The following is a 288,358-nucleotide window of genomic DNA, read 5'->3' on the forward strand; positions in this document are numbered from 1 at the left end:
CCCTGCGGGTTCCTGAAGTACATTTTGAAGAGTAAACACACACACACAAATCCACAAAGAAGGAAAAATTAGGAAGCAAGGAGGAAACAAAGGAGTAAAGGTTTATTTTAAAACATAGGATAAGAGTGATCAAGCTATTCCTGGGGTCAAATTTCAGTTTAGTACCTTGCATTATTACCACAATGCACCAGGAATTCTGGCCCACTGAGGAAAGCCTTTCCATCACTCTCTAGAGGAAATTTAAAACTTCATTCAGTGCGATGTGGTCAATACAAGATTACTTTATGGTTTTGCTTTGTTTTATTTGTTTGTCAATATTAAAATCGAGAACAGTAATTGAAGTACTTGCTTCTAATTCTGTATTGGTGTAGAAATACTGTGTAGAAGAAAAAGAATTTCCAAAAATGGCAAAAAGAGACCCTGTAAAGACAGGGATGCTCCAAGGAGTCAGACAAAATAGAAGGTTTTTAGAGGAAGAAGTTTGGAGCAAGAAGTTATTAGCAAAAAAAAGAAAAGACATCTCTTGTCTGGGAAGGAAAGGCAGAGCTTTTATCATGAAGATGACCTCACTAATGCTGATCAGAAAATTCAGATTGACTTGTAAAAGGTTACATTCCTGGAATAGGATGAAATTGTAATTGAGCCTTGGTTTGTCTTTGGGGACAAATGATTCCAATTTGGGCTGGTTTTTCTCTTTTAACATTGTCTACACTATGGCCTTATTTCCTTACCATCTGAAATATCCCGAATTTGTGTCTTTCACTAGGTCCTGTTTCTTCAAAGGAAAGACAAGTTGAATGTAAATACTTAATATTAGGGGGGAAAAACACCAAATTTTTAATGAATAGCATATTCATCTCTGGTCTCTCTTTGCTGAAATCACCTGCATGTATTTTTTTCAAACTACCAACGTTGCTTTAGGTTTTATTTTCCCAGCTACTGTTTTTTTGTCCCCCCTTGAAGAAATCATTTGGAGAGAGAATGGGTAGTTTCATGTTTAAGGCTTATCAGAGCCTTTGATAGCACATGATGATGACAGAACCTGGCCTCGAGTTATCTTCTGATTCCCACAGCCTTCCCAAATTTGCACAAACACAACCTTCAGTGACCTTTGGAATTGTGAAACTGCATGAATCATCATTGGAAGGAAATTGGATAATGGCAGCAGTGTGGTTGGTTTTCAGAGGCTCCACTCCATCTTGGCTCACATATAAGCAACAAAGGTATGTATAGATCCAGATAATTTATCAAGTCAAGCAAGAGTTTCCCGTGATTTAGCAGTTAGAGTAAGCATATGATTTAAGACTCTGTGCAGCTCACAAAAATCAAGAGGATGACTTACTTGAAATCACTTGTGTAAAAAAGTTAGTTTCCAAAATCTATTGTACCTTTGCCACTCCAAATGAAGATTCATATGATATATTGCACTCCTACACAAGCGAATACTTCAAGATTGCATTTCCATAATTACATACTTACTCCATTATTAATTACTGACATCCTTTCCTAGATGCTCTGATAGGGAAAGATAGGATAAAATAGGCAAAGAGGGAAAGATTAGGAACTGGGGTCCCTGTGATGAAGTTTTGGGATGAGGGTGGGGTGGTCCGGAGCTGACGGCCAAGAAAGAATTCTTGAAGACATCTTTGGTGCAAATGGTGATTGTATGAAAGGATGGGGACAGGACCCATGGGCAGGAAGAACTGCACTGGGGTTGTGATGGGTAAGTCATTCTATACCCTCAGGTTGGGAGGGGGTCAGGGATAGACTAAGTCTCTAAGGTATTTTGGAAGCAAGGTTTCCAGGACCTTGAGGGGCTAGCTGTTGCCAGGGAAATACCACTTATTACTGTTTAATAAAACCCAGTTATGAGACCCTTCAGATGTATATGGGGGTGGGGCATAAGCTTGGAGTACGATTGCCAGCATGTATCTTGGGGCAGTTGAGATAAAGGAAGTAGATTTATAGTATCCTCTGGGACAATGTTAAGCCAAGGTTCTCTTTTGCCCCTAGCAAAGTGTCACCATCAAGGCGGCTGACTCTTTACACAATGGAATCGGGCCAATCAGGAATGGACAACCCAGCACCTAGAGTTATCAAGCCAATAAGTGAAGGACCTGAGAAGGAACAAGGGGGAAAGGGGAAGCGGGATGCCTGACCAGAACCTTATAAACCAAAGGCCAATGTGTATAGTTCCAGGCATTCACTTTCAAATGTAAAGAGCCCTCTGAAAAGAGAACTTTCATACTATTCTTACTTTCTGATCTTAAACTCTAATACACTTTTAACTGCTGCTCATTTTATTCTGTGTCCACCTTTTCATTCTGGAAGCCGCGAGGCAACCAATCCTGGGGATTGAGGTAAAAAAAATAAAATAAATCCTATAACACTGCCATTTGTCCATTACATTAGTCTGCAAAGACAGAGATTGCCTGACATTTCATGGGAAATAATTTATTTAATTTGAGTTATATTGAAGTTGGTGAAATACTTGGGTGTTAGGTAGATGAAGATGATTTTTCCTAAAAAAAAAAAAACAAAAACAATGAAAATGCCTCTATTACCTAAGTACATTTTATTCGATACAAAATAACAATATAATATTTGCTCATAAATAATAGAGGAGCAACTTAGAAGTTCTCCCAAATTACTGACATATTAGCTGATATAAGAAATAAGATGAGGGGCACCTGGGTGTCTCAGTCAGTTGAGCGTCTGACTCTTGATTTTGGTTCAGGTCATGATCTCATGGTTCATGGGACTGAGCCTTACCAGGCTCTGTGTTCATGGATTCATGCTAACAGCACAGGGACTGCTAGGGATTCTCTCTCTCCTTCTCTCTCTGCCCCTCCCCTGCTCATGCTCTCTCTCTCTCAAAATAAATAAACCTTAAAAAAAAAAAAAAAGATGAATACCTTAAAGGGTCAGTACAGAAATTTTATAGTTTTCTCCGCATATAAATTGCATCCCTCCAGACCCTACTCCAATATCACCTCTGTGAAGGCTCGGTAAATGTCAGAGCATCCCTCAGCTCATTGAAGGGGCTTCTCTCCCCCGAGTCTCATTGGAGGCATGTTAAAAAGAAACAACAAGCCCCAAATGGAGTCACTGATGCTATGTTCCACCAAGACTTAATACCTAATGTCATTGCAGTTTCAGCTCTCCTAGAAGCAGAATTTTAAACCAATCAGTCTTCCTGATCAGCACTAGTGAGGTAGTCTGCATGGTAAGACCTCCGCCCTTACTCTCAGGGAAGGTGACCTTGCCTGAAACCATTCTTTCTTTTCTTTTCCTAATAACTCCCTTGTTCCTTTCCTTCTGCTTATAAAAATCTTCCATTTGTACCACTCCCCACAAGCTCCCTTCTATTTGCTAGATGGGACGTTGCCCAATCCCTGAAGAGCTGAATAAAGCCAATTAGATCTCTAAATTTACCAAGTTGATTTCTGCTTTTTTTTTTTTTTAACACCTCTAAGCCAATCTTGTTGCATTTAACTTGTAGAATGGCAAATTTAGGATCCACATCAGTAGCAAGCCCTGGAACCCTAAATTCTGGGGGATGACAGCTGTGCCAGACCTATCACTCACTCTATGGTACTAGAACAGGACCTCAGGACAGTAGGTGTAGAGGCCACTTTTAGGCAACAGAGTTGAGCAGTGGAAACCTGAGAAAGGGGCCCTCAGGCTGATCCCAAACAGGCTAATTAGGCGATCCATCTCAAAAACCCATAAGCCTTAGCTGACCAATGGGTTTCTTACAAGCAGGCACAGTTATCAAAAAAGGAAAATTCCATACCTTCCCATACCTCCTCACTTCCCCTCCTTAACAACAACCCCCTCCCACTTCCTCCTGGCAGACAGTCTCTGTTTTGCTGTTCTGCCCCCTGGTCCCTCACAGTGTATTCAATAAATTTCTATCTCCTTTGTTCTGATTTGGGCGAATCCTTTCACTGCCCACACTTCCAGTCTCCACCTGATCAGGTCGCCCCATAGTAAATGCTGAATATTTTCTTATAATAAACCAAAGTATACTAAATTTGTGACTTGCTGTTAAATACAAAGGCTTGCTTTTTATGTAACACCCATTAATGATGAAGTTGAAGTTAAAAAATCTTAAATTTAGAAAATTATTCTAATGGGTCATTTACTGAATAAAAGGAAGAATTTTATGAGTGTTTTTTGTTTTTTGGTTTTTGTTTTTTTTTTTTTTTTTTTTGGTCAGTGTTCAAATAGGGGAATGGTCGTATGCCTGAGAAAAATGCCAATGAGAAGCTTCTTAAAGGCTTTGGGTTCCTGAGTTGCCTCTCGGACTTTCCAGAATCTTCAGGGCAAGGAGATGTACTCTCCACTGGCATCATGACAGGTAATAGAGCATTGTGCCGGGATTGATCTGACAAGTAGATTCTAAACTGCCCTAAGTTTCAGTTATGTGAACGGGGGCGGGGGGGTGGGGGTGCGGAGAAGACTTCATAGAACACTGGGGACCATGGAGTAAAATTCAAAAGATTAGTTCACTCAGTGAACTGTAATTATATTATTGTCCCTTTCCCTGAACTCATCCTTGCTTAAGACATGTTATGTATTCATGATGTTAGTATTCATGAGACTGTCAGCTGGTAACTTTTGCTTGAGTTGTTTGCATCAAGTACAATGACAAATGCAATTTCATTGTCTTTTTGTTAAAAAGCTGATGCACAGGCAATAAATCAAGCAAAACACTGCATTATTTTCATCCGTCCCAATTGTTCATATGTGGATGGAATAAATTCCTTCATTATTCCAAATATTTTACCAATATTTAATTTTGGATAGTAAAAAAATGGAGTATTTTCAACTTATTCTTTTATTCTTAATTTTTTCATTCTGACCAACTTTAGGAAAGCAGAAAAGCAATTTTCTTACCATACTTCAAATAACCCACAGGATTCATTTCTCTAACAAGTTACCAAAACACTATGAAAAGTATATCCAACAGAAACAGACAAAATTAGGGGCGCCTGGGTGGCGCAGTCGGTTAAGCGTCCGACTTCAGCCAGGTCACGATCTCACGGTCCGTGAGTTCGAGCCCCGCGTCAGGCTCTGGGCTGATGGCTCAGAGCCTGGAGCCTGTTTCCGATTCTGTGTCTCCCTCTCTCTCCTGTTCATGCTCTCCTGTTCATCCCCTCCCCTGTTCATGCTCTGTCTCTCTCTGTCCCAAAAATAAATAAACGTTGAAAAAAAAATTAAAAAAAAAAAAAAAAGAAACAGACAAAATTAGAGAAACAATAGCCAAACCTTTGATGTAACACAATTTTCTTTATTCTTAGATACCCATTTATTAAGTGAATTGTTCTATTTGTGATGTATTAGTCAAGACTCTAAATCTACTTAGAAAGAAGTTTGGGATTTTACCTCCATGAATGGGCTAATTAGACATTAGATGATGCAATAGGAATTGTTATAACCATGGTCTCTGGAGACAGTAAATATACTTGTGAGAGGAGGAAGCTACACTCCCCTCCCTGTCCTCTTTCTACCAGCCAGAAAATGCATACAGGAAAAAATATTGGCGAATAAAAGGAAAGAAGAGGTGAATAAAAGGATTCCTTCACCCTAACGGATTTGCACAGTCTGCATATGAGGTTCAAATGATTAAATATGTTGTTTGTTAAGAAACTAATATTTAGAAGGGCCCCTGGGTGGCTCGGTCGGTTAAGCGTCCAATTTAGGCTCGGGTCAAGATCTCACAGTTCATAGGTTCAAGACCCAGAATGGGCTCTGTGCTGGCCTTCAAAGCCTGGAGCCTGCTTCGGATTCTTTGTCTCTTTCTCTCTCTGCCCCTTCCCTGATCATGCTGTCTCTCTTGCTCAAAAGTAAATGAACGTTAAGAAAAACTAATATTTAGAGTGGATAAACTTTTTTACTTTCCTGTATACTATTTTAAGACATCTCAGAAAAGAGGACTATAAATCCTAATTCTGCTGAGTTAATCAACATCGTGTTTATAAATCACACCTGTGGGAACCATGAGTGGTTACATGTCCAAAGTTCTTTGTTTCTTCTATTGCCAAATGGAAGGATTGAATACATGCAAGATGCTCTAGGCCAAAAAAGAAAAAAAAAAAAAGTTCTTTCTAGGAAACAAAGCTGAAGAGGGGAAAAATGGAATTTTGGAATTTCCAAAGGGACATCTGATTAAATGAAAGGAGTCAGAGCAGACAGAACCACACAGGATAACATAATGGCTTTTTGATCCAGTGAGCGTTGAGCACAGGGAGAAAAGGGATTTATTTATATTGTTAAACTTACTCCTATCTGACAAAGTCTGAAGGTTTCTAGGTCACCATGTACCAGTTTTATCAAAGTCACTTTCAGATGTCACATAACTATATAATTTAGCTTTTGGCCGAAGTTAATCAAATAAACGAGGAGGTCTTTGAAGACCAGGTTGACAGGGAACTGGATGTATTCATTCTCCATAGTTTGTTCAATGAGGAAAGTATTCAGTCCTGGGCCGTCTTAAAAATAACAGAAGGAACATTTTTGCCAGAACCTATACATTAGTTGGGGGTGGGAGGGAATTTTCAGATGGCTTTTCTTTCCAACACTTGATTATACTCATTATGTTTTGATGTTAGACTTTCAAGCTGGCCAACATTTATAGTGACAAAAAAAGAAAGGCTGCAATGACTGGTCACAAACCCCACTCATTGAGAGGGAAGAATAATTTATAAAAATACGGTGAAATTCACACATCTATATTAGAGCACTGGGGATATCCAACTCTGACCTGGAGCATTATAAGATAAATTATGAGTGTCAAGATGTAGGGGGAAGCCCCCCCCCATCAGACTACAGCAAATGATGATATCTGGAAAAATCATTCCCTGAGTATTTTGACAAAAAAAAAAAAAAAAAAAGATGGATGACTCAAAATAATTTTTCCTCTCTTGGTGTCATCTGTACATTATTAATGATTCACTCAAACTACTGAGTTTAAGATGAATAGCATTTAGGTTAAAGTATGTGAACCATAATGTATTTGATTGCAATTATCCACTCACTTTTCTTGGTGTGTGGTTAATCTCCTAAATCTTCACTTAGGCATGATCAGAAATGTTTAATCATTTATGAATAAATTGTGTTTTTAATTTTTTAACTTTTCCCAAAGCTATATACGCACATATTGAGTCCAACAGTTCTAGAAAGTTATTCAAGTACATATTTTAAGCAGATAGTTCTACATGGCTTACCAGAAAAAAAAAAAAAGTCTCCCTTATACCCTTCCCTTCCATCTCACCTTCCAGGCAAAAATTTTAATTCATCTGTTTTTTTCACCTCTGTGCAATCTATTTAGACTGGCAGTCCCTAAATTTTCAGTTTTAGGCACAATCTATAAATTTGGCAGTATGAAAGCTGAGGACTGATTTCTTTTTCTTTACCATTACCTACCCTGCAGGCATACTTATTCTCAATTATCCCAATATTGTACATCAACACTGTGGTCGGTGGATATTTTGTACCAAGCCATGCAGTATACTATGGTGACTTGTAATTTTTTCTCCATGGAATTTTCTATTACTTGGTTACTTAGTTTAGTATGTACTTATAATTAGTTCAACTCCCCTATGTCCCCTATTTGTGTAACTCTTTTGTCATTAGGTTGAAACACATTAGATAGATTCTATTAATTTCATCTTTTGGAAGAAACTTTCCTGAAGTTTCCTGACCTCGTCCCATATGAACTGCTTCCCCTCTGGGTCCGCTGACCATGTCATCATCCTAAAATCTTTTGGACCATAATCCTGAGGACTCCCTAAATGTCTCTTGTGTATTTCCTGTCTCTTTTTCTTGGATGTCCTCTCATTTTAGTGGATGTCCTCTCATTTTAGTGGAATCCAGATAAAGGATGCATGGACCTTGATTCATTGTTGCCTTGCCTCAAGTGTTTCTAATGAGAAATCAATTCCATTTTGTCTTTTGATCATTTTAAACTGTTTTCTTTTTTCTTGGTGATAATTAGAATTTCTTGTCCTAAGTGTTCTGAAATGCCACAATGATATATATTCCTGTGGTTTTGTTTCATTTATTTTACAGGGCATCTCTGTGGGCATTTTCAATATGGACACTTAGGTCATTCAGGTCTGGAAAATTTTCTTGAACTAGTTTTGACAATTTCTCCCTTTTGTTTTCTTTATTGTCTCTTTCTAATTTCCTATTATATGGAAATTTGTCCTACAGACCTAATCCTCTAGTTTTATATTTTTGCTCGTGTATAATATGTTGGCCTTTTTTGTCTGTTTTGTGGGATATTATTTTATCTTTCAAAATATTTTATAATTTTCCATTTCTGCTATTATGTGCTTAATTCTCATGAGCTCTTTCTTAATCTCTGACTGCTCCTTGTATAGTACTCCATTCTTGCTCCATGGATACATTATCTTTTTGTTTTTCTACTCTCTTCCATCATTTGTTTTTTTTTTTCAAATTGTTTTCATTTATGTTTTGTTTTTGTTGCTAATGTTGGTTTGATTTCTTATTGTTTAGTTTTTTTCTTTTTTAAATTTTTTATTTAATATTTATTTTTGAGAGAGAGAGAGAGAGAGAGAGAGAGAGAGAGCGCAAGCAGGAGAGGAGCAGAGAGAGAAGGAGCCACAGAATCTGAGACAGGTTCTAGGCTCTGAGCTGTCAGTGCAGAGCCTGATGTGGGGCTCGAACCCAAGAACCACATCATGACCTGAGCCTAAGCCAGATGCTTAACTGACTGAGCTACCCAGGCGTCCCTAGTTTTGTCTTTCATATGGGGTCTTTCTTAAGCTGTCTGGTGATCTGGGTTTCAGGTCATATATAAACGTAGAACAAAAGGAGCAGAGTGGGCATTTTGCACAGGAATGGAGCTTTCACTATGGACTTCACTCAGTCTGGGCTCTGGTGGAAGGAAGTCTTAAGGGAATTAGAAGTCTGTGCAAGACATCTACCTCACAGGAGACCTGTACAGTTTCTACAGGCAAGGGCACACTACCTTTATAAAACAGGTGAGAAAGGGATGCTTAAACTGGCAAAAGTGGCTTGACAGAATTTAGGGTTTGATTTTCTCAGCTTAGTCAGAACCTTCTCGAGTTTTATCATCCCAATTTTTCGGGAACCCAATCTTTCATAACCAGTGACCTAATTGTTGACCTAAGAGACTCCATGAGAGTGGGGATTCATCTTGAATTATTATTTAGACTTCGGGTTTGGTTTTCAGAAATCCTGATCCTACAGGTCTAGTAAATAGAGATTTCTTTTATGGCAATCATGGAAGCTCTGGCCTTTTACTTAGACTTGATCCTGAACTCAAATTTTCTTTCTCTAAGTTGGTTCCCTTTAGAAACAACCAACAGGGGCACCTGGGTGGCTCAGACAGTTGAGTGTTCGACTCTTGGTTTCGGCTCAGGCCATGATCTCACAGTTCGTGGGTTTGGCCCTACGTTGGGCTCTGTGCTGACAGCATGGAGCCTGCTTGGGATTCTCTCTTTCTCTCTCTCTCTCTCTCTCTCTCTCGCTCTCTACCTCTCTCTCTCTGGCCCTCCCCCACTTGTACTCTCTCTCTCTCTCTCTCTCTCTCAAAATAAATGAATAAATTTAAAAAACAAAAACAATTAGAAAAAATCAACAAACACTATAGTTCTCATGTTCACTAAAAAGCTCTAAGGTGACAACTAAGGTGTCAACCAAGACTTACTTTCTCTAAGAATTTGATCCTAGATGACTCCAGATGATGATGGAAGCAAATCTTTTTTTTTCTTAATGTTTATTTATTTGAGAGAGGCAGGGGAAGGGGCAGAGAGAGAGGGAGATGGAGAGTCTGAAGCAGGCTCTGTGCTGAGAGCCGAGAGCCAAGAAGGGGCTCGAACTCACAGACTGAACCTTGAGATCAGGACCCAAGCCGAAGTTGGAGACTTAACTGGCTGAGCCCCTAAAGTAAATCTTTTACCACCAAATGCCATGACCTTGAAAGAGACAAATAAACAGGTTTGGGGGAAGGTGAACTCAGATTCCTTTTCAAGTGGTATACTTTCGGGGATAGTGGAGAAAGTGAATGAATAGGTAATATAAGTGAGAGAGAGAGAGAGAGACAGAAACAGAGACAGAGCTTTAGTGGGGGAGGGGAAGGGAGTGAGGGAGACCTAGAATCCCAAGCAGGCTCCAGGCTCTGAGCTGTCAGCAGAGAGCCCAACGTGGGGCTCGAACCCACAAACCCCATGAGATCATGAGCTGGGCCTAAGTCAGATGCTCAACCGACTGAGCCACCCAGGTGCCCTTGCTTTAAAAAATTTTTAAGGACATTCATATTTATATGAATTTACACCTGGATCTTGTAGTTTTTATAAAACTAATAAAGACAATGCTTGAGTTTATATAACATGTTCATTTAATGTTTATTTATCTTGAGAGAGAGAGTGATAGTGAGTGGGGGAGGGGCAGAGAGAGAGGGAGAGAGAAAGAATTCCAAGCAGGCTCTGCACCATCCGCACAAAGCCCAACGTGGGGCTCACCAACCATGAGATCATGACCTGAGCCGAAATCAAGTTAGATGCTTAACTGATTGACCTACCCAGGCACCTCTGTAAGACGTGCATTTAAATTATGGGGCGCCTGGGTGGCGCAGTCGGTTAAGCGTCCGACTTCAGCCAGGTCACGATCTCACGGTCCGTGAGTTCGAGCCCCGCGTCAGGCTCTGGGCTGATGGCTCGGAGCCTGGAGCCTGTTTCCAATTCTGTGTCTCCCTCTCTCTCTGCCCCTCCCCCGTTCATGCTCTGTCTCTCTCTGTCCCAAAAATAAATAAAAAACGTTGAAAAAAAAATAAATTATGAACAAATTTTGCCAAATTTTGATGAACTCTTGTATAGTTTACTCTTTATTTCCAACCATCATTTTAATTTCTTCTTACTGATGGTCCAATTACTTCTTATTCTTCTGAAAATCTTTCTGCTTGATTTAAACTCTGATTCTTTTCCATTTGCTTCATTATTTCACATATTTCACCTGCCATAATTCTTGGATAGGCAAATTGGCCTTTACTACCCACCCTCTGTTAGTGTCTCCCAAAAACGGTTTTGAGGCAATTGTGTCTATAATAAAGTCATTGAGATCTTTTGATGAGTTTGAATCAAATGCTGAAATGTTCTATTCTGGCCAAATTAATGTTGGGTGAGATGGAAGGTAAGATCTGCATTTATAATCCTTAAATATTTTAAAATGAAAACTTTTAATTTTTGTTATAATTAATTAATTCATTCTAATTAATGTTAATTTCTCCTTTGGAGAAGTAAAATAAAGAATTATCACACTGGAACCAGAATAAAATTCATTCAGCATCTGTTACTGTGCTCCTCAAATTTCTACTTGAAAGCTCATTTAAAAGCCATGATAGATTGCCTTTTTTTGTTGATAAATTGTTTTTTAATGCATCTGTGAGAAAACTGAACTTCAATTAGTTTTTATGTTGTAAGTGGCCATTAAACTATGAGTTCAGCTCTAGAGAGATTTATTTGGATTTATTATTATGTATGGCTTCTTTTGTGGTTGTTATCCTTGGATAACACTTGTATGTTGTTGAATGCTAAGTACCTATAGCCATGCCTGCCTCAGTTTCACCAGTCCATAAACACATGTGAGAGGAAGGAAGGCAGGAAGGTATTTCCCTATTATGCAGGTTTTTCTCAGAATATGGTGAGCTTTTGCATTGTATTAGTGAACATTCATAAAGGGCTTTCATGTTTATCAATGTATTTCCATGCACGTTTGTAAATATACATTTTATGATGAGTTTTTTAACAACATAGAACACCGATTTATTAATTTATTCCTAAAATATAACTGTTACATGGGCTGGAATACTTAGATTCCTTGAGTGCATTTTCTTCTCTACAATACAGTTTGCTTGGGAAGGGAGACTTTAATCAGAAGGTGATTAAATAAACCTGAGGATAGAGTGAGGGGAGCGAATGGATGGTTTTCATTCCTACTGGCAGCCAGCGGGGAGAGTGGTGCACCCACTTCTTCAGGACAGATGGAGCTACTGAGCCAACATCCACGTTGGTCCACAGCTACCTTTCTTCCTGGACTGAGTCTCTCTCGTACCCTTTCCCGATATTCATAATTCAAAACTGACCGCCGCTCTTGTGTTAACAGAATCTTTAGCCTTGCTACTACCATCGGTTAGGCTTCAGTCTTGTACTCTCTTCAAACTTTTACCCTAGAAGACACTCTTTCTCTTGTGACATCTGCCTATATCTGAGTTCATCCATTGTGTGTTGCCTTTGTCAGTGCAACTCAGTAGGAAAGGGGCCTCTCTGCTATTTCGGAGAGTGTTTGTATTGCAGTATCTATGGTGGTTTATACCCAAGAATATCTGCATTTTAAACGTATTAACACACATTTCAACAAGGACTCATATACTGGCACTGCACTGAGCCCTTCACATGCATTTTTTCACGCCAACCTATGTGGCAGGGAGTTATTTATTCTCATTATTATAGATGAAGAACCCAAAGCACAGTGAGTTAAGAAAATTCCCCAAGGTCACACAGCAGGTATTTTAGGTGCTAACTCCTGCCTTTCTGACTCTGTGTACCACGGTGCATTTCTCCTTCATTCTTCATGAAGAATAAATTCTTCATATGTATACACACCTCAGTACAACATATTATAGCTTTTGATTCAGGAATCTTTCTCTAAAAATTTATCTAAAGGAAATCATACAGGATAAATAGAAAGATTTACTTAGAAGGATGTTCACCACATTGTTGTTTTGCTTCAAAAAATGAAAATTAACTACATGTACAATAAGAAAATTAAATATATTGTGGTACATTCATACAATGAAGTACCATTAAAAGTAATAATGAATTCTATATTTATTGAATTAGGAAGATGTTCAAAATTTTGTATTAAGTGAAAAATTCAACTTTAAATCAATATATGGAAGGGTGACTGGCTGGGTCAGTCAGTAGAAGCAACTCTTGATCTCAGAGTCCTGAGTTCCAGCCCCCCGTTGAGTGTAGAGATTACTCACACACACACAAAAATAATAATTAATTAACTAATTAATTAATTAAAAAATAAATCAGTATATGGAGTTGGATCTTTTTTTTTCTTTAGTCTCTTTTCCAACCAACTTTATTGAGATCTAATTGCATCATTACATTGTATGAGTTTAAGGCGTACAAAGTTATGATATGATACACCTATATATTATGAAAGGATTACCACAATAGGCTTAGTTTTAACACCTCCATTGTCTCACATAATTACTTTTTGTGTGTGTGGTGAGAAAATTTAAGGTCTACTCTCTGTAACTTTCAAGTATGTAATACAGTCTCACTGTGCTGCACAGTAGATTCCCAGTTCTTACTCATCTTATACCTAGAAATTTGTATGTTTTAACATCTCTCCCACCTCCCTTCCCCCAGCCCCTAGCAACCACCATTCTACCGTGCACTTCTATTATTTAACTTTTTAAGATTCCACATGTAAGTGAACAACACACAGAATTTGCCTTTTTCTGACCCATTTCCCTTAACGTAATGCCTTCAAGGTGAATCCGTGCTATTGCAAATTGTAGGATTTTTTTTCTTCTTTATGGCTGAGTAATATTCCATTGCATCTATATAGCACATTTTCTTTATCCATTTATCTATCGATGGATGTTTAGGTTATTTCCATGTCTCAGCTATTGTGAATAATGCTGCAGTGAACAATGAGTGTGGGACTGCAGAAAGCTCTTTGAGATAGTGATTTCATCTCCTTCAGATGTATACCCAGAAGTGAGATTGCTGGACTATATGATAGTTCTAATTTCAATTTTTTGAATAATCTCCAAAATGTTTACCACAATGGCTGAACCAATTTATTTTCCCATCAACAGTGCACAAGGGTTCCCTTTTCTCCATATCCTTGCCAACACTTGTTACTTCTCATCTTTTTGATAACCATCCTAACCCAAATGACCCCCTCTTCATTTCTGTTCCTGAAGGGGCCCCATTTGACTTCTGAGTCCAGATCATTATTTTTACAAAGTACTCTTCCTAGTTACAGGGTGGTGCTACATTATATTGGAACTGCCAAAACCATTTAAAATGTACAAGGGGTCATCGACATGGTTTTGACATGGAAGAAATTCCACCAAAGTACCCAGATACTGCATTTATGCCCCTCTGCTTCTGTTGCACCAGAAGGACTGCCATTACACAAATTTCCCCTAATAAAGAAGGATCCCTACTCCCTTTATAATAAATCCCTGGCTTAATTTTTCTCTCTATGAAAATACATAGGCAAACCTCTACAGGGAATTATGAAATCTCAGAGTTCTTGGCTACTTGATCTCTGGACACCTAGTATCTAAACTGCAGGTCCTAAAACTAGCATTCTCCCAGCTACAGCCCCCTTCTACAGCCTATCCACCTTCCACCTCCTCTGACCCCAGTTCAGTCCTCGATACTCCTCTGCCCCCTTCCGTAACCCCTGGGACTGGTAGCCACCTAAACACCTACCCTAGGGAATTGGTGGCTCTTCAGGGCTTATCCCATCTCCTGGCAACAATCTCCCCTATACCACTCTGGTGGTCCATTGGAACAATAAAAATACAGTCCTTTTGGCCCTATTAGATTTGGGGGTCCAAGTCACTGCTATTCCAGGAAGTCCCTCTGAATTAATCCCTAAAGAGGGAGTCCTACATACAGGGCATTGACACTAAAGTAACCACAGGTGTATGAATCCATTTTGATGCAATTGTTGATACCACTTGCCTCAAATAGCTTCCTCCGCTGGGGCCCCCTTGGCTCTTTCTTCCCTATTACAGGCATGGAGTCACGGACACGACACTTTATGGAACAAGCCCCAGTCCTTGGCCTTCCTGGTAGAACCCACCAAATGAGCACTGATGCCTCTTTCTCCTCCAGTCAGGATGGTAAACACCCTCTAATACCAACTTAAACAGAGCACTGAAGACCTACGCCCTGTTATTAAACAAATGCTTGAGACAAAATCATTAAGCCCACAATCTCCTCTTTCAACAGCCCCATTTGGCCAGGCACTAATGAGTGGTACCTCACCATTGATTACGGGAACCTCAGTGCTCATGTTCCACCTATTAAATCTCCAATTCCTCACGTTATAGAATTGATTGAAGAGCTACAGTAGGCCCAAGGAGTGTCCTGTGTGGTCACTAATCTAGCTAATGTGTTTGATTCTGTTCCCATCACAGAGAAATCCCAATTTGATTTCACTTTTGAGGGTGCTCAGTACACATTTAGGCAGCTCATAACGAGACATTTAAACAACCCTGCCATAGCGCGTAGCCTCTGTTGCCAGGATTTCAATAGCTTACAGTCGGGAAATGGCCATTTGGAGCCATTTAATGATGACATATAGATGATATATAGACGACATTATGCTGAGGGGACCCTCTGAGGAAGTGGTACGGACAGATTTGCACACCCTTACTCAGCACTTACATCAGTGTGGCTAGGAAACTTCCCCCTATAAGATCCAAGGGACAGCCTCACCTGTCAAGTTTCTGAGCATCAGCTTCTCTAAGCACTGAAAGATTCCCTGAGCCATCAAACATCAATTGCTCACTACTGAACCACCCACTATTCTCAGACAGGCACAACACATACTTTTCACGTTTTCTCCTAATTCTTTGCCTATATATGCAACCGTATGCAAGTCTGCCAGCTTCCATGGGGGTGAGGCCCAACAGTGCACTTTAGAAGCTGCTCAATGGATATTCCAACAAGCCTCACCTTTACTCCCAGTTGGCTTTACATCCTGAGTTGAGTCCTTGGCCACACCTGACTATACCTCCTGGAGTCTCTGGACCAAACATGAGTCTACCTGACTTCCTATGTGTTTTAGGCAAAGCACCCACCTCAGGGGCAGCGCAGTATATTTATTTTGAGTGCCACCTTTTTGCATCCTATTGGGCTTTTTTAGGAAACAAGGTCTTAATGGGCCCCCATTTAGTACTAGTGCCCTGGGCTGGACATGCCTGCCAGCAGAAGCTCAGCAAAGCCTCTGATGCCCTTATTTTGCCTTTGGGAGAGGACTCAACCTGACATCAAATGTCTTTCTAAATTACGGGAGGGTGTGACTTCTGCCATGCTCAGCCCCTTGCCTGAGAGTCATGTGGAATTGGGAATGGTACCCCCACTTCTTCCTCCTCTGGCTACATGGTGAGCCCCTTGGGACCAACTGTCTGAGATGGACAAGGATTCAGTGTTCTTCACTGATGGCAGTGCCAGCATCATAAACAATGCAAGTCACTGGAGGGGTGCAGCACTCTGCTGGTCTCAGGCACCTCTCTGACAGAAGGGTGCTCCCAGCTCAGCCCAACTGGTGGACCTGTAGCTGTTCAACCAGCCCGTACGAGTCTTTCGAAGATCCACATTTGCAGATTCCTGGACTTCTGCAAATGGCCTTGCAGTTTGGTCTAGCCTTCCATCTGTTTTCAGAAATGCCTAATGAACACACAGTCCAAACACAGATTTAGATGACATGTAGGCCATCCATGATGCTACTCTTCTAGGACAGTTTTCAAAATGCTCTCCCGAATCTTACATCCTACTGGAGTTCCGTCTATCTGAATTATATAAGAACATTAGTAAATAACTGAAAAAGAACCCCGAAGACTTATTTGCATCACAGCTAAAATATGTAATTAGAACTCAGTGATATAATACTCCAATGCAGCTACATGGGAAATGACAAAATCCAGATGTGTGCGTCCAAATGCTATCTTGGGGGTAAATAAGACTGCCTTCAAGATCACGGAGGAAATCATGAAGAATAAGTACAACCCTGCTAATGACTATTTACTCTCTTCAGCAGCTGCTCTTTAGAACTGGATGTTTCGTGTTGCCAAAAGACAACAGATATCGGAGTGGAGATAAACAATTCTATGTATACTTATTTTTCCCAGCACATAGAATTAGGGCAAACAACCCAGAAAATCATGGAATTAGTAATTTTCATTGTTCGAATGTTAACAAAATTATTGCTATAATTATTTTGCATATTATTGTAGAAAATTTAGAAAGTAAGAGTATTAGAAAAAGATTGTCTATCATCCTATCATTGACTAATCACCATGTGTTGTATATTTCCTACTACTTTCCTTTTGTGCATAATTCAAATCATTTTTTAAAACTGTTTACTTCATTTGCATAAGAGACTGAAATACGGAGAACAAACAGAGGGTTGCTGGAGGGGGTGTTGGGTGGGTAGATGGGCTAGATGGGGGATGGGCTTTAAGAAGGGCACTTGTTGGAATGAGCACTGGGTGTCATATGTAAGAGATGAATCACTAAATTCTATTCCTGAAATCATTATTACACTCTATGTTAACTAACTTGGATTTAAATTAAAAACAAAAATGTTTACTGTATTTGCATACGTATCTGGTTCCAAGAAAAAAAGTGTGTATCTTTACATGCTTCTTGCCATTCTTTGTTACTGTGACCAAAGCAGCATGGCCTTTGGGGAACAGAAGGCTGGAGAAATTCAGAACTTATCTGAGACAGTGGTAGATGCATAGGTACCTTATCAGTGAGATGATTTATCTACATAATTCCTCATTTTCCTTCCTCTTGTTTTTAGAGGAAAGAGGGGGTTAGTAATGCACATTCTAAATGAATTTTAATGACAAACACAACTTCTTCTTTTCCTTTTTTTATTTTGTGTCATTTTTAGTAGTTCTCAAGTATCACACCAAGTACAGTAGGTAGTTTAAAAGGGAAAAGCAAGTGAATTGTTGCTATTGGTGGTTAAATTATGAATGTATGTAAGTGACTCCCATTTTAATAAGTCAGAATGGATAAACTATGCTTGCCATCAATTTGAGTCCTCTTGTGCTCTCTAAACAGTAGAGATGGAAGGACTGAGTGGAAATGCGTGTGGTGGATTTGAACAGACCCCTGAGCATACCTGTGAATGGTGCCATGTGTACAAATGTCCCACAACATGAGTATCACCTCAGAGGAGAGAAGGAAACACCTGGTGTCTGACATCCTCCCTTTCTGTCCTTGCAAGGGCAAGTAGAAATTTAAAATAAAAGGTTTAATTATACCAGTGGAAAATAAGGAAGAGACTCCCCCCCTCCCTTTTCTTTCAGCATTTACTTTAGAAATCTTACTGTAAATTCGTTTTTTGTTCCTTTGAGATGTACACAAATCTTTTTAAAAGGCTAAGTAAGCCTCTGTCCAGTTTTACAGCCCAGGGATGTTTTTCTTATGGACCTGGAAGTCATCTTTTCAAAACACAACCATCAAGGAAGACAGAGCTCCTGTGTCTCAGTTGCTTTGGGAGGGTAGGAGCCTAACTTCCAACGGGTGCCTTACTCCAAGTTGCAAAAGTACCTCCTGTTGTAAAGATAAGAAAAATGTATTTTTTCTTTAGAAAAAGGAATTAGCAAGCACAGATGGCCAACTCACTAAGGGGATTTAGGATGGACTCTGTGCCAAATGGTATGGTCCTCCCTCTCTGCTGAGGGCTGGCTGTTGCTTCTCTTAAGAATATGTATTGAATGTGTTGTATCTGCTTGACCATATAAAAGGGAAGTGTAGTCCTGTCTTTGCCATCTCTGTAGTGGATTACATGTGATGTGCATCAAATTCTGGTTTAATATGTATTCAATAATAAAGCTGCTCTCTTCTTCTATCTCTTCTACTTTCATCAAGGTAGACAGGTATTATCAGCTGAATTATGTCCTCCAAGACTTCTATTTTTAAGTCCCAACCCTCAGTACTTCGCAAAGTGACTATATTCTGATATGGGTTTTTTAAGTAGTAATTAATTTAAAATGAGGTCATTTAGGGGGGTCTAATCCAATTTTCCTGATATCCTTATAAGAAGAGGAAATTTGAACACACACACAGAGGTTAGACCATGTGAAGGCACAGGGAATAAGATGGCCATCTACAAGCCAAGGAGAAAAGCCTCAACCTGCTAGTACCTTGATGTCAGATTTCCATCCTCTAAGAACTGAGACTCAATAAATTTCTGTTGTTTTTAACTCTATTTCCCCAACACCTTCCATTCTTACTTCCTGCCCTTGTTAATTGTTGCCTTCCACAAATATTTACTGAACATGGAGTATTAGTACACATCATGTTTTGGGCTAAGTTCTAGGGATGCAGTGTCCAATAAAACATGGCCTTTCCCACAGAGCTAAAGACAATACGAAGCTGCAAGTTTCATTCACAGCATTTTCCACCACATCTTCAGTGCTTTGCTCCGGGAATGATCCAGAATCATCACTAAATAACACTTGTTGAATGAACGAAGGGATGCCCAGAGGAGGAGCATCCAAATTGGACTTGTGGGTCAGAGAGGACTTCCAAGAGAAGGCGACATTTGAACTGAATTTTAAAAGATGACTAGGAGTAAACTATTTGTAGGCAGGAAGAAAACTTCAGGCTGAGGAAATAGCATGCTTTATGACAATAAGGTAGGAATCATCAGAATACAATGAAGGAATTTTGTGCTGCAAAGAATACCAGTGTGAGAATGAAAAAGGAATGAGTGACAATGGGTCTCTTCTTGATTAGCTGTTGACCTTGAGCTCTGTCCTTTAGCAAGGATTCTGCATAGTCAATTTAGTGTAAACCTCCACCCTCAGGCCTGACCACCCTCTACACCTGATCAAATTCCTCATCTCCCACCTCAGTTCCATCTTCATCCTGGCCTGCCTTCACCAAGAATCCAGTTGAGCCAGTCTAGCAAGAATCCTTGAAGACTTGATGTTTCCTCTTAGTAATTTTCTATTCACTGACCCCCACCCCACTCCTTGGCTATAAATCCCTGCTTGTCCTTGTGTTTGGTAGGTGAGCCATATCTCTCTTCCCCACTCCCAAACACTCTGCAGTGGTCCCTCTTAAACAGAGTCTTCTATACCATCTCTAACGAGTGTCATGGATGTCACGAATACTTTTTCTTTAACTAAGTGACAAGGAAATAAGATTTCAGAATGAGTTGGCCCTTTACAATTTGAAGCCAATCTTATTGCTTGACTTTTGTCCTGCAAACTAAGAATTTTTATACAGCAGGTGCCATTATGGGGTTAATTTAGAGGTGGAAAATCAGTTATCACAGATGAGTGAGATGAGAAGGATGAAGGCACGGAATAAGACAAAGACAGAAAGAAAGGAGGTAAGCCTAAGATACAGGTGAGAACAATCTCAAAAGGGAATCCTATAGGATAGGAAAGTACAAGTTAGTAAGATAAGAAACAGTGAGCTGTATCCAATTGTTCCCAGGCACCTCAACAGACCACGCATAGAGATTGCTAATATAGTTTTATGAGTTCCTGGAACTAAAACCCGGTTGTTCTATTTCATTCGCTTAAAAAGGGCCCTTTCCAAATTGTTTTTATGAGTTTTTAAGCAGTCCTCACGAGATGCAATCCTCTGGCCATCTAGAAGACGAATGAAATAATCAACACATGCTTGGCTACTTGAAAATTATATTCATATTAACTTCAAAGGCAGCAGAGAAGAAATCACAGTGAGAACAACTGAGTGTGGTTGCTTGAGAACAGAACGTATCCAGTGTTGTAAGTCAGAGTTTTACAAAATATGTAAAACTGACAGGCAGTTCCTGCCTCAACGAAATCTCAAATGATGTGGAGACCATGGTTGTTCCCGCTGGCACTAGTGTTGACTTGAAAGGAAGCAAATTTACACTGCCCACTCACAACAATCCCTTGTAAATGTTTGTTCCTCTTAGAGTTGAGTTATCCCAACACTGAGCTTTTCTGCTTGCAGTGTGAATAGCAGATGGGGCTGAGGGAAGGAGGAGAAAGAATTAGTGGTTTCCTGAAAGTGGTGCTGCCTTTTTCCCTGGAGTGATAGGCTCCTTTTCCTTTTACTCAATGAGAGGTCAGATGGCAAATGACAAGGAAGGAAGGAGAAAGGAGAGAGAAAAGGATTTTCGCACCTCAGTAATTATATTAGGTATTTTGTTAGGTTCTCTAATTTAAATTGCAATCACGATGATTCAGGCATCTTCCTCAACGAAACTTCCTTGCTTAGGGGCTCTATTATCTAAATTAAAAAACAAATAGGTTCTCATTTTTTTCCTAAGATGTATCTAGTTCATTGTTTTAACAAGGAATATTTTTTCACTTTGAGAAATGAATGTAAATATCTCAGAGGTGTGCTGAGTTATTTTAATCCATTTCCATACTTTGGGTTTCATCCTCTAAAAAGCGTAAACAAATCTAAAAGAAAAATTCTATCTCCCTTCCCCTACATATTCTTAAGGTCTTAAATTATTTTGGTTATGATTTACCCATCTTGAGGATAAAGTCATGTCCCCACTCTGAGACACAGAGAAGGACTGAGAATGTGCCTCTCACACGACCCTGCCCACACAGCCCCACGTCCCTCCACTCCTGGAGCCCACAACCTTATCCCTAACTGCTCTTCTCTACTCCTTTTGACCAAATCCAAATTGTGCAAACAATGGCTTTGGATTTGTAAGAAAAATCCTTTATACTTCAAGAGAACTATCTTTGACAGTGGCCCCTGCCCTTAACTGGGTTTTGTTTTTCATGGTTTTGGCAGTCAACCTCGGTCTGGATGCAGATGATACTCCTCCTAATACAGTGTCAGACGACCAGTAGTAGCCTAATGTTATGTGACAATGCCTACCTCATTCACCTCCCTTCATTGCACCACACAGGTACTTTGTCATCTCACACTGTCACAAGAAGGGTTTATTTTATTATTAATTATTGCTATTATTCTCTTACTATGCCTAATTTATAAACTAAACTTTATCATAGGTATGTATGTATAGGAAACAATATAATCCATTTAGGGCTTGGTACTATCTGGCTTCAGAGGGTTGTGAAACGTATCCTCCCACTTATGATAAGGGGGGACCACTATATTCCGCAAACCAGCTGAACTTTGGCTGACCCTTTCAGGTACAATCTGATTAAAATTTCCATCATGTTTGGGCGCCTGGGTGGCTCAGTCAGTTGAGTGTCTGACTTCGGCTCAGGTCGGGATCTTGCAGTTTGTGAGTTTGAGCCCGGCGTTGGGCTCTGTGCTGACAGCTCAGAGCCTGGAGCCTGTTTCAGATTCTGTGTCTCCCTCTCTCTGCCCCTTCCTCACTCATGTTCTGTCTCTCTCTGTCTCTCAAAAATGAATAAACGTTAAAAAAAAAATTAAAAAAAAAATTTCGCCATGGTTGCCCATATTAGAATGCTCCTTTGGAGCCTTCTCACATCCAGCATTTTGTAATAAAGGCTTATGCTAATGATGAACTGGTTTTCAAACCTCGTTTCTGTTCTGTTGTACAAGAGGATGATATGTGCTGTATGGCAGTTTTTAAACCTTGTGTTGTTGAATGGTTGATGATAGAAATTAGAACCAGTAAATGAAGAAAGATGTTTTCAAAATGACTTCAGTCAGGGGCCCAGGAAGAAATAGCCAGCACACTTAAAAGACTGAATGGAAAAGAATTTTAATGAAATGACTATTTACAGAAATGTGGGCAGAGGATGGTATTAAACCAGCAATAAAAGGAAGCCCTTACTAACCCAAGGCCCAGAGACATGGATAAGAGGCTGACAGAATCTTGACCACGGAGTAACTCAGCTGCTATCAAAACCATGAGGCAGGGAGGAGGATGGGGGTTAAATATCCAGGTCCCACTGTCCTCCTACCCTCTGATCCCCTGCCTTTATCTACTGATGGCTGAAGATGATGGGATACCAGAAGGCAAGGTAGCCCAATGAAGCAGAATTAAGAGGTGAGCCTCCCAGGACAGAGATTGGCAGAGAAGATCTGAGAGGGCAAATGGAAGTATTGTCTCCAGTTGGGCTCCTGGGAAACAGATTCCCGCAAACAGATAGGAGTGCGGGCAAAATAGGAAGGTACTCTTGAAGGAACTGTGATTGGACAGAGCAAAACTGGAGCTGTAATGCAGCGGCAACAAATGCCCCAGCTGATTCCTGCAAGTGTCTGCTGCTGAGACAGGTCTTTGGAGATGTCCTGAATTGGGACAAGTGGCCTGGGCTTTTGTTCTCAGCTTTACCAATCTTTGGATGCTGTCTGCCCCTGAGGAGAGGGCATCTCAGGTGAGGCAGCTCCCTTCAGCCAGGGGCAGTTCTCAGGTAGAGAGTTCTCAGGCTAGGAGCCCTCTGGCAGTCAACACGGGTGGCCTCTGAGGAGCGAGGACCCGATCCTGAAGGGGGGACCCACGTGGTCATAACAGAGTCTACTATAAGCATCTCCTGGAAAAAAGCAATTCAGAAAAGTAGCTATTTGGGGCACTAGGGAGTTCAATATCCTGATTATTAAAAAAATGTTGTTAATAATTACTTGCCAAAATAATTTTAATTGTTTTTTAATCATTTTAACTCTACGAAACACTTTGAGAAAACATTATCTTAGTTTCAGTTAAACTGCATCAACGCTGACTCGTTTTTCTGTGAAGCTGGACTTCTGAGGATTTACCGATAACTTCAAAACAAAACCTGTCAACCGATGAAAGACAAAATTGCAAAATAAAATGGGTGCATTTATTTGGGGTCTTAGGGATTGCAATCCCTAAGGTTAGATTGAAATTGAGTGTGCTCCTGAGAGGAAAAGAGGTTAGAGTTTTTAAAAGGAAAGAGGGGATTTACATAAATTGCTTTTTCCCCCTTTTTAATGGTTAATTTATTGATTTTGAGAGAAAGAGAGAGGGAGCAGGGGAGGGGCAGAGAGAGAGGGAGAGAGAGAATCCCAAGCAGACTCTGCACTGATAGCAGAACACGGGGCTCGATCTCAGGAACCGTAACATCATGACCTGAGCAGAAATCGTGAGTTGAACGGTTAACCGACTGAACCACCCAGGCGCCCCTAAATTGTTGTGAACAAGATCGGATTGGTGCTGGTATAGCTATATTTACACTAACCTATATGTGATTGATTGCTAGGGCTAGTGACAGGCGAAAAGTCCATTTATGTCCAGTTTAACACATAACAGAAGCCTGAGTGCAGCAAAAATTTTGAGAATTTAACACAGAAGATGTACATAAGCCTCACTTCCTCAATGTCCTCCTGGTTCTTTTAAATAATCCTCTTAGCAATGCTTACTCCATTTTATTCTATTACCAAACCTAATCAGGAACAGACATCCAACCTCATGAGGATTCTTTTTCCAGGAGGCAGAGCTATGCCCTCTCACTACCCGCCCCCCCCCCCATTTCTATCTTTATTTCTTTTTTATTTTTATTTTTTCAAAAATTGTTTTAGACACTACAACTCCTAGTCCATGACCTGGGCAGAACACAATGTGACTGCAGTAACACCGTGCTCCTTGGAATGTATATGTAGACAAGTTACAAAGGTGAAAGGAGAGGTAACCACATAGGGAAATAAAACAACCAAATGCTTTACCCTTAAAAAAATAAAACAGGACTGGAGCTGTTTCTCTAGAGCAGTACAGTGACCCAAAAGGAAAGGCATATATCAGATTAGTCACACTAGATGAAAATCTACTAAAAAGTCGAAAGTCTAGGGCACTGGGTGGCTCAGTCGGTTAAGCATCCAACTTTGGCTCACGTCACGATTGCAGTTTGTGAGTTCCTGAGTTTGGGCTCCAAGTCGGGCTCTGTGCTGACGGCTCAAAGCCTGGAGCCTTCAGATTGTCTCCCTCTCCTTCTGCCCCTCCCCCACTCATGCTCCCACGCTCGCTCACGCGTGCTCTCTCTCTCTCTCTCTCAAAAAATTAACATTAAAAAAATTTTTTTAAAAACAAAGTCTTCTTCAATTTGCATAATCAACCTGCAATTCTGGTACAGATCTGAGTAAGAAGCTGGACCCCTCAGGTGGTGGCGAGAAAACCAAGGACGTTTCTCACACATTATTTAAAAGCTGAGCAAAAGCACGAGGCAGATCTGAGTGCTGTAGACACAAAGGTCTTGCCTCATGACGTTTCCTAAAAACACAGCGAAAAGTATCTCTAAAAACAGTTTTCAGAAAGAACCAGGGGAATGTTTTCAAAAAGATTTCCTTGGTAAGCTCAAGAATGATGCATTGAGACAGAAGCAGAAAATCAAAAATAGTGTGAGATCAAGTAAAAAATGACTGACGTCAGAAGAGAATTAAAGAAAATCCAAACTGTAAGAGAAGAAGTAAAGCTGTAATGTTTGCCACTGACCCTGCAAAACCAGTGACCAGGAAAACAAACAAATTTGCTCTTTAAGAACATAAAGAAAAGGGGGCAAAAACTGATGAAAGAGACAGTGACAGATGGAATGGAAATACTAAGGATGGAAATATTGGCTAAGGAAACCCAAGAATACTAAAAACATCAATAATCACCTAAATAATAAAGGCAAATTTATCTAAATTTAAAAAAAAAAGAGCCTGCAAATAAAACATATGGGGTATGCAGAAGCTTGTCACAGAGGTGGCCTTATATTTATTTCCGTCACTCTTGCTACAAGTCACAGAAAAGAAAGATAGAGAAAATGTAAGGAATGTTGAGCATCTAGACCTCTCAATGAACAGGAAGATTTATTTACATACACATAATAGTTTTTAAGATTTAAGTAGTTTTTTAAGATTTTAAGTAGATTTTAAGATTCTTCCTGAATTGGAAACCAGTTCAGTGAATTTTTAGCACTGTAACATTTAGAAAGTTTATCTCTGGAGACTTGTGGTTTCCATTCTGACATGTAAAGAGCTTGGAGGTCATCACTCTCCTCCAACAAGGAAACTGGGGATGAAAACAAATGCTTAAAACAAAACAAAACAAAACAAAACAAAACAAAACAAAACAAAACACCCTCCTCTTAGATTCATGAGAGAATTGAGGTCACAGGGATGGCCACTGCCGTGACAATTTGAGGGAGATGAACAAAGAGAATCACCTAGAGTATCACCTGCTGCACGAGCTAATAGCAGGAGCTCTAAACCGCAGTGGAGGGATTGCTGGAGGGTCAGAGTCGATGACCTTGAGAGCTAAAAGCTCTGGTGGCTTGTCTTAAGAGGGTCTCCACCCTTTCATGAGTTTTGCCTCCTGGGGCTCCACCAGATTTTCCTTGTGAAAATTGGAAGAAAACCCCCTGTACTTCCAGCAGGGGGAAGAAGAAAAGTAACCATCTTGGAATATGCCCAGAGCATTCTGTTTTCCTTAACAAAGGCGTGTCCTCCCGGGAAACTATTTGACCAGAGCCTAACCAACATGGGGGAGGGGAAGTGCCCAAGCCTGGTACTTCCAGCCTTCCTGTCTCACTTGAGGGGTAGGAAGAAGGAAAACAACTCTTGATTTCGGCTCAGGTCATGATCCCAGGGTCACAGGATCAAGCCCCATGTCGGGCTCTGTGCTGAGCATGGAGCCTGCTTAAGGTTCTCTTTCTCTCTCCTCAGTCCCTCTCCCCAACTCACTCTCTCTATATATATAAAACTAAAAAAACAAAAGTAAATAAAAAAAAAGATTTAAAAAATATGGTGTGGGTTTCTCCAGGTATATAAGGGTTCTTTAAGGATGCTCAGAAGAGTTTTATAGATTTTTTCAAATACATTTTATAATTAAACAGAGAATTCTCTAGTAAGACTTCATTCTATAAATCATATATAGTTATATAAATGTAGATAAATTACTATAGATTATAGATACATAGATATATCTACTTATATATTATATTTAGATATATATGAAAAGAATCATTTATTTGCATCTGTTTACAACTTACTTATGTTGATTAGGTTTTTTTCTCTTACTTAAACTTTTGAAAATTTGACTCATATCTCTAAAAATTCTATTTTGTTATTTCTGCATCCATGATATCTTGGGTTTTTTGTTTGTGTTTGTTTTATTTTGTGTCTTCCTTTTCCTTTTTTAGTCAACATCTGTTATTTTCTGCCTTGCACCTCTCCCTTCTAAAAACACATTACTCCTTCATGTATCTTATAGAAAATTCTTCTTCTTTCACTGTAATTTCTTCATTCAAAGAGGAGATGTTACATTGCAACAGAACCCATACCACAGACGGTAGCTGATCAACCCAGAGTTATTGAAGAGGTGTCTGCAAAAATTTTCATTCTTGGCTTACTTTCTCTGACACTAGTGTCAATGAATTATGCAACATTTTTCCAGAATTATGTGCATATCAAATAGAAGTTATTTTTCCTGAAGAACATCAGAAAATGTACAGGGCATTTCTATGACTATAGGCAGCCCACAGTCCATAGTAAATGGGCTCAATTTGGAATTTTACAGATAAAAGATATTAACTAACCTTAAAAACTGCTCTAAAACTTTTGTATATAAAACCTTGGACATGTATTTCAGTGAATTTGTTTTAGATGGTTTCTAGTCCAGACATCTTTCTTCCCAACTGGATTATACCTGCCTTGAATGAGGAATTAGAACACCACTGCACAAGGCTCTCAGTGGCTTTAAAAAAAATGACATACTTTCTTTGTTAAATTATAATTATATTTTGAATTTGAATGCTTTAATATATTAAAAGGAATAATTTGCATTTTCTAAATGAAAGAATATTATGATATTATCTGATGCATCACAATTCTCAATAGTTTAAAAAGATAAATAATTCATCATAACATTAAAAAAATAAGGTTAGAACTCAGAAAAAGAATTTTTAAAGTATAGCAGTAGTGCATTTACTACTAAGTCAAGAACTTAAAGATAAGCTATTAAGAATATACAATCTGCAGCCAATCAAACTGTGCTCTTTCCCCATGGGGGCCCAGTGTGCAATGGCTGCAAACAGCAGCCTCCTTGGTAGTGTATGCAGTCTATTGATTGTCTGGTTGCCCTAAGGGACCTTGGAAACAGCCCTTTCCAGTGGACATTGATGTGTGACCTCATGATATCTCCAATCTAGGCTCCAGACAGGTACATGGGGTGCCTTTGGAAAGCGCCAGGGCACAATGGCCAGGGTCCACATTGGCCAAGGATCATGTCCATCTGTACCAAGTTGCAGAACAAGGAGCATGTGATTGACACCCTACACAGGGCCAAATTCAAGTTCCGTGGCCACCAGATGATCCACATTTCCAAGAAGTAGGGCTTTACTAAGCCCATGTAATGCAAATGAATTTGAAGACATGGTGGCTGAAAAGCAGCTCATCCCAGATGGCTGTGGGGTCAAATACATCCCTAATCGTAGCCCCTTGGATGAATAGAGCAGTCTCTGAACTGATGAGAACCTCAGCATGAGGTTCATGCTTGTTAAATTATTAACATGCTATTCATGCTTACCAATAAATCCTACTTCCTGGCAATATATATATATATATATATATATATATATATATATATGAATCAAGACCATTGAAAAGAAATGATCTAGACTTCCTTACATATGAATGTGTACTTGATAAATGCTTATTACCATAATAAAACCATTCAACACTGAGTAAATGTTTACTCCAAAAATTTTATGGAAAATTATTCCTTGAAGTTTTGTAAAATTTATATCAACTATTTTGATTAGTTGCTAAATAATACATACAACCAAATACTGTTTGAACATAAATAGAAAAACACACCTGCAAATTATTTTAAAGCAGCAAAGGGAAGTTCAGTTATTACTGCAGACAGGAGCAAGTTACAAATCACTTAAGTTATCTAATGACTTCTGGTAAGGGGGGACAGTAAAGAATCTTGAGGGGAGGTTAAATCAGAAGACAAGCAACCACTTTGTTGTGTATTTCCATTGTCACAAATAGATCTGGTGGGTCTCTAAATTCTTCAAACACTTAATTTAATTGATTGAGTTTAAGTGACTCATAAAATGCATCAAGCTGTATTTCATCCAACCTGTGAATCATGAGATCTATATTAGTTCTTAAAAAGCTCTGCAGAATATATCTGCCTCTATCCCATTTCAAATTCTTAACCTTAGACAATAACTAAAGTATTTTCCATAACTTTCATAAACTTCTGTTTACTGCTACTTCTTAAGCAATGAAATGTTTTGTTTTTTACAAAGAACCAAACCCTGAGCAAGGGGGAAAAAAAATTCATTTCTTCATAAATGAGCCAAAGATGGCCTCGGCATATTGACTCCTAGATTGTTTATATCTTCACTGCAGACTGAGACCTGTTATTTCAAATTCACAAAGCACAAAATGTAAACTTTCCACATTCAATTATTTTAAAAATGGCACCAAAAAAGCAGATTTGAGTCATTTAGAACCCTTCTACGTTATATCATTGCAAAACTTCACCAGGCACCTGCTGGCCATTAAGATATAGCCACATGATGATAAGACCCCACATGCTGTAGCCCTTCTGACCCAGGGACTCCAAACGGTGCTGCTGAGTGATAGCACCTGAAAGCAAGAAGTCCTTTCTCTGATTCCCCCCTCGGCCCCACCTCCAGGAGTTCCCTTCCCTCCTCTCTCCTAGATATTGGCCCCCTCTGTGAGCCTCTGGACAGCCTCCCACTGTGAGGCACTTTCCCCTCTCAGGAAACCTTGTCCAAGCTCTGCCCAACTTTGTTGTGTAGGCATATCTTTTTCCTTGGATTAGTCCCCAAGTCTTTTAAACCCTGACACGCACTATCAGTTTAGCGCTGTTAAAAATCTTACTTGCAAGAAATCTAATTTCTGCTTTTAATGACTTGCCTTTTAGATTGGTGGAGAGTTTGAGCGGCCAGCCTCTGAGGAAGAAATTGCTGACACTGTTGGAAAAATGACTCTGGAGCATTGACAGGAAGACAATGGTATGTGTCACATCTGAAGGTGAAGGTCTCTTGTGTGTGACAAAAGTGACTAGCAGTAGTCTGTCCAATTGGGATATGGAATATGCTCTTTACTTGTCTATAACTTGTAAGTTAAACTCTACATCAAATCAGATAACCAAAAAAACTCTCAGCCTGACTATACGTCTTTATTTCCTGCAGCAACATCTTCATGGAGATACAACACAATATATGATTGTACTATCAACTATTGTCAAGTATTGATTTTAGAAAAACACACTATTTAAAAATTTTTGTATATTTATTGGTATAACTACATAAGTAGTACCAGTTTTGTTTTGCATTGCACTCATAGAAAGACAAGCATGATAAATTTAGTGCCATAAAAATAAGATAATTCTCCCAAGAAAATCTTATGATTCCCCTTATTAGGGGAGAGCTCATTTATACCAGTGTTCTATTAGCCCAGGTTTTTGGGTTTTTTTAAATTAATTAATTAATTTTTAAATGTTTGTTTATTTTTGAGAGCGAGAGAGCACAAGCAGGGGAGGGGCAGAGAGTGACAGAAGATCCAAAGCAGGCTCTGATCTGTCAGCACAAAGCTCCATGTGGGGCTTGAACCCACGAATCGTGACATCATGACCTGAGCTGAAGTCTAACGTTCAACCAACTGAGCCACCTAGGCACACCAAGGCCAGGTTTTTCAAATATCTGCCACCACCCAATGCAGGACTCTTGTTGTTTTATCAGAATTGTAATGATTTTCTGGTCTTACTGCATTTGTCTTATTGCATCAGAGCACTTTGCTCAAATTACCTCTGCAGTACTGATCGCATGAGTTATAGTTAATTGCTAGCCTCCAGAAGGCAGTGGGCTCCTTGGGTGCAGAGAAGACCACATCCATTCTGGGATCCCTATCACATCCTGCTGAGCCAGGCACACAGAAGCTACCAATATATTTTTACTGATTTGCTTCAGTGAATTGTTATAAAGCTTCCTCAAGTCCTTTTTGGTAGTAAGTTATATAAAACATAAGTAGTAGAATAAATATTTTACTATCCTTCTTCTAGTAGAACATAGGAGCCTATACTATTTTTTATAACTAAGAATTTCATAAAGAATACTAAATGTCAATACACACTCATTCCCTCAGCAAAATGTGCCGAAAATCTACTATTTATAAATGACTATTGTAAGCACTAGGGGGAAACGATAAATATGACAAAAGCTTAAGGAATAGTGAGAAAGAAATAACTGATCATATCAGGAGTCTATTGATTGGCTTTGACTTTCCTGTGCCTCCTCAGAGTGTGATAAATCAGAAGAATGGTAGTGAATATGGTCACATTCTTTGTCCTTTAACTGAATCTCTTCAAGCACCCAAAGGAGGCCTGGAAATAAATGCCATTTAGGTAAATAGAGGTGAAGGTTGGAGTAAAGCACAAATCTATTTCCCATAATAAAAACAACAACAACAACCTCATTTTGATAGTAAGAGGCTTATGAAACTAAAGCCAAAGTTATTAGGGATCATGTAGAAAGTCTTTATTCAGGCACTAGGTTTGACTGGCTCCAGAAAATCTAGAAGATATCCGGGAATTCATGATTCCAAGGTTCCAGTCCTTGTACCCCCCATGACCTCAGAAGAGTCACTCTTTCTTGGTATTTTATGTGAAGCTGTAGACAATGTGCAAAAGAGATTGTAAGCACTAATATTTGGTAACCCCCTTCTTCTTCCCCTACCTTACTAAATATTAAATGATTATTTCATATCCATACTTTCCTACAAAAGAAGTACAGATTCAATACCTGATGTTAGAAAACAGATTTACACTGAAAATAAAATACGGTAGTTTTACTCAACGTAATGGTTAGTATTACTCACAAGGGAAAATTCAACGCCCAAATCATATTCTCTCTTATCTTAAAGCAATGGGAAATAGATGGAAAACACTGTCTGGGAATGGTATTTAGAAAGGATATCTAACCAGGCTCACAAGATAGCCAGATTCCTGTAGTCTTTTCAGACACAACATTTCTTTAATAGGTGAAGATATTGTTTTTAGGATACTGAATTTAGTTGGGGACAACTAAATGCTTCTACATCTAAGTTTAGAATAACTTCTTTTCTATAGAAGAAAAACAACTTTTTTTTAAAAACCAGCCTTTGGGTTGCTATTCTCAAGTCACAGTGGTAAAGCCAACTGAAAAGCCTGCCTATCCCTCTTCTTTGCCCCGCAGCTGCCCTGTAGCCCTCCTCTGGGCCTGGAATTGCAGACAGGCTGCAGAGTCAGCCTCAACCACCTCACCCTTCTTTCCTCGCCTCCCCTCCTCCTCCTCACCTGTTCTCAGCACACGCAAGCCTTCTGCCTCCCAAGAGAGTCTCCTGTGTTTAAGTCCACCTCAGGGCCTTTGCATTTGCCATTCACCCTGCCTACACGCTTTTCTTCTAGATTTTGCACGTCTGTTTCCCTGTCATCAAGTCCCAGTGCCCATGTTGCCACCTCAGAAGAGTCATCCCTAACTTGCCAGTCTGTAGTACAAACTCCCAAAGTGGCCACTTTCTTTCCATTGCTTTGTTTTGTTCTCTTCACGATACTTCCTAAGATCTGAAATTCTTAGCATATTACTTTATTTACCATATTTCCCCTGCTATAATGTAAGATCTAAGAGACCAAGGATCTTGTCTATCTTGTACATTAGTTGCTTTTCAATAAATACTTGTTGAATGGATGAATGAATGAACATGATTCCATCCTACTTTAAAATATCTCCAAAAAAAGATAACATTTTAACTGTCTAGTTGCACTAATTGTAAGGAAGTTTTTTTTTAAACAATTTTTTTAAGTTTATTTATTTATTTATTTATTCTGAAAGAGAGAGAGAGGGTGCACGTGCACAAGCAGGGGGAAGAGCAGAGAGAGAGGGAGAGGGAATCCCAAGCAGGCTCTGCACTATCAGCACAGAGCCTGATGCGGGCTCCAACTCATAACCTGGGATATCATGATCCCAGCCAGAACCAAGAGTCAGGCACTCAACCAGTTGGGCCACCCAGGTGCCCCAGGAAGGTTTTTTTGTTTTTGTTTTTTCCCAATACTTATTTCAAAATCTTTTTAGTTATTGCTTTTTTTTTTCTTATTCTGTTCTTAGAGAAAATATCACATATCTGAAAATTTTTTTCCCAGATTAAGTAATTTTAGTTTCTTTAGTCTCCTCTCTTGGGATTTATGCATTAATATTCTAACAATGCAGATGTCTGTTCTCCCCCGAATCCTATTCAAGTTTTATATCTTGCTTTAAAATTTAGAAGCCTGTAAAACTAGCCATTATATGAATAATGTTCTGACCAGTGTTGAATGCATACGAATTGTCATTTAATACACAAAAGGAGTAGACTGCTATCTAATAGCAATTTGTTTCCTTCATCTTTTTCTAGTAAAAATTAGAATTTATTACTACAGTATACTTTCATGTCAAAATATTAAATTAAAGTTGTATTCCTTATAGCCATAATTTCCTATTGTCCTCATTTTTGAAAAGAAATAAGGAATGCTTAATATTTCCAGACTTTTAGAATATAACTAAGTAACCTTTAAAAATGTGAGTAACCATAAACAAATGTTTTCTTCAGATCCTAATTGACAATTAATCCCCTTTTGTCCTTCCTTCTTTGTCATGAGCTTCAACAATATTATGTTCAATTTGTTGAATGGTGTCTGTCATCTGGGCTGCACAAATCCAATCAACGGCATTTGACATTCTAGAGATGCTTGTGGCAAGCTAGACTCCACATCACCTTTGGAGCACAGTCTCTTAAAGAATCCAAAAGAGATTAAAGTCTGTTCATGAATATGGTTAGAAAGTTATTTGCTCTGCATGTGGAAAGAATATCATCATGTAGTAACAAGACCTCTGATAGTAGCCACATTCTTTCTGATACTAAATAGATTGCATAGAAAAGAGTGAAAGGTTATCTGAGAATGGTATTTCATTTGCCCCATTTTTTTGTTGAAAATGAGTATCTGTCCTGCCTTTTATATTTTTATCAGTCTTTACTGTGTAACGCTTTTTAAGCTACCAGAATCTGAAGACTTATGGGTAAAAAGTATATAAGGCAGAGAGAGAAATCTTCCCATTATGCAAAAAAAAAAAAAGACTATCACTGATGCATCTTAATACATGATTATTATTTAATGACATCTTTGCTCTTTTTCTTTGTTTACATGGAGGCTGTGTGTGTGTGTGTGTGTGTGTGTACACAGGATTTCTGAGCAGATTCAAATGAGAAAAGAGAATGGCTCCCAAATGCAATCTTCCTGCTTGTATTTATTTGAACTACCATTGCATGATCCACCTTGTTTGAACACAGCCATCAACATTAATCCGTCTCATGCCCTCTGTGTCTAGCTAAACCATTTATTTACTTGGTTTCCAGAGTCTTTCATACTTGGGCCTTAAAGTATCCAAATCTAATTTTCCAATAAACTCACAATACATATTCTCCAGTAGTGTGCTGCACCCTGAGGTGGTCATTCCTATGAACATACTTCTTACTCCTTCTTTCTCCCCTGCTCTCTTATATACGCTTCCCCCTCTTGCCCAGAAAATGTCTCCTTCCCATCACAGTTCCCATCCCTCAAATTCCAGACCATGTTTCATTTCTTCCCTGATTTGCATCCTTCTCACTCCTAGTAACCCAACATCCTCTATCCAGATCAAGTCCCTGTTAGTTTTCCTCTTCCTAGAATCTCAGAATAGTTTAAAATTCAGCATTTAGGTACATGTGTACTATTTGTTATTTCATACATACTATTCATATTATTCATATCCCTCAAATTTATTTATAAATTCCTAAAAATCAAAATACCATGTCTTAAACTTTTTCTCTTCCAAGGGGCGCGTGGGTGGCGCAGTCGGTTAAGCGTCCGACTTCAGCCAGGTCACGATCTCGCGGTCCGGGAGTTCGAGCCCCGCGTCAGGCTGATGGCTCAGAGCCTGGAGCCTGTTTCAGATTCTGTGTCTCCCTCTCTCTCTGCCCCTCCCCCGTTCATGCTCTGTCTCTCTCTGTTCCAAAAATAAATAAACGTTGAAAAAAAAAATTATAAAAAAAAAAAAAAAAAAACTTTTTCTCTTCCAAAACACACAACACAGGATGGCTTTTGGCCTGGAATGTATAGAAGGGGGATTCCAAGCATCTCTCAAGCCTATTAGCACTATATAGAGAGTTGGTGGTAAAGAATGCATCTGTTGATCGATTTGTTATAAGTACATTTTAAATTATTACATTTTTAATGTTTACTTATTTTGAGAGAGTGCATGTGTGAGTGGGGGAGGGGCAGAGAGAGAGAGAGAAAATCCTCAACAGGCCCTACACTCAGCACAGAGCCTGATATGGGGCTCGATCCCATGAAATGTGAGATCATGACATGAGTGGAAATCAAGAGTCAGACGCTTAACCCACTGAGCCACCCAGGCACCCCTTAAATTATTGTTTTAGGGGCACCTGGGTGGCTCAGTCGGTTGAGCGTCCGACTTCGGCTCAGGTCATGATCTCGCAGTCTGTGAGTTTGAGCCCCACGTCGGGCTCTGTGCTGACAGCTCGGAGCCTGAAGCCTGCTTCGGATTCTGTGTCTCCCTCTCTCTCTGCCCCTCCTGTGCTCATGCTTTGTCTCTGTCTCTGTCAAAAATAAATAAACATTTAAAAAAATTATTATGTTTTAAGTGATGAAAAGAAATGACAACAATGGTGTGGAGAGAGGGGACACAGTACTTTGGACAAGGACATGGCAAAAATACAGAAGCCCAAAGTAGCAATTTTGGGGGCTTAATAATTTTTGGAAGTATTTGCAAGTATATAATGCGCTATATTATCTGTTTAGAAACATTTAGTGATTGGTATAAATCACCTCCACAAGCCATTTATAAGCCTGCAAGCCAATGGTACGTGGTTTGTCCGGCCATGAGATGAAATGTTGGATATTAGTCCTCACCACAAGGACTAGCATCTCCTGAACACAGCCCAGCCAGAGCCTGTCACACAGTTATTGTCTAATAAGTACTTAGTGAATTAATCAACTAATGAATTTCTAAATATTTAAACTAGGAGCATTGATACTGAATTGGTACTAGCTATTTCGGCTTAATTTTATTTATTTTTTTGTTTTATTTATTTATTTTTTAATGTTCATTTTGTTTTTGAGACAGAGAGACAGAGCAAGAGTGGGGGAGGGGCAGAGAGAGAGCAAACAAACAAACAAAGTTTCCGTTAGAAGAAATAGTAACTCATTATCATTTAACACTGGACAATAACTTGAGCCTATGGTACCGTTACTCCAGAATGGACATGTCAATCCATAAGCCTGGGAGGCAGAACCAAAATTAAGAGATGTGTTCAAGGACAGAACGTTAAAAATGTAAGTGATATGAGCCAAGTGGTACGAGTAAAGGTAATAGCAGCTGATAAGGATAAGCTTGCAGTATATAATTGCTCCTCCAGCTACCACCATCATCAATATCATTACCACGTGGTTATCAACCATAGTGTCTATTTAAGTGGTGGACAACTGACCACTGACAGAAAACCAAGGCACTGGGAAGGTTGGGGGTCCAATTCTTCAAGTACAAACCAGGAAATCCCTTCACAGGACTCACGGCACCAAGGACAGAGCAAGAGCCCCAGCAAGATAGAGTTACTGACCCAGGGGTCCTCAATGCCCAGCACGAGGGTCCCTCCTGTAACACATGGCATGATTAATTCTGTGGGAAGAAGGGAATGCAGACATGGGTTTGGAGGTTAAATAGGCTCAGTGGCCAAAAGTTTTAGAACTGTGAAGAATGGCAAGTTGGGCAGGCCATTGCAATAAACAAAGTTATATGGCTGAGTTTAACATTTTTAAATTATAAACCTCTTGATTCAGAATGTACAGTCTACAAATTCCATGAGGGCAGATACCACATCCATTTTGTTCACTGTGCATCCCACGCCCAGAACAATGCTAGGTACAGAGAAGACATTAAATAAATATTTGTTAAAGGAATAAATAACCAACTGTTAATAATCACTGATTAATTCAACTCTAGTTTTCTTTGTACTCATATTGCATTGGGTATCAAAAAGCTTTAAGTTTAGTATATGGTGACTGGTTACACACAGCATATAGTTGTTTTTCTGAAGCCAATGCTAACATTTCAAGTAGATCCAATTTCCGATCATCCTAGAGACGTACGTTCCTGGCATCTTTTCCTCTTAGAAGAGAAAAAAAATTTTTTTTTTTTTTTTTTGCCTATTCTTTTGGCTTCTTTTTATTCTCATTTTTACAATAAAAAAATCTAATCTACTCTACATAAAGCAGTCAGTACAAATCTACCAAAAGAGCAAATCTAACCTCACCATTTTCCTGTTTAAACCCTTCTGTAAAAGGTTACCATTGGCATTTGAATGCATCCCATTTGCAGCAACCAGAAACCCCCACCCCCCACCCCGGAAATGGAGAATGAGTGCCCAGCCTTACCTACCACTCTTAGTTCCTCTTACCATTGTGCTCTTTCTTTCCTCTGACCTTTGAACATATTCTGTCTAGACAACATTTCCTCTTTCTTTTCCATCTACCAAACTCCTATACGCTCTTCAATCTCAGATGAAGGGAAGGCCTTTCTAGACTCTCCCCTACACTAGGTTATGTCTCTATCTTAGTCTGTTTTCACTGTTATAACAAAAATACCATAGACTGGGTGGCTTGTGAACAACAGAAGTTTATTTCGTACAGTTCTGGAGGTTGAAAGTCCCAAGATCGAGGAGCTGGCAGATTTGGAGTCTGGTGAGAGCCCACTCCCTGGTTTACAGACGCCTCTTCTCACATGGCAGAAGGGCCTAGGGAGCTCCCTGGGGCCTCTTTTATAAGGGCACTAATTTCATTCACAAGGACTCTGCCCTCCTGACCAAACAAACCACCTCACAAACACTCCATCTCCAAATATCATCACACTGGGGTTTAGATTCCAATATATGAATTTTAGAAGACACAAAAATTCAGTCCATAGCAGCTTCCTTGATATTTCTACTCATGGTCAGGTATGGTGGGGATAATGATCTATAAAATACATCACACTTTATTCTTGTTTAATTCTCTGTTTCCCCCACCGACTTGGTACTGTAGGTGCCATAAGAGGAAGGCCTCTATCTGCCTTCTTCATAATTGACTCCCCTGTGCCTAATAGAATTGGGCAACTTGTATAAAATAAACTCCTGAATAAATGAATGATTGATGTGTGACATCACTGGGGCTGCATTCTCCCAACCTCTATTCTGCCTACTTTTCCCCAGCCCTCTGTATTTTGAAGCCAAATATTTTGTAAAGGTCAATTTGTATCAAGTTAATAATCTTCCCTGTAACCATCTAACCGGACACTCTAGTGCTTATTATTATATTTAAAGCTTTTTATGGTCTTTATCTTTTAAACTAATTTTAATATTAGAAGAACATTTCAAAACAGAAATATGTGGTCACTTCTAACAACTAGAAACATATGCTTTAAAAATAAATGTATACTCAAAATTCAGGAAGAAAAAAAATAACACAATTTGGTAGATTATTAGATTACTAGACTCCATCTGTTTAAATAATGCTTGTGGATAATATTTGGTCTATCTACTTATTTATTACTTTCCAATTCTGACTTTTGTGATTAATGATGTGATCTTAATGAACACTTAAAAATAATAAATGAAAGTATTTAATAATGTATTTTTGTTATTACATTATAATCATAAGAGAAAATCAGGCTAATTAAGAGTATTCTAGGATGTTAACATAATTTTATTTTTCTTTCAACTTTAATGATAACTAAGGTCTGAATTATTCAAAGATGTATTATCTCATAATAATATGCACAGATCTCATTCATGCTTGCATTATTCAATCTGCCTGAATTAATCTGTCACTTTTAATAATATGCTCAATGTTTCAGCATCTTCAATTATTTCCACCTAGTAGTCTTTTGCCCTGTAAGTTATTAAATCAATAGTGTCTTGCAGCAAAAGATTATACTAAACACATTTTGAATGAATTTTAAGAAAAACTGGGAAAGCACTTAAAAATATGAGATAGACTTAGTATAAAACGAAAACTCCAGAAAAAATGAAAAATAGACACTATTTCTCCTAAATTGACACATAGTTCTTATGTGTACATATGTGAAAAAGAGTTATCAGTATGGAAACCAATTACATGATGCTAAATCACATTTTAAAATACAATTTTATCTGACATGGCTATTTCTCTTAAAATTTTGTTAAAAAGCTATCATAAAAAATTTCTGAAGTACATTATGAAGTATTTGAAAAAGCAATAAAAAATAACTCTGTCTGCACCCTGCATTTTGATGAAAAGTAGATTATCCTAAATATAATTGTCATCTGGGAATAGATACATTATCATTTTCTTCCTATGACTCACTTCTGCGTCATATGTGGCCTGAGTTCTTTTATTTTCTTTTTTCAACTGAGATGGCACTCACGGCCCCAGGAGTGGAAAGCAAAGAAACCAATAGTCTTTATTAAAGGTCAGTCTTAGTCATAGACAAAGGAGATGGACATCCGTGGGGTATGATTTCAGAGGCATCAAGCAAGGTTCCTGTTCCTAAAATGTCTTCTCATCAATTCCCAAAATGTATTCCACAAGATCTATTATTTCAGTTAGGGTTAAGACCAAAAGTATGAGTTCTCCAAAGACAAGACACTTTGACTTAAATTGATGTTTACTGTCAAAGTGAACCCTTCTGGATAGATGTAGATAGTTTGTATTAGGAAAGGCAGAGAAGAGAGGGAGCAGGATATAAAGATTGTGGGTACCCGACATGGATAGAGCTGGTCGGAGGGTATCAAACCTAACAGTACTGTCTGGGAATCAGACACACCCAGGTTTAAGTGACCTAGCCTCTGTGAGTCCCAAGAAAAACATTTTTAAAATGAGAGTCAAGGGGTGTCTGGGTGGCTCGGTCGGTTAAGCATCTGACTTCGGCTCAGGTCATGATCTCACGGTCCGTGAGTTCGAGCCCCGCGTCGGGCTCTGTGCTGACTGCTCAGAGCCTGGAGCCTGTTTCGGATTCTGTGTCTCCCTCTCTCTCTGCCCCTCCCCTGTTCATGCTCTGTCTCTCTCTGTCTCAAAAATAAACGTTAAAATTAAAAATAAATAAATAAATAAATAAATAAATAAATAAATAAATAAAATGAGAGTCAAGGGGCGCCTGGGTGGCTATTTGGTTGAGCGTCCAACTTCAGCTCAGGTCATGATCTCCCAGTTTGTGAGTTCAGCTCCACATCAGGCTTGCTGTTGTCAGCCTGACAGCACAGAGCCAACTTCCCATCTTCTGTCCCCCTCTTTCTGCCCCTCCCCTGCCTGTGCTCTCCCAAAAATAAATAAATATTTTTTTTTAAAAATGAGTGTCAAAAAAGTACCAGTTTTTGAGGGGCTTTTGGAGGGGAAAAGGGGGTTAAATGGTTCAAATGAGTCTATACCATGTAAAATGCTTAGTTTACTGCCTAACACACAGAAGGCACTCAATTATGTCAGTTGCCATAATTATTCTCATTTTTTAAAGTAAAATAGAAAAATTCTCATGGCAGATACATCAGGTATAAATGGCTATATACCTAGAAGAATCATGAAGGAAGGTTAATCAGACTCGAGAGCATTAAAGATTGCATCCTGTAAGAAACTCTGGTTCTATGATGATTGTTCAACTAGCTCTTCACCTGCTGATACCTCTGTTCACATATCTACTCCACATCTATTCTGTGGAGAAAGTGATTTTTATGTAACCTGCAGAAAGTTTTATCCTTACAGCAATTCAATTCAATGAAAGTCATGTTTGACACCAGGTATAGATTATCAGGCAGATTATGCTAGATCCCAATAAGTAGTGCTTTCATTGATAAGTCCATAGGAATAAAGCTTTTAATTAAATAAATCATACCTTAGGCTAGGATTGGGGGAATAAATCCTGAAATAACATATGTAAAGAGAACACTGAAAGACAGAAAAAATAATTCACTCTTAGAGACGCCAGTACAGGTGTAACTAATGTGACAGAAGCCCTCTCAGAGAGCCATAGGAAGGGAACTATACCATGAGGTAAACTGTGATACATAATGCCAATTAGTTCAGGAAATAGGCTGCATGAAATACAGGAAAATATCCAAACAATAAGAATTAGACCATTAGGTATTTTCCACGTCCATGGAAAAAGCACCCAACTTCCCAACAGTGTAAAAGCATGAATCATGCCCTCACAGCTTAATACCAAACTTAAAATAATCACAAGCACCACCACCACACCTCTTTTTTTAACCAAGTTCTATGCCCAGTGTGGGGCTTGAAGTCACAACCTTGAGATCAAGAATCACATGCTTTACCAACTGAGCAAGCCAGGTCCCCCCACAAGCACTCTTTTGAAAATAATTTGGTTTCTCTAGAAGGTTTTCCTACCTTGGAGGAATGTAATAACTAAGGAAAAAAGTATTTAATTCAGTTAACAGTTTCTTTTTTAAGTGAAGTGAAAATATTCACACCCAACTCACCTCAAGAAAACACATTATAAATGAAAGGAAAACAAACCACAATTTGTCTTTAGTTGAGTCTTGATTCCCCAAACCTAGACATCTATGAAGTTAACTAGACTATAAGGAAAGTACATGATTGCTACATCAGGAAACCTACATACTTAAAACCAAAATAGAGAAGACTGATCCGTCTCCCACTCCCTTCTCCAGCCCAAATTCCAAACCCAAGTCTTGAAATTACTACTTTCCTACAGTAATAAACAGGAGGAAAAGAATACGAGAAAGTAATTGCTGAGAAATAATTGTAGTCTATATAGAATTTTTTGGTTAATTCTAAGGTAAATAAGACTGTGGTGTTCACATGATAATCAATTTTTTTTTGTTCTATTCCTCTCAGGTACAATTTAATTGAATCAGATGGTACAGTGGATTATGGTAATATCTGAGATAATGTTTTCATTGTTTTTTTCTTCTTGGATATCAGGCTCCCCAGGCAGGCATTTCACACTGTTATCATTGTCCTTAGACCTTCTTGAGTTGCTACAGGGTTGGCTCCCTCTACCTTGCGCCCTCCTGTACTTAACTCTAATAAAGAGAGACACCTTTAAGGACAACATCGTGGGGACTTACTTAGAGGAGGAGTCTTTCTACAGAATCGTCATTAGAACTGTGTATTTTAACTATATTGGAACATATATTAGAACTAATATTAGTAACATATATGTATATATGCACAAGCATTTCATACTTATTGGTAGGATTTTCCACCTTCTCTTGAGGTGACATATATTTTTAAAACTATTCTACAAGCCTTATTTAAACATCCAGAGACACTCAACTATTGAAGTTTTCTTTTTTACCCCAAGTAATATAGCAAACAAAGAACTGGTCCATTTGTGAGGATTAAAAATAGGCACTTTTAAATAAATCTCAGTATCTCGATTCTATCCCTGCACATACAGAATTATCCAGTGTTTGTATATAACTAAATAACGAAATAATGCAACTTTAATATTTGGGTGCAAACACATTTTATCCTTTGAGATTTTAAAAGGTTTCAAGGCATCATGAGTACTTGAACATTCATGATTTGATTCTAGTATTATTTACTGGTTCCAGAAGAGGTTCCTGAGAGGTTGAAAAACTGACTAGAGATTTTGGCAAACTTAAAGAGATAGGGTCAGTAGTTGGTGCTCAAGTTCTGCGAAAGAAGCTTGGGACTTGTAGAGTCAGGGGACCTATATCCTATGTGTAAAGATAAACCAGAAATAGACTGGAATTAAGAAAAATTAACACTCAGCTTCTAATCCCATCAGTCACTAGGTGATAAAAATAAAAACAATCGGCAATAAAAGGAGACTCACAAGAAACATTGATGAGTTATAAAATTGGATTACATACTAGTCCTCAAAGCAAATCTCAAAAAAATCAGTCTCATCTCACATATGTACCTTTTCACTATATTTTCTATTGTAAAATAAAGTTAAACATGAGCAAAAAGTTAGACTCAAAATTCTATTCATTTAGAAATGTAATGTATTTATTTGTAAATAATTTGTGGGTCTAAAAATAAATAGTAATGTGAATAATAAAACATTTAGAATGAAACAAGAGTGACAATAATATATATGAAAACTTTTGGCCTATAGCTGATGTGATAGTGAGAAGAAAATATATTGCCCTCATTGCATATGTTAAAAAAAAAAAAAGCAAAAAAACAAGATTGAAATTTATTTATTTATTTAACTCAAGAATATAGAACCAGAATAGTGGCAGAGATGCAAAGACATAAAAGAATGGAAATTGTAAGGACAGGAGCAGAAATTAAGATAGAAATAAAAGGAAAAGCTCCCAAAGTTAAAAGCTGATTATTTGCAAAGGGTGATTAAATGATTAAAAATTTGTTTTCAACAGGATTCTTAAAGACAAAAGGGAGTTCTCAAATAAATTATGTCAGGACTGGAAAAGAAAAAGAACTGTAGATAAAGCTTAAAAAATTAAAAGAGCACATCATGACTCCCTTTATGACAATGAATTTTATTTTAAAGTTTATTTTTTATTCTGAGAGAAAGAGAATGCAAGCAGGGTAGGGACAGAGAGAGAGCAAGAGAGAATCTCAAGCAGGCTCCACATTCTCAGCGTAGAACCTGACGCAAGGCTCGAACTCACGAATTGTGAGATCATGACCTGAGCCGAAATCAAGAGTCAGACACTTAACCTACTGAGCCACCCAGGCACCCCATATGACAATGGATTTTAAAACAAATAAAATACATACTATAAAATTGGTTCAAAACAATAAACTTAGAACAAATAAATATCTAAGTCCTACTGAAACCAAATCTGAGCTCATATATCTATCCAGCAGGGCTTTGATGGCAGATAATGGCACATTAGTAATTTAGATATTCTTGCCCACTGAAAACAAGTAAAAAAGGTGCAGAAGATATTTTTGTAACTAGTTTAAAGAAATAAGACAGAATTGTCCCATTAGACTTCAGTTACAACAAGTAAATTCAAAGGCAAAATTACTAAGGATTTCAAGGGGTTGAGAACAGAGCATTAAGACATTCTAGATCTCCTGAGTGCTGAGCCCTACATGAATGCACAGATCAACAACACCCATGAACCATGTAGCCACAACTACAGAGTCCCTCTCAAGGCAATCAGTAAATTGAAACCTCCTTGAGGATGAGATCACCTTTTTTCGAAGATTTTTGTTCCTTGGGAGAATATAGCACATAATCTGATTTGCTTTTTGTAAATTTCACTTTTTACACTTGGTGGAAATTTGATGCAAGTGGTAACAGAGAGTCTAGTTAAGAAGCTCTCTTTAAAAAAATTTTTTTTAAATGTTTATTTATTTTTGAGAGAGAGGGAGAGAGAGAGAGAGAGAGAGAGAGAGAGAGAGAGAGACAGAGTGAGAGAGGCGGAGAGGCAGAGAGAGAGGGAGACACAGGATCTGAAACAGGCTCCAGGCTCTGAGCTGTCAGCACAGAGCCACATGTGAGGCTCAAACCCACAATCTGTGAAACCATGACCTGAGCCGAAGTTGGACGCTTAACCTACTGAGCCACGCAGGCGCCCCAAGAAGTTCTTAAAATGGTCTTACCGTTAGTGAAAATGTTCATTCTGCTCTGCTATTGATTTGAATATCATGAAAAATTTGTTACTAGAAAGCCCTTGAAAATGCTTTGCTTACCAATCCTGAGAGATCAAATTCCCACGGAATATTTTTCACTGACAAAAATAACATCTAAGTGTGCCTTTTCTTATGTTTGGTGTTCCCTTTTCTTACAGATATTGAATAATAAGATGAGCTCCTTGAATATGAATTCCATGCTTCACTGAAACCACTTTCAACTAAAATAAAACAGGAATATATTAAACATATATATAACAGAAATATTGCTTCCTAAATATTTTCCATGGCTATTGAGGAAATGCTCCAATTTGACTACATTTCCAAATGGCTTCAATAAGCACCAAACACTGCCAAAGATCCCTTTTAGTTTCTACGGACTCGGCATCTATAATAGTATACACGAGGGAGAGAGGAAGAGCAAATGGGCACAGCTGTCTTCATAAACAAGCACAAAACTATTTTCTGCAGAATAAAGCCCCCGCTTTATGGAAGTAAATATAAAATAGAAGGTCAAAGCCAGTATTTTTCAGGTGAACACACTGCAGCAGCTGCTGCTCTGTGTCCTTCCCTTTTCTTTTAGTAGAAGCGAATGAGTCCTCAAGCAAACAATGAGCTAACCAATGCTGGTGTTTTATTCAATTAGATTTTGAAGTAAGGACAGAACGCTAGAGATATAAAATCTATGCTTCTGTGCAAATTCATAGAGACTTAAAGGGAAAGAAATGCTATCATTTGGGTTTTGAACTCGAGATAATTTCAGAGATATCTAATCAAAGCATTCTATATAACAAACGAGTTTCATTTCACATCAGAGAGGAGCTAGTGACTTATGGAAGGATAGTGATCAAGTTCATTTTTTAAAAAAGAAGGTGCTCAATTTTGCAGATGAAAAATATATGTATGGATAATTTAATGAAAGAAGTTGTTAATCATGCTTTATTACTATTACTATTCCTAGTTCATTAACAATTTTCAATAGTACTGGACTATACAGATGGTTAAATACTAAACAGGAAAAAAAATCTACAAAAATATTTCAGAGCTGTTACTGTGTTACAACTTTTTAAAGTATTTATAAAGACAAATATCTATTTTTACCATGACAAATTATTGTGCCTACAAACTTATGAAAAGATACAAGATGATACTACAAACTTTCTAAAAACTGTCCACATTTAGTGGTGCTACATATAAAATATACTGTGTATATTAAATACCACTAAAGTGATATTTATAGATGTATACATGTATAATATATATAATATGTGTATTTGTGTATTATCTAGCATACTAGGCAAAGATGTTTTTATAATATATTTACATATAGCTGAAATCTATATATAATCACTGCAGATTTCCTTGCCTTTTCAGAAAGGCAGAAAAGTTGTATAACCTAACATGAGATATCTGTTACAAAGAATGACAGTTCCATGAATTTAAGCTTGGCTATCCATCTCTACCTTGGATTTAAGAACACATTTTGATGATTCATACGTAGAGTGTAAGCATAATATGGATGATAACGTGACTTCAGGCTATAGAAGCCCATAAATAAAAGGAAATGAAAACTTTCATAGAAGTAATCCACATAAGAAATCATTTAGTAAAATTGCAGAAACTTACCCTAAATTGGTATGATGGGTACAATTCCCATAAAAGGAAAAATAAATGTTTGTAGTTTCCATTTTTTAACACATTTACACAGAGTTCTCCCTCCTCACCTCAAAAAATATTTTGAAGTTTTATAGTGCCTGGCATAAGTTTTCTTCCAGTTCCTTGCATTTTGAAACATACTCAATAAGATGTGATTAATTAATTAGTTAATGGGAATCAATCATTTGTTTTCCACAATTAACCATATTGGCTAGAGCACACTTCTCAAAACTTAATGTGTATATAAATCACCTGGGAATCTAATTAAAATATTGATTCTGATTCAGTAGGTCTGAACAAAGACTCTACATTTCTTTTTTTTTTTTTTCAAATTACAAGATAACTTTTAATAGCGCTAAAGATAGGAACTGTAAGGAGACAAGGAGAAACATAAAGGCTTACATAAAATCTAATATAGGACTAGGGATAGCTGAAATATATTCTTCTAAACACTTCAGGAAAAGAAGACTTATTCCTATCTCTACAATATTCTTGTTTCACTTCCCCACCCTCCCATTTTTTAGTTTAGGTACTTCCCGACTTACAGAGGACTATGTTATAGGAGTTTCTGAGCTGGCTATTCAAAACTATACAAAAATATACTTTCCAAGAGACAAAGCATCTAAATGGCACTCATGTTCCATGGCTAACCATAAACACTTGTGTGGTTTGTTTTTTAAGTGCAGCTTAAAAATAGGGCTTCATGTGCCAGCTTGAGGTCTGAGTTCTGGAGTCCATTCAATGTAGAATGAAAATGTTGAAGGACAAAGGAAATCACTTCCCATATTTCTTAATGTCAAGCTTGTCCTTGACAAACATCTCAAGAAGGAAGTGTTTGTTTGCCTTTCTGATAGGCAAAGCAAGGTTCTGCCTCTCCTTTCCCTGGGACTCAGTTTGGTGGGGTTAGTGAAGGATGTGGCTCAGACATTCACAGGCACATATAAAGACTACATTTCTACAAGTTTCTGGGTGCTGCTGGCCAGCAGACCACACGTGGTATACCAAGGGACTAGAATACTGAGTCATAGTTATTTGTTTCTGTTCCCTCCCACACACAGGCACTCAACAAACACAAAGTGAGCATGAACTGTGAACCAGCCACTGTGCCCTCCAAAAGGTAAATTTAAGTATAAATTCAGCATTTACAAATTTCTTGCAGCATTATTTACGATAGCCAAGGCACAGAAGCAACCAAAGTGTTTATCAATGAGTATATTTCTTCATAAAGAAATATAAAGAATATATATAAAAAATAAAGAAATTATAGGTACAATGAAATGTATGTATAAAATACAATATTATTCAGCCATGAAAGGAAGGAAATCTTCCCATTAGCCTCAACATGGATTAAACCTGAGGGCATTATGTTATGTGAAATAAGCCAGGGGGAGAAAGATACATATTATATAATCTCACTTCTATGTGGAATCTTAAAAAACAACAACAACAAAACCAAAAAAACCCAAAACAAAACAAAGAAAAAACACACAAAAACCAAAACCAAAACCAGAAACAAGCTTTAGATACAGAGAAGAGATTGGTGGTTGCCAGAGGTAGACAGGAAGGGTGTGGAAAAAATGGGTGAAGGGGATTAAAAGGCACAAATTTCTTGGGGCACCTAGATGGCTCAGTCAGTTGAGTGTCCGACTTCAGCTCAGGTCAGATCTCACAGTTTGGGGGTTCGAGCCCTGACAGCTCAAAGCCTGGAGCCTGATTTGGATTCTGTGTCTCCCTCTCTCTCTGCCCCTCCTCTGCTCATGTTCTCTCTCTCTCTCAAAAAAGAAATAAACATTAAAAAAATTTTTTTAAATGCCCAAACCTCCAGTTATAAAATAAATAAGTCATGGGGATGTACTGTACAGCATGGTGACCATAATTAATAATACTGTATTGTATATTTAAAAGTTGTTAAGAGGGTAAATCTTAAAAGTTCTCCTCACAAGAAAAAAAACTGCAACTGTGGTGATGGAAGTTAACTAGACCTACTGTGGGTGATCACTGTGCAATATATACAGACATCGAATCATGTTGTACACATGAAACTAACATAATGACATGTCAATTATATCTCAATAAAAGAAATAACGATTTTTATAGTAAAATTTAAGTGTAATCAGGCTTTTGAAGTTCTTTTTCCTTTGTATTTTGTTTATTCTATATCAGTTATGGAAAATAGGTTGAAAATGCCTTAGGGAAAACATGAGTTAGGAATATTTGCTAGACGTGCTTGGGAATAAGTAATGGTCAGTAAATTGACTTTTTGCTAAGCACCATTTAAATTCTGGAGGAAACAATCCTCATAAAGTGTTACTAAAAGGAATGTCTTCCATTTTCCCTGCTAAAACGGTATAAAAGCACAGCCTGGCAGTTCAGTTATGACATTCCACCAAAGTTCATTTTCCTCAAGACTTGAATCCTCTCATCTTTTCTTAAAGAAAACCCCATGGAAAGAGGATAGGCTTTGGATAGAATTGGGGTTTATATACATATCCCACTTACTTGTGTGATGGTAGAGGATGTACATCAACTCCTGAGCCTGGTTTCTTACCTATGATCATGGGGTAACAAAAATATCTTGCACTCATTTAAAACCTATGTATTGAACACCTCCAATGTGCAGGCACTGTTGTAGCCCTGGGGGTGGATCACTGAACAAATGGACATAGACTTCTCCATCATCTGTCTGTTGGGTGGAAATAATGCATATAAGTAGAGCCTGGCACACACGACCTGACACTCTAAAATGGGAATAATTAGCTTTATTTAGTTACTGTCTAGAGCTCTCCAGGAGCTCTAGATCAGGAGAGCTTCCATTTGCATACATTTTCCTAATATCTGTCACTTCCATAACACTTAACCAAAGCCAGGCAGGGTGCTGAGTGCTTTATGCAGGTGTCTATACTCAGGTAATCCTCACCACAAGCCTGTGAGGCAGGCTGCTCTCACTTTACAAGGATGAGAACCCTGACATTTAGAGAGGAAATGAAGGCATTTCCCAGGCCCCAGAGCTGGTAAGTAGCAGGACTGGGATCTGAACTCAGAGAGTTTGGTTGCAGAGACCCTACTCTTCACCACAATGCCTTAGAGTAATGAAATTAGAGCCATTTAAAACTAATTCAAAAGTTTCACTTCATGCATTAAACACGCCCATGTCTGGCTGTGTATTAGATAGGTTTATTATGCCCTCTGGCGGAAGACCAAAGAAAGGAAAGAAAAGGAGCATTAAGTGCTGCAGGAGGAGAAAGTAGCAAGTTTACTGACATTCTTGGCTCTTGAAAAGTTTACAGGCTTATGAAAATGGCAAGAAAATCTTGTAGGAACAAGACAAGAATGCTGAGTAAGACTCTGAGTAGTGAACACGATGCAGATCCCTCCCATCCTGGCTACACACAAATAAGTCTCCAGAGTGACAAGTGTCCAAAAAAATTGGGAGATAAAATTTCAAGAGATAAACAGCAGAATTATCAATTTTACTAGAAATAATTTCAGTTAAAAAAAGTATTTGTAGACAGGTCAAAAAACATGAACCTGAGGCTATTGCACACTATCTTGTCAGGAATGAACTGCTAATGGGAAATGTGGCATTTCCTTTACTGGACCACTAGAATTTTCAGTATTTGTGAATTCCTGGGTCATGGTCTCCTCAGGTGCCTCAAGGCTGCCTTTGCATCCCATACCCTTCATTCCCCAAGCAAATGCAGGTGCAGAATAAATGTTATTTCTTTGCTTATCAGACTATACACTCAAGTAGTCAAAGCCAATAGGCCTTAAACATAAGCTGACTGGTGCAAATTGCCAACCACATGGCATTTTATATGCAGTCAGAGATGTTGACACCTTTGCTGTGCTCAGGCAGCAGAAGAGGGTGGGGAGTGTCGCCCTCTTATTCTCTCTTCCTTCAGTCCCAGCAGCGATAAGCACCTTGTTGCTGGAGGCCAGGAGATGCTCAGAAAGACTCTTAATTCCTGGTATTCTCTGGAGTGGTGAGAAACCACCGCCCTCAACCATGCTCTCTGCTCCTTACAGTTTCTCTCAGGAAGAAGGTGATGGTATTAAATGAGTAATTGTGCATCCACATTCTGAGAATCTGGGACTTTGCGTGGATATTAATTTATCTAGAGAGAGAGAATATGATCTAATATGCTCTAAGACTAAAAAATTGGTCCTTTAGTAGGCTGACCCACTGACATTACCGTTATCTACCCTTTTTATTTTCCTATGATCCATTTACCTCTCACTTAGAGAGCTTTTCACTCCTCCTCTGGGAAGAAAAAAAAATCGTCCTTAAATATCCTGAAGTATTTTTACTCAAAATTAAAAAAAAAAAAAGTTTACTTAAAAAAATAATAACTTAGTACTATTCCTTAAAAATAATGTGTCGTGAACTCAGGACAACAAAGCACGTGCTTCTTCGAGTTGTCAAAATCTCTAATATCACTTCGTACTCTCCTCTTCTGCCGCCCTATTCTGACGTCTTTAAAAAACAGCTTCTAGAGCACCTGGGTGGCTCAGTCGGTTGAGCCAACATCTGACTTTGGCTCAGCTCAGGTCAGGATCTCACGGTTCTGGAGTTCCAGTCCCTCTTCGGGTGAGCATGACTCCTGTTTCACGTGAGCTTGAGCCCCGCATCCGGTGAACAGGAGCCCGGCTTGAGCCCCGCTTCTCTCTCTCTCTCTCTCTCTCTCTATCTCTCTCTCTCTTTCTCTCTCTCTCTCTGTCTCTCTGTCTCTGTCTCTCTCTGCCACTGGCTCAACTTGGGCCCTCTACCTCCCTCTCAAAAACAAAACAAAGAAAAAAAACAAAAACAAAATAACAGCTTCCACCGGATTTTTCCCAGCTCTATCACTTTTTCCTATTGTGTGAAGAAAACGGGGGATAAAGGTGACTTTATAGTAAAGGGACTTCTAAGGCTGTCCCGCATTCCCGCTTGGAATCCATACAGTGATTTGTTATTGTACCTCTCCTACAGAGCTTACCTCTGCTCCTGAAACCACATAAGCCCCGTGACCAGTTCTTTTCTGAATTCATCACAGGGCATGGCAAATATTTTCACCTTTTCACCTTTGGAAAAAGAAAACGGGGGAAGGGGAGGAACAAGAAAAAAAGGTAATTCTTATTATCATCCAAGATTTTTTCAATATTTCCTTTGTTCTGATGCTTTTGTTAGAAGTAATTTTCCTTCCATTCTCTTGCTATATTTTGCTTACTTTGTATTTTTTTGTTTCAACTATAGTTAATTTAGTATTTCTTTTTCTTCTTACCCCTTTGACTTTCTCAACTGGACTTTGTGTTGGAGTCACAGAACATGAATTATTTGAGTGATTATTTTCTTAATTTCTACAAGGAAGATTCATACATAACTGGTGCCATTCTAAATGCCTAGGAGGAATATTAATTTATTATATACAATAGATGCCTTGGGTTATTAAAACTCAATTCTCCCCTGGAACCCTAGTTGAGAAAGACTGAATTTGACCTCACCCAGCATACTGCCTTGCACATAGAAGGTACTCAATAAATGTTTTTTAATAAACAAGTAAATGAATAACTGTAAACTTCTGTGAGCTTTGAAGTCATATGAAATCTTATTCAATCCATGCTTTAACAAAATTATTTTCTACCAATAAGGTGACTTTGTCTGCTTATCTACTGAAGACAAAAGAAACCTAAATTCTCAAGAGTAAAAACTATAGGTGATGGAAAATTTAACATGAGATTATTCTCACCTTATCAAAATTATAGAATGATTTAGGAAGGACCTTCTTTATTTAGACTATCATAAACATCCAGTATTAATATTTTGGCCCAAATAAAAAAACTACATTTGGCCCAAATTACAACTACATGTATTTATTATGTACCAGATATCGTATTAGAACTTTACCTACATTCTCTAATGTAATCATTATGTTAACAATATCAGGTAGGCATTATTACCTCTCTATAAATATGAAAACTAAAGCTCATAGATGCTAAAAACTTGCCCAATGTTAAAAGTAAGTGGAGAGTCAGGATTCTAAACCAAAAATGTCTGTTATTATGTTTCCACATTTTGGGACACAGCTATCCCATGGGTGCTTTGGACAAATAAAAGTTCAGGTTTATCTACTATATGACAATGTGGCCTCTTCTGCTTATAGGTGGAGCTTTCTTCTGCATATTGGCAGCATAGAAAGAACTATAGTAACAAAATACAGTGGGTGTTCAACCATCAGCACTTACAAGAAAGGGGATGGTTCCTTCCTTTCCACTTTTACCTGAATGACAGTAACTTCTTTTCACTGTCTATTCTATAATCCTTTTGAAATCCAATGACAAGGTACAGCTGGACTCTTGTGCTCTTTTTTTCATTCTCATCTGTGTCCAATAGGTAAAGGGATTTGGGGCCAAAAAATAAACCCCAATAACCAAAACAAAAAAAGGCATTAGCAGAATAGTATTTTACAAACCTCAGAGGATAGGTCCTGTCAAAGTTCAGGGAGAAAGGAAAAGCTTTGTCCTGAGGAAAGTGAGCAGGGACGCTTCTGAAAAGGGTCACCGCAGGTGCTACTGTTGATGTGGAGGCAAAGTACAAGTTCCACGGCATTCCCTTGACTAAGTCAGCCTGAATCCATCCAGTGGTTCCTGCAATCCATCCATTCCACAAATATGAATTAAGCGTTTTCTGGGTGATGGGAATACAAAGATCTGACCTGTGTTGGCACCTGACAGGTAACCAGGTACTTGGGAGTAAGAATGGGGACAGAGGTTGAGATGAGGAGCAACTTACCACAAACCCATGAGTGGAAGGCATTCTAAAAAAAATGATCCATGTCGATTTAGACCTCTAGTCTTTCTTTTTCTAGTAAATGCCCTCTCATCTCCATATCTAGAAGTTAACTTATTAGAATGTATGGTGGATCTGGGTATTGGGGTACTATACCGTGACCTGTTTAGGTCATGGGCCAGAAAAGACTCCTCTGATACTTATTTGTTATGTGATCTTAGAGCAACACTGTTCAATAGAAATGTATTGAGAGCCACACATGTCATTTAAAATGTTCTAGATGCCACACTAAACATTTCTTTCCACAGAATTTTATTTAACCCAGTGTGTCCAAATATATCATTATTTCAATAAGTAGTCAAAGTAAAAATTATTAAGGAGATTTTGCTTTTCCTCATACCAAGTCGTCAATATCTGGTGAATATTCTACCTTTACAGTAAATCTCAATTTGGATTTGGATGGGCCACATTTCAGTGTTCAATAGCCACACATTGCTACTACACTGAACAGTACTGATCTAGGCTTTCGATATCAACAGTGGATAAAGATGCTGAAAATAAGCAAGACCTGTTCTTGTGACTCGAGACTAAAAAGTAAAGAGTTTATATCTACCTATCCTTGCTTAACACTATGTTGTGGACTTTATTTTTTTAATTTAACAATACAAATTGCATAGAAGGACAGTCATATTATTTCATGCATTTTTATACTAAACTTCACGTGAATGAACAAACTCAAAAGTGTGGTGTTAAAAGAGCACCATCTTGTGGCGGTGTGTTGTTTACGTTGTTGAAACAGAATCTGGGGAAAAGGGAACAGTACCAAACAATCTGGGTAAGATTATGAGTTTCAGAAACTACTCGGTGATAGTCAAGGAACTATCATTATTTCCTCTCATATGCAGTCTTTTTGGCAGGTCTTCAAGATATGTGAACTGTTCATAACAGACTTCCCAGTCAGAGGACTTAGAAGTGCTAAACGCTGGGTGCCACATCAGTGCAACATGAACCTTGGCTAAAGGCAAGCTAGGATTCAGTGCTGATGTGCTATATATATCACAATATCACACTGTGTATATCACAATATATCACTATATATATATATATATATATATATATATATATATATATATATCACAATAACCATGAAAATACTACATATTAAAGTGTGTTCATTCTCCCTTTTGTAGCAGACTTACAATAGTCCATTTTTGTGATCATACCAGTCCCAAACCTATTTTGGCCTGAGAGCATGGCTTCCTTCCTTAGGGAATATTCTACATAGCTACAAGGTGGCCTATCATCCTATGTTTGAACCAGTATTGATTTTAGACCACGTAATTACATGTCTAAAAAAGGGTGTGAGAAAAGACTTTTTTTCATCTTTCTCTTGCCCAGTGCTCCTAAAAGGGTTTGCCCACTCCCTATAGTTATCCATGACTACATAACAAATCATCCCCAATTTTACAGGCATAAAACAACAAACATTTCTTACCCCACAGTTTGGGGGGGAGTCAAGAACTTGGGAGAAGTTTAGTACATGATTCAGGTTGCACTCAGCATGTTGGCAGGGACTAAAGTTGTCTGAAGGCTTGATTGGAACTGGAGGACTTGCTTTCAAGAAGACTCAACCTTAACAATTGGCAGGAAGCCTCAGTTCTTCACTTGGGACTTTCCAAAGACCTAAGTGTCTCAGAGTGTGGGCCTTTATGGAAGCTGCTCGCACTTGACCTTCCCCTAGTGAGTGACCTGAGAGAGAGAGAGAGAGAGAGAGAGAGAGAGAGAGGTAAAAAAATCACAATGTCTTTTACAACCCAGTCTCAGAAGTGACATGCCATCTCTTCTGCTGTTTTCTATTAGTCACAGTGACAAAACCTGATCCAGTATAGTAAAGCGAAGGTGCAAATATCAAGAAGCTGGAATCACTGGGGAACATTTTAGGGCTGACTAAAACAGTCCCATCCATTTTACATGAAAATTAACACTTAGTCCTCTCCACAAACTCTCAAAAATCTATTATAGCTTCAGCTGAAAATCTAGAATCTTATTACCTAACTCTGGTCTTGGTGTAGATGAGGCCCCTTAGGCATATTCCTGAAATACAGTACAGTTTTTCTTTTTCAATCTAAGCATCTGTGAACTAAAGGGATAACTTATCTGTCTCCTAACCCCCCAGTACAGAATGGTGACACAGGGAGAGGAATGTCTTCAGTTCATGAAGAAGTCAAAGAGGTCCATTTTTGTTATTTCTATTCAACACTGCACTGGAGATTCTAGCCACGGCAATTAGACAAGAAAAATGAATAGAAATCACCCAGACTATAGAAAAAAAAGAATTAGATCCTTCATCTATTGCTGGTGGGAATTTACAATCATGCAGCCAGCTGTTACGAAAAATAGTTTGGCAGTTCTTTAAAAAAATTAGACACAGGGGGTACCTGAGTGGCTCAGTCGGTTTAGGTGCCTGACTCTTGATTCCAGCTCATGTCAAGATCTCACAGTTTCTGAGATGGAGCCCCCACATCGGGTTCCACACTGACAGCATGGAACCCACTTGGGATTCTCACTCTCCCCCTCTCTCTCTGCTTCTCCCTACTTGTGCTCTCTGTTTCTCAAAAATAAATAAATAAACTTAAAAAAAAGTCTTAAAAAATTAGATACAGAGTTACCATGTGATTCAGCAATTCCAACCCTAAGTAAACCCAAGGTAATCAAAAACATGTGTTCGGATAAAAACTTATATATAAATGTTCATAGAAGCACTATTCATAATAGCCAAAAAGTGAAAACAACCCAAATGTCTATCAATTGGTGAATGGATAAACAAAATGTGGTATATCCTTATAGTGGAATATTAAACAAAATATAATTATAGCTAATTAAGTAACAAGTTGGGATAAAATAAAATCATAAACATACTCAACCCAAAAGAAAGCAGAAAAATATAAACAAAGAACAGATGAGAAAAATAGAAAACAAATATCAAACTGGTAAAATCTAACCATATCATAATCACATTAAATGAAAATGGTCTAATTATTCCAATTAAAAGGCAGAGATTATTGATTTCTTAAAAAACTAATACTTGATTATATGATGCCCAGAAGAAACATACTTCAAATACAAAGACAAAAATAAGTTAAAGTAAATGGATAGAAAAGATATACTAGACCAACATTAGTTAAAACAACAACAGCAACAAAAATCTGGAGTGCCTATTTAATACTAGACGATGTAGACTCCACAGTAAAGATATTACCAAGGATTTAAAAAGTCATTTTAAAATGAAAAGGGGAGTATACATTTTTTATTTATTTATTTATTTATTTATTTATTTATTTATTTATTTATTTATTTACTTATTTTTGAGAGAGAGAGTGCACAAGCAGGGGAGGGGCAGAGAGAGAGAGAGAGGGAAGCACAGAATCTGAAGCAGGCTCCAGGCTCTGAGTTAGCACAGAGCCTGACGTGGGGCTCAAACCCATGAACCAGGAGATCATGACCTGAGCCGAAGTCGAATGCTCAACCGACTGAGCCACACAGGTGCCCCAGGGAATATTTTTAAAATTTAATTTATAGATATATATTTTTAATTTAATATATACTTATATTTTCAATATATTCCCAGGTGCCCCAGGGAATATATTTTTTTATGTTTATTTATTTTGAGAGAGAGAAAGAGAGAGTGAATGCTAGCAGGGGAGGGTCAGAGACAGAGGGAGACAATTCCAAGCAATCTCTGCACTATCAGTGCAGAGCCTGGAATGGGGCTTGAACCCATAAGCCTTGAGATCATGACCTGAGCTGAAACCAGGTGCCTTAACCTTAATCAACTGAGCCACTCAGGTGCTCCAGCAAAGGGAGTATTTTACCAAGAAGGCATACCAATTCTAAGTGCCTATGTAGCTAATCAGAAAGCTGCAAAATACATAAAGAAAAAAAAAAGATAGATTTGCAAAAAGAAATAGACAAATCCACAATTACAATTGGAGATTTCAATACCCATCTCTCAATAATAGTACAAGTAAATAGAAATCAGAAAGGATATATAAAATAGAAAAACACTGATTGACATTTATAAGACATTACACCAGAGGCGCTTGGGTAGCTCTTGGTTTTGGCTCAGGTCATGATCTCATGGTTTGTGGGTGCAAGCCCTGTGTCAGGCTCCCTGCTGACAGTGCAGAGCCCTCTTGGGATCCTCAATCTCTGCTCCAGAGCCTACTTAGGATCCTCTCTCTCTGCTCCCCTGCTCATGTGCGCACATGCTCTCTCTCAAAATAAATACACTTAAAAAAGAAATTAAGGCATTATACCAAAGAACAGCAAATTTTATCATCTTTTCAAATAGACATGAAACATTTACCTAGACAGCATATTCTAGGCCATGTTTGCCAATAAATTAAGGATTCAAGTCAAATAAAGTAACTTTGACCACAATGAAATCAGAAATCAATAAAAGAAAGATATCTAGAAAATTCTAAAATATTAAGTAAACAGCATACTTTTAAATAACCTGTGGATCAAAAAAATAAATAAAAAAGAAAATTATAATGCATTTATAAATGAACAAAAATAACATGTCCAAATTTGTGATATGTTGTTCAAACAAAACTTAGAGGGAAATTCATAGCACTAAACACCTGTATAAGAAAAGATCGTATCAATGGCCTTAGCTGCCATCTTAAGAATCTAGCAAATTAAGAGTAAATTAATTACTACTTACAGAACAAAGTAAAGAAAAACAAATGAACAAGAAACAATGATATGGAAAGGAGAGAGAGAAATCTATGAAATAAAAAACTGATTATCTGAGGGGCACTTGTGTGGCTCAGTCAGGTAAGCATCTGACTGGCTTAGTCATGATCTCACAATTTGTGAGTGAGAGCCCTGCTTCAAGTGAGTTCGAGTTCCACTTCAGGTGAGCTAGAGCCCTGCCTCAGGCTCCACACACTCTATCTCTGTACCTCATGGTATTCCCTCTCTCTCTCTGCCCCTCACTCACTCCTGTTCTCTTTTTTTCTCAAAGTAAATTAAAAAAAAATTTTTTTAAACCTGATTATTTGAAAAGATCAATCTAAGTGATAAACCTCTCATTAAACTGATGAGTAAAAGGAATAAGACACAACCAATATCAGCAATGAAAGAAATGGACATCACTACATATTTTACAAATAGTAAAGGATAATACGGTAATATTGTGACCAATTTATTCCAATAAATTCAGTAAATTAGATTAATAGGAAAATTCCTTAAAAGACATAATTTCTAAAGCTCATCCAGGAAGAAATGGATAAACTGAATAGTCCTATATCTACTGAAAAAATTATATTTTAAACACCTTCCCATAAAAAAAACAAAAAACACCTACAGACTCAGATTGCTTCCTTGGAGAATTCTAGCAAACAGTAAAAGAAGAAATAGCATGAAACTTACACAAACATCCAGAAAATTGAAAAGCAGAGAATATATCCCAAAGACATTGTAAGAAAACTACAGCTCAATATCCCTCATGAATATAATGCAAAAAGTATTAATATGTAGCAAACTGATTCCAACAATATTTAAAAAGGATAACACATCATGAACAAGTGAAGTTAATTGCAGGAATGCATGGTTGCTTTAACAATTGAAAATCAATCAGTAAAATTCATGTTAAGAAACTCAAAAAGAATAACGATATGAGCATATCAATAGGTGGAGGAAAAACATTTGGCAAAATCCAACATCCAATCTTCCTAAAAACTTTCAACAAATTAGGAATAGAAAGGAACTTCCTCAACTTACTAAGGAAGATCTATAAAAACCCTACAACTAACATCAGTCTGAATGAATGCTTTTCCCCTAACATCTGGAACAAGGTTAAGGATGTCTCCTTTTTTATTTCTATTGAATATTTTACTGGAGGTTTTAGCCAATATAATATAATATGGCAAGAAAAAGAAATAAAAAACCTATAGATTATAATGGAAGTCTATAGTACAGACTATATTCAGAAGCCAAAATCATCTACATTGCAAATCTAATGGACTCTCAGTTATAACTGAGTTTATCAAGGTTGTAGGCTACAAAATTAACCAACTGCATCTCAATATATTAACAATGAACAACTGAAAACTGAAATTAAAAATACCACTTACAGGGCTCCTGGGTGGCTCAGTCGGTTAAGTGTCTGATTTTTTATTTTGGCTCAGGTCATGATCTCAGTTCATGAAGACTGAGACCTGCTGTCAGTACAGAGCCTGCTTGGGATTCTCTCTCTCTGCTCCTCCCCTGCTCTCTCAAAATAAGTAAATAAACTTAAAAAACAAATACTCATAATAGTATTAGAATATAAAATACTCAGGAATAAATATGACACAAGATGTGAAAGACATATATAATTAAAAGATAAAACACTGCTAAGAGAGGTTTTTAAAGATACAAATAGTACTATGTTCAAGGGCTGAAAAACTCATGTTAAGATGTCAATTCTCTCCTTATCTAACCCAATAGAATAATATTCATTACAATCCCAGTAAAAATTCCATTAGGTATTTTTGTAGAAACTGGCAAGCTAATTATAAAATATATGTAGGAATGCAAAGGACCCTAGAATAGACAACTTAAAAATTAATTTTTTTTGAAAAAGAAAAAAAATGTCACTACCTGATTTCAAACTTATTTTAAAGCTAGTTATCAAGGCAGTGTGGATTGGAACTCAAAAGACAAAGCTCAATTAAACAGAAGAGAGTCCTGAAATAGTTCATATTTATGTAAAATGGATTGTTACCAAGATGTAAGGCATTTCAGTAGAGAAAGGATAGTCTTGTCAACAAATGGATACTTACTTTGGTCCATACCTCTTAATACCATATTCAAAATTTAACTTCAAGTGGATCATAGACCTAAATGTGAAATTAAAAACTATAAACTTTTAGAAGAAGAAAGTATAGGAGATCTGTATGCTCTTAGGTTAGGCAGGTTTTAGATATAACACCGAAAATATGATCCATTAAAGACAAATAATTGGTAACTTGGACTTCATCAAAATAAAAACTCTAAGACACAGCTAAGAAAATGAAAGATAAGCTATACTCTGATATAGCACTCCTATCCAGAATATATACCCTCAAATACCAATATTAAAACAAACTCAAGTCATTTGTTTACCAAAGAAAATTTATGGTTAGCAAATAACATGAAAAGATGTTAAACATAGTTATGAGGGAAATGTAAATTAAAACCATGATATACTACTACACCTGTATTACAATGGCTGAATGGCTAAAGCTACAAAGACTGATTATACCAAGTATTACTGAGAACATGAAGTAAATGGAACTCCCATACACTGCTGGTGAAGGTAAAATGCTATAGCTACTTTGGAAAGCATTCTGATATTTTCTTAAAAAGTTGAACGTACACTTACTTATATAATCCAAGCATTTCACTATTTAATAAAAGCATACTACCTATCTTACAAAGACTTGTATACTGTTTACAAGATCTTTAATGTTTATTTTTGAGAGAGAGACAGAGAGTATGAGCAGGGGAGGGGCAGAGAGAGGGAGACACAGAAACCAAAGCAGGCTCCAGGCTCTGAGCTGTTGTCACAGCGGGACGCGGGGCTGGAATTCATGAACTGCGAGATCATGACCTGAGCAGAAGTCGGATGCTTAACCGACTGAGCCACCCAGGGGCCCCAAGATCTTCATTTCTAATAGCAAAAAAACAAGGGGGTGGGGGGTGGTTGGAAGCTAATGTCCATTAAAAGGTGAATATATGAACAACCTGGTATATCCAACAGGATACTGCTTAGTAAGAAAAATGAATTAACTACTGGTACACACGAAATGGATGAACCCCTAATGTCTGGTGAAATTAGAGTACACACTTTGACTCCATTTATAAAATGCTAGGAAAGGCAAACTAATCAACATTGACAGATCAGCGATTACCTGGGGACTGACAGGAAGGATTACAAATGTGCAGAAAGAGGGGGTGCCTAGTGGCTCAGTTGGTTAAGCATCTGACCTCAGCTCAGGTCATGATCTCAGGGCTCATTTCCGACGAGATCGGGCACGTTCAGGATGGTATGACCGTAGACTCTCAGGGTTCATTTTGACCCTTGCCTTGGGCTCTGTGCTGACAGATCAGAGCCTAGAGCCTGCTTCAGATTCTGTCTCCTGTCTCTGCCCCTCCCCTGCTTGTGCTCTCTCAAAACATGAACATTAAAAAAAAATAGGCAATAAGAAATTTGGTTATACTTACATTAATTGTAGTGATGGCTTCATGTGTGTATAGACATATGTCAAATATATGTATATACATACACACACACATCTATATACATATCAAAATGTCAAATTATACTTTGAATGTTGTCTATTTTGTCAATTTTCCTCAATAAAGCTGCTTAAGTCACTGCTAATTTCATTGGAGGCTTTATTTTATTAGAGAAGACACACCCATAAACCCATTTAAGATAAATCCTCTACCTTAGGCTTCTGCAGAGATGGAAGGCAAAGGCCTTGAGGGTCTTTGAAGCTCTATTGAGAATCTGAGGCCCACCCTTAAATCTTTAGGACTTTTTGTCTGAGTTCAAACTCCTAGATTTCATCATATCCATAACTGAAACCAAATATATTCAACTTTAGAATTAAGGAATAAAAAAATATGTATCTTTATCCTGGGCTCTTATTAGAACAAGTGTTCTGAATGCAAAGATAACATTTTTACTTTACAATGCAGTCTCCTATAGCTTCCTAATTTAGCTGTTTCTAAGATTAAAATGTTTATCAAAATAAAAGGTTCACATTATTTATTAAGCTTATAACAATTTTATTCATAACAGGTACAAAATTTACATTTAGATGTATATGTATACAAAAGAGATCTTTATTTTTTTACTTTGACATAAAAAATACAGAAATATTTACATTATGTACAAAAATATTAAAACATACAGACTTCACAAATAGGAAAAAGCAAGATTTCACAAAGAGTACTTTTTTGGGAAATGTACACACTGAAAAAGAGGTTAAAGAAAGATGACAAAACACTTAAATTAACAGACTCCAGAAGTTACTGCAATAGGAATTAATTTGGTAGGGCAAATAAAATGTCTCAAATGCTAATAGATGGTAAACAAGATATCTATTTAAGATTATCTAGGTAAAATTACATGGTCTTCCTTTACCATAAAATTGAATCAATTTTATTTTATCCCTGAATTACAAACATCAGATAGCCACTTTTCCTTTTTTCTTAAAATATTTAAATTTTCTGATTTATACTGATAATTTTAAACTTTTTCAAATTAAATTGTAAAATATTTTAAGTTGTATATTGTCTTTACTCAAGGGGAGAAAATCCCATGTACTACATTGATTTCAACACAAAATTGGAAATTACAATACATTTTACTTTTCTTAAATTAAAACCTAACATTTTCTAACTAACCTTCATAATCAGGTACAACTGATTGTTAACAAGAGATCACAATCGTCGTAAATTCTTCTTGCTTGTTTTGGTACCGGGCAGAGGACCTGTTTTATAATTGGCTTTTAGGGGTTTGCCATTTGAACATTCGTTGGTGGTATGATAGTTACACAGACACCTTGTACAATAATCAAACCCACAGCCTTCTCGTTTGCAGATTGCCCGTTGTAAATAGCAATCATATTTCGCAGGTGAATTACAGCGAATACAGGCTTTGAGGCTTTCATTCTCTTTCAAAGTTTTGGCAACCTAGAAAGAAGAAAATCCATAAACAAATTTTAGTTAAGAATTGAATGTAATTTAGTTGGTAAAAACAAGAAGGGCATTTCTGAGGCTTCCCCAAAACATGAATAAAGGACCAATGGGTCCAATTGACCAATAGGTCAATTCCTGCCTTTAAGGAGCTCACTGTTCAATGAGTGAGATAATATCACTTGTCAACTGGTCCAGTGGCTATTTCCTAATCCTACCTTTAAACATGTTCTTTTATTTCATGAATGCTACTTACATGTTAATGCCTGACTTAAATGTCACCTTTACTGTGAAGTCTTTCTAGTGTTGCTAGGAGGTGGTTGCTCTTTCACTTCTAGCTTTTTTAAGGCACCTATCACGTTATATGGCATTTATTTTTATGTAGCCATGTTCCATTCCAGATTACAAGGCTATGAAGGGTACCATGTTTTCTTATCCATGGATTACCTGATAGCAGATGCTCAATAACTGCTGTTTGAATCGTTACAGGTTGTATTAGTCATTATGTAACGAACACTTAGAAAATTAAACTTAACTATAATTTATACTTATTGACCAGCATGAAGGCAGTCAACATTTCAAAGATGCACTTAGGTGACGTTATGGTTTTTTAAATTAAGCTTGCCAAATTTTCCATGTGTTCAGTAGAACTTACAATACACATTACCCAATGATTTGAAGGTACAATAGGAGGGCTTCAATTTCTGAAAGCTGGCCTTTTCCAGTTTAGTTCTGGTCCGTAGATATAAAAGGCAGCAATTGCAAAATGTAGTATTGAACAAGTTTGGTAAGAAATTTAAAAATCAAGGTTTCCTTAGCATTTCCAAATTAGATCTCAACATCACTGAGTGGTCATAAACAATGTCAAATGGTAGCTATTATTTTTTGCATAGAAAGACATCTCTGTGTACTTTCCTAACTTGATTACTTGAGTTATAAATTGTTTCAGTTTCTAACATTTTTGAGACCAGAATGAAGGGGGACAGAAGATAACATCTCCATTAATAATTCCCTAGTAGTTCTACTTATGCTATAATTAAATTTAAAGTTCTCCATTTCTTACTCTAAATCCTTTTAACAATAAAGGCCCCATAAGTTTCTAGTTTATTGACAAACAAAAAATTACCTCAGAGAATTCATTGTGTCGACTGTAAGTAGAACCTTTCTGATCACCTGGATGGGATAACTTGGTTTGAGCATCTTTTTTGGGGTGAGCCTGGGCTGCTGATTTTTGAACAGAAGCTAAAGCGGTTCTGAACATAACATATTCTCTGGTTGAAGCATGTGGTGAAAACTTAATGTTCTTTTCCTAATTAAAAAAAATATTTTAATAGGACTTAAAAATATCCTCCTATATTCTTAACAATCAGGCATTTTTATTGTTTGTACATGTAAAAAAAAGGGCAAATGAGAATGTAAAAGATTTATCCCTATACCCAATTTACCTGCATATGCTTAAATATAGCCACATACAACTATTCACACAGATAATACTGACAGAAACTGCAAACCAGAAATTGTGAGAAAGCACTAAATACTTAGAGTCTATATAGCATTTAATACATGATGTATTTACTTTTTTTTAATGCTTATTTTTGAGCGAGAGGGCATGCGAGCTAGTGAGCAGGGGAGGGGAAGAGAGAAGGGGAGATACAGAATCTGGAGCAGGCTCTAGGCTCTGAGTTGTCAGCACACAGCCTGATGACTTGGGGCTGGAACTCATGAACCGCGAGATCATGGCCTGAGCCAAGGTCAGACACTTGAACGACTGCGCCACCCAGGTACCCCAGATACATGATTTATAAAGTACTGATGCCAAAACAAAAAGTCATTGCTTTTATCTTATCATCAATAAATGACAATAGTCATGTTTAAGTATCACTTCAATGTCATGCATGGATTCAAAACAACCTTTTAGATTAGAAAACTTCTCATTAATACTAACCTTGTCAATAAAGAAACTGAACTTGGAGAATTTAAGCAATACTTGTCTAAAGTTATACAGCTAGTAAGTAGCAGCACCAAAATTTAGACCCAAGTCTGCCAACTGCTAGGCCTGAAATTTCAATCATGTACAGATATATTCTCAGAAACATCTTGAAATTTACCAAGTATTTTGGAAGGCAGATAAATTCTCTTCTGCATTAAGAATGTTTAATATGTTGATAACTGAAAAAATACAAATGGCAATGAAAATTAGCTATATGGTCAACTCTCATTAGAGAACTGACCAATTTTCCCTTTTGTACTTTTGGACATTCCATTTCTAGAAAGAATCCAAGAAATAATGGCTTACGTGGAATTCCTTTCCCCTTGTCTTTGAATTTCGCTTAATGAGTTCTAGTGAAAAGCTGAAATGCCTTGTGAATGTAAAGGATTTCCAGATTACCTGTTATCTGTCCTATTTCCCCCATTTGTAAAGGTAAAGAGCACGAGCTTTTATATTTTAATGTAATGTTCAAGATATTTTTAAAATGAAAACATCAACTGCAAAGACTTACATTAACTCTCTCTATTGCTTTATTGTACAACTGCAATGCTCTCTTATCATCATCTAGGATCTTCTTCCAAGTTGTGCTCACTTTAGACACACTGGAAAATAAAAGGTTATAAAGGAAACAAGGCATCACAAAGAGGTAAGAGGAATGAACATACTACAGAAATACTAACAGTGCAAAAAAGAAATTTCTATTAGCAGTGCTTCTCAAACTTGGTTATACATTAGAATTGCCTACAGCACTTAAGATTTAAGGATGTCCCATGCCTAGGCATTTGGGTTTAACTGGCTTAAAATGGGGGCCAGAGTCCTGTTTTTAAAAGCTCCCTATCAAGTCATTCTAAGTACATCTGGGCTTAAGAACCATTGCAATCATTCCTTGATACTTCATTTTTTCACAATATCTGCAAACATCAAATAAGTAGCCCCTAGTATATATATATGACACTATGTTAGCTATTCGATATCAATAAAAGTTGTAGACAAATTTCAAAGTATTCTAGGACATACTGCTATTAGTAGACATCAATTTCAAAAATCCATTTTTGTTAACAAAGAAGCTGTGATGCCAATTATCCCTCAAGAAGGTAGCCAACTATAAAAATTAATACTTCTATTTTGCTTTAGCTATTTTTCATAAAGACCAGTGATAAGTACCTCTAACAACTTTTCCAAAAATGCCAAAAACACACCTGTTTGAGTGGGATCTAATCCAATAGTCTATATTATAATTATCTTAATTCTGTCACCTCATCCTAACTCATATTTGGTAGAATGAGGAAGAAAGGGAAATACGAGGTTTCTAAGGAAACAGTCACAATCAGATCCACTTGTGGGTTTCCCTATTTTTATCACTGTCAAACCTAGGGGAGCCCTACATTAAAAATGGCCTAAAAACATCAGGAACTATTTCATACTTTCAAGTGTGACAGAACTCATAAAGCCTACTGGACCTATACACCAGAACTAGGCTGTTGTTTTATAGTTAAGTAGGTATGATGTAGCTTAAGTATTAGTAATTTTCAGAAACAAAAATCCCAATTTAACAAAAATAGTTTGCTAATAGTATAAATATGAAATTTGAAATAACTGGATTAAATGCTTACTTTAAAAATCTTCTTTCATCTTAGTGGCATACAAGTGGTCAAATACCAGCTATCAGGCAGTCATTACCTCAAACAACGTAAAAGACTTCCCTGTCTTTGTATGAGCTGGTAGTGCTGAGCCATCTTAACAAAAATGTTCAGTGGATTATACTAACACTCAAAGCAACCATACTTACTTGATTAAGTCCATATCATTGAGCTGTGTTAAAATGTTTGCTAGGAGATGTCTGAGTCCCCTTCGAAAGAGTTCACTGAGAATATCTACATATTCTAGGCCCATTTTCCTTCCAATTATATTCTGCAGTCCAAAATTTCCACTGAATATAAATTCTTTCAGTTTCTCCCAATCTATTTTAGGATTTCGTTTGGCATTCTTTTTTAACGTTGAACAAACCATTTTGGCAAAGTGAAGAGCCGGCAGCAAGTTTTTGCTGGGATATTGCTCTGGGCTTTGCATCTGACGCAGGCAGGACTGTGGACTGTCACTGAAATTTTCCAAGGGAAGGCTACTCTCTTCATGTTCATTGAAGCCACTTTGCTGGGAAAATGAAGTATAGCCACTGTCTTCATAAGGTCCACTGGTCTCTAGTTCTTCGATCTCATTTGAACTATCAAGGATTTGTTGCACATGCTGATTTTCCTTGTTATGAAAGAGCTTGTTTTCGTTTTCAGATTCAAGTTCTACAATCCTGGGGCTCACGATTGGTGACCCAATATCTGATAACCTCACGTAGTCTTTAATGCAATCTTTATAAGAACCTTCCAAATATGCAGGAGTACAGGAACCTTGTCTTCCACTATCATCAGGCTTCACTAACTTAAGTCCAGAATGAATATGGTTATAGCTAAAATCACATTTCATTTTGACAGAAAGAGTGGAACTTTCTTCTTTACAACCTACAAGAAACAAAACAAAGCACTTACTAAATGACAAAAATTTCATACATTTCTACTTCTTATATTGGGATATACAGAGGTTTAATTACTTTGCATTCTCTCAGCACTATATACCTGTGAAAGAATCCAAGTTTAATTACTGAGATGTGACAATGAATACTACTTAAATCTTTTAGTAAGTACATGTATTTTATTCTTAAAAGGGTACCTCGGAAGACTGCTAAAAGCAGTATAATTGTACAATTGTATAATTGTAATATTTGGCTTTTCGAGTCTGTTATCTGAGTAAAAAATACTGGAAAAGGGGACTATTTAATAAGTATCTGTGCTTATGGAACAAATAAGGAAATGTGATGCATCGAGTGGGGTCTGAAGTCAGAGAAATCCTTATAGTAATCACAAACACTTCTACAATCCCTGAACTTGAAATGGCATTAAAATCAGCTCTGACTTAAGCATAACCCAAACCAATGACAGTAAATATGTTTAAGACCAATGGAGAGGGGAAGTGTGTAAGAATCAAAATAATTTTATATAAGAGTGAAACACTAGCAATTATTATAAGCCTTACAATAATTACTCAAGAAAGAACTAAAGTCAATAAATTTAAATACCCTTAAGTTAAAATCTCCTTGAAGTCCCAGAGCGCTCATCTCTTAAGTTTTATTTGGATCAGTGGTAAGGATGACGGTCTGATATATTTAAGATGTTTGTCTGCCCTACTGGATAGTGAACTCACGCACAGGGACATCTTCCTTTATCTTGCCTAGTATGTGCTAGAGACTGCAATCTTCAATTATTGAATGAAGATTTCTCATAACTAATTAATCAAAGAGTCAGAAGAATTAATAGTTCAGCTACCAATCAGAAGATCTGGTAAGTAAGAGTGACACTATAATTGGTGTAAGACAAGATATAAGAATGTGAGGGTGGTAGGGAACCAGGTGTGCATTACTGTTCAGCTGTCTTAAATAACTGGAGAAGATAATGTGCTTGTTATTTATAAGTAGCATAAGAGGGAAAAACAACAAATTATGATACTATTAACAAACTATGCAATTAGTTCAACTAATTGTTCAACTAAGAAATCAGCTAAGCTACAGATGAACAGGCAGCACTTAATATCTTTACATCAGCATTTCTCAATCTCTGCATTACTAACATTTTGGATTGGATAGTTCTGTTGTTGGGGGCTGCCCTCTACATTTTAGGATGTTTAGCAGGCTTTACCCATTTGATGTCATTAGCAGCCTCTACTCCCTGTGGCACAATAAAAAATGTCTCCAGTCACCAGCTGCTGACAAATATTGGGTGGGGAGAGGCAGTGGTGTCAAAATGTCTGATTTCTCAGTTGAGAACTATTGCTTTAAAGGATAGCTAGGATTCTGTCAGGCAGTAGAGGCTGGGGAAAGCATTCACTGAAGGTAACCTGAACAAAAGCACAATTCTGGGAAGGAATACAGTAGATTGATTCAGGAACATTACTTAACATTATTGAAGGCTGAGTATATGAATAGTATATGCTTCAAATGTATTCTACACCTACTATTACCCCTGCAAGCCAATCATAGGTAGGTAACAATCTATCTTTTAAGTGTATGTACCAGTCAGATTGTTTAGTCTGTACTAAGTATTGGTAATCTGTCCATGTTAAATTTTACAGTTTTTATTTACAGCAAAACCTTTAAGTACTAAAAGAACACCTGTAGGGAGGTAGTCTCTTGAAATTCCCAATGTTTAACACAGTGAAGGACACACAGTATATACTTCAGAACACCACTAAAACTTGGACTAGCCCTAAAAACTCATTTCAAACTAAGTTCAAGTATACAAAAAGCAAATAAAGAACAAACAACATTTGCTAACACCAACATTAATCATAATGCTAGAATAAATTATTGAGGGGTTCTCTTTCACCTGGAAGATTAAAATATTCCAAGACAGATTGTTTTAATTTTTGCCTCAAGAATGAAGTATGATTTACATATGACCACATTTTATCTGAGGGCAAAGACACCTACAAAGACAAACCTTTTATTTTGTTTAGCTGCCTAAAAGGAAGAGGCATGAAAAACGTACTTCAGAAACTCTTAATTCTTTTCAAAAGCATTCTTCCTCTGTTCATTTTAGTTAGCAGAGTTGTTACTGAACTATCCCATAGAACCCTTCATTCAACACCACTGTTTGAACATGAAGTTCTTTAAAATTTAGAGCTAATGATGATTCACTCATCTTCTAATTGTTTTACATTTTTTTTAAGTTTAATTACTTGAGAGAGAAGAGAGAATCCCAAGCAGGCTGCAAGCTATCAGCGTAGAGCCCGATGTGGGGCTACATGGGGCTAAAACGCACAAACTGTGAGATCATGACCTGAGCCAAAACAAAGAGCCAGATGCTCAAGCTACTGAGCCACCCAGGCACTCCAATTGTTTTTAAATGCTTATTTACTTTTGAGAGAGCCCAAGTGGGGGAAGGGAAGAGAGAGACAGAGACAGAGAATCCAAAGCAGGCTCTGCGCTGTCAGCCCAAAGCTGGACACGGGACTTGAACTCAGGAACCATGAGATCATGATCTAAGCCAAAGTCTCAGGCTCAACTGACTGAGCCACCCAGGTACCAAGCATCTTATAGTTGTTTAGAAGTTTACAATTCCAATTTGTTTTCAAACATTCGATCCTCACAACCTTCTGATGTAGGGTGAAGAGGTTATTATCTTAGTTTTACAAATAAGGACAACTGAAGCTCAGCTAAGTAGCTTGCCCACAATTTCACAGGTAGTTAAGAGAGACAGATTACCATTCCTGACTATAAATTTAGTGTTCATTCCATTACCTTATCCTGGAAAGTGAGATAAAAGTGTGTGTGTGTATATAAATAAAGTATACATATAGGCTCATAGTCTTTGGGTTATAATCCAATACTACATTAGGTTATTGCTCAAATTGTTTCAGCTTTCACCACTGTGTAAGTTCATACCCACTTGAAATACTTCCATTATTTTGTTTTTGGAGCATTTCTTACTTTCTGGCACAAGATGCTCCAGGCTCATCTTCTATTTTCCCTGTTCCAGCCATAGAATCACTTGTTTCTCCATGGAACTCTAGTTCCTTTTATTGGTTCCAAAATCTGGATGCTGGTTGTAGGTTTAGTTTTAAAATGTGAAATTATATAATATACTGTAAGGTTGGGAGAGTAGAATGGCCTGTACAATTTTAGGGCAGACCGGATCTTATTCATTGTGTAATAAAGAGCACTGAGGGGCTCTGAGTTCAGATATCTGGTTTACATTGTCAAAAGATTGGCAGCTGTAGAGAATGGACTGTAGGAAGGTACAAGCGGAAAGAGGAAAGCTAGTTAGAAGTGTCGATCACAGGAATCCAGGCAGTTTGGGTAACTGACACTGGGATGACTGCAGTGGAAATGAAGATAATTGGGTGGATGTGAGATGTATTTAGGAGAATACAGTCAACAGAAATTGTGGATGCTTTGGATGTGAATGAAGGGAAGTGGAGTAAAAAAGTACCCTGGGGTTTAAGTCTTGAGCATCTAAGCTATAAAGTATCATTTGCTGAATTGGTGAAAAGGGAGGCAGTTAACTTCTAAAGCCTCTGTATTCTCATCTATAAAATGGGGTTAAGAATGTAAAACTGGACTACATGTATGGCAGAGTCCCATCACATATGGTATTCTTATCACATTTTTAAGCCAAATCCCTTTGTAATCCTTTTATTGAAAATCATGAATGTTTTAAAAGTAGCAAAATACGTTCCACACTATGTATTACAGATTACATACTTTTCCTAGGAATCAGATCCATCTTCAAGTAAAAATACTTGCTCAGCCTTGACTAGATTTGTGACATTTCATTTTTTTCTAAAATGGAGGTACTAATATCTGCCTCACGTCGTTTAAGACTCGATATACTGCATTTTTTAAACATCATTTACTCACTGTCCAATCGTGCAAAGGTGGTATTGTAGTTAACTGCACAAAGTTTGACCTTCCGTTTTAACTTTCTAAGGCAGAAGTGACACTTCATACGAAAATACCATAAATAGGCTACAATGCTTAAAAAGTTTTACAACTATCCCAACGTTAAATGATTAAGTTCTACAATCCCAATACCTAGAAAATAATCACACGTGCGCGATGTTAAGCATGGCTATTCCTTAAGAATCTGAGACCCCCAAGGCTTGCAGCCACAAACGGGGAATCAGCCGTAATCTCTAAAAGAAAATTTTAGAAAAGCCTGCCTTCAAAAATACTTGGCTGCATTAAATTTTTAATCTCATTTTCTCAAATCTGTAAACAGGAGATCAAACTCTTTGAGACGGCAAATATTCTGAGGAGCCAAGTGATAATACCAGGCAAACTGAAGTAACAAAAAAACACTTCTTAAAGCCATCAAGCTTCAGAAGTTCACAGGGAGACGGAGGAGGGAGGATCTTCTAGAAATAGACCTAACCCTGTTAAAAGCCAGGTATTATTTTTTCTTCCCGTCTTCTAAGTTCCTTTTCTAATGAAAGCGGCATCTTGCAGGGATTGCCCAATCCCACAAAGTCGAACCAATTAAAAAAAAAAAAAATCGGGGGTAATTTCTGAGGCAAAAATAAATGCCTTTGGATCTCTTTTCAGATAGCCACAAAGAGGGTAAAAATAACCGTTCGAGGGCCTTCCACTCTATCCGAATTTTGGAATCAAGGGCCGTCCAGGGCTTCAGGAGCGCAGGAAAAAAAAAGAAAAAATAACCAATTCTTCATTTCTCAGGTAATCAGGTACCGGAGGGCAAATTCACGGTTTTGCAGTAAAAAGTGCTTCCCGCCCGGACCCCAGCCAGGCCTGGGGAACGGGTTACCGGGCAGAGGGGAAAACCGAGACAAAAAGAAAAAGGTTTTGTTCGGACGTCCCGGTACAGCCCGGCCCGGCGAGGGGGTCCCTCCATTTGGCGGGAGCGGGCAGGGGGGAAGCCCAGGCGAAGCCTTGGGGGGTCGGGGAGGTGGCCCCTCAGGGCGCGGGCCGTGCGGAGGCGGGAGATAAGCCAGCAGGATCTCCCGCGCCCGCCAGCAAGGGTGAGGCGGCGAAAATCCGGGGCACTGGACTGCGGCCCCGAGGCTGCGGGCTGAATACGGAAAAGGGGCGCAGGAAGTGGGGCTGAGGCGCCCGGCCAGACCCCGGGGGCCGCCGGCTCGCGAGCCCTGTCAGAGCCCCCGGGCCCCGGGGTGGGGGAGGGGAGGGGCATTTGGCGCCTCTTCATGCCGGGTGGGGACGAGGATAGGTAGATCCTGCAAGAGGAGAAGGGCGCCCTCAAAGGCCGAGACCTTCACCTCCCTGGGCGCTGGCGTCCAGGAAGGCGGGACCCGGGCCCGCCACCCGCCTCGGCACATCTGGCCTCCCCTCCCCGAGCCCCAGGCTTCTTTCCCCGGGGCCGCAGGAACCGCCGCCGCCGCCCGCCCCGGCCGGGCCCGGCCCGGCGTGAGGCGCACGCTCGGACTCGAGAGGGTGTCGGGTTCGGAAGCAGCCGCCCCCTAACCCCGCATACCCTTCCTGGAAGGCGGGCTCCCGCACCCTCTCCTCACACTCACTGTCTGAGGGCCGAGGGCGCCCGGCGGCTGTCAGGTCGCTGTAGCTGCAGCGGCAGGAGCTGGAGGGGGGCCGTGGAGAGCAGCGGCAGGGGCGCTGGCTCATGCCAGTGGAAGTCGGGGGCCTGCCTCAGGTGAGGGAACAGCTGCTGCAGGAGAGGACCAGGCCGTCCGCTTCACAGAGCTGTATCTCCTAAAAGGCGCCAGCTGGTACTTTTAAAATCTTTGAATTTGGTGCCCAAATCCGTACGGCCCAATGGGGTGCGTTGCTCGCACGCGCGCTCCAATAGGAAGGCGGTGGGAGGGGGCGCCTTCACCCACGCCCAATTAGAGGCGGCAGAGGCGGGGCCGAGCTCCGAGGCCCAACCTTCCTCCTTCCAGCCGGCTCCGCGCGTCCGGAAAGATGCTCCCGCAAGGGACGGGCTTGGGGGCGGGGCCTCTGAGCGCGGGGAGGCCCCGGCCCGGCCGCACGTGGAGGTAGCCTACCACGCATGCGTGCACCCGCCACGCTTCCTTCCGTCTTGCGAGCGGGTCTTCTCCGAGTCCTAATTTCATCCTGAAGGCAGCTCCGGCTTCTGTCCGAAGATTTCCCATGGTTATATAGCGTGGCCGACTTTCTTCGAGCAGCACACAAGTGGGTGTTTGGTGAGCGGCGACTCCGGTCGTCCGGGAATCCAGACTTTCCGGAAGACAAGCCCTGCCCCCAGCCCTCCGTAGCCGCTTAGCCCGCCTCTCTAGGATTTAGGCGCGCTCCTCTCTCCCTCTCACTTTCGCCCCTCCCTCTGCCCTTAGCGTTTGCGCAGGCGCCTTTGGCGGGCGGTAGCTGCAGAGTTGGCGGGTTGGCGCCTGCGCGATTCTCTCAGGCGCAGGGGCGGGCCGCGGTGGCGCGCGCACCGTGGGTCTCGCACCTGCCCTGGCTGAAGACCTGGGGCTGCGTGTCCTCGTGGCCTTCCCGCGGTGGGACAGTCGCTTCTTTCTTGTAAGCGTATTTATTTGTCTTTTCAACCAGAGTTCTCCAGCCACAGCTACTTTGTACGGACGTTAAGTTTATTAGACTTGTATCTACGCTTTCCTGGGTTTTTGTTTATTTACCTCAGGGGCCAAGCGCGAGAGACAGCAGTCCTCCTCCAAAAATAGATGTTTATAAAACGTCTTGCCGTGAGAGCTTCAGTCCCCACACTCTAGGGCTGGAAGCCTCGGGCCAAGGGAATGATTTTCTAGTGATGTCAGGAATGGGTCGAAGTATTTATTAAGCTTTCGTTGACAACTGACCAGCAGTATTAGCCCTGATGAACTTTTCAGCCCGAGTGTGCATTTAACTGGTGACAGTGCGTGCCTTGCCGTCAGCCTTTTGGCCACAGCGCCGTGAAGCTACAGGGTGTAAGCTCCAAAAAGTCCAATTCCTTGTCTTCTGGTTCTTCTGGGTTCTCCCTCTTGCTTTTCTGCAGCTTTAGAGAGAGTTAATACTCGATTTACGGTAATCGCTCAGTTATATCGGTGGCAAGTCCTAGTGAGGCAGGGCGGGGACTGGGGTGAATTTTGCACATGCTGGTTGGATCCCGTCGTTATGCATGATTATGATAGTTCGTCACGGTGTTTTACATTACTTTTCATCTTTAAGAATGTTGCTTTAAATTCATATTTTTCTGGATTACTGGCATTTAGGCATCCTCTTAAATTTTGCATCTGAGTGATGTGTCCCACTAGCCTGCCTTAGCCCCGTCTTGGAGCTAGGTCCTGGAGATACGTGGTTGGAAAAACAAAAGCCCTGATTTTCAAGGAGTTTTCATGCTAATGGGAAAGAAACTGACAGTTAACAATTGTAGTTCAGGAAAGAGCAATATAAAACTAGATTATGGGGCAGGGAGTGGGCAGTAGGGGCATAGATTAATGACTCTGGGTGGTCAGGAGGGTTTGGGAGGCTTTGGACCAAGATCTGTCGGGTAGGCAGTGCAAAGATCGGCTTAATAAGCAGAGGGTAGAGATGGAAAGTGCGTGGCTTGTTCCAAGGAGATAAGGATGTCTAGAGCACGTTGAGCAAGTGCTAGAGGAGATTAGGTCAGAGAGGTGGCAGCCAGATCCTGTAGGATTTTGTAGGTTTACATGTGGACGTTAGAGTTTCTTCTGATTGCAGTGGTAGTTGTTGGAGGGATTTCAGCAGGGGAGTGAGTTATTTGTTGAACGGATGTTAAAACTATAGTAGCTTTTTGTCTTCTAGGCATTTTGTAAATGTTAGTCTTTAATTCTCACAATAACCTTGGCACTGTTTAATTTTTCGGAAGTGGAAGTTAATTCTCAGAGAACTACACAGCTCATAAGCAAAAATTCCAATCCTGTTCTTTTTCTGTCTTCTTTCAATGTTTATTTTTCAGAAGGCACAAGCGGAGCAGGGGTAGAGAGAAGGGGATAGAGAATCAGAAGTGGACTCTTGGCTGACAACAGCTAGCCCGATGAGTTTGAACTCATGAACCGTGAGGTCATGACCTGAGCCGAAGTCAGACCCTCAACCAGCTGAACCACTGAGGTGCCCCTGCAATCCTGTTCTGCTGGATAAGTCCTTGTACTTTACTCCTTTGCTCGGTAGGCCTGATTTTATAGTACATTTTCACATTACTTCCCCATTTGACCTTTGAGATCTTTACTCCTCTTTTATTTTCAGATGTGGACAAATGTATGAAATTTGAGGGGAGAAAGGGTTTTCATTAAATTAATTGAGCACCTGTACTATATTGGACCTTAACTACTGTTTAAAAGGTATTCTCCAGCAGTTATTGATCTTTTCGGGAAAAGGCTAAGATCTGTTATTAGGAAAATTAAAATTACTGTAGCAATAAAAAGCAATATACATAGCTAAGCATATTTTATTGTCTACTGGAATAGTTTATCACATTCTTTCTCAGCCTATTATTTAATGTTGATTTTAACGATTAGACTACTACTGAAATATTGATTATTTTGAAATATTTTTAACTGACAAATAATTTGTTCAGTAGGTTCATGAGCATCTGTTAATTTCATTTTTAGTGAGAAACTTAGGAAGGGCCATTTTGAATTTTACTAGATATCAACAGATGTATGTACCTCTTTCTTCCTGCACTTCAATTTCAGAATTATTGAGGTTTTAGGTACAAAATGAAGCATAGAGTTGCCCTCGTTCAGCAAATTTTTTTTTTTAAGTTTATTTGAGAGAGAGCATGTGCATGCACATGGGAGAGGGACAGAGAGAGAGAGAGAATATGAATCCCAAGCAGGCTCCACACTGTCAGCACAGAGCCCAGTGTGGGGCTTGAACTCAAGAACCATTAGATCATGACCTGAGCTGAAGCTTAACCAACTGAGCCACTGAGGTCCCCCTCAGCAAATTCTTATTTGCAGACCTACAACATGCAAGATATTATGGAGTATCTGGAAATAACTGGGACATGGTACCTGCCCTTGTTCTTATTATCTGGGCCTGCCACCTAATAGACATAACAGATGCTCAGTAAATGATTAAAAGCCTCATGAGCATGGAGGGAAGGAGATAAGGTGTATAAGATATAGCTATAATGCAACACTGGATAAGTCAGATACATCTGGTTACACTGAGAATTTTTAGAGGACAGAGAATTTACTTTTATATACTAGGATAGGGAGTAATCTGTTAGACAGGTTTCTCAACCTCAGCACTGTTTACTTTTTGGCCCAGGTACTTATTTCTTGGGGGCTGTCCTGTGCACTGTAGCATCTTTAGCCTCCAAATATTGCCAAATGTCCCCTATGGGCAAGCTTGCCTCTAGATGAAAACCACTGCTGCTGGGGATGTCTTTTGAAGGACTGGGGAGGAGGGTGGCCTGGCATAAAGAACATGATGGGGGAAAACTTAAATGCAAGTGCAGTTATCAGAAAAAATGAATTTGATGTGACCTAATGGGGGTAGTGAGTAAAACAGGCCAATATGAAATAACGCTGGATGTGGATAGGGATGTATTGTACTCACACTTAAGACATGGAGTTTTATTTGGAAGGCAGTAGGAACTTACTAAGTTCCTACTTAATAAGCAAAAGCAGTGCATTTGAGCCAAAGAGTGACAAAATCAGAGCCTTGTTTTTTAGGAAGATGAATCTGGCTGTTGTGTTACCTGAACTAGAGAGCAGCTAGGATGGAGGGAGAAGTCAGGGGACCATAAAAGTAGTCCAGGAGAAAAGTAATTGTGGGCAAGAGCAGTGGTAGTAGAATCCGTGAGGATTAGAGTGTTGAGGAGAGTAGGATTTAGCAATGAAGTGTATGTGAGGAAGAGGAATCAAAGATGACTACATTTTAAATTTGAGAGAGAGGGCGAATGGTAGTGCCATTAAAAAAACTGAGAAATGGGTTATGGAGGAAAATGACGTTGAATTTTAAACGTAGTGATTGGTTATGCATCTTCAAAATTGCTATTACAGCTGAGTAAGTTTTGATTAACTGCTGTTCTAGGCCACTCTGAAATTGTTTTTTTCTGAATAACACATCAGATTTCTGGACAAATATTTTCGCTGTAACTGCCTTTTACACACCTGTTTCGTGCCTGTTTTAGCATAATGTTTGGTCCTGAGGAGACAAGAATCAAGAAAACATATTTTTGTCCATTCATGAGACAATGTGAGAGGTCTAGCGACACACGCTTATTCTAGTCCCTGACCCACTCTTTCCCGTGTCCTTATTAAACACACAGTCCTGAGACTGGTATTACCTTGCCATAAATGTTGTCATCCTGGTATGGTAAAGTACTGTGGAATTGCCAATGAAGGGCAGTTAATTCTGCCTAGAGGCTAAGGTGCCCTTTAGGTTGGACTTCGAAATCTTTCTGCTGAGGTAAGCCAAGAGTCTGTTCCAGGTGGAGAGCACAGCACATGCAAAGGGAGTGGGAGCAACAAAATGCATGGTTTATAGTGAAGATAGCTGTATAGATGCATTGTTTATACGAACAGCTACAGATTTGGAAGCCCTTAAATATTAGACTTAGGGTTCCAGTTGGCCTCATGCCACGACTGTTGCTCTACCCTGATCCTTCCCTGGGTTCCAAAAATTACATTTGTTATTCTGGTAGTAGCTATATTAGTGAGTGAAGTGGAAGCCAGTGTCCATTCATGCCAGAATTTGTCAATTAATCTGCATGTGTTTATAATACACCTACTGATGCATGTGTTAAGCTTAACATTGTTAGAATTACCTAGGTATTATGATTTCTTCTCTAACCAACCAACCATGATGTTCTAATGGACAGGAAGTTTAAAAATTGATCAAAAGTTCTTTTCCACCTTCATTAATACAGCTATCAGACCTTTTCCCATGGGGCAGGGAGTGAGGAAGTGGAGTGGGATGGGGGGTGCGGATAACTAAACTTTTAAGAGCTCTTGTTTACAGAATGAAATTCAATAGTCAAGACTCTTCACAATCTCAGTCCAACTTTTCTAATTATCGCCTATTAGAAGAGGTAAAGAGAAATTAAGTAATAATATGTTGTAATATTCAATTAACATAGATATATCCCTTTCATTCAAAAAGGAAACCTGAAAGACCTAAAAGACACAAACTGGGAAACACATCTTACATGGACCTTATGCAGGAATTGCCTGTGGTCTAATTAACAAGTCTTGGTGTATTCTTGAGTTGCATAGGTCATGGAAAGCTATTTTCATCAAATGTGCTTGTGAAGGTAGAGTGTCCTTCATGAACAGAATGTTACAAGGGAAATTCAAATTCTCTGATGTATTTGATAACCTTTGGCCAGTTTTAAAATTAATACCTGTCTTTACTGAGTTTTCTCAGTAAATAGTAAACCTGCTATATTTCTTAAAGAATAAGGTGAAACAAATTACTCTGAAGGTTAGTACAAGCTAGGGCTCTAGAGGAAATTTGGCTAATACAGGTTGACTTAAGAAAGAGGAAACACATTACCTCACAATGATATACTTTTAAATTTGTGTAGAACATATGCTTATAAGAATTTAGATTACTGTAGGTTCAACAAATAGAGAAAAGCATGCAGTTTGGGAATTAATGGAATGTCTTCTAATTCTTTAACCCTTTCATCATATAACCTTAATAATTAAGTCATTTTATTTCTCTGGAAATTCTACTTTGTTGTAACTACTATAAAATTAACATCTACTAGATAGAGCTATTCTCATAATTGTAGTCCTTAGTTAATTTCATGTTTTCAAAAACTAGAATCAGCATTTCCAGCCTTTCTCTCTTTATGGGTAACTGACCTTTCCTGTAGTTCTTTCCCCTCCCCTACTCTCCCTTCCACTCCTTGTAGTTAAACACATTGAATTTACTACTCTTCCTTGCAGTAAGCAGCACATACACCATGGAAGAACCATGGGGATGTCTCCTGTTGTTTTTTTTTAATGTTTATTTTTCAGGGAGAGAGTGAGCATGTGCACACAAGAGAGAGGGAGGGAGACAAAGAATCTGAAGCAGGCTCCAGGCTCCACACTGTCAGCACAGAGCCCGACACACAGAGCTTGAACCCACGAACTGTGGGATCATGACCTGAGCTGAAGTCAGATGCTTAACCGACTGAGTCACTCAGGCACCCCTCCTGTTTGTTTGTTTGTTTCTTTTTTTTAACATTTATTTGAGACAGAGAAAGAGCATGAGCTGGGGAGGGGTAGAGAGAGGGGGAGATACAGAATCTGAACTGTCAGCACAGAGTCTGATGTGGGGCTCGAACCTGCGAACTGTGAGATAATGACCTGAGCCAAAGTGAGACGCTTAACCGACCGAGCCACCCAGGCACCCCTCATATTTCTTTATCAAGCACAGTAAGCAGTTTTTAATCTCTGTTGCCCTCAACACCAAGAGGTCTTTCACAGCTGTGTAGCCTCAAGCAGACATTCCCAGGCTTTCTTCCCTTTTAGACCCCAAATCTCTGGAGTCTGTCTTCTCAGAAAAGAGCTGATCATAACCAGGACTCCTATGGAAAATAAGAGCTACTAAACTTCTTTTAAATCTTATGATGAAAAAAAACTGATAAAGATTCTACTGATTTAGGGGCACCTGGGTGGCCCAGTCAGTTGAGCATTGGACTGTTTGGCTCACATCATGATCTTGTGGTTCTTGAAATCGAGCCTCGAGAGTCAGGCTGACAGCACGGAGCCTGCTTGGGATTCTCTCTCTCCTTCTTTCTCTGCCCCTCCCCTGCTTGCACATGTGCTCACTCACAGTAAATAAACTTTAATTATAAAAAAAAATATTATACTGATTTAGCTTTAAGCTTACTTTCAACAATAAATTCTTCTCCTTTCACAAGGGTGAAGTCATTTTTCTCACCTGTCCATGTATTTTAGAGAATCAAATACATCTCAGCACATCAGAGCATTCAAACTTGGCTTATTTGGTATATATTTTAATGACAAAAATGCTAAATCAGAGGAAAGGGAGAGAGTATGCAAAACTAGCTGAGTGTTAAGCTCCAACTTCCAGTTTGTAGGAAATACTGTGACTTGAGGAATTAAATGATACTGTAGTAGCCTGATCTTCTCAAATGCAAATTAATTGCAATGTCATGAAAAAAAGAGGGGGCAGCAGTTGGCAGGGCTATTCTAAACTTAAACAATGTAACCAGCAGATTCCATGTGGGATCCTTAGTTGGATCCTGGTCTGAAGAAGCCAGTTAAGGCATTTGGGGGAGAATTGGGAGGATCTGAATTGGGTATTTGAAGATTTTAGGGAACTACTGAGAATTTTGTTACATGTGATAATAAATGATTAAGTAGAATATATTATAGAATACATATTAATAATAGAATATAATATCCTTATTTTTAACAATGCAAGTGGAAATATTTACAATGTAACAATACTTGTAACTTCTAACACCAAGAATATATGAAAATGTATCAATTATTGGAACTAGGTAATGCATATGGGTATTTAGATCAGTTACCAAATTGTTGCCTCTCAGCAACAAATTTACCCTTCATCACCCCACTTCCGAATACTGCAGCTAGACCTGTTTGGTACCAGGTTTTGTCAGTAGTGGGTGGTGGAGGGACAGGCTTCTCTTGTTTCTCATCTAGGGCACAGCTGCGGGGGGGGGGGGGGGGGTGCTCTTGGCGCATGTGTCAACAGGGTGCCAGGATACTTAGTCCACATTACCCTGGGTTTCTGTAAGGTGTTTTTACATGAAATTAAATCAATGAACTTTGAGCAAAGCAGACTGTCCTCCATAAGGTGGATGGCTTCATCCAATCAGTTGAAGGCCTGAAAAGAAAAAAAAGACTGGCCTCCCTTGGGCAAGAGAGACTTCTCCAGCAGACTACTTTTGGACTGGAACACAGCATCACTTCCTGTGGCTGTCTCCAGCCTGCTAGGTCACATTGCAGGTTTTGGACTTGCCACCTGCCGTAATCACATGAGCCAGTTCCTCCTAATAAATCTCCCACATCCTACTGGTTCGGTTTCTCTGGAGAACCCTGACTAATGCAGACACAAACTGATACTTAACCGTCCAACAAGTTTCTCTGACACCTTGGTGGGAGACTGCTTGTTTATCATTCCAGAGGGTTTGAGGTCCTGTTTGCAAGGCCTGATCCACCACCACCTGCAGACCAGCTCTGGCTCAGGGCAGCCCAGGGAACCTTTCTGTCATCAAGTAGGCCAAAGCCATGCTCTCTCCAGTAGTCCTGACTCTACCCTGGGGGAAGGGAAGCTCCTTCGAAGGGTGTTCTTTCCTTGGGGATTCTCTCTCATTCACAGTGCATGAGTTCTCGCTTATCCCCTTGTAGCTTATCCTATTACCAGTTAAAAATTCTTTGTACCCAAATTATCCCTGTTCAAATTCATGGTCTGGTTTCTGTCTCTTGACTGGACTTTGACTAATACAATATTTATTGTATTTCTTTTATGTTTGATCATTTGCTAAACATTTTACAGTAAAGAAAACAAAATACTGTTTTTGCTTTGTTTGTATACTTCACATAAGAGTCCAAAATATATAAGCAGAGTCATGATTGTATAGTACATTTTTTTACTAATATATTGAGAGATTTATATAAATTATGTCTTTAAAATACACACATTACTTCCAAATGTATTAACTCATGTTTTTTTTTGTTTTTTTTTTTCAACGTTTATTTATTTTTTTTGGGGGGACAGAGAGAGATAGAGCATGAACAGGGGAGGGGCAGAGAGAGAGGGAGACACAGAATCGGAAACAGGCTCCAGGCTCTGAGCCATCAGCCAGAGCCTGACGCGGGGCTCGAACTCCCGGACCGCGAGATCGTGACCTGGCTGAAGTCGGACGCTTAACCGACTGCGCCACCCAGGCGCCCCTTAACTCATGTTTTTTAAGAGAATACTAGTATTTACACATAATGTAATCTGCTGTGGTAGAATTTTTATAAGCTATAAGTCTTTAATAATAAATTAATTTACGTTTTGGAAATAATTTCTACTAAAGATTCATAATCAGCGTAGTCCTTCAATGACCGTACAAGTTCATCCAGTAGATATTCCCCTTGCATGAAAGTTTCAAGATCATGAAGTGACTTATTTATTCTGTGATCTGTGACCCGGTTCTGTGGAAAATTATATGTTCTTATTTTCTCTGACCTTCCTTTGGTTCCAACCTATACAGATATATATGAAGACATAAGATACAGTTAGATTCAAAGCAACTGAACCTACAAATTTAAGTTACCTGGAGATTAAGCTCTTTGTTTATAATCTGAAACACAATATAAGAGCCAAGTTTCAAACATTTTGAATCCTCAAATAACATGGGACGTAATAGAAAAAGAAAAGAGTACTGGCTTTAAAGTGAGACAGATTTATAGCATTTGATCTTCTCTCTGCCCTTTCAATGCTCTACAACTTCAGACATTTATTTAAACTTTAAACTTTAGTGTCCCCATCCATAAAATACAAATAATACCTACAACACAGTGATGATATAAACATACAGCCTAGCACAGAGTTAGCATTCAAATGGTAGCCATATATATCTGTGAATTAATCTGGTCATTTTCAATGAGGACAGTGATGAATTCCCAGAAAAAGGAATTAATAAAGGGCAAGGTGGTTGTAAAATTAAATGCCAAACAGGAAGAAAATAAATTCAGTTTGCTTTCTGACTCCCATAATTTTCAAAGGATTCAAAATGGGGATTCCATATATCCTCTTTTAGTAACTTTGGTTAAAAATCTGAGAAAAACAGGGGCGCCTCGGTAGGTGGCTCAGTCAATTAAGTGTCTGACTTCGGCTCAGGTCATGATCTTGCAGTTCGTGAGTTCGAGCCCAGGTCACGCTCTGTGCTGACAGCTCAGGGCCTAGAGCCTGCTTCAGATTCTGTGTTTTCCTCGCTCTTCGCCCCTCCCCCACTCTCACTCTGTCTCTCTCAAAAATAAATAATAAAACCTTAAAAAAAAAATCTGAGGAAACAAAGCCCTTGAATATAGAAACCAGGGCAGAGGTTTAAGATTACTATGAAACACATATAACCCTCTGTTGAGCTACTTGAATTCTCTCCTTATTTTAACAAATACACTGAAACAGTTTCAGCATATATAAAAACTGGGTTATCTTATTTTTATATTTTTATCCTTCAGAGCATTTTTTAAATTATTTTAGAGAGGGAGAGCATATGAGAGTGTGCAAGCGGGGAAGGGGCAAGAGGCAGAGGGAGAGAGAATCCGAAGCAGGCTCCAAGCTCAGTGCAGAGCTCGACATAGGGCTCAATCCCAAAACCCTGGGTTCATGACCTGAGCCTAAATCAAGAGACACTCAATAGACTGAGCTACCTAGGCACCCCCTTCAGAGCATGTTTTAAATTTTTACCTGAATCTTTCTAGCACTGTATCTTTTATTTGTTTCTTCTTCTAGATGCATGCTGTACAGTTTTGCACGTAGCTTTTTCATAGCCATCTCTCTATTTTTCAGTTGAGATCTCTCTTGTTGGCATTCAGAAACAACACCTGAATAGTGTCATGAGAATTGAACAGTTTTAATAGGAAAATCTTCTTCATTTATTATCAAGAAATACTTTTTCCTTCTTTTTCTTCTTCCTTTATGAGGAAAAAAAACAACTCTAATAAAGGAAGACTATAAACTAAACAAATAACTTTTATAGAGTTCTCCGAAAACTAAAAATTGAAGCTTGAGCTATAGTGCAAATACATTCATATTGAAGGCATACATACTAAACAAAAATCATTACTCATTTAATAAGGATTGTTTTTCCATACCCTTAACTAGCAACCATATATTTTTTTAAGTAGCTATTTGTCATCACCAAAACAAAAAAAAGTTAGTCCTAATAGAGATAGGCACAATTAATATTTTTGTGAGGAGTTTCATCTATCTAGTTTTCCTATTCCTGTTTATATAGTATATATTATATAAAACATCATCTTAAAGTTTAACTTGAGGCCTTCCTCAAATTTTAAAAAGGAAAAACCTACCAGTCACTCCTGTTCAACACTACTAATCCATGGGAATTATGCCTATTTGAGATCAGTCACAGTGTATTCTTTCTAGGTATCTGAAGTTTGCTATCCATCTGCTCTTTATCACATGCAAATCACTGCAGTGATAATTGTAAATCACATTTAGTTCCACTTAAGAGTATATTGAAGACTTAAGAAATATTTAGACACAGTTCCCCTGTGTATCTCCAGTAGAACTGCTGGAGGTTTGTGGATGGACTTCATGGAGCAGCAGCCCTGGAAGTTATGGGCAGAACTCTGCATGTGAGCATGTTTCTGAGAAAGCAAGTCCAAGCTTTCATTTTCACAAGGAAGTCCATGTCCTCCTCTCTTCAAAGAAAGCTAGGAACTAGTGATTTTGAGCATTTTCTGATAAAGAAGAACCCATGATAGTGACTTCATTCTGAGGATTTTATTTTACTTATTTATTTAAATTAAAAAAATTTTACATATAGGCTCCACACCCAATATGGGGCTTGAACACATGACCCTGCTATCAAGAGTCGCATGCTCTACAGATTGAGCCAGCCAAGCACCCTGGATTTTCTTTTAATAGTGACATTTACCAAGTATGAAGTTGAGGAAGCTACCTGCAAGACTGTCCACACCTTTTCCTCATCGTCACCTGTATGGAAATTCTCTGGGCTTAGGTCCCTCCGTCTTCCTGGCTTTTGCAATTATCCTGCAGAGTTTCATCTAAGGATTCTAATCTAAATAAAGTATTTAATAATAATCTTGAGTAGTATATATTCTGGTAACCGAGGATCTATTACAATGGAAAATCAGTCAAGTTAATCAGAATTTGTTTTCTTTCTTCAAAGTTTTATGTTGAAGAAATAAGGACATACCTGTTGGAAGATGAACTATCCGGACAGCACTGTCCGTGGTATTTACATGCTGTCCTCCAGCTCCACTGGCTCGTTTAGTATCAATTCTCAAATCTTTGGGATTAATTACCAGATTGATCTATACATAAGAGGCAAAGTTGGGATTTAAAAATATCACATGTATGTGAACTGTTCAAGGGCAAGAACTATCCATTTATGTGTATAATTACATGTCATAGAATTATAAGATTGAGAAGTTTTAATTTTAAGGATAGAAAAGTTGGAAGGATACCATTTTTTAAAACATCTCTTTTTTGGAAAAGTAGATCAAAATATAATACAAAACAAAAAGAAACCCTCCCTAATCCTCAAAGACTGGACTTCTCTGTTAATTACCCTCTTCCTTAATACATGAACAGAAGAACTTAGCTAAAACTAGAAATGTGAATATAGGAATTAAAGTGAGCTTTTGTGGGTTATTTCTGAGTTAAAAAAGACTTTAACACAGGAAAAAAAAAAAAACCACTGCTAGCTTAAGAATTATGGGAAAGCTTATTTTAATTTTAAATAAAGGGGGACTTAGGACAGGCAGATGGAAACAGCAAAAGGCAAAAAAGCCAAGAAGTCATACATAGCTGGGATCTGACATCAGCATAATGCTCTGTCCTGGAAGTCGCAATCAGAAGCAACAGATTTTAAAAAGCTCTATTTCATGAACTACTACGGACCATTCTGCAACAGGTCCGCACCCTGACAACAGGACTCCTACCATTCACAGGCCCTCTGTGTCTCCCTATGTGCTCCTTGTATGGTTGCTAGAAGCATTAAATATGGACTTCAGTCCATCTTTTCCTGAACTACTTCTGTCTTCAAAATACTTAAACCAAAGCAACTAATATCAGGCTCTTCCTTAACTGTTCTGTGCCTCATCTAGGCTTCATGTATAGATTAAAAAAAGGAACTTAGAGTCAACTAGCACCTTCCCCCAAGTTAAAAGAAACCTCAATTAAACTTTCTTTTCCTCAATCATTCATACTTCATCCTGAAAAACAAGTCATATATTTCCTATCACTTTCAGCAAAAGGGATGTAATTTATTTATTTTACAAATACCATATAGACTGAGAATTTGCTTGTGAGAATAAAGTATACTCATTATGAGCAATGTACTCATAGCAATATTGAAGTAACAATATACTTCCATCTTTTTGGAGTTTATTTATTTATTTTGAGAGAGAGCAGGGAGGAGGGGCAGAGAAAAAGGGGAGAGAATCCTGAGCAGCTCTGTGCTGTTAGTGCAGAGCCCGACACTGGGCTCAAACCCATGAACCATGAGATCATGAGCTGAGCTGAAATCCAGAGCTGGATGCTTAATGCTTGACCGACTGAGCCACCGAGGCGCCCAATGTATTTGCATTTTAATGCAACTGGGTTATGAAGTAGCAGTTCTGTTAACCCTTGTTAAAATAGAATTCTTCTATTTACACTCTGGGAAAGTCAGACAAAACAAAAATCATTATGAAGGATAATCAGTATTAAATCCTATTTAAAGTAGGGTAATACTGTTTCTCCTACTGAGATGGTCTTAACTAAACTTAGTGGCGGACAAAAATTAATAAATAGTGCAACATTAGATCATTTATATATCTTTAACTGTTACTATCTATTGTAAGATATTTTTTTTGGACTGAGATAAGAGATTATTAAACCCTCAAAATACATGATAAAGGCCAAAGATGAGCATAGGAGTTATTCAGTTTAGTGAAGTGAGTTGTTACTCTGGGGGCAAGGCACTGTGCTGAGCACAGGATTCCAAGGAGAGGAGACTGATGCCTTACCTCGGTCGGTTGGGGTAAGATTGCCACAGTCATGGTGCTGGTATGGATGCGACCTTGCTTCTCTGTTTTTGGCACTCTTTGTACTCTGTGTACACCACCTTCAAATTTCAGGTGCTTATAGGCCTCTACACCTCCAATGCTGGCAGACGCATGTCTAAGGCCACCTTGAAAATATTGAGTGAACAATTATTATTGCCATTTATAAACAACTGATCATCACTTCCGCCATCTTGAAATATACTTAAAAGAGCTACAAACCAATATAAGCATACAGAATATAAAAGCATTGAAATACTTTAGCAAGTCTAGATATCCAGTGTTTTAACACTTAATACCTTTATTGCTAATAATCACTAAACATAAAGTATTTATGGTATTAATGAATTGGTTCAATAACGTGTAAAAGAGCACTTTTAAAAGATCATTAATCATTCAATGGTGAGTAGTGAATGACTAGTATTTTATAGGCCCACTCAAAACAGTATATTTGCATTCAAAATTATTAAGTGAATGGTAAACATAAAATCAGGTAAGCTTCCTTACCAATAAATTCTAAAGCTTAGTTATGGTCTCTCCAAACATCATCATATGACACATGTAGATAGATTAAATATGTTCTTTCCCCAAAATGAATTAAACAGTGTACTTACCTATTTCATTTGGAAAATATTCCAGGGTTTCAAAATGCCATCTTTTAAATGCAGCATATTGCTGATACATATCGAACATCTCTGATGTAAACAACATTGCCTCCTGACCCCCAACTCCTGCAGTTACCTCCAGGATCAAATCATTTTCATCTGTTTCTTCTGAGGGAACCAAAAGTAAGATAATCTGTAAATACAAAAATATCACCACTCCTATAATTAGGAATTATTTAAAACTTAAAAAAAAAAAACACTAAATGATTAGATGCAGGATTAAAAAAAATTTTTTTTAATGTTTATTTTTGAGAGAGAGAGAGCACGAGCAGGGGAGGGGCAGAGAGAGAGGGAGACGCAGAATCCAAAGCAGGCTCCAGGCTCTGAGCTTTCAGCAGAGCCCGACGCAGGGCTCAAACTCCCGAGCCGTGAAGTCATGACCTGAGCCAAAGTCAGATGCTCAGCCGACTGAGGCACCCAGGCGCCCCAAGATGCAACAGGATTTAAATAGTGAATTACTTAAAGTTTCTCTAAACAAATACTGCTGATTACTCTTCAACCATCTTGCCAATTAGAACCATATAGTAATGCATAACTTCTAAAAAATATAATGTTACAACTATATTATAAATGCTATAAGTTCCAGATAAAACTTATGGGTCGAATTTGTTTATTTTTGGTGTTTATGTAAAACTTTATGTCAGTTCTGTTTGGTTAATAATTCAGAGCTTGTTGTGAGTAGGACACTATACTGTGTGCAGGATGCAAAAGAAGATCCTAACTCTTATCCTTTTGAAATCTAGTATGGCAGAAAAGAAAAAAAAAAGACTAAAATTGTATGTTTCTATTTTTTAAGTTTCTTTACTTTGGAAGAGAAATTTGTAATTTTGGAACTGAAAAGGCCCTTAGAGATGATGTGTGATCTGGTCCTTTTGCATGTAAAGGAAAATGAGGCTGTAGACACTAACTGACTTGCTAAAGAGAAAAAGGTTAGCTTCTGGCAGAGCAGGCAGAAGAACTCAAATCAAGGGGCCTAGATCAGTCCTCCTTCCCTGACAATATACCTTTCACACTTCCGTATGTACTAATTAAGAGGACACAGAATAAAAGCTTCTTTCGTTAGGTGAGTTAAATAAGAAAAGCTACCAACATTTACTGGTCTCTTAGTATGTGACAAGCACTCTGTTAAGCACTTTATATACTTTAATTCTGAAATCAGTCTTGGGAAGATAGTATCTTGCTCTAGTTAAGATGTAAAAACTAAGTTTAAGCTTAATTTAGTTGAATAATCTCATTGCCCAAGAACATACAACTAGAAAGTGGAAGAACTAGAATTTGAACCCAGATCTGCCTGAATTGTAAAGTATCATACTTTATGTTGGTTGGGAGCTATAGTTGTTACTACTTTTCCATCTCTCTAGCCTATGCCAGTACATCATGGTCATTCAAATCTTGAGTAACTAGTTGAATTTATGTGTTTGTTAACTACTAGTCAATGAACAGAAACCTTTAATACGTATGTCCTTGTATTTCACAAAAATATTAGAAAATGGGAAGAAGGCAAATTATATGAGACTTCACTTCATGGTGGAACTTTCCCTCTGGAATGGGTGGTAAGGACATTAACTTTTGATGAGTTCCACTTTTGACTAGAGAAGAAATGTAATCTTTAAATGAAGCACCCCCTTTTCCTGGGCTCCTTCCTCACCATAGCATGTTCTTTTACTTACATCCTCAGAGATAACTACTATAAATCTTTAAGCTCTGCTTTACAGAATCTGCATAAAAGACTAGGTCTAATTTAAAATAATGATTACATTGGGGCGCCTGGGTGGCTCAGTTGGTTAAGCGTCGACTTCGCTCAGGTCATGATCTCACTGTTCCCCAGTTTGAGACGGGCTCTGTGCTGACAGCTCGGAGCCTGGAGCCTGCTTCAGATTCTGTGTCTCCCTCTCTCTCTGTCCCTCACCTGCTCACACTCTCTCAAAATAAATAAACATTAAAATAATGATTACTCTTCATCTAATGCCTATATATTCTCCCATATGTAAAACCAAAGCAGTATAATTCAGTTCTAAAAGCTGAGGGTCGATCCTAGGTCTGGCACTTTCATAGCGCCAAAGATAGGAAAAATATTTCTGCTGCCAAGGAGCTCACAATCTACCACCGCTCTGTAACTGTTTCTACTCACCATCTACCCCTCACCTCTTTTAAAAAACCAAAAGAGGGGAAGTAGAATACTGATATTTATCCCACTGCTTTTTGGAAAACTCGTATCAATATGGCAGTCACCTTTCTTTCCACAGCTGTCCGATCCTTTTATTATGATAAAAATAGCACCACCCGGAGTATACTTTTTCTGCTTTAGAAAAGTTTATAATTCTAAGTACTAACAAGCTAGTTACTTCTTGAGTTGTTTTTATCAACTTACAATAAAATTCATTAGAAGTAATAGCACAAAATCTTTATTCTTTGCAGATACCATACCTGATGCTTCAGCTGAGTTATTTGTTTTTGGCATAAAGTTATTTCGTTCTCTGCAAGTTTCCTTAAGTCTTCATTTTCATCTATGGAAATAAGGCAGTAGGTTAAGTTTTTCTTAATTAAGGAATTAAACAGAATTCAAGGTCTTCATTTTATTATTGTAGCCAAAGGGAAAAATGTCTTTCTTGTCCTTTTCATAACTGCCATTAATTAAAAATAGCACTGTATGCATTAGTTTTCATTAGCATGTAGCTTAAAAGAAAAAACAACAAACTTATTTGCTGATGACAGAAGCATAAGATTAAAAAGAATCTACAGATGGGGTGCCTGGGTGGCTCAGTCGGTTAAGCATCTGACTTCGGCTCAGGTCATGATCTCGCGGTCTGTGAGTTCAAGCCCCGCATCAGGCTCTGTGCTGACAGCTCAGAGCCTGGAGCCTGTTTCAAATTCTGTGTCTCCCTCTCTCTCTGACTCTCCCCCGTTCATGCTCTGTCTAACGTTAAATAAACGTTAAAAAAAAAAAAAAGAATCTACAGAAAAATATAAAGAACCTATTGAACTATCCTATAATTCTACCCCCGTGAAATATTCATGTTAACAAATATGGTTTTAGTTTTCCAACTTAGACTACACAACAACAAATTCACTGAGTCGTCAGACCAGAAGGGGAATTAAAGTTTCCATCAGTTAAACCAAACTGAATTAAAAAATAGAGTGCCTGGGTGGCTCAGTCACTTAAGCGTCCGACTTTGGCTCAGGTCATGAGCTCATGGTTCATGAGTTTGAGCCCCATGTCGGGCTCTGTGCTGACAGCTCAGAGCCTGGATGGAGCCTGCTTTGGATTCTGTGTCTCCTTCTCTCTCCCCTTCCCCTGCTTATGCTCTATCTCTCTCTTGAAAATAAACATTAAAAAATTGTATAAAAAATAGAAATTTATTATCTCTTTACCTAATATTTCATTAATATAAAATATCCACCAAACATTTAGATCTTCCCTAATGTTTACAGAAGGTTTATATGAAGTACTCCCCCACCCAACTTGCTTTTACTTTCTTATTTTGTCTGAGTTTTCATTTTTACCTTACAAAATATATTTTCTCATTTCTCTATCCTATGGACAATATGCGACCTATAGAAAGGAGAGAAGGGAAATTTCTTTAGTTATTACAAATAGCTTTCTTTGTTGAAAGATCAGGCTCTTCCAAAGTATCAGTTTGTATGTTTGTTCACTGATTAAGTACCAGCTATACTAGGAACTGGAGATAATAATATGTAAGACCTGCCCTCAAGGCAGGATTTTAGACAATTTTAGTTTCTTTATATTTTTCTAGGGGAGAAAACTCACACAGAATTACAATCTAAAACACTTTGTGATTAAATATTAAAATGTTTGCACACTAAAGGACTGTTTTTGCATTTATTTTTGGGATGGGCAGAAAAAGGAAAGAAGCATTAACTCAAGGAGAGAAAATGGCAACAGCAATAATGAGATAAGCAACTATTCGGAGTGTTGGTGGAAAGGCAGGAAATTATTTGGGCAGGAATTCTGCACAGAAAAATGTGGAATGGCAAATGTGTTGAATTACACAAAGGAAAAATGAATTCTAGTCCTAGTTCAACTGCTAGGATTCTCTCAGGGCAACATATCCAACTTCTCTGAATCTCCATTATCTCAGCAACAGTGAAGGAGCTAGGCTGGATGACCTCTAAGGTGACTTTCAGTTCTGCATCTTCTGTAAGGCTAAGGGGATTAGAAATAAGGTCTTGAAGTAATTTAATTTTAATACTACATTTTATTTAACCCAGTATGTGTAAAACATTATCATTTCAACATGTACCTTAAAATATCAAAAATTATTTTTTATATTAGGTGTTTGAAATCTGTTATCCTTAACAGCATATCTCAATTCAGACTAGCTACATTACTGGTGCTTAGTAGCCTTGTGTGGCCACTGGCTACTATTACCAGACAGCATAGCTCTGGAGGGTTTAGACTGGGGTTATTCGTAGGCAGTGGAAATATACTAGTTCTTTCTCATTCACTGTTATTAATCAACATGTTCACTCGGCACCTATCACATGCCTGCCTTCTCCTCTGTCTACCAATATGTTTATGTTTTCCCTGCTGTAAAGGTTCTTGTTCTCTTCAACCCTTCAAGTGAACACTTGTCACCCCCCCGCTTTTCCGTCCCAAACTCCTGGAGATTCAATGCCAGGTTTACGATTTCTCGTGTTAATTCTCATTTAGTTCTCTAGTTGTCACACTGGATTTCATAATCATATTAACATCTTGTTTTTAAGTTTTATTTATTTATTTTGAGAGAGACAAAGACAGCATGAGTTAGGGAGGGGGAGAGAGAGAGAGAGAAACACAGAATCCGAAGCAGGTTCCAGGCTGTCAGTACAGAGCCTGATGCAGGGCTTGAACTCACAAACCATGAGATCATGACTTGAGCCCAAACCAAGAGTCGGACACTTAACTGACTGAGCCACCCAGGTGCCCCGACATCGTTTTTATTAAAATCACCCATGATAAAATTGCCAAACTTAAAGGCTTATTTCAGTGTGAGCTGAAAAGGTGAGCCCTTTCTAAGTCCAGTATCAACAATCCCTTGACATTTTAATTGGTGTTTACAGCTTCATTTATCTTGTTCAGGGTCCCAAAGCTCTGCCTTTTCTTTCTCGATCTTTTATAGCTTTGTCCTGCCTGCTCCTCCAATACTGTGTATTTCTACCTTTGTTAGTGTCTTGTTCTTTCTCAACCACTTCTTCCTGAGTATTCTCATCTGCTTCTAAGCTTTACTTTGTCAAATATATGCTGAGTTCTCATACGATTATTCAGGCTCAGTTTTTCTCCTCTGCCAGTAGTGTTTTCTCTAGACCATTATCTTTATCTGAATTTCTTCATCTGAATGTCCTTACAGGTACTCCTGGCTTAATATGGCTGCCTGTTTGGCACAAAACATCTTTTTTTCCTAAAATTTATCCAGCTTTTATATTTTCATCTTAGTTAACAGTACCATTCATGTTCTGAACCCAGAAGCCTAAGACTTTTCTTAGAATTCTCTCCTTCACTCTTCTCGGGACGTAAGCCACCAAATCCTGACTATTGTTAGAATGTGTTGTGAGTGTGGCCCATGCCCATCACCACCTCTTTCTTGCACGGTTTCAACTACCTTCTCACTGGCCTTTCAGCCACCAGGGTCCCTGGAGAATACTCCAGTTCATTCTCAAACACTGACACCAACATTAATCTTTCAAAAGATGTCATTTCTCGCAGTGCCTGGGTGGCTCTGTCGGTTTAGCATCCCACTTCAGCTTAGGTCATGCTCTTATAGTTCGTGAGTTCGAGCCCTACATCGGGCTCTGTGCTGAAAGCTTGGAGCCTGCTCAGATCCTGTGTCCCCCTTTCTCTCTGCCCCTCCCAACTCGTGCTGTCTCTCTCTCTCAAAAATGATTAAAAAAAAAAAAAGTCACTTCTCTGCTTAAAAACGTGCTAACTTCTCACAGTCTGTAGGAACAAATCCAGTTTCTTTGTCATGCAGCGTTCTGAACTGTGTTTCTGGTTTCAAGTTTCTGTTACATTATCAACTCCCATACCTACTCTATGCTCCTGCTATATCATGTCTTCCAGTTTGGTACTTTCTTCTTCTTGCTGGCCACCTCTGCCTTCAATCCCCTTCTCGTCCTGTTTGGCAACCTCCTGCATTCTCTTTGAAATCCACTTAAACGGAGGCGCCTGGGTGGCGGAGTCGGTTGAGCGTCCGACTTCAGCCAGGTCACGATCTCGCGGTCCGTGAGTTCGAGCCCCGCGTCAGGCTCTGGGCTGATGGCTCGGAGCCTGGAGCCTGTTTCCGATTCTGTGTCTCCCTCTCTCTCTGCCCCTCCCCCGTTCATGCTCTGTCTCTCTCTGTCCCAAAAATAAATAAAAACATTGAAAAAAAAATAAAAAAAAAAAAAGAAATCCACTTAAATGCCTCCTTTTGCTTTTTATAACTGCTCTTTATTGCAGAAATTAAAACGAGCACTTGTTCACATATATTTTTACTTCTTCACTAGACTGCAAGCTCCTAAAAACTAGTTCTGTATTTTCTGGGTAATTAGTAGTGTCTGACATAAAGTAAGAATTCAGGAGTTGCTAAATGATATTTTCTATCATTAAGCTGAGTTGTGTTCTGCCAGTAACAATTTTCTAACATTCTGTTTACTTCTTTACAGCTAGGTTTTTAAAATATTTAACCCATATATCCATTTGGTTTTTAAGCTTGGCTTAAGCTATGAAATCAACTTTATTTTTCTTGCAAAGTATTTTTCCTAGTATGGTTAAGTAATCCTTTTTTTAACCCCACTCTGGGAAGCCACATTTTCTCTTAAATCACCTGATTTAGACTCTCCTTAAGTCTCAACTAGACTTCAGTCTTCTGTTTTCCAAGCATCTGCAATCTCGTTCCAGGCTGACTTCCAGATTACCAGACAGAAAACTTTCTAAGCAAGTAAGCCATTTCTGGCATTCACTCCCCAATCTAAAAGCTTCAGCTGGCTCCCTTCTGCCAACAGGATAAAAATCAACCTTTTTAGGTTAGTATTTCATACCTTTACAAAATGTTTCAGCCTGCCACTCCCCGTAACTTCTCTTCTTTCTTGGTTAACAAAGAGTACAGGGATTAAAAACATGAGATTTGGAGTCAGTCCAATCCAAACTCCATTCCTTAAAAGCTAGCTGTTTAGCCTGAGCAGTTATTTTACCTCCATGCCTCATGTTCCTCTTATGTCACATGAGGCTAACAGTACCTACTTCACAGTTTGATATGTGAACTGGGTGATTTAATACATAAAAATAGTTAAAGCCTGAAGTACGGTAAAATAATAAAGGTTAAATCATTATTAATATCCTCTAAGGGTGGAACTTTATCACTGCACAAGACCTTCCCAACAAGTTCTCCTTGCTTTCCCTAGGTGTTTATTCAGTTATCTGTTCTCACTTTTCAGCTGTAGTATTAATTTTCTCTCCTTGAATACATCTTCTCTAGAGTCAAGCTAGCCAAAGTGTGGTTCATGGGGGGGCTTGTAGAAATGCAGAAACTTAGGACTCATCCAGATTCGAATGCACACTAATCACTTGGGAAACTTGTTAAAAACGCATATTTCTAGGTCTCAGATTCTGAGTCCAAAGTCTAGTTTTAGCATGCACCTCTCTTGACACTACCCCAGTTGGTCCCTTTGAGAAACCCTGCTGTCAAGCACGTAACAGGGATGGTCCCTTATTTGTCCCTGGTAAGCTAAAGATCTTCGGCCAGTAGACAATCGATAAATTTAAATTTTGTAAAAGGGGGCGGAGCATCCTGTCCAGGGAGCACAGGGGCTCAAAAGGGAGAGGATGGAGTCAGAGCGCACACAGTGATGCCTTGACCTCCGACCTAAGCCAAAAAGGGTTGCAACGGAGTAAAGAACTTCTAACTTGGGGAGGTATGGACACCTGACCAGCGGCTTAGTTGACGAGGCAAACTAAGAGTCAAGAATCGGCTTTGAATCCCGTTCCCCTAGGCCCGGCCCTCACCGTGTAGCAAATGCTCGGTCTCCTGCAGCTCCTGCTCCTTCTCGCTCAGCAGTTTGGCCACCGCCAGCAGCTCAGACCCCCCGAACTGCAACTGGGCTTCACACCTTGCCCGGCGCTCCAGGAAGGTCCGCAAAGGTCCGCCGGGGGCGAACAGCTCCTCCAGCGGCAGGCTGCCGCACTTTAGGTGCCGACGGGCTGGGCTAATAGCCCGGAGCGCCCGAAGACACCGGGCAGCACTAAACAGAAGCCGAGACCGCATAGCCAAGTTGCAATCACCGAGGCGGACCAGAACCGGAAGTTTCGGATAGCGAATCTCGCGACACTGCGCGGAGTTTGGAAACCCGGCGAGAACTGATCGTACCTACCCCAGCGCACGCGCCAGTTTTAAAGGGCCTCCCGAAAGCCTCGGTGGGAACTTCCAGGCAAGCGTTTAAATGTCCCCAGGCGCGCGCCGGCCGGAAGGGGGCAGAACGGGGTGCGATCGGAGTGAGTCTGGGAGACCCCTCCAAGAAGCGCGGTCGGAAATGTCTCGGATGTACCAGGGCGGTGTGTTGGACAGGAAGGGGGATGTTGCAGGTTGCCACCCGGTTTTCTGACGTCGAGGATTTATTTTCCAAGCACTGAATGAGGATTTCGAGTACCGCAGCGGAGGGCAGTGTAGTCCGCTACCGGGGCTGAGAACACAGGCCTTTCGTCTCCAAGAGTGAATTGTAGGATGGGCATCGGTGTGTGTATGTGTGCTTACTCCTCTTCCTTCGTTTCTGCTTAAGTTTCTCTTTCCGGCGGTGAGTAAAGGCTCGTATTAATGAGGACAGGACTACTGTACTGAAAGGCAACCTGTGAAAGTGATTTCTCAAAATCTGCTTTCCTGTCCTCTATCTGCCATGTAACTTGCTTTCAAACAACTTCCTTCCTCACCCGAGTCTCCTGCCAGTCCGGTCTCACTCCTAGTTATCGCTAGCTACTTTTAAGAGATTGAGCGATTCTATGTTCCTATAAACCACAGCGCAGCAAAGCCGTAATAGCCCCACCTTCGGTAGCCCAGCCTCCATCTCTCTCCAAAAACCTTAAGATAGCGGATTGGTGCCAGGGATACTGAGGTTTATTGGCGTAATGCTCTGCATTTCTCTAAAGATCTTTCTACAACCCACCAGTGGGATGGATATGAGGGAATAAGTATAATCAAGACAATCCTAGGGATACAAGGGCTGACTCACTGGGAACTCCCACTAACTGGCTTGCTCAGGGTCTACTGTGTTCACTGTTGAGAGAGCTGAAATACTGAAAATTGCAATTGATTTATAAAAAAAAAAAAAAAAAAAAAAAAAAAAAGGTAAATACAGGAGCCCTTGACAAGGTTAAGTCATTCTTAAGTCGTCTACTCAACACTACTGAGATGAAGTATAAAATTTTTGTAGAATGCGTTTGCATTGCCTCTATTCATTCCGGAGCTCCACATACAAATATAAAGTGAAGTGGAGGGATGAGATGTCTCTCCAAATAATACAGACCAGAAATAGGTTTTGCTACTTAAAAACTCCAACTAATCATCTCAGTTATTCGTTTCACTTGGTGTATTCAAGCCACATTACTTTATAAAAGTGTTCTTTAAGATAGTGGGTTGAAACCCATTTTATTTTAATTCTGATCCGAGTATAGAACAGGACCGATCAGGTCATTTTTAAATCTTTATTAGAAATAATTATTTCCCAAATCTAAACTCAACTTTGAATTTAAAAAAAAAAAAAACACAAATGGTGGAAGTCATTTGAACTCAATGTGATAAATCTCTCAGCTGAATTTTCGAAACAAGTCATTTCAAGAATATACTTTATTATTTATAAAAGGTGAAAAAATGTAATAAGCAATAACCTTATGGAACACTGTAAAGAATCCAGCCCGAAGTTATTATATTCCCTCATAAGCATAAGCAATTTAGGTAATATAAATAAGTGTACCTTTTACTCCTATAGTGTTACACCAATGAGGAAACAGTAACTTGTCTAAGGATACATTGGTGAATTCTTTATTAATTCAAAACATTTTTAAAAAGTGTGATGCATGTGTATTTTACAATAATATCCATAGGTTTCCACAATAATAATCAAATGAAAACAGCTGTAGTTTGATTTACTTAGAAAACTCAAAAAGAAAAGGTTGAAACTTTTGAATTTTCTTACATTATTGTCATGCTCAAATTCTATTATTACATGTTGAAGATTCTCGCATTTTCAGGAAGTCTATTATTTGTACATAGGTAAAATGATAAAATAAATTCAAAGACGGGGGGAATAAAAACCCAAAACAACTTAAATTGGAGGAAAATAATCTGGATTATCTGTTCAATTTATAAGTACCTACATTATTCTGACATTGCAAAATAACCAAGTATGGTGTCTCAAGCTGCATTCATGCATTCAAAACTTCTTCATGGTCCACTAATATTAGTGAAGTACAAAATGTGGATATAAATTATTAAGTACAATGAACATGGTAGTAAAAAATTGCACACATTCGATATGATAAATTTTACAGAACCAAGCACACTGAAAATTTTTTTTTATATTTAGCAAACATCCTAAAACCATATACAAGAAACTGTATGACAAATCGGGTAAAGCAAAGGGGGAAAATCAAGTCTTTTACAATGTTTCAATAATCAGTGTTCATTATTAAACTGAGGGCAATATAGAAAAACACTCAGCAAAATGATTATTAATTTAAATTACCTCTTCTGAAGATTAAACTAAAATCTTTACTACCCAAAGATGTAGAGGATAAGGTGAAGGTAGTTCAAGGGAAAAAAATCACTTTCACCTCCATTAAGTGAATGTTCAAGCTAACAGTTTCAGAGTTTCATTTTCCCATTTCACTTTCCAGTTTATTATAATTTCTTCATAGTATTTAATGGAACCTAATAGCAGTGCTGAAAAATCTGCTCAGAGTTTTTTTTAAGCTCTGCGTTAACGTCCAGTGAAATTACCTCTAACATAACTTATTAAATAATGTATTGCTCTGTGGCAGTGAAACCTAACAAACACTACCTCAACTGAATGATCAAGGTCAATATGAACAGTGATGAGTCTTGATGATAGTAATATGGCATTTTACTTCTGTGGTCTTGCAAAAACTGGTAACACCTGTCTAATCATGGGAAAAACATCAACAAATTCCAGTTAAGGGACATTTTACAAAGTACTAGACCAGTACTCTTCACTACTGTCAAGGCCAACAACAAAAAATGTTTGAGCTTAGAGGAATTTAAGGAGACATGATAAGTAAATGGGTATATTGAATGAGATCTTGGAACAGAAAGAAGATATTAGGTAAAAGCTAAGGAAATCTGAATAAGCGTGACTTAATGCATCAATATTTCATGAGGTGTGACAAATGTCTCAATAGATGTGCAGTATATAGGACTTCTCTGTGCTATCTTTGCAACTTTTCAGTGACTCTAAAACTATTCTAAAATAAAAGGTTTAATGAAAAATTTTATGAACACACAACCATTTTTTAAATTTTCATATTTTCATGGTAAAATTAGTTACAAAATCATACTAGAATGCTTTCTATTCCAGTGACAGTATCCATGTTTTCTAATGGCCCATCTCTCATAACTTAGTTTTTAGCTTTACTTCCACATATTTATTTGGCGAATTATTTGATGTTTATATTCTTCCTGTCCTTGGGAATACCGTTTTTTCCCTTTGGAAATAAAATTTTCAAATGATTTATCTTATTTAAGCATTTATTTTAAGCATACAATTTATACACATACACACATCTATATACATATATCTGTGTATGTGTATCATTGAAAGAAACCTACTTCTTGATTGTAGATTCAGTGTGATGTTCATGAACTGAAAACTGAGCGTGAATCATACTATTGAACAAAGCAGGAACAAATTCATATAATCTTCCATCTTAAAATCAGCTTGGTTGCATTTTTTTCTTTGTGATTTTTTTTTTTTTAATGTCTACTTATTTTTGAGAGAGAGAGAGAGATAGTGCGAGCAAGGGAGGGGCAGAGAGAGGAGACACAGAATCTGAAGCAGGCTCCAGGCTCTGAGCTGTCAGCACACAGCTCGAAGCGGGGCTTAAATTCATGAACCACAAGATCATGACTTGAGCCAAAGTCGGACGCTTAACTGACTGAGCCACCCAGGCGCCCAGGTTGGTTTTTTGTGTTTTTTTTTGGATGAATAATTAAATCAGATTTTAAAGTATGGTTTCAAAAGAATATGGGAAAAGTGCATTACAGTGGCATCTAATTCATAACATTCTTGAAATAGGAATAATTATTGAGCTGGAGAACACTGATAAAATAATAATGTTATATGTAACACTTCATTCTTTCCATGTTTACATTATTTAATTCTCATGCCTACCCTGTAAATAAAGTATTCTGTTTCTCATTTGAAGATGAGGGAACAGGCTCAGAGAGGTTCAATAGAATATTTGCCCAAAGTCATATGACACAGACATGTCACTTGAAATCAAATTTAAAATTAAAGTCTGGCATTTGGGAACAAAAAGATCAATCTGTGCACAATCGTGTGTTGCAAGGATACTATTAAGAATGTTACAGGGAGATGAGAAGTCAAGTTTTTGGTTATCAGTTTTATTGATAAATATTTGCAGTTGTAGCAAGTGAGGAATAACTAAAATTTCTACAGATTAAATACTGTTTTCTCAGAAGAATAAGCATTTTATATTGGTCAGAAACTTAAAAAGAATTGAAAAGAGCATGCAAATATAAATGCTTAATATTATTTTGAAAATTACGGTCATAAGCTGTCAATATAAATACACAGACAAGAAAATATCTTTACTACCTTTCAAAATAATTTGCCAATGTATCCAGTGCAAAGTTTTTAAAATTAATGTTTGATAGGGTTCTATATAGGCATTTTAAGATCTAAGAAACTGTAGGTGGCTTTTGAAAGAGTTCTTATTTTCCTATTTCTGATTGTATTTAAAATTTCTTTCGTGTATATCTATTCCTCAAAGCATCTGATATGTTGTATTTTTTGCAAATATAATTTGTCACAGTTATGATATGACATTTTTTCAATATGTTAAAAGTGTATAGAAACAAATGGGTAAGTTCAAAATTAAGAATTGGGTTTTATTTTAAATCAGCTTAATGGGGTGAAAATGTATTTTTGCCCCTAATATATAAATATTATTTACCTATTTCTATAGTCCTTTTGCAAAACTGAACTATCAGGTGAATATATGATATACATTTCATTCTGTAAGTAAGAACCTAGGCAGCATTAAAGGATACTAATAAACACCCATGCACCATGACCAAATATCAGAACTGGTCATCCTATGTACATATTTTAAGATTAAAAAAAAAGACCATATTATGGTCTTGATTTTTGCGCTCCATAACGTTGATATCAAAATTGTGTTTTGCTATTGTTCATATGCCAGCGCACCCATTGTGCTTAGAGCTGCCCTCTAACTCTGTCGGGGCATCTTTATTACCTTTGGGTAACATAATAACAATTATCCAGAGTAAAGAAGAAGCGTCATCTGGCCATTATTAGTGTGATCTATGTTACAAGATCCATCTCTGAAGAAGTCTGGCTCTCCAATTTAGTTACATGTATTTATGTATGATCTATATCCTCTACTTTTCTTTCCATTATAGACACATCTGAATTTAGGCACTATAGAAAGAGCATTAAGCTCTTTCTGTGTGCATTAGCAGATTTTAACAGTACACAAAGATGTCCTGACGATCTGAAACACAAAGTGTACCTTCTAAAGTGCTAATTTTTCCCCTGGGAGGAATATATTCACTAGGAAAAATCAAATTCTACCATAACAAATATTGTGCTCTTGGAATGGTAGCATAGACACCAGTTGGGGGATTTTTGTTTATTATAGCTCTGTATTTAAAACAGAAGGAGTTATACCATATTTTAAAAATTGGTAGAGTTGCAAATATACATACTCTTAGATAGAAACTTTGAACGATTTGAAATTAAATGAGAAACCCTCCCCCCTCCATAGGAATTTAGCGCAGAAATGCTCACATAACATGGTTACCAGTATCCAATGTGTAAATCTCGTCTAGAATCATTCTCAATGCAACTTCCTAATCAGGTTTCAAAAGGATACACTAACTTCAAAGTCTGTATTCTACAAATGCCCAGGTTAGAGATTAGGACTCTTTAGAAGGGTCCTTATCTTTTACATTTGGTAAAATATTAAAGGTATTGTCAAACAGACAATTCATCTAATAGTCCAAAGTATCTTATAAAGATAACTTATGACTAGCAGGTCACCATCATATATAGTAACAACAAGAATATAAAGTCTACATTTAAAAAGATTGACGCATGCTGTGTATCATAGTATATTACATATTTTCTAGTCATGTGCACCAATTTATTGTGCCTCAAACATAGCAACAAGTGTGATATTACAACATATAGGTGTATACATCATAGAAGCATAATAAACTCAATTCTAATCAAGAAAAAATTAAATAATTTAGGAACAATAGAACTTCACAATAGAAGTGATGATTCTTTTAGGTTTTTCTTCACTCTTTTGGAAAAAATAGGACTTTTTGTAAACATCTTCATAGCTATCTTTCTTTAACATATTACTGAAAACTATTCAAATAGTAAATATCTACTGACATTGATAAAGTATGTCTTAACACACTAACACTTTCAGACAAAAACAGGCATTTGTTAAAAGAAATGATTATTATAAATATTTCCTATCTTGTATTTTAACTACATTTTCATAAATAATGTATTTAAAAGTGCTGAATATGATAGGATAGTCAGCAACGCCAGTGTAAACAGAACATTTTGTTTTCTACTCTGCAAACTTTTTTTTTAATCCCATTTTGTCAAACACTGCAACAGTTAAAATATTTGCATAGGGAATAGATAATAGCCCTTTTAACCATATCTCCTGAATTCTATATAAATTAGAAAATCAAATTCACTTAAAAAAACAATTCTTGAAATGTTTTAAGTTTATGGAAAAAGAAACTTACGATGCCAGCTTTTCAAGTAAAATAAAATTTAAAAAGAAAACCCCAAACTTGTTTATTTTAAAAATGTTTAATAAATTAAAAAATGAGAGGTAGTTAAAAAATGGCAAAGAAAACCTATAATTTTAATATCATCCTTAATATAAGGCCCAGTATTCTCAGTGGATATAAATATTTTTAAAACTTTCATGTTAGGTTACTCAATATTATATTTATTAAGTTTAAGATTAAAAAAATAGCCTCCAGGGGATATTAATATTCAAATGTAACACCTTGATATAAATATGACACTGACTTTTTGTGTGTGTGCATGATAGGATACTGTTTTCTTGAATGTCAAAAGTATATGCCAATGTCAGGCAAGTATTTTGTCTTAAAGATTTAGTGGTACTTATAAAAAATAATATGGCAGCTAGAAGATTTGAGCACTGTCCTGCCTTTCAATTATGGATGAGTATTAATAGTTTGGTTTTAACATTTTTAAAATAAGTCATTCTGAAGATACTATGAAAACAGTTAAGGTCTGAAGTAGAGAATTATCTTCTGCGTAACCCTTACAAAACTTTTCTCAGTTAAAAACCTAGCTTTTCATTAGACTTTGCTTTCAAGGAAAATATGCCACAGGACAGATGCTACTCATCAAAATATTTTATGATGCTACATGTAGGCATTCCTTTATTAAATCTTTTTTTTTATATTCCAAAACTAAGTTATCGAGCTTAGTATTTTTTTTCTTGCTGAAGTACATACTTTACACAACCATTTTAGAACTGGAGAGCCAGTCTTTAATAAATTAATTACAGTATCGGACATCTGATATATACATAGATTAATTGTGTTCTATTACAATTAAAAACAATTATCACTCTGATTTGTCATTGAGATAGAATATCTTCAAATTGTTTTGTGCTTTTTTTCTCTTCTTATTATTTGTTGTTTGTTGGGTTTTTTTAAATTTTTGTTTTGTTTTGTTTTGTTTACATAGCAAACTATTCTGTAAAGAAAATGCCACAGTTTTGGCAGTGAACAACCAGAGGAATCCCCCATCAGGATTTCCCAACAAACATAGATAAATAGCTCTTTTTCCAAGTACAGAAATATCGGCTTCAAAATGAGTGTACTGAACACAGTATAGAGCATGTTTAATACCATTGTTACAACTAAAAAATTGGCTTTTTCTGTCTTAGATTATATTTAAAAATGCAAACCACAGCCAATTTTTTGGCAATTATTTCTATAAGACCATATTGCACAAAAGTCCTTAAACACGGATATAAGTTATGCCATTGGATTAAATATTACAACAGCTACGTGGCAAATGAAGCAGCTCTACTTTGTACATGCAGCCTCGGGGGATACACTAGGAGACTGTTCACAGGACTACAAATACAGTTTGCTTGCAAGTAGAATGAGTGTTGAAGAAAACAAACAATTTGGCAATTCATTGTCTTATGTGGTATTTTCTCCAAACTTAACCATGGATAACCTTGATAAAAATGGAGACAAAGACCATATGGTTGTATTTTCACAGTAGCCTGAGGAATGCTAAACTGTAGTTCTCCAGGAACTCAGCTTCTGGTGTTAGTGAACTACTTCTATTTCCCATCCCAGCCCTCCAAAATGATTTTTTTTTTTTTAATGAAAATTAAGATTCAGAAGTAGAACTGGCAGTACTTTCAACAAATGACTTATAAATTTGAGAGTTCAAAAACCTTGGAAAAGAATCTCTGTGCATTAAGGTATATATCTGAAGTTGGGCATCTTCATACATGTGAGGATTAGGATCCAACAGATTTCTATTGATCACCTCTCTAACTCGAGAATCGAGACTGACCTAAAAAGAAATAAGAGCAGATACATTAAATAAAATTTTTTTTTCAAAAGATCTCAATTAAGTAAATACAGGTGTGTGACATTTCAGAGAAACTTCAAAGAGTTAAATCTAACTACCTAAAATCTTGAGGTTACCTTCTCAAAGGCTACATTGCCTCGCATACTTTTCTTCAAAAGTTGAACTAAAACAAACAAACAAAAAACAACTTGTCTTTAAACCAGAAATTTAGTTCACAGATATCTTGGCTTACTTGGATTTATCTTTTCTATGCATTTCACTCGGGTTTTTTTGACCATTTCTATTCATTGTTGAGGCCCTGGAGAATTCCCTAGCCAGAACAAGGATTTATCTCCTACTATGTGACTGCCGGGGGTAACTCTCTTGATGGGACAAGGTAAAAATCTGGCAGAGAGTAGTTCTCTGGCAAATATTAGCATGTATATCGAGTGCTGATTCCTGATCGTATTACATCCCAACAAGTCCTACTGTGGCAAAGTAAGAAACCCGGAATGTGGAAGGCTGTAGTGGAGCAAAACTACAGCAAGTATTCTTCATGGCTTAGTGTACCTGGCAAGGCACAGGGAACTATATAGTCCTTATGTAGAAATACATCTGAAGATCTCTTTACTAAAGATTAAGTAGAACAATTGCTTGAAATAGAGTCTTTAAAAGGAGAAATACAAGTAGGAATTCGGAATACCCATACAAGTAATCAGTACAGCATTGTTTTTGAAGTGTAAATAAATTAAATTCTGCAAATGATAGTTGTTGTGGTTGTTGTTATTTTTCCTCACTGTATGCTGATCCTGTCTGTTGGAGCTGATAGGATGTGCTGGAAAGGGAACTGAGGACAAATAAATGGCAATAAGGGCATGTTTCGGGAATAGAAGTAAACTCTGCTCTGAAATGACATTAGCAAAATCTGAGAGGCAAATCATCACAGACTTGTCCTGATTGGTTTCCTCAGTCCTCATAGTTGTACACGGACTAGAACACTGTGATCCATATTACTTGTCTCATGACAAGTCTATACAAACCTTTTATACTGATATTTAAATGTTTTGTCCCAAGCATTTTGCAAAAGACTTTTTGGTCAGGCTTCTTTTCCCACCCACTCTTGGGATTAAGCCTGCGGTCTGAGACAGTCCTGGTGACTGAAGTAACTCATATTTCCATCTGGTGTCCTCAGATTCTTGAGCTCTATGGCCCATGTGAAATTGGGTTGATTGATACACCCCAAAAATGGTTGCTATGGGAGGATTTGTCAGGAAATGGTGATCCGGTATAATTTCGGTGGCATTACAGAAAAAAATTAGACATCTCTTGGCTGAACTATATTTATTGTCTTAAAGGAATTCTTAAAAAAAAATGCTCTGGAAATGGATCATTTAGGTTTTATTCTCTGTGTTATTGCCTTCTAAGGTTATCATCAAGTACATAGTAATAAAAAATAGATTTTTTTTCTAAGCTTTTGTTTAAAAATATTGTTGGTCTTTCTACTCAATAGGAATATGTTGACACTATTTAAACTGATCTTATACTGAAAAGTGGTGTTATGGCAAGGTGAAATCTTAACCAAATACACTCAACTGGTTTTGTAAATGTTTCTGCTCTTTCTTTCAAACTTAAGAACTTTTTGTTTCAATGGAGAGGGAAATATTAGTGATAAAGAAGATCAGTTATTTCTCAAATAACAGCATAATTAAATATAGTTTGATTGCAGCTGGAAACATTAATCTTAAGACAGAGAAATAAAATACCTTGAATTATTAAAGGTCTTAAGTTTTCGTTGCATAGTTTTATTTTTTTGCAAACTGAAAACAGTAGTGAAAGATCATAGAGAAAGTAGTACCATACATTCAACATTTAGTAATCGGTAACAAAAACTCATTTGCTATTTCTATTTAAAAAATAAAATATTTACCTTGATATGTGCTTGTTTGGAAAGGTTGTCAGTCAAAAGAGGTGTAGAGAGGTCAAATAACAAGGATAGACCCCACGGGTATAACAATGTATAGTTTCATCTGGTGGCATCTTTGTGCTTCAGATTGTGGAACATCTATAATACAAGTTAGTGGAGGTGGATCCCAGCATGGGCCCGAGCCATAGTCACCCTAGGATTCAGGCACAACTGGATGGCTCGTGATCCCATCTACTCTGGGGTCCAAAGTCTAAGGGATTGAGGAGTTTCCTGTAAAGAACTCAACCTAAGGGAAGAGAAAGTTGAGTAGCACAAGACAAGAGCTACCCGAAGGCAATGGGAAGTCTTTTGTTACTCAGTCCTCACAGACTCACGTGTAGGTAGGGGAAGGAAGGGTGCAGTGCAGCAGTAATGGAGTTAAAAAGAACTACTCCTGTGGCTGGGGCACAAGACGGCACCTATGGACTTGGCGACATTCAACCAGCAGTTTTAGCTGGAAACACTGGCAGTGCTGAGAGGTGGCAACTGCAGTTACAGAGGTTAGGTAACTTGGTGGTAGGCCTGGGGGAACTTGGAGGCATTCGCTCGCACTGGGAGCAGGAGACAGGAAGAGGAAAAGCAAGTGGCTGGCAAACAGAAAAATGTCTGCTGGCAACTCCACAAATCAGTTGGGAGGAAAATGCCATGAGAGCTACAGGTTCAACAAGAGTGTGGAGGTAAAGCAGAGAGAGTTAAGACAGAAATCTTGCTAGTGTGGTCTGGGAAAACCTGGACCCAACTCAGTGATATATATATACCTGCTTAATCTTGCCAGATTTCCTACCCAGTGGAGGAGAGCATCGAGGCAGGTGAATATTGCCAGAAGATTGCATACTAACTTTTGACCCTGCCTTTCCGTTCCAGACATCAAGATGCAATGGAAATTTTGACTCTGTGGAAGTTTTGGGCAGAATAATACTGAAAATGATGAATTTTCACTGAAGTCTTTTTCCCTTGCGGAGACCCCGCTTATATCAATCAGGTTAATTCCTTGAACGGTTTTTTAGATATCATGATTAAGTTTTTTCCTCCATTTTTCCCCCATTTTATTTTTAATTTTACCAAAGCTGCTTTATTTAGGATACTTTTCTAAGTATAATTCTGATTTTTTTCTTTTTACCTTATAAATTCCTATTAAATTTTACCAGTGATAGCTTCTGCTACTGGAAATGTTCTTTTTAATTTTAACTAAATTTGGTTTTCTCATATCAAATTTTATAAAGAATATCTGTTTTCCCATCAGTTTTAATAAATTAATACTATGTGTACTTTTAGTCATATTATTTTGTGTTGACTGTTTCTACTGAAAATGGTTATAAGTTGCAAATAAGACTACTGGAATTTTGTTCTTGGAACAAAGATCATTGGTAGGATACAGTGCAAAAACCATATTCCTGGTAGGGCCCAAATGATGGGGAAGTTATCTTGCTTTTCTGGGGGAAAATTCAGGCATATGGTAATGGTTACTGTTTCTCATTCTGTCTCAAATTCTCTAGCTGGGTTTATAGAAATCTACAGTAGTGTCATGAAGAAAATACTAAGCAATGGGACTACTAGTCAGCATATTACAGTTGAAAGGGCAACACCTTTGGGATCAGAAGACCTTTGGGATCAGATAGATATAGCTCTGATGCCCTACAACAGTTGTTCTTCTCTTTGAGAGTCCATTTCTTTTGCTGTAAGATGGCACCCTCTGTCTTAGGGGCTAAAGGATTCTTGTGAGACTCATTCAATTATGTGAGACCATTTTGTCAATAACAAAATGTAAGCCCAATGTAAAGTGATATTAGTAATAATAATAATGGACCATATCATGACACTTTTTTGATCAGTGTCTTCAGACTTTGTATCAACTTGAATTTTACCTACTCGGAGTGACCTTACCTTACAACCCCTATTCTAAACTATACTATTGACCTCCACACCCATCATAATGTTTATTACAGTTTTTAGTTACTTGCTTTTGACATGATTTGTCTGTCTGTCTTCCTAAAATGTAAGCTCCATATATAGGACAGGCCAATGTTTTCCTCATTCACTAACATATTCCCAACATCTAGCCCAGTACCTGGCTCATAGGGAAAAGTTAAATATGTTCTGAATGATAATATTCATGCCCAAAGAAATGAATCTAGGAAAATACAAAATGAGTCCTGTTTAGAAAAACTAATTCACTGAAAAGTTCTAAATTCACATAATTTTGCTTGAAGAGGCATATACCTGCACACAGAGAATCCACATATCACATGTGCATCATTTTTAGATAATTTAGGAATTTAAATAGGTTTACTGCTTTTTTTCTCTCAGAGAGCAACTGGAAATTCAGGATGAAATCAGAAGCAGCAAATAACCCCTACCACTAGTCAGATGCCCGTGGGAGAGAGCCAGAAAGTCAGAGATTTAGCCAGTTTCTGAACTTTTTCTATGCCATTTTTCTACAAAATGAGGAAGATGAGGTCAGAGAGCACTGAAGTGAGTTGCTTAGTGTCACAAGGATGGTAAGTAGTAGCAGACCTGGATTACGGCCCAGGTTAAGGATAATGCCATCACTAAAGAGATTTGTAAAAAACTGATGGCACATAGTTTTCTTCAATTCAGGTGTCTTACATGTGTTGACGATTTATAGTTGTGTACTCATTCAATAGCTCAATGCTGTTTATGGTAGGTAATAGCTTTCAAATAGACTTTTAAAAAAAGATTTTATTTTTTGAGTAACGTCTACACCCAATATGGGGCTCAAACTCATAACCTCGAGATCAAGAGTTGCAGGTGTATCTACCAACTGAGCAAGCCAGGCACCCCAAACAGACTTTTTATTAAAGTTGTTTATTTTGCTGGGTTTGTCTTTTTGATGTTTAATAAATATAAGCTGCTATAAGTATCTGCAATCTGCAGCAAGGTTAATATTAAATTCTTCCTTACTGCTCCCATTTATTTTTTCTTTGAGAACATCACATTAAAAATTTACTGTTGAAAAATGCTATTTACTCATTTTTTTTAATTTAAAATTTAGCCCTTTCCCCTCTTGAGATGTATGCTATACCAAGAAATGGGAGTTAAATTGTCTCCTGATTGCAAACATCTACTTAAAACATCATGCTCAAATCATTAAAAATGCATAAAAATGTAATTTTTATTAAAATAAAAAATGTAATTTCAAGCACACTGGCTTAAGAAAAAAAAAAATATATATATATATCCCCCCCCCCCCCGGAAGAATGTAGATTTCTCTACATTTAACAAAGAGGATCATGATAACTCAATCAAATTAAGGTTAAATGAGAGTCTAGTGAAGAAAAATGAGTGTCTAGTTAAGAATCGAATCGTAACAATTTTTAGTTATTTAGTCATTATTTTATAAATGATTCAAATATTCATGTTATTTAAGAATATTTTGAGGGGCGCTTGGGTGTAGTTCAGTCGGTTAAGCATCCGATTCAATTTCCGCTCAGGACATGATCTCGCGTGCCGTTCGTGGGATCGAGCCCGGCATTGAGCTCTGCGCTGACAGTTGGAGTCTGCTTGGGATTCTGTCTCCTCTGCTCCCTTCCCCCCTCACATGTGATGTCTCTTTCGCTCTCAAAATAAATAAAAAATATAGTTTGAATAAGTACAAACAGTTACAGAAATCCAGAGGTGGAACAGCCTGGTTATCTAGCCCCCAAATGGGAAATAGATCCCAACTCCAATTGGTCAGTTATGGCTGCTTTGAATATTGTGTTGAGGGGATTCTCAGGTTGAATCTGGCTTTAACAGTAAGAACCAGGATCGATTAGCCGTGTCATTTGGTGGAGAGAATGAAGTAGTGGTGTAAGAGCTTCCCAGCTGTCATTCTGGATTTGGTTTACTATTCTCTGTGTCCCTTTTTATCTTTACTTTTGTAAACAAATCAACTGGTTAATGAATCATTGAAGTGAACTAATTTATCCCAGGCCACACAATTAGGATGAAGCAGAGTCAGAACCAGAATCCCATGCACTTGAATGAGCAGTTCAGTGTCCTTACTGCTATATAGTCAGGGCTCCCTTGATGTGGCATGTGTTCACTCCGGGGTTGGAAAACAAAACTCAAAGGGTGATAGCTCAGTATCATCAGTTATTAATGTATTGTGGCTGATTAGAGATTGAGAAGTTTTTGCACAGAAAGGTCAGTGAGACATAATAGTTTAGAAATGGCTCTGCAGTAGCTAGAAAGTGCACGTCATACTCTAAGTATATCAGTGACTCAGGTCATGGTTCAAGAATAAATATATCTATACCTTGGCTTGAAATATAACCTTTAAACAATTATCTTTTATAACTGCAAATACCTACTTTTGGTTTTTGCTACAAAAACCTATTTGTAAATACCTACAAATTGATTTTTGCTGCTAAACAATGATCAAGTGTAGTTATTATGTCGAGAGAAGAACAGTCTGTTGGCTAAACGAGGTACTGCACACTCTCCAATAATTTAGATCCTGTGTCAAGAGTCATTTAGAAGTCAACACATAAGTACCAAAATGATAAAAATTTGAATTTCGCTTCTGCCTTTCTGTGTAGTGTTTAGGGGATATTCAAGAGTGGGTAATGGCCCAAATATAGATAGACAAAGGAGAAAAAAATACATGGCTGTTATACTAAATATTAGTCCATGTAATTTAGGAAAATTATCTTGATCAGGAAATAATATTTTAATGACTTTTGTGAAACTCATATTTAAAATGAAGATATTAGGGTAAAACAAAATTCCATTATTTTTGAAAAGAATGAAAACTGAATAGTTTATATGTGAGTAATCAACAACTAAGATAGCTTTAAACTATAGCCCAAAGAAGAATTAATTTTGTGAAAATTGTGTATTTTACAAAACTCCATTAATCAGTGACATCTGAAAATCAGGACTGTGAAGACAATGGGCAAGTGTTTCCTATAAAAATTAAAAGCTAGCCAATAGAGACTGTAAAGTAAAGGAATTACATGTACTTAATAACTGAGAATATTTTTTTCTACCAACATTATTTTAAAATAGAACACCATCGGGGGCGCCTGGGTGGCTCAGTCGGTTGAGCGTCTGACTTCAGCTCAGGTCATGATCTCACAGCTCGTGAGTTCGAGCCCCATGTCGGGCTCTGTGCTGACAGCTCGGAGCCTGGAGCCTGCTTTGGATTCTGTGTCTCCCTCTCTCTCTGCCCCTCCCCTGCTCGTGCTCTGTCTCTCTCTCTCTTTCAAAAATGAATAAATATTCAAAAAAATTTTAAACAAAAAATAGAACACCATCATAGTGCAAAGAATGAACCAGATAATCAAGACATTTAGCATTTTCAGATGATACATATTATATGTTTTGGGGAAAGAAATGGGCTAGATAATCTTCCCAAACACTAATTACAGGCAAGAGAAGCACATTTTCAGGCACAATTGGATCCTTTGATATATCTGCCATGTAATGCAATATTAAAATAAAAATGAGAATGAAATTAATATGCTAATAAAATCCACATAGAACTGGTTAGATGCTGAGGTTCTAGATAGACCAGAAACCTGAAGAATGTACTTCTGGGATATAGAAGTATAATGGTGTTAGAACCACAATGTGGCATCAGTAATAAATGTATTGAGGCTACAGAAAAAATTCTCGCCACCTTGTTTCTCTGAATACTTTTTCTATGTTGATGCAGGAAATAAAGAAAAAAAGTAGGAAAATCTTTGTGTATCCAATTCCAGGTTCCTCATTTTGTAGAGACAATACTATTGGAGTAGTCTGGAATACCAATGGCAATTATAACCTAACTAACAAATTTTTAAAAACTGACTTAGGTATATACCTCATTAGAAGTGAAATGGTTTATATAGCACTCCAAACATAGAGATTATAAAGTAGACACTGATTCATTTTATAGATTTCAAGGTGAGGAGTGGAAGGCGGGTGGGGGCCACATCCCAGGTTGGGTGAGGTATCGATAAGCACAATTTCTAGGGGACTCTATAAATGTCTGTGTGCACAGGAGAGGAGTGTGGAGCAGAAAGTACCAGGTCAGGATGTTTAAATGCACAGAGACAGAAAAGACAGAAGGTGGTGTGGAGAAAAGAAGGCCTTCTGGGAACCTCTCAATTCAAATGCGCACCTCGGAAGTCTGTCACCCCATACTCCTGAGGCCTGGCTACACTACTAACCCCTCCCTCATCAATCCCTCCCTGCTTTAAACTCTGGAAGCTGGAACATTTCTCAGGAGCAAATTGATTTTTTACAGAGTTAACGGAAAAGTGTTCATTTGGTTGCCTGAAATGTCCCCTCTATTAGGTACATTTTGGCAATGGCAAAACTAGGATAACTAGAATAAGTAAAAGAATTGCTATTACCATCTCTCCCCAAAGAATATTAAAGGGTCAAAAAGGCCCATTCTTCAATTCTGCAACAATTCTATCATAAATATCAACAAACATGGCAGCTTTTGTTTTGTTTTGTTTTTACAGCTCCTATTACAGAAGTCTTCAAACTAGTATGCGTGTGGAAAGCTTGTTAAAAGTCCAGATTCCTGGGCTCTGTATCCAAAAATTCAGATTCAGTGGTCCTGGGTAGGCCTCGAGTATTTGCTTTTTAAACAAATGCTCCAGGTGATTCTCATACAGGAGATCTGGGGACCACCCTTTGAGAAAGACTTCCCCACAGTAAACTCTCCTTTTCCACTTAGCGTAAGTCACTGTATAAAGCAAATTGTGTCTAATAGGCTTCCTAATGTTAGTTCTGAAAAGCAAGTAGCCTACCACACGATTCAGCCAGAGATAAATGATCAAAGCATAGAGGGGAAACCTAGTCTTCAAACCTATTCAGGTAGATTCTCAGAGTGCAATCTAAATTATGTGTCCAGGGAAGCCTTGGAGCCTGTCCACACCCCATGCATCACCCAACTTGGACAGAGGTCCCCTCGGGTTCATCCTTGGTTTTAGGAAGCCCACATCAATTATTTTCCGGATGTTTACCTCTTTTGGTGATAGTATAGAAATGTAATCTTCATATATCATTCTGGCCTTTTCTTCAATTACTTTTTTGTTCTGCTCTTTCTTTAAGTCTTCACACGCAAGCCAGAAAAGTAGGTTCTCTTCGCTGTATTCTGTTCGGAGAAACTCTCTGAAAAGGTTTCTTCCTGCTGGGGCCTTCATCATCTTGTCAAAATTTTGAGACCAGGACAACACTTCATCTGAAGTGGGGTTTTGGCTGCAACGACAGAATTGGGCCATTATCAAAGGCAGCTTTGACCGAAGAATGCTTAGCCTAGGAAGATAGAAATTACTATTCACTTGCTGCCATCTAGTGCTCATTTCCCATCAGTTCGGCCTGGTCTGGGAATCACCCGCTAGGACTAGGCTAGTTATTTCTGGGTATTAAGAAAAATTCATTTAGCACAAGTGTGTGTTAGGGAGCTAAGCATTCAAATAGCAAGGGGCAACACACACTATGCACATTATCATCATAAATTCCTAATGAAGCCTGGAAATGTTCAAATCTTAATGTATTACAAATTGGTAAAGACAGCCTATGTGTTACTTTGAAGGGCAAGTTGAATTTTTTGTTTGCATCTGATATAGATTTTAATTTTAAAGCCATAAGGTATAGTTTCTCTTTTCCTTTCTGGTAGCTACTTTTTCATTTGTCACTAAATCTAAAGTAAGAATATATCGTGTCCATTAGTCACATATTTTCCTAAGCTTTAATAGTTACTCTATGAAATGTTATGAATGAATTATTACCATGAATGGAGTTATTAGAGTTAAAAAGGACAGGGCCTTTATAATGACACTGAGGGCTTTCTAGATATTTATATTCAAGTTTTCAGTGGCTGTGTTCATTCAGAAACCACCAGTTATCACTCCTTTGGTATACATCAAAGAAATGGAAAGAAGCAGCTTGGGAGATTCTTATGGTTAACTTGATCCTGATCTTGCTTTCTTATCCATTGGTTTATTTAAGAATTTTCTAACCTCAGAAAGTTAGAACTACCCTAAGATCCAGCAATTGCACTACTAGGTATTTATCCAAAGAATACAAAAATACTAATTCAAAGGGATACATGCACCCTGATATTTATAGCAGGATTATCTACAATGGCCAAGTTATGGAAACAACCCAACTGTCCATCGCCTGAAGAATGGGTAAGGAAGATGTGGTATACATATATATAATGGAATATTACTCAGCCATAAAAAGGATGAAATCTTGCCATTCTGCAATGACATGGACAGAGCTAGAGAGTATTATGCTAAGTGAAATAAGTCAGAGAAATATAAAAACGATATAATTCAACTCATAATACGGAATTTAAGAAACAAAACAAATGAGAAAAGGGGTGGGGGGAGAGACAGGCAAACTAAGACATAGACTATGGAGAACGAATTGATGGTTACCAGAAGGAAGGTGGGTGGCGGGGGGATGGCTTAAGTAGGTGGTGGGATTAAGGAATGTACTAATCATGATGGGCATTATATTGTATACCTGAAACTAATATTACACTATATGTTAACCAACTGGAATTTAAATAAAAACTTTAAGAAAAAAAAAGAAAAAAAAAAGAATTTTCCAACCTGAAATAATTTGGTCAGAGAAGTACCTGTATTTCTTTTTTTCTTATTTTTTTCTGATCAAGTATTTTAAGTAGATTTGCTACTATTCCAAAATGTCTGAAGTTCCTCTTTTATTTAAAAGAAATTTAAAGGTGGGGGCGCGCCTGGGTGGCTCAGTTGGTTGGGCATCCGACTTCGGCTCAGGCCATGATCTCACAGTTCCAGGGTTTGAGCCCCGCGTCAGGCTCTGTGCTGACAGCTCAGAGCCTGGAGTCTGCTTTGGATTCTGTGTCTCCTTCTCTCTCTCTCTGACCCTCCTCCACTCATGCTGTGTCTCTCTCTCTCTCTCTCTCAAGAATAAACATTAAAAAAAATTTTTTTTTAATTTAAAGGTGTTAAAATTACCATGGAGCATCAACATTAAAATTTTCTAAGAAGCAGAAAAAGAAAGCACCTATAATTATATGACTAATCTGCTTAGATTTTAATTTTATTCTGTAGATACTGCAATGAGAAGTTGATTCTCATTTTGGAGAAAATACTTGGTTAGAGTCTGTTCTGATGGAAATGGGACCAGGGACTAACTGCGTGCCCTTTCTGACCAACTTAGGTAGTTACATATGTTTTTGTGTCTGTTTTAGACTCTTCCCTGATAGAGAGAAAAACTTAGAAAAAATATTCGTAGAAAAGGCAGGTAAAGAATTAGGGCCAACGGGGGCTATTGCACGTTAATAATCATTACTTTTTGAAAGAGAAAGATAAACTGAGGCAGTGTGTTCACTGATAGCTTAACACTGATAATAGAAAAACCTGATTAAAAGCAATTACCATCACAAAATAAGATCTCCCAGGCTGAGATGGTGTGCATTCCACAAAACCATCGGGAGGAGTACCAGGACTCAAGAGATCACACCTCAGCACTGAGTAGATGTGAACAGTGTACCAAAACAAGACACAATTACCAGGTGAACCCCACTCACCTTTCCTCTAGGACCTGTATGCTCTCCATTTTGGTGGTATGTGTGGGTCTTCCTGCATTTTCTCCTCTTTCTTCATTCCTAACAGTGAGGCTGCAAGGTAGTATAACACTTTAGTGTGTCTAGGGAAAACCAGTTAGTTAAAGAAAAGAAAAAACAATTCCAGGAAAGGATTTTGCAGAAGAATTTCATCCTCAACAATGTGAGAATATATAAAGCACAAGAAGAGTGATACCATTTTGAAATGATGGGTGAGCCTATGTCGACGAAAGGAATCAAAGTGATTTAATAAAATAATGAAGTAAATAATAATCTCAAAAATGGATTCTGTTCTACATTCTGACTTCATCCTTACATAATTTGAATTACTTAACATCTCTAAGGTACTCACGTGATTATATGCTTTAATATTCGATAGATATCATGATGTTACTCTTTGGAGTAACATCATTTTGACTTTTGCTTGGTTCTATTCCTAGTTTGTTTTCCATTTATTTTCCCCCACCGATAGCTAAAAATATAAAATGTTTCAGATGCTAAAACAAAATTTGCTAAAATCACATTGTCATTTTCTGCACCCCGGGTTTTCTGTCCGTGACACTGTCAATCCTCCATCCACTCAAGTTTGAACCACTGGGTTTGTATTTGACTTTGTCTTTGCCCTTTCCTCCCATTTAGTCAATCTTCAATGTCTTGGGAGGGACAGGGCAGTCACTCTGAGGGTTTGGGTCAGAGAGCACTGGGCCTCTGGGTCTCTGGGATGTCAATTTGAAAATATTGCAGGATTGCAGCAGCTAGGATAATCCCATGGGCTTTAGTAACCCAGAACAAGAGGATTCAGATAAACTGCAGCTAAGCAGCACTATAGGGTAGAACACTCAAGGTTCTCGGTGTAGACCAGACATAACAAGGGAGGTTATGGGTGATACTAAGAGGCAGGATGGTTGGGATGACTCAGTGTCCTCGGAAAGTCAACCCCACTGAATTAAACTGATCCCTCTGTCTGAAACCCAGGAAGCCTCATGGGAGCCCGTCAGAGAGTAAAAGTTCAGACAACAGGTCTTTCATTTGTTCATACATTTATTCCACGAGGAGTAATGGGAACTATTATTTCCTAATGCCTATTATGTGCCAGGCACTGTCTTTGTCTCTTTGGTTTTATTGTCCCCATTTTATAGATGAGCAAAGTGAGCCACAGAACTGTCTCCTAGGTTGGCTCAACGTCAGACACTAAATATGTTGTATGGTTGGAATTTGAACCCAATTCCCACACACAACTCTGTAATCCTTATTGAGTACCTATTAAAACCATGCTCGGGATGCCTGTGTGGCTCAGTCGGTTAAGCGTTGGACTCTGACTCAGGTCATGATTAAGCATCCGACTTTGGCTCAGGTCATGGTCTCGCGGTTCATGAGTTCAAGCCCCACATGGGGCTCTAAGCTGACAGCTCAGAGCCTGGAGCCTGCTTCAGATTCTGTGTCTCCCTCTCTCTCTGCCCCTCCCCCACTTGTGCTTGCTCTCGCTCTCTCTCAAAAATAAACATTTAAAACTTTTTTTTTTAAACATGCTTTCTGATAGGCACTGAGGCAATATACTACTTGTGTGAATGCAGAAAAGGGGCACTAAATATGGTTGTGGTGGAAATAAGGAGGTTCGTGGGAGAAGGATTACAACAAACCGTTAGTCTTAATCTGGAAAGTCTGGTAACAGAAGTGGAGACATTGTCTCATTAATTCATTCATTCTGCCTGGGCAAGGGTAAGGAAAGAGAGAATGTTGCAAAGGGCAGAATCTATGGCAGAGGGGCCAATGTGGAACTGAAGGAGACTAGATGGGAAGATCTATTTGGGAAAGCGGACTACCTGGAAAAAAGAGAATGCAGTGGGAATTGCAAAGGATTCTGGGGAGCAGAAACTAGAGGTGATTGTTACTTAAACACACAGCAAACTGACTAGTGCTCCGCAGGGAGGAAGCGGTTCCAGGGTGAGAACCCTCAAAGCCTTCAGTGTGGAGCAGCCACGGGGAAAACAGTGAGGTGGGAATCAGAGAGCGCGGCACAGTCATTTAGGTCTCTGCCTGTGGGATCTGTGAATGTGTCTGCAGCTTGAGGTAGCCTACAACCCTCAGCCCTCCATGTGGCAACATGCGTAGGTCAGGGATGCATTTGAGAGGAGATCCATTAACTTCTCAAAGCATCTTTGAGGAGGAGTGCTTCTCTGGAATTTGACATATTTCTAGTAATTATGGGAAATTGGGTGGGAGGAGGTAGGAAGACACTTGACAATATCCTTTGAAATTTCCTGGGAGAAATTCATGATGCCAAATATATAAAATATACAAGATTTTTGTAAATTCTAAAAAGACCGTATTTAAATAGATTAATACTCATTCTGCCAAGCTTTACTGAGCTTATATGTGTATGCGTACACACACCATAACAGACCAGAAAATGAGCATGCTTTCACTGATTCAATAATAACCCACCTGAGAATGTATTTCTGTTACATTTCCACAGTGTCCCACAGAGTGTGCCACACAAATGCAGCTATACTTCACACAACATCTCAGGGGGAAAAAAAATGTTCTCCATGGTCTCTTTGCTGTAAGAGTAACAAATCTGGAATCTGCATGCATGACTCACAAGTTTCTGAACATGAATTCTGGCTCTTCTATCTGTTTCTGTGATATTTACAAACATCCCAAATGCCACCATATTAGAGTGATCATCCTGAAATATTGGGTTGTTTACATTTTTCATTTCTGCAGATGGTAAAATATGGACACACATTTGTACTAAAACTGCTTATAATAGATATTCAATAAGTGCTTAACTGTTCACCATTTGCTCTGTTTCTTGATCTGATATCGGATACAACACTGCCCTGGAGAAAGAAACTGACATTTAGCAATTGTCAAGTGTCCTTTTAATTGACTTTGCTTTACAACCATTCTTAAAAAGTTGGTTTCAAAGTCCCAATTATCAAGAACCACTGATAATACCACTTTATGATGAAGAGAGATGGATAAAATGATAAAGGAGCAGGTACTAGATTGTTTACCATCTATGTCTTAGGAATGACTAACGTCTGTCCTGACTTACTTGATCTTGCTCTAAGTAGCATAGTAGAGGTTTTTTGTTTTTTGTTTTTTTTTTTTTTTTTTTTTTTTTAAGGTGATAAAGGACAGGAAATATTTGCTCTACATCAACATATATACATAGTACATGTGCTTGAGAAAAGCTCTAAAAGTAAATCAAGCTTAACAGTTGTGAGGGGTCATGTGGAGACATGTTTTTTTCACTTTGACAATGTTTGTAACATTCTTAACTAACATTTCAGCTTTTTAAACAACTAAAGCCATAAAGATAACAGAATGCATGTACAATGCTCACCGGGGGGGGTCTTGGTCAAAGTTGAAGTACTTTATAGAAGATAGTGCCAATAATCTAGGCTAAGTATACTAAAATTAGCATTGAATTAAAAAAAAATTAATGTTTACTTTTGAGAGAGAGAGAGTGCAAGCAGAGGAGGGGAAGAGAGAGAGGGAGACACAGAATCCAAAGCAGGGTCCAGGCTCTGAGCTGTCAGGACAGAGCCCAATGCAGGGCTGGAACTCAGGATCCACAAGATCATGATCTGAGCGGAAGTCAGACACTTAACTGACTGAGCCACCCAAACACCCCACTAAAATAAGCATTTAAAATCCCATTAGAAATTTTCTAGAATGGTGATTTTTGAGAAGCGAGAAATACATGTGGTATATTTCAGAAAATAAGGATGTATACCTTCTTTGTGTGGGGGGTTTTTGTTTACAGGGGAGTTGGGCTAGTGGGGTGCAGAAAACATTACCAGCTGCCCATTATAGAGCCTACCTACTGATTCATCATCATGGATATGTGCAGGGCCTATTTTGGAAGACAGTCTACTTTTGTAAGAAAAACAATTGGTTCTTAGGGAGAGCCCTTGAAATGACTGCAAATAAGATGAAAACTTTGCAGTAGCCATGGTAACTCTAGGATAGAGGCTGATCACAAAACCACATATATTTACACAAAAACTCAACTGAGAAATCAATTTGATGCTTGAATTTAATTCACTATGACCTCAAGGCTCAAGAAAGATCCAGTGTAATTGGTAACTGCAGATACTACTCAATATTTTAATATTCTTACATTAAATCCATTTTTATTTTTTATTTAACAGCTTCTGCCTCACATTTGCTAATGCAAAATGGAACCAATATCCTTTGGACTCTGAAAAAGAATTGGTAGGTTATTCTTTAAATGCTTCATTTTTTTTCTCTCTCCATAAAAATACCATGGTAAAATAATAGTACAGCTCTATTTGGGAATCAACAACAATTTATAAATATGTATGAGACAGCTGGTCCGTGCAATGTTGCCTGGGTTGGAAATTCAAGATGAATAAGACAGAGTCTCTGAAACTGAAAGGTTCTGACAGGTAAATAAGCATCACACAGTGCTGCAGTGAGAGCTAAGACAGTGGTATGCATCCACTGGTCCTTAGGTAGTTACAGTATCTGCACACTCCTGCAGGAGAGAATGGAGAGAGGCTTTGCAGAGGAGGTAATGATTAGACTGAGCTGACCAAAGAGCAGGTGTTTCAGAGGGAGACCTGGGCAAAGGGAATTAATTCCAAGCAGAGGGGGGACTGTCACACCTGCGAGGCTGAGAGCTGTAAAAAAGTCATGATATGGATGAAGGGCCCAAATGGGCAGATTAGATGCTGCAGGGTGGGAGTGATAAATCAGAACAGGCAGTGAGGTGTGCTTATGGAATGGGGCAAGAAGGCAATGACGTGCTCTCCGAATGCAGACTATACCTCCTTTACAATGATTTTGGTTTTCCATGCTTTATTTTCCTTCACCCGTAATGGGGATAGGGTTAAGAGCCACTATACAAGGTTGTAGAGCAAAGACTAAAAACTTGAGACAAAAAGGCAAATTATCACACGTGCTTAATTATTAAATGGAAGGGCAAATTAGCTGCATATTAAAATGACAAACCCAAGTTTACCAAAGAGCTTTTAATTTCAACTTGAGGAAATAAAGCCTTATACTTTGCCATTATTGTAAAACACTTCCTCCTCATACATGACCTGACTACTTCTTCCTCACAATAGTCCTGTAAGGTAAGCAGGGGATTTGTTATTAATCATTCCCATCTTATTTAAGAGCAAACAGTCCTCAGGGTTGATTTACACCATTCCCACGAATAAGCCACATCAGGGCTGGCGTTGAACTCATGTCTTTTGACTTCTGGTCTCAGGTTCATCTTCACTATTCAATGCCACTTCTCTTTATATAAAAGAATTAATTGTGGTATTTTTGCCTTTTTAGTTATTTACAAAGACTGTTTGCTCTTACGTGTTTGGAAAAGGTAGAACTCTTATCACAAACCAGTTGACTGAGTTCACACGCCTCCTCCATAAGCACCGTCCACCATTATCGGGCTGTCAGGGTTATTGCCCAGAGGGCTAAATATATGGTAGATACTGGCAGGAAGCAACTTCTCAATTCCCTGGAATTTGAGATTACCAGGAAGGAGTTGTTACAGAGCATTTTCACAGCAAAGCCTCCACGAGGAGAATCTCCATGAGGAGATTCCACTCATGACCGCGAACTAGGTGCTGCTATTGCAAAGAGCCCCCTGGGGGTACACCTTGCTCACATCGGCAGAGAAACTTTGAGAAGGGAGTGCAGAAAGGAGAAGAGCAGTGATGCGTTGCTTAGAAAAGACAAGAAACGGAAGAAAAAAAGGCCCCAGAAGGTGGGGAAGCAACCATATGCCATGCATAATTTCTCACATAGAAAAATCCAGTTAGAGTCAAACCCTTGACTTCAACCTTATCACTTTTATGTATACATTTTGGTAAAACAAGTTGGCTTTTTGGATGGGTATGTGGGGATGGCAATGGTGGTTAAAAATTTGTGTCTGGAAATGTTATACAACAGTTGTCTAAAAAAACACCATTGCCTCTATAAATATCCCCCCTGCTTCTTATAATCATGTCTATAAATCCTATGACACATGAGAAATATAATCATGTGTCATAAAACAAGTATTTTATTTGGCTTAAGTTTTTCTTTCACAAACTTAAACCTCTCAAAGGTAAAATAATCAGCTGTTAAAAATCTGTCCACTAGATGGCTGTGTTGCCTTTATAAATGTAATTTTTAATAAAATCTGAATAAAAGAAAATGAAAAAAGTTTCCGGGAGTAATTACCCCTTATTTGGGAAAAAAAAAGGAGTTGATGGAGTTTTGATAATTATATATTTCTAAGGAATTGGAGAAGAGTCATTCAAGTTTTCTGGGAGTGAAATAATCAAACTTGAAGGGGATAAATTTAATCTCGGGAGGTGTGCATAATGGCACCAAGTTTTCCTTTTTGGCATTTAGAAAACGTTCTGGATATTCCCCAGCCTTAAGTCATTTGACTTAGGAACACTTTAGTCTTTAAAAAAAAAAAAAAAAAAAAAAAAAAGGCAGGCATAATCCTATTAACATTATAGATATCCATCCCAATAAATTGTTTGAAACTCTAATGTCTCTTGCTGCAGTAATATGGAACTGAGGTCATACATTCTTCGAACAAATTAACGTGACAAGGTTTCTAACTAGCAACAGGCAGGAAATTTCTTTCTTTTTTTTTTTTTTTAATTTAATATTCTTTAAAGGAGCCATTGTGAGAGAAGACTCTCCAAACTATTTTATTTCAAGTTTGGGTTATATGTAAACAATCATTTCTTCTTTCGATGCATGGAAACTGAAGAGAAATCTCTTTATCTACTCATCCCCTCTCTCTTTGCTACCAATTTCTCACTATACATGCTTCCGTTTGAAAAATGGGTTTGAAAGATCCCCTTTTTCCTTTGGTATTAAATTTTTATTTCTAACTCCCAGCCAATTATTTTTAGGTTCATTGACACATCAGTTTGATTTAGAAGGCCAACTGCTGACAAGCTATTACATAGTTAAAATCTGGATCCATTACATAAAGTTTATGTTTAGCTTAAATAACCAAAGTTTCTTATTTGGTATAAACAGGTCTCTCCCCCCTCCCCCCCACCTTAAAATTAAGAGGAGTACAGGACTGGGGCACCTGGGTAGCTCAGTAGGTTAAGCATCCAACTCTTGGTTTTGGCTCAGGTTGTGATCTCGCAGTTCATGATCAAGCCCCACATCAGGCTCTGTACTGGCAGCATGGAGCCTGATTGGAATTTTCTGTTTTCCTCTCTCTGTCCCTCCCCCACTCACACTGTCTCTGTCTCTCTTAAAATAAATAAATAAACTTCAAAAAAAAAAAAGGCACTTTGCTTTATAAAAAAATGAGAAGTACAGCACCGAATATTTAGATGTGCTTTATATAATATCTCTCTTCCATTTCAGTTCTCAGAGGTTGATTGAAATCCTATTTTAAGCTCTTCCTTCCACCCACTGTAATTTTTCCTGTAAGCCATAATTAAGTTAGTTGATGCTTCTGTGGGGAAGCAAATAGTCTTGGGTGTGAAAAGGCCAAATGGACCTCTATTTAGTTAGTAGACACTGTTATTAAAATGGCACGCAGTCATCTAAGTCCTTGAAAGCATCAGTTGAGTTGGAGCTCAAGCTTCTGGTTTTAGTTAACTTGTGTGCCTGTCATCCAAAGAAGAGTGAGAGTTAGAACTCTAGTAGTTGCTACTCAGAAAGACATCTGATGGCTGACAGGGTCACTTACAATCCTCCATTCATCCCTCCCCTGGTATGTTCTAGTTACTGTGTGCATGAATATGTATGGGATGAGGTGGGAAGCATCCTTGAGAACAATTATGACTGAAGGCAATAATCCTGATCTGTGGGGAAATTTAGCTCCAGAATAGAATATCCCACTGTCTGGGAATCCTATGGCTGTGTAGTGCATGCTCCAGGAATGCTGAGTTGTACCTGTGCTGGTGAATGTGAGTGACATTTGGGGAAAAAGGACCAGGGATACAGAATGCAGGCACAGGTTCTCTTACATTTGCTGACAGTATGTGAATAGAAGTCGCAAGGCAAACAGTGTTCAAATCCTACAAAGTCTGTTAATTTCCTTTCAGCCTGAGACTTGCAAGGGGGACAGAAGTAAAACATATCAATAAAGGATTATTCAGGAGGCCCCTAGAATGTACTGAAACCTAAACTCACTGATTTATGTGTGTTATTCATTACATCTTACAGATGAAGAAACTGAGGCTCAGACAAGTCACTTGCCAAAGGTTTCACAGTTGTATGTCATGGAACCAGGACCCATCTCGGTCTAATTCCAGCATTGCTCGTTTCTTCCCTACCCCATGCGGTCCCTTGTTAGTAGGCTTTATATGAGGAAGACACGTTAGAATTTGTATGTAATCTTTAAATATGGCAAGACGACATCTGTTTAGAAAAAAACACATGGAATTATCTTTCCACTCTTACAGAATTAGTCTATTAAAATAGCCCTGTACTTTTAAATAATCTATGTTGCTTTATAGAAAAAGTAGCAATGGCAGAAATTTGCTTTCTAGTTAGGAATCCATGCTTCCAGGCATGAAGTGAACATTGATATATAGTGTACTGACATCTGATACAGAGATATGAATTTCATGGCATTGGAACTTATAATATTTATATAACCCAATTAAGCAGACTATGATACAATAAATTTCATATTCACAAGAAGTGGATTTTATTGTTGTATCTGACAAGGAACAAGTAATTCCTGAATGACATCCTAAAATAGCAGGCATATTTTAATAGGTCTACCATGCCCACACCATGAAAAAGTGAACCAGATCTACAAGAAATAATAAAGGGTTTTAATGAGAGGAACAAAAATAAAGAGTGAATACTTATTTCAATCAGATGTAACAGCTACCGCATTTTGTGGATAGGGTAGGGGTAGCAAACATGTAACTGTGTGTTTTGTATTATTGCTCTGGGGAGGCTGGAGGAGAAGTTCTTAAAAAACATTTTTTTTAACGTTTATTTATTATTATTGAGAGACACAGAGCGTGAGCAGGGGAGGGGTAGAGAGAGGGGGAGAACAGAATCTGAAATAGGCTCCAGGCTCTGAGCTGTCAGCATAGAGCCCGACGCGGGGCTCGAACTCACAGACCGCGAGATCATGACCTGAGCCAAAGTCAGACGCCCAACCGACTGAGCCACTCAGGCGCCCCTGGAGGGGAAGTTCTTAAATATTGTCCAGAGAGTTAATAAATTTTGTCTGGATTCGAAAGTGCTGAATTCCCTAATGTTTTAGAAACTGAATAATTGTGCTTTGAGTCAAGAAGGGAATCCCAGCTTCCTTCAAATTGAACCTTCACCTTGAAAGATGAGGGTGCCTCCGGGCCTTTGAAGAGGAGTGTACTCCTTTTCTCCGTCTGCAGCTCTTCTCTCTAAATCCTTCCTCCTCGTGCACCTTCAAGAGAAGCAGGATCCTCACAGAGCTCACAGACCCACTCCCAGCTGGCCAGGTGACAAGATACTCCACGATTCTTATCCCACTGGACCTCCCCGGTGTGCTGCGCATCAGCAACATCGGTCAGTGTCTTGTCTGTGCGACTCGTCTCGTGGCTTCTGTGCCAGCTTAGGGCTGTGTGTTTTGTGTCACCCTCAGACAGTCTCTTCTCTGCGCTCTGTGCATGCAGAGTGCCACTGCTTTCTCTTTCAGTGTTGGAACTCCCCGAGGTGGCCCTCCTTAGCTCACAGCTTCATTCCACAGCCAACTCCTGGGGTGCCTTACACAGAGCTGGGCTCGCTCATCACATGCCCTGCCCTAACCACCCTCCTATTCGTGTGTCCTCTCATCTGATGGGGCCCCCATCAACCCAGCCCCTGGAGCAACTGGAGTTATCTGTCCCTCCTGTTTCTCATCTATTGCAAATTCTTTTTTTTTTTTTTTTAATGTTTATTTATTTTTGAGAGAGAGAGAGAGCATGAGCAGCGGAAAGGCAGAGAGAGAGAGGGAGACACAGAATCTGAAGCAGGCTCCAGGCTCTGAGCTGTCAGCACAGAGCTCAACACGGGCCTCGAACTTGTGAATCTTGAGATCATAACCTAGGCTGTAGCTGGACACTTAACAGACTGAGTCAACCAGGTGCCCCTCGTCTAGTGTAAATTCTTGGCAGTACATCCAGTGTCTCTTGAATTGGTAAGCTCTCCAGTCCTTTTACTTTATATTATTATTATTATTATTATCATCATTATTATTATTTCTGAGAGAGACAGAGAGTGCACATGCAAGTGGGGAAGGGGCAGAGGGGAGAGAGAGAATCCCAAGCAGGCTCCACATTCAACAGGGAGCCTGATGTGGGACTCCATCTCACGACCCTGAAATCATGACCTGAGCTGAAATCAAGAATCAGAGGCTGTAAGAGAAAAAGAGAGATGGTGATTCTCTTGAATACAGAGAACAAACTGAGGTTGGCTGCAGGGGTGTCGGGTGGGGGGAAGGGCTAAACTGGTGATGGACATTAAGGAGGGCACTTGTTGGGATGAGCACGGGGCTTATATATAAGGGATGAATCACTAAATTCTACTCCTGAAATCATTATTACACTATATGTTAACTAACTTGGATTTAAATAAAATTGAAAAACAAAAAAGAGTCTGAGGCTTAACCAACAGACCCACCCAGGTGTCCCTTTTTAAAATCATCTCTTTATTTTGGGCTCCCAACATCTCTCACTGAGGCTATTACAAAACCTCCTAATATTCTCCTTGTTTTTTTTGTCTTGTTCTTCCATATATTTCCACTGCCTCCGGAAGGGTATACTTAACACATGCAATAGACTGCGTCTCCTCCTTAATAAACTTCAATCACGTCTTATATCCAAAAAAGTATCAAGTCCTAACTCCTTAATATGACACTAAAGGCATTTTATTGCTTGTCACTGCCTATCGCTTCAGCCTTCTGTTTTGTCCTCTTGACTTTAGACCCTAGGAATACTAGAGTATTCGTGCTCTGTTCCAGACCCTTACCCCTCTCTACTACCAATTACTACTAGTATGCTACCACTATTACTCCTAACACACACATGCACATGTGCAAGAGAGAATGAAGGAAAATGGTGCGTAAGAAGAAACGTGATAGAAATCGAATAAGCATTACCTGCCCCACGATTACACAAAGGCCTGAGAGATTATGCCTATAGTTTTTAAAAATAATTTTTGTGACACATTTTCATAAGTCCAAATTCAATCCTGCATTTCACATCCTAGTATTAATTAAACACCTACTATGTGTCAAATAACATGCTACAAGCCAATTTATTTTCGGCTGTTTTCAAGTATGAAACAGTGTATATGTTTACAAAAATGTTCAGTGCCAACTGACTAATGTGAGCTTTTATGAATTCAACTATATATATCCACATAATAAATTTTAAAGTTATTAACCTAAAACAACAACAACAACAACAACAACAACAAAACACATGTTAAACAGGAGAATCACTAGTAGGAAAACCAGCAGAATGAGCTGGGGAGTCTACCTGGCCCTCCGTGTGTTCAGCTTTGTCCAGGGCGGTGGGAGGCATGGCCATAGGTATTAACAGCACTGACCCAATGCCAAGGTCATCCCAGAAGTCTGCCACATCCTGGCCCATCCAGACCCAGATGGCTCTCACCACATCACCACATACAGTGAGTCAGCTGAGATTCAAGAGATTCTCCCCGAGTCTGAACCTAAAACGACTTGAAGTCAACTGGGGTATCTGGGCCAGCGTACCCCACTCATGTCCTTGCAGGGCCCTGTCCCAGAACGCACTCCCAACCTCTGTACCTAGAGTATCTTTTCTCCTGTCAGCCCCTGGGTTTCTTCACCAGAGTGAGGCTTCTCTCTCTCTCATTCTGAGGATACTTGTTTCTTTGGAACTTCCTTTCCATGTCCCCCACACTCTCCTGTGTTCTCCTTCTGTAGCCCATTTCCCACAGGGCAAGACGCGGTGTGTGGGGGGGCGCTGGCATTCCTCTTCTGCATTCTCTGAGGCTTATGCCACCTGACTTTCCCCTTCCTCACCTCTCTGTATCCTCTTAAAAGCTCTGTGATTCCTTACCAGGCTCCTCACACCATAGACTCTCCTTCTTACTTACCCACCCCTTCAGGGAAATCATGCCACAGGTGTCCTCACAGGTGTCCCCAGCACTCAGGAGGACACTTCCTTCGTTCCTCACTGAATCGGCTATCCTTTTAAGCTGGCTCTTGCCTCCTTCTGACTTAATTTAACCTCCTTTCTCCAGCCCTTTTCTGGCTCATTCTTTCTATTCTTCTAAATGAGACTGGGCATAACATTTTCATCTATTATTTTGTCTTATACACATCCATCTTTCCACTGATGATCTAAACACTGCTATGTGATACTCAAAAAATATGCCTTTATAGTAAACACAGAGTCAAAAAGAGTATCAATGGTATGCCTTCAATGGAAAAGGATCGAGGTATTCTAATTCTGGCAGTTTTCCAATACGTAGCCTTCTGGTCATATGTCACACAGACCTGGCGGAGGCAGTTTGAATACCAAGCTTTCTAGAGGGTGACCTTCCAGGTTCAACTACTTCTTGAGAATTTATTCTCTGTTGATGAAGAGGCAGGGAGAATGTGGCGAAAGCTAAAGAAGTACAACTGTACGGGGCAATAACAGGCATTCAATAAATTGTAAATGAGAGAATTCACAAATGTGTGATATATAGATGGTCCATGGTCCTAATGTCCACTTTTTGGGTTTTTTGTGGCTATGGCCTGGGAAACCTGGGTTCATTTTAGTAGATGTCTTTTGATGGTGCAAGTTTAAGGTTTATGTAAGTCTAGAAACTGTTGAGGAAATTCACGACGCCATGGGGAGATGGAGTTTCAAAACTGTAGAAGTGTTTGTAAGCGATACTTTGGGGACTGGCTACAAGTACTTTGGAAATCCTAGGCACATAACTCAAGCTCCCACGTACCATGAATCAGGTCTGCGAGGGTGACAGGTAAAAGTGTTTATTCACTGGTGCCTCAGATGAAATGATTCACCTTACATGTGTTAGCAGATTTATTTCCAGGGGGTGGTTTCTTTACCATGGAGCAGACATGGATTTTGTTTTTCCTTTTGAAAAATAACCTCTGGTTTTTAAAGCATGCACTGTAGTATTTTCATTGGCAGAGAGCTAACGTGTGACAGCATCAGAGTATAAAACAGGACATTATTTTTGGACTGTTCTGAATTACAGAGACTGTGGTACTAGCTAAAAATGGAGGGAGGGGCAACTGAAAACATGTTTATGAAGTGCTTAACATTTACTTAGATGTAGCCCATGGTCTGGGAACTCTGGGAAATCACGTGTCCAAAAGGAAGATGATTTTAGCTTTCACAGGGCTCGCTAATTTCAGTCTGAGGGACAGTTTCTCCTGAGAAGAATGAAGAGTATCTGATGCAGTGGCCCAAATCTTGTAGGCAATACATAGTAGTGCATGAGATTGTGAATTTGATTTTGACAGTAGTGCATGAGATTCTGAATTCGACTTGGAAACTAAAAAGCTTTGGAAATGGTTCATATCAAACCTGGAAATGAAAAGTTTGGAAGTGTCACCTTCAAGTGGACAAAACAACAGACTGGATGTTAAATGACTTGAATTTTAGCCTTTCGTTAACTAATGAGCTTTGTGAGAGTAGGCAAGCCTTCAGTTTCCTTAGGTGGAACCTTAGAGACAGCATTTTCCAGACAGTTTTTTTTTTTTTAACACAGCCGTTTTTTTCTTTCAAACAAAAGCTTATACCTAAGTCTAATATGTAAAAGAGCTAAAGACAGAACCATCCCCTTGGAAACTGCCAAGAGGGGAGCCCAGGGCTGTGGCCAGAAATACTGTGGCCGCCAACTCCCCTGGAGCTATCCCCTTACTTCTACCAAACAGCATGAGAAGTCATTAGGAAACTTTGGAGAGATAAGAGCTGAAGTCTCTTGAGTTCTGATTTTTTATGATTGAACATGGAAATCTGTCCTGCTTGATAGGACACCACCAGGAGCAACAAGGAATTAAAACAGGGATGGATTCACACCTAAAGACTTCTTTGCGGGGCACCTGGGTGGCTCAGTCGGTTAAGTGTCTGACTTCAGCTCAGGTCATGATCTTGCGGTCCGTGAGTTCAAGCCCCGCATCGGGCTCTGTGCTGACAGCTCAGACCCTGGAGCCTGCCTCGGATTCTGTGTCTCCCTCTCTCTCTATCTCTCCCCCACTCACACACTCTGTTTCTCTCTGTCTCTCAAAAATGAATAAATGTTAAAAAAAAAAATTAAAGACTTCTTTGGAAAAAACAGTCGAGGTTATTTTACCATAACCTCTGATGTAAGGAGAGGGTTTGTGGGACAATTTGGACATTAGCTTTAAGCTCAAAATACATTTTGAAAGCTCTACCTTTCCATCTCCTTCTTGAGGCACCTTGCTTTAGTGAGCCCACAGCAGGTTGTACTTTGCAATGCACTTTCACAGGTGTCGTCTCCAGGGCACATGTGTGTGAAAGCCCTCACTGCCCCCTACTGTCCTGGAGACAGCAGTTCTGTGGGAGAGGAGCCCATATCTTTCAAAGGTTTCTTTCCCATCAAGAAAAGGGAAGAGAGTAAACGACCTCTGTCTGAATCTTGATATAAATTAAGTTTTCACAGTGGTAGCCTTGAACCTTTAGACAGGAAGTCTTGACAAAACTCTCTCTCCTCCTGGTCAGGAACAACTTAGTCCCATGCATGGAAAGACTTGCAAATTTATATGCTGTTCATTTTATGGCCAAGACTAGACGTCCATGATTCTTTATGTAACACAGCTTACATGCTCTAAACCACATTCCCTTGTTTTCTCCTCTTGCAATGTAAGGCCGTGGGGAGAGAAGGGAAACAGACTGATTTGGGGACAGAAGTGGTTTCTTAAAAGCGACAGAGAACAGATCAGCTTAACAAGTCATTATGAATTAAGTCCCAACTTTTTAGGTTTTGGAAGGAAACTGGAAATATTCATCAATGTTGTACTTGAATTCTGTATCATCCCCCAACATAAAGCACAGTGGTAATTTTATTAAGACAGGAATAAGTTTAAAAATGGGAGAGGAGCTGACACTGACATATGAAAGAGAAATACAAATTTGAGGGAAATACTGTGTTGCTTAAAAAACTCATAATATATAAGGCTAGGGTGAGGTATTTGTATTTATTACTAGATGCAGAAATTTATTTTCCTAGCATTCTATTTCCTTAAAAGGAGGTAAAACCAGCTACATGACAACTACTCCTATTTACAAACGACAGTTCCTTCATATTTTGATTTCTAACTTTATTTTGGTCCCTAAATTAACATTTTTTAGTGTTTCTTTCTGTTCTGCTCCTCTGACCTAGCCTGGAAATTTTGAAGAACATTTTTTTCTTTTGTTTTCCACTCTAAGAAGGCTTTAACATTTTCTTTCCTTAAACTCAAAATATAAAAATAATGATATTTTTTAAATGCACATATTAAGGAAATTCTCATTTGCAATGAGATAACATTGTCACAATTAAAACTCATAATTCAAAGCAATTTAACTTTCATTTTTTTCAAGTTGTTTATGTTAGAAATTACCTATCATTTATCACATACGGAAGACTTATAAATTTGTAGACTGTGTGTTTTATGGCTTAGACTGAGGCATCCGCGACTTATTACTCACAAACACAATTCTTGACAATTACACGTTAGTCCAGAACTCATAGAGCCTCACAGAGTGCTCATCCAATGCGCCAAGTGCATGACTTGAAATACACGTCACCTTAGAGGTGTGGAGAGTTAAGGCAGCTTCCAAAAGCTGTTTTGTTCTCCATCCATAGTCTGTGGTCTGTGACAATTTGATGTTCATAAGCTCATATTGAATGTTTTGTTATTCAATGTGCCCTTTAAGAATGAAGAAAAGCAAGTCTCACTAAATATATGTAAGCCAGATAAAAGCAAATATAACCAAATATGTTTGACAGCAAACAAATATAGCACAACAAAACTTCAGTACTCTTATCTGTTTTGGTGTTTTAATCCTGAAACAATTCAGAAATAAGTTTTATCAGGCAAATAAAATCATATATGATTTCTAGAACACAGCATAGTATAAATAAGAAATATAAGTATAATCGTCAACACTACATAACAATGTATTTGTGATGTCTTATGCAGAATCTACAATAAAATTCCTTTCCTTTTCCAAGATTATTTTTTATATTATATCCATAAGCTGATCTTTTAAAGACATGTATACATTATTTCAAATATTAGTCTTCTAATATGCAGTGTGCTATAACCCAGCAAGCTAATTCTTAAGCACCTACTTATGTGTTAGGCACTGTTCTTGGCTTGTATGTGTTTTATTTCATTCAATGTTTACAACAACCTTATGAAGTAGGGATTCTTATTACTGTAATTTGATGTATGAAGAATTTAGGACATTAATAATGTAACTTGTTGAAGGTCAACAGATAGTGATGATGAGGATAAGATTTGAACCCAGGCAGTCTGACTTCTGAAACACCATATTAAATCACTACCCTTTACTTCATGGATTCAGGCCAGAGCTAGATGATCTCTTTAGGAGTAATAAAGGGAAAAAAATATTTTTTAGGAGTAATAAAGGAAAAAAATATATACAATTTTATTGAGATAGCTTCCTCCTCTAGAACTCTATTTCCTCCATCTGAAATAGTTAAGGCTTAAAAATGAAAGGGAAGGAGTCAGATAGGACTTTCCCTAACAAAGAATCATCATCTGCGAAGCAATTTTGATATTTATAAAAACTACTTTAAAACCTTCCAAATTACTGAAATGTCTGATGGTTTTCTGGAAATGAAGTTTAGTAGAGGGGACAGAGCTTTCTCAACACCATGGCTACCAGTGAAGTTTAATACATTTCATCTTCTATTTTGGCCATAATGACTGAATATTATGCCACCATATCATAACAATAACCTCAATGGATGTCAGGAAACTGTAGTAATCATACACAAGAAGATGGTACAAGCATTTGGGCATTTCTTCAGAGTTTTGAAATAAGCAGGGAGATCCAGAAGATCCACTCATAAATTGGATCTTAAGGGACCCCAAAATTTATAGTTCTATGGAAAGTTCCATTAAGTCTAGCATCCCCTGGGGAGTCTCATGTGCTTAAATCTTAGGACTCTGGGTCTTGCTGAGTTTCTTGTTTGAAGGCACTCTGAGAATTTGGAACTGGAGCAGGTGTTTTGAGGTGTCTGAATCATGGAAATTTAGCACTAGACAGGACTCTGGGAATCAGTTTGGCTAACTCTCCATCATTTTGCCAATGAAGAAACCAAAAAGCAGAAATGAAACATTTGTATGAGGTCACAGAACCTGTCAGTGATAAAATCACAAAGGAAAGCAGGTTCTCTGGCTTTTAGTTGACTGACTTAGACTTCATACTCTGTCCTGTATCAGGAGTCTGTAGCTGCGAGTGCCACACTGACTCATGGTTTTGTGGCTCTGTGAATGAATGATCAACACTCTGTGACATACCATATAACTAAAGCACAATATCGAATATGATGTACAGTACCGCTAGATACTGTCTTAACAGTCTCGCACCTTCTGGAACACTGGAGAACATTCTTTACGGTTAAACAAATACATACCCATAATCTTATTTTTACCCACATCTTTAAGAAGCATGGATGGAAAAAAACAGGATATAAAGTAAGTTTTCATTCTTTACCTTACTATCAACTTAAGTGCAGGTTCTGGGGAAATATTCTATTTCCAGTGATGGTCTCCAGTAATCCCTACTTGTAAAGGAGGAAAAGGAGACAGACTGAGAAGTTTCTATGACACCAAGAATGAACATGCGTATCCATTCCAGTTAGGACCCAGCTCAGGGGAGTGTCATACAGAGAAAGCCACATACCAGGAGCAGCTGCAGCAACAGCACCAGCAAAAGCAACATGTGTTGTTGGGCCTCTGGTTTCCAGGCGCTTGGGACACAGCAGGTGTTCCTTCATTTTGTGACTGCTGTCTTTTTCGCATTTCAGCTGCTTCAGTACCCAACTGGCTGAAAGAAGAGAGAAGACATTAAGGTATGAGATACGTAAGAGAAAGAGAAGTTGCCTATGCTGAAGGGAACATAATTTAATTAGGGGGAGCAGATAAATTAAGGAAAGATAAAAACAGGGCGTCTGGGTGGCTCAGTTGATTAAGCATCTGACTCTTGGTTTCGGCTCAGGTCACATCTCATGGTTTGTGAGTTCAAGCCCCGCATCAGGCTTTGCGCTGGAGCCTGGCATGGAGACAGCTTGAGATTCTCTCTCTCCCTCTCTGTCTCTGCCCGTTCCCTGCTCGTGCTTGCTCTCTCTCTCTCTCAAAATAAATGAATAAACTCAAAAAAAAAAAAAAAAGGTAAAAATGAATAAGCTTTAGCAGTCAAATAAAAATTCCCAAGAAAACATTTTTAAGAGAATATCTTAAACACTTTTTGGGACAAACTTCTACCCACTGTTGTCTGCTACACAAAATTATTGTCACAATGTTGCCACATAATCAAAATCAACTGGTAAGGTAAATATGATAAAGTTTGAAAATTTAACTTCTTTTTTTACTAAAGAATGATTTCATCTGCTTCCCTTCCTGAACACCTTTAAATGATTGTGGCAGGTGTACATAACTTGTTTCTCCACTGATGTTTACAGTAAGGTTAACTGAGCTTTCCAAATCAGGTTGCGGAGTTTCTAACTATCTAACATTGTGAGGAAGATCAAGTTTGTTTTTGGTCTTCTCTCAGCTTCTTCTAAAACACTGAATCTGGGGGCGGGCGCCTGGGTGGCTCAGTTGGTCAGGCAGTTAAGCATCCGACTTCAGCTCAGGTCATGATCTCACAGTCAGTGAGTTGGAGCCCTGCATCGGGCTCTCTGCTGTCAATACAGAGCCTGCTTTAGATGCTCTGTCTCCCTCTCTCTCTGCCCCTCCCGTGCTTGCGCTCTCTCAAAATAAATAAATAAACTTAAAAAAAAAAAAAAAAACAGAACACTGAATCTCCTTTCCTTTTTGATACATCTGACTCACCCTGTGGGGGCATAATCTTGATAATATTGGCAAAGTGCCTTTTTCTCTGTTAGGAGTCCATGTTGCAAAGGCAACACCACCCTTTCCTCCACCACCTAGATTTGTGCTCAGTCAGTAGAGAACTGTGGAAAGATGAAAAGTCCTCAAATCCAGGGAAATTACTTTGGTGGAATGTATATATCATGTCAAATGAGAAAAACATCAGGATACAGGATGCACACTACCTGTGACCTTACAGAGCAGGCCAAATTGCTTGTCACCTATTAATAAGACCAATCCTGACCTAGCATTTTGTTGAGTATAAAAAAATTAAAAAAATAAAGCTTTGTTTTAGTAGAATAATATCAAATATAGCATGAACTCATAGAAAAAGAAAAGATGCATGATGTTATTCATAATATGCAGTGTCTGTAAATCATATACATACAATGTCATGTGTGACTGACAGCAATACTTATTAAAACCATAATGTACTTTATTTTGGCATTGTGAGCTTATGCATTCAAAATTATGTTTTCATGCATTGGTTCTTTTTTTAAATTGGAGAATAAAATACATATTAAAAATGTTTTTCTATGTTCATGTAAGGGGTGGAGCCAAAAAATTTTCATGGGTCAATGCTTATGTATTCTTATAGCATTTCCAGTTAAACGGTTAACAGGTATATAATCTACTTCGGTCAGAAGAGAACAAAGTCAGAGGGAAGGAAGGAAATATAAGAAGCAATTAAGTACTGAAATTGATAAACTCTGATGTTGAACTTATTGACTATCTCAAGTAAAAAAAACCCCATGTTTCTCTGTTTAGAATAGTCAAGAACTAAATTTAAGACTACATAAACTAGGGAAATGGAAGGGTTGCTCTTCCCTCCACTAACACTGTTTTTATATGTGTAATAATGTCCCCAAATTGTTCAATCTAAGAGTCCTTTTATAATAATCTCTGGGCCTATCAGCACCTGTGACACAGCGACCACTCCATCCTCTTTGGAATGCTTTCTTCTCTTGCCTTCTTGGGTACCACACTCACCTGTTGGCTTTCTTTTTTTTTCTTTTTTTTTAAATTTTTTTTAACATTTACTTATTCTTGAGAGACAGAGACACAGAGTGTAAGCAGGGGAGGGGCAGAAAGAGGGGGAGACACAGAATCTGAAATAGGCTCCAGGCTCTGAGCCGTCAGCACAGAGCCCAACGCGGGGCTCGAACTCACAAACTGTGAGATTGTGACCTGAGCCGAAGTCGGTCACCCAACCAACTGAGCGCCCCTCACCTGTTTGCTTTCTATCTTACTAGTCACTTCTCAGTCTATTTTGTTATTTCCTTTTCATCTCCCTCACCTCCAAATTTTGGTTGGCCACAGTATTCGGTCCCTAGAACTCTTCTCTGTCATTTTTTGGGATGAACTTTTACAGGATCTACCTGTTTCCAGTTCAGAATTCTCAAATTTACAAGTCCAGTAAAGATGACTTTCCTGAATTCAGGACTCATATATCCAACTACCTACCTGATGTCTCCACTTGGTTTTCTCAACTTGCCATCTCAGTCACAGCATGTTCCAATCTGACGCCTTCCTCCCCCACCAACCTGTTCCTCCCACAATTCTCCTACTTTCAGTAAATGAAAAGATTTATCTTTCTAATTATTCAGACCAAGAGTGGGGGGGAACCTGTGGAATCATCCTGGACTCCTCTCTTTCATTCAGACCCCCACATCAGCAGATCAGCAAATGTAAGCCCTCTTCACGGTTCCCTTCTACCCACCCCTCTTCTATTTTTCCTATTCCTCATCTTTTCTTTTCCTATTCCAATCCGTTCTTAGTCTTAACACAGCAGCCAAAGTGAGTCTTTTAAAACCTAAGTAGATGATTTCAGCAAGGGTTCTTCCACCTTAATCCACTCTAAATATTTCAGTGCTTCCCATTTTACTCAGAGTAAAAGCCAGCATTTTTGCAATCTGGTCCTTCATCACTTCTCTGAGTGAATGTCCTTTTCTCTCCTCCTCACTCACTCTGTTTAACCACAATGGCCTCCTTTCTGCCCCTCAACCATGCCTGATACAATCCTGTGTCAGGGCCTTTGCACTGGCTGTTCTGCACTCAGTGCTTAACTTCATCCTTACTCATACATTACGTTTTCAGGGGAAATTTCCTTGCTCTTTATTTAAAATTACACCTCCCTTACTCCACCCCCAGCATGACCTATCCACCCTTGTTTGTCTAACTAACTAGAAAATAACTTCCAGAAAGGTAGAGATTTTTGTCTGTTTTGTTCGTTGTAACAATGCCTGGCACACAGTAGATAACAGAGAAATGTTGAGTGGTGAATTTTACAAGCAATTTCATTAGTGACAAGAAAAAGACAACAAACTCTATCACATCCAACACTGAAAATTATTCATTTCCTAGCCAATGCAATACAATAAGAAAAAGCAAATAAGGATTGGAAAGGAAACCACAAGTGTTAATATTTACAAGTGACATGGTTGTCTACAAAGAAATTCCAAGAGATTCAACAAAGTTATTAGAGGTAGTTCAAGAAGAATACCAGGTTAAGCTTCAAAAATCAATATACTTCGATTACACCACCAATAACTAATTATAATGTATCAGAGAAAGAAAGGCAACCTGCAAATGAGTTAAAAAATGAAAAAGGAACTGGTAGTATTTTTAACAAAAGTTGTGTAAGAACTTTATGAAAATATTATAAAATCTTATCAAAAAACATAAAATAAACCTGGATACAGAGATAGGTTATTTTCTCAAGCAGGAAAATGGAATATCTTCAAAATGTTAATTGTCCCAAATTATTCTATAAATTCAATGAGTGTAATACAAATTCTAATTTAATCATTCATAGAACTCAACATAGGGACTCTGAAATTTATGTGGAAGAATAAAGAGCTGAAAACGACCAACCTATTTCTGAAAACAAGAACAAGTGGGGGTATCATATCAGTAATATAAATCAATAATAATTATGACAATATGTCATTAGCATGGGAATACATAAGTAGACCAGGAGAATGGAATGTGTACACAGCTGAGACACAGACTCAGGCATATTTGCAATCGTGGCTTCCATGATTGAAGGATGCTTCCATCACCATTCAGCAAAGAATTCAGTATGTAGTGTTGATACACTTAGATTTACATATGAAAAACAATTACATTTCTAAGCTAGAGCACACACACACAAATAAACTTCAGATGAATAGGTGTCACACAAAGATAAAACTATGACAAGAAAATATCAAAAATAGCTTTTATAGTTTTCAGGCCAGAAAAGGATTTCTTAGAAGACCAAGCAAAAAGGAAAACATTATTTTTGATATAGTCTAATTTATCAAAAACCTCTGAAGAAATAAGGATAACATAAGTAGAGTTAAAAATGAGAACCAGACTAGAGGATACAAAGGATTACTGTCTGTAATATGTAAGTAACATGTCACAATTGAAAAATACTAATAACCTAAGAGAAAAATGGGCAAAGGAGATGTGCCGGCAGTTTACAGAAGAGGAAAATACAAAGATCCTGAATTAGATTAACAAATGCTCAAAAGCAGTAATCAGAGAAATTCAAATAAAATTTCAATGATTCCCTAATCAATTTTCCCACAGTTAAAAAGTCACAGGGCACCAATTTTGAGAGAAGATGTGGTAAACAGAAGCTTTCATACAATCATGTTGAAGAATAATATCGGCTACAGAGCTAACAAATTCTAGTCTCACGTGAATACACTGGAGAAACTTTCACACACACATATGAAGGCATTAATTACAGTATTTTTGGTACCTTAAATGGGAAACATTCATTTTCATCTTTTCAGGAGTGAATAAAAATGGCAATCTCCTTATATGATGATCTGTAAAACCACACTTAAAATGAACAACTTAGATCTATATGATTCAACAGGGAGATCGTAAAATAACACTGAATGGAAAAAATAGCTGCAAAATATTAACATATTATTATTATGTATTATTATTAATATAACTATTATTGACCTAATAGTAACATATTATTAGCATATTTATTAATATTAACGTAATTTTCATAAGTATAGAAAGCAATACCTTTTATTTTTTTCTGGGTAACATATATAGTAAAGTAATAAAAGTATGAACTAGATCCATGACTTTGCATGGGAATGTGATTGGAAAAGAAGAGGTTTTTAATTTTATCTGATTATTTATTTTACAAAGATGTGAAGCAATAACAAAATAATAATATTTGTCTAACTGGAGTATTGTGCAAAAGAGTATTTATTTTATTATCTCTTGCACTTATCTATACTTAACTGTTTTCTTCAGAAACACCCCCCACACATACACACATAAACACAATACATCTTTATATTAGAGTTCCTTACCTACATCTTATCCCAAATTTACATTTAATTTAATTTAATTCTTAATTTTCTCACTGTTAAACATTTAATTTTGGAAAATTCATAGAGAAATGCTATGTTGGGTGCAATGTTGTGGTTTAAAACCACTGAAAAGAGGTTCAAATATTATGTTAGGTTTGCACAGCCTTTCACGGTCTTCTAAGCCCTTTGGTTCATTAGAAAAAAAAAATCACAGGTGAATGCCTTCTTTGTGCTTTTCTGAGGTAATTGTGTGTGTTGTGTCATAAACATTTTCCTTCCGGCAAAAATAAATTTCCTACTCACTGATTTCTCTTGTGTAAGCACCCCTACTATTTGGAGCAGGTGGCTTCTATTTTTTCTGACCGGTCTGTATGTGTCCCTGAATACCAGCAGTTTGGTATTTATATTCAGTATTATATCAACTGTGTTCAGAGTCTGAACTTCTCCTGGGCTGCCTGGCATACAGCTATATATAAGAAAAACAGTCTGTTGTCATATTTTGCTACATAGCAGCATTGTTCAAAGAATTACACCACAGAGAAGGGGAAGAAAAACGATCTAGAGACCTACTTAGTGACAGGGCTCTCTCTGGGTGAACAGGCAAATAGTGACCACTCACGTCCTGGAACCCTCTCATCTACTTCCTGTGAGCCCTTCTAAACTGTGGTGCTTAAGAGAATTCCCTGGGGTTTATCTGTACATACAGAAGGGATAATCTGCATAACTGTTACATTTTTCTTTTCTAGAGTTCGCTGATTCTAGTTTTTGGGTTTTTTTTGAATGCTTATATATTTTTGAGAGACAGAGCATGAGCATGAGCAGGGGAGGGGCAGAGAGAGAGGGAGACACAGCATCTGAACCAGTCTCCAGGCTCTGAGCTGTCAGCACAGAGCCCGGACGTGGGGCTTGAACTCAGGAATGGCAAAATCATGACCTGAGCCGAAGTCAGAGGCTGAGCCACCCAGGCCCCCTGGCTGATTCTAGTTTTAAGCAAAACAAATTTTCTTAATAGCATTAAGGAAAAAAGGGAAGAAAAAGTTTTGCACAGGGAGCATAACCAAGGATGAAAACTCTCAAATACTTTTGAATATCTGGAGGCCATTTTTTTTTTTCCTCCACTCGACCTCCCAGCGACTGTCAAGAAACCATTTAATTTCACAGGGTAGAGGAGAATGAGGTGGGGGAAATTGGTTTCTCCTTTGCAGGGAAGCACATACTTGTGCTTGAAATTGGGACTTGAAACTGAGCTGTGAGGCCCTGTAGGGCTGGGAGCATGTACAGTGGCAGCCCAGACTGCTCCTCTCACAGTGGCCACCTTGGAAAACACTTCATTTAGTTCTTAGAGGTTCTGGGAAAGCTGTTATGAATAAAGATTAACTTTGAACATCACACTCATGCTCCCTCAAAGCTTAGGCAAATTTGCTAGCAAGGAAAGCCCATAAATCTGAGGTAGTGATGAAGGAAGGCTTTTTGGAGTTGTTTTTGGGCATTACTTGTATCTTCTAAAAACAAGGAAGAGGGGCGCCCAGGTGGTTCAGTTAGTTAAGCGTCCGACTTCGGCTCAGGTCATGATCTCTCAGTTCAAGGGTTTGAGACCCGTGTCAGGCTCTGTGCTGACAGCTCAGAGCCTAGAGGCTGCTTTAGATTCTGTGTCTCCCTCTCTCTCTGCCACTCCCCTGCTCAAGCTCTGTCTCTCTCTCTCTCGAAAATAAATACACATTGAAAAATTTTATAAAACAATAATAAAATAAATAAAAAATAAATAAAAACAGGGAGGAAATTCTGATCTCATTTCCTCCTGATCACAGTTTTACTTCATGTTGCTTTTTCCCTTTTCCAGGATCACATGCAGTGATCAAAACCATTTTTACAAAACAAAGTAAAACTCAATGAGTGGATTACATCCAACTATAAAAGCTTCTGCACAGCAATAGAAATAATCACCAAAATGAAAAGGCAACCTACAAAATGGGAGAAAATATTTGCAAACCATATATCTGATAAGGAGTTAATTTCCAAAATATATAAAGATCTCATATAACTGAATAACAAAAAATAACAACCCAATAAAAAAATGGGCAGAGGAACTGAATAGGCATTTTTCCTAAGAAGAGATTCATTTGAATGCCAGCAGGTACATGAAAAGATATTCAACATCACTAATTATCAGGGAAATGTAAATCTTAACTACAATGAGGTATCACCTCACAACTGTTAGACTGTCTATTAAAAAAAGGACAAGAAAATAACAACTATTGTTGAGGATGTGGAGAAAAGGGAACACTCATGTACTGTAGGTGGGAACGTAACTGGTTTAGCCACTATGGAAAACAAGTGTGGAGGTTCCTCAAGAAATTAAAAATAGAATTACCATATGATCCAGCAATCTCCCTTCTGAGTATATGTCCAAAGCAAATAAAGAAAGGATATAGGAAAGATATATGAACTCCCATGGTCACTGTAGTTGCATTATTCACACTAGCCAAGATATGGAAACAATCTATGTGTCAACAAATGAATGGATAAAGGAGCTGTGGTTTATATATAAAATGGAATGTTATTCAGCCATGAGAAAGAAGGAAATCCTGCCATTTGCAACAGCATGGATGGACCTCAAGGGCAACATAAGTGAGACAAGGCAGACAGAGAAAGACAAATATTGTATTCTATCACTTATATGTGGAATCTAAAAAGCTGAACTTGTAGAAACACCGTACAGTGGTGGTTCAGGGGCTGAGGCTGGAGGGACAGGGGAGATGCTAGTCAAAGATAAAACCTGCAGTTAGAAGATGAATAAAATCTGGAGGCTATCGTGTTGTGCTAACAGTTAACAACAGTGTATTATATACTTTAAAGTCGCTAAGACACTAGACCTTAAATATTCTCACCATATAAAAGAAATGATAATTATGTGACATGATGGAGGTGATAGCTAATGCCATGGTGCTAATCATAGTACAGTATGTAAATATATCAAACCAACACTTGTACACTTTAAAATTATACAATGTATATACACCAATTATAGCTCAATGGAAAAAAAAAAACTTTACAATTTGAGCAATGAACAAAATAAAACAAGATGGAATTTGAAAGGTAAATATAAGGATATGAACTTGGATATAGAAAAACTTCATAAGACTAGGAGGGAAGAAACATGGCTTAAAAGGAGCTTATGAAAAATTCCAGGTGATTTCAACTGGACAATAAATTCGGTATTAATCAACAGTACTATGTAAACAAAATAGTTAATGAAAACTTAGAATGTATTAATAGAAACATGCTTTCTAAAACAAGCTGGTGACAGGTCTTCTCTGGGCTGGTTAAATGGTTATGTTTAATTCTGATCATCACAAGTTAAGAAAGAAATTGAAATATGCTCAGAAGACTAGAAAGAGGACAGAAATAAAAACCCTCATAAATGTCTCATAAGAATACTACTTTTAGAGCAAAGGTGTTTGCTCTAATGAAGAAAAGACCATCAGAATCACACTTTTCGAATATCCGAAGTGACATCATGTGGGAAAGAATATAGATCTGCTTTGTAAGATCCCAAATGTTAGAAGATGGACTGACGAATAGGAGCAATTAAGAGACTCTTGCTTCCATATATGGAAAGTCTGTCTGATGGTCAGATGAGACCTTCATTTACTTGTGAGGTTAGTATCAAGCCAAGTATTCTTCAGCATTCAAATGGAGGCTGGAGAACCCTTTGAAAGAGGTTGCTTTACAGAGGCTTCAATTTTACCTGGATGGTTAGACAGAAGATATCTTAATTATGAGATTATTGTTCCTGAAACGGGCTGCCCATGCTAACTACTCTCTTCAAAATACATTTGGGAAACAGAGGGGAGCCCTTGTTGTTATCAATTTCTACACTCTTATAGATCCTACTGTCTGTGAGCATTGATTAATATTATATTAATATTATTCTTCATCTTTTTAATTTATATATTGTTTCCCTTTAGAATTGTAAAACTCTTAAGAGGAACGAGAAAAAAATATCTCATATATATTGGTTTCCTGGGAATCTAGCGGTAATTTCTATCCATAGTACATGCAAAATAAATATTGCATATTTTGATGGTGAATATGGGAGACTCCTCAGATTAAAAAAATATTTTTCCCAAAGCAGAGATTTCACATTTTTACATACAATTCGTATAGCTCTAAGACATACTGTCATGCTTGAACAGTGCTCTTTATCCTTTCACATAGTATCCCTTCGGGATCGACAGTAATAGAATAGTATATCATTATTACTGTAAAGGTCAAACAGATTGACTATGTAAAATAACTTGGAACAAATTTTTATACATATAGCCAGCACTCAATAAGTGACAGCTACTCTCAAGATAATACTGGAGAGGGCTGTTCCAGTGTTGCCAGAGAGCTGGTGTGGTATGATGTTTTCAGGCTACAGATGTTGACGATTTCCATCACTATCTTCTTGCTGAGAGATCATTTCTTACAGGGTGGGTGGTAAAGTTTTTGTATCCATTGGGTAGAATCTTCCTATCTCAGGGATCTGCATAAAGGCTTACTCAGTGAAGAAAGAAGACAAATAGTCTAGTTTTCCATTTCACCATTAACACTGTAATTTTTATCACATGTAAATGAACGGAGTCTCAAGTGACTCAGAGTCCCCACAATCAACTCCTTATCCAACAATCAAACTTCATTATAATTGCAGCCATCTTCTCATGTTTAGTGAAAGCATTCAGATTTGCCATATAGTTGTTGATTCAGTGTTTAGCCCCAAAAAGGTATTTGCTAAATAAGCCAAAGTTATGAGGCCTTCCTTAGCACTGGGGTGGACAAGTAAGCAATTCAACATGGACAGACATTTATTCCTGGTTATGATGTATTTTCCCCGTGAAGGAAAACAACTCACTCTTCAATTTAAAATTTCTGATAACCACTCTGCTTCAGCTAAGCCTACATTTATTTGTGTAATGGAGCAAGCTTTCAAAGTCATTTCTCGTCTCATGACATGTTTATCTAAAAGGAGTTGCATCCAAACTAGTTTTTGCCTTTGGGGGGGGGGAGGGAGGCTATTTTTTAGCATGCTGTTTTCAAAAACACTGTTTTTATGATTATATTAAAACTACGAAGAACTCAAGAAATAATGTCTGTGCACTCAGAATGAATAATGCTAAGAATGTGATTCTGGTGCATACTTGGAATGGTTAGGTCTGAGTCCATCAGTGAATATGTCCATGTGTTTCTTTTCCTAGGTGATATATAAAGCTTGCTAAAATGTCACTATGTTGAGGCTGCAGTTCTCTCTTCACGTTGGTAATATTTGCATGCATATTTATAAGTATATAAATATGTAAGACTAAAATATAATTACTGCTGTGTCTTCCTCTACCTTTAAAGTATAGAAGCAGATCAGAGTCAGGCCCTCTTTTTGCTCTGGCTCATGTGCACCCACTGGACGCATGTGAAAGCATTATTTAACAGGGCTGTTTGATAAGGGCACCGTGGACAGTTTGCTGCTAGTTTCTGTCCTCAGAGCATTCTGCCGTTTTATTCCATAGAACATCACAATTTCTCTTATGATTCTGCTCTTCTACCAACTTTCCACTTTTCAGTTCTCACATTAAGAGTTAAAACTCAGGGGGCTCCTGGGTGGCTCAGTTGGTTAAGCATCCGACTTCAGCTCAGGTCACGGTTTCGCGGTCCGCGAGTTCGAGCCCCACGTCAGGCTCCGTGCTGACAGCTCGGAGCCTGGACCCTGCTTTGGATTCTGTGTCTCCCTTGCTCTCTGCCCCTCTCCACTCACACTCTGTCTCTCTCTTTCTCTCAAAAATAAACATTAAAAAAATTTAAGAGAGTTAAAACTCAGGCCTTTGCCATCCACAGTGTGGTGCATGGACCAGCAGAACCACATCCCCTGGGAGGTCTTTAGAAATGAGGATCTCAGGCTCCACCTCAGACTCACTGGATCTGATTTTGCATTTTAACAAGATTCCTTGGTTATCTGCATAACTAGCAAAGCCTGAGAAACACTGGCTCAGGCCACACTAAGTTGTGAACATGCAGCATTGTGACTGGCATGTATAGGAGCTATGTCCACGAGTCAGAAAGACGTGGTACGTTCTAGTTAACTACCAAGTGGGAGGAAAGAATCACAAAGAGCTTGTTGAAGTTCTACCCCTTTGGTGCTCACCTCGCTTATGCCCTCTGCCTTCTACCTCCTTGGGGCAGAAATAAGCCCCCCCCTCTCAGTGCTGACACAGTACTGTGAACCTACCCCTCTGACTTGTAATTTGTGCCCAAGTCTGGTACATTACTGGACTCTGACACCCTCAAGAGTCTCATTCCCTTTAGGTGTCACTAGCCCCTCGCAGAGGAGCTTCCTAAACTTGGCCGTCTTTGCCCGACCAGCCTACGGGAAAGTACCTAGTGTAGCTCAGATTTCATACTGTTTTATAGTTTTGCCTTTTGTGAGTTTTTCCTACGGGAGTATGAGCTCTTTGAGGGCAGAGGCCGGGCCATTCATCTTAGTAATTTCGAAACACACGAAACAGTAATTATGTGTCTCAATTAAGCTCCCACCAAGAACTGAAATTTTGTGAGCGGGAGAAAGTTATTCCAACCACAGAGAACCATCTCTTTCTTTTGGTCAGAGGAGAAAAGTTAATGTAAGGAGGAGAAATGTCTCATAAAGTTTACCCCTTTTTTTTTCCTTCTTAAAATGTTGGTGTCTACTAATGTTTGTGTGTTATGGAATCTGATATAAGCCAGTATTTAACTTTACACACAAATTTAAAAATTATTTCAATGTTAACATCATCAGAATGATATGTGGCGAAAAGCACCATGTTTTCCAGGAACTGCATCACATATGAATAAGCTTGAGAACCAGGGAGCTCAGTCAGCGTGTGTCAAGTAAGTGACCCAAGACAAGGAGAAGGTGTCCTTCTAGCATAGGTGAGCAGACAGGCTCCCCAACAGAAGCCAGATTTGCTCTGTTAAGGTGAAGAGGAAGGTCATTCAATTACCTGGCAATATCAGAAAGCTAAAATACCGATACAGTAAAGTAGAGCCTTAAAAAAAACTCCACTCTTGACCTGACGTATTCAGGCTTGGCTTTAGTTTAGAACAACAGCATCAGCTTAGGGTGAATGTTTTAGAAATGGAACTAAATCTTTGCCCTAAACACCACATGGTGACAAGGAGAATCCTTCACATGGTTCTATTACTTTCATCGTGCCATTCTAGAAAATTCCACTGATTAATATGGAATCATCATGTGTTGACTTAGGGAAGTAAAGACAGCACTTTAATGTATGTGGCATATTCATTTTGAGAATCACTGAACTGCTTTCCAGAGAGCAGATATACTTATTATTTCAATTCAGATAAAAAAGATAAGCAAGTTAACATAAGAAAAAAAAGACAAACTGTAAATAGGGAAAAAAGGTCAGTAGAGAAAACAAAACCACAACATTTGAAAAAGGGTATGCCAGAGACCGTTTCTCCTAACTGTAATTATTCAAATGATTATTTGAGATAGTTCCACAAACAGGGATAATTGCTATGGAAATTCAATACAGATCAATGTCTATATAAACACATTAAATGGGAACAAAGGGATTAATATTATGTGCCAGCATCTCCAGAAGACAGCTACAACGCAAAATATACCCCATCCACATTTGTGTTAATGTAATATCCCTACAGGCTACTCAAATCTTTTTTCTACAACTAAGCCAGTGTAGGTTGTCTCTGATTCTCTCTTGCATTTCCCAATACTTTCTATATTGTATAACAGCTTAACTCTGCCACCTCCTCAGATATATTCAGTATATGAGGTAATATCCTATCTATTCTTTCCAAAGTTACATTCAGTATATTGTCTCACACTAATAGACATCTAAACAAAGAACATTTTTGTTTCAACGTTTATTTATTTTTGAGACAGAGAGAGACAGAGCATGAACAGGGGAGGGTCAGAGAGAGAGGGAGACACAGAGAGAGAGGGAAACACAGAGCTCCAGGCTCTGAGTTGTCAGCACAGAGCCCGACACGGGGCTCAAACTCACAGACCGTGAGATCATGACCTGAGCCGACGTCGGACGCTTAACTGACCGAGCCACCCAGGCGCCCCAACAAAGAACATTTAAAGACACAATATAGGGGCGCCCGAGTGGCTCAGCTGGTTAAGCATCGACTCCTGGTTTCCACTCAGGTCATGATCTCATGGTTCATGAGTTTGAGTCTCACCTTGAGTTGCCGCTGACATTATAGAGCCTACATGGGATTCTCTCTCTCTCTCTCTCTCTCTCTCTCTCTCTCTCTCTCTCTCTGCCTCTCCCCGACTCATGCTCTCTCTCAAAATAAATAAATAAAACTTTAAAAAAAAGACACAATCTAGTAACCAGGAAATGTTCAAAAGCCCGTGTGTTTTCTACTCTGCCTTTAATGTAACCATTTTCAGCAAACTGGTTCCATTATAAAGTTTATACCACCTCAATCTTCTTGTTTTGTTTTTTTATAAAGTCTTTTTAACATTTATTTATTCTTGAGAGGGACAGAGAGTCAGGGTGCGAGCATAATCCGAAGCAGGTTCCAGGCTCTGAGAACCTGTCAGCACAGGGAGAGAGGGCACAGGGAGAGCTGTCAGCACAGAGCCCCATGTGGGGCTCGAACTCGGGAACCGGTGAGATCATGACCTGAGCCGAAGTCAGACACTCGACCAACTGAGCCACCCAGGCGCCCTGGTTTTGTTTTTTTAACAAATACACCAAACTCCAGGAAGTACACGAGTGATGGAATCAATTCAGTCAGCACCGTTCACTCACACAGCAGAACATTCTTACTCATTCCAGGAAGAGTGAGTAGCAGCTACTAGAAAAGCTAAGCATGGTGAAGGAATACATGCTCTTCTGAAGCCCTTGACACAGCTCCTTCCAATCTCCCACTAAGTACCCCCTGAAATATAGAAGAGAGATAAGAAGGAAAGTGATTGGTTTTACTTTTAGGGGGACAGGAGAGGTGGGGAAGCATAATTATTCTCCATCCTCATATATTCACAGAAGAGCACTGGTAATGAAAGGAAGTCCATTCATTTGGTTTTAGCTAAGAATAACTCGGGGGAGAAGCAGATGTTAGCAGTAATATCCAGAACATAATCAAGTAAAATGGCCATGGTAGATATCTACTTCCATGTTTTAGGGTTGTTGTGCAGGTATTAAATGAGAACTCTCTCTGTACAAAGAAATATATGCATGTACCTATATATGGTACTGTATGCGCATACTTATACATGTATGCATATATATGTTTACACACAGGTATGTATATATCACACGTGTATGGCATACATGTGGTTTATATGGTTTGTGTGTGTATGTAGCGTGGAGAGAGAGAGAAACGAAGCACAATCTTTGGCACCTAATAAGTACTCAATTATCATTAGCTGTTCTCACTGTCATCATAATTTCTACTTCATGTCTGATCCTTTCCCATGCCACTAATCCTCTGGATTAGAAGAGTGACTCACACTATTGGTAGCGAAGGACTAGGGTGCTGTTGTTTTATTTTTTGGTTTGTAACGTTCCAATCAGGCATGGAGCAGTACTTTGGTCAAATACAATAAAAATAAATAATAAGATGGACAAAAGATGCAATACAAAACACCAATTAGTTTTTACTATTAGATTTAATAGACATAAAAATCACTCTGTCAAATTTGCTGTAAACATTTGTAAAAGCTTACTCTCGATTTCATTATTTAGCTTGTTAAGGACCGATAAGAAAGGTTTTCACACACAATCACACATCGAGTAACAATGTTCGAACACTTAACTGTCTGTACCAGATGTTAGAATTAGCATTGTCAGGGAGTATGTACTCTATGGCAGTAGCTGAAAATTCAGATTACGGCTCTCTTACTGTATGAGCAAGTTACCTAACTGTTTTGAGCTCTAGGTCACGCAGCTATGAAATCAATAACATTACCTAATAATTTACCAAAAGGTGTGAGATTAAATGAAAAGATCTTTGTAATAAGCAAAGTGCTGGGCACACGGTGAGCATTCAATTTACAGTACTTGAACTGATTTGTATGCTTTTGTCCTTTCTATACGAGTGTTTTGAAGATAAGGGAAGCGCCAAATTATTATATGTGTCTTCAGCATCTAAGGCAGTGCTCGACTGTCACTGGCTGCTCAGGTAATACTGATGATAATGATTCGTTGTGTAGGAACAGAAAATATTAGTATACTTAGGAGTGTGAAAAGTAGAAGCAATTCACATACTGTTGGGAAAAAAATGCTCCTACACTGCTCTATTCCATACAATTCATAAGGCATTAAAATACTAAAAAAACAAAACAAAACAAAACACACATTTCAGGTCTCAGCAAAATTCAGCCTCATGAAACAGGGCTTCTGACATTGTGTTACTGACTTAGGGAGAAATGGATCATATAATTAGACAGAAGTGGGATGAGACAATTATTTTTTTTTTAATTTGCTAGACGACTATTTTTTTGAGAGGAGTTTTAGGTTTACAACAGAACTGAGAGGGAGGTACAGAGACTTCCCAAATACCACCACTCCCAATACACATGCACATCTTTCCCACCATCTTCATCCACCAGAATGATGAACTGACACTGACGACACATCATGGTTACTCAAAGTCCATTGTTTACCTTCAGGGTTTACTCTCTGTGTTGCACATTCTATGGATTTGGACAAATGTGTAATGACATATATCCATCATTGTAATATCGTAAGAGAATTTTCATTACCCTAAAAATCCTCTGTGCTTTGCCTATTCATCTCTCCCCTCACCCCCCGCCTCTGGCAACCTCTACTCTTCTTATCGTCTCCATAGTTTTGCCTCTTGCAGTACATTTTATAGTGCAAATCATACAGTGTGTAGCCTTTTCAGATTGGCTTCTTTGACTTAGTGATACGCGTTTAAGGTTCCTCCATGTCTTTTCATGGCTTAATGGCTCATTTCTTTTTAGAGCTGAATAATATTCCATTGTCTGGATTTATCCATTCACCTACTGAATGGATAGGTGAATGTTTATCCATTCACCTACTGAAGGACTTCTCAGTTGCTTCCAAGTTTTGGCAATTATGAATAAAGCTACTCTAAACATTGTGCGCAGGTTTTTACATATATATATATATATATAAGTTTTCAACTCCTTTGGATAAATGCCAAGTGTGATTGCTGCATCATGGGGTAAGAATATGTTTAGTTTACTTAGAAGCTGCTGAAGTATCTTCCAAAATGGCTGTGCCATCACACACTCAATCAGACCATTATTTTTGAGCTTTTACGTGCATTCTCATGCAACCCTCACGATAAACCTATGATGTAGATACTGCCATTTTATATATAGGGAAACTGAAACCAGAGAGATTAGCCCCTGGTATCCACCTAATACTCAGTAAAGGTCTAAACTTAAGACTGCCTATCTCCAGTCTTTCCTTCTTTCTCTGTTAATAATTCCTGGCAATGTGCTCTAGCACAGACTTCTAGGGCAAAGCTCTGATAGGACCCAAGAAGTGATCATAACCTGCAGTCGTAGCCCTCATGCCAATCTCTCTGCCAGGCTATGGCATGGGCATATCCCAGATGTTCCAGAAAGGCTGGATAGCTCAGTCCATCCATGATGCATGATTTTGTCAATCTCTTGTCATTATCTCGACCTCTGTTTTTTCCCCATTAACTTGAAATAATCAGTTTTATTCAGTGAGAAAGCCTATAAAAGTCAGCATTTATTTTAAATATCAGTTGGGAATACTGTTCATTATACAAATACATTTAGAATACTTGGTTTCCATTTCATGTGAGCTGTGAAATATTTGATTCAAAATTTAAAATATAAAGATTATTGGGGCACCTGGGTGGCTCAGTTGATTAAGCATCCAACTCTTGATTTCAGCTCTGGTCATGACCTTACGGTTTGTGAGATTGAGCCCCTCGTTGGGCTCAGTGCTGACAGCATGGAGCCTGCTTAGGTCTCTTTCTCTCTCTCTCTCTCTCTCTCTCTCTCTCTCTGCCTCTCCCCTACTTGCACACATTCTCTCTCTCTCTCTCTCTCTTGATTTCAAATAAATAAATATATAAAATTGTGATTTGCAACTGAAGGTTTACAAATCCAGAAAAATCAATGAACATGCATACATTACATTCCTATTATGTACAGCTCCTGTTATGTATCAGTCTAAAGATAAGTGTCTTGTTTTTCATCTTAATGGCCCATCAGTTTTCGTTATATTGGTTTGCAGTGAAAGTTTGTAGGTTGGTTTGCAATAAAAGGGCATCCCCTTCACTGCAAATACATCGCCCAAGGGGCTTCTAAAATACTTCACTAAAATGTTACTAGAATTACCATAAGTAAAGGCATCGCTAGTCTCCTATGCAACCATCTCCTTCTGCTCCAGACCTCTTTTCCAGTTCCTCCTCAAGCCCTGCCCAGAAAAGGCAGTGACGTGCTTTTTATCCAAACAGGCTCACTCCCCTTAAGAAAGTCTTATTAGCATCTGCTACTTTTCCAGACTTAGCTTGAGGTGCCCCAGGCATGTCTGTGACAGTTTGAGGATATTCCATAAAATTTTCAAAGAGGCTTTAGAAGTCAGGGTCCCGGGAGGTAACTGATGGCACAGTCAGGTTTAAAGAGTGTTTCACAATGGGCTGTTTAAAAAGGGTGTGGGGGAAAGTGGGGAAGCCCCAAGGCACGAGGCAGCACCCTAAGGAACAGGTGATAGGTGTAGGTATTACAGGTGATGCTACCTCTCCTAGTCATGCAGGTCCAAGGAGAGAAAATGGTCATCAGGATGTAGGGACACAGGGGGTTATGTGGGGAGAGGTCTTCTGAGCAAAGCTGTGATCTGAGGCAGACCCAGAGAGGCAGGCAGCTCAGGTGACTGTGCAGGAAGCAAATATCCCAATCACCCCCTCTGCCCTCCTGCCATGCTCCGTGTTGGCCAAACGCATCAATGTAGGCCAAACAGATCAGTCTCTTGGGACAAAGAGGCTAAAGAAGAGAGGAGAATATTCTAGAGGGACAAATGGTGGTCATCCAGCATCGAGGGCTGTTCTCTTGCTCCGTGTTCATGTGTGTTCTGTGTACTCACTGATTGACAACAACAGGTACTGAAAGGCGTTACGTTCAATGACCCTTACTGAACATTGCTAAGGACGACATTCAGACCTAAACTAAGACAGAGATGAAACTCAGACCCACCTCAAGAGGTGAGTCAGAATTGAGATATATTAAAATATAGCTTAAAAGATTATTCAGATGAGTGTTTCTTGTCACTCCTGAAATATAAACAGAAGGACTTTTTTTTCAACATTTAAAAGAATTCTTAAGAAGGAAATGAATGTTATTATCCTTAAGCAAAGAGCTGTCCCTGTTTGTGATGCAAATTTACACAATCTCTTCCATTTCCCAAGCGATCATGTTTTCTGGGGCTTGTTGGATAATAACTAACTTTTGGCGGTTCATTCACACACAAGTCAGCACGACCAGAAGTCAGCAGTGTTCCGCTGGTCTCAAGTCAGTGTCTCTGAGTTTTAACAGGCAGACAAAATTGATTCCACACGAGCATTTCTCCTGGTAACCCATCCCCTTCATTGTGTTTGGCTCTACATCCCTTGTTTTAACTGGTCACATAAAATAGGTTATTCAGAACACTATTCATTTTCAACAGCTTCCTCATTACAGAAGTCCCTGTCAAAGCAGAATGGATTACAGAAATATTTGGAACTCTCCAGTTACCATTTTAAATGACTGTAGAGTAGAATGGAACAAAAAAAAATGCTTCCTTAGTTCTGTTATTGGCAGGAAAAAGGCTGCCTTCCCAGTCTAGGTGTATAGATGTTACAAACAGGATACAATTTATTAGAAATTCCTCCTTAGCCTTAGTTAATTGGATGTTGTCAGCAATTTATAGTCTTATCACTAATTGGGTTGGTGATACTTTAAAAAGGATTTTTGTATATACAGCAACCCATGGTTGGTATCAAAGATAGATTGTTTACTAGTTGATTGATTGTTTGCCTTTCATAAGGAAACCTCAGTTTGGGAAAAGAACTAAAGTCCATTCTTTGAGCTTTCCTTTTGAAGTACAGTTAAGAGAGAAGAAGCCTGGCGAGGTAGGGGCCATCATCTGATCCCACATTAGTGGGAAACCACATCCTGTCCTGACCTGGGTGCTGAACAGAATAGAGAGCAAAACTGGGCTGATTATTTCAACAACATGAACTTACAAAACGATGAATAAGTAACAATATAAATAAATGAGTTCATACATTTTATTCTGTGCTGTAAATTTTTTTGTTAATGTTTATTTTTGAGAGAGAAACACAGAGCATGAGCAGGGGAGGGGCAGAGAGAGAGGAAGACACAGAATCTGAAGCAGGCTCCAGGCTCTGGGCTGTCAGCACAGAGCCCGACGCGGGGCTCGAACTCACAAACTGTGAGATCATGACCTGAGCCGAAAGTCAGCCTCTTAACTGACTGAGCCACTCAGGCACCCCTGTGCTGTATTAAAAATTATTTACGTAGTTCCAAAAAAACAAAAAAATTATTTACACAGTTCAAAAAAAAATCCAGAAGTTATTTACATAGTTCAAATTAGGTAACCTAGCTTTAAATAAACTGAAAATAATTTGACTCCTTATTTTGCAAATTCCATTCTTCTTTGATGAACCTATTCAATATTGATACTATTTACAGAGGAGAAGAATGGAAATTTAGTACAGAATAAACATGAAAAGGTAGTGTTGTAAGAAATGAATAGTTATTTAGAAAGGGATAATATTCCTCGAATCTTCCAATTATACATCAGAATATACTCTAAACACATTCCAGACATTGAAGCAAATGTTGAAAATATACAAGTATTACAGGACAATGTGGGTGGATTTCTTTATAACCCAGGAGAAGGGTAAATCTTGCCAGCCACGATCAACTTTTAGAAAAAAATAAATGACTTTGCATGGCGAGAAACAGAACAAAACAAAAGTAACAATCATAATCAATAAGCATAAGCAGAGTCAATAGACAAATGTTTAGACAAATGTTTAGGGTTAATTTCCACAGGAAGGTACAACTCTACCAAGAGGACATGTAAGGTACAAATACTGAGTTGTGAGGATGATCACAGTATTCAGTCTGGGCAAGGCTACAGTTTGCTGATCTAAAGAGCTCTTTTAAACAGAAGAAAAAACCAAAAACCTAATAAAAAATGGACAAAAAATGTATACAGATTCACTAAAAGGAAACACATAATTGCACTTTAAGAAGACGTTTAACCTTATGCATAAATAAGTCCAAATTACATTACATTGATATACCATCATTCAAGTATCAGATTTATGAATCAAAAGCTTGACAACATATCCTGTCAGAAAAGCTGTGGAGAAAAAGCTACTTTCCATATACTACTGGAAGGGAAACAAAATTGTTCAACCATGATGCAGGGGGATTTGGCAATATCTAATAGAAGTATATAGGTATTTTGGGATCTAGCCAATCTCACTTCCAAGTATCTACCATGAAGATTCAGCTCTGCAAATATGCAACGGTATGGGCACATGGTTATACAGTAACACATAATTTATAGTAAGAAAAAATTGGGCATGACCCAAACATCCATGAATGTGGGGGATGGTTAACTGAAGTAATTCAAGCCAAGGAAGAAAGAGAAGACAAATAACCAATATGAAGAATGAAAAAAAGGGGTACCCTGACAGGTCCTATAGACATTAAAAGAATAAGGGAATGTTAGCAACAACTTTATGCCAATGATGGACAGCTCACGTCAAATGGACTAATTCCTCAAAAGAACAAGAAACAGGAAATCTAAATGTTCCCATAATTATGAAAGCATGGAATTCATAACTTTATTTTTTACTTTTTTTTTAAAGGTTCTTTATTTTGAGAGAGAGAGAGAGAGAGAGAGAGAGAGAGAGAGAGAGAGAGAGAGAGGGAGGGAGGGAGGGAGGGGGGGAGGAGGGAGGGGCAGAGAGAAAGAAAGAGAGAATCCCAAGCAGGCTCCAAGCTGTCAGCACAGAGCCTGGTGCGGCTTGATCTCACCAACCCTGAGAACATGACCTGAGCCAAAATCAAGAGTAGGACACCTAACTGACTGAGCTACCTAAGTGCCCCTGAATTTAAAACTTTAAAACTACTCCCAAATAAGGCCCAAATAGCTGCCTAATCCACTCACATATTTAAATAAGAAATTTTGTTTTCTTCTCTTAATGGTAGTTGGACTTTGTTCTGGCAGGTCACTGAGCCACCTGCAGACTGGCATGATCCGTTTAAGGCCCTTTTTCAAGCTTTGCTAGTGTGGGTCTAGAGTAGCCATCACTCCAAATGCAGTCCAGCTCTCCTACTAGGGCCTGACCCCACCAGGATCCCCACTAGATGCACCAGGTGATTACCATGGACTATCCATCTACTCTGGCTACTTGGAGCTTGAATGGTTCCTGCCTAACTATGAGCCCTGGGAAATGTTTCGCATACTACTCTTGCCTTCTTCTTTGCTTGACTTTGTGGAATTTTACATTATGCATTCATGGCCTAGCATCTAGCAAAAATTCAAGTAGATCCTGTGCAGATTTCCGCAGCTCTTTATCTGAAAACTCACCTCCTCTCGAGACTCTCCCCCACAAATTCCGTCTCCATCTCCTCCAAGATAAGGACTGTATCTCTAATTAAATGTTTATCTGAATTCTGGTGGTGAGGAAATATCTTGTCTCATTTATAGTGAGTATCTCATGAAACTAAGAAAGCTAGTTTTCTTCATCAGTTTTTAGAGCATAGATTAAAAAGTAGTCATTATAGCTTTCATTACAGATTTTTACAAAATTTATCTTTTAGGAAAATACTGAAATACATTAAGGCCTAGGTCATAGATTTATGGAAGACAAACATTTTCTAGTTTATTTTAAATTGTTAACTAATGGATCATTTCCTACAAGCAAGCTTGCAGAAGAAAAAGCTGGCAGAGTGGTGAGTCTGTTTTTATGGAAATAAGATCATTAGTACTAATCTTTGATGGACACGATTCATTAATTCTTGGACAATACTGATCAGGGAGCAGAGAAGGGGAAACAAACAAGAAACAGAACCAGTAAATATTACTCTAGGGCTAGATCTTGGAATTGAAATGTAAGAACTGCTACAACATAAATTGAATTTAAGCCCAAAGAGCTGCATTTCAACAAAAACCTAGACTTCTAAGCTAACATTGTAAGATCCTAAGTTATAATTGCTTGAATTTGTTAATGCTACAAACTATAAAATGGCATGCTTTTCTTTTTTTAAAATTTTTTAAAACTTTTTTTTAAATGTTTATTTATTTTTGAGACAGAGAGAGAGCTTGAGTGGGGAAGGGCAGAGAGAGAGGGAGACACAGAATCCAAAACAGGCTCCAGGCTCTGAGCTGTCAGCACAGAGCCTGACGTGGGGCTTGAACACATCAACTCTGAGATCATGACCTGAGCCAAAGTCGGACGCTTAACCGAATGAGCCATCCAGGCGCCCCTGGCATGCTTTTCTTGAGGAGACAATGTTAGCTTTCCCATAACTAAAAACTATAAGATAGCTTTCCAGATTAAGGGGTTACTTTTAAAGACACACACACATGCAAATATTGAAAATATCATTGTAAACCTCACTATCATGAAATAGGAATGTTGATAATATTGATGTATGACATTCAGGTATGATATATGATCTTAGGTTGTGGGAATGTAGTGATGAATAACTCATTGGAATTTAGATGAATGACAGATTTATTAACGTATAAGAGGGAAAAGAGGGCCACATTGCAGAGAGTAAGTTTTCTGCATGTCAGGTGGGAGAAGCGTTTGGCTATTCATGAAGGGGAGCAGCAGAGGTTCTGTCATCCAGCCCAGAGTCTTATCAAGGCTGACCAGAAGCAGCAATGATATTTTCTCTCCAGCTGCCCCAGGTGAGCCTTGCTCCTCGACATTTAGCCACCGAGCCTGTCTCACGGGCACTCTTAGAGTTCTGTGAGCTATGTAAGACCCCTTAGCCAATTTGGTTTCTGTTTTATTGTAGAGTGGATTCTGTATCTGATTGACACAGAAATCAAGAAAATTTACTGGATTTAAATACATGGGGGTCAAGGACCATCAGAAGATGGCCATATATATAGTCTAAGACATCAGACTGATCGGAAGGGGTGAGGTACAAAGGAGAGACAAGACAAGAAGGCCAACTAGCTCCAACAACTCTTTCAAAAGTTGGGTTGTGAAAGGGAGAGGAGCGGTAAAGAAGTGCTGGAAAAGGGTGTAGAGTCAAGGGAGGAAACTTCCATTTTTAAAGACAGAAGTGATTTAAGGTTCCTGAGAAGACTGGAAGATAATACAAAGGACAGGTGGAGAATGCTTTAGCTAGAAGCTGTGCCGCTTTTAATGTAATAGAAGGTTACGTAGGTACTGTCCAATGAACAGCTTCTTTGACTCTAGACTGGCTGGAAGTATGCAAATATTTGCACTGGAAGAGCCTTGCCTGGTGTAGGAAGAAGGAACTGAGAAATGCCATAGGATGGATATCCCAAATGGTGGAAACAGAGCAGTTACATTCATTAAGGAATATAGAAAAAGACCCAAAATTGGAGGTGTGTACTCTGTTGAACTGAATACATTTGTATGCTATTTGTTCACTTCTATTTGTGAAGGATATAACCATGTTATCAAAATTTAGGTAACAGAGAAAGAAATACCTAGGCTTCAGAGTTTCCCAATGCTTTAATTTTTTTTTTAAATAATGCTCATCCTTTTTTGTGTATGTTTTTACATAGTTGAAATACAGTATATATGCAAATAGTATAGGGCAGACTGTTTCACTTTTCATAATCATGTTATCTTACACAGCATTCACAGACACCATTTTAATAGTATAATTTTTAATTGCCATTATTTACCTAGCCTTTTCTCTATACTCAAACTCAATCACTGCATAAATTTGAATTACATCTCTGACAAGGAGCTCAGGGATTATCGGTGCCACATCCTTCACAAAGAGGGCAAAACCCAGAGGCAAAACAGCTAAGTGAATCCCATCAGAATCACATAGTAGACACATAGAATCCCATCAGAATCACATAGCCATGACACGGGCAGCAGGATAGCAGAACTGACTGGAACTACTACTCTAGCTGACTGCTTCTCAAAATTCTAGTCTCAAATGGTTATTACCGGTCCACACTGAGACAAGGTTTTGCAAAAGAATAAGGAAAACAGTGCGCTGATTTATATTCTCTGACTGATCAGTAGTTTCAGCTCACCTATTGGCATCAGTCCACAGGTTATGCTTTGAGTAGTACCGCTCTAACTGAAAAAAAAAAAAAATCACTCACAAAATGTCTGGTTCTCTCTCTACCTATCAATGGCATTAGTATATTTACTATGTTAATAGTATGTTGGATTTTCATAGCCATATTTACTTCACTACTCTTACATTTCCTTCTCTAACAAAATCACATAAGTGCCCAGGAGATCAACCTTCTGAAAAAAGGCACTCATACTGAATCTGCAAGCATGAGAATTATATGCTTACTGTGCAGGTTTACATGACTTTATTTAGAGGGATTCACACATGAAAATGGAGAGTAAAGGAGGTGGGCTGTCCTTTTCATCTGGTCAATTTTATTGTTTGATAATCCGGTAGAGCTCTTGGGATCCCTGTTTTCCTGCATTGGTCTAAGAGATTCAACCCCTGAAGGATAATTATATGCCTGCTAACTCACAGCCTTTAGTTGTTCCTGACCACTACACGAAAATAATTGTTTCAAGAATTCTTTGATGGATTTAATCACTAAATGCACCATGGCAATAGGATCTTGCTACTCCCCACCCCCACTTCCAAAAAGGAGGAAATGACTATGTATATATAATATGACAGCACGATGTCATGATTCATCATATTCAGTATGGATTGATTTTCAGAACTAATGACAAATTTGGACATAGTGCTTTAAAAAATACACTATAATTTACAAGCTATCTGAAAGTTAATCCTAAGCATGAGGAAAATGGCCATTGAATCAACAGGGTAAAACAGAACACTAGCGGTCACTGATTTCATTTCTCACTTTGCAAAAATCAGCCTGCACATCAATTATGCTGAAATTATGAATCCTGTTTTGAAGGAGCTCTAGAAGAAGCGGCGATGCCACTTTCACTGTGATGGATACCATATTTCTAGCTGCCCTGAAGGAGGGTGAACTGCTACATGCCCCTTCCAGAATAATTTAGAATGCTTCAGCATTCTTATTACCACAGTTAATGCCTGCAGGGAATATGCTAAACACACTAAATATGTGAAACCATTTCATTGGGAGGCAGGCACTATTTATTATTTAGGTGGTAGGTAGGTTTCTAGAAGAAGAAAAGTCTACCAGTGTTGAAGTGACTACATCTTAAAAAACTAATTTAGAAAGTGCACCCAAAATATTTTTAGTCAGTACCTGAAGTAATAAAGAAGTAACTCAGAACTCTGAGAGTAAAATCAGCAAGAGTTCAAACATAAAGGTGCTCATCATTTGCAAGAATGACCCCCCAGTTTGTTTGTTTGTTTTTTATAAATACAGAGATAAAGTGGTTTGGGAGACTTAATACAAATGCAACTGTGTTTTAAAAGACTGAAATCTAAGCTGCTGAATTGTACTCCGTGTGGAAAACTGGGATAACAGAAGAGGGATGATCTTTTCACACCACAGAAGCAGGTTTGAAAGGCAAACCCGGCTCAGCTCAAGTCCACGTATCACTTGACAGACGGACTTAGTGTCACCGTTTGTACCACAGTGGAAACACCGATCAACATACAGCGTGTGGATATAGTTACTCATTTTATCTTTCGCTCCGATTGAGTGTTCACCAAGCAACCCTCTCATTCTGACTTAGTTTTTGCTAGCTACTATTTCTTAACATGAATTAATAAACTGGCAATGTGATTTATACATTTTGCGTCTTGTGATCTGGTAGTAAAAGTGAATTCATTAGATTACCTTTGGGTATTGAATTAAGTGATTTTCTTCCACGCTTAAAAACGTTTTATGTGTGTGTGTCTGTTACAAAAATTGAAGATGTTTACTGTAGAAAATTTAGGAAACACAGATATTCACAGTAACGAAAAATATTCCATAACCTAGAAACAACTCTTAACTATTTTTGTGTGTGTCCACACATATGCGTATCCTCTAGTCTTTCATAATGTAAACATTCACACATGCTACTCAGCAGCAAACACATGCTACCTTTCAAAGAAAAGGAAAGATGACCCAGATGCGGAGCTGAGAGGCACGGGGAATTAGTCCTAGCCCTTGAGACTTAAGCAAAAACTACCAACATTTTCCCAGCTTCCAACATTTTCCAGAATTTCTGTGTAGCAGTGACTTTTTGAGTTTCCCATTCCCCACCACCTTGTGAGGAGAGATGTCTACAGTGGTTCTCCTTTGCCTGTGCCACCACGGGATGTTGGATGTACAGGAGATAGGTAACCTGTCTCTTCAGCTTACAGATGGAGTACTCAGTGAGCTCTAATTAAGGAACTATGCCTAAGCAGCACCACACCTGGATCTGGTTTAGAGGAGATTCTGAGCTTTGAGCCTATGATGTGAGGGGAGGACACTTTTGAGAATCCTGAGATGGCCCCCAATGAGCCCTGCCTCCCTATAGTCACACAAACGTGCAATTCTCTCTTCTGGAATATGGGTTGGACTCACTGACTCACCGTTAAGGAAGAGAATAAGGCAACAGTGATGAGGTGTCACTTCTGAGATTAGGTTATGAAAAGACTGTGGCTTGTCTTGGCCCTCTCTCTCATCCCTCACTCTACCATTTGTGGCACACCCATGTGGTAAGGAACTGATGATGTGTCCAGCCAACAGCCAGAAAAGACTAGAAGGCTTCTGCCAACACCCACATGACTGAGTTTGGAAGTAGATTCTTCCCAAGCTGAGCCTTGAGATGACCGAAGCCCCAGGTGGCCCCCTCTTTGCAGCCTTGTGAGAGCATTTACACCAGAAACATTCAGATAAACTGTGCCCAGATTCCTGACCTCCAGAAACTATGAGATAATACGTGCTGGTTGCACTCTTTACTAAGTTTTGGGGAGAGAAGTTTTACGTAACAATAAATAACCAGTACAGATGCCTAGTACAATATAAAACTAAATTCATGTTTTGTTGTTTTCAGTAAACATTTCATATGTATTAAACCTGACCTATCATTCTTATTAAGTTTATAAGTAAAGGTATTTTTTATTTCCAATGTCTGTTTCCTTTTCATCCATTTATTTTTATTTTATGAATATTTCATGTCGTATATGAACTCCTGAGGACATCATTATTCTTACTTCAAAGTTTTTACTTTGTTTTCTCAGTTGTTAGGCCTTCAATCTTGGCATTATTGAATTTCTTTCATGATATCTGTCTTTCTTGGTCTTCCTTGGCTGTCTACTCCTCTTGGTAGGTGAGACTCCCATCTGCTTGCCCATCTGCAGGTGCGTCTGCTGACTGTGGGGTGCAGAGGGTGCCATGCTGGGGTAAGGTGCCTGCAGGTAGCTTCTCTTCGGAGTATGTGGCTTACCCATTTATATTTCAGATTATAAGCCATCTGGGATAGTACCATGTCTTTGTAAGCCATATTTGCTACTTTAGCCTGGGGTAAAAACTGCAGCTGCCCACAGATTACTGTGAGGGGAAAAAGAACGAGGAATAATTCAACCGTTCCACACATGGTTCCCACTGCTCATCCAGTGATTTCCCAGAAACATGTACTACTTTATGTATTTTGACTATGTATTTACAGAATCTCTAGAACTACTTCCACCTATAAGAGAGTTTTCTTTAATTTTTTTTTTTTAATGTGTATTGATTTTTGAGGGAGAGAAAGAGACAGGGCGTGAGCCAGGGAGGGGCAGAGAGAGACACACACACACAGAATCCAAAGCAGGCTCCAGGTTCTGAGCCGTCAGCACAGAGCCCAACACGGGGCTCGCACCCACGAGCCATGAGATCAGGACCTGAACCGAAGTTGGACGCTTCACAGACTGAACCACCCAGGCGCCCCTAGAAAGAGTTTTCTCAAACATTTTTGGATTGTGATTTCCTCTTGTCTTGTTTCCTTCAGGAATGCCTCAAAATCAGAGATCTGGCCAATTGTCTCCTTTTTTCCCCCCTCCCTCATTATTGTTAAGGATGTATCATAAAACACATATTTATATTTAAATATGCATACATCTATTTCTTTCTTAAGGGATCTGGGTAGGCAGAAATAGATTTATGTGCTCATCTTGCCAACTGAATCCAATTAGTAAAAACATTTATATTCTCGAAATTAGAATTCTAAATAAGGTTTCATCTAGAAACAGAAAGTCCATTTTTAATAAAACTGAAAATAATGGGTCTAAACTAACTATAATGTTGGTGATTAAGTGGTTGAAAGGAACAGTTTGGAAATGGCCCAGCCATTTGGTGAATGTTGATTCTGCCATCAACACATTAAAGAGGTATGGTACCTTTGTGTAAAAAAGTGATATTAAGAAAATCTGGGTAGATGCATACAAAAAGGTGTGATTCTGAAACTGATACAGATGATTACACCATCTTTTTTTTCAAGGCAATTACCCACATTAATGATCCGTTTAAACTTTGTTTTTCTTTTGCTGTCCATTCTACAGTCTGCTAAAGAAAAAAATCTCAGTATTTTATATATATATGTATAATTTTATATATGTATAATTATATATATGTATATATAATCAAGCATTCATTTTATAATTTTTATATCATTCCGGTTAATATATCTAGGCTGAGTCTATTAAATGTGTGATGAAACCCTTTTTTCAGGTAAAAGATAAAGTGTTAATAAATCTTTTCCAGATATCAATATATAGTCCACACAATCTTTTTTTTTTTAATGTTTATTTTGAGAGTCAGAGAGAGAGGAGGGAGGGAGGGGGGCAGAAAGAGTGTGCATGAGGGGCAGAGAGAGAGAGAGGAGACAGAGAATCCCAAGGAGACTGCACTATCAGCACAGAGCCCAGTGCAGGGCTTGATCTCACAAACCTCAAGATGATGGCCTGAGCCGAAATCAAGAGTCCGATGCCTTATTAGGCACCCAGGTTGCCCCCATAGAATCTTTAACAGAAGATTGTCTTGGCAGGTACAATCCTACCACTGACCTACTTTTCTTTAAGAATGGAAAAGTATATGGGGCGCCTGGGTGGCTCAGTCGGTTAAGCAGCTGACTTCGGGTCAGGTCATGATCTCGCGGTCTGTGAGTTCGAGCCTCGCGTCAGGCTCTGTGCTGACAGCTCAGAGCCTGGAGCCTGTTTCAGATTCTGTGTCTCCCTCCCCTGTTCATGCTCTGTCTCTCTCTGTCTCAAAAATAAATAAACATTAAAAAAAAAATTAAAAAAAAAAGAATGGAAAAGTATATGAAGCTTTCAGAATAATCATGTTATTTCTAGTTTAAATTTTCCTTTTCACAAATATTATTTGTTCTATAGTGCAAGAGAAATCAATTTAGGTAAAGGAAAAATTATTATCAATTTATAAAAAGGGAAAAACCAGGATGCTGAAAACTTCATTATTAAGGGTATTTACTCTACAATAGACAGAAGTAAAAATAAACATTTCACCCCCAAGTTGCTATTGCTACAGTAACACCATTTAACAATTACTACAATAATAAATACAAGATTTAGGCAAGGATAAAAGAATTTATGAAGATTAAATAATGTAAACATTTTTAGAATATTTTAAAGATACTTCAGTATTTATAATTACCTAATTCTACAGATCAGAAAGATATAAGGAAAAAGGAGCTTGGTTTAGAAACAGCATGAAAATAATCTAATTAGTTATACATGTTGAGGCTGCCTAGTAATACAACTGTCTAAAAGCACAACTGATTGTAAATGTCTCCTACTGGTGTATTGAGATACTGAATTTACCTCTTCAACAAGAAAAATGTGGCTATTCTGGAGAACTGTCTCATATAACTTTGTCAAGTGTAAACCCTTGAATATTTTACAGGAAATATATTAATGGTTGTTGAGCTAATGTTCCCATAGGTATGTATTCTGCAAAGATACAACACTTAAAATCCATAATTTAAGTATAAAGTTTGCAGTACAAATATTTGAGTCCAAAATACTGTTTCCACTGAATAATATTCTGTAAATTTGGGGAAATTAAAAACCTGAATCACTTTTCAATAGGTATTTGGCAAAAGACATATTTAGATCAAACCATGAGCTTCTTACATGAAAAACAGTACATGAGGGAACCTGATGGAAATATGATGTCCAGATTCAGCTGGGAATATCATGAGACCAATATTTACCACTCCATGAAAAGCTTAATTTAAACATTTTTCAAAAGATTACTGAATTTACCTTTTTGTACTCTTTTCTTTTAAAAAAATGTAGACATACTTCATCTTTTAACCCATCTATATAAGCTCTATGTTAGAATTTTACAAGGTTTATGACTGTCCACTTTGGAGAAGTCTTCTCTGCCTGAAGAAAGTGCTGTTTTGTTGATATACCTAAATACTGAGGTGCAATTTTAACCTCATAATGTTCATGGCAAGCAGTTGAAGACGTAGGTAGCATTTCTTTAGGACAGCCAAAATGTTCTTGAGGTTTGGTTTTTGACGCTAAAGCTTTTATCAGTATCTGTTTTATTAAGATCTCTCTAGGAAACCAGAATATTTTGGTATCTGTATTCTAAAAATTAATATCCATTAATTTGGTTCTGTTTTGTCATGCAGTGTTTCTTGTCTTCACCCACCTCCAACTCTCCATCTTTACTTGCTCTGCCTTTGGAATAAAGAATGTACAATTATACATGGCTTGGAGCAGAATGGACTTGGGAATCACAAAATTAAAGTGACACAGTCTGCTTAAAAAAAAAAAAAAATACCCCTAAGCTACAAAGTCAAGTGGGACTTGGAAATGTTAGAGGTCAGAACATTGCTCACAAATTATCCCAGTACAATTTAGCTTATGAATGTTTTGGAATTATACAAACAGCATTTGATGACTCATAGAACTTGTACCTTAACTGTGTTTTGCTGTTGTGCACTCCTTTTAGTCCAAGTACCCCCTGAGGAACTAAGTGTTGCAGAAGCAGTTATAGTTTCAATTTCCTTCTATGATTTGCTTTCATTTGAAAAGCAGTAAAAGGGGGGACATGGACTGACTAATTCCTGACATTATCAGGGCTTCAGAATACTAAATTTTCATTTTCCTATGAAGATGTTACTCAGGAAATGTTGTCATCAGCAGCAATTAATTAGTCTCACAACCAGGTACTGTGTACTTGAAACTTTTTTTTTTTTAATTAAAAAAAATAATGCACATGTGGTGTCTTATTTGATTCCAGATTTTATTTTATATATATATTTTTAATTTAACATTTACTTATTTATAAGAGACAGAGACAGAGTGTGACCGGGGTAGGAAGAGAGAGGGAGACACAGAATCCGAAGCAGGCTCTAGGCTCTGAGCTGTCCGCACAGAGACTGATGTGGGTCATGAACTCACAAACTGTGAGATCATGACCTGAGCCAAAGCTGGACGCTTAACTGACTGAGCTACCCAGGCGCCTCTTGATTCCAGATTTTAGCTTGGTGTTGTTCAACACAGATATTTTTAATGGTACATTCATGCTGTCTACAGGCAGATGAACTGCATTTTGGATCACAGGGTAATTCGACCTGATTCTTTCTGTGCCTCTGAAACTCCCTGTTTTCCAGGGATCTCTTTTCACAGGTACCTAATACTGTGATCATTTCTGTAAGTCAGTGAAGCACTGTGACTTTAGTATTGGTTTGGTTCATCTTTCTTTTTTCCACAAGGAGAAAGCTCACTTTATCTTCCACAAACCCCTTAACTACCAGCAAGGGACCTAACTCTTGATTAATCATGACCATTCCTTGCCTCCTTCAAGGATGAGGAGTAAACAAGGGGACAGGTGATGGGGATACTGCAACACATCTGGATAAGATAATTAAATGATAGGATAAATGCTACATATTCTTTAGAGTCCACAGAGATAGGGAGAACAGAGAGAGGCCCAAAAGTGCACCTACTCGGGATGCCTGGGTCGCTCAGTTGGTTGAGCATCCGACTTTGGCTCAGGTCATGATCTCACGGTTTGTGACTTTGAGCCCTGCTTCGGGCTCTGTGTCGGCAGCTCAGAGCCTGGAGCCTGCTTCAGATATCTGTGTCTCCCTCTCTCTATGCCTTCCCCTGCTCTGTCTCTCTGTCTCTCTCAAAAACAAATAAACATTAAAAGGGCACCTACTCAACACAATCTTGTTCTAATAGATAAGAGGATAAATATACAACATGTTTCCATTTAGCTTTCTGGAGACAAACTCAAAGTGTTCTAGCAAAAAGATCAGTAGTACTCTTGGGGCACCTGGGTGGCTCAATTGGTTAAGAGTCCAACTCTTGATTTCAGCTCAGTTCATGTTCTTACAATCTGTGAGTTCGATCCCTCCAATGGGCTCTGTGCTGACAGCAGGGAACCTGCTTCAGATTCTCTCTCTCTCTCTGTCTCTCTCTCTTTCTCTCTCTCTCTCTCTCTCTCTCTCTCTCTCTCTCTCTCTCTCTCACACACACACACACACACACACACACAATAAATAAATAAACTTACAAAAAATATTGGTCAGTATCAATATTAAAAAAAATAAAATACAGAAAATTCAGAGCACTGAACAATTTTAGGAAGTCTGGTTCTGTATCATGAGGAAATAGATGAGCTTCAACTTAACAATTTTAATTCTCAGGCTGGTTTTCTTGTAGTTTTTTGAGATGTTTTCAATATATCGATAAACTGAAAACTGCACAAGCAAACAAATGGGAGAAGGACAAAAGTCTCAAAAAAATTTTCCAGCCCCTTTTCTTTTCCCCTCCTCATCCATCCCCAGGCATATATTTTCAGTGGAGAAGTTTTATACCTTCTTCCAAATGGAATATCCCGTTTTGCTATCAGTTTAATCTCCATAAAACATTTATGAATTAGAATGTTCAATTTAAAAAAATAATCTTTTTTATAATTACCATATTCAAAAGGTAATTTTTATAGTTACTACATTCATGTATAATCTTGTAGCTAACATAATCTTCATAAACTAAATAAGATAAACATTTATATCCAAAAAACAATTTTAATAATAATGCAAAACCTCAGATGCATCCGTTAAGAGTTTAATATTTGTTAGGTCTGGTTTGTGAAAATTTCTGAAAGAGTCATTATATTTTTCTAGAATATGCCTATCATTTTTATTCATCATGGATATGCTATTTTTTTGTGTGTATGGACTTCTACATTCATATTAATATGTCTGTCATGGAGTGTGAAAATAATTATTTTTGATTACACTATGATCGAAGATCTAAGTTGAAAGCTGGATCAATTACTCAATAAATACATTGAGTTAATGATGCCAGTACTGAAATTAGCGCACCATGCTCTTGAATTGTTTTTGATGGATTTCTGACAAAATTTTGGTAAAATTTCATTGAACTCTTATTTCATTCACATTAACATTTTTTTCCAGGATAAAAAGACTTTGAGGTAACTATCATAACTTTTTTTTTCTAAAATTTTATTGTGATAAAATATACAAACATAAAAATTTACCATTCTAAACCTTTTTTTAAAAATGTTTCTTTTTGAGAGAGGGTGAGTAGCGGTAGGGCAGAGAGAGGGAAACAGAGAATCCCAAGCAGGCTTTGTGTTGTCAGTGCAGCAGAGCCCAAAGTGGGGTTTGAACTCACAAACCGTGAAATCAAGACCTGAGCTGAAATCAAAGGCTGGTTGCTTGGGGCGCCTGGGTGGCTGAGTTAAGCGCCCAACTCTTGGTTGTGGCTCAGTCTGTGCAATCACAGTTCATGAGTTTGAGCCCTGCATTGGGCTCCACACTGATAGTATGGAGCCTGCTTGGGATTCTCTCTCTCCCTCTTTCTCTGCTCCTCCCCACTCACTCTCTCTCGAAATCAATACACGAACTTAAAATAGTTGGATGCTTAACCAACTGAGCTACCCAGGCAACCCTAAACCATTTTTTCCAAGTGTAGAGTTCAGTGGTATGAAATACATGCAGGATGTGCTGCCCTCACCACCATCCATCTCTAGAACTATTTTCACCTCGTAAACCTGCAACTCTATGCCCATTAAATAACAACGCCCAATTCTACCTTTCCTCCCAGGCCCTGACAACCACCATCCCACTTTTGGCCTCTCTGATCCTGGCTACTAGTAAACCTCATATATATATTTGTTTTCGGGAAAAATTAAAATAATTTGGGGAAGGGATGCCTGGGTGGCTCAGTCGGTTAAGCGTCTGACTTCAGCTCAGGTCATGATCTTGCAGTTTGTGAGTTCGAGCCCCATGTTGGGCTCTGTGCTGACAGCTCAGGGCCTGGTGCCTGCTTCCGATTCTGTGTCTTCTTCTCTCTCTGCCCCTCCCCTGCTCACACTCTGTCAAAAATGAATAAACATTAGGGGCGCCTGGGTGGCGCAGTCGGTTAAGCGTCCGACTTCAGCCAGGTCACGATCTCGCGGTCCGTGAGTTCGAGCCCCGCGTCAGGCTCTGGGCTGATGGCTCGGAGCCTGGAGCCTGTTTCCGATTCTGTGTCTCCCTCTCTCTCTGCCCCTCCCCCGTTCATGCTCTGTCTCTCTCTGTCCCAAAAATAAATAAAAAACGTTGAAAAAAATTAAAAAAAATGAATAAACATTAAAAAAAATTAAAAAGATAATTTGGGGAAAATACAAATTTAAGTGCCATTTTCTAAGGGTACATAAACAATATTTTCAAAATTCAGCTTTGTCCAATCACTGGCAAATCAAAGATTCTGAGTAGCAGAGAGAGAAAATCATTATGTTTCATAATGAAATATACTTTGATATTAAAGAGAGTCTGTTAAAAGTAATTTAAGGGTGTACATCTTGGCCACCATGTGACAGATACAAAAAAAAAAAAGCAGCAGCAAAGGGAATACAAGAATAAAACAGGAGAAACATTTCTGAAGGGGTCGTGTTCTGTTCACAATTTTAAATATTTCTACTTTGTGTTTTGGTAGAATGCTGCAATTTAATAAATTATTTTTGAAATTGAATGCCAGATGTATTTACTCTAGGAAAATCTATCCATTTAATCATTGAATCTGAGGTACAGCAGGGTTTTGAATTATATATGCTATTCTATAGAGACACAGAATTCTATTTCTAAAAGTACTTCACAAATAATTCTCAAATAAATATTTTAAGAGGAAGGCATGTACCAGAATGCCATTTCTCCAAGTTTTGGCAGATTATGAAAAAATGATCTAATTCTGTATTATTCATATTGGCTGAATCGTAAAAAGGATGCATAAGTCTCCATATGGGAAGGCACTTGATTACTTAGAGCCATAAGAAATAGTTGTAGCTTGGTTCGCAAATAATTACAAATAATACTTAGGTGCCACACTGTTTTCAGCTCTGAAAATGTGAATGTATCAGTTTCAGTTCTCTACAACACAGAGTCTGTCTTATAATATAGTCATCCAACTAACACTTGATAAGCATCTTCCAGGTCCTGGATAAGTCTAAGAAATGTAAAGGAAAAATAAGACAGTCTTTAGGGAAGTAACATCCCATGGGAAGAAGGATGGGAATAGATCCTTCATAATGTTACAATATAAGGACTTTGATGGAGGGAATGAACAAAGCGTTTCTGGAATCCAGAAGACAGGGTTGGAGTGGCTCCCAACAGACATTTCTGTTGTCTGTTAAGAATGGGGAAGAAGTCTGACAGGTAAGGGAGGCATCATAAGCGAAGGCATAGGGTAGGAAAGGCCATTAAGTGTTGGGGAAAGGTGATTCAATGAGGCTGAAGACAGGCTCTGAGTCTTACTTGCTATGTAATGTAGAAATATTACTTAGCCTCTCTGGACAGTTTCCTCATCTGAAAAAAAAGAAAAATAAGGAATGATAATAAGACTTCCCTCACTTCCTTATTGTGAGGATCTGTGATGCATGTAAAAGGCCTGGCAGTGTGTTTGCTCCACTCTGAAATGCTCAGTAAGCAAGAGCTGCTGCAAAACAGAGATCCTGGGTGTCAAGCTGGGATCGTTTCCTTATCACAGTAAGGCAGCCGTTTAATCTCATTGAGTTTGCTCTCCCTTTTCCCTAATAGGAGGAGGATCAAACCAGACAGTGATCTCAAGTCTCTTTCAGCTTACAGATTATATTATAGCTATATGGCTATATAGCTATATGGCCACTGCCACATAAATAATAGTTCATATTCACCTCTAAAATGTAGGGTATTTTTTCTCCATAAGAAAAATGTCCCATTAAAAAACTTGAGCTGTCAAATTTGATGAACAAAGGGGTCACAGAACTGGCCTTCGTGTCATCAGGTTGAATGCCTCATTTAAAACTGAAAATATCAGGGTCCCTGGGTGGCTCGGTCAGTTAAACATCTGACTCTTGGTTTCAGCTCAGGTCATGATCCCAGGGTTGTGGGATCAAGCCCTGTTTGGCGTGGAGCCTACCTGGGATTCTCTTTCTCCCTCTGTACCTCTCCTTTGCTCATGCTCCCTCAATCTCAATCTCAATCTCAATCTCAATCTCAATCTCAATCTCAATCTCAATCTTAATCTCTCTCTCAAAATAAAAATAAAATTAAACTGAAAATCTCTGGTTTTCATGTTTATTTCAGATAAATTAACTTTTCTTGAAGGTTTTCAGAAAGATGGTAGAAAGCATATAAAAAACATGGCCAAAGGTAGAGACTGCCCCTTCTTTAATGTTTATTTCTGAGGGACAGAGAGAGACAGAGCGAGAATGGGGGAGGGGCAGAGAGAGAGGGAGACACAGAATCTGAAGCGGGCTCCAGGCTTTGAGCCTGATGCAGGGCTCGACGTCTGGAATGGAGACATCATGATCTAGGCCAAAGTCGGACGCTTAACTGACTGCCACCCAGGTGCCCCCAAGAGACTGCCCCTTCTTTATAAAAGGACCTCTTCCTCTAAAAATAACATTGGTGTTAGTGGAACCACCTAGAACCTATTTGTTTTATAGATGTTTTAACTCAGTGTGTTATGAGATTGTAACTTAAGAATGAAATGTAATAGCTTAAGCACTTTGACTTATTTGTTCCTTGACAAATAATGGAAAAAGCAGTGAACTAGTCAGCTGTTATTTGTGGCTCTTGATAAAATATGTAGTGCGACTGCATGAGAAAATGGGCAAATATTTCTTAAGAATAAAAGGAAAAAGGACCTGTGGGTTTAAACATTCATTACACACATTTATTCTTTAACCCAACAAATGTTTATTAAACAACTATTATGCCTAGAAGGGTGTAGACAATAGCAATCTGGAAATCTTTTAAAAAGTTTTCACATCCAGGAATAAGAGGACATCAAGGGGATGAGGGACAGTTAATGGAGTTTAGGTCCCTGAGTGGTCAAAGGATTGCTGAAGTCTGGGAATAATGGCTTAAGTATTAATATATATACTAGAGATTATTGCTAGATGTTTTAATTTACCCTAGTTTATTCTTTAGAATTCTGTCAGGTAAATATCCTCTCACAGTACAAGTAAAAACCCAAGTTTTCAATAATTTAAGCAATTGCTTATACTCTAAGCATTGGAATTAAGATTTGAACCTAATCTGATAGACTTCAAAGTTCACAATCATTCTACTACTCCATATTCTATTAGCGACCACATTATATGCTATTGATTCAAAGCTACGACAGATACCTTTTCTGTTTAAAGCAGAATTCCTTCATAAAATGAAAATGGAGGCTGGTAGGATTGACCTTGGCAGTTAACAGTATATGCTACCCTGGGTGACTATGTTAGGTGGTTATGCAGTGGTACCTACCACCAAGATATCAGATTCATTGCCTGGCATTCCATCAGATGTAGCGACCTTTCTCTGTACTTCAAAGGCATTTTTGCTCCTTCACAGCCTTCTACTAAGGAAAGTGATAAGCCTTTATCACTCACTCTATCCATAAGTCCAAACAGCAGACACCAGGTGATGCTGTGACAGTCAGATGGGACCCCAGTAGGAAGGACAGGACATGCAGCCTGCCTTTGTCCTTTGTCTTTGGTTTTCTCTAGGGGTAAAACTGGCAAAACTCATACATCTTTCAAGTTAAGTAAAATCATGGATAGAATGTGTATATGTACACAAACATATGGGAACATACAGAAAGACTAGTTCTAGAGTCCTTATATTCCCAGAAATGTGATTTGGACTAGAAAGGAACAGAATAATTCTCTGTCCTAGAACTTCTTTTTGATATAAATCTTTAGTCTTTGTAAAGAAAAAAAAAATGTTTCTAAGTTTCCATACTGAAGTCATAGCCACATCACTCTGTAACCTATTTTCAGTTTTATTTTGGATTGAAGCATACCTAAATGGAAGCTAACATTCTCATTTTTTAATGTGCAGATCAAAGGGAAAAAAGAATCGAAGAATTAGTTGGCATAGGCTCATGAGTTCGAAGAATTTCTTACATGCCAATCTGGTTAATCAATTCTTCAGAGAAGGAAAAAATGAGGGTAGCTGAATGACACAGGCCTTACAACCCAATGAACTGAATCACATGTACCTTAGTCTAAGAAACGCAGACACAGAATGTTAATAGACGTATACTGGAGTCAGACTTTGTCCAGAACCCACCAAGCAGATAATGAAAACTGGTACGAGAGACTACTATCTGAATTTTCTTAAAATTATCCAGGGATAGTTCACTGGCTTTTGTCAGCCCACCTCATTGTGGCTGCAACATAGACAATGGCATAGGCAGAGGTGGTTACTGAGAGTTCCTCCAGGCCCCCTGTGCAAATGGAGAAATCTTATCTGAGGGCTGGCCTATGTGGATGGATCCAGAAATGTTTCTTTTTCTCAATTTTACTTTCTTTCAAATGCTAATGAGGGCTAAGCCTCAAACATTTTGGTGCCTTCCTCAAAGAAAGCAAAAGCACAATGCAAACATTAGGCATTCTATTTTCATTGTGCACGTGTCTTGCTTTATGCATTCTATCTTAAAATATTTATTTTTGGCCGCTGCCCTGACACTCAGTGGCTGGCCCTTGGTAGAATCTCGGCCACAATTGCTGAATGAATAAAACGAACTGTGCCATGAGCTTCCTCACTGCAAGTCATTGTGGAAGCGTATGCCCATCTCGGAATTGTTACAGTCCGGAGAACCAGGGGCGTGGTTAGCGTGTGTAGAGTTTCTTGCAGTACATGCACGTAGGACTCGGCAGTTATTCTCTTCCAGTGCTGTAAACTGAAAGCCAGGGCATTACAACAAACCACAAAACAGACAGGAGGCTATGCCATCTGAGGAATGACCTACTGTCAGTCAGAACACTGCGTTAGTAGTCTCATGTTAACAGGAGAATGTCTTAGGAGTAATGGGCTGAAATATGGCAGTGCTTTACGACAGCATCTTTACTGGTAGTTATAACTTTTTTTATTCCCTTTGGGTTTATATTTTATTTAAAACAGGTCATAAAATATTACCACTCGTTGACGGAGGGCCTGACAGGACAGTTGTATTTCCACGCCTTCCTGAAGAAGGCAGGGGGAAGAAGGCTGCTTCGGCTGTTGGCGTATGCCATAGCCCACTGGCTCCTACAGGCCAGCAGCACCACACGTCCTGTCCTCTCAAGTGCTGCTACTACCCTCTTCTCCTAGCAACCGTATTATGTTAAAGTACGGTTGCTGAGGTTGCCAGGATATTCTTCTATTCTTGTTCTCCATGACCAAACCAAAGGGAGGACAACGCGTAAACCAAACTAACGGTGAAGATACGGGTGAGAGGGGCCCAGGAAAACAAACATAAAATGATAAATATGCAGTTTATTTTCTTTTGGGTAAAATCAGAAAAAAAAATTAACAGATTTTAAAGACAACCTGCAAAATAATGGCCACCAAACATTTTAAGACAAAATTCACTGCAGTATCGTTATTCACTGAAAGCCACTTCTTCCCAGTAAGGGAAGAGAGACAAATATTTTAAAATTGTCAGAGTGACCTAAACTATTCTGAACTATAAATACCATCCTGTTTAACATATAAGAGTTTTCAAGTAGATGCCACATTTCACTGAACCTAAGATATCACTGATTATAAAATGCATACTGGGTTCTGAAAATGTTAAAATACAAAAAACAAAAAACTCACCAGTATATAGAACTGTTGAAACATTGTATATTACTTCATTTGGTATTTCAATCAATTCTGAGATAAAATATCCTCCTTATTCACAGAAAAGGAAGTGAAGTTTCTTGGAATCATAGCTAATAAGCAGTAGAGACAGACGTCAAATCTACATCTGTTTGACTATTCATTATGCTGGGTTGCCTCTTAAGTTCCTTGCATAGATAATAAATAAAAATAACAACATGCTTATGGAACTTCATAGCTGTTGAAGTGTTTGTCATACTTCTGGTAATTCACTAGGTGTCATTAGCCCTGTTTTACAAATGAGAAAAACCAGACCCAGAAAGATGGAATGACTCACTCAAGGTCACATAATTAGTAAGTGGCAGAGCCAGGCGTGAAACCTAAGATAAATGCCTCTTAACCCAGAACGTGTTTGACTAAGATCAGACATTAACCAACTACTGGACCTGAAATTAGTTCATGGACATAAAGATTATTCAAAGAGAAATGTACAAGAAGAGCTCTCACACATGTTAGATGGATGCATTGATTTATTCAACAAATATTTATTGAATGGCTACTTTGAGCTAGGCTGTTTTAGTACTGGGAATACCGAAATGAATAAAAGGCATAAAAATCACATAAGACTTCTAAGTGCTATTGAGAAAAACAAGGTGGAGGGTAACAAGGGAGGGGGAGCCTGCAATTTTAAATAGTGGTCAAGGAAGGTGTCCTTGAAAAGGTGACATCTGACAAGGATAAGGGAGATAAAGAAGTGAGCCATATGGATATCTGTGGGAAGATGATTCCAGGCAGGAGGAACAAAGGGCTTGAGTTAAGAGTGTTCTGAAGAGGCTGTATGGCTGGGGCATAGTAGCAAGGGGGGAGTGCAGGTGATGAGTTCAGAGGGGTGATGAGGGACAGAAGGTGGAGAGGGGACCGTGGACACATCACATAGGTCCTGCAGGGCATTTTAGGGACTTGGGATTTTACTCAGAGCAAAATGATAACCTGAGTCAGAGTAGCCTCACGGAATCTGGAGTCTGGTCAATTTCAATGACTCTGTCTGAGGCATCCCAAGTATGTCCTGGGCTACCTGGCAAACAGATGTCACTCTGGCTCCATCTTATATTATAGAGCATTGCCTATCCTACAGAGTGTTGACAGATAAGATTTCAGCTTTATGGATAGCTAATAAATAGATATTTATTAGAGACCTATTATCTGTGCTGGGCATTTAAAGAAAAGCTCTCCTCACCTCCTCCTTTCTAACCCCGACAAAAAATTAGCCCCCACTTTCAGTAAGCTTAGCGCTACACTGTGAGATGATTCAAGTCTATACCAAGTGTTCACTTATGGAGGAGCAAGCATGGAATTATGCCAGGGATAGCCAGAGACAGTTTTACTGAAAGCAGTGTGTAAGGTGAGGTTTTCTAAACAAAGGCAGGTAAAACATTTTGTACAGAGGTAACAGCCTGAGCAAAAACAAGGAGGCTTATAATAGCATGGCTTATTTTTTAAGGATTCATTCATTCATTCATCCATCCACCTATTCATTCATCCAGTGTGACTGGGGAATAAGGTACCTGAGAACTAACAGCAATTGGGGAAAGACAGGCCAGAAGGAATCATGGAGAGGGCCACGCGTAGTATTTGGAGTTTATCCGTAGGTGATGGGGAGACACGGCATGCTTTCTGCACGTGAAGTAGCAACGGAAGGCCTATGCTGGTCATCCTGGCACCATTGTGCAGGACCGTGGAATGATGTGAGAATGCAGACAGGAGGCTACTGCAATAGTCCAGGCAAGATGATGATGGTTAATGGGGAGAATAGAAATAGAGAAATGGGACACAGGTAGGAAGCCCTCGAGGTAAATTAAGCCTAGCTTGAGGCCAGATTAGTCATGAGCAGGGTGTAAGAGGGGGTTCAAGGTCAACTCCTGGTGTACCAGCATGAATGACTGTGTAGATGCCACACTCTGATAAGAATATGGGAAGGAGGGGTGCTTGGTGGCTCTGTCAGTTAAGCATCTGACTCTTGATTTTGGCTTAGGTCATGATCTCACGGTCATGAGATAGAGCCCTGCATCGGGTCCTGCACTGGGCATGGAGCCTGCTTAAGATTCTCTCTCTCCCTCTCCCTCTGCCCCTCCCACATTTGCTTGCACGCTCTCTCTCAAAAAAAAAAAAAAAAAAAAAAAAGAATATGGGAAGGAAAAAGGTTTGCTCATGGAGAAGATAAGAATACAAGTGTCACTGTTATGATGCAGGCAGTTTCAGTGGAGAGACAAGTCACTACGAGATGGCCAGACAAGGATTCATGAAGGTCTCAGGACTTTAGCTTAGACCTTAACAGATGGTCAGGATTTAGTAAAGTGGAGGGAAACATGTACAGACCTTAAAAGATGGTCAGGGTTTAGTAAAATGGAGGGAAACACGTACAGCATTCCAGACAGAAAAAAGTCAGAGCAAAGGTACAGAAGTGGCAACATAGGCCTTTTTCTGCAGGTTAAGTATACTGGTCTTTGCAAGTAGAAGAATGGTAAGAGAAAGGGGAGGAAAAGGTGGGTCTTCAAATGATGTGAAGTCTGCATCCGAAATTCTCCTTTCAGGGGAGAGAATTTACTATTGTGGGAGACATCCGGGTCCACAGTGGATGAGCAATCCTAGATGATTAACGGTAGCCACCAGAAACACCGTGATGATACCGATGGCGATCCTACATGAACGTGACAATTCTTTGTCGTGCTAGGATTCATGAGCTCACTGAGCCCCTATGTAGCTCTAGTTAGAACTTGGCTCTCCTGAATCCCATCTAAAGATTAAATGGACATTGTAGCAATTTATGGTTCGGAGTCACGGGTGCCATGTTTTCCTCCCAACACCTGATATTATAATTATATTTGAAGTGTCAATAGCAAGTTTAACACTTTATTTAAATTGATTTCATTTCACCATGAAGCCTTTAATTGTTCTTTGAAGTGAAACTAAATAAATTCTATAATGAATTTTTCGTCCTATTTGCATAAGCCAAATTACAAGTACAAAATAAGCTTCCTAAAGTCTATATTTTCTATCATCAGGCACTAGGATAATCAAATTTTCATCCCATCCAGACAACACATAACTTTAAAAAAATATTTTTAAAGTCTCAGCTGTAAAAATATCACTTGCTTTGTTTAGCCTTAAATTATCACAAGTGGAATATTCATAATGTCTCCACAAGTCCATCATTGAAATACAAATAAAATAGCAATCAGAGCATTAGCTACACTTACTTATTCTTCCAGGAACACATTCGGACTTCTTTCCTTCATTTCCCCCTGACAACAATCAAATCCCTAACAGCTCTTGATAATTCATCATTTCTTGCTTCAGTGCCATCCTTGAAAACAAAGCCATCCTGTGATTCTGTATATGTCATTATGAACCGAGACAAATCACAGGCACTCAGGTTGCTCCAGACCATTTCTTCTAGGAAATACTGCTTCTCCTATAACATAACTGGAAACTTTGAGTACATGTCAGTCATAGGATAACACCTATCCAGAGGAAAAAAAAAAAAAGGACCACATCCTTCCTTAAAATTTTAAGCTGCCTCCGCCTTTTCTCTTTTACAGCTTTATTCATTTTCATTCATTTCACTCCCATCCTGGCTCTACACATTATACAGCTTCCATACATAATTTTTCCAAGAGATTGACACAATAAAACTGCATTTCTATCTTATTGCCTAAATATGATTTCAGGAACGTATTCCTTTTGGCTTTCCACCTCTGTTAAATGTGATCTGAATTTTCTGACGTACCTCAGAATTCTTCTACTTCAGTTAATTAAGCTCTAAAGTCTCTGAAATGTACCTCAGAGCATAGAACATTGGGAAGCAAGTTTGGCAGACAAATGCAAGGACCAGCTAAGGGATGAAGACAAAACTGGCAGCTCATTCCTGGGAAAATCCTGGAGGGAAGTCAGATTGATAGTCTAAGAAAAATGAGCTCACTTCTCCCCCTTGTGCCAGAACTTTGGATGCTATCAGTTCTATCATATACTACCTTGGATGAGAGAAGCCAAGAGAACGCAATCTCCTTCCTCTGACCTCTCGTTCCAGTATTTTCTGACCTGCGATGACGACATTTGTAGTGGTACAATATATACTGGTTTGAAATAAACTGATATCAAGTCATGTTAATTTTCAAAAGAATTAAGGTCTAGAAAATTCACATTATATTCCAATCTTTGGTACACCCCCATTTAGCCTCAAGCATTTGCACAGAATAGAGGAGTTAAGAACATATATGTAGAGAATATATACATATATAAGGAATATATACATGTAAAGAAAATACATATATATTTCTTGATAGCCCTGCTTTATAAAGGATCCCAACTGCTCTACAAATGATTCCCTCTGAGTCTATTAAAAAAAATCAAAGATCAAACATATATGGCTCATGGAGGCAGGCAGTTTTTTGTATGCTTTGTTCTCTAACAAACCTGAATCTCCCAGAACAGTACCTGGAACATAGTATGTGCTCAGTAAGTATTTGTTAAAAGAGAAACTTTACTGGGTGGCGCCATGCACAAAATTTGTTTCTCAATCATTCACGATATATTTTTACTTACAACCTTTTCCCCAAATCACTTATTCTTCATTCTCAGATTATTCCTATAAAAGCCAAAATGCAGGGGTGCCTGGGTGGCTCCATTGGTTGAGTATCTGGCTCTTGATCAGCTCAGGTGATGATCTCAGGGTCCTGAGACCAAGCCCTGTGTAAGATTCTCCCTCTCTCCCTCTGCCCCTCCCCCATGCACCCACACATTCTCTCTCTTTAAAATTAAAACAAATTATAAAAAAAAAATAAAAAGCCAAATGCAGTGCAGTGTTACAAACAACAATATATTTCAGATTATGAATATAGCTGCTGCTTTGTAGTTTGAAAGGTTTGCAGTTAAACAATGATTTCTTCCTTTCATTTTTATTATCTGAGCTTCAATTTCCTGTTTATTCCCTACTTTTGAATGACAGTTCACTGTTCTGCCTTCAAATAAAAGAATGCACATATATGAAAGCCCACCTTATTTCATTTTGCATTCAAAAGACTAGCTTTCCCAACGAGGTTTTGAGGGGATTATTTTTTTAACACTAATTTCATTTTTTAAACTTGCATTCTTACTCAGTTGAAACTATGAGAATTTACTTTTGCTCATTACCCAAAGGCAATACTTACTAGACTGGACATCCCCATGTGGAATGATTTAACAAATAATAATTAGGAAAGTCTCTGTTTACTTGCTTGTTTTAACAACCAAACATTTCATTAATTGACTAAGTAATACACAATATTACGATTAAAACTCCTCATTCAGCATAGAAGGAAAACTAGATGGAGAATTTTTTATTCTAGGCTGCAAACATTTTTTTTTTTTTTTTTTTTTTTTGTCATTTTGGATGCCTCCAGTAAAGCTGTTAGAGAAAACCCAATTTGTAAGCGTTGTCCCACAACATCTTTCTTCTGGCTACAAGTTAAAATATTAGTGATGAGGAGACAGGAAAAAGAACCCATTAATTCTGTAGACTCAGGTGGTTTCAAGGTGACTTTTGAGCTTATGATGCTCCACGGTTCTAAAATCCCTTGCCTGCCCATAACCTTGGGGAAATTCCACTATACCTTCGAACTACTAACTTTACCTTGGATTCTGGACGCAAAGCTCAAAATAGGGCTAAATAATCAAAATTTCTTCCAACCGCCATAGTTGATCTTGAATGAATAAATAATATTATATATTTGTTTTTATTTTGATATAGAAATATTTTAAATTTCTCAAGAACAAATGAAATTAGTGCTCCAGAAAAGTCTATGGCCTTTTCCCTCAAACTTCTCCATTGATGGGGCACCTGGGTGGCTCAGTCGGTTAAGCATCCGACTTCGGCTCAGGTCATGATCTTGCAGTCCGTGAGTTTGAGCCTCGCGTCGGGATCTGTGCTGACAGCTCAGAGCCTGGAGCCTGTTTCAGATTCTGTGTCTCCCTCTCTCTCTGACCCTCCCTCATTCATGCTCTGTCTCTCTCTGTCTCAAAAATAAATAAATGTTTAAAAAAAAAAACTTCTCCATTGATAATTTTGCTTCTCACTGCCAACAAATGTAGTCCTCTCCATAGCCAAAATAAATGTTGGCTCTGCTTCCCACCTAAGGCTGCTCCCCTCCCCCACTTAGTCCTCTCCACAGTTCTCTCAAACAACTAGTTCTTATTGGAAGCATTCTCTGCTCCCCTCCTATGCTGGTTCCAGTCTCCCAAGAGTTGCTTCCAATTTCCTCCCCAATACTAAGGGTCTTCTCTCACTGGGCACCTCTACTTTTCTATTTGTGTGTCAGTGACTTGATTTACGTTTTAGACAATTTTGATGCATTCTTTTTGCCACACACATCATGCATTCCTTACACACATGCACACACACACATTTAACACGACAGCTGTCAGGAGGGATCATGGAAGGAATTGTACCTAATAGCTAATTACTCTTTGAAAGACTCCTGCTACACTATTTATGCTAACATAGCATAAGACACTTTTGGAAGACACTCTTCATAATGTAAATGGGTAACAGTAAATAATCTTATCCAAAGAGAGAGAAAAGGGAATTAGCCACAACTCTGTGTTCTTCCCTCTTAGGCTCCACCTCTTAGAAACCTGATCAATGAATTTCCCCATCCACAAAACATTCATCCCTTCAACATGCTGAGCACCTGTTCTGTTACTGGCATTGTTCAGGGTACTAGTTTAGATTCTGCAATATGGGACGAAGGAGACTGATAATTTATGAGAGCAGTAACATCAGGCAGAGTCCAGAAAAGGTCTCTTTGGAGAGGTGACCTGTGAACTGAAACCTAAATGATGGGAAGGATCAGGGGAGGGTTTTTCAGGCAGAGGGAATGGCAAATGCAAAGGACGTGAGGTTGTAAGGCGCTTAGTGCCCTCTTTGCCCTCACGTCCCCGGAACTACTCTGCTTCCCCTCATCTAGGATGTCCTCCTCTCGAATGCTGTCCTAAATGCTGTTTTCAGACCCAGGAGTATTTAGATGCCCAACTAGTCTTTCACAGACTTAATGCTATCTATGTGACCTTCAAGGGTTTAAAAGAGAAACAGCAATTCAAAGCAAGCCTGCATCATCTTTGAGCAGAAACACTGATGACCTCATAGTGAAGTGTGTCACTTTTCCTTATCTGAGAATATACTCTTCATACAATATACTCTTCATTGTGGAATATATACCCTTCATAGGATTTAATGCCAGGAAGTAAAACTTCTTCTGAATAATGGTTTCCTTTCATTAAGCAATGAGTTATAGGTAACCTGTCCTTCAACCCTTTCGTTTTGGCTGCTGGAATCTCAGAGGTAAAACCTAGTGTCCCTGTTACAATAACAGCCCTGTCCGTGTTTTGTGGCATGTTCACCCCCTCCCCCATTTATTTCTCTTTGTGGCCTCTTATCTTTATTTTGTTTCATTTTCGTTCCCCTTTGTGAAAGTGCTTTTATTTAAGCTGCCTCAGACCTTTTGGAAATAGATGATGTATAAGTTATTAATCACCAGTGCCTTCTGGACACTCACAAGCAACTTCCTCATTGCAAAATCTCATGTGTTGCCTTGGTCCTAGTCTTACCGTCTCTGCCACAAGACATAACCCAGTTGCTCGTCCCTTATGAACCTGTCTCCCTTTTCCAATCTCTTTTGGGAAGATTACTATAAATATGAAGAAAGTTGGTTAAAAGCAACTCTACTTCCTTGGTTTCCTGGCAGACTACAGTGTCTTCATTTTCCTTTTAACACATTTTTTTTTATTCTGACCATCTTATGTATGAATGTGTTTGTGTGAATGTGTAAGTATGTTCATGTGTGTGTACATGTGTATGTGTGTGTACATGTGTGTGCACTTCAGTTTCCTCCTTTTCCCTCCTGCCCACTCAATGCAGATATACTTCAGGATTCTCTTCCAGGCTTTCACTCCTGTCTACACTTTTTTTCTTGGCAATCACCTACCACTGCTGCTTCTAAGTAAAAGATTTTCAAATTGTACTTCTAGCCTCAGCCTCTCTCCTGAGTTCACATTCCAAACTCCCTGGAACCACTTGAACATCGGAGTCAGAATGAGGCCCTGTAGTTCTTTTACCCTCCCAACCCTTAAATCTCCTCCATAACATCTAGGCCAAGGGCGCCACCTTTGGCAAGATTTGCCATCTTTGCAAATGCTTCCACCAAGCATTTGATGGCAACCTTATCGCCTTTCAAAGCAGCCCATCTAACTAAGCCGGTTTTGACCATTGTTTCCAAGGGACGCCTGGGTGGCTTGGTCAGTTGAGCGTCCGACTCTTGGTTTCAGCTCAGGTCATGATCTGACAGTTTCTGAGTTCAAGCCCTGCTCTGGGCTCCACACTGACAGTGCAGAGCCTGCTTGGATTCTCTCTCCCTCTCTCTCTGCCCCTCTCCTGCTCTCTCTGTGTCTCTCTCAAAATAAATAAACATAAAAAAATTTTTTATTGTTTCCAGTAGGATGGAAAAATCTATTTCTATGACATGTGCCTGCTGGTTCTAATACTATTCTTTATTTTAAATTTACTCATTTTGAGGGAGAGAGAGAGAGAGTACGCACAAGTGGGGGAGAAACAGAAAGAGACAGGGACGGAGCAAATCCCAAGCAGGCTCTGCACTGAGAGCCCAGTGAGAGGCTCAAACTCATGAACTGTGAGATCATGACCTGAGCTGAAACCAAGAGTCAGAAGCTCAGCAGACCGAGCCATCCAGGTGCCCCTCTGATGCCATTCGTAAGTGTAACATTAAGAGCTAAGATGGACTGAATACCAAGCATGTGCCAGGGCCACTGCACATATTATCTCTTTACAACTCTGCCACGTGGCTTTATTATTCACATTATATCACTGGGGCAATTTTTAATTAATCTAATTATTCACATGAGTCTCCTCCAAATGGTGACATACACATATTCTCTAGGGGAGCTACTCTGTTTCAGGTTCAGAAAGTAAAAGTGCCTCCAATCACTTTCTTTAAGTTTATTCATTTATTTTGAGGGAGGGAGAGGGAGAGGGAGAGGGAGAGGGAGAGGGAGAGGGAGAGGGAGAGGGAGAGGGAGAGGGAGAGGGAGGGAGGGAGAGAGAGAGAGAGAGAGAGAGAGAGGAGAGAGAATTCCAAGCAGGTTCCACAATGCAGAGCCCGACATAGGGCTTGAACTCATGAGCCGTGAGGTTGTGGCCTGAGCCAAAGTTGGATGCTTAACTGACTAAGCCACCCAGGCTTTTTAAGTGTATTTATTTTTATACACTCTTTAAGTGTATTTATTATAAATAAATTATTTATTTATTTATTTTGAGAGAGAGAGAAAGAGAGAGAGAGGGAGAGAAAGAGAAAGAATGAGCAGGGAGGGGCAGAGAGAGAGAATCCCAAGCAACCTCCATACTCTGTGCTGAGCCCAATGTAGGGTTTGATCTCATGACCCTGAGATCAAGACCTGAGCTGAAACCAAGAGTCAGATGCTTAACCAACTAAGCTACCCAGGTGCCCCTCCTCCAATCACTTCTCACATGAACAACGGATTTTGTTAATTTTACCATCTGTATTGCAAACCTTTAACTATGGTGTCCAGAGGAAAGAAATTCAAACTAACATTCCAGTTGTGGTTTGAATATGCAGAACAGAACTGTTACCAGCTTCATTCTAGATACTATGAGCCTGTGCTGACCTAGCCTAAGAGGAGACCTGCCTACAGAATCAACCAGGCTTTTAACCAACAGCCTACTCAACAGCTCCTAGAATTCTGATGGGTACAACAAACTATTTCTTAATTGTACCTGTACTACCCAGACACATAGGCTCAAATCCTTCACGTTGGCCTTGAGGTTCCTTTTACATCTTCTAAATATCATTGGTGACCAAGTCGTGAAGGCTCGGAGTTGAACATGTTCTCACAATGTCATCTTCCTACTGCCTCAGGCTGGGCCTTTCTCTGTTTCCCAGTCTAGGTTCAGCTTTTCTCACTTGGATAGCTGCTTCCCTCCAGCTCCCCGCTGTGTAGACCTGATGAAGACAGCTCTTACCCTGCACTCCTCCCCACACTGATGTCCATGCCCACCGGTGTCTGTCTCCTTTCTGGCCTTATCATCCTATGATTTCCTGCATGTACTATATACTTCTGGGAAACTGTGCCACAAAGTATTTTTCAAGTTCTGCACCTTTATTTACATTGTCTTTGAGCCTGGAAGGTCTTTGTTTGCTTGTTAGAATTCTATCTTTCAGTAACTTGAGAAAATGTCACAAGCTCTATGAAACTTGTGCCAGATCCTGGGTCTGTCCATCAAAAGTTAGTCTAAAGTTCCTGAGTTCTCATGCACTTTGTGTCTCTCCTAGAATAGAAGAGGAATAGCAATATGCATACATATTTCTTTTTTCAACTGCTCTTTAAGCTCCTTACATCTTAGCTATGGCTTATTTCATTTTACCATTCCCAGATACAGAATAGGGCTCTAATTTAGTTGCAGTAATTACAAATGAGGAGGCAGGAAACAACAACAACAAAAACTGAAACTAATGACTAGCTGAACCTGAAGAAAACTTGGCAATCTAATGCAAACACTTGGAAAATCAGACGCACACCCGTCATATTTACAGATGCCCCAAAAGAGCAGTCTCCATTATTCCCGCCTGCCTCTGATTACATTTTTCAAATTGTGGGCTCTCCCCTCAAGCACAAGAACTCTTTCCTCTTCCCTGAGATTTAACCAGGCTAGAATTCCCAGGGCTGGTGGTCAGAGGCCAGCACACTAAGTGTCAAAGTTGATTTTGTTTGTAACCAGCAGCATCACTGATCACCTTTGGTGATCCTACTAAACCATAAAAAAATTTACATTCCCTTAAAAATAATTGCAATGATAATGAGCAGAGAATCTTCTCCAAGCACACTTGCCACTCCCTTCAAAATCTTAATAAATAGTTTGGTCATGAAGTCATTGCATTGCCCTACTGCTCAATAAAACAAAGCTGAACATGTGTATTTATTCATTGCTGGTATTTTCAATCAAAATGCAAAGGTCTCTTTATATCATTAAAATAAAACTGATTTTATATAAGATGGACTTAGGAGTAGTTATATTTAAAAAGAAAAATCTGGAGATTTTTTTTTTTTATAAATGTGAGTGAATTTTGGTATTACCTAGAAGAATTTTTAACTATTCAACATAACCTCTTATCAGGTCAAGAAAAGTGCTTCACATTTTTTCCTTCCTGGAATTAACATTTATTTAATGAAATTCTACATCATAAAACACCACTTGCATTACTCAGATGTTCAGTCAATGAAATTACTGAATTAATGAAAAAAAATTACCTTCTTAAGATCAGGTCACATGAATTCACAAAATTGGAAGTGGTTACATAATATAGCGGAATTACATAATAATGTATTGAATGGTATTATACTTTAAGATATAATGTGTTTTTAGCTAACAGTCGTGTTTGTTGAGCCCAGTCTTCCTTTTACCTGACTTTCCTTCTTATCTCATTGGTTCTTCCCTTGGTATTCTACAGTGTGCATATTTTCTTCCTAAATGCCTGGCTATGATTACAAAGGCATCAGGTCCATGGTTTTCTCATATCAACCCACAGACAAAAAGAGGAAACACACACATACAGTCAGACACTGACACAGAAAGTTACCTCTTCAAAATATTAAACTGTGAAGACAATACCAGTGTGTAAGGATTCTCTACCTCTTGGTTATTGGCATTAAAAAATGATATATAAGTATACCTTCAACTAAATCCAGCATTTATACAACTATAGTTGGGTCATTAGGCATTGGATTTACTAAAGGTAATTTAGTCTAAAATATTTCTTCAACAGCAAAAACTCAGATTACTGGACATGAGCAGGTTAAAACATGGGCTCTAGTGGCTTGAATCAAAGTTGCCAATATTATTTACTCATAAACTAACAGAGATATGAAAAGCAGGCCAGTTTATTCCTGACTACCAGGAGAGAATAAAACAGCAGGGTGGCTTTGTTTTATTTTATTTTCCTGACAGATTTAATATTTGAGTGCTTGCTAGGTCTTAAGTTTCAGGCAAAAATTATGTAACTATCCTAAATTATATAAAATAACGTACACACCTATTTTCTATAAAATGTTAGGTGTACAAAAAGAATTGCTACTCCTTTCTCTTCAATTTATCTATTTAGAAATACTACTTATATTACCAATCATACCAATTATAATAAAAAGAGAGAAAAAGGGAAGTCAAACGTCACGTTTCACCCACACAGTAGGTAGGGAAAAAAATAATACTGCAATTCACACTGGAATATCTAATACTCTAATTTACATCAGAGAATTTAATACTCCAATTCAAAATATAGCATTTAGTTGGGGATAAGTTTGTGAGTTATATAGGTCACTGTATTGCTTTATACCATGTCTCTGTCTTAATACCCTCATAAAGAGCACTGGATTTTCCTTTGCTTTTAGGTAAGTCTTGATCATCTAAACTCATAGGGCACAGGAAAATTGTGTATGGTATGGTAGTGCTGAGTAGAAATAAATTGAGAGAGAAATAAGTTCAAATCTCAAATTATCACATATAGTTACTTATTAGCAGCTCAGATGGAAGGTTTAGTGACAAGCAAGTTAAATTCAGTGGCTGAAATGAGGGTTTAGCTTACCTTCAAGTTAATTCATCATAATGTTAATGTCTTTCACTACTGTGCATAGGCAAGTTAACTGTCTTTTCATCTTTTTCTAGGGAGGATTTGAAGTCTCTACCCCGATCTTATAAATGATATCAAATCTTCCTAGATCAGGATACATCTAGTTGCTACATGAAGAGATTACCCTAATAATTTCAGTAAGTAGGTGTTGAAGATGGTTTTCTTTCTCCAAAATCAAATGTAACTTTTTATTTTAATCTGAAAAGACTGTTCTGGATTTCATTTCAATTAACTATGTTATAAAAATATTATCAAAGAAGGAATGTCAATAGTATCAGGAGAAATTTTATGATATTTTTATTGCACAGGAAATATGGATCTATGGTATCACTCTCTCTGATTCCCTTTTCTCACCCCTCCCCCAACATTTTAATATACCTTAATTTATATTTTGATGATCATCCAGGGTAATTTTTAAGTGAGGAGGGGAAAAGGCACAGTATAGATGTGTATAGACATTTTTTTTATGTTAATGAGGGAGAAATGGGAGTTGGGGTGGATTCACAAAGAGTATTAAGCTTCCAGTCTTTTGTTGTTTGGATTGTGGAGGTGGTGGTTACATCATCCACCAGCCAGAACCACTTCCTGCTTTCCCTTCCCCTTATCTGAGTCTCTGCTTTCATTAGGGGTAGAGAAATCTTCACTTTGAGGTCAATTAGCCTAAAACTGCTAAATCCTAAGGAGATCCTTACTCATTACTTCCACCTTGTATTTAGTTGTGCCTTGTAAACACAATGGTCAGTGCCCACGAGATAGAAGCAAAACAGTAAGCTGAAGAATTTTATATATAAAGTCCTTATAGAAAGAGGCCACGTTTAATTAATTTCTGCATCCAAAAATCTTATCACAGAGTGTGGCATGTAGTAGGTACTCAACAGTGTTTATGAATGAATATGGATGTTCATTTAACCGGTTAGTTAAACAAGCTGGTCAGGAAAGGATAACACAGCAAACACAGAGAATAACTTCAACGTTAATAAGGACCCCAGTAGTTAAGACAAATAGTGGCAAGAAATTAAAATCCCTTCAAGTACTCATCATCTACATGATGCTTCTTGGATTAGTTTAAATTATCTAACTCTAGTACAATATCTAACACTTGCATAGTCATTGCCAACATTGGAAACGTTTTTACAGACATTATTTCACTTAATACTTCCACATTTTTGAGGTATATACTATCAGGTCTTCAATTTTATAGATGATGATACCAAGGCTCAACAAGGTTAAAGCTAAATCTCTGGTTATTTGAATCCCAAATCCGGGCTCATTCCAAAAAGAATTACCTTCTCTGCTTTAAACAAGTCTCTTTCTTTCAAGGGCAAGTTTCCACATGCTTTTTTACATCTTCTAAATTAAATCACACAGATTACCACTTTTCAGATAGCAGACTTTCAAATATTTGTTGATTTTGACTAACTGAAGCCTGAAAAAGTGGAAGACATGAGAGAAATGGAGTGGAGACATGGGTTGGTTTTCCTAGAACCAAAACTGACTCCTAAAATCTCCAGATCAGATAGCCTTCCATAATTTACCAAAACCAAGCCCCAGCCTCTCACTGAGACTAGAAACAGAGACAGTGTTGTCAACTTTGACAGAAGGGTTTTCACTGGATTTAACTCATGATACCATTTGGAAGACCTGAGAAAATTGAAGAAATGAAATAAAAACTTACCTGCTCATTTCATTTATGTCATAATTTCCCCTGGGTGGTGTCTGTTTTATTGTAATGTCATGGCTCTTGAATTCTAACCTTTGTATTTCAATAGACAATCAGCGGTACTATGAAAAGCCTGTGACCTAATACAAGGAAGTAAATATTTGCTTTGTGAACTACATTCATTGTCTGTAATAAAATTATATTTATTGACACAGATATTTTTTTAAAAATCTCAAACACAAAGTTTAAGAAATTCAGAGAGATTTTAGATGTTTATTACTCATGCTAGAATTTCAAGTATGAAATATTTATATAATTTCATGAAAAATCTTGCACATCTAGTAAAGAGTAGAGCAAGAATTCAAATCTAGTTTTATTTGAAACAAGATTTCCTGTTCCACCACAACTTACTGCTTTTCCTACTGGGGCCTCCCATTCTATAAATTCCAAGTTTGTTGATTCTTTTTTACTGAGGTTTTACTATATTTGATGAAGGGGCACCAGCAGTAACATAAAAGTTTACCCTTTTTAGGTAGTTTCATATCTAAGGGACTTCACAGATTTTTCAAGCTAACTACTCAGGTTTTTGAAACCAAATTTGTCAAAAGTCATAGGATTTAAAAAGTCAAAACCAGGAGCTCAGGAGAGCACTGAATCTTGTGAAACACTATATAGAACTCATTAAGAGACTAGATTAGATTCTCACCTTTTAAATATTTAAATTTTACCTCCAGCTGAAAATTTGAGATAAGATTCCAATCTGATATGGTTGTATAATTCAACTTAATTGATTTCATTTTGATGAGAAACTTCAATTAATGCCCTGTATGACCTCCAGCTACACTTATATTTCCCTTTAATTTCCTTTATCTCGGGAAAACTCAAAAGTTCTACAGCATTGGCAACTGACAAAAACAATCCATGAAAATCCAGGAACTTATCATGTAGTAAGGTGTGTGTATGTGTATGTGTGTGTGTCTGTGTGCGTGCGCGCATGCACAGCGCCCAAGCAGAAAAACAGCAGATCCTTACTATTAAGTGATTCTGGGCTTCTGAAAGGGACTGTACACTTTGGAAAGCCCAGGTTCAGTGGCAGGTGACCGTACGTTATGGACACCACAGCAGCCCGAATCCTGTGGCTGATCCATCTCCAGATTTTGGTGATGTCTCCTCCACTCAAGCTGAGTTGGAGTCTGGTTCAGCCTCAACAATCTCAGTAGTCTTTGCCAAATGTCCTCTGGGTTACTAAGCACTTCCTTTTTTTTGTGTTTCTGCCACATTTAAAAATTAACATTAGCACTCAAATGAATAAGAAAAATGTACCAGAATACCAAGAGAAAAAACGGGCAAAAGACTTGAACAAGCTATCCTTAAAGACCAAAATAAAAAAATAATTTCTTTTTGACATGTTAAAAAAGTTATTAGCATTATTAGTAACAAAAGAAATAAAAGTTTGAAAAAGATTTTCATTTATCAAGTTAGCAAAGATTTTTCAAAAGACGATAGTATGTTGGTAACAGTATGTTGTTGCTCTAAGCATCAAGCCTAGACAAAAAAAAAAAAAAAATGCTACACAGATATACAGACAAAATCCATGCATAAGGATGTACTTCAGTTACAACAATAAAATATGGGAAATGACATAAAAATCTAAAAGTAAAACAATGACTAAATAAATTAAAACATCCATAAGTTGAATTATTTTGCAGTCACTAAATTGTATTAAAAATACCAGTGTTTAAAAAAAAATACCATTTTTAATTTCCTGGGAAACACCAAAGTAATATTTTTTTTTAAAGTAAGTATGAAGTTCTACAATGTGATTCTACTTCTTTAAAAAATAGTACACATTATGCATAGTGGTAAACTACTGTGTATTTTCAACAGCAATTCTTTAGGCATTGGGATAATTATAAGTTCTTACTACATGCCAGGCATATGTTTAGCACCTTATATACAATGCAATAAATTTATGCTTGCAAAAATTTTAGGAGATGGGTTTTATCCCTGTTGTATATCTGAGGAAACCGAGACCCCGATCAGGTAAACAACTTTACCACAATGACAAAGCTCTTCCGTGGAGAAACCAGAACATAAACTAAGGTCAGCTTGACCCAAAGTTCCTGCTCACCACGTCCATGTCTCTGCCCACAGGTAATTTTAATTTTCTGTTTCATATATTTTTATGTGTTCTAGGGGATCTAAAATAAGCATATAAGGCTTTTATAATCTGAAAATAAATCCATAGTTTAACTGCTGTATTAAAAAGATGCAGATTCACAAATGACAATTCTAAAAATTGCTTCCTCCCAAGATGTGGGACCATGAACAGGATCTTTAGGAACTCAAACTAATGGGGTAATGACCATAAGCACTCCTTTTAATAAGTGTAATCCCAAAGACTTTTGTGAGCCATCTCAATTCCGCAAAATTTATTCATTTAAGAAATACTTGCTTAACACCTACCTTTTGCCAGGTATTGTGCTAGATGTTGGCACAATAGTAGGAGGACCAGTCTGAAGGACTTTCTTTGGATACTGGGAAAGTCTTTAGGGGATAAGTAGAGATGGGAAGAGATAGAGAAGGTGGCAAGACTGTCAATTTAACACTGGAAGTCCTGGCTACATACATCTAAGGTTTTTTGTTTTTTTGTTTTTTTTTTTAAATCTTTCCCTAAAAACATATAGGATTCCTGAGGATCCAGGACACCCCCGTAAATGTCATAAAATGTGAAGGCTCTACAATGCATTCATACTTTTACTCTAATTATACTAGTCAGATAAGCTAAAATGTTTTATATGTGTGTGTGTGTGTATATATATATATATATATAGTTTTTAATGTTTATTTATTTTTGAAGAAGAGAGAGACAGAGTGTGAGTGGGGGAGGGGCAGAGACACACACACACACACACACACACACACACACACACGCACACACAGAATCCGAAGCAGGCTCCAGGCTCCAAGCTGTCAGCACAGAGCCCAACGCGGGGCTCCAACTCACAAACCTCGAGATCATGACCTGAGCCGAAGTCGGACGCTCAACCGACTGAGCCACCCAGGCGCCCCTGAACTAAAATGTTTTTAATATCACATAGCACTATTCTCATCCACAGGCTATACACTAGTCCTCACATTTGCCCTTCTGGGTGGTACAGTATTTTCATTTTTAAGGAAGCAGAGTTGGACCATCAGAAGGATTCTTAGCAGAAATGCAGTTGGATGGATTTCCATCCTCTTGGCTCCATACTTCTTTGTCCATGTCCACCTTCCATTTTTCAGGAAAAGCGAATGTCTTTCAGCAAATGGACTTCTAATGTGAAGGCCACTGTCTCTACAGTTGTAGATTAACAGGCAAATGTTTTCTGACTTTTTTTTTTTAATTTTTTTTTCAACATTTATTTATTTTTGGGACAGAGAGAGACAGAGCGTGAACAGGGGAGGGGCAGAGAGAGAGGGAGACACAGAATCGGAAACAGGCTCCAGGCTCTGAGCCATCAGCCCAGAGCCCGACGCGGGGCTCGAACTCACGGACCGCGAGATCGTGACCTGGCTGAAGTCGGACGCTTAACCGACTGCGCCACCCAGGCGCCCTGTTTTCTGACTTTTTAATTTATGAGTCAATCAGAATTTTTATCGATATAGACTTAGGTTATTTACTTTTATGTGGCTATTATAATAAGATCAAACGAGTAAGAATACATATAATTAAATACATATATCTCCTTGTCTACAAAGTCCCAAGCCCTAGTGGTAGGAAATGTTAAGGAATGTCGTTAAGCAAAAGTATAGGAAGTCCATAGGAATTACAGTAATTTAGATTTTCAACACTGAGTTCAAATAAATTTAGACCCTATACGAAGATCCCTAAAAGCAAAGAGATACCTATTTGCGAAGGAAAACCTGGGATGCCTTAGAATTGAACACAGACAGCAAATTAAATCTCCTTGTTAATTCTCTTCCATGGGGATTAAACACCAAGGAATCATTGAGAAACCAGAGTAAAAAAGGTCTAAGTTGGTACAATAGATTCCTTATGTTGTTTGTATATTAGGTGGTTTTCTTAATCTTTCAGGCTACAAATTTAGGAGGAAGGATAAGGGTCCATAGTTCTGAGATCGGCTGTCACTGCCATGGAGATTCATCCTATTTAATACATGATACCATCCAATCTTTTCATAATAATAAACACTTGTTTTATCATCTCCACAAATCGTAAACTACCCTTCCATGGTTTCTCTGACTACAGTTTTTCAAGATTACAAAAATACTGAGTAAATCTACTCTCCAGTGAGTGTACTAATTACTGTTTTAGTTCATGCTAACAGAAGAAATGGCTTAATAACAGTAACTTAACTGAAGGAGGTCGAACTGCTCATTCATTTAAACTGAGTACAAATCATCTTTGTGTTAGATATCAGTGCTATAATGTATATTTCATGGATACCTGCTATTATTACTTACAGACTTTAGCAACACAATTTAAAGTGTTTCAGTTTCCAAAATTATTTAATACCCATAATGCGACCAGGAGGAAAACATTATTTTCCACTACAACAGTAAAAACTGTTTCTCTTTTCTCCAATTAAATGATTTCGGAAGGATGCATTACCCGGAAAACCGGTATGTATGAACGCCGGAAATGCAGATGATATCTAGTCTCAGAAATGTTTATTCTAAACGGGAACTAAACTATTAGATTTCTCTCTATTATTTATGATAGGCTTCCCATGATGGAAATAATCTCCCTGTAAAATAATCCAAAAGGAAATTGGAAAAAACAACAACAACAACTATGGGAAGGTTGCAAAGTTCCCTAGACAAACCTTTCCAGAGACTCTTTCAGAAGGAGGCATTTTTCGAAGGGTCAGGGAGGTTTAGGAAAACTCTGCCAAGGAGCCAGGGTCAGTCTCCCCGGAGCGACTAAGATTGTCCCAGGTGAGCAGCGTCCGGGACTCCGGATGGAGGCAGAGGACGCAGGGCGGGTCCCCGCACAGCGGGCATCTTTTCGGCCAGGCGACCCCCGCTCAGTCTCCAGGACCCCAGCGACTCCCGAGGCTGGCGCGGGCTGCCCGGGACGCACTGCCAAGAGCCTCCCGCTCCCGGGGAGCATCCCCCCTTCCTCGGCTTCCGAGGCCAGCTCTGTCCCTCCGCCATCCTCCAGTCCTCCGACATTTTTCACGGAGACCTGGAGGCAGGGAGAAGAGGAAACGGCCGAGTGTCTGCATCCAGTCTCTGCCGCAGCACCAGAAGAGGAGAGGAGGACGGAGGCTGGCGAGAAGATAGCTATTAAACTGTGATTCCATCCCCAAAAAAAAGAATCACCATCACCCCCAGCAGGGGAGTCTCGGATACACCCACCCGGACACAGGCGAAGGGGTTGGTGGGCGTTCCTCCTCCTGGTCCCCTCGGTGCCTGTGAAATCTACCCTAAACCGTGCACACAAGAACTCCCTTTCCTACGACTAACGGGAGGGGAGGAACAAAAGAGACCCCCACGCCCTATACACACACACACACCACTCAGATATCTGACCGACGCTCAAGGTATGCATTTTTGCAATCCCTTAGGCTTACACCTTCCCCACCTGGTTAGTGCATTTACCCAAAGAAAGAAAGGGAAAAAAAAAAAAAAAAACCCACCCCGAGGTGATCGGTCGAACGGGCACTGTTAATTTCACATTCGGTTTTCTAACAAACGACCACAAAAATCCCGCAGGATCTCGCGCCCCCGCGGGGTCTCTGCCGCCCCCGGCCCTCTCTGCCGGCTCCCCGAAGGCGCCCAGCCCTCCGCTGCGGACCCGACCGAGGCTTCCCCGGGCGGGCCGGACGCTCGCCCAGCCCCTCCGCAGCAGCTGGAGGGCGGCGAGCGGACCGCGCGGTGGCAGCAACGCGGGATTCAACTTCCCAAACCTGCGGCGCGGCCCCCGCTCCCTCCCGCGGCGCCGCGGCCGGCGCCGAGACCCCCGCGCCCGCAGCCACCCCCGCCGGGGCTCCGGCGGTTGCACTCGCCGCCCCCTCTTACCTTCACCTCCCCCAGCCACCACCTTTTAAAACATTCATCCCTCGGTGCAAAGCAGACATTTTGATGTCATTTACTTAGCACTGCTCGGTTTCAGAAGCAACATCTTACCCCGTCGCCTGGAGGTGTGGGCAGCGCACCGATGGGTCCGGGGGCGCAAGGCTGGGCTGCTCGGTCCTCTAGCGGAGCGGGTTTGCTGCCATCCGCCCAACTTCAGCACCCAGCGGGCGAGGAGAGAGGGAGAGAGGCGAGGATGGAGGGGAGAGGGGAAGGGGAGGAGGGAGGGTGGGCGGGGAGGGAGCGGGCGCCGCTCGGCAGCGCGCATGCGCCCCGCGGGCGGGCGCAGCCCCTCGCCCGGCTCGGCCCGAGGTGCCGCTTCTTCCCCCGGCGCGCGGCCGCGTGAGTCACGGCCCCGCCCCTCCCGGCGGCCCGGCCCCCGCGCGCTCGCCTCGGCGCCGCGCCCACGGTGCGGGGGTCTGCGCGGAGCTTCGCCGGAGCCTCGGGGACCTGGGAGCCTTCCTTGATTGGAGAGGCTCAGCCTCCTGGGCTCCCTCAACTTCACGTTCGCCCGCAGCCCGCGTTATTTTCTCGTGCGCTTTAGGAGACTGCTGGAAACCAGAAGCGTGTCTTTTAGGAGGGGAAAAAAGCGCTGCAACGGTGGGGTCCCAGGGGAAGCAGTCCCTGCGGGAGGGTTCAAGAAAGTGGGGGGTTAAGGAAGTTTTGCGCCCCAAAGGAGTCGACTGTACGAAGAGTTCTTTGTTGATATCGGCACCCAGAAATCTGACCCTTTTGCCTTTAAGAATTATTTCAGATCTGGTCTGGGGCATGTATTCTGTCTCGGGCGTCTGGACCACTGGAGCCAGAGTTTTGAGTGAGAGAAGGCGATGACAAGGCAAGAGTCGTGAATTACTAACAGAGGTGTTGATGCTAGGGGCTTGGAATATCCTTTGGGGACAGCTAGGTAGCTATCAGGTCTGATAATTGTTCCATTCGCTAGCGGAGCCCAGCTCGGTAGTGAAGAAGCTTTGGATGCTTAATGCATCATGAGCGCTAGATTGCATCTCTGATGATTAAATTGAAGTGTTTGTGAGGGTGAATTAGGGAAGCGGGTGTCTCTCTTGAGATGTGACATCTGTGGGAAGAGGAGTGAGTTCCTGGCTGGAATGATTAGGCTTTTTTCTTATACCTACTTAAAACTGATTACTTGTAAATATATATGATTTCCCATTGCTTGTGTTCTACATTCAAACAGGGTTAGCGTTATTTCAAGCTCCCATACTGAACACCCTCCTGGCCTCCTCCCTCCTCACCTCTACAGGAGTTAAATAGGTCTCAGGGTTTGCTCCCGGGCCTCCTTTCTCTAGCTACATCATAGCTTTGAGTGTTAGTGCTCTCAAAGTGTATTCCCTCCACTGGGGTTGGTCTGCAAGCTGTTCCTTATTGGTCTGTAATGAGAGAGGAGTATAGAAATCGAGAGTTACATTTAGAAACTTTCACCATAATTTGACATTGCCTTGGCATCCAAGCATATTAGTCCGTTGTACCTTTGTGTCTGATTTTATCTGTAAAGTAATTCATTTTTGTTGGATTTTACAAAAGTATTGGTCCACGATGCAAAAGATAAATGCAAAGTTGTTTTCAAAACAAAAGTTGAAAAAAATAAAGTGTCATGGTTTGAGCAGCCCCAAATTCTATGTCCCTCCCAGATTTATATCTTCAGTCCTGATCTTGCGGAACTCTGTTATGTTCTTAACTACCTTTATGGCTCCATTTGAAGAATAATTATACTAGTTTATATTTATTGAACCATTACTGTGTTAAGTTCTGACCTAAATGTTTTACATACGCTTATTTTCTCTACAAGGTAGATGCTATTATTATGTTTAACAGACATCTTAGGAGCAGAACTCCAGATATCGACCCCCTCCAAACCTGTACCTAATTGTTCTACCTAGTACTCTTGTCAAAAAATTAGAAGTTATCTTTGTTTTGTCTCTTTTACCCCACATCTAATTAATTAGCAAGTCGCCTCGTCTTGACCTCCAAAATATATCCCCAATTCATCCACATCGCTCCCTCTCCTTTGCTACAACCGTGGTCCAAGCTTCTATCGTCTCTCACAGGAACTACCACAAAAGCCACCAATTAGTTCCTCCTCCACAACCCAAAACAACACATTCTCTGAACAACAGACGAGTGATCTTTTAAAAACATAATCCCATCATGCCATGCCATGCTTCTGCTTAGAACTCTCCAACGAGTTTTCATTGCACTTTAAATACAATCTCTAACCCTTACCACTGCCGAGAAGGCTTTATGTAATCTTGTCCCAGCCTAGTTCTCTCAGACCATGTTCCCATACACCACAGCTATGTGTGGCGTAGCCACATCAGCCTATTTCTTTTACTTTCTTGAATAAGTTTAGCTTATAGTACTTGCTGTTCTCTCTGCTGAAATCCTCTGCCCCCAAATCTTTAGAGTAGACTCCTTAATATCCTGCAGGTCTCTGTTTAGGTATCACCTACTCAGGCTTTACCTAGCCACTCAATGTAATCTTCCCCAGAGTTCTTCTCTCTTGTATCTTCTTGCTTTATTTTCTTCCAAATACTTTTCATTATCTGAGTCAGCTTGCATATGTTGACTTGTTTATTATCTCCTTCTCCCCCCTCTAGAATAATGTACCTCAAGAGCTTTGCCTGCACTTTTCACTCTTTTATCTCTAGTGCTCAGAACAAGATTTGGCACATTGTATATGCTCAGGATTTAGCGGATGAATTCATGATTGAATGAATAAATAACACGCTTAAAAAAAAGCATTCTGTATTTTTTTCTGATGCTTCTTTTTCTTGGATCCTCATTGCTGCGTATGAGAATCTGTTGTTTCCCCCGAGTGCACAGTCTACCTTGTTTCCTCTGCCCGCTCTATCAAAGATCACTCCTTGCAATGTCACACATGTAAACTAGATGCCAGAGGAGTGTTCCCAGAACCAACTTTGTAACAAGCTCAACAACAACAACAAAAAGAGAGAGAGAGAGAGCGAGAGCGATCTTTTCCTTCCATGAACTTCTCTAAAATGTAATAATGGCTGTTTGGGAAATTTTTTGCACCTGCGACCAGCTGGCTATTCAGTCAGTAATTAACTTGCTGAAGTCAAATGTAACTTCTTGGTGACTTTCTTTCACAGTTGCAGTTTATTGTGCAATCCTTTACGCATTAGCCAGAATCTTCAATGACGGTGTTTTAGGAACTGGATGTGTTGCCTATGCTCTGAATGTTGAAGAGATGGGTGGAAGTGACCACAGGTTTAATGACCTTCATCTCACAGAGTTTCACCACTTGCAGTCTATGTGCATATCTGGGTCTTAGGAAATACCTGCAACACCAATGCATCAAATAATGACTAGGAGAATGATTCAATTCAATAAACTTTATTAATGTCTGCTATATGCCCGGTATTATGTCTTCAAGTGTTTTTTTTTTTTGCAAAAAATGTAAATGTTATATAAAATTATTATATATGAGTCAGAAATGGATTGCAGTTTATTTTAGCCATGGGGATGCCTTCTCTTTGTGCAGAATTTCAGAACTCCTTGAGCTTATCATTATCAAGCAGCTGTGTGGTAACTATGAAAAGCACTTTTTGATCATGATCATTTCCATACCATTACGAATGCATTTTTCAAGTAGAATCTGGATACAGCAGCAGATTTTGGTATAATGACTTCATAGTAAGGGAGACAGGAGATTTGCAAGTAAGATATTTGCAGACAGAAGATATTGGAAAAGGACAGAGCATCAAAATGTTTATAGTACATTTATTCATAATTAGGGGTACTTGTCATCATTAGGAGAGTTAAAATATACCTCAGTGAGTTTGGTAACCTTAGAAGGTTATTTCAGTAAGAAATTATGTAGCATATTTACATTTTATTCTCTCTTTTCCAACATGATCATTTATTTAACATCAACTGTTCTACCTTTGAAAAGCAGATGGAAAAGGAAGAAATTTGCTTGGATCTAGGAAACACTGACTGCTCCATCTAGGCAAACTTCTCCAGAGTAGAGCTGGAAAGAGAGTTAAAATATGACTCCTTAAACACACTTTTTTCTTTTTGGTAAACAGAACTTACCATGTTTCTCCAATTGATTCTAATCAAACCTCAGAGACAGGTTCTTCTCAGGGAACTTATTTAGATGGAAGCAGTCTGATTCCCAAATATGTAAAATGAGATATAATTAACAGTTTTACATTTTATATATACTTTTTTAAACATAAATCATGAGTTACTGAAATTTCTTTAATTGTTTAACTTATCAGAATTAAGCTTTAAAAGGCTCAATATTATTGTTAGAATGGCATTCGTGCATTTACACCTCAACATAATTGGATGGGTCTGTGGAAGCAGATATAAAGACCATTTTTTATTAGTTATGCTCAATTTTGTATATCATAAATTCACTCAACATAGAGTCAAGTGTCAGTCACCCCAAGTACTTTACAAGTGCTCATTTGATGGGCCCTGCATGTTCAGATTGTTTGGTTCAATGGGTCACTCATATAATGTTGGACAATATTACTCTGCCTTACATGGAAAAATAACAAAATGTTTATTTCACCTAGAGAACACAATAATGGTCCATTATTACAGTCAGATTCTTTGTGGATGGAGAAAAAGGTCAGAATTTAGTGGTCTATGTTATATTATCTTGAGATCTTTGAGGGCTCCTAGGTGATGGTAGCTGGATTGTGGAACAGACTTCTGCTTTGTCAGACCTATCTCCAGGGTCTGACGGAAGTCAGGGGGAGAGAGACAGTGGTTTGATTTCACGGTAGTTTCTCAGGTCTTTACTATGTTCTGGTTTATGGCAGAGCAAGTTCAGAGATGCAGAAAGTTAATGAAGATCTTTGTGTATATGAGTATTACGTATACAATCTAGAAGGGCCCAGGTTACTAATTTTTGAGTTCCATATTGCAACATACTTAAATTGCAAATCAGAAACCTGTACTCACATTGTCAAATTTTTGCTAAAGGCTCTATGGTTTCTTGATTTCCTGTGAACTAGTTTCACAGTATACACAAGTCTTTCACGGTGTCACCTTAAGTCTTCACATTTGAATTTAAGTAGAATTTACCTAATACCGTGCATGATTGCCCATTCAGTCTCATCCATCTATTAATTCATTCACCCACTCACTTAAAGGGCTCTTAGGAAATGTCTGTCCTGGCATTGTGGGAAATAGAAATACAGTGGAAAATAATATTCCTCTCCTTGACATAAATTTATAATCCAAGTGAGATAGGCTTTTACATACATGAAGGAACCAGAAGAAATCAATGAGAACACTTGAGATAATGTGGTATTATTATTTTATTTCTTTCCAGGAGGTAGGGCAGAGAATGATGAAAAAGGAAATTGCATGTTTTATAATCAGAACTCTCAACTGCACAGCATAGAAATTGCAGATGATCAAAGTGGCCCATTGAAGTACACACTGAAAACTTTCTTTGTATTACATGGAACTAATTTTGAATGGCTTTGCAGATTTGAAATAGGAATTCAAGGAAGGAGGGATTTAAAATACAATATTCAAATAGGAAGTTACTTGTTAAACTTTAAGTTGACAGCCACTTAGAAAATACTAAGCACCTTCTGGGGCGCCTGGGTGGCGCAGTCAGTTAAGCGTCCGACTTCAGCCAGGTCACGATCTCGCGGTCCGTGAGTTCGAGCCCCGCGTCAGGCTCTGGGCTGAGGGCTCAGAGCCTGGAGCCTGTTTCCGATTCTGTGTCTCCCTCTCTCTCTGCCCCTCCCCCGTTCATGCTCTGTCTCTCTCTGTCCCAAAAATAAATAAACGTTGAAAAAAAAAATTTAAAAAAAAAGAAAATACTAAGCACCTTCAATGTGCACAGCATTGTACAGGGCTCTGGGGAGATTGCAAAATGAGTCAGAACATAAGGAATAAAGTAGCGAGTAGCGCAGAGTCTAGAGAGATCATGCCAGCTCAGTGGTTAGAGCTGACTGTGGCTCTTTGGGTGATTGGCAAAGAATGAGAGCCATTTGTGTATCTACACTGAGATGTGTGGAAGGACATTTGGGTTGCAAATCAATATGGCATCATGATTGTGTGTTGTTTCAGAATAACAGGTTATGTATGGGAAAACTTGATTAGTATCGCTTACTTATATAAAGTTACTAAGTTTTAAATGTAGATCGAGGCTACATTGTGGTGTGTGGGGAGGGGGTAAGATCTTGGGTGTGGTAGACTGGTTTCATCTCCAAGTCTAGTCACTTGCTACTAATGTGTTGCACGGGATTCTGAGGCCAAATCTGAGATAAGCAAGAAAGATGATTGTAATTTTCAACACTGTCTGATATGCTGTTGGTACATTTATCTAGTATTTGAAACCTCTAGTTAATAAGGAGTCAAATGATTTTGAAAAAGAGGAGTTGTATATAGTCAGGATAATAGTTCTTGAAGAACCCTCAAACTGTTATTTTTTCTCCAAAATTGGTATTCAGAGAACAATGAATTCACTTGGTCAATAAACTGGGATAATGGAAATTGATCTGTAAATTTCTTCCTTGGGATTTGATAAATACACTGGCATACTGAAGGCTCTGTAAAGCTCCTGGATTACAAAAAGCTAAAATGGTGACTAAACACATGAGAAGATTCTCTTTCTTTTTCACAGCTCCCCACCACACACATGTTATTTACACACATACACACATACATGTGGTATCAGTCATCTCAACTTTATTGATTCTCTGATCTAAAATTTAAATAAAGTTAACTTTAGTTTTAGTTCTAGTTAGTCATAAAGTCTTAATCAGGACCTTTTCCACACATAAATGTACCTAACTTCTATTTATTTTTTTAATTCATTTGGCCAATATATACTGGGCATCTATTATGTGGCTATCTGGCAGGCTGTGTTCTAGGCACTGGAGATACAGCAAGAAACAAAACGAACAGAAATCCCTAGCCATTGGGGGCCTATAGTCTAGTGATGGAGACAAAAATCAAAGTAAATAAGTAAAATATAGTAAATTAGGTCATTATAAGGGCTAAGGGGAAAAACTAAGTCGGGAAAAGGGGATAGTATGTGTGCTTGTGAGCTGGAAGGGGTTCTGAAATTATACATAGGATAGGAAAGAAGGCCTTACTGAGAAGGTGAGTCAATCTGTGAAGGAAGCAAGAGGTTGAGTTCATGGCTATCCGGAGACAGAACATTCCAGCAGAGGAAAAGATAGTGCATGGGCAGGGCCCTCAGTGAGAGCATGTCATGGGAACAAATGGACATCAGTGAACGAATGGAGGGAGTTGTAAGAGATGACGTGAGAGAGAGGAGAGAAGGTACTCATGCATTGCCTTGCAGCTCAGGATGTTGGTGTGCACTCTGGGTGAATCGGAGAGCCATCGGAAGGTTTTGAACAGAGTGCCATGGAAGACAAGCTCTAGTCTTTGAGAAGGTTATTTGCAATGATTATAAAGGACTGCTAAAGATCGCTAAGAAAAAGACGACAACCAAATAGGCCCATTCTGGCTACTCACCTGAGGATACACCAAGCGGGGGGCAGAACAGAAGCCAGGAGTGGGATATGGAGGCCACTGCTGTTAGCCAAGAGGAAGGATGACCGGGGTGTGGAGCAGAGTCACAGCAGTGAGAGTATGAACGAGCAGGAAGATGGTTGATACATCTTCAAAGTAGAGTTTACAGGATTTGCTGACTGTTTGGATGTGTGGTATAAAAGAATTTGAGAAATCAGGGATGTCTCCACTGGTTTTGGCCTGATCACAGAAACTTTCCTTTAATAATGATGTGCTTGACTTCCTGCTTCCAGAGCCCGCCTATCCCCACAGCTGAGACTAATAAATTACTATAAACAGACTTAACCAACAGTTTGGGCAGGGCCTCTTGGTCCAAAAAACAAGAGGGATTCCAGAAAGGGGCAGTGCAGAGAGATCGACCAGCCTCTTAACGCTGGTGCAGCTCTAACCTTGAATCCTGAACCTATGCTTCAGAACTCCTTTTTTTAATTCCCTTTGCCCCTGAATGCCTCCTTTTGTTGTCACTCTATTACTCAAGTGTGATGAGGTCCTGCTTCAGTGCTGCACTATCCGGTACCCACTTCCCAAATCTTTGATGCCCGCCACGTGCTCATCGGGTTTTCGGTCTCTTTCCTGTTGCCGAATCTATTGATGACAGAGATCTGCCCGGTGGCCAGGACATCTGCGCGTTGCCGTGGGTTGGACCTCTCTAATGCTAACAACTTGCCACCTTGGCCTGGCCCTTTTCTTGTTACCGGCTGTCATCAACCCCGAGAGCTCTGTGGCCTTTCCTATGTGTTTGGTTCTTTCCAGCTCCTAAGATAATTCATTCATTTTTAAGACTCGTTCATTCTTATCTGCATTAATGCATTCAAATGAACATTTACTGGGTGCTAATTTTGAGTCATCTATCTGAGACTGTAGATACAAGGTGAATAATACGTAGACTCTATTCTCCATGTCCTAGAGAAGCTCCTAGAATCTGGGGAAGGACATGGGCTAATGAGGGACACAGACATGGAAACAATATTTACAGCGAGTTGTGATAATTGCTCTCAATCGCTAATCATCTTTTCAAAATGGAGACATTTTACGGCTAGACAAAAAGCATGGTGCAGTGTTTTTACAGACTGGAAGTGGAATTAATCTGATCGAGGCTGGAGTTTCTGTTCTCCCACTCACTGGCTGAGTGACATTGGCAAGTGAATTTACCTCTGATACTTCAGTTTCTTCGTCTTTGAAATGGGAATAACAGCTAGATGTCTTATGGGGTTGTTGTGAGGGCTACATAAGATATTCATCTAAAGTGCTTTATCATTGCTACTGACACATACCAAGGCGTAATGTTTTAGCACGTCTTCATTTTCTTCTCTTCCTCCTCCTTCCTCCCTTGCAGTCTAAGTGGGTGCAACAGGAACACAGGAGGAGAATCCTTGGCATGAGGGGGAAACTTTTCTGATCCAGGGGCCCGGGTTAGAGTCCAGGGCTCTCAGAGCCCCTGCACGGATTTGAGTCATAACATCGTTTAATAATTGCCTAGGTATTGGATCATCGCCCCCGTGAGAATTGTCTCATGTGGGCGGGGACTTTGCCTGCTCACCCTGCAGCCCCAGCATCTTACACAGTGCTGTGTAGGAAGAAGTGCCCAATAAATATTAAAAAAAAAAAAAAGAAGAAGAAGAAGAAGAAGAATGACAAGGCTTCCCAGTGGTGGTGCCTATTAAATTAAACTTGAAAGGAGGAATTCGTCACATGAAGGAAGAATAAGACCGTTTCCAGTATTCAGGAAAGTGTGAGCAGTGTGCTGAGGCGTAAGACCTTTAATGTATTCAGGAAGCCTCAGGTCTGTTGGCGTCATCTATCTGCCTGTCTATGCACCGCATGAGCTCTTGAATTCTGAAAGGTGGGCAGGAGTTAGATCAAAAAGGACTTTGTATGTATAATAACTCAAGAGTTCAGACCTTTCTCTGGGATGCAGAGCACAGAATGCTATGAGTTAGGGGCACTCGAGGCTTTTCATGATCGGGTCCTTACCACCCTTTTCAGACTTCTCTCCTTGACTAACAATTTACACTCCAGCAGCACCAAAATGTTTTGCACCCCACCCCTCTCCCACCCCTCCAACATCACATGCTTCTGTTTCTTACTTTCTTTGCTTATGCTGTGTCACCGTCTAGAATGTTCCCATCCCCTCTTGTTACCAAAGCCCTCACTGGGCCCCCGTCTCCTATTATTCATGCTGTGGCCCAAGAGTCACCAACTCCAGAAAGTCTTTTGGCTTGCAGGATGCTTCCCCAGTCATTAAAGTTCACATCCAATGAGTTCACATCCAATGGGTGTCAAGCACCCTGTTCCCTTTGTATCTATAATTTGATTTAATCCTTACAAGAACCCTATAAAATAGGTACTGTTATCCTTTTTTAAATTGAGCAAACAGATATACTTTCTTATTTTGGGTTTATTTTACATTTTGTAGATGAGCAAACTAAAGCTTAAATGATCCAGGGTTAAAGACTGGCTGAGATACGACACCTAATGTAAGGGCTACAATCCCCACTATCTTTGAACTTGAACATTAATTACACTTCACTGCTTAGACAGGGTCCTATGACCCTTCCTTGTCTATTTAACTCTTTTTTTTTCTTTTTTTAACAGTATCAATCTGATAGAATATTAAAGTACACAGTTTTCATGTTTCAGTTACAGTTTGAAATCTTTCTGTGTCAAATCTCTTTTTTCCATTCCTCGATGATATCTTGGGCAGATTCCATAATTATTTGGTCACATTCCATTATTAAACTCACTCCAGCCCAGTTTAAATTATTTATTTATTTATTTTATTTATTTTTTTTAATTTTTTTATTTTTTCAAAATTCTTTTTCTTTCCATTGCAGGACAGGCTCTTGGCACAAGGGGCTTGGAATGAAGATTGGGCACACTCTGTTAACTCATTCCCCCACCTCCTCTAGCCAGGCCCCGGCTCCACTGGGTCAGAGGGAGGAGAAATGTAGAGAAAAGGGCAAATCTCTTTTTATTTAACTGGTTTTGGCCACAGTTATTTCCTCATTGGCTGTTTGTGCTTTGGAAACAGACACTAAATGGACTGGCGTTTTCATTTGTATGGCACCCATCCAGATGCTGGCTGTCGGTGAACGCACGCACACATGGGTTCTTAGCATGGCTGTGCAGGGACTCCCACTGTATGGCCTCTTATACCTGAGATCCAGCTACTGCCCCAGCACTGTGGTCACACTGGTTTCTGTCACTGGCGGTCTCACCACAGACGCTTGTTGCTAAAGTCTTCTCAATAAGTGGGCAGCCCTTTTGGCTGGGACTCCAGCGAGTTGGCTCCAACACAGGTTAGATTTCATGATTTCTCACATAGTCATGAGAAAGTCACAGAACCTTGCTATCTCAGAGGGTAGAAAGTGCAGGAGACTATCCTGACACCCATATCTCTCTGACCTGCAATCCATCCACCCACCCATCCATCCATCCATCCATCCATCCATCCATCCATCCATCTACCCATCCTTCCATCGACCCAGTCATGGCACTGATAAGTAAATCTACAACTCAAATGGATGCCTATTCAGGATACTGAAGGAGATGCTCCTCTTATAGCAAGCATCCCTAGTCTATTGCTTTTGTCTTAAAAATATTTTATATATAAAATATTCATAATGAAGAGTGTACGTACAGTTTAATGAACACTAATAAAAAGTAACAACCAGGTATTTGTCATTTTGAGAATGAAAACATTTCCCAGTACCTAAGAAATCCCTGAGTATACTCCAACTCTGGATTATGTGTGAATTTATTCTTATACATTAAAAAACAGAATTTTAGTGCATGCATATTGTATTCATTTTCCATTACTGACATAATAAATTACCACAATCTTGTGGCTTAAAACAATACAAATGAATTATTCTTACAGTTCTGTGGGTTTGAAGTCTGACGCGGGTGTCACTGAGCTATAAAATCAAGGTGATGACAGGGCTACATTCCTTTCTAGATGCTCTCAGGGAGAGCCCATTTCTTACATTTTCTAGTTTCCAGAGGCCACTCACACTCCTTGGCTCACGGTTTTCCATCTTTAAAGCTAGCAATGTTGCATTTATTTGACCCTTCTTTTTTATTTTATTTTTAATGCTTATTTACTTATTTTGAGAGAGCAAGTGAGGGAGGGGCAGAGAGGGAGGGAAAGAGAGGATCCCTTGAACCCACTAACAGTGAGATCATGACCCGAGCTGAAATCAAGAGTCGGACGCTTAACTGACTGAGCTACCCAGCACTTCCCCCCACCCCCACACATCTCTGACCCTTCTTTTTTGGTCACACTTTGTCTTCTTCTAAGTGACTTTGTCAGTTTCCCTCTGGTCACAGCTGGAAGAGATTCTGCCTTTAAGGATCCATGTAATTAGATTGGACCCACCTGGATAGTCTTTCCATCTCAAGGTCCATGATGACATCCTCAAAGTGTGTGTGTGTGTGTGTGTGTGTGTGTGTGTGTGTGTGTGTGTGTGCGCGCACGCGCATGTGTGTGCTTGCCATGTAAGGTAACATATTCACAGGGTCTGAGGATTACAATGGACATCTTTGGAGGGAGGAGCATTATTCTACCTAACACACAGATGTATTGCTAAAAATATTTTCTATACCTTTGCTCGCTTTCACATTTTACATAAACAGAATTAAATAGTATGCATTCTTTTTGTGAACTGCTTTTTTTCACTTACTATTAGATTTTGGATTTATCCATATTGATGCATGAGCTGTATTTATTTTCATCACTACCATAGTATTCTATTGTATGAATATACTGTGCCGTGATATAATGAATAAATGTACCATTTAGAGATCTTCTCACTATTTATAGACATTTTGGACATTGCAAGTTTTGGGCTATTAAGAACATTGCTGATATGAATATTCTTGTCAATGCTTCCTCTGATTTGTGTGAGCACATATTTCTTTAGGTTATATTTCAATGTGATATTGAAGGTATTTCATATATTTCATTCTCCACGTTTGCTCCTGAGAAGTCAGTTTTCAATCTAGTAATTATTTTTCTTTTATGTTACTTATCTTTTCTCTCTGAGTCCTTTTAAGCTGTTCTTCCTATCTTTGTTTTCCTGCAATTTCACTACAATACTGATTTGATACTGATTTCTTTTTATTTACATGCTTGGAATTTGTTGGATTAATGAAGCTGAGAAAGACTGAGAACAGTTATCTTAATTATTTCCTCAAAAAGTTAGGGAAAGAAAACCCAACAAGATAATCTGAAGACAAGCAGAGGAAGAAATTACTAAAGATGTAAGCAGAATGAATTTGAGAGAGAATAAATAAAATGGTAAAATAGAACAATTAAAAAGTTGATAAAAGAAACAAACCATCAGTAAAATTAATAAATATAAATAAAGTGCAAATGCTCAAAATAAGGAATAACAAGGAGGAAATATCCAACAAAACAGAGGGATTGTAAAATCACAAAAGATTAACTTCTATTCTTTCTTTAAATTTTTCTCCCTTCATTTTTTCCCAAGTCTCCTGAAAACTCAATTTCATGTATGTAAAATTAGTGAACATTGTTTACATTTTCTTTTAGTTTCTTTGATTCTTTTATTTCCTCTATCATTATCCCGGATAATTTATGTCAGTCAATCTGTCTGTAAATTCACTATTTTTTCTGCAGTGTTCATTAGGCTATTAAGCCTATGTAATGTACTTTTGATTTCAAATAGTGTATGTTTCAGCTCCAGGATTTCCATTTGTATCTTTTTTTCTTGTAGTTTCCACTTACTTGCTGAGATTTACCATATCTTTACCCATTCTTTACCTTTTACTATAATTTATATGTATTAGCTTTTTCAAGGTCTCTGTCTGCTAGATACAGTATTTTGATATTGTGGGTTCTTTTTCCTCACTTCCTTGTAACTTTCATATTTAATTTCATATCAGAAGTATTTAAGATAATAGTGGAGATTAAGTTATACTTTTTTCTGATACTACTTTTTCCAGACAGTGAGAGCTCTTTCCTATATTTGGCAGATGAAGTGAGGGGATAGCCAACTTTACTTTTTTTTTAATATTTTTAAAATCTTTTTTAAATTTTATTTTTATTAATTTACATCCAAATTAGTTAGCATATAGTGCAACAATGATTTCAGGAGTAGATTCCTTAATGACCCTTACCCATTTAGCATTTGGCCCATCCGCCCTCCCACAACCCCTCCGGTAACCCTCTGTTTGTTCTCCCTATTTAACAGTCTCCTATGTTTTGTCCGCCTCCCTGTTTTTATATTATTTTTGTTTCCCTTCCCTTATGTTCATCTGTTTTGTCTCTTAAAGTCCTCATATGAGTGAAGTCATATGATTTTTGTCTTTCTCTGACCTAATAATTTCACTTAGCATAATACCCTCCAGTTCCATCCATGTAGTTGCAAATGGCATGATTTCATTCTTTATGATTGCCAAGTAATACTCCATTGTGTGTGTGTGTGTGTGTGTGTGTGTGTGTGTGTGTGTGTGTGTATATATATATATATATATATATATATATATATATATACCACCTTTCTTTATCCATTCATCCATTGATGGACACTTGGGCTCTTTCCATACTTTGGCTATTGTTGATAGTGCTGCTATACATAAACATGGGGGTGCATATGTCCCTTCAAAACAGCACACCTGTATCCCTTGGATAAATGCCTAGTAGTGCAATAGCTGGGTCTAGGGTAGTTCTATTTTTAGTTTTTGAGGAACCTCCATACTGTTTTCCAGGGTGGCTGCACCAGTTTGCATTCCCACCAACAATGCAAAAGAGATCCTCTTTCTCTGCATCCTTGCCAACATCTGTTGCTGCCTGAGTTGTTAATGTTAGCCATTCTGACAGGAGTAAGGTGGTATCTCATTGTGGTTTTGATTTGTATTTTCCTGATGATGAGATGATGAGTGACATTGAGCATTTTTTCATATGTCGGTTGGCCATCTGGATGTCTTCTTTGAAGAAGAGTCTATTCATGTCTTTTGCCCATTTCTTCACTGGATTATTTGTTTTTTGGGTGTTGAGTTTGAGAAGTTCTTTATAGAATTTGGATGCCAACCCTTTATCTGATAGGTCGTTTGCAAATATCTTCTCCCATTCTGTCAGTTGCCTTTTAGCTTTGCTGATAGTTTCCTTTGCTGTGCAGAAGCCTTTTATTTTATTGAGGTCCCAGTAATTCATTTTTGCTTTTGTTTCCCTTGCTTCCTGAGACGTGTTGAGTAAGAAGTTGCTGCGGGCAAGATCAAAGAGGTTTTTGCCTGCTTTCTCCTCAAGGATTTTGATGGCTTCCTATCTTACATTGAAGTCTTTCACCCACTTTGATTTTATTTTTGTGTATGGTGTAAGAAAGTGGTCCAGGTTCATTCTTCTGCATGTCGCTGTCGAGTTTGCCCAGCACCACTTGCTGAAGAGACTGTCTTTATTCCATTGGATATTGTTTCCTGCTTTGTCAGAGATTAGTTGGCCATATGTTTGTGGGTCCATTTCTGGGTTCTCTATTCTGTTCCATTGATCTGAGTGTCTGTTCTTGTGCCAGTATCATACCATCTTGATGATTACAGCTTTGTAGTATAGTTTGAAGTCTGGGATTGTGATGCCTCCTGCTTTGGTTTTCTTTCTCAAGATTGCTTTGGCTATACGGGGTCTTTTCTGGTTCCATACAAATTTTAAGATTGTTTGTGCTAGCTCTGTGAAGAATGCTGGTGTTATTTTGATAGGGATTGCATTGAATATGTAGATTGCTTTGGGTAGTATCGACATTTTAACAATATTTGTTAATCCTACCCAGGAGCATGGAATCTTTTTCCACTTTTTTGGGGTCTTCTTCAATTTCTTTCATAAGCTTTCTATAGTTTTCAGTGTATAGATTTTTCACCTCTTTGGTTAGATTTATTCCTAGGTATTTTATGTTTTTTTTGTGCAACTGTAAATGGGATTGATTCCTTGATTTCTCTTTCTTTCTGTTGCTTCATTGTTGGTGAATAGGAATGCAATTGATTTCTGTGCATTGATTTTATATCCTGCAACTTTGCTGAATTCATGAATCAGTTCTAGCAGTTTTTTGGTGGGATCTTTTGGGTTTTCCATAGAGAGTATCATATCATCTGCAAAGAGTGAAAGTTTGACCTCCTCCTGGCTGACTGGGATGCCTTTTATTTCTTTGTGCTGCCTGATTGCAGAGGCTAAGATTTCCAATAGTATGTTGAATAACAGTTGCGAGAGTAGACATCCCTGTCTTGTTCCTGACCTTAGGGGGAAAGCTCTCAGTTTTTCCCCCATTGAGGATGATATTAGTGTTGGGTCATTCATGTATGGCTTTTATGATCTCAAGGTATGCTCCTTCTATCCCTACTTTCTTGAGGGTTTTTATCAAGAAAGGATGCTGTATTTTGTCAAATGCTTTCTCTGCATCTTTTGAGAGGATCATATAGTTCTTGTCCTTTCTTTTATTGATGTGATGAATCACGTTAATTGTTTTGGGGATATTGAACCAGCCCTGCATCCCAGGTATAAATCCCACTTGGTCGTGGTGAATAATTTTTTTTAATGTATTGTTGGAGCCAGTTGGCTAATATCTTGTTGAGGATTTTTGCATCCATGTTCATTGGGGAAATTTGTCTATAGTTCTCCTTTTTAGTGGGGTTTCTGTCTGGTTTTGGAATCAAGGTAATGCTGGCCTCATAGAAAGAGTTTAGAAGGTTTCCCTCCATTTCTATTATATGGAACAGCTTCAAGAGAATAAGTGTTAACTGTTACTTAAATGTTTGGTAGAATTCCCCTGGAAAGCCATCTGGCCCTGGACTCTTGTCTTTTGGCAGATTTTTGATTACTAATTCGATTTCCTTACTGATTATGGGTCTATTCAAATTTTCTATTTCTTCCTGTTTCAGTTTTGGTAGTGTATATGTTTCTAGGAATTTGTCCATTTCTTCTAGATTGCCCATTTTGTTGGCATATAATTGCTCATAATATTCTCTTATTGTTTTTATATCTGTTGTGTTGGTTGTGATATCTCCTCTTTCACTCTTGATTTTATTTATTTGGGTCCTTACCTTTTTATTCTTGATCAAACTGGCTAGTGGTTTATCAATTTTATTAATTCTTTCAAAGAACCAACTTCTGGTTTCATTGATCTGTTCTACTGGGTTTTTTTGTTTGTTTTGATAGCGTTAATTTCTGCTCTAATCTTTATTATTTCCTGTCTTCTGCTGGTTTTGGGTTTTATTTGCTGTTCTTTTTCCAGCTTCGTAAGGCATAAGAGTAGATTGTGTCTCTGAGATCTTTCTTCCTTCTTTAGGAAGGCCTGGATTGCTATATACTTCCCTCTTATGACCACCTTTACTGCATTCTGGAGCTTTTGGGTTGTGGTGTTATCATTTTCATTGGCTTCCATATACTTTTTTAATTTCCTCTTTAATTTCTTGGTTGGCCCATTCATACTTTAGTAGGATGTTCTTTAGTTTCCACGTATTTGTTATGCTTCCAAATTTTTTCTTGTGGTTGATTTCAAGTTTCATAGCATTGTGGTCTGAAAATATGCACGGTAGGATCTCAATCGTTTTGTACTTGCTGAGGCCTCATTTGTGTCCCAGTATGTGGTCTATTCTGGAGAACATTCCATGTGCACTGGGGAAGAATGTATATTCTGCTGCTTTAGGATGAAATGTTCTGAACGTATCTGTTAAGTCCATCTGGTCCAGTGTGTCATTCAAAGCCACTGGTTCCTTGTTGATTTTTTGATTAGATAATCTGTCCATTGTTGTGAGTGGGGTGTTGAAGTCTCCTACTATTATGGTATTACTATGGATGAGTTTCTTTTTGTTTGTGATTAATTGATTTATATATTTGGGTTCTTCCACATTTGGTACATAAATGTTTACAATTGTTAGGGCTTCTTGGTGGATAGACCCCTTGATATAATGCCCTTCTGCATCTTTTGATGCATCTCCTTATTCTAAAGTCTAGATCGTCTGATATAAGTATGACTACTCTGGCTCTCTTTTGTTGACCATTAGCATGATAGATGGTTCTCTATCCCCTTGTTTTCAATCTGAAGGTGTCTTTAGGTCTAAAGTGGGTCTCTTGTAAACAGCACATAGATGGATCTTGTTTTCTTATCCATTCTGTTACCCTATGTCATTTGATTGGAGCATTGAGTCCATTGAGGTTTAGAGTGATTACAGAAAGATATGAATTTATTGCCTTTATCATGCTTGTAGAGTTGAAGTTTCTGGTGGTGTTCTCTGGTTCTCTCTAGTCTTTGTTGCTTTTGATATTTATTTATTTATTTATTTATTTATTTATTTACTTATTTTTTCATCTTTTCTCCCCCCAGAGAGTGTACCTTAAAATTTCTTGCAGGGCTGGTTTAGTGGTCACAAACTCCCTTAAGTTTTGTTTGTCTGGGAAACTTTTTATCTCTCCTATTTTGAATGACAGCGTTGCTGGATGAATAATTCTTGGCTGCATATTTTTCTGATTCTGCACAGTGAATATATCCTGCCACTCCTTTCTGGCCTGCTAAGTTTCTGTGGATAGGTCTGCTCCAAACCTGATCTGTCTTCTCTTGTAGGTTAGGGGCTTTTTTTCCCCTTGCTGCTTTCATGATTCTCTCCTTGCCTGAGTATTTTGTGAATTTGACTCTGATATACCTTGTTGGTATGGTCAGTTCTTGTTGAATCTAATGGGAGTCCTCTGTGCTTCCTGAATTCTGATGTCTGTGTCTCCCGAGGTTAGGAAAGTTTTCTTCTATGATTTGCTCACATAATCCTTCTACCCCTATTGTTCTCTCTTCCTCTTCTGGGACCCCCTATGATTCTGATGTTGTTCCTTTTTAATGAGTCACTGATTTCTCTAATTCTTAAATCATGCTCTTTTGCCTTAATCTCCCTCTTTTTTTTCCATTTCATTATTCTCCATAAGTTTGTCCTCTGTATCACTGTTTCTCTGCTCTGCCTCATCCATCCTTGCCGTCATGGCCTCCATCCGTGATTGCAGCTCAGTTATAGCATTTTTTTTATCTCATTCTGACTAGTTTTTACTTCTTTTATCTCTACAGAAAAGGATTCTAGTCTGTTTTCGACTCTAGCTAGTATTTTATTATCGTGATTCTAAATTCTGGTTCAGACTACTTGCTTGTATCTGTGTTGGTTAAGTCCCTGACTGTCATTTCTCTGTGTCTTTCTTTTGGGGTGAATTCTTTTGTTTTGTCATTTTGAAGGGAGAAAATGAATTAATGAGGTAGAAAAATTAAAATTAAACAATTTAAAGTTAAAAAATATTAAAATTAAAAATTAAACACACACACACACACACACACAAATGAATAAATGATGCTAGATCCTAGGTGCATTTGGTCTGTGTTGAAAGTGGCTTGATAGATTGTAGAAAAAAGGGGGAAAAAAGGAAATCATTTGAAAATTTGAAAAAATGTATACACTGAAGTAGACTAAAATGAAATGATGAAAGTAAAATAGAGTTTGAAAAAATTTACACAAAAGTAAAAAATATAGTAGAAAAAATAAAGACAAATATTTTTAATAAAAATTAAAAATAAAAATGAATTTTTTCTATTTCTGTTTTCAAGAAAAAGAAATGAAAAAGAGAAAAAAATAAGGAAAGAAAATGGAATAGATGGACTGGCTAACAGACTGAAATTACTAGTTTTTCTCTAGAAGTCAGACTATGAAGTGCTTAATAGTACGTAAATTAAGTAGGCAGTGAGAATTATGTTCTTGAAGAGTGAAGTTGTTCCACTTGGGCGGGGCATAGTGTAACGTTTCTGTTCTCCACTAGATGGCGCTTCTAGCCTACTGGGGTGGATTGTTGTGGCGCTTGTAGGTGCGTATGCGCATGTGTAGGAGCAGTGAAAATGGCGTCACTCAGCTACCCAGTCTCTCGTATGGGAGCTCTCTTCTCCCTGATCAGCAATTGCACACCTATCCTTCCTCTTGGGCTTCAGTCCACTCCCTGCTTCCACACTGTCCATGACCAAGTCCCAAGCAGCACCACCCTCCTGAGTTTTGTCTCAGATGTGGCTGCCTTCCCTGGCCCCCCACTTCTAAGGGACTGCGGCTTTGACCCACTCTTCCCCTTTGTAGAGGGTCTCACTGAGCAACGGCTGGGTGCCAGCTGCACCCAGGAACACTTGCAGGAACGTGCTGCTGCTGATGCCCAGAGACAATGACCAGGTGCCAGTCTGCTCCAGAAAAAGTTTGCGAGACAGAGTAGAAGCACTGCTTCTGGAAATGTGGAAAATCACAACACATCTGGCACCAGCCTTCATTCCCAATGACCTTGTTCCAGCACGAGCAAATATAGCCATTCTCTGGGGTCTGCTGGGCACAGGTGGCCTCACAGCCTGTACCAAATGTCCTTCCAGCAGTGGAAACACTTCTCCCTGTGTGGTCCGAGAACCTCCAAGACCCCACTCTGCTCCTGGGGATTTGCCCTTCCCACCAGAGTACTGCCAGGTATTGAGCTGCAGAGTTTCAGACTCTGTGCTTCCCCTCTTTACAGTCTTAATGGAATTTAAACCCTCTCCTTTCTCCTTTCTCCCTTTTTAGTTCAGTCCCTGTGGCTGTTTCCAATTTTCCACTTTCTATCTAGATGATTTTGGGTGGAGTGCTTTTACCATATTCTCCCCCCACCTGTCTCCACATGCAAAAGCACCTCCCTGCCCTCTGCAGCTTCTCTCTCCCCACGTTCACCTCTCCATGCCATGTACCTGCTGAATTCTGTGGTTCAGGTTGTGCAGATTGTTGTGTTAATCCTCAGATCAGGTGTGCAGGATGGTTTAGTGTTGGTCTGGTTGTATTTCATGTATGTGAGACACACAAAAACTTCCATGTTGTTCTGCCATCTTGGCTCCTCCCAGGGATGGCTAACTTTAATAACATTGGAATTATCTCCTGCTAGCCCAATCCCTACTCTCCACCAAAGGCAAATCTCGCTGATTTTGTCCTAATTCAGAGTCATTTGGCCCACACTCTGGTGCTGCACTGCTCAAGTTTCCAGACTTTGTGAAAATGTCTTGAGATGCATGTGTTCTTTCAGCATTTCAGGCCTAGTTTTCCCCCCTCCTTTGTCATCAGGAAGAATTGGCAGGTTAAGAAAATTATTAAGAAAAAATATAATTTAAAGTCAATGAAATAAGCTTCTCCCTTAAAAAGCTAGAAAAAGAAGAGCAAAATAAACCAAAAGCAAGGAGAAAAGAAATAATAAAGTTTAAAGAGGAAATCTAGGAAAGAGAAAACAAAGAAGACCTACAAAGACAAGTATTTTGAATTCATCAAAAATATTGATAAACCTCTACTACCAAGTCTCAACAAGGAAAACTGAGAAGAAACACAGTAACAAAAGTTAAGATAGAAAGCAGGGATAGCATTTCAGATCCTACAGAAATTAAAAGTATAATGAGAGAATAATATGAATGATTTTTTTCCAATAAATTTGATGCTTAGATAAAATAGACAAAATCATTGAAAGGCACAAAATATCTAATCATGCATAAGAAGAAATAGAAAATCTGAATCTTCCTATATTATATGAAGAAATTTAATTTGTAATTAAAACATTTCCCATAAGAAAATCTCTTTGCCCAGATGGCTCATTGGGAAATTTTATAAACATTAAAAAAAAATTCCAAACTTGTATTAGTGCTATCAGAAAATAGAGGAAGACAGAGCACTTCCCACCTATTTTTATGAGGCTAGAATAATGCTGTTTTCCACACAAAAGAAAAATTATATTAAAAAGAATTGTATATCAATAGCACTCATTTAAACATAAATAAAATTCTTAAAAATGTTACTAATATATCTAACCCATGAACACATAAAAGGATTGCACACATTATAAATATTGGGTTTGGGGTGCCCAGGTGGCTCAGTCAAACATCTGACTTTGCTCAGGACATGATCTCACAGTTTGCAAGTTCGAGCCCTGCGTTGGGCTCTGTGCTAACAGTTCAGAGCCTGGAGCCTGCTTCAGATTCTGTGTCTCCCTCTCTTTCTGCCACTCCCCTACTCACACTCCGTCTCTCAAAAATAAATAAACACTAAAATTTTTTTTTTGTAAATATATGTTGGATTTATCTCAGGAATGCAAGTTTGGTTTAGCATCAGAAAAATAAATATAGGGAAGCCTGGGTGGCTCAGTCAGTTTAGCATCTGACTCTTGATTTTAGTTCAGGTCATGATCTCATGGTTCATGGGTTTGAGCCCCACATCAGGCTTGTGATGATGGCTCAGAGCCTGCTTGGGATTCTCTGTCTCCTGCTCTCCTTTCCCCTCCCCCATGTTCTCTCTGTCTCTGTCTCTGTCTCTGTCTCTCTCTCTCTCTCTGTCTCTCTCTTTCTCTCAAAAATAAATATTAAAAAAATAAAAATAAATATATTTCACCATATTATGAGAATAAAGAAGAATAAAACCAAATAATCAGCTAAAAAAGTTGGGATAAAGTATTTGGCGAAATATAACACCTGTTCATGATAAAAACTTAGCAAACAAGAAAAATAAAGTACTTCCTTAACTTGGTAAAGAGAGTCTATGACAAACACTGTGAATATTATATGTAATGATGAAATATTAAATGCTTTCCCCTAAGACTCGGAATAAAGTGAGGAATTTCACTCCTACCAGTTCTAGTCATTATTACACTAGAGGTTCTACTTAGGGCAATAAATGATTTTAAAAAAAACCTAAATGCAGGAGGATTGGAAAGAAAAAACAATACTATGTTTATTTGCTGATGACATGATTGTATAGGTGGTAAATCTAGAGAAAAAAAAGTAAAAACCCACTAGAATTAATAAGCATGTTTAGCAAGTGTGAGTATACAAAGTCACTTTTGGAAAAGTAACTATATTGTGAGTGTAATTTTTATAAATTTCATATGGAAACACAGAGAACCTAGAATAGACAAACCAATCTTGAAAAACAAGAGTTAGAAGATTTATAATACCTGATTTAAAATTTTTTGTAAAGATATAATAATCAAGACAGTGTGCTATTTGCTTAAACATAGTCAATACTCAATGACACAGAACGAATCAAAAACAGATCCACATTTTTACAGTCAAACAATTTTCAACAGAATTGCCAATGCAATTCAGTAGGGGAGTAAGGGATATTTTTTAATATGTGGTGTCAAGTATTCATATTGAAAAAAATAATATTGACCACCATATCACTCCATATTTTAAAAAATTACTTGAAATAGATTTAGAATTATACAATTTCTAGAATTTAATGAATTTATAAAACTTAATAATATTTTATATGAAAAAAGAAATTATAAATTGATGGACGTCCTCAAAACTTTTTATCAAAAGTCACAGTTAAAAAACTGAAAATTCAAGCTACAGTTGGGAAGAAAATATTTAAATACATATATCTGGCACAGATTTATATCTAGAATCTATTAAAAACTCCTACAAATCTACAATAAAAAGAACAACTCAATTAAAATGGGCAAATTAAGGGTGCCTGGGTGGCTCAGTCGGTTAAGCGGCCGACTTCGGTTCAGGTCATGATCTCGCAGTTTGTGAGTTTGAGCCCCGCGTCGGGCTCTGTGCTGACAGCTCAGAGCCTGGAGCCTGTTTCAGATTCTGTGTTTCCCTCTCTCTGACCCTCCCCCATTCATGCTCTGTCTCTCTCTGTCTCAAAAATAAATAAACATTAAAAAAATTTTTTAAATAAAAAAGGGCAAGTTATTTGAATAAAATCTTCACAAAGAAATATTACAAATGTCAATAAGCAAATGAAAATGTACTCAATGTCAACAGCCACCTGGAAAATGCAAATTGAAACCACAACGAGAGGGTTTACAGTACAAACCACAGTGTAAACCACCATGCAATCTTTGCTAAGGTAAAATAGAAAACTCTGAAATTATCTAATTTTGAAGAGGATTTTGACTAATAGGGACGCTCATACATCGTTTGTATGTAAAATGGTACAACCAGTTTGGAAAACTGACGGTTCTTCGTAAAGTTAAACAGACTTCTTCCCTATGACCCAACAATTCCATATTGGGTATTTACCCAGGGGAAATAAAAACGTGATCACAAGAAGTTTCATGAATGCCATAGCAGAATTATTCATAATGATCACAAACTGGAAAAAATATTTCCTCAATAGAAAAGTGGATAAATGGTATATTCATAGACTAGAACACTAATAAATTAAGTACAAAACACCAATACATACACCATACAACTCCAAAAGTATCATATCAAATGAAAGAAGCCAGACTCATGTGATTATATTTTTGTGAATTTCCAGAACAGTGGTTACCTCTGAAGCAAATTGGAAAAATTTGAAGATTGTGTTTTTTGAGTAGATACATATTAGTGTTATGCTCTTTTTTGAAATGTAGCTTTTCACATTATAAAGTGGCCTTTATTTGACTCGTTTAATATATATTTTTTTACTTAATTCTACCTCAAGATATTATTCTTGGCATTATTTTGTATTGCTTTGCATATCTTTGTTTATTCTTCAATATTTAACTTTACCAAATCCCTCTGTTTCAGGTATGACAAATAATTGGGTTTTGCTATATAAGCAATCTGAATTTTTTAGTAAGTGATTTAAGCGCATTTACATTTACTTACTGATATTTTGGTTTCAGTTTGCTATCTTGTCTATTTTCTGTATGGCTCAACATTTCAATTGAAAATTATTTCAATTAAGTGTCCTTTTAAACCTTTTCTGTTGATAATTCTTTTGGTATTTAGGAAGTTTTGACTCTTCAATCTAGTAGTTTTATTTGCACTATTTTTTAAATTTCTTTTTAATGTTTATTTATTTTTGAGACAGAGACAGAGTGTGAGCACGGGGAGGGGCAGAGAGAGAGGGAGACACAAAATCCAAAGCAGGCTCCAGGCTCTGAGCTGTCAGCACAGAGCCCAATGAGGGGCTCTAACCCACGAACTGTGAGATCATGACCTGAGCCAAAGTCGGACGCTTGACCGACTGAACCACCCAGGAGACCCTTATTTACACTATTTTTTTTATATTACTCTTAATCTTCTCTTCTTTTAGATACTATTTGTTGATTTTCTACCACAAATGAGACTAAAGTTACTCTCTCCCTTGCCCTTACCTTCTAAATTTGATCTCTAGCATTATTTTAGTGTTAATCTTTACTTCCTAAATTACTTAAGCTTCAACCACCTTATTTATTATTCTAAATATACTGTTGAGTCTTAGATATATTTCAAGTCTTCAATACATTTGAACCTTCTACTACTTCAGTTGTTAGCTTCAGGTAATATAATTAATTCATTTGTGGTAATCCACAGGCTTATTTCATTGTCCACTATTCCTAACTTGTAAGGTTGTGTTGATATTAATGTCTGAACATGTGAAAACTACTATTATTTTTCACCATTCTCCCTGTCTTTCAACCTTAGTTCCACCAACTTAAATATTTGCCAAACTTTCTACAAACATTTTGTTTGAAGCTCATTCTTTGGTAGATTTGTCACAAAGCAATTAGGGAATGATACTCCTTGAGGTCTTCCATATTTTTAGTTGCTTGTCTGTGGCTTTTATGTTGAAGACAAGTTTGGCTGTCCATAAAATTCTTCTCACATTTTCTCTTCTTTAACATCTTTTAAAAAGTTGCTACATGCTTTTTCTAATGTAGATGTTGCTTTGAAGGATCCTCATACTAATTTGATAGTTGTTATAAATGATTTTGACTTCTTGTCTGTAAACTAAAGGGAATCCCCCCATTATTAAAAAAAATAGTAATTTTGGCTTAGAATATGGCCTAAGGCCGGGGGTCTGAGTGGCTCAGTTAAGTGTCCAACTCTTGGTTTTGGGTCAGGTCATGATTTCATGGTTTGTGAGTTTGAGCCCCCACATCAGACTCCACTCCAATGTTGCGGAGCCTACCTGAGATTCTCTCTCTCCCTCTCTCTCTCTGCCCATCTCTCTGCTCTCTCTCTCTCTCTCTCTCTTTCTCTCTCAAAAATAAATAACCTTAAAAAAATAGAATATGGCCCAAGGCTGATCATTTCTGGTCAATTTTCCCAGATACACAGTGTGATCTGCTCTTTACTATTTTATTTCAGGAAATATTTTCCAATCATGTTTTTAAGTATTTTTCTTTTTCCATTACTTTGGTTTTCTTCTTTGAAGATTTCGAAGATATATGTGTGGTTTTCTCACTTTACATCTTCAATGTCTATCACATTTTCTTTATCAGTTTCCTATGGTAGCTATAACAATTTTTTAAAATATTCGTTACCACAAATTTTGTGAATTAAAACTACACAAATTTATTGTCTTAGAGTCAGAGGTCAAGGTTGGTTGGTTTGTGTTCTATCCGGAAGCTATAAAAGCTATAAAAGAGAATCTATTTCCATGCCTTTTCCAGCCTCTGGAAGCTGTCTGGATTCTATGGCTCATGGTCCCGCATTCCTGTGACCTCTGTTTCTGTTGTCACACATCCTCTGACTCTGACTATTACCTCAGTCCTATAATTACCTTTGCGATTGTATTGTACCCATCTGAGTAATCCAGGATAATCTCCCCATTTCGACATCCTGAACTTAATCACACCTGCAGAATCCTTTTAGTAGGCAAGGCAATATTTTCACAGGTTTTTGGGATTAGGTTGGTAGGGGGCATTTTTCTGCCTCCTGCACACACATTTCTCAAGTCCTTTTTAAAAATAGTTGATTTTATTTCTGTTTGATTTCCCCCTCGATTTTCTTCTTTCTTATTCCTATTTCCCTGTGTCTTTATAGTGTCTCTTTACTCCTGTGTTCTTCTTACTTAGTGTTCTTATATACTTTGTTTTCTTAATTCTTTACTGATATCTATTCTGAGCTTTTCTATTTCTCATTTGTGGTGTTCTTATCAAGGCAGTAATTGTTGTCTACTATTGAAACTTACATTGCAGCCTTTATCTGCTCTGTGACCTCATTTTTCTGGTGAGATCTCATTGTTTATCTTAATTTGTTAAGATCTCATTTATGTTTTGATTGTAATGATTTTGTACGATGTTAGAAAGCGTTTCTGTTCGTGTTATTCCCCATGTTTGAATGAGGAACAAAATAAGATGAGATTTCCTGGGATATTAGGAGAAGAGCCGACCAGGGTGGCTTTCTCTGAATCACAGTCTAAGAATTTCTTTCTGTTTTTACCAGCAAAGATTAAATATATACCCTCTCTGTTAGCCACTTGTTTGTTTCTCACAGCTATGTCTGGTTTAGAAAGATTTTGTGCTTCTTGTCCCTGAGGTCCATAGGCCTTGTTTTCCAAAATACTTCATATTTCTTGGGTTTTCCTTTCTCTGAGTCCCTCAAAAATCCCTCCCTCCCACTGCCCACCTCTCTCTCTTTGATTCACATGATTCTTTCCTTGCTCAATTTGGTTGTTTCCAGCAGAATGAGGCACTGTCTTTTTGGAGGAGGGAAGTATTTTCTGGATATTTGTGGGGTTTTATTGAACCCTCACATCCATTTTAGTTTCTTCCACCTGTGTGGCTTTGGCACTTATCTGCAACTCTGAGCCAGTGAGGACTTTTCTTCTCTCTCTTTTATTTTTTTCTATTTTTTAAATGTTTATTTAGTTTTTGAGAGAGAGAGATAGAGACAGAGCACAAGCAGGGGAGGGGCAGAGACAGAGAGGGAGACACAGAATCCAAAACAGGCTCCAGGATCTAAGCTGTCAGCACAGAGCCCAAAGCAGGTCTTGAGCTGGAGAACAGTGAGATCATGACCTGAGCTGTAGTAGGACGCTTAAATGATTGAGCCACCCAGGCTCCCCGGGACTTTTCTTGATTTCACATATTGTTCCCATCTTTCCCATCCCACATTTCCCCTCAGGATACATCCTTCCCTTTTGGGGAAGGTATGTATCTATGACTTTTAAGCTATTTAGTTGTCTTGAGCTTCTTGCTCCTTTTACACAGCTTTCTTGTGCCTGTCCAGCCACCGCTGTGGGCTGGCTTGTTCCCAGCTTCTGTCCATTTTCTGGGTCTCTCATCCCCATTGTCTTTAGTTGTCTTTAGTTGGTGTTTCTATCCAGTTTTCTGGAGGTGTTTGGGAAGTTTAAAGCAGCTGCACTGCCGACACCATGTCACGGAAAATCCTGAGGAGCAGTTCCAAGAGAACCACTATAGTTACTGTGTTGCATAGAGTTACTAGACTCTCAGAGAATGATAAGGACGCAGGGAGAGTAATTTCTCGACCACTGCAGTAACCCACGTGATAGATGAAGATCACTTGGGTGGTGATTATCAAAGTTCAATTCTGGATGTTTTCTGAAGGCAGAGCCGTGAGATCCACTGATAGGTTGGATATTGGGTGTTAAAAAGAGGAGGTCGGATATTTTGAGGGATGTAGTTGTCATTGACTGGGATGGAGAAATCGTGGCTACAGTGGACTGAGTGTCATATTAGTCAGGTTAGGGCTAGTCTATGCTGCAGTAATAAGCCTTGAACTCTCCATTTCTTCCATAATGATTAACATGGTAACAAGCGGACTTCCTTCATCCTGTAGTCCTGCCATCAGGAGTATTTTACCTTCACTTCTGTCCGAGTTAGGGGGAAGAGAGGACCACACAGGGTGGTGACAGGTGCTGTTGCCTGCCCTTTTCTTTTCCTAGCTGCCTTTCCTTTTCTTCCACCACTTCTTCTTCCTCCTCCTTCTCCGTTTCATTTTCTTTTTGTTCCCTAGCATCGAAAGTGTCATCCATCACTTCTCTTCACATCCTATTTGCCAAAACTCAGTTTCACATCCTATTTGCCAAAACTCAGTTACACGGACCCAACACAAATGCAGATGAGCTGCAAGATTCATTTGCTGCCCACGTGCTTTTTCTTTCAGTGAATTCTTGTTTGAACACTTTACTGTGGGCTCACTGTTTTTTGTGTAGAAATTCTTTATACACTCTAGTAATTTTTTGTATGCTCTATATGTTTCAAATGTCTCCACAGTCCATTGCTTGCTTTTTAACCTTGTTTATAGTTACTTTTGTCATATGAGATATATTAATTTTGTAGTGTATTTTTCTTTATGATTTGAGCTTTCTACATCCTGTTTAAGAAATTTCTTCTTGGGGGTACCTGGGTCGCTCAGTTGGTTGAGTGTCCAACTCTTGATTTGGGCTCAGGCCATGATCCCAGGTTTGTGGGACTGAGCCCTGGGTCAGGCTCTGTGCTGAGCGTGGAGCCTGCTTAAGATTCTCTCTCTTTATCTCTGCCCCTCTCCCCCACTCCCACTCTTCTCTCTTTCTCTCTCTCTAAAAAAAAAAAACAAAACAAAACAAAAAACAAAAAAAACCACAACATCTTCTGGTCTTGATATCCTAAAGATATTCTCTTATATTTCTTTCAAAGAGTTTTTAAGTATTCACTTTGCTTTTTTTATATGTGCTTATTTAAATTCATTAGGTATCATATTATTTATTTTTCTACCTGACCTAATTTGTGATGCCACTTCTGTCATATATGAGGTTTCCCTTTATGTGCATATTTACTTCTTTGTTTGTCGGTTGGTTCTTTTCTTTTTTTTTTTTTTATTTTCTCTTTTTTTTTTTTTTTTTTTTTAAATTTTTTTTCAACATTTTTATTTATTTTTGGGACAGAGAGAGACAGAGCATGAACGGGGGAGGGGCAGAGAGAGAGGGAGACACAGAATCGGAAACAGGCTCCAGGCTCCGAGCCATCAGCCCAGAGCCTGACGCGGGGCTCGAACTCACGGACCGCGAGATCGTGACCTGGCCGAAGTCGGACGCTTAACCGACAGAGCCACCCAGGCGCCCCGTTTGTCGGTTGGTTCTTATTGTTTCCAAAGCTATCTCCACTGATATACTTGTTTAGTTGCCATAGTTTCAAAATAACCCCCTATTCCTCGTTTTTTTGTTTATCCTTTAATTTCTGGGTTATTTTCATATGTCGACTTTTAAATATGCATTCAAATGCAAATCAAATGCTTGTCAATTTTTAGCAAAAACCTTATTGGTACATTGACTCGAATTATACTGATTTATAGACAAATTTGGAGAGACGTGAAATATATGCCATATTGGATCTTCTCTTTTAGGACATTTGTATATCCTTCTGTTTGTATTTTCTCCTTATAAGTGTTATTCATTATTAATTTGGTTATTCCTAGTCTACTTGTACATTTATTTCTATTGGAACTAGACTTTTTTTATTTCATATTTTGTTTTTATATTCCAATATTTATAGGACCATTATTTTATTTTATTTTTTTTAGTTTTTATTTTTTTATATGAAATTTATTGACAAATTGGTTTCCATACAAAACCCAGTGCTCATCCCAAAAGGTGCCCTCCTCAATACCCATCTCCCACCCTCTCCTCCCTCCCACCACCCATCAACCCTCAGTTTGTTCTCAGTTTTTAACAGTCTCTTATGCTTTGGCTCTCTCCCACTCTAACCTCTTTTTTTTTTTTTTTTTTTCCTTCCCCTCCCCCATGGGTTCCTGTTAAGTTTCTCAGGATCCACATAAGAGTGAAACCATATGGTATCTGTCTTTCTCTGTATGGCTTATTTCACTTAGCATCACACTCTCCAGTTCCATCCATGTTGCTACAAAAGGCCATATTTCATTTTTTCTCATTGCCACGTAGAATTCCATTGTGTATATAAACCACAATTTCTTTATCCATTCATCAGTTGATGGACATTTAGGCTCTTTCCATAATTTGGCTATTGTTGAGAGTGCTGCTATGAACATTGGGGTACAAGTGGCCCTATGCATCAGTTCTCCTGTATCCCTTGGATAAATTCCTAGCAGTGCTATTGCTGGGTCATAGGGTAGGTCTATTTTTAATTTTCTGAGGAACCTCCACACTGCTTTCCAGAGCGGCTGCACCAATTTGCATTCCCACCAACAGTGCAAGAGGGTTCCCGTTTCTCCACATCCTCTCCAGTATCTATAGTCTCCTGATTTGTTCATTTTGGCCACTCTGACTGGCGTGAGGTGATACCTGAGTGTGGTTTTGATTTGTATTTCCCTGATAAGGAGCGACGCTGAACATCTTTTCATGTGCCTGTTGGCCATCCGGATGTCTTCTTTAGAGAAGTGTCTATTCATGTTTTCTGCCCATTTCTTCACTGGGTTATTTGTTTTTCGGGTGTGGAGTTTGGTGAGCTCTTTATAGATTTTGGATACTAGCCCTTTGTCCTATATGTCATTTGCGAATATCTTTTCCCATTCCGTTGGTTGCCTTTTAGTTTTGTTGGTTGTTTCCTTTGCTGTGCAGAAGCTTTTTATCTTCATAAGGTCCAAGTAATTCACTTTTGCTTTTAGTTCCCTTGCCTTTGGGGATGTGTCGAGTAAGAGATTGCTACGGCTGAGGTCAGAGAGGTCTTTTCCTGCTTTCTCCTCTAAGGTTTTGATGGTTTCCTGTCTCACATTTAGGTCCTTTATCCATTTTGAGTTTATTTTTGTGAATGGTGTGAGAAAGTGGTCTAGTTTCATCCTTCTGCATGTTGCTGTCCAGTTCTCCCAGCACCATTTGTTAAAGAGGCTGTTTTTTTTCCATTGGATGTTCTTTCCTGTTTTGTCAAAGATGAGTTGGCCATACGTTTGTGGGTCTAGTTCTGGGGTTTCTATTCTATTCCATTGGTCTATGTGTCTGTTTTTGTGCCAATACCATGCTGTCTTGATGATGACAGCTTTGTAGTAGAGGCTAAAGTCTGGGATTGTGATGCCTCCTGCTTTGGTCTTCTTCTTCAAAATTCCTTTGGCTATTCGGGGCCTTTTGTGGTTCCATATGAATTTTAGGATTGCTTGTTCTAGTTTCGAGAAGAATGCTGGTGCAATTTTGATTGGGATTGCATTGAATGTGTAGATAGCTTTGGGTAGTATTGACATTTTGACAATATTTATTTTTCCAATCCATGAGCAGGGAATGTCTTTCCATTTCTTTAAATCTTCTTCAATTTCCTTCATAAGCTTTCTATAGTTTTCAGCATACAGATCCTTTACATCTTTGGTTAGATTTATTCCTAGGTATTTTATGCTTCCTGGTGCAATTGTGAATGGGATCAGTTTCTTTATTTGTCTTTCTGTTGCTTCATTGTTAGTGTATAAGAATGCAACTGATTTCTGTACTTTGATTTTGTATCCTGCAACTTTGCTGAATTCCTGTATCAGTTCTAGCAGACTTTTGGTGGAGTCTATTGGATTTTCCATGTATAATATCATGTCATCTGCAAAAAGCGAAAGCTTGACTTCATCTTTGCCAATTTTGATGCCTTTGATTTCCTTTTGTTGTCTGATTGCTGATGCTAGAACTTCCAGCACTATGTTAAACAACAGCGGTGAGAGTGGGCATCCCTGTCATGTTCCTGATCTCAGGGAAAAAGCTCTCAGTTTTTCCCCGTTGAGGATGATGTTAGCTGTGGGCTTTTCATAAATGGCTTTTATGATCTTTAAGTATGTTCCTTCTATCCCGACTTTCTCAAAGGTTTTTATTAAGAAAGGGTGCTGGATTTTGTCAAAGGCCTTTTCTGCATCGATTGACAGGATCATATGGTTCTTCTCTTTTTTTTTGTTAATGTGATGTATCACGTTGATTGATTTGCGAATGTTGAACCAGCCCTGCATCCCAGGAATGAATCCCACTTGATCATGGTGAAGAATTCTTTTTATATGCCTTTGAATTCGATTTGCTAGTATCTTATTGAGAATTTTTGCATCCATATTCATCAGGGATATTGGCCTGTAGTTCTCTTTTTTTACTGGGTCTCTGTCTGGTTTAGGAATCAAAGTAATACTGGCTTCATAGAATGAGTCTGGAAGTTTTCCTTCCCTTTCTATTTCTTGGAATAGCTTGAGAAGGATAGGTATTATCTTTTCTTTAAACATCTGGTAGAACTCCCCTGGGAAGCCATCTGGTCCTGGACTCTTATTTGTTGGGAGATTTTTGATAACCGATTCAATTTCTTCGCTGGTTATTGGTCTGTTCAAGCTTTCTATTTCCTCCTGATTGAGTTTTGGAAGTGTGTGGGTGTTCAGGAATTTGTCCATTTCTTCCAGGTTGTCCAATTTGTTGGCATATAATTTTTCATAGTATTCCCTGATAATTGTTTGTATCTCTGAGGGATTGGTTGTAATAATTCCATTTTCATTCATGATTTTATCTATTTGGGTCATCTCCATTTTCTTTTTGAGAAGCCTGGCTAGAGGTTTGTCAATTTTGTTTATTTTTTCAAAAAAAAAACAACTCTTGGTTTCGTTGATCTGCTCTACAGTTTTTTTAGGTTCTATATTGTTTATTTCTGCTCTGATCTTTATTATTTCTTTTCTTCTGCTGGGTTTAGGCTGCCTTTGCTGTTCTGCTTCTAGTTCCTTTAGGTGTGCTGTTAGATTTTGTATTTGGGATTTTTCTTGTTTCTTGAGATAGGCCTGAATTGCAATGTATTTTCCTCTCAGGACTGCCTTCACTGCGTCCCAAAGCGTTTGGATTGTTGTATTTTCATTTTCGTTTGTTTCCATATATTTTTTAATTTCTTCTCTAATTGCCTGGTTGACCCACTCATTCGTTAGTAGGGTGTTCTTTAACCTCCATGCTTTTGGAGGTTTTCCAGACTTTTTTCTGTGGTTGATTTCAAGCTTCATAGCATTGTCTGAAAGTATGCATGGTATAATTTCAATTCTTGTAAACTTATGAAGGGCTGTTTTGTGACCCAGTATATGATCTATCTTGGAGAATGTTCCATGTGCACTCGAGAAGAAAGTATATTCTGTTGCTTTGGGATGCAGAGTTCTAAATATATCCATCAAGTCCATCTGATCCAATGTCTCATTCAGGGCCCTTGTTTCTTTATTGACCGTGTGTCTAGATGATCTATCCATTTCTGTAAGTGGGGTGTTAAAGTCCCCTGCAATTACCACATTCTTATCAATAAGGTTGCTTATGTTTGTGAGTAATTGTTTTATATATTTGGGGGCTCCTGTATTAGATGCATAGACATTTATAATTGTTAGCTCTTCCTGATGGATAGACCCTGTAACTATTATATAATGTCCTTCTTCATCTCTTGTTACAGCCTTTTTTAAAAAAAAAAATTTTTTTTTCCAATGTTTATTTATTTTTGGGACAGAGAGAGACAGAGCATGAACGGGGGAGGGGCAGAGAGAGAGGGAGACACAGAATCGGAAACAGGCTCCAGGCTCTGAGCCATGAGCCCAGAGCCTGACGCGGGGCTCGAACTCACGGACCGCGAGATCGTGACCTGGCTGAAGTCGGACGCTTAACTGACTGCGCCACTCAGGCGCCCCTCTTGTTACAGCCTTTAATTTAAAGTCTAGTTTGTCTGATATAAGTATGGCTACTCCAGCTTTCTTTTGGCTTCCAGTCGCATGATAAATAGTTCTCCATCTCCTCACTCTCAATCTAAAGGTGTCCTCAGGTCTAAAATGAATCTCTTGTAGACAGCAAATAGATGGGTCTTGTTTTTTTTTATCCATTCTGACACCCTATGTCTTTTGGTTGGCGCATTTAATCCATTTACATTCAGTGTTATTATAGAAAGATACGGGTTTAGAGTCATTGTGATGTCTGTAGGTTTTATGCTTGTAGTGATGCTTCTGGTACTTTGTCTCACAGGGTCCCCCTTAGGATCTCTTGTAGGGCTGGTTTAGTGGTGACAAATTCCTTCAGTTTTTGTTTGTTTGGGAAGACCTTTATCTCTCCTTCTATTCTAAATGACAGACTTGCTGGATAAAGGATTCTCGGCTGCATATTTTTTCTGTCTAGCACACTGAAAATCTCGTGCCAATTCTTTCTGGCCTGCCAAGTTTCAAAAGAGAGATCAGTCACGAGTCTTATAGGTCTCCCTTTGTATGTGAGGGCACGTTTACCCCTTGCTGCTTTCAGAATTTTCTCTTTATCCTTGTATTTTGCCAGTTTCACTATGATATGTCGTGCAGAAGATCGATTCAAGTTACGTCTGAAGGGAGTTCTCTGTGCCTCTTGGATTTCAATGCCTTTTTCCTTCCCCAGTTCAGGGAAGTTCTCAGCTATTATTTCTTCAAGTACCCCTTCAGCACCTTTCCCTCTCTCTTCCTCCTCTGGGATACCAATTATGCACATATTATTTCTTTTTAGTGTATCACTTAGTTCTCTAATTTTCCCCTCATACTCCTGGATTTTTTTATCTCTCTTTTTCTCAGCTTCCTCTTTTTCCATAACTTTATCTTCTAGTTTACCTATTCTCTCCTCTGCCTCTTCAGTCAGAGCCGTGGTGGTTTCCATTTTGTTTTGCATTTCATTTAAAGCGTTTTTCAGCTCCTCGTGACTGTTCCTTAGTCCCTTGATCTCTGTAGCAAGAGATTCTCTGCTGTCCTGTATACTGTTTTCAAGCCCAGCAATTAATTTTATGACTATTATTCTAAATTCACTTTCTGTTATATTATTTAAATCCTTTTTGATCAGCTCATTAGCTGTTGTTATTTCCTGGAGATTCTTCTGAGGGGAATTCTTCCGCTTGGTCATTTTGGATAGTCCCTGGCGTGGTGAGGACCTGCAGGGCACTTCCCCTGTGCTGTGGTGTATAACTGGAGTTGGTGGGCGGGGCCGCAGTCAGACCTGATGTCTGCCCCCAGCCCACTGCTGGGCCACAGTCAGACTGGTGTGTGCCTTCTCTTCCCCTCTCCTAGGGGTGGGATTCGCTGTGGGGTGGCGTGGCCCATCTGGGCTACTTGCACACTGCCAGGCTTGTGATGCTGGGGATCTGGCGTATTAGCTGGGGTGGGTAGGCAAGGTGCACGGGGGCAGGAGGGGCAGGCTTAGCTCGCTTCTCCTTAGGTGATCCACTTCAGGAGGGGCCCTGTGGCAGCGGGAGGGAGTCAGATCCGCTGCCGGAGGTTTGGCTCCGCAGAAGCACAGAGTTGGGTGTTTGCGCGGAGCGAGCAAGTTCCCTTGCAGGAACTGGTTCCCTTTGGGATTTTGGTTGGGGGATGGGCGGGGGAGATGGCGCTGGCGAGCGCCTTTGTTCCCCGCCAAACTGAGCTCTGTCGTCCAGTGGCTCAGCAGCTCTCCCTCCCTTTGTCCTCCAGCCTTCCCGCTTTCCGAGCAGAGCTGTTAACTTATGACCTCCCAGACGCTAAGTCGCGCTTTTTGTGGGAACACAGTCCGTCAGGCCCCTCTGCTTTTGCCAGCCAGACTCGGGGGCTCTGCTTGGCCGGCGAGCCGCCCCTCCGCCCCCGCTCCCTCCCGCCAGTCCGTGGAGCGCGCACCGCCTCGCCGCCCTTCCTACCCTCTTCTGTGGGCCTCTCGTCTGCGTTTGGCTCCGGCGACTCCGTTCTGCTAATCCTCTGGCGGTTTTCTGGGTTACTTAGGCAGGTGTAGGTGGAATCTAAGTGATCAGCAGGACGCGCGGTGAGCCCAGCATCCTCCTACGCCGCCATCTTGACTAGAATCCTAGGACCATTATTTTAAATATATCTTTTTAATGTTTATTTTTGAGAGAGAGAGAGAGAGAGAGACAGAGTGCGAGACAAGGGAGAGGCTCAGAGAGAGGGAGACACAGAATCCAAAGCAGGCTCTAGGCTCTGAGCTGTCAGCACAGCCCCGATGCGGGGCTCGACCTCACAGACTGCAAGATCATGACCTGAGCCGAAGTCAGCAGCTTAACCGACTGAGCCACCCAGGTGCCCCTACAGGACCATTATTTTATTGTGTATGTTGTGTATGCATGTATCTAACTACTTGCTGAACTGTTAAAAATTGTAATACTTTATCCAAAGTATTTATTTTTTGGTAAAGAATATAATTTTTGCTAATAACTTCTTTATTAAGTTACTTTTTGTAAATAAACAACTTAGAAAAGTGCCTGATACAGTAAGGGTTTAATAAATGTTAGATATATTGTAGGATTTTTTTGTTACTTTTTTTTTTTTGGTACACAAATGTATTATCTGCAAACAATGACACATTTTTCTGTTTTACTTCATATTTATATTTCATTTGTTTTTTCTTTTTATTGTGTTAGCTTGGAGCATCATAAGTGATAGTGGAAATGCACATATATTTCAATATGAGATGACTTTTGCTACCATGGCTGGCAAATTCTTTTATCTGGTTAAGGGAATCACCTTTTATTTCTTGTTGTTAAGAGCTTTGAAACAATCATGAATACAAGCTGATTTTTATAGAATGTTACTTTGCATTTATTGAAATAATGTTTCTCTTCCTTTGGTATGTTAATATACAACTTTCACTTCCAGACACTGTAGTGCAGGAAGATACCCTCAAGCAGGGTGGAGCGGAGCTGGAATTCGTGTTGTGTGAGCCTGTGTAAGTTCTCTCCCTGGTTCACCCCTTTGGCTTTTCAACATTCACCTCTTCCCATCTTTTGATATTTAAAGTTCCACATAACCTCATAGTAACTTCAAAGTGCTGCTGTCTAACATAATGGATCCATTCTTGCACAAACAAAAACAACCTTCTCTCTGAAAGCAATAGCATAAAGTCTCATCAGTTTCTGCATTAACTTCTGATTTATGTTCATTCTTCTTTTAGTTCGTAACTCAGCAGCATCTTGATAGCCTATAATCTCTGCACTAAGATATCATTACCCACACATCCTGTATAATATCACTGGTGAGAGTGGAGAGTGGAAAGAAAAAACAGAATCCGATACAAATACAAATATAATAGTACGATGCAAAAATGTGGGTGATCACTAGCCCTCGTTTATAAACCTGTTCACAAGGTCATATATGATATTTAATAATTTCTTTCTTAACTGTTCATTTTACATGTCCTTTGCTTTTAACCAGTACCTTCACTGGATGGTTTCTTTAGTTGACGGGTGACTTGAACTTTGTTCCTGGGAGATTGAACTCTTGATGATCCTGCTTGTCCTAGGTTGCTGAATTATTTCTTTCTCTTGTTCAACCACATGTGGGTGCAATAGGAAGGATCCAGCAGGATTCCCTAAATAAAATGCATACTTCTCCTTGTCCCAACCATACATCAGCACTCTGATCTCCCTCTGATAGTAAGAATCACACACCTGAGACAACACAACAATGAATATGTTGCTCGAAATTTTTCCCACTTGGAGGATGAGTTTTCATTCGCACTGTCCTTCAGGACCACCTTTAGTGGAAAACGTAGTGCCATAATAATCCAATTTTGTGTGACGTCAGGATATCGTGAGGAACCATCTGTAAACCAGGCTTAGGGTTTTTCCTTCTCAGTTTTCAAGTCAGAGGGAATTCTGAATGAGACCCAGGTGTTTGCTGAGGCTAAGTGATGTGTAGCAGAACAGGCATCCTGGGATGTGAATACCCCGCCATGTTACTAACTGTGTCCTCGAGACCTGCCTATGCCTGATAAAGTATAGACCTCTTCTGCTTGGCATGTCTGTGGGGCATGACTTTCTTCAGCTGGTGGGTCAGATGTCATTCACTTGATGATGTTCTGCTCGGGTCTCTTGATTACTTGGTGTCCCATATTCATGTGGTCAGTCACTATCAGAGCTTAGCAGCAAGCCCCAAACTGTTTCTCAAAAAGTGAACAGTTACAGGTCCATGAGTTCGAGCCCCACGTCGGGCTCTGGGCTGATGGCTCAGAGCCTGGAGCCTGTTTCCGATTCTGTGTCTCCCTCTCTCTCTGCCCCTCCCCCGTTCATGCTCTGTCTCTCTCTGTCCCCAAAATAAATAAACGTTGAAAAAAAAATTAAAAAAAAAAAGTGAACAGTTACTTGTTAGGAGGGGCATGGTTTTGCCCATTGTGATTTTTACATTTAAGGCCTACAGTAAGATTCGTTCAGCAATCTGTTCAGTCACAGATAATCTGAGTACTGTAGGATCCATGATTGCCGTAGGTTAAAGATGGCTGTATATTTTTTTACTACACTTCCTGAAAAGTGTTCTAATCCTTTACCCTTGAATCTGTAACTTGCTTGATCAATAACCTATGATGGAAGTGACACACAGCCTACTCTGAGCTTTGCCTCTTGGAGGCCTCACAGATTCTACTTGGAACCCTGAGCAGGCATGTATGAAATTTGGCTACCCCAGATCTGCCATGCTGTGGGGGAAGCTCAGGCTACGTAGAATGATTCTATAAAGAGGCCGCACGGAGAGATTACCTGGCGAGTCCTCAGATGTTCTAATCCTCCAGCCATTCCAGGCATGTCTGCTTAGGCCTGGACATTGAAGAAGAGAGATGCGTTATCTCCATGGAGTCCTGCTCAAATTTTACATGTGTGAGTTAAATAAACGATCGCTGTGATTGTACAAATTTGACTTGGGATGGTTGGTTATGCCATAATAGGTTAATGGACAATGACGCGTAAAGACCATTAAAATTTTTTTCAACGTTTTATTTATTTTTGGGACAGAGAGAGGCAGAGCATGAACGGGGGAGGGGCAGAGAGAGAGGGAGACACAGAATCGGAAACAGGCTCCAGGCTCCGAGCCATCAGCCCAGAGCCTGACCCGGGGCTCGAACTCACGGACCGCGAGATCGTGACCTGGCTGAAGTCGGGCGCTTAACCGACTGATGTAAAGACCATTTAGAAGCCTGACCAGAAGCCTGACCCAGCTGAATCCAGTTCTAGGGTTTTCATCTGCACTGACCCCACTCCACATGGCCAGCTCTATGGGTTACTTGGCAAACGTAGCAGGGAAGGCCACCAAATTGCAGTGCCTGTTTCTTCCAAAGTCCAAAGAGGCCACCAACGGTTGGGACTCTCTTAGTGGTAGGAGATAAAAGATAAAGCAGCATGTATTGCATTTTGGACCCAAAAGAAGTATTGCAAACATTGGATACCTAGAAACCTGTGGTGGCAGATCCCTAAATTTTCCTAGACTTTATCATGTATCCTCGGGCATGCGTATCTCTTTCTGAGCTATTGAGGGGGTATATGCTTCTTCCTCCCATCAGCTGATGTCATAACTAGAGAGGACCATGGTGATTTTCATAGCCATTATGTTGTTACTATTTAATGTTAATTCAGCCTTCACTAAGGACAGAGGTCTAGGACAATTCCCTTTTCTGAACTAAATCCAGAGGGAAGCCTGAGGCAGCACAGCTTTTAATTCAATTTATTTATTTATTTATTTTTAGCCTCTCTAGCTCAGCCTCCCGAACACACAGTCTCATTGTTTTTTAAAATTTAAAATTTTTTGATTTTTTTCTTAATTTAATTCTAGGGTCGCCTGGGTGGCTCCGTTGGTTAAGTATACGACTTCGACTCCAGTCATGATCTCACGGTTTGTGAGTTTGAGCCCTGCGTTGGGCTCTGTGCTGACAGCTCAGAGCCTGGAGCCTGCTTCGGATTCTGTGTCTCCCTCATTCTCTGCCTCTCCCCTACTCATGCTCTGTCTCCCTCTCCCACTCTCAAAAAAATAAACATGAAAATTTTTTAAAAATTTAATTCCAGTGTATCTACCATACAGGGTTATATTAATTTCAGGTGTACACTATTAATTCCATTTTTAATGATTATCAGGCATTTGTTTAGTGTTCCCTGGGCCATTCTTCTCTGAGTTTTGAGGTCACCGACTCTGCTAGAGGATCAGATTAATAAGGTTTTGTTAAAACTGCAGCCTTATTTTAACTGTGCGCTGAAGAATTAAGAGAGCCGTTTATGCTCAATGGAGATGCAAGAATCTGAAAAAAGTTATGTTGAGACACCATGAAGAGCTGAGAAACCTGCCGCTGTGACTAAGCAACCATCTCAAGTGAGAATCACCACGAAGACCAACGTGAGATTTTTCTTTTGGGTCCCAGGAAGTCTGGATTCCTAGTGGAAGTATCACATTTCCTGTCCTGATGGGAAAGGAGTGTTGACACATTTTTCATTTATATTTATATTTATTATTATTATTATTTTAGAGAGTCATTGCAAGAGCGGGGAAGGGGCAGAGAGAGAGATAATCTTTTTTTTTTTTAATGTTTGTGTGTGTGTGTGTGTGTGTGAGAGAGAGAGAGAGAGAGAGAGAGAGAGAGAGAGAGAGGAGAGAAACAGGAGAGCATGCGCACAAGCGGGGGAGGGCAGAGAGGAGACAGAGAATCCAAAGCAGGTTCCGAGCCATCACCGCAGAACATGAGGGGCTGGACCCCCACCAACCCTGACCTGAGCAGAAGTCTGAGGCTTGACCAACTGAGCCACACAGCCGCCCCAAGAGAGTGAATCTTAAGCAGGTTCCATGCTCGTTGTAGCCCAACGCAAGGCTCAATCCTACACCCTGGGATCGTGACCTGAGCTGAAATCAAGAGTTGGATGCTCAGCCGACTGAGCCACCCGGGAGCCACTTTATTTATATTTTAAAGGGGGGGGGGGTTCTTTCCAAGAAGCTGGAGAAGCTGGATGAAAACAAATCCTTGAATAGTAGGTCCAGGAGTATTTATATGAAATATCAAATAATAAAATTAAATAAGATACAGTAAAAGATATAGCTTAGCACATTCATTACCACTCATGTTGTATCTAAAAAACCCCAACAATACATTTAGGTACATTCCTGTTTAATATACCTATGCCCATTTATCAAGAGAAGATACAAGTATCTGTGTATGATGGATGCTTAGAAACAGCATTATTCTGACTTTCTTTATGGCCAGTGAGAACTCCAGGAGATGTCCTATGATTGATCAAAAAAAAAAAATCCAAGCACTCCTCTTTGCAGAGAATGGTTTAGACATTTAGCAGTCAGCCCACTCCTTATCACAGCCACTTGCTGTCAGATATGCTTTTGAAGGATGTGTGGTGTGTGTGTGTGCGTGTGTGTGTGTGTGTGTGTGCATGCATAACCACATATTCCTTACGATTTCTCCGATACCCACCGCACTTGGCTGAGGAGCAGAATCCCTTTATCACTTAAACGCTTTCTTCTTTGCAGCTAGCAGGCAGTAAATTATGAAGAGCTCTTGCTTGAGAGGTTCCTGCTTTTGCTCTGCAGGGCTTGTGGTCACACTTCACAGAAAGAATTGAGATGGAGCTTCCTGACTGCGAACACCCTTTCCTGAGTGTCAGTTAGAGGTCAATTAGGTGTTACAGTTCTCCTGGGCACAGTTAGGTACATTCCACTCTGCTTCATGCGCTCAGACTTTAAAAGAACCCAAAGCGCTGGTTGTAGATTGTTTTGTCATTCCTTTTGGTGGATGAGGTCCCTCAGATCCAGACGTGATTTAACCATTTCTTTTAGGCAAACATTACTCAAAGTTCATGTTTTTTGTGGTTGTTTATTTACATTGTTGTTAATAAGACCATACCTGTTATCCAGGGACTCAAAGTTTGCGTAGCCTCGAGACATCTTTCTCCTCTTTTGTAGAAATAAGTCTGGTTGACACAAGGTCACGATGCTTGCCCCTATTTTATTCTTTAGGTCAGCTATTTACGCTTATTTTTTTTCTTTATGGTGAATGTGCTCTCAGTTACTTCCCCTTATTCCTTGAAGAATTGTTCATCAAGGGCATTATTAAGATCCCCTGGACAAGGAATGCTTACAACCTACTGATAACTGATTATGTTTTAGACTATTCTGTTAGCAGTTAAGACTCCCTCGCCCCTTTTTTGAAGTTAGAGCTGTTCAAGAATCCCTCCCGCTGTTACTCCAGTGACTTGTGTGTGAGTGTGTTTTGGAAAATGAGATTTTTCTCTGTGTGTTTTGCAGGATTAGTATCAGTTTGATCCTCCAGAAGGAGACAGAAATGAAGCAGCCCACTCCTGTTTCCGTATCGCAGACATACATCCTTTTCACATCTTCAGCCTGTCTATTTCCATGCTTCTGAGTGGGAGAGGTTTGTTGGTGAGCATGTCTGTGGGAAACAGATAAGAGAAAAAAACTTAAAGTGGCGATCCTTTGTCTAAGTGACGCTCATTTTAAGAAGAAAAAACAGAACAGCTTCCATTGCTCCTTATTTTAGACTGTTTCTTAAACTGAAGTATAGGTGACACCAAAAGTTATGCTAGTTACATAGTGATTTGACAACTCCATACATTAATTCTAGAATATTTAATAGAATGATATTGAAAGGAGAAATATTTGTGTAAGTCTTTGAACTATTGAATATAATTTAGTCAAAGTGTATTTATACATGAGTTATTTTTCTCTCTATACTAGTATGAATTATTAAATTAGGAAATACCAAACTGATATATACTTTTATGAAGAATAAATTATGAAAATAAAAAATTCTTTGGAAGGAGTTTTACCTATTAGGAACAGGTAATCTGCATGTCAAACAATGTACAGAATTTAATACATTTAATGCTTTAAAACCACTGGATGTCTAACTTATGGCTTAATTACCAACTACTATACATATCATACTTTTAGAGCACTGCACTTATGTTTAAAGTATGATAATTAATTCTTGTCATGTCCAACAGCTCTTAAAAATTAAATGCCAAGTTTTACACTTTGAGAAGAATAAAATAATAATATGAAAACAGGCACGAGCTTGAACAAGGACTAAATATTAAGATAGGCAAATGTTTTTATTTGTATCTTATAGAGTCGTGTGGATCAGATGATATTCGTAAGGTATTTTAAAGCAGAGCTACATTTTTAATAAGCAGGCATGTACTTGATCAAGAAGGCAATACACAGAGAAAGTAATTTATATAATCTTTTAAAGAGTCTCTCATAGAACTAGAAGAGTGTTTTAGATTATTTAAATTAGATGAATAAGAAGTTTTTATTAAATTGCTTAGCAGGGGTACCTGGGTGGTTCAATCTGTTAAGCATCTGACTCTTGATCTCGGCTCAGGTCATGATTTCCAGGTTCGTAAGACCAAGCCCCCAGTTGGGCTCTGCACTGACAGCATGGGGCCTGCTTGGGATTCTCTCCTTCCCTCTCTCCCTGCCATCCCCTGCTCTCTTTCGTTAAAAAAATAGAGCTTCGTAATATCTGGACATTGATTGTATTCTCTGCTGCTACCAGTTTGGTTTGGAATGCTCCATGAATATTTGCACACCTAGAAAAATTAAAACAGGGGCCCCTGGGTGGCTCAGTCTGTTAAGCCTCTGAATCTTAATTTTGGCTTAGGTCATGATCTCATGGTATGTGAGTTTGAACCCTGAATGGAGTTACGTGTTGACGCCATGGGGCCTGCTTGGGATTCTCTGTCTCCCTCTCTCTCTGCCCCTCCCCTGCTTTCTTTCTATCTCTCTGTCTCTGAAAATAAATAAATAAACATCAAGAAATATTAAGATCATACATTTTCATCAAAACATTGTTGAATTTAGCTCTAGAATGTATTACAAATGGAAAAAAATGCAAATAAATTTATTCTTTCCTATAGAGAAAATTTAAAAAATTGATCTAAGGATACAAAGTTTTAAAGATCACTTTAGAAAATAAAAGACCCGAAATGAACATTTAGAAACAGAAATGCTAACACTTTTACTTAATGTGGCTTTTACAAATAAATCGGCATTAGTCATTAGGGAATTGCAGATCAAAATCATAATGAAACACTACACTGAATAGGATGAGTAAATAATTGTAAATAAATAAAATAACAAGCATTGATAAGTATATAAAGAAATTGGAACCCACATACATTGTTAATGGGAATAAAAAATGAGGCAGCCACTATGGAAACATTTGATGGTTCCTCAAAAAGTTAAATATAGAATTATCAAATGACCCAGCAATTCCACTTGTGTGTATATACCCCAAAGATTTGAAAACAAGGGCTCAGAAACTCGTATGACAACATAATTTGCAGCATTATTCACAAAAGCCAGAAGGTGGAAACAGGCCAACTGTCTCTTAATAGATGAATGGGTAAACAAAATTTTAGTACATACATAGGGTGGAATATTATCCAGTCATAAAAATGAATGAAATTTTGATACATTCTGCAACATGGGTGAATCTTGGAAACATTATACTAAGTGAAATAAACCAGACCCAAAATGACAAAATATTGTCTGATTCCATTTATATGAAATATCTAGATTGGGCAACTGCATAGAGACAGAAAGTAGGTTAGAAGTTACTAGGGGTTGGAGGAGGAAAGCATAGGGATTATTGTTTAATGAGTACTATATGGAGTGACAGAAAAGTTCTGGGAACAGTAGATAGTGGTGATGGTTACACAACATTGTGAAAGTAATTAATGCCACTGAACTGTACATTTAAAAATGGTTAGGATGGCAAATATTATGCTATATTTTACTACTATATATATGCATATATATATATTCTAACTTTATGTTTACAATGTTTCTGTAAATGTTAATTTTTATTTACTATTTATTTATTTTTAATTTTTTTATGTTTATTTATTTTTGAGAGAGAGACAGTGCGAGCCAGGGAGGGGCAGAGAGAGAGGGAGAAACAGAATCTGAAACAGGCTCCAGGCTCTGAGCTGTCAACACAGAGCCTGACAGGAGGCTCGAACCCACAAACTGTGAGATCATGATCTGAGCCAGTCATCAGTTGGACACCTAACCAACTGAACCACCTAGGCACCTCACTGTAAATGTTGATTTTTTTAACTTTATTTTTTATTTTTTAAAATTTACATCCAAATTAGTTAGTATATACTGAAGCAATGATTTCAGTAGATTCCTTAATGCCCCTTACCAATTTAGCCCATCTCCCCCCCCCCACAACTCCTCCAGCAACCCTGTTTGTTCTCCATATTTATGTCTCTTCTGTTTTGTCCCCCTCCCTGTTTTTATATTATTTTTGTTTCCCTTCCCTTATGTTCATCTGTTTTGTCTCTTAAAGTCCTCATATGAGTGAAGTCATATGATATTTGTCTTTCTCTGACTAATTTCACTTAGCATAATACCCTCCGGTTCCATCCATGTAGTTGCAAATGGCAAGATTTCATTCTTTATGATTGCCGAGTAATACTCCATTGTGTATGTGTGTGTGTGTGTGTGTGTGTGTGTGTGTGTGTGTGTGTGTATATATATATATATATATATATATATATATATATATACCACATTTTCTTTATCCATTCATTCATTGATGGACATTTGGGCTCTTTCCATACTTTGGCTATTGTTGATAGTGCTGCTATAAACATGGGGGTGCATGTATCACTTCAAAACAGCACACCTGTATCCCTTGGATAAACACCTAGTAGTGCAATTGCTGGGTCATAGGGTAGTTCTATTTTTAGTTTTTGAGGAACCTCCATACTGTTTTCCAGAGTGGCTGCACCAGTTTGCATTCCCACCAACAATGCAAAAGAGATCCTCTTTCTCTGCATCCTTGCCAAGATCTGTTGTTGTCTGAATTGTTAATGTTAGCCATTCTGACAGGTGTGAGGTGGTATCTCATTGTGGTTTTGATTTGTATTTTCCTGATGATGAGATGATGAGTGACATTGAGCATTTTTTCATGTGTCAGTTGGCCATTTGGATGTCTTCTTTGGAGAAGTGTCTATTCATGACTTTTGCCCATTTCTTCACTGGATTTTTTGTTTTTTGGGTGTTGAGTTTGATAAGTTCTTTATAGAATTTGGATGCCAACCCTTTATCTGATAGGTCATTTGCAAATATCTTCTCCCATTCCGTCAGTTGCCTTTTCACTTTGCTGATTGTTTCCTTTGCTGCGCAGAAGCCTTTTATTTTGATGAGGTCCCAATAGTGCATTTTAGCTTTTGTTTCCCTTGCCTCTGGAGACATACTGAGTAAGAAACTGCTGCGGGCAAGATCAAAGAGGTTTTTGCCTCCTTTCTCCTCGAGGATTTTGATGGCTTCCTATCTTACGTTGAGGTCTTTCATCCATTTTGAGTTTATTTTTCTGTCTGGTGTAAGAAAGTGGTCCAGGTTCATTCTTCTGCATGTCACTGTCCAGTTTGCCCAGCACCACTTGCTGAAGAGACTGTCTTCATTCCATTGGATATTGTTTCCTGCTTTGTCAGAGATTAGTTGGCCATATGTTTGTGGGTCCATTTCTGGGTTCTCTATTCTGTTCCATTGATCTGAGTATCTGTTCTTATGCCAGTACCATACTGTCTTGATGATTACAGCTTTGTAGTATAGTTTGAAGTCTGGGATTGTGATGCCTCCTGCTTTGGTTTTCTTTTTGAAGACTGCTTTGGTTATTTGGGGTCTTTTCTGGTTCCATACAAATTTTAGGATTGTTTGTGCTAACTCTGTGAAGAACGCTGGTGTTACTTTGATAGGGATCGCGTCGTATATGTAGATTGCTTTGGGTAGTATTGACATTTTAACAATATTTGTTCTTCCTATCCAGGAGCATGGAATCATTTTTCCATTTTTTTTGTGTCTTCTTCAATTTCTTTCATAAGCTTTCTATAGTTTTCAGTGTATAGATTTTCCACCTCTTTGGTTAGATTTTTTCCTAGGTATTTTATGTTTTTTTTGTGCAACTGTAAATGGGATCGATTCCTTGATTTCTCTTTCTGTTGCTTCATTATTGGTGTATAGGAACGCAACCGATTTCTGTGCACTGATTTTATATCCTACAACTTTGCTGAATTCATGAATCAGTTCTAGCAGTTTTTTGGTGGAATCTTTTGGGTTTTCCATATAGAGTATCATGTCATCTGTGAAGAGTGAAAGTTTGACCTCCTTCTGGCTGATTTGGATGCCTTTTATTTCTTTGTGCTGCCTGATTGCAGAGGATAAGACTTCCAGTACTATGTTGAATAACAGTCACAGAATGGACATCCCTGTCTTGTTCCTGACCTTAGGGGGAAAGGTCTCAGTTTTTCCCCATTGAGGATATGATATTAGCATTGGGTCGCTCGTATATGGCTGTTATCATCTCGAGGTATGCTCCTTCTATCCTTACGTTCTTGATGGTTTTTATCAAGAAAGGATGCTGTATTTTGTCAAATGCTTTCCTGCATCTATTGAGAGGATATTATGGTTCTTGTCCTTTTTTTTAATTGATGTGATGAATCACGTTAATTGTTTTGGGGATATTGAACCAGCCCTGCATCCCAGGTATAAATCCCACTTGGTCGTGGTGAATAATTTTTTTTAATGTATTGTTGGAGCCGGTTGGCTAATATTTTGTTGAAGATTTTTGCATCCATGTTCATTGGGGAAATTTGTCTATAGTTCTCCTTTTTAGTGGGGTTTCTGTCTGGTTTTGGAATCAAGGTAATGCTGGCTTCATAGAAAGAGTTTGGAAGTTTACCTTCCATTTCTAATTTTTGGAACAGCTTCAAGAGAATAAGTGATAACTCTTCCTTAAATGTTTGGTAGAATTCCCCTGGAAAGCCATCTGGCCCTGGACTCTTGTCTTTTGGCAGATTTTTGATTACTAATTCGATTTCCTTACAGGTCATGGGTCTGTTCAAATATTCTATTTCTTCCTGTTTCAGTTTTGGTAGTGCATATGTTTCTAGGAATTTGTCCGTTTCTTCCAGATAGCCCATTTTATTGGCGTATAATTGCTCATAATATTCTCTTATTATTGTTTTCATTTCTGCTCTGTTGGTTGTGATATCTCCTCTTTCACTCTTGATTTTATTTATTTGGGTCCTTTCCTTTTTCTTTTTGATCAAACTGGCTAGTGATTTATCAATTTTGTTAATTCTTTCAAAGAACCAGCTTCTGGTTTCATTGATCTGTTCTACTGTTTTTTGTTTGTTTGTTTGTTTCGATAGCATTAATTTCTTCTCTAATCTTTATTATTTCCTGTATTCTGCTGGTTTTGGGTTTTATTTGCTGTTCTTTTTGCAGCTTCTTAAGGTGTAAGGTTAGGTTGTGTCTCTGAGATCTTTCTTCCTTCTTTAGGAAGGCCTGGATTGCTATATACTTTCCTCTTATGACTGCCTTTGCTGCCTCCCAGAAGTTTTGGGTTGTGGTGTTATTGTTTTCATTGGCTTCCATATACTTTTTAATTTATTCTTTAACTGCTTGGTTAGCCCATTTATTCTCTTTTTAAAAAAAAATTTTTTTTAACGTTTATTTATTTTTGAGACAGAGAGAGACAGAGCATGAATGGGGGAGGGTCAGAGAAAGAGGGAGACACAGAATCCAAAACAGGCTCCAGGCTCTGAGCTGTCAGCACAGAGCCCGACGCGGGGCTCGAACTCATGGACCGCGAGATCATGACCTGAGCCGAAGTCAGCCGCTTAACCGACTGAGCCACCCAGGTGCCCCAGCCCATTCATTCTTTAGTAGGATGTTCTTCAGCCTACAAGTATTTGTTACCTTTCCAAATTTTTTCTTGTGGTTGATTTCGAGTTTCATAGCATTGTGTTCTGAAAATATGCATGGTATAATCTCGATCTTTTTGTACTTACTTTAGGGCTGATTTGTGTCCCACCCCTAGAATATGGTCTATTCTGGAGAACACTCCCTGTGCACTGAAGAAGAATGTATATCCTGCTGCTTTAGAATGAAATGTTCTGAATATATCTGTTAAGTCCATCTGGTCCAATGTGTCATTCAAAGCCATTGTTTCCCTGTTGATTTTTTGATTAGATGATCTGTCCATTGCTGTGAGTGGGGTGTTGAAGTCTCCTACTATTATGGTATTACTATGGGTGAATTTTTTTATCTTTGTGATTAATTGATTTATATATTTGGGTTCTCCCACATTTGGCACATAAATGTTTACAATTGTTAGGTCTTTTTGGTGGATAGAGCCCTTGATTATGATATAATGCCCTTCTGCATCTCTTGATACAGTCTTTATTTTAAAGTCTAGATTGTCTGATATAAGTATGGCTACTCCAGCTTTCTTTTGTTGACCATTAGCATGATAGATGGTTCTCTATCCCCTTATTTTCAATCTGAAGGTGTCTTTAGGTCTAAAGTGGGTCTCTTGTAAACAGCATATAGATGGATCTTGTTTTCTTATCCATTCTGTTACCCTATGTCATTTGATTGGAGCATTGAGTCCATTGAGGTTTAGAGTGAGTACTGAAAGATTTGAATTCATTGCCTGTAGAGTTGGAGTTTCTGGTGGTGTTCTCTGGTCCTTTCTAATTTTTTGTTGCTTTTGGTATATATATATATATATATATTTTTTTTTTTTTATTTTTTTTTTTCATCTTTTGTCCCCTCAGAGAGTCCCCCTTAATATTTCTTGCAAGGCTGGTTTAGTGGTCGCAAACTCCTTTAATTTTTGTTTGTCTCGGAAATTTTTATCTCCTCTTCTATTTTGAATGACAGCCTTGTTGGATAAAGAATTCTTGGCTGCATAATTTTCTGATTCGGCACTCTGAATATATTCTGCCACTCCTTTCTGGCCTGCCAGGTTTCTGTGGATAGGTCTGCTCCAAACCTGATCTGTCTTCCCTTGTAAGTTAGGGCCTTTTTTTTCCCTTGCTGCTTTTATGATTCTCTCCTTGCCTGAGTATTTTGTGAATTTGACTATGATATGCCTTGTTGGTATGGTCAGTTTTTGTTGAATCTAATGGGGGTCCTCTGTGCTTCCTGGATTTTGATGTCTGTGTCTTTACCCAGGTTAGGAAAATTTTCTGCTATGATTTGCTCACATAACCCTTCTACCCCTATTTCCCTCTCTTCCTCCTCTGGGACCCCTACGATTCTGATGTTGCTCCTTTTTAATGAGTCACTGATTTATCTAATTCTTAAATTGTGCTCTTTTGCCTTAACCTCCCTTTTTTTCTGCTTCATTATTCTCTATAAGTTTGTCCTCTATATCACTGATTCTCTGTTCTGCCTCACCCATTCTTGCTGTCACTGCATCCATCCGTGATTGCAGCTCAGTTATAGCATTTTTAATTTCATTCTATTTTTTACTTCTTTTATCTCTGCAGAAAGGGATTCTAATCTATTTTCGACTCCAGCCAGTATTCTTATTATCGTGATTCTAAATTCTGGTTCAGACATCTTGCTTGTGTCTGTGTTGGTTAAATCCCTGGCTGTCGTTTCTTCATGCTCTTTTTTTTTGGGTGAATTCCTTTGTTTTGTCATTTTGAAAGGAGAAAAGGAATCAATGTGGTAGAAAAATTGAAATTAAAAAAATTAAAATTAAAAAATATTTAAAAATTAAAAACACACCCACACAAAAATCGAATAGATGATGCTAGATCCTAGGTGTGTTTTGGTCTGGGTGTAGACAGTGGTTTGACAGATTAGAGAAACAAACAAAACAAAAGGTGGGGGAGAAAAAAAAAGGAAATCGTGTGACAATTTGAAAAAATGAATACGCTAAAGTAGACTAAAATACACAAAAGTAGAGAATATAGTAGAAAAAATTATAGAAAAATATTTTAAATAAAAACTAAAAAGAAATATGAATTTTTTCATTTTCTGTATTTAAGAAAAAAGAAAAAATGAAAAAGAGGAAACAGATAAAAAAAGAAAAAAGGAAAAGACAAAAAAAAGAAATCGTTTGAAAATTTGAAAAAGTGAATACACTGTAGTAGACTGAAACAAGATGATGGGAGTAAGATAGAATTTTGAAAAATTTACATAAAGCAAAAAATATAGTAATAAAAATTGAATAAAAATATTTTTAAAAGAAATTGAAAGTAAAAATGAAGTTTTTCTCTTTCTGCACTCAAGAAAAAGAAATGAAAAAGAGAAAAAAGAAAAAGAATAAAAGGACATTGTTTGAAAATTTGAAAAGGTGAGTACACTGAAGTAGACTAAAATAAAATGATGGAAGTAAAGTAGAATTTGCAAACATTTACACAAAAGTAAAAAATACAGTAATAAAAATTAAAGACAGATATTTTAAATAAAAATTGAAAATACAAATGAGTGTTTTCTCTTCCTGTATTCAAGAAAAAGAAAAGAATTGTAAAAGAGAAAAAGGAGAAAGAGAGAAAAATTGAATAGATGAACCTGCTAACAGTTTGAAGTAGGACTGAAATTGCTTTGTTTTCCCCTAAAGGTCAGTCCCTGTAGCTCTTTATAGTCCATAGATTAAGCCGTCAGTGAGGTTTGTGTTCTTGAAGAGCAAAGTTGGCCCGGTTGGGCAGGGCTCGGTGTCACAGCTCTGCTGTCCCCTAGATGGCGCTGCTAGCCTACTGGGGTGGATTGTTGCGGTGCTTGTCGGAGCGCATGCGCAGGTGCGGCTGCGGTGAAAAATGGCACCACCCAGCCACCCAGTCTGTTCGCCCGGATCAGCAGTGGCGCACCAGTTCCTCCGTCTTCAGCTCTCGTCCACTCCCCGCTTTTCTGCTCCCTGTGATCAGGCCCCAGGCAATACCTCTCTCCCGAGTTTTGTCTCAGATGCAGCTGTTTTCCCAGGCCCCTCACTCCCGAAGGACTGCGGCTTTGACCGGCTCAGCCCCTCTGCAGGAGCGTCTCACTGAGCAATGGCCAAATGCCGACTGCACCCAGGAAGGCCCGCTGGATCCTGCTGTTGCCGGTGCCCTGAGATTGCAGCCAGTGCCAGCCCGCCGCCACCCCCCCTTGCCCCAAAATCATGAGACAGTGTAGCCTCGGCGTTTCAGGGACCATGGAAAATTGCAACACACCTCTGACACCAGGCTTCACCCTCAACAACCTTGCCCCAGCACCAGCGAATGTGGCTGCCTTCTGGGGTCTGCTGGGACCAGGTGGCTTCAACAGTCTCTACCAAATGTCCTTCCAGCAATGGAACCGCTTTTCCCCATGTGGCCTGACAACCTCCCGGACCCCACTCTGTTCCTGGGGATTCGCCCTTCCCACCAGAGCACTGCCAGGTACGGAACTGTGGAGTTGCAGCCTTTGCGCTCCCCTTGTTTACAGTCTTAATGGAATTTAAACCCTCTCCTTTCTCCTTTCTCCATTTTTAATTTAGTCCCTGTGGCTATTTCCAATTTTCCACTTTCTCTCCAGCTGCTTTGGGGAGGAGTGCTTTTCCCGTATTCTTCCCACCCCCCATCCCCCCCCCCCCCCCCCCCCCCCCCCCCCCGCCAGTCTCTGTCCTCTCTCCGCCTGCAAAAGCAGCTCCCTGCACGCCACTGGCTTCTCTCTCCCCAAGTTCACCTCTGAGTGCTGCGTACCTGCTGAATTCTGTGGTTCTGGTTGTGCAGATTGTTGTGTTAATCCTCCAATCAGTTTTCTAGGTGTGTAGGATGGTTTAGTGTTGGTCTGGCTGTATTTCATGGACGCGAGACACACAAAAAGCTTCCATGCTGTTCCACCATCTTGGCTCTCCTCCTATTACTATTATTATTAATCTGTCGATGTGCTTACCATCGACAAGTGGCTTAAACAGAGCCACTTTCTTTCCTGCTTCTAACGTATTATACTGAAGAGTTATGTAGAAATGCAGGTTATTATAAATCCACAACTAGTATCAACTCTGCTAAACTTATCCTCATTTCTATCTTCTACTTATTGGACAATCAATGTAAATAGAGCAGGACAAGAGGAAGGTCTTAAATTTTAGGAGGATTTCATGTTATAACCCTGAAGACTTGATTTTAATAAAAATCATTTGCTTTGTACATACTTGTATGCTTTCCAGAGAAGAGACTCAAATAAGGCTACTAAAATGTATACGTGTCTTTTTGTAACACGAAGATTTCTGAAATGATTCACTTGGTTTTCGACATCTGTTGTCACTTTTTAAAAATGTTTATCTATTTTGAGAGAGAGAGAGAGAGAGAGAGAGAGAGAGAGAGAAATAGAGCATTAGTGGGTGAGGGGCAGAGAGAGAAAGACTGAGAGAGAGAATCCCAAGCAGGCTCCACACAGTCAGCACAGAGCCTGGCATGGGGCTCAATCCTGCAAACTGTGATATCATGACCTGAGCTAAGATTAAGAATCGGATGCTAACCTGACTGAGCCACCCAGGTGCCGTATCTGTTGTCATTTTTAGCTTTCTCCCTCCAGAGTAGGTCTCTTCTACTAACTGTGAGATCTGTAGAGACATTGAAGGTTGCTAAGATTTCCCCGGTGTACTTTTTAGAAAAGAGGCAGTCTCTTTTGGTTATCACAAAAATATGTGGCCTAACTTTGCCTAATACAGTTGGACCTTGAACAACATGGGTTTGAACTTAGCAGGTTCACCTTATGTGAAGCACCACTTAGCACCGCTTATGTGTGGAGTTTTTCAATAAATACAGCACTGGAAATGTATTTCTCTTCCTTATGACTTTCTTAATAACATTTTTTTTCTATAGCTTACTTTATTGTAAGAATACAGTATACAATATATATCACATCCACAATATGTGTTAATCAACTGTTTATATTATTGACAAAGCTTTCTGTCAACAGTAGGCTATTAGGTGGTTAAGTTCCAAAGTTATACACAGATTTTTGAGTATGTATTGCAGGGGTCGGCCCCCCTAACTCCCACATCATTCAAGGGTCAGAATCCTATTACAATATGGCACTGTGTTCTCTGTTCTTAAGCCTCAGTTCCCCCAAAAAGGATCGGTTACTTCACTTTCTGTTCTTTTGCATGGCACCCTAAGGAAACAGGGTTGGTCTCTGTTATCAAGTAGTATTTTATTTATAAAATTTGTATTCGTGATTTATGTAGATAGTATTATAATTTTTGGATTATTTAAAAATTAATCCATGGTCTCTTGGCTTCACTGGTTAGAACCTTTTTTTTAAAAAAATGTTTTATTTATTTTTGCGAGAGAGAGCATGAGCAGGGGAGGGGCAGAGAGAGAGGGATACAGAGGATCTGAAGCGGCTCTGTGCTGACAGCAGTGAGCCTCATGCAGGGCTTGAACTCATGAACTGTGAGATCATGACCTGAGCTGAAGTCGATGCTCAACCAACTGAGCCACCCAGCTGCCTTGAATAGGTTGCTTTTTAACAGGAAATCATGCAACCTAATGAGAAGAAAGCTTTGTATGCCCATACTCTCTCTAAGTGTGCAGCAGAGTTGAAAAATATTTTTTGCTTCCTGTCTTGTGGAATGAAGCAGAAAAGAAAAAAAAAACCTGTATGGCCCAGAATAGATTGGGAATATCAGTAAAATGACCCCAGTGACTGGTAATACAAAATTGTCTTTTAAGACTGCTGGTGACTTAGTGTCCCTGCTGAGCAGCTGGAGAGTCTTTAGTGACTAGGGCTGAAAAATATTGATGGCTTCGATCATTTTGTGGAGAAAATCTGTACATATTTATAGGAGATGGCTTAGAAATTATAGTGACCTGATACATTGTTGATTTTTATGAATATTATACATTAATATAAATATCTTGTGCTATATGTTTGTTTTGCTGGTATGCACTTGTTGAAAATAAAGCACTTAGTCACAGAAACATCCGGGCAAGAGCATGGATGACTGAGGACAAACTCATCACCATCGTTGAAATTTAAAGAGCATGGCTTCCTGATAATGAGTCATGAACATTGTATTCTTACACAAAGCGCAGAGGTCTCAACCACTTCTCTACCCTCTCGCCCATCCACTGAGTCTCAGCCCTCCCCATATTATCTGGATTAATTTACAGACTTCACTTGTAAAGAAAAAAGAAGGCCATTTATCTTTTTTTTTTTTTTTTTGCTTGCAGTAATGTTTAACAACTTTATGCATTGTATATACTTTTTACACAGAATACACTATTCATTTTACAGATGAAACGGTAAATTCATGAAATAAGAAAATCATGAGTAATAACATGGAATAGTCATTTTGGATTATTGCTCCCCCCAGAAATTCAAGAAAAAAACTGAGAAGGATCAGGCGTTTTCATTTAAGCTAAATCCTAATTATTAAGCTTGTTCATCTCAACAAAAATAAATGAAAAGCTGTTGCTACCATTTCTAAGCCACAGTTTTCATATTGATGATTAATATTTAAAATAAGATTACATGCATTCTTTTTGGATTAAATAAAATAAGAGATTGTATAAATATGTCTTTTAGAAACTCTTGCCTTAAATATGTTTTTAATTATATGGTACCTCTGGGTTTAAAGTGTTCAGGCCACATGTTTAAATCAAAGAGTTTCTAGTAAAGGATTACAGCACTTATATTCCAAAGAGTGCTGGGTTTTTCTTTTCTTTTCTTTTTAAGGTTGTCACTATTTGGCCCAGTCTGAACCTTTGATGCACATATAAGGTTTCATTTCCACTTTAATGTTTTAGTTTATGATCTGTTTTGTAGATTGAGGATGGCATTCTGAGGTTGAAAATGGTGACTTTTTTTTCTAGAAAGAAAAAATTCTCCAGCCTGGAGCAGCACTTGGAAATTATTTAATCACTCTGAGGATAACCTTAAAAACATCAGGTTATTTTTCAAATGGTATTCCCAGAAGTAAGCAGCCCATTTCCCATTAAGAATAACCATTGTAGGATTGACATTGCTTCAGTATCAGAAACACAAAGTCCTATTGAGCCGTGGCTACTGAGCCCGTTCCCATTAACCAATGATTTTGGAGAAATCTAAGTAGTTTTCCATGTGTTGTCTGGTGCTGGGAAGGTTGGCTGCTGTGTGTCTATAAAATTCGACTGTGTCCAGATTGAAATATTAAGTGTGTTAAGCCAATTTAACCTTGTCTCTGAATTCTAGCAAAATAGTGTACTGTTAAGGCCTTAAAAATATAAGAAAAATAGAAATAAAAATGTAAGGAAAGTTGGACCTTTGACAAGCCTACTATTGAAAGTATAAGAAATTAGTTTGGTCTGAATTTTGAAAATTATAATATATTAAAAAATTAAACATGAAAGAAATTGCAGGTGAATTTTGCACATGGTCATACTTTATTGGCAAATAAAAATGTTATGCATATATAATTATTACAGTAATTCCCTAGCATGTACTGGGGACTGATTATATACTCTCTGCTGTAGTGCTTTCCTTTGCTAGTATAATTTCCCTTTCATTTAGTACTGGGAGATAGATCCTGCTAGTGGGTCTGCATATTTTTATCTTCTGTTCTCTACTTTTTGTTCCCTAGTGGATGAATGCAAGTGTTTCCTGGTTCTAACCTAAGGATGCTTGGGAAGTAGCATCTCCGTGACCTGGGACACATGGATCATAGGCTTACACCCTGAGATCTTGTTTGCATTTTGGGTTTCAGTGTCAATTTTTCAAATTATTATGGCTTTTGACCAACTGATCCAACTGATGATGACCCCTGGCATATTAAAAACATCAATCCAGATTAACTAAGGAAAAAGCCACCGTTGAACTTCAGGATTTGAAATGTAATAGCTATTATTTTTGTGACAATATAAAGAAATTCTATAATCCATTAATTCATCAAACATTGACTTATTTTATACTGTGGTGTCCAACACTGTGTTACACAGTGGACATACAGAAACAAGCATTAACAAACATGGTCTCTGCCATCACGGAGGATAATGTTGCAGGGTGGGGAGAATGAAGAGGACAGAAAGAGACATAATTAAAACAACCACACATCCTAATAAAAAAATGCACCTCTGACAAATATCAGATGGAGTTATCCACAGTACCATGAGAATTTTAATCATGGGATGTGACCTAGTTAGCAGGGACAAGAAAGGATGCATTGGAAAATGATGTTTGAACTCAGATCTATAGGGAGATTATGCATTACCTGGGCAAAACGTGGGACAAATTCAAAGAGATGAACAGGTACAAAGGTCCTGTGGCATGAAGTAGCATGGCAAGTAGGAGGAATTAAAAGAAGGCTGGAGTAAATAGCTACAGAAGGGAGTCTGGAACAACTCGATGATGGGATTTTAGGTGGGATCCAAATATTGCAAGTCTTCCCAGCTCAAGATAAAACATTTTGTCTTGGTCTTAAAAATAATAGCTATTACAATGGAAAGGTTTTAATTAGATAAAGGAGTGTGGCATGGTTAGATATACTTTTTTTACAAGATCACATTTGAGAGAGACCAAAGTGGATGCCAATAGACCTGTCAGCGATTTAGTATATTGGTCTAGTTGAAAAATGGTGGTAGTTTTTACATCTAGTTAATGAAAGGTCTATGCTTCATTAAGCACAGATATGAACTATAGCAGTTTTGTTTTCTCCTCTTACGCTCTTCAAATATACCCCATCAGATCTTGTTTTTCCATCCTTTAGTGACATCTGAACAGACCCATATCTGCTGGACCCTTTCAGTCACTTGTTCTAGTTCACACTGGGTCCATTTAAAACTTCCCTCTCACATCGCTCTTTCAGACTCTTCCTCCTTCCTCTCAGATTGGTCCAGGCTTTGACCTGAAGAAACTTCAGTAATGACGGGGTGTGGCCTGTGCTTCCATGCCTTCTCTCCTTTCTACAATCCCCTCTTCCATTGGTATATTGAGATCTGGAGAGGAGATATAGAGAAAAGGGATCAAATACCTTTCCTTTTATTTGGTGACCTTACCCTTCTCTCTTGACCATCATTATTTGGTGAATTTCAGCAGGCTGAAGACATTCCTTTTGTGGCAGACTTCTAACTGCCACTGTCATTGGTGGATGTGGCTTTTTTACATGGCCTTTGAAGGGTCTCTTCATGCCCAGTTGCTTCTTTACCCTTACCCCACCTCCCACGTCCCACTCCTTCCTTCTTGCCGCTGACTTGTCCTTGCCCTGCTTCCAGTATCCCTGCATCAGGTGCTGGCTGGATGACTCACCCAAGTAACTTCCATGGTGTATGCTGGACCCATGGGACACTTACTCATCCTTACTCAAACACATGCAGGAATTCAAAACAAATGTGGCTGCATCTCTGAAGTGACATCTCTTTCCCGTTTTTTGTTTTTTTTCCCACTCAAATAGTCACAAGCAACAGATAAACAAGTCTATCAGAAAAAACGAAGCCAATGAGAAGCCATTCTCCAGTCTCTTCACCTGACTTTCTGGGGATAATGATGGTGCCGTGGTAGGGGGCATGATCTATGGTTCCCCAAACTACAGAACTCTCCTCTAATTGTAATTTCTACTCTTCTCCTGACCCCTCTTCCTTCATGGCTAACTATATGCTTTTATAGACTGGAGGGATACAGTAGGATCTGGGCTGGAGGCTCCAGGAGTTTTTAATGCTTCTTAACAGGTCCTGAGGAGGTATCTGGACACTCCATGTTTCTGGTGCCTTTAGAATGTAAGGTAGGCTTCACTTTATATTCCTCACTTAGTTCCTGCTTTGACCTACTGCAAAGAGAAATATCATACTTGGAATGCTCTATGGCTTGGACTGTAGTGGTAGTTAAGGGGGTGGAGATGATGTGCTAGTCCAGAAATATGCAGGATAAAATACACAAGACTTGGTGATAGACTGGACATTCAGGGTGAAGGAGAAGGAAGGGAAAACGGTGACTAACATTTCTATTTTGTACTGCTCGGTGCATGGTGGTGAGAGAAAAAACACATGAAAAGGACCAAGGTTCCTCTTAAGCCCACCTTGTCCCATGGGAGGGGGAAGCAAGATGATGAAATCATGTGTGTTCAGCCTTAGAAGATATCAAATGGACAGGGCCAGAGTTCAGAGATGTCTGGGCTGGACACATACCTGTGAGTCCCCTTTTATGAATGATAATGGAAGCCATGAGTGTGGATGGAATTTTCAGAGAGAATTTATGGTGAGGAAAGTACAGTTCACATATATGCACATGTATGTATACTCATACACACATATGCAGAGGAGGCATGTGAACATAAACATCTGGAGAAACACACAGAAATTAGATGATTTTTAGTGAAGTTTGTAAATTGCTGTCATATGTCAGAGTGACATCTGCTATCATTCTCTACCTCTCTGTCTCTAAAAATGTGATGTGGTGTGTCCTATAAACCCAAGCAACCTGTCGATGAGCCTGTGGTGCCTATAGAACCAAAGGCACATTGCTTCATTTGACAACAAGCAATTTCAACTTGATTACTTGCTTTTAAATTCAATGTTCACAGTAGAAAGTCAGTGGGGAGGAGAACCGTTGGCCTTATAAAATAAGGCTGGATCATAAATCTAGCTTTCTAGGATGCCAAGCTGCAGATGGTGGGAGAAGACATTCACACCCTCCTCAGCCCAGGGCTCTGGTAGGAGCAGAACTTTGTCTGACTCGGGTGTGAATGGGAATATTAGGACCCAGCGGTCCCTCCAGGAGGGTGAAGTCCCATGGCAGAGAAGGTGGGAGGGAGAGGGGGAGGCAGAAGCTGTGGCTGCAGCAGGTGAGGTGTTGAACAAGACTGGGGACCCTGATGGTGAACTTGGGGCAGAAGAATCAGGGATTTTGGTAGAGGTAGTCCAGAATGGGGAATGTTCTGACAACAGAATTTTGGCTGTTGCAACTATACCTTTCCCTCTTAAATTAATTATTATTATTTTTTTAAAATCAGGGTTGAATCCCTGAAAGCACCTATTAAAGGTATAAGAAAAGGTGTCATGGTGAATGTTAATGACAGCAACGCACACAATCAATACTGTTTTATTCACATCTTCTCATACCGAGTGCAAGTTTCCCTCTTGACACTTAACGGGTGGAGGATGAACTTCCCACACAGATGTCTCGCAGATGGCTGACTCACAGTCCACTGACTCTGGACAACCTCTGTTGAGGAGCCACACCTGTGATCTATCGGGAGGCCTGCACTTGCTCATGTGCTAAAATGTCAATCCAAATGGCTCCAAGCACAGCCAAGTACAGAAACTGTATCTCGAAAGCCTGGACTGTCCAGAGGGTGTTTCTTGCTGCATTATTAATAATCCTCTTACTTTGGTAAAGAAGCATCTTACTTTAATTTAATCAGTATTGTGCTCAGGTCATCTGAGGCTCTAATAAAGCAGTGTGTTTTGCTTTTAGGAATACACTTGCATTTTCATTTGCATGTTTAAGTGATTTTAGGACTCCTCAGACATGGCTGACTCCCTATTAGACATCTATCCTCTCTCTCCCTTAGTGTTAAGAAAGCACTCAAGATTAGAAAATACTTACTTACCAGTGGTTTTCAGTTTTTCATGAAGAGAAGCTTCTGGAAGAGGTCAGTTAAGTGTTTTGCCCAAAATATCCAAACTAATGGCACAGATACATTTTTGAAGCCATCAGGCTTGCTTCTGTCTTTGTGATATTTTACATTGTTAGGAAATGATTTTATTTTGGCATGCTCTAGTCTCTTTAAGAGCAGTGTATCCTCTTACAACGTATGGCTTAATTCTCCTGGCCTCTCTTTTATTCAGCCATGAGAACACTCTGCCATTATAAAGGCCATTAAATGTCCATAAGGGAGATGTGGGCAGGAATGTGCCTGAGTCTCAGTGGGGTTAGGTTCTCAGGTGTGACAGTTTTCTAGGGGGATTTGGTTCCCCAGGTGACAAAGAAAGACACGAACTGTCAACAGTCCTCCATTACTGACCTTGCCATTCAGACTATGTAACGTAGGATTGAAATGAAGTTCTTCTGGCTCTCTACCTTCAACATTGCTATTGGGTCACAAAACATTAAAAATCCTTCCAGAGAGTACATTTTCCCATTTCACACAAAATAAGTGGGGACAAATTATTTTTGTTTCCAAGTGGTTAAGAATGAGCTTCTAAGTAGAAAGCACTGCCAAGACATTTTTCTCTCATTCATTCCACCCTCCCCCCAAATAATAGTGATAACAATAATTGTAATAGTTACCACTTAGTGATCACTTAGTATATGCCAGGCTCAGTGCTAGATCCTTGACGTGCATTATCTCTGCTCTTTACAACGGCCTTGGAAAACAGGTATTATTTTTTATTGCTGTTGTTATCATTATTTTATTTCACAGAAGAGGGATTTGAGACTCAAGGGGATTGGGTGATTTTTCTAAAAAGTTGCACAGTGGTTGTATGTAGAACTAGGATTCAAAGCCAATCCCACATAGAATGTAACACACACCTTTTATATATGGAAAGATGGCACACCCTAGTACGGTGTTTCTTAAACAAATCTGTTCAGAAATGAAGAGATGAGATGATGATGGCTGGATGGTTTTTTGTTAAAAGAAAAAAGGAAACAGAATAATCAATCCTACCCTAAGATGACTGTCATACAACTATTGGGTGTCCATGGAAATAAGCTGTGTTTAAGATAGTTTTGGTGGAGAAATGATGTTTAAGGAAGGGGTGATCATAGAAAAAAATAAGTACACCTGTACCCGTGGATAGTTGTTTAAGGAAGGGGTGATCATAGAAAAAAATAAGTACACCTGTATCCCATGGATAGTTGTGTACTTATTTTTTTCTATGATCACCCTTCCTTAAACATCGCTTCATTTCTCCACCAAAACTATCAGTTTATCCCATAGAAACCTAGGCATATGCTCATTCACAGTTGCCTGTTGTATGCTCAAATCAATAATATATTATTGAGTTGATCTTACGGGATCAACTTGCTTGCTCAATTCTTGTATAGTCAACTAATATTTACTAAGCATCTATTATGGGCAGGTATTGCTCTAAGTTCTGGGACACAGCAACTAACAAAAGAGACAAAAATTACTGCTCTTGTGGGATCTGTATTGCAGCGGTCATAAATGGATAACAAACACATTAATAAATAAGACATATGGTGTTTCAGGTGGTAGTAAGTATGAAGGAGAGAAATAAGTAAGAAGTGTTCTTTGGAAGGTGCAATTTTAAATATGCTGTTTATAGAAGCTCTCCCTGGGAAGGTGACCTTTGAGCAAAGATGTGAGGGAAGAATAAGCCATGTAGTGTTACCACACTCCCTCCTTCTCTATGGGTGATATTAATGTAAAAGGACATTATCTATCAGGAAAAGTGACAATAGTTAGTTCCAGGGATATAGGGTGACATAGATTGATATGAAATGAACAATGAACCACTTAGGAAGGAAGAAAAACATCAGCATTTGGTGCTAAATATTAAGGTTGGTGCTAGGGGTATAGGGAGCCATGAACAAGACCGTAGCCCTACTTTTTCTTACAGGGCGGCCACTAAGAAAATCCACCGGTATGCTATGAAAAGAGTGTCATGATGGGGGTGACTCCCCAGGAAGTCAGAGCAGTGGCATCTTGCTGAAAGGGGATTGCTGACTAGGTAAAGGGATGGGGGGAAAAGAGGGAAGGGCATTTTAGGTTGTGTGAATATCACACACAAAGACCAGAGGTGAAGAAAGTAAGGTACATTTGGAGGAATAGAAATACATCAGCATGTGTGGGACTCAGAGGTAAGGAGAAGAAGAGAGACTACTTTATGTAAATCAGCATTTGCCACGCTGCATTCTATGAAATACTGTGCCCCTTTCACACGTGTAAAGATGTTTCACTGGAGACAGAGGTAAACACTTGACCACAAAGATCAACGCCCCAGTGGGTCAGCAGGAACTAAGCAATGTCCCCAATCTTTTTTTTTTTTAACCCTTTTAGTAGTTTAGGCCTATTACTACTTGCACAAATTTGAAAGTCTGTGCAAATGAGGTAAGTGGAAGATTTACATTTGGTTAGGAATCTTTCAATGATTTTTTAAAAAGGGAAATATCCTATTAAAACATAATCTCAAATATTAATTATGAATCCCAAGAACATTCTCTATGGCAGACAGGCAGTGCTCATCAGTCATACTGATATGCTGTGAATGCACTATTCGTGTCCTGAGATACCTACTTCTGTTCTCAAGAGAGGCCAGGTGGGATATAGGGACTCTCCAGCTGCAAACTTCCAGGCTGTGGTGCACACACACTCTTGTGCTGTGCAAATACTATCATTTTCTCTGAATGTCACAACATGAAATGGATGGGAAGCACTAGGCTGAGGTGCTCGTCTTGGCTTTATTGTCAGTGTTTTTTCTCATTATCTCTGAAATTTTGATCTTCAGATACCAATGTGTCTTCTACTCAAGAGAGACTATACTCACTCCATCTAGAAAGCCAGTCCCTACTTCTAACACATATGTATTTTAGCAAGCCATTATAAAAGATTTCATTATTAGTGATAGCTGTTTCATGAAGACTTAAGAGGAATTATTGCACAATCACACAATTAGATAATTATCACATAATTATTGAACCTACATCAGGCTCCTGATGATCTATGGGGTTGGCATATTAATCACTACAGAGGACACACAAATTGGTGTGAAGAGAAAGTTTAAATTCTAGAATTATCACTCACCAGCTGTGTGATCTTGGCAAGTTACTTAACATCCCTGTGCCTCAGTTTCCTAATCTATGAAATAGGGGATAATTATCATATGTACCTTCTTAGCTGGTTGACAAAAATAAACAACCTTTTTAGTTAATTGATAAAATAAGAACAACCCCATGTGTTTGTTGCGAGGATTAAATGTGTTATTGCCTGTGGGGTTCAGAATAGTACCGGTCATAAAATAAATGCTATAAAAATATTATCTATTATTTTTATTTTCATGGATTCCCAAGGTAGGTGGAGAGGCGAAGTTGATCAGATATTTCTGCTTGGGGAGGAACTCAGTGGTGCAGGGGATTGCCTGAAATGATTCCCTGCTTCTGAAATGTTTACAGTTTCCAGTGATGTCTTGAGTAGAATGTTCCTGTTCATTATTTTCATTATTTCACCTTCCCTAATGGTTGATCATTTTAGGAGCCTATAATGGGCTAGTTACTCTTTGGGCTTTGAACAATCCAATAACGTTCGAATACATTCTTTTTCTGTGTAAGTTAGAGTTTGTCTTTGTTTGTAAACCAAACTCTGACTAGCATATCCCCATTTGGATGTTTAGGAAAAAGGTTCAGAAGTATTATGGGTCTTGCTTACGTTCTTGAAGCTAGTGAACAGTAGAGAAGACATTCAGCATAGAACATCCTTGCTCTATGGCTTTGTTAAGTCTTCTATCAAATGATCAATAAATTCGTTTAATAAATGTTTTGGTATTTGAAAGGAAAGTTTAAAAAAATTTTTTAGAACAACATAGGCAATTGCCAGTTGAATCCTGAAATATTTAATGGCATGGGTAAATGCTCATTGGTAAATGCTCAGCCTAATATGATCTTGATGTTTGTCATTGTTCATCTGGAATGCCCACTGTTGTGCGAAGCTCGATGTGAAACAAATTAATTTTGAACTACATTATGATGTGTGCAATTAGGGTTAAGTGGTGAAGTGTAAATGATGGCACTTTACAGTATTGATTTAGTTAAGTGATAAAAATAAGCTATGATTTAAATATTTAACAGTAAGTTCTAGAGAAAATTATTATAGAATATAGCATAAATAGAGGCAAACTATTGAAATACCCTTCAGAGAATGATGAATGCTATGAATTTAATGGCCCAGGTTCCTGACCATGTGATATTTCTTTAATCTGAACTACCAAAGTTATTGTGTCGATTCACGAACTTCAGCGAGTGACATTAGAATTTCTCCAGGCTTGTATGGTATCTTGTAGAAGTGATTTGGTCTATAGGCTTGGATGATGATGGTGGGGTTATCAAAGCAGTTTAGGGTCCAAAATGCCAAACCAAACCATAAATTCAGGGAGTAAGCAGGAATTACAATTGAATCATTAAGCCAGAGATGCTAGCCACAGTTGAGTGTAAAGTCAGGAATGAAGGAGCCACAGTCTTGTGTCAAGAAGAAATGAGAACTGGGGAGATCAAAGGCAGGACGACGGGGGGAGAGTAGTGGATAAGACAACAGTAGAGGCAGGGAGGTGTGTATCTGGGCCTTCTCCATGCCTGGATGCCAAAGATGGCGATTCTCTGCTTTGGGACACACATTAACTACTTTGGGACAATCCCTGTGAGATTCTGACAAGGAGTTTCTGGGTAGACGTATCCAGCCCTTTCTGTGTGCATAAAGACCACTTAGCCAATCCGATGACATCTGCACTAGTTGAGAAACTAATTCAATAAGTTATGGGACATGACCTCTAAACCCTGGAAGTGAGAGAAAATAATTCTTTTTTGCACTAATCTCCAGCTTTGATTTTTAAAATTAATTTACGTACCCAGATAAAAAATGGAAGGGAACAGAAAGGCTTATCATGGAAAACATTAGTCCCCTGTACACTGTCCATGTGCCCAGTTTCATTTGCCAGAAGAAGTGAATCGAAATGGTTTCGGTATTTATTTGTTCTGTGATTACTTATATTACTTTATTTATTGATACATCTACTCACATAGATTTAAAAGAATAGGATTTAATTGACATTGTACTCTCTTTTCCTATCCTTTTGTCATAATTTTTGATGCTGTTCTTCTGTTAGTTACCTTTACGTCTTTAAGGGATATGTTCTTTCTTACTCCTTCCAATGTGAGCACTTTCTCTTAATGGCCTCTGTCACCTTGAAAGATGCTGCTGCTGACACCTCTACTCATGCCTTTGTCCCTACTTCTCACCCCTCGCACCTTGTGTCTGTTCCTCCTTTTCTTTTACATTCTTAACGTTATAATGTTTATATTGTGTCCTGCAACCACAAGAAAGATTGCATACGTGTACATAGGTTGATTCAAAAAAGTTTAAAATCTACTAGTGAGTCTGTTCTGTTCATTTCTTTGGAGGTTTTCTTTAACCTGCTGTTTTTCTACACATGTCTGGTGATCTTCAGTTGTTTGTTCATGTTTATGAATTGAAGATTGAAGAAAACTAGTCTATGCTTCTCTCTTGTGTGTGTAAGGCATTTTCCCACTAGGTCTTTTCACTGAGTAGGATGTATTACTCTGAGCTTTCTGTTTGGAAAGGGCTTACAACTGCCCTTATCAACTTGAGGATGAGAAAGACAGAGGCTAGTTTTTAAATTAGGGTCCCCAACATACAGAACGGGGAAGGCTTTCTTCTGGAGTTCCAAAAGCCACCCTGTCAGCCCTCTATTTCCACAGTAGTTTGGTCAATTTATTTAAAGTTCTCCGATGTTTGCCAGCTTCCTGGGAGTAGAGAATGAAGGACATTTGAGGCTTAAAACATTTCTTTTTTATAGAAACAGAAAGTAGAAAAGTGGTTGCTGAGGAAGGTGGCACAGGAAATAGGAAGAGGCTGGTAAAAGGTACAGAGTTCTGGTTACAAATCAGTAAGGTCTGAGGATCAAGGGTAACATAGTGACCATAGTTGATAAGATTGTGTTGTATAATTAAAATTGCTAAGACAGTAGAACTTAAATGTTCTCACCCAAACAAACAAACAAAACCCCAGTAAAAATGTGAAGTGATCGTTGTGTTAACTCCATGGAAGAATCCTTTCACAATGTATATGCGTATCAGATCATCACATTGAACGCTTTAAATATCTTACACTTTTTGTCAATTATATGTCAATTAAACCGAAAAAGAAATACATCAGTTCTGAAGATATTTCCATGCCCTACTCCTTTCTCTATCTTGCCCTGGCCAATCTTGAGTCTGGAAGCTCTCCGAAGCCTGGCTTGAAAGATAAATCCCCCGCATATTTTGCACTGCTGGTTTTAATCTGTCAACAGGCTTCCATTCTGTTTCTGTTGTTTGGAAATTTGTTAAAAATCTCTTATCTTTGGATATACCATTTTCTCAGATGTAATGGTTTTATTTATGTATCATCGTTTCATTGGGGATATTGGGAAGGGTGGAGATGAACACCGGATTAGGTCTGTATTCTTGAATCAGAAAACCGACAGTGACTTTTTGGCACCTCTTTGGTAAGATCTCACAAACTCTCCTCAAATTAAAAAGAAAAGAAGTGAGGTTGCTATATTTATAGTGCTTTGAAATATGCATGAAGCTACTTACATTTTTAATATTCTTCATCAAGGACATAGAACAAGATCCTAGCCTGATGTAATTAAGGCATCCGTTTCTCTGACACGTGAATCCCTGCAAGTTTCTGGAAGATCAGAGTAAGAGGGACATTTAGATCCTATAGTAAAGTCTGATATTTCCCATGGGCAAATCCAAGGTTGTTTTTGTTTGCTCGATAGTTTCTGTCTGTGCAGTGGTGGCGGTGGGGGGGGGGGGGGGAGAATAATTGAGAAAACCTAAAAAAAATTCAAAACATCAAAGTCAGCCTCGAAGAAAATATCTCGCTGGAAATCTTGAAAATGCAGCTTCTCCTGCTTCTCCGCTGCCTGATTTTGAGAGGAGGACAAGTCTCTGAGAGCAGTCATGTGACCATGAGTTGCGAATGGAGCCCAGGCTACCACCTCAGTTTACGTGGTGAGGAAGAGGGAGCAGGGCTTCAGCAGCAAAAGGTTTAAAATGAGTGTGAACGCAAAGATTTCTAAAAAATACAAATTAGGGATGGACTCATAGGTGCGAAACAAAATATGGAGGTTCAGGATTATAGTCATTATTGAATAAACCAAGTGCAGATTTCATGTTTCTAAATAATGTGGAGATGTGGGTCAAAAACTGAAAATTATTCCTTGAGAGTTGATTTGTTAATTTACTTATTTAATCCATTTATTAATTCCACGATTCCATTATTAAATAATTAAATAATTATTAAGTTAATAATCATTAAATTATTAAATAATTCCACTATTTATTGGGTAAACTATAAAGCTGCTTACACTGAGAATTCGGGGGATCTAATGGGGGAAAATTCAGATTTAGGTTTTGTTCATAGAGACATTACGATGTAAGTAGATCCCTACAACTAAAAAGGCAATAGTTTTTCCCAAAATTTAGTTAGAGCCAAAGCAAATCAAGGTAAGTCAGCAGAGTTTTGCCATGACTAGTGTTTCCATCCAGGCCAATTAAAGTTAAGTAATTTATGAGATTTTAAAAACACAAATATTGGCATTCCTGAAATAAATACATTAGAATATGGTAAGTCTAAACCATCAATTAGAAATTAGCTCAGTAATATACCATTCTCAGCAAGATTCAGGTATAAATAACGTTGGTTTTCTAAATTTTGCAACGAGAAACTACCATTAATTTTTGAAGGCTTAGTGGTACCAAGGAGTTTGATGGGATACATAAACTTCTTTTCATTTCCAGCTGAGAAAATAGAAATGTGGCCATTGTTCCAGAATCAATGTGTGGTCAGACTCCAGAATCAATGTGTGGATTTTGATCAACACTTGCAGGCCCCTTTTCCCTTCTGATCATTACCTGAATGTCTGCTTGTAATTATGGGATTTGATAAGGCAAGTGGAAGAGGTAGTGTAGAACCTAAAAATACTCTCTACCTTTAGAAATCAACCTGAGAACAAAATTTGATGAAAAGGCGTGGACTGAGCACAAGTGTAACAAGTTAAAGCTACATCAAAGGGATAGAAAGAAATCACCTGGTAATAAAAATGTTACTTCGATTGAAACTGAGCAAAAAGCCATAGGTACTGGACGGAGACTCTTAAACATACTGAATTGTTTCTGGACCAAACATTCATATATCTAGGGTAAAAAGTGAATTTTTTTTTCTAGTAAATTGTGAGGCTACCTCAAAATGGGTCTCCTGCTGAGCTCCAGCGTTGAGCCATTGTTTATGAAGTTTCTTTCTTTCTGATTAAAGAATAGATATAGCTACATGTGTTCATGTAAAATGGATCGATCAAATGTTATCCATGTACAAGAATTTCTCAACAGAAATTCTGAAAAAAAGTTGCAGGTTTGTTCCTTCACACAATTTTCTTTGATTACAAAAAAGTCATTTAACAGATTTCACTGAAATGCTTATTAAAACAATTAAGCATTCTTAGGATGTAACAGTATCTATACTTAATACACTGAAACTAATAACCTATTGTGTTATATCTCAGGCTATTGCGTTCATTGCTTTGTCAACATTGAGGATTGATTAAGATCTGTTTCCTTATTATACCGGAGAATGCTGACACAGGAAATAGGATTGTTTTGTCAGAACTGGTATGTAATGGGGAGGTACAGTAAAATTTTATCAAATGAAGTTACCAAACATTGGGATATATTGAGAAAACTAGTTTGTGACTTGGTATTATTCCTATAGATAGTAATGTTTGTGTGTAAGTAGCAGACAATTTATACAAGTCAGGAAATTTTTGTAAAATTTTTTTTAGTGTTTATTTTTGAGAGAGAGAGAGACAGAGTGGAAGTAGGGGAGGGATGGAGAGAGAGGGAGACACAGAATCCGAAGCGGGCTCCAGGTTCTGAGCCTTCAGCACAGAGTCTGATATGGGACCTTAACCCATGAACCACAAGATCATGACCTGAGCCTGATTCTGACGCTCAACTGACCGAGCCACCCAGGAGCCCCAATTCAGGAAATTTTTGTATGGCGCTACAAGTTCACAAGCATGTATATTAGAGATAAAACGATGAAACTCCAGTAAGCCAGAGCTGAGCGCAGATTCAGATCGTTGGAGTCTTAGAGATAGGAGCACCCACAGGACAGGAAAACTTTCTCCTGGGGAAGCTGAATTCCAGATAGCCTGACACTTTATCGCAGGAGAACCATGATAACCCTGAATCCATAGCCACATAGTATATTGAAAGCTCCAAAGAACAGGGAGCAAGGAGATTCAGTGGAGGGAAGGGCTAGATAAAAATTAGCTTTACTTACAGATATGTCTGCATTCTGCAGCCCAAACGATAACACCTAAGGAAATAGAGAAAATAAAATTCTGGTGTGAGAATTAAAGGGAACAGAGTGAAACATTGCTTCTGCAGAGTTTCCAAAAAAAAAAAATATCATCCTTGGTAACAGATGGATGCCAGGGCCAGTTAACAACAACAGCCACAACAATAGATAACATTTTTTGAGTGCTTACTCTTTGTGGATACTCTATTAAATAGTCTGCATGCATTAGCTATTTCTGTCCTCACAAATTCTTTCAGATATGTGCTGTTATTTGCTACATTTTACAGATGAGAAAACTGTAGGTAAGACAAGCCAAGTGCACCAGGAAGTAGAATGAGTACTCAGACTCAGGCTACTTGGCTTCAAATCTCATGTCCTTGACCTCTGAGTAACAGTGCCTCATATCTGAGAAGTCTGAGCAGTATTAAGGGAGCTACAGCAGAATCACACCTTGGGGAATTTGTCTGGCAGAGTGGGGAGCTTTCTGGGGAAAGCCAATAAACCAGTAAATGTTCATTAAGAACAGGAATTTATGGGGAGAGTGTAGCTTGATCCTCTTGTAGATACTTAATACTCTGCCTTCTCCTGGGCATCAGTTAGGGCAGAAGAACACTTCTGTGGGGACAGCTGGGTGGCTCAGTCAGTTAAGTATCTGGCTCTTGGTTTTGCCTCAGGTCATGAACTCACGGTTCATGAGTTTGAGCCCTGCATCAGGCTCCGCACTGAGAGTGTGGAGCTTACTTGGGATTCTTTCTCCTCTTCTCTCTCTCTGCCCCTCCCCTGCTCAGTCTCTAAACAAGCAAGCAAACAAACAAACAAACAAACTTAAAATAACTTAAAAAAAAGGACACTTCTGATGAGTAAAGAAAGTGGTACCATTATAAATACCAGATCCATTACTTACTGCCCTAGGACCCTGATAATCAATTGGTGTAGCCAGAACCCTGGTTTACTTGTCACTCTTCAGTATACACAATATGCTACTATATCAAATATATTTGTTTTCAATTTTATAAGTATGCCAGAAACAAGACAGGGAGGTTGTGTTGAGTATAGTTGTAATTGTTTGAAGATATTCAGCTTACTAAAGAATTTAATAAATTTTTATTCAGTGCTTATTGTGTTCAGACACTGATCTAAGTGCTTGAGGGAGATGAGAAACAAAAGGACATATATTCCTACATATTTGGAACCTGTCTTCTGATAGGTACAGGCAATAAATAACATGTGTAATAAATTCATAAATCATACAGGCTATTAGTAGGTGCTGTGAAAACAATCAGAGTAAGGATGAGTGTAGGATTGGAAAGTGCATTTTAAGTAGCTTGGTCAGGCTAGAACTCATAGAAAAATGATGTTATTTGACCCATAATTTGAAGGAGGGGAGTAAGTTAGCCATGGAGGTGTCTGGGGGAAGAGGACTTCTTCAGTGGGAATACCCAATGCAAAGTCTCAGGTGTTCTATGTGTTTTATATTTGTTCTTCATATGTGCCATGTAAGCTTGAGGGCTGAAGGGGTACTGAGTGTCTGTGGATTTTTTTTTTTTCCGATTGCTTATATTTCCCAGTGAAACAAGAAACAGAGTCATCAACTGAAAGCGAGAACATAAAAAAGGACAAGGAGGCTTGACGAACAATGGGAGTGGGTAGAATAGTCATGTTGGTGTGAGAAAGTAAAAGGAGGGATTGGTTTGGCAGAGCTTCCATAAAAAAGTGTCACAGACTCGGGGTTTAAAAAACACACACGTATTGTCTCACAGCTCTGGGGTCTAGAAGTCTGAGATCTAAGTGTTGATAGGGTTGGTTTCTTCTGAGGTCTCGCTGCTTGACTTGGAGATGCCTGTTTTCTCCCTGGTCTTTCCTCTATACCATCTGTATCCAAATTTCCTCTTTTATTTCATTTTATCTTTGAGAGAGAGGGAGAGAGATAGAGAGACAGAGAGAGCACACAAGTGGGGGAGGGGCAGAGAGAAAGAGAGAGAGACAGAGAGACAGAGAGAGACAGAATCTGAAGCAGGCTCCAGGCTATGAGCAGTCAGCAGAGCCTGACATGGGACTCGAACTCATGAACTGTGAGATCATGATCTGAGCCAGGATTGAGAGTCGGATGCTTAGCCAAATGAGCCACCCAGGTGCCCCCAAATTTCATCTTTTTATATTGACTCCAGAAATATTACATTAGGGCCCCTCTTAATGACTCCATTTTAACTTAGTCACCCCTGTAAAGACCCCATTTCCAAATATTCTGGATACTTGGGGTTAGGACATCAACATACACATTTTGGGGGGACACAATTCCACCCAGAGAAATGGACTAGAGAAATATGGTATGATATGCTGCCAGAAGAGTCAGGGGTTAAGAGTTTGAGGATTTATATTTAAGCTTTAAATGACCTCTACTTTGCAGTTCCCAATATAGCATCTCTCAGTTTCTTACCACTATCTGAGAAGACACAGACAAATATGAAAACTGAAACAATGTGAAAAACTAACCTAACAATCAAGAAGACCAAGAGGAGAAAAGAAGACACAAAAGGCACCCTGGAGGACCCCTAGCAACAATGGGTTTTGGATGTGGATTTTTTCAACTCAGAGAAACCAGACTTGGGTGGAAGAAAGGAATCAATCCCAGTGAAGCAAAATTGCACCAGAATAATTACCACTGGAGAGTGGATATGGGATTCTGCACAGTAATCTGCTCTCTAGATATAAATGCAATCAAGTAATTGGACCATCATCCATGCACCACTGGGAGCATTGTGGACAAATCACAAAAAGGGTCTGCTGGACGACATCCATCTCTATATGTTCTGCCTCATTCAAGTAGAAGAGGAATGGGGTCATGGGGACAAATAGTGCAGGACAAGGAAAAGGAACATCATCATGAAAATGTGGAGAAGATGAATCTGGAAGTTATTAAGTCATTGAAAGGAAAACCTCACAGAGAATGAAAAAAAAACTCATTAAAAATCAAGAAGACATCATTCCAACGAAATAGGATCAGAAAGTCCTAAAGAGAGACTAGGCAGTCGTTACATAAGATATGATTAAAGAGATATTTGAGACAAAGAAGGATGGCGAGATGGTTCAAAGTAAAATAGTTGATTAATAATTCACCCTGATTTGAGCAAGGGTCAGAACTGAAAGGGTAGGGAACAGGATTAGGGATCTGAGGAGAAAATTCAGAGGTTCTTTGAGAATGCAAGGATAAATGATAAAAAGATGGAAACGAAAGAACGAATCTCATTGCTGAATACAAGATACCAAAAATTAATAGGAGACAATAATCAAAACCCAAATCAATTAAATCTATCTTGCGTGTGCAGATTGGAAGACACCACATTTCAGGCACTGAGAACATATTATATCTTAACATATCCTGGGTCCGCCAAAAGGAAACAACAACAAAATAAAATGGACAACTCCCTCCAGTACCACAAGTCTTTTGTAAACATCCACTCGGAAAAAAGGACATCATCTACCAAAATATCTAACACAACACAAAGCACCAAAGATATTCAACATATTTTGCATGATTTTAATTTGGTGTGATTCTTGTATGATCAGCTAATTTGGCTTGTAAAGGGAGATAAAAAGATATTGAAATACAGAAATGATTCTTTAAAAATGACCCCTCTATAATATTCTTGAGAAAAAAAGAATCCCTCAGTAGCACACCAGTTGACAGACATGAGATAAAGTCATAAGCTGAATGACAGGTCGAGGAGATAAAAAAGACTAAAAGTAAGTAAATTGTAATATTAGGTGGAATGAGGAAGAATATGGAAGCAGAATAATGTAAAAATATTTTCTATTCAAAAATAAAAGCAAAGGCATTTAAAATACGTCATATTAAAGATCACATAACACTTGCTGTATAATATCTCAGATATATTGAAAAAGGCCAGTATATTAAATGAGAAAACTTGAAAACTTAAAAGGTTGGCACTAGTAAATGGAATATATGTCTTCTAACATACTTCAGATTATGTAAGTAAAATACAAGTTTTTAAAAAGTCCATAGTTAAGAAAGCAAAGGAAACAGCAAGAACATAATATAATAGAAACCAGACCAAACCTTGCAGCTCTAATTGAGATGAGAAAAAAGATTTGTATATGCTGTTTGAGACAAATCAGCCTTTACAAGCAGCATCATTAAATGACATTGCTCTAGATATTTTGTGGCAATTAAACTTTTTTTTGTAATGTTTATTTATTTTTGAGAGAGAGAGAGAGAGAGAGAGAGAGAGAGAAAGGGGCAGAGAGAGAGAGAGAGGAGGGAGACATGGACTCCTAAGCAGGCTCCAGGCTCTCAGCTGTTAGGACAGAGCCCAATGCAAGTCTCAAACTCACCATCAGTGACATCATGACCTGAGCTGAAGTCGTACGCTTAACAGACTGAGCCACCCAGGCACCCCTTGTGGCAATTTTTGAAGCAACAAAGATCACAAAAAGAAATCTGAAAACCATATAAAACTGAGAAGGGAAGTTTTAATTTAAAAATGGAGCTCCTGGGGGCACCTGGGTGGCTCAGTTGGTTAAGTGTCTGACTTCAGCTCAGGTCATGATCTCATGGTTTGTGAGTTCGAGCCCCGCAACAAGCTCCGTGTTGACAGCTTACTCAGAGCCTGGAGCCTGGAGCCTGCTCCGGATTCGGTCTCCCTTTCTCTCTGCCCCTCTCCTGCTCACATTCTGTCTCTGTCTCTCTCAAAAATAAATAAACATTAAAAAAAAAAAAGTTTAAAAATGGAACTCCTGGGTGAGGTAAGACAAAAATCAAGTTTATTAAAAACATGTCATATAAAAACATATACAAGCAGTTCAAATAAAAAAACAGGCAGTTTTATTAGGGAAATGGAGGAGTTATAATATTGGAATCATATATGTAGAATTCCAGGTAAAAAGCATTAAATGGCTGGAAAGCATTAGATGGGACAAGGAAAAGTTAAAGACTTTAACATAAAAATAAAAGTGTAAAGTACTAAAATAAAATTTTAGACAATTATGTAATGGGGGCAACGCCTCTCTAGGCCTGTGGCAAAGACAAAAACCTTAAAGGAAAAACTAGATTGATCATTAAGGCTCAGAATTTGCCTGTGGCAAAGACAAAAACCTTAAAGGAAAAACTAGATTGATCATTAAGGCTCAGACCCTCTACATGTCTGAAGAGATAGACAAATAAATCAACAATACAATTAAAAGGTGACAGGGGCACCTGGGTGGCTCAGTCCATTAAGCGTCGGACTTCAGCTCAGGTCACGATCTCACGGTCCGTGAGTTTGAGCCCCCCATCGAGCTCTGGGCTGATGGCTCAGAGCCTGGAGCCTGCTTCCGATTCTGTGTCTCCCTCTCTCTCTGCCCCTCCCCCGTTCATGCTCTGTCTCTCTCGGTCTCAAAAATAAATAAACGTTAAAAAAAAAAAATTAAAAAAAAAAAAAAAAAAGGTGACAGCCAGGGGCACCTGGCTGGCTCAGTCGTTTGAGCATGAGACTTTGGCTCAGGCCATGATCTCACCGTCTGTGAGTTCGAGCCCTGCATCAGGCTCTGTGCTGATAGTTCAGAGCCTGGAGCCTGCTTCAGATTCTGCGTCTCCCTCTCTCTCCATCCCTTTCCAGCTCGCGCTGTGTCTGTCTGAAAAATAAAATAAAAACATTAAAAAAAATTAAAAAAAAAGGTAACAGCCAATCTCGGGAAATATTTGCAATGTTAATGACAGACAAATGATGGAAGCATCTTAAACTCTTAAAAATATTAAACTCTTACAATAATAAATTATTTTAAATTAATTTAAATTAATAAAAATATTAAACTCTTAAAAGTAATAAAAATAATTGTACAACTCAAGGGAAAAATCCATAAAATGAGGCAAAGAATAAGAGAAATAGAAGCAGCACATAAATATGAGAAAGTTTAACCCAATTAGAGATCAAAGAAAGCAAAGTAAAATAACCATGGATTTTCACCTACTAAATTGACAAGTAGTCTTTTTTTTTTCCATTTTGTTTTAAAAATATTAATGACATCTTTAAGTTTGCTGGTAATTGAAAATTCTCATACTTTGTTGACTGGCATATAAATTAGCAATCTTTCTGGCATCTAAATTAGCCATCTTTCTTGAAGGCAATGTGTTAACTTGTATCAAAAGCCTTAAAATATTCATTTCCTTTGATTCAATAATTTCACTCCTGAGAATTTATTCTAGGGGAAAAAGTATTCACAAAACAATGTGTTATGAGGGTTTGACACAGATGTACTTATGCTCTAAAATTATTTTTTCCTGTCGTATTTTACTAAAGACAAATCTTAGAGTGGAATACTTTGCAAACATTAAAGTTAACATTTATGAAATACATCTAATGACAGAAAATTCCCATGTTACAATATTAAATAAAGAACAGGTTAATAAAGTTTCTTTACTAAAATTCTATTTTTTAAAAGTATATTTATGAAAATAAAAGAGAACAAAAGGAAAAAATAACAATGGTATTTTGGGATGGTAGACTTATCAGTGATTTTCAGTTTACTGTTTTGTATATTTTCAAAATTATCTATAGTAATACATTAATTGTGTAATAAAATATATAAAATATGCACTGTTGGAAGAAAAGTAATTTGGGAATTTTTCCCCTTTAGCTTGAATCATGTGAATATTTTTCTACTTCAAAATTTTATTTCTGATTCCCCAGATAGAATTATGTATGCTTCTATTGTGACATCCATAAAATAAATACATTAAAATTTTTGTAAACATGTTTTTTTTAATCTCTTGCACTATAAGCCCCTCAGTTATAGGTATCCTATTTTATTAACATTAAAAACATAAAATGCCTAGCTAGTAAGGTATTTTTAACATATTGATAATACTTATTGAATATCTATTGAATGGATTTACTCTAGTTTGATTATAGAGATGGAAACTTACAGAAAGAGTAGGAAGTGGTTTACAAAATTATCCAATAATAAAAAACACTTTGAATGTGTATGTTTTAATTTCGTATCTTTTTAACTTGACAACTTGAATATTCATGTGTTTAAGAAATTTGCTCTGATCTTGTTAATCTTCTTTTATGTTTAATAGCCACTGATATATTTCTTAATAGCCAATAGGAAACCTTTTATAAACACATTTTAAATAAATACAAGGTTTAGAATACATTTATAACACTTAACAAATACTGCGGGCACATATTTCAAATCCCAGCATGCTTGGGTTGAGGACTGTTCTGACAGAATCTGTAATGAATGAATTTCCGCAAATTAAAGTGTCTACAGTCAGTACATCTTACTAGTTTTCATATATATTGCATTCCTCCTTTCCATAAAGAAATTATCTTTTCTCCCTTTGAAATTCTAAGAGTGGGGACATAATAGGATAGTGTGTATTATAGAAACTGGTTGAGTAACACTGTGGTATCCTTGAGACATAGGGACACATATGGCAGGTATGCCTAGGGCAGTGTATTATAGACATGAACTAGATTAAAACCGCCTGAAGGAGCTTTGTAGTTATAATTAGTGAATCCTCTACATGAAGAGTCTTTTATTTATTATTTTACTACGGTCAATCAAGTGATTTTTTAAAAAGCTTTTTTGGTACTGTGTTGTGATACATGTAGATTTAAAATCGAACTGAGGACAGCAGATCCTTAAATACAGAGAACAAACTGATGGTTGCCAGAGGGGAGGGGGGTGGGGGATGGGCAAAAGAGGTGAAGGAAAGTGGGAGGTGTAGGCTTCCAGTTATGAAAGGAACAAGTCGTGGGGATGAAAGATACAACATGGCGAACATAGCCGGCGGTATTGTAATAGAGTCCTACGGTGACAGATGGTAGCTACAGCTGCAGTGAGCATAGCACAACACATAGACTTGTCGAATGAGTCTGTTGTACATCGGAAACTAATGTAACATTCTGTGTCAACTATACTTCAATTAGAAAAAAAAGGAAAAAAATCTAATTGAGCGGAATAAATAAATAAAAAGTGTTGAAAATAACTGAATGCACGATGACCATATGGTTCATGCCCAGTTGCCGGGAGTAATTATTAGTAGCATTTCTTCCAGTTCTCTAGTGTTGAAGATAGTTTTTATCATTGCCCTCCCTACAAGGCACTTTGAAAATGTCAAATGAGTGATAAATATGTGGAAAACCCTGAAGGATTTAAAACCCCTGAGTTTTGCCCTGTGGTCTGCACATGCACTTGTCCTTGGCACTGTTCCACTCACTCTTGCGAATGACATAGTCCCAAACTATCCCTCTTCATTCTTTAGATAAAATCTAGGCTGTCCAAACAAGGGCTGCTAATCAATGTGAAAAATCCCTCTCTTCCCATTTCCGGAACTAGCTGAACTTTGACAAACCTCTTTCCTCCTGCTAAAGCCTCATAAGACATGCCACCCCGTTCCCCAATTTAGAATTTCCTTAACTCCTTCAGAGCCTACTCATGCTAGGCATTTTCAAATAGTCTCATCCAGATAGTGCTCTGGTTGATTTTCTTCCTCAAGTAAGAAATAAACTCTTGGAATTTAGAGGTAAGGTAGGAGAGAGTATTTCTACCTCTTCTGGTCAATGGAGACTAATGGAGTGGGGAAATATTTGAACTGAGCTTAAATGAGTGAATTGTTTACAGATTGAGGAATAAATTTTACATACTTACATACTTATCAGATATCAGTTTTCACCTAGGTATTTCTATATGTAGCAAGGCTAAAAAATATTGTAAGACAAAATTGGAAGCTGGGTAACTCCTTGTGAGGGTAAATATATGAGTAAGTGTCCAATTACAGTGTAAATAAAGCCAGCAAGTGTGGAAAGTCTCATTCTAGAAAGGACTTTAGTTTGCTCCAAAGCTTTTTTGAGTATGAGTATAGATTTCTAAAACCTACATTCATTCTAATCCATGTAGTCACAAAATTTTACTTCAGAAAGAATCTTTAAGCTAAAAATAATTTTCTTTGTATAACAACAGAACCAGAAATTTCAAAGAAATATTTCAAAAACCCTTTGACTTATTATAATGTTGCAAGGACATTATCACAAACAACAAATAGAAATATTCTCCTAAGGTGTAGATACAAAAATAATATAATCATCAAAGTATTTATGTTGAACTCTAAACTGCTCTTAGATTGCTTTTAGCAATCAGGTTGAGTACATGTTCATCACTGCAAATTTATTTGACTCCCAAATGCATCCTTCTGCTCTCTTCAGTATGTGTTTTAGTGCTCGGAGTATAGTTCATTTCAGATATGAAAGACGTAAAGTGATATCTATTTCTCTGTCTTTCGAGTCTGGGATTTGAGTGCAGTTACAGAGCATTGAGTCTGCCTGGTCTAAGCTTTGGGTGATATCCGAGATAAAAGACACCAAAATCTCATTATTGACCAGTGGTGTGCTGGCAGTGTTTAACAACCAGCTCTTTTGGAAAAAAAGAAAAAAAGTGTGTGTGGGGGAGGGTAGGAATTGATTTGTAGTGTTTGCAAATTCCCATGTTATAAATACTACCACCATGGACATTTCATGTGACCGATGTGGAGCTACTGAAAGCAGCATGTTTAGCAGCACACCATTTATAGTATTCTCATTATATAGTCATAACAGATGTGAACAACCTCCAGAGCATGGATAAAAACTAATGATGAAGTGGTGAATTTTAGATATTTATTTTTCCTTTATTTTACTTATGTATTTATTTATTTTTGAAATGTTTATTTATTTTTTTAAATGTTTATTTATTCGAGACAGAGAGAACATAGGTAGGGGAGGAGCAAAGAAAGAGGGAGAGAGAGAATCCCAAGCAGAAAGAGAGAGAGGGAGAGAGAGAATCTTCACTGACAGTGCAGAGCCCGACTTGGGGCTTGATCTCAGCAATTGTGAGATCATAACCTGAGCTGAGATCAAGAGTTGGATGCTTAACTGGCTGAGCCACCCAGGAGCCCAAAGTATAATTTTTTAAAATTATTTATTTATTTTGAGAGAGAGAGCAATAGAGAGAGAGAGAGAGAGGCAGAAAGAGGGGAGAGAGAAAATCCCAAGCAGGCTCCACGGTATCTGTGCTGAGCCCCATGCAGAGCCTGATCTCACAACCATGAGATCATGACCTGAGCTGAAATCAAGAGTCCCAGGCATAACCAACGGAGCCACCCAGGGGCGCTAGTATAGTTTATTTAATTGAAAATCTCCATAATTTAACAATGGTTATGTTAGTAACTGGCTTGCAAAATTCCTCGGAATGTAACAATGGGCTCCCATGAGCTGGTGAGAGCAGCCTCCAGCACAGCATTTTTTTTGTGTGTATTTATTTCTTTGTTTTAAAAATATGGTCCCATGGATTGGCATTCTATCCACATCACCTTGGGACTTGTTAGAAATGAAGTCTCCGGTCCCATCCCAGGCCTACCAACTCAGATTATTTATTTTAACAAGATCATTGGGTAAATTGTACTCAAGTTAAAGACTGGGAAGGTGTGGCTGGGTGGCTTGGTCAGTTAAGCATCTGACTCTTAATTTCGGCTCAGGTCATGATCTCACAGTTTGTGAGATCGAGCCCCAGCTCAAGCCCCATGTCAGGCTCTGCCAGTGTGGAGCCTGCTTGGGATTCTGTCTCTCCCTCTTTCTCCATGTCTCCTCTGCTCATGTTGTCTCTCTCTCAAAATAAATAAATAAACATTTAAAAAAAAGTTTGGGAAGTACTAGAAATTCTACTCTAACTCCGGGCCAGCCTCAGGGTTGGGAAAGCGATTAACAGAGGAGTATATTGCTGGCACAATGTTTAAAGTTAGGGAGAGTACCACGCGACTGGAAAACTCAATTTGATTATAAATCTTGAAAGCTAAGGAGAAAGTGGAATTGGGATAAAGATGAAAATAGTGGTGTGTGTGTATATATATATACATATACACACATATGTATACATACATATAAAATAATTCACATAACTTTAGATACACAATTAAAAAGATACATACTCAATGACTATAGGCATAGGAAATGCCTAATAATGTGTCATGCATTTATGGTTTTTCTTTTTTCACGATGAAGAAATTGAATTTTAAGTTGGGCAACAACAATAAAATTATTCTTCTTACAAATAGTTATTCTCCTCTATTCGCACTTAGCAAACAGGTCTGCACTTTGAAAATAGAAACACTTGAAATGATAGAAGTGCACAAAGATGGTCCAAAGGTACTACCGAGGTAGCATTCTAGAATTGAGGTAAAGTTGGAATCCTGAATTTTACAGAGAATTTTGGAGAAGCTAGCTCTAATAGTTTCAATAATCAGATGGATAAAATGACCATTAGGTAGAGACCAGTCAGCCTCTTTCCCAACGCCCGGTGCTTGTTCATGATGGTAAGGATTGAGGCTTTTTATGAACTCTGCACCTTGGGCTACCCTCCTCCCCCTTATCATAAGATGATCTGCTGCTGCTTATTGCTTGGTACCCAGCCTCCCAACAACAGACAACAACTCTGTTTCCAGTGTGGCACTAATGCTTGGAGGGACCAGCCAGAGGCAATGGCGGCTGATTGGTTATATCAAACTATTTCCATCACAGGGTGAGACAAAGAGTCACTTTCACTGAATAAGACGTTTTCTCGATATGAATTTGTCTTCCCTGCCTGTGATGCTACTGCTGGCACTATGATCTGTAGACTCACAAAATGCCTTCTCTATAGTTCTGATATCCCACACAGCATTGCTTCTGATCAAAGAGCTCGTTTTGTAGCAAAGGGCGAAGTGAAGTAGTTGGCTCACACAGAAGGAATTAACTGGTCTAATGACACACCCCCCTTACCTAGAAGTGGCTGGTCTATTTCAAAAATGGAAAGGCTAATTGAGGTGTTAGTTACAGTATTACTTAGAAGAACACACCTTGAAAAAAAGAAACTTCTATTTTACAGGAGACAGTGTGTAGTTTCAATGGGAGAACATCATGTCATGTTTTCTCCCACAGTCAGAACACATGGGTCTCAGAATCAAGATGTATGGCTCAGTCCATTAAGCCTCTGACTCTTGGTTTCTGCTAAGGTCATGATCTCACAGCTCGTAAGAGTGAGCCCCGCTTTGGGATCTGTACTGACCGCACAGAGCCTGCTTGGATTTTCTTTCTCCTTCTCTCTCTCTACTCTCCCCTGTTCATGCGCGTGCCTGCACACACATGCCCTCTCTCTCTCTCTCTCAAAATAAATACAGTTAAAAAAAATAGTGGAATAGCTGTATAACATATATTACATTGACCAGTACATGAATATACAGATTACATTGAACAATATATGAATGACATATTATCTGAGTCTGTTCAGGCTAAGGTAAAAATACCATAGACTGGGTGGCTTCAACAACAAATATTTACTTCCTGCAGTTTGAGAAGCTGGAAAGTCCAAGATCAATGCACTGGCAGATGTGGTGTCTTCCTGGTAAATAAATGGCCAACTTCTTCTGTCCTCACATAGTGGAAAGGGCAAGAGAGCTCTCTCGGATCTTTCTTTTTTTTTTTTTTTTTTAATTTTTTTTTTCAATGTTTATTTATTTTTGGGACAGACAGAGACAGAGCATGAACGGGGCAGGGGCAGAGAGAGAGGGAGACACAGAATCGGAAACAGGCTTCTGGGATCTTTCTTAAGTAAAATCACTAATCCCATTCATGAGAGCTCTATTGTCATGACTTAATTATCTCCCAAAGACTCCACATCTTAATAGTATCACACTGGGGATTAGGTTTTAACATATGAATGAGGGGGACACACATGAATATAGCATATATATTGAATATATATAATCTTATATATTTTAATATTTATGTTCCTGACACTTTTATATATTTTATGAATATATAGCAAAGTTCCACTAGATGACACAACAATGGTTCAACTGAATTGGAAGGTGAGACTGCCATCATCATAGGCTCCTCAGCTCAGTGAAACAACAGGCAAAATAAGGAGGGTGGGTCCTCTAATGTCCAAAGTGGTTAATTTCAATTATCAAGGGGAAAGAAAATCTATTTATTACTATAGAGTAGAGGCAAAGAGGATGATATCTAGAAATCAAGGAATTTTCTGGGGTTCTTATTTTTTTTAGATTTTTAAAAAATGTTTTATTTATATTTGAGAGACAGAGTGTGAGCGTGGGGAGGGGCAGAGAGAGAGAGGGAGACACAGAATCCGAAGCAGGCTCCAGGTTGTGAGGTGTCAGCACAGAGCCCGAACTCATGAAGTGCAAGATCATGGCCCGAGTGAGCCAAAGTCAGACACTTAACTGCCACAGACAAAACAAGAAAGGCTGGCTGAGGCTCAAATCCTTTAAATGAACTTTGTGGTTACTCCTCTGGCTAAGGAACCTAGAACAGCTTAGGACTGACTAAGGGCAAAATAAAGATGGACTGGGTAATGACATGAGGACCTCATGGCTATCAACTACGGCCGTAGGGCCATACAGAAGGAAAGACTGCCTACCCTTTTTATGTTCTGAGAGGATGACAAGCCCTTCCACCAAGGAATAGATTCTGCCTGTATGTCACCTACATAGCCTGTGCAGAACAGATGCAAGGTTTCCAGGACACGGACACAGACAAGTTGCCCTACAGAATTGGGGCTCAAGAAACTTGTGCAAACATGTTGATATCTGGCTACTGCTATTGCTACAGTAGTAAGCTTTTCTTCTTTGGAAAAAAAAAAAAGAGACTGTAGTAGCATTGCATATTTTCTCCTTGCTTGTTATGTGCATCTATTTATACATAGTGCCTATTTTTTGTCTGTCTCCTTCTTCACGGTGTTGTAAAGAATTTTCTTGGAAGTGAACTTTACCATGGAGTCTTTAGGTAATAGAATATTTAATGTAACTGTAACTAAATTTGTAGAATGATGAGAATAGCCAATGATGAGACTGGGTATACTTCCATTTTGGGGAGACAGTGAAAGCTTCCTTACTAGTATGAAAGAAATTTCCATCTTGTTAGGTAGAAAGGTAGTGTGTTATTGTATGGAGGCTCAAAGTTGGGTTGAACTATGTGTATGATTACTGAATGGCCAAAGGGGTGGACTGTGCCAGCTATTAATTTATTGCTTCTCAGTTCCAAACACACCCTTGTTTGCCCTGCTTTGTGATGATGGAATTAGGCTCTGCAAGTTATATGTACCCTTTGTCAGCTGGCTTGATATTAGGGTCCCCTGAAAAGACACTGGACGGACACTGTCAGACTGAAGAATAGGAAGAGACTTGCTGCCTCTGTGTTCCATTTTCCACAGGGCACTGAGAAGACTGGTGTGAGGTGGGCACAGAAATGCGTTCCACAGCTGAATGCCCTTTGCCTCTTACTGAGGGCACCTCTTAGCAAGCTTGTTTATGACCATGGACTGCTTGTACAGTCCAGTGGTGGCATTCTCCAGCAAGCTTCTTGGTCACCACAATGAGAAGATATTCTGGTGGTTTCCCTGTTTCACAATGAGTGACCTCATCGCAGTGGCAGGTGGCATGCAGCAACTACACCATCCACTCCCTCAGCTCTGAATCTCAGCCCTGCAGCCCCCTCAAGTCCCTGAGTTCTTCCCTCATTGCCTTCTCCTGCAACCATCCCGTAGATGCTATCCTTGTATGCCTTAGTAGCCACATTTTAACTAGTTAGAAAATCTGCTTCCCCAATTCAAATTTGAATGAGTCTTTGGTCTCCTAACTTGTGTCCTGGCTGATGCATATAACTTCATTACTTTTTAAAAAAATGTTTCTTTGTATAAGAACTTCACACAATAGTTTATATCATTTATTATTTATTAAGTTAAAGTTTAGGACTAAATGAAGCTCTCTTGCTACTCTCTGGGCTTACACAATTTCAACTAATCCTTTTGGAAAGTTGAAGAACTACAGTGTATATTGTTACACACATCTATTTGTGGCACTATTTATTATCATTACTGTTTTACACTTTTTCCTATGGTACCCATTTTCTAGGGTTGCCATAACAGTTTACACCCAGGTGACTTAAAACAGCATTGGGGCACCTGGGTGGCTCAGTTGGTTAAGCGTGTGATGTCAGCTCAGGTCATAATCTCACGGCTCATGGGTTTGAGCCCTGCATCAGGCTTTGTACTGATGGCTCAGAGCCTGGAGCCTGCTTCAGATTCTGTGTCTCCCTCTCTCTCTGCCCCTCCCCTGCTCGTGCTCAGTCTCTCTCTCTCTCTCAAAAATAAATAAGCAAATTAAAAACAATTTAAAAAATTACCCCCAAAACAGGAGTTTATGCTCGCATACTTCTAGAGGCTAAAAGTCTGAAATTGAGGTGTTGGCAGGTCCATGCTCTCTGACAAATCTGCAGTGGAGTCTTCCTTGCTTCCTCCTGGCTTCTGGTGGTTTGTCAGAAATCAATGGTGTTCCTTGACTTGTGATAGTATTACTCTTATCTCTGCCTTCCTCATCACATGATGTGTCTCTGTTCATGGGGCCATCTTCTTGTAAGGATGCCAGTCACATCAGGTTAGGGGCCCACCCTACTCCAATATGCCTTCATTGAATCAGTTACATCTACAAGAACTCTATTTACAAATAAGGTCACATTCAGAGGATTAGTGGGTTAGAACTTTAACTGTTTTTTGAGTCGGGTTGGGGGAGAACTCAGTTCAACTCCTAACACATCCATATCCTGAAATATTAGCCATTAAATTTTTTGACATTTTATGTTCCTGATATACTACCAAATAAGAAACTAGGTTAAAAAATGTGCATAATGTCATTTTTCTAAAAGAAAATAAATATACATATTTTTATAAAGAGAAATATCTATCAGGATATGCCTCAGAATGATAATAGTAGTTATCTCTGGGTGGAAGAAGAGTAAGATTTTTAAAAATTTGCCTATCTAAAAAAATTGCCTATCTGTATTTTCTAATTTTTCTAAGGCAAGTTTGGAATAGTTCTGTGACAGAATATTTTTACTTAAAATAATTAAAACCATTGTAATAAACAATGCATTTGTAGAAAAGCCTGTTTTCTAGCTTTTAGAAACATTTTGCATTTTTTTAATCCAATGTTTCAGGCAATGTACCAGTAACTATAGGTAGTTGTTGAATGGAAAAAGAGATATTGGCTTGGTTGTAGATACGTGTATTCAGTTCAGTCTGTGAGATAAGCTACTGGGCTGTGGGGATGAACAAGAGTCCAGATTCTTGGTGGGAGTGGGGGTCAGGGTGGAATTGCTGATATGTTTTCTTGTGCCACATGACTCAACTGTATAAATATGATTGTGGCAAAATTGTTATTGTATGTGCCAAAATGGTTCTTCAGGGTGACTGAATTAGACCTGCATAATTAGACGTGAAGAGGTAGCTGAAATCCAAATCCTCGTGATTTTCAACCATAAAAAGTTTATGAATTTGTGTCTCTTTATTGCAACATTTAAAGAAAAAAATTATTATCAATGAGGTTGTTCCAAAGTGTTATAAGAGTCAAGGTCAATGAAGATAATTACTTTTCAATTTCTGGATTCTATATTTACATGCCTTCTGATTTGCATAGATCACTGGATTTCAGTAAACCTGATAAATCAGGTTTATCTATACTAAGACACCATACTTGACTAAATCCTCATTGGGAAAGAATTTCTGTCCTTCTAAATGATTCCCTCTGAATAAGGGAAGGGTTGGAGAAGAGTTGTTTGACTATGAAGTAGGAGATAATAGTATGACTCTAAGTATGAAATTCAATGTGAATGAGCTTAATCCCGATAGCTGGAGTATTTGGCAAGAGTTCACTAAGATTTAACATAAGTAGTTTTCAGGCATTAAGCAAAGGACTCTTAGGCGGACTCTTCAACGTTTCACCATAAGGAGTTTGGTTATGGAGTTTAGCTAAAAAAGACTGAGACAAATTGGACAAGTAAAAATTTGGATCACATCTCCATATGATGATTAGTTTGGCAGAATCCAGAATCCATAAAGCTTCTTGATGCTCTAGGGAAACATCAGGGGCTGTTGTTTAATTGCTTTTGATATTCTTTCATAAAGATTGGACCTTAATATTGTTGGAGGGTATCATCAAAAGGATGTGACCACTGGTTGACCTGTGAGCTGGACCCAGATAATTGGAGGTTCTTCACTCCCTCCCCTGTCCTTGGAATATACATTCTGCCCATGACATTAGAATTCATTTCAAGAATGCAGCCTGGAGAAAGTAATGTGTTGTTGGGACCATCCGGACTGTGTATGTGACTGAACCCTGGTAAAGCATCTATATAAAATGTAAGATTCTAAGATTTTAAGTAGATTTAAGATCTACTCATGTTGCAGCTAACCAAAACAAGCCTCATAATGTAAGTTCTCTTGGCTTCTTAAAACTTCCATCTACTGATCTGGAGTTATCTGCCTCTTTGTCTCTTTTTGCCCTCAATGTATGGGGGCCAGTTTTGAATTTCACCCAAGGAACTCCTGAGGCTGCTGACAAATATGTCCGAAAATAAAGTAGTAAATTAAAGTTGGCACATTTGGATGATATCTATTCAGTTCATTTCTTTCTGGGGACTTACCTCTTTCACCCATCCACAAAGTCAAAAGTTTATCACTTAGAAGACCAGTAAGACGATGTATCAGTCTACTCCCTTACCAATGATAGACTAAACTATTTGAATACCCGGTCAAGTTGGACAGAGTCTATTTAGCAGAAATCTGGATTGCTCAATAAGAGATTCTAGTCTTCGCTAGTCGCTACAAAGTTTTGAAGTCATTTCAGGTATCAGAAACAAATAATGAGGAAATGTTTTCTTCCACATAACAGTAGTTAGGGACCAAAATTCCAGGCAGTCAATTCAAACAGAATCGAGTCACCTTTTTAAATAAGATTTTATTTTTAAGTAATCTTTACACCCAACATGGGGCTGGAACTCACAACCCGAGATCAAGAGTCGCACACTCTACTGACTGAGCCAGTCGGACACCCCAAAAGGAATTCACTTTGAAATGGATTTCTTCAGGTAATTAAGTATATAGACTGTTACTAAGGACTTTTACATATTTTCCTAGCACCTTTTATATAAGATATGGTAAGCTCAACCTTAGATTAAATACTCATTGTATTATTTATGCACAGACATGAAATATTTCAAGGCAAATATTCTCATCTGTAGCCACCGATTTTTCTTTCTTTGCTGCAATGAGAAGGATGGATAGAAAATGCCCTATGTTTGCACTTTTATCATTCAAGGACTCCCTGCATCTTGTGCGTTTAAGCTTCAGTCAAGTGGAATTGTCATCTCCTCTCTTTACCGGGGTTGATCCAGCCTCCAGGGCAGGCCACAGAGTAGCTGCTGTCCTCTGTGCCCACCACCCACATGAGGTATGCTACCGAGACCTTCTGCAGTGCACCATCTCAGAACTGAATTACTTTTGCTGATGTTTCCCAACCTTCGTTAAGCAAATGAGCCCTGAATGCTGTTCTGTGCCAGATACTGTCGTGAAACTGAGACTGTGGTAGAGGCAAGACGGACACTGTGCTGCCCTCATTGAACTCACAGCTCAGAGGATAGAAACATTAACTGAATATTTAAACCAGTTTTTTTAAACCCATTCAGTAAATATTCACTGAATATTTACTATGTATCCATTACTGTTTAGGCGCCAGTGATAAACCAGTGAAAGAAAAAACGGTAATATCCCTGTCTCAAGATTGATTTCTAGTTGATATAAAATTACAAAAACAGACACATACTAGGAGAAAAATTGTCGAGTCCAATGACCACATGTATCAGGGAAATGTTAGCTAGGCTAGGGGTTCAAGATCTGCCATGTCATGGCTAGGCGGGGCCATGAAAGATAAAGAGTAAACCAAGAAAACAGCATGAGCAGAAGAAAACATTTCAGGTAAAGAAAACACACTTTAAGAACCTGGGCTAATTACCATATAATTGTGGGAAAAAGCCCTGAAATATGAAAATTCAAAAGTAATTAAAAGTCCTAGCAATTAATTCTAAGTCCCTGACCAATTAAAATTAGTTAAATGACCATGAAGCTAATTTCTCTTGGGGCTTTTTCCAACATTCAATTTATGCTAAAAAACAATTACTGTATTCAAAACTGAGTATTCATTAGGGAATTCTGATCAAGGATAAGAAAGTGAAGAAGTTTATATTAAGGATAAACTCAGTGCTAACAAATTCTATATATGCAGTCATAATTATACAATACTTTTAAGTAAAAATATAATTTAGTATTTTTACATTTTAATTCTGAATACAAAAGAAAGGGAAATTTTTCATTATTTGTAGGTGTACAGAGCTAAAAAAGAATTTTATTATTTTTTTCTAATGCAACTGAAATATATGTTCATGTGTAAAATTTGAAAAGTGGACAAAATTATAAAAAAATAAAGGGAAATTAGCAATTATCCCACATCCAAAGTTTATATCATTTTATGTTATGGTTGATTTAAATTTTCAGATTAAAAATCACATATTTTTATATATAACTATGCTAAATTTGTATTGCTCAGACATAAATTAAGCCAATAGACTACATAGTTCTGAAGTTAGTGTATTTAGGATATTTATAATGTACTATTTATATATTTTACATAAGAAAATAGCAGCATTGTTAGGTTTCTAAAATTGTTTCTATCATCATTGGGCTTAAACAATGATTGAATTTTAGAAAGTCAGAAGATTTTATATCCTAAGAAATTATATTTTAAACCTATAATTTTGTTTTGTTGAAAACGTATACATTCATATGAATTTTCATGGTGTAAATGCTTATGAAATAAAATAAATTTTCTAGTACTCTGATTATTCTTGAGGATAATGTAAAACATAATGTTAGCCTAATATAAAATATGCATACTACATTACAGCAGATAGGGGGCTTAATAGAATTGTCTAAGTAATAAGAACATTAATAATCATTGATTAAAAAACATGTTTGATGATCCTCTCAGTGTTTATTACAGTCTAGTTTTAAATTTTCTTTTCTCTTAAGTGTATTTATTTATTTGGAGAGATAGAGAGAGAGAGAGAGAGAGTTTGGGAGGGCAGCCAGAGAGGGGAGAGAGAGAGAGAATCCCAAGCAGGTTCCATGCTGTCAGTGCAGAGCCCAACGTGGGGCCTGATCCCACAACTATGAGATCATGACCTGAGCCAAAATCAAGAATCGGATGCCCAGCCAACTGAACCACCCAGGCACCCTTAAAATTTTCTATATTAGTTTCACCATAGTGGTTTGTTTTCCTCTAAATACATTTGTTCATCTTTTTCCCTAAAAATACGTAATGGCCTAGGAGATAAAAAATAATATGTAAAATAGAGATACAATAATCTATAAGGTGGCAACTAAAATATTCCATAAAGAGGACATTGCACAGCATCATTTACTAAGTTATAATCATCCGTAATGTACTAACAACTCTGTCTACCAGTGGATTTGTGCCTTGAGTCTGGCCAATTACAGTGCCCAACTTCCTTTTCTACGGTGACTGTATAGGTGATTGGTGTATCCTTCAAACAAGACCAATAACTGTTACTACATGTATATATATGAAATTAGGCTCATTTTTTTCTTTATGGTTGTAAGATCAAAGTCTAGAGCCTCTGTTGGCCATATATTCTAGTATGTGAATTAAATGTGCCTAAAAGTAATCACAAGAGAAAGTAGAACCTGAGGAGTGAAGAAAGGCATAGAGTTTTACAGACAACATTTGAGCACCTGAAGCCAGCAGAGTGTGAAACCAATATGTAACCCTGAACTTGTCAGTTCTCCAAGCCAACACTGCTTTTTGTCTGTATATTTTTAATCTTAGTTTAGATTTGGCTTCTGATAATTAAGAGAACACTGAAAAAAATTGGTAGGTGAGATCCTTTAAATTTTATTTTATTTTATTTTATTTTATTTTATTTTATTTTATTTTATTTTATTTTATTTTATTTTATTTTATTTTAGAGAGAGAAACAGAGAACATGAAGCAGGGTCCATACTCAGCATGGAGCCTGATGGGGGCCTGGATCCCATGACTCTGGAATCATGACCTGAGCAGAAATCAAGAATCAGATGCTCACCTGACTGAGCTATCCAAATGTCCCAGATCCTCCAAATTGTAAAGAAATAGATCATTTTTATACTATTTAAACACTTAAGAGGAAATAGAAATCTTCCCAATTCGATTTAATACCAAAAGTTCTACAGTTTTCCCCAAATATAAACCATATTACAGATGAGTCCCACTTATGAATATAGGCAAAAGTATTAAATGTTAGTAAATCAAACACTTCTAATAGATTTTTTCAGTAATTTCATACTTCAAAGCTTATTAACATAGTTCATCATACTCATATCTAAGGGGAAAGTTTTCAATCATCTTGATAAACTAAGCTATGTCAAATACAACTGCATTCTGAATGAGCAAAAAACTTTATTAAATAGACTGAGAAAATCTCCACATTATAAGAAATAGGTATCTTGAATTAATGGATACTCTTATATTTAGTGTATGATATCTAGAAGCTGCTTACATTCAATTTTGGAACAAGAGATGTTTTTACAAATTATAGCACATTGAATTAGACAAGGAAACAAAACCAGAATAGAAAAGATGAGAACAAGTATGGTTAGTTTCAGAGAACATAGTAACATAGATGGAAAGTACAAAATAACCAAACCAAAAAAATATTGATTGATTGGAAAAGGGATATATATAAAAGAAAATACAATTGACCCTTGGACAACATGGGGGTTGGGGACTGAACCCTTATGCCCCGGCACAGTCAAAAATCCATGTAAAACTTTCAAGTTCCCCAAACTAATAGGCTACTGTTGACAGAAGCCTTATTGATAAACAGTTCAAAAACACCTATTTTGTATGCCACATGTCTCATATGCCATGATCTTATAATAAAGTAAGCTAGAGAAAATGCTATTAAGAAAAATCATAAGGCAGAGAAAATACCGTACTGTATTTATTGAAAACAATCTGCATATAAGTGAACCCACACAGTTCAAACCCATGCTGTTCAAAGGCCAACTGTAGACAACATTAAACGGTAAAAATGTGGAATGAAGAAAGAGCTGGTGTTCACAATGCAATCTATTTTATATATTTCTTAGAAATAAAAGTTTTAAGAAGTTTGTACTAGGTTGAAATTTGTCTACTCTTGCGGCGCCTGGGTGGCTCAGTCGGTTAAGCGTCCGACTTCAGCTCAGGTCATGATCTTACAGTTCGTGGGTTCGAGCCCCACATCAGGCTCTGTTCTGACAGCTCGGAGCCTGGAGCCTGTTTCACATTCTGTGTCTCCCTCCCTCTCTCTGCCCCTCCCCTGTTCATGCTCTGTCTCTGTCTCAAAAATAAAAAATAAACAGTAAAAAAAAAAATAAAAGAAATTTGTCTACTCTTTATTAAACTGCTTATAGCGCTTTCATCACTGAATACAGACCGTGGTAGACAGATTTCAAGAATAGCTCCTATCAATGGCTTCGCCGTATCTACATTGTATTTTGCACCATAATTTAGTAGTCCCCTGCGTACCTGATTCTTGGCTCAGCCATATGTCTCATTTCAGCCAATAAGAAGTTAGCCAATGTGATACACTAGCACAGACTCAGGAGGCTCTTACATGAGGACTTGCCCTCTTGAATCACTACTCTTTCTCTGTTGCTTCTCTGTGATTGCTATGAACACATCCATCCGCCAGCATGAATGATGTGAGACACATATGCATGTGAGCGACAACTGGAAGAGCACAATTGTCCCAACAAAGGCCACACCAAACCATTCTAGAGCCACCTGACCCCAAATATGTGAGAGTGTCCAGCTACAATCCCAGTCTTCTACCACTTAGAAGCTAACTATGGCAGCATGACTGAGCTCAGCCACAACCAGAAAGCAATGTATCTGACCTGAAGACTTGTAAGGAATAGTCGTTTCTTAGTGTTATAGGTTACTGAGTTTGGGGTATTTACCCATACGACAAGGCCTATTTTAAACATGGATTAATATATTAGAAAAGACACAACTTTAGGTCTTCGTGGTGGGGGGGGGGAGATTGATTATTTAATGTGTGATGACAGGTTGATGATGTAAATAAAGATGCAATCCAATCAATCAAATTAGAAGCACATGTCCCGTTAGAAACTATATTAAATTTGAGATGAAGCGAATATGTTAGAACTTCAGAGAACATTCTTTGTAAGTGCAACCTTACAGTGGGATAGTGAGTAAAAGTAAATTATACAGTAGTATAATGAGAAAGATTATGTTTGACTAAGTAATGAAATGAAAAATCTTTTACTGTATAAAATTCTCCTTAGGAAAAAACTTATCTTTGCTTGGAGAGTGCTCTGAAGCCCTTTCTCTGTTGAGCCTGCACAGTGAGACCAGCTAATAGGCTCCTGAGGGTGGAAGAAGCCTGGAAGACTGTACAACAAATGTTAATGGATTATTTTTGGATGATGGGATTAAGAGTGTTTTTCTTCACATCTCTCTCTATTTCGAAACTGTTTTATAAGGAGCATGTTTTGCTTTTTACTACATCCTCCTGTTTTGAATATATACCACTTTCAGTGTTGCTCAGTTCTAAATATTTTGTGCTGTATATTGTTATTTTCTCTTTAACCCACACATTCTTTTTTTTCTTTCCTTTCCTTTCCTTTCCTTTCCTTTCCTTTCCTTTCCTTTCCTTTCCTTTCC

General features: G+C 38.6%; 3 protein-coding genes, 1 long non-coding RNA gene and 1 other non-coding gene across 13 annotated transcripts; 2 read left to right on the forward strand and 3 right to left on the reverse strand.

Annotated features, from left to right (window-relative positions):
- Nucleotides 1–27,701: 27,701 nt before the first annotated feature.
- LOC111560690 lies at nt 27,702–27,830 on the forward strand. Its single transcript, XR_002742683.2, has one exon. It is a non-coding gene; the product is annotated as a small nucleolar RNA SNORA70 (small nucleolar RNA).
- A 33,857-nt stretch (nt 27,831–61,687) lies between these two features.
- FBXO5 (F-box protein 5) lies at nt 61,688–72,779 on the reverse strand. 2 transcript variants are annotated; one of them, XM_011282567.3, is made up of 5 exons: nt 72,642–72,779; nt 66,340–67,060; nt 65,062–65,152; nt 63,687–63,869; nt 61,688–62,557 (listed from the first exon to the last, which is right to left on the reverse strand). In XM_011282567.3, exons 1-5 carry the CDS (start codon nt 72,742–72,744, stop codon nt 62,306–62,308), a joined length of 1,350 nt encoding a protein of 449 aa, XP_011280869.1. In that variant the 5' UTR covers nt 72,745–72,779; the 3' UTR covers nt 61,688–62,305. The 2 variants fall into 2 exon arrangements, with proteins under 2 accessions (XP_011280869.1, XP_044914177.1); XM_045058242.1 differs by having other exon boundaries at nt 72,599–72,716.
- A 9,207-nt stretch (nt 72,780–81,986) lies between these two features.
- Nucleotides 81,987–95,848, reverse strand: MTRF1L (mitochondrial translation release factor 1 like). 5 transcript variants are annotated; one of them, XM_003986660.5, is made up of 7 exons: nt 95,439–95,848; nt 89,885–89,964; nt 87,407–87,590; nt 86,757–86,920; nt 84,941–85,058; nt 83,446–83,582; nt 81,987–82,238 (listed from the first exon to the last, which is right to left on the reverse strand). In XM_003986660.5, exons 1-7 carry the CDS (start codon nt 95,695–95,697, stop codon nt 82,041–82,043), a joined length of 1,140 nt encoding a protein of 379 aa, XP_003986709.1. In that variant the 5' UTR covers nt 95,698–95,848; the 3' UTR covers nt 81,987–82,040. The 5 variants fall into 5 exon arrangements, 4 of the variants coding, with proteins under 4 accessions (XP_003986709.1, XP_011280867.1, XP_044914179.1 ...); XM_011282565.3 differs by having other exon boundaries at nt 87,407–87,565; nt 95,439–95,574; XM_045058244.1 differs by lacking the exon at nt 95,439–95,848 and adding an exon at nt 90,962–90,979 and having other exon boundaries at nt 87,407–87,565.
- Nucleotides 95,849–96,058: 210 nt separating this feature from the next.
- On the reverse strand, nt 96,059–195,182 carry RGS17 (regulator of G protein signaling 17). 4 transcript variants are annotated; one of them, XM_045058248.1, is made up of 5 exons: nt 195,010–195,182; nt 133,695–133,838; nt 115,783–115,872; nt 113,225–113,459; nt 96,059–96,275 (listed from the first exon to the last, which is right to left on the reverse strand). In XM_045058248.1, exons 2-5 carry the CDS (start codon nt 133,811–133,813, stop codon nt 96,204–96,206), a joined length of 516 nt encoding a protein of 171 aa, XP_044914183.1. In that variant the 5' UTR covers nt 133,814–133,838; nt 195,010–195,182; the 3' UTR covers nt 96,059–96,203. The 4 variants fall into 4 exon arrangements, with proteins under 4 accessions (XP_044914183.1, XP_044914180.1, XP_003986710.1 ...); XM_045058245.1 differs by lacking the exon at nt 96,059–96,275 and adding an exon at nt 99,627–104,302 and having other exon boundaries at nt 133,695–133,834; XM_003986661.6 differs by lacking the exon at nt 96,059–96,275 and adding an exon at nt 99,627–104,302.
- Nucleotides 156,676–160,196, forward strand: LOC123385581. Its single transcript, XR_006598414.1, has 2 exons — nt 156,676–157,853; nt 159,828–160,196. It is a non-coding gene; the product is annotated as an uncharacterized LOC123385581 (long non-coding RNA).
- Nucleotides 195,183–288,358: the final 93,176 nt, after the last annotated feature.

Source organism: Felis catus, chromosome B2, assembly GCF_018350175.1.
Source record: "Felis catus isolate Fca126 chromosome B2, F.catus_Fca126_mat1.0, whole genome shotgun sequence".
Classification (NCBI taxonomy): domain Eukaryota; kingdom Metazoa; phylum Chordata; class Mammalia; order Carnivora; family Felidae; genus Felis; species Felis catus.

Excerpts from the sequence above, each read along its gene's own strand:
- RGS17 (XM_045058245.1), bottom strand. The coding sequence starts at position 133,813 with ATGCGAAAAAGACAGCAGTCACAAAATGAAGGAACACCTGCTGTGTCC. Across the intron at positions 115,873-133,694 it reads TGTTGCTGCAGCTGCTCCTG|CCTCACTGTTAGGAATGAAG; the intron begins GTATGTGGCTTT and ends ACTACCTTGCAG. Across the intron at positions 104,303-113,224 it reads CTATACTATCACCAAAAGAG|GTCAGTCTCGATTCTCGAGT; the intron begins GTAAACATCCGG and ends ATTTCTTTTTAG.
- FBXO5 (XM_011282567.3), bottom strand. The coding sequence starts at position 72,744 with ATGAGCCAGCGCCCCTGCCGCTGCTCTCCACGGCCCCCCTCCAGCTCC. Across the intron at positions 67,061-72,641 it reads GCGCCCTCGGCCCTCAGACA|GTTGTAAAGAAGAAAGTTCC; the intron begins GTGAGTGTGAGG and ends TGTTTCTTGTAG. Across the intron at positions 62,558-63,686 it reads GACACAATGAATTCTCTGAG|GTTGCCAAAACTTTGAAAGA; the intron begins GTAATTTTTTGT and ends TCTTCTTTCTAG.
- MTRF1L (XM_003986660.5), bottom strand. The coding sequence starts at position 95,697 with ATGCGGTCTCGGCTTCTGTTTAGTGCTGCCCGGTGTCTTCGGGCGCTC. Across the intron at positions 87,591-89,884 it reads TAACTCAGCTGAAGCATCAG|ATTATCTTACTTTTGGTTCC; the intron begins GTATGGTATCTG and ends TTGTATTTACAG. Across the intron at positions 83,583-84,940 it reads GATAGTTCATCTTCCAACAG|GTGTTGTTTCTGAATGCCAA; the intron begins GTATGTCCTTAT and ends GACACTATTCAG.